Source organism: Phaenicophaeus curvirostris, chromosome 2, assembly GCF_032191515.1.
Source record: "Phaenicophaeus curvirostris isolate KB17595 chromosome 2, BPBGC_Pcur_1.0, whole genome shotgun sequence".
NCBI classification, from domain to species: Eukaryota; Metazoa; Chordata; class Aves; order Cuculiformes; family Cuculidae; genus Phaenicophaeus; species Phaenicophaeus curvirostris.
Genome location: NC_091393.1, coordinates 21,148,788 through 21,405,521, shown reverse-complemented (window position 1 = coordinate 21,405,521; position 256,734 = coordinate 21,148,788). Strand labels below are relative to the sequence as shown.

Here is a 256,734-nt window from a genome sequence, read left to right as displayed (position 1 = left end):
CATTTCTGTTGGATTTTCGCGCTTAGCTCATAGAGGGCTAAGCAAATTCTGAAAGGGAGAGGTCAGGACTCTGGCAAAGGGTGGGGCCTTGGCAGCCAATAGTTAGGTCAGGTTATGCTTACACACCATCCTGTTGAACAAGCCAAGGGAACAGGTAGGAATTGCTTGGGCTTTGCTGCAAGTGTACGGCATCTAGCTATTAAGCAAGTATAACCAGTCCTAGAGTTCTCAGGAGGAAGTATTTAAGCAGTCTTAGGACACTTCACCAGAAGAAATTAGACTTTTGGCAACTGGAGGATTCAGTGATGCCTAAGTTAACATTTTTTTTTTAATTTACTTTTGGATGAAGATGGTTTTTTGTAGTAGTTAAATAGTATTTGGTTTCCTAGATCAGTCTGAGATTTCTGACTTCTGGTATAAAAGCAACTTCTGAATAGGTGATGAAAGTCCCTAATTTGTGTAGGTAATTGAGAATTTTAGCCATTATATTTCCATATCATTTAAGAATAATTGTAAATGCTGTAAAAAATTCTGTGGTTTACAAGTGACTCCTGACTCAAACTGCAGTATAGCACTAAGTACCTTACGATGTAGTATGCAGACAGAGCTTTATTGGAAGGCTGATGTTCACTATGATTGTCATAGGTTCTCTTCGAGCCATCTTTTCTGAGAAACATTATTACTATAGTGCTAGAAGTGACTGAAAAAATCTTTCTATGATAATTTTTTAATTATATAAATTGCAGTACTTTATTAACTTACTGTCATTGAATCTTGTTTCCTGCTCAAGAAAGAAATTATAAAGAAGCTCAATCTGCAATGTCTTATTCTTCATAAGGCACTTTCATTCAAATTTTGAGTAGATTTCTCTCACTTTCTGAGATCCTCCTAGGGCAAAGGTGCCATGGAGCAAAGCCAGCAAAGTTTGCCATTCTCATAATTTTACGTATTCTTCACACCTTCATGAAGAGGTTTATGCAAGTACAATAGTCACATCACAAATGTGGTCACCTAAAGGACAATAGAGGATTGTATCCTTATGCATTTTCATACATTGCAGCTTATTATTAATCATATCTTTCTGTGGGCATGTAAGCCCTGAGAAGTGAGAAAAAAGTCTGAATATTAGGTAAAAAAACCATAAGTGGACAGGTTCTACCTTCTCAAAATCTATTTCAACACTAGTAAAACAGGAAAAATTATGGGATCCAAAGAGGGAAAAGAGTTTATGCTGACATTCTAATCAGATTTCCATCACTTGGTAAAAGTATTAATTTATACCTTAAGTAGTTTATTGTCAAACAACAAAGTCAAGTTTAGAAATGGTAGAAATTAGACTCTTAAATTGAAGGTACAACTCATGGGACTATAAACTGGCCTTTCTGCATCTTTCCATTGTTTGTCAGTGTTGGATAAATTCCATATCCAGGTTTCCTATCTGTGTGCGCAGCACGGTCATAAAGCTTCATTTTTCACTGCTACAGTGAGATAAGAGTGTCAAAACTCCAGGTGACACCAGTCAAATATAATAAAGCTGCTCCAAAATGCACTAGCTGCAGACCTAGCCCAAGAATCTAAGCTTTGAGTCATATGCATGATATCTCAAAGCAAATATACAGTAGTAACAAAACACAGCCAAAGCATGATTGTTTTCATGGAAAGACAATACTGCCTTTTGACAACGTGTATTGGAACTGATGCACATAGACTGAATGCCTGTGCTCAAAATAAGGGCCAAGCTTGCCTGAAGGAGGATAAGGCAGCCCTTATGCATATTCTACATGCACAGTCCTTCAGGGAGAAGCTGTCTCGTACTCTTGAACACTCTACGCTCCATAAACTGCCTAGGAGGAGCCACAAGTCAGCCAAGCACAAATGCATCATCCAGAGACACCTGTTTTTTTGTTTTTTGTTTTTTTTCTTTTTATCTGACTTTTACCTGTCTTCCAGGAAATTCAGAAAGCTGAAATCAAAATGTAGACCTTGGGATCATCCTATTTTGTCCTGGCCTTTCCAGTGGTATTATGAGTCCATGAGCCAATTTATTGGACTCCACAGCACATTGTTTATTAGAAATAGATTAAGTGAAAAAAAGGGCTAACGTGCTTTACAAAGGCCAGTCTGTATCTCAGCAGGAAACATTTTCTTTATTTGTGCATGCAAATAAAGCAAGAGAACAATGAACAACACAGTGAAAGACTAACAGATATGCAAATAATGAGAACATATGCTAACAAATAGGTATCTAAAACTATTTTTCAATAGACTGTGCAGAGAAAAATGAAAGATGGCAGAGTAAACAGTGATTCTGGAAAGGGTAAAATCAGTAAAGAAAGAATGATTTAGAACTTGTACAAAATCTCGTGGCTTAAAGTAACACAAATACAGAAACAGGCTTTTGTAAATATTCTGTGGTGTTTTATAGTACACTGATCAAAAAGAACAGATGATATTGCAGTAAAATGGACATCTGCATTGCCACTCTGTTTATAAGAGGTGACGCTGCATTTCCTCAACTTCATCATCTCTTGAAGTTTGTAGTGCACAAATCACGTCTGTTTTGCCTTACCCTTTGCCTCTGCAGAACTTAGCTTGAAGAGCAATTTGAAGAACATTAGAGGTTGATTTTTGGATCAGTTCATGAAGAACAGTGCTAAGAAAAGGTACAGAGGTATTCATATGAAAAGCAAGCAGTCAAACAAGTTTGCCTGCAAAGCTGGCATGTAGAGAGGAGGGTGCTGGCCTCTTCTCCCAAGTGACAGGGGACAGGACAAGAGGGAATGGCCTCAAGCTCCGCCAGGGGAGATTTAGGCTGGACATTAGGAAAAAATTCTTCACAGAAAGGGTCATTGGGCACTGGCAGAGGCTGCCCAGGGAGGTGGTTGAGTCACCTTCCCTGGAGGGGTTTATGGCACGGGTGGATGAGGTGCTAAGGGGCATGGTTTAGTGTTTGATAGGAATGGTTGGACTCGATGATCTGGTGGGTCTCTTCCAACCTGGTTATTCTATGATTCTATGATAACAGCTAGTATGGGGAGAGATGTGGTAAGAAACAAGAAGAGACTGGTTAGAAAAATAACAGGCCTTAGCGTGGCAGTCAGTGATTTCTGTTCATCATTTCAACAAGAATATGACCTAATGTGTGCTAATGCAACAGATGGAGGTGCAGACTGGAGACCTTGATGGCTGTAGTAGGGTTGCACTTCAAGCACTTAGATATTGAGAGGGTACACATGATAGAAACCATAATGTAGATGTATTGAACACACATTACAGTTCACCTGTGCAAACAGGGACCCCTCTAGGAAAATAGCTCCAACCATTTTTATTGATTTGAAGATCTACATCTTTGTGAACAACAAAGCAAAGATTAAACAAGGTTAAAATTTGCTAGCTGGACTGTATATGCTGTAAATGCAATATATATAGTAGACTTCTGAAAATATCTACTATACAATCTTGACCTTGGAAGATATTGAGAAGACAAGTGCTGTCAGTGGCTCTTACAGATACAAAACTGAGCCAGCATCAAAAATGTCAATGGAACATTTTCTATTTTCATCTAATTCTTACATTTTCATGAACCTGAACCATATCCTGGGCTGCATCAAAAGAAGCATGGCCAGCATGTTGAGGGAGGTGATTCTGCCCCTCTATTCCTCTCTTGTGAGACCTCATCTGCAGTAATGTGTCCAATTCTGGAATCCTCAACATAAGAAGGATATGGAGCTGTTGGAATGAGTCCAGAGGAGGCTACAAAGATGATCAGAGGGCTGGAGCACTTCTGCTGTGAGGACAGACTGAGAGGGTTGGGCTTGTTCAGCCTGGAGAAGAGAAGGCTCTGAGGAGATATTATAGCGACCTTCCAGTACCTGAAAGGCGCTGCAAGAAAGCTGGAGAGGGACTATTCATAAAGGCTTGTGGTGATAGGACAAGGGGCATGGGTGGAAACAGGAGAAGGACAGATTTAGACTAGACATTAGGAAGCATTTCTTCACCATGAGAGTGGTGAGACATTACAGAATCACAGAATCACAGAATAACCAGGTTGGAAGAGACCCACCGGATCATCGAGTCCAACCATTCCCATCAAACACTAAACCATATCCCTCAGCACCTCATCCACCCGTGCCTTAAACACCTCCAGGGAAGGTGACTCAACCACCTCCCTGGGCAGCCTCTGCCAGTGCCCAATGACCCTTTCTGTAAAGAACTTTTTTCTAACGTCTAGCCTAAACCTCCCCTGGCGGAGCTTGAGGCCATTCCCTCTTGTCCTGTCCCCTGTCACTTGGGAGAAGAGGCCATCACCCTCCTCTCTACAACGTCCTTTCAGGTAGTTATAGAGAGCAATGAGGTCTCCCCTCAGCCTCCTCTTCTCCAGGCTAAACACCCCCAGCTCTCTCAGCCGCTCCTCATAAGGCCTGTTCTCCAGCCCCTTCACCAGCTTTGTTGCTCTTCTCTGGACTCGTTCCAGAGCCTCAACATCCTTCTTATGGTGAGGGGCCCAGAACTGAACACAGGATTCGAGGAGCGGTCTCACCAGTGCCGAGTACAGAGGGAGGATAACCTCCCTGGGCCTGCTGGTCACACCGTTTCTGATCCAAGCCAAGATGCCATTGGCCTTCTTGGCCACCTGGGCACACTGCTGGCTCATATTCAGTCGGCTGTCAACCAACACCCCCAGGTCCCTCTCCTCCAGGCAGCTTTCTAGACAGACTTCTCCCAGTCTATAGCACTGCATAGGGTTGTTGTGCCCCAAGTGCAGGACCCGGCATTTGGCCTTGTTAAACCTCATGCCATTGGACTCTGCCCAGCGGTCCAGCCTGTTCAGATCCCTTTGCAGAGCCTCCCGACCCTCCAGCAGATCGACACTTCCACCCAGCTTAGTGTCGTCTGCAAACTTGCTAAGGGTGCACTCGATGCCTTCATCCAGATCATTGATGAAGACATTGAACAGGGCTGGACCCAGCCCTGAGCCCTGGGGAACCCCACTTGTCACTGGCCTCCAGCTGGATTTCACACCATTTCCCACCACTCTCTGGGCCCGGCCAGCCAACCAGTTTTCCACCCAGGAGAGTGTGCGCCTGTCCAGGCCAGAGGCTGACAGTTTCTCAAGCAGAACGCTGTGAGAAACTGTGTCAAAGGCTTTGCTGAAGTCCAGGAAGACCACATCCACAGCCTTTCCATTGGAACAGGCTGCCAAGGGAAGCTGTGGCTGTCCCATCCCTGGAGGTGTTTAAGGCCAGGTTGGATGGGCCTTGGGTAACCTGATCTAGTGGGATGTCCCCGCCCATGGCTGGGGGCTTGGAACTAGATGAACTTTAAGATCCTTTCCAACCCTAACTATTCTATGATTCTATGAAATATGCATACGTTTCAATATCAGACTGACAAAGTTAAAGAATCCTTGGCACTGCTCAGATGATTGCGCTGCTTAGTACCTGGCGCAGTTAGCCACTCTACTGCATCTTCAGAGCTATGCATGCAGCAGGGGAGCAGTCACCCCTCAGACATACAATGAACCAAAGATAAAACCACTCAGAAATATTCCTGACAAGTTAGTCAGAAGATGGTGCTATGATAACAGAACTTCTAAGGCAACTGGAGCTCCACATGAAACCAAAGCATATAAGACAGACTCAAGAGAAAGTAAACCCCGAGTGTAAATAGAAAGTAAATTTCAATGTGACTTGATGCTCAGCATTTCACTGAATATCCCTTGTAGAAATGTACTCACTGAAAGACTTCTTGATTCCATGCCTTGGCTTCCTCGTAGTGTTCACATCAAGGGAGAAATGCACATTAATAAAGAAAAAACACTTTAAATTGCCATTCAGAAACTTTTGCAAACACATTTGGCTCTTACCACCCACTTCAGTGGCCCGCAAATGATCAACAACATTTTACTGTATTTCTAGACCATATAGTGTACTCCCATGTCAAGATGTAGGTTCTGACTGGATTGCTGCTCATATTGCAAACAACCTGGAAATATGCAGTAATACAATTGCACTGCCTCTAGAGCAGGATTAGCTCAAATATTTACATAGAAATGCTGTTCTGTATCACATAGAATTAGCCTTAGAAACTCTTCCTTTTCTCTTTCTAAGGGAAAAAAAATGAAGATTGCCCAACTTTTCATAAACAGACTTCTACATTTCCTGCAGTGTGAAAGATTAAAGTGTGACTGTGAAAGAAAAAAAAGCTGTTGGTGGGAAAATGAGCAAACAAGAATATAATTACCAAAACATCTGATTGCATGTAAATGGGTGCAGTAATTACTCACATAGCAAATGGGTGATTAGAAATGCATGAAATTAGAGTAGTCCACAGGAAAGCTAATTGCAGTAATTGATATGATGAGTGAGATGGATTCTGCAGGCTTTGGGCAATTGTGGAAACTGGATTGTAGAGAAAATAGCAGAATCAGTAAGCAGAGGGCACCACAGATGAGTTTTACTGCCCGACAGAGCTCTCTTCCTTGCTAGAAAAGCCATAGTGCTATTTTTAATATCTGTAATATCTAGAATGTGTGTTTACATAATAAAAATCTCACTGGGAATAAGTGTCTTCATCTCAATCCAGGTATGTTAATGGCAGAGGTTATCATTCCTGGCTGCACTCCAGTATCCTTCTGAATGATGAACTGAAATAGTTTGATTGGCCTAACATTGCTTGAATGCTCAAGCAAACTGCTCTCTTGGAAGGCTGATAGGTCTCAGTGCCTGGAGTTGGGGCAGTACCTTGTAACTAATGACTGTAAGGAGCGAGATCTTGTATCTGTGTATTGCATTTATTTACCTAATTTTACAAAATTTAAATGTATGTCACCTGATTGCTGCTTTCACAATTATTATTTGGCTCACTTCTTACAACTTTTTGTCAACAGCAGAGGTCAGTGAAAGGGAAAAATTCAGAGGGGTGAGAGGAAAACACTGTAGGAAACATTTTGCAATGCTGCTTAGTTGTTCTAGAGTAAATCTAGGGGAACACTACTGCTTCTGCTACAGTGTGTATTTACATCATAGGAAAATCTAAGAGAATTGTAAAAGACTTAAAGATAGTCAGTGGAAATGGGGTGTAAGGTGACTGAAGAGAGGGGTCGAATTCTTTCTTGCCAAAAATGAACCTCTGTGAAAATGTCAGTGAAGCTTCACTCAGAAGTGCCAGGAGAAATTTTAGCCAGTGTGAGAATTTCACAAAGAATACCTTTCTGTTGTTGAAAAAAAACCCGTATCTTTCAGAACTTTTCTGATTAAATGTAGGCATTTTCAGCAGCCCCTGCCGTGCACCGTTCTGCAAGACACCTCTCCTGTTTGCCTGCCTTGGATATGAAGATGCAGAGCTCCCAGACAGCCCTCTTCCCTGGACTGTGTCAGAGGAGGGAACCCTGCAGCTTCCAGGCTCCTTTCCATAAATGTGGGAACTCGCAGTCCCTGGGGCTGCTGGCTTATTGTCAGGGTATGTCAGGTCTTTGCAGGATCAGCCCCTGCCAGCGTGATGGGGCTTCCACAAAGTAGAGACGCAGCTTGGGCTCCTCTCGCCTCGATGGTGGTTTCACGGCACTGGTGTGGGCCCTTCAGATGAGCGATGATCTGGTTTAAAATTTTTAAAAAACTGTTTTTGCAATATTTTTTAAAACTTATAACTGAAGTTTGGGGCTTTCCACATTCAGAAGGATTTTGTAAAGCAAGAAATTCTTTCCCCAGAACTTAAGTCATGGCCTTCAGCCATTTTTTTTGTTGTAGGTAGGTGAGAGGAAAGAATAAAAGCATAAGGGCTTGTTTATAAGGAGAAGAAATTTGAGAATTAATCAGTTAATTGTATCCGGGCATGAATAATGTTTTTATTACCTCACTGTCCAATATAGATTCACAGAAAGAATCAGAAATATGATTACGAGTATTTCAAGGGCACTGTCAATTTTGACAGGTTAGATGTTTACACCAATGTATCTGAGAATAAAAATCTGACCCTTGGCTATGTGTCCTGAGGTAAATAATGTAGGTCCTACTAATTAGAAACTCTTTAATTTTTACTAAACTAATAGGTTTCAAAACATGAAATGTAACGGGGCTCAGCAGTTTGCCAAATATTTTTCTTAATGGGAATCCAAGTTTTTTACTTGCTATATTAAATCTGTTTTTAAAGAGGAAGCCGATTATGATGTTTTCTTTCTTGCTAAATGCACAAATACTTCTCACAGGAAGAGTTCTTGGAACTCTATGCACGTACCTGTATATCTTTATCTAGAAGAATTCTGACTAACATAGAAAACGAAGAAAACATCAAAACGCATGAAAAAAAAAGAAAGAAAAAAAATGAGTAAAAAGATTTCTCAAAGACTCACATCCAATTAAACAAGTAACTCACTTGGCATCTTTTCTTTGTTCCATCCCTGCAGCACAATCTAGGAAAAAGCATTCCCTGTGGGAGCCGTTAGTCTTGAATAATAAAGCAGATAACATGCAGAGATGGTTGAAAAGAGCCATTGCAGAAGTTAAGGGAGAAATCCTAATTTTGAAAAGGAATCCCAGTGGTGGGTGCATAATTGGCCTGAATAAAAGGGAACACAATTTCTAGTGGGAAGTTAAAGTGAGATAGCTCAGCAACAAAGAAAATAATTAAGCATGAAAAGCTTTGTTTTCCAATTAGATCAGTTTAGGGAGTTTAATATATGTGCCATATTTCTCCACTAGATCTCATCCAGCTTTTGGTCTCCATGCAGCTCCAGGTTTGAGCCTGAATTTCTCCTTTGTGGAAGAACTTATGAGGGACAGAGATGTGAGAAAGAGCCTTCTCCTAGTTTTCTTCTAACAACTTTAGTTAAAGAGTTTTCTCATTTTCACAAGTGTTTCTGCTCACGAGTCAGCTGGAGACCCAGAAGAGACCGGGACAAGTTATATACAGAAGATCCCACTCTCACATCTCTACTTCAATATTTCCCGAGAGAGCTGTTCTGTAGCTCTCATATCTCCAGCCAACATCTGCCCTGAGATACCCTGCTACGGAAATATTAACACAGTCTTAGTCTTAACGCGTTGCCGAACTTCCCACTGAGCAGGAGAAAAATGCAAGGAAGAAAAGGGAGGGATGCGTCACTGCCTTCAATTCTACTGTTGCAGATTTATGACACTGTTAAAAAGATGCTGCAAGATCTGCTTCGAGCACATCTTGATTGGTTCTGTAGTAGTAGCTTTAAAATATAGGCACCTTAACACAGGAAAGGTGAGGTCTGTTGTCTGCACTCTGCACAGGCACTGGTTTTATCAGTCACTACCCAGATTTCCACCAACAGATATGAAATTAGAAAAATATTTTGTAAATGCAAAGTATGGGTCCAGGTAACCCCTAAAATTGCCTGTTATCCATTCAAGTTGGAAGCTGTAGGGATGGGAGCGTCAAGGTTATGCATCACTCCAAAAAGAGTGTGAGACAGGGGTTGAAGCACTGGGGCACTGGAGGTCTGTTTGTCTTTCCTGCACAGCCTATCAGCTGCTCGTATCTCAGACAAGTCTCTCTACCTCTCTGCACCTGTAAAACAGCAATACTAATAACACGTACTTCTTTTGTAAAGCATTAACATCTGCTAAAGCAATGAATTCATTCATATTAATAATAATAACTGATGGTGCCCATCTGGAAGCAAAAAAGTACAAGAACAGAACAGAAAGTATTTAGCTGGAAATATAGCAGTCAGGAGAAGCGTCTGTGTCATGTGTTGTAAATATGGAAAACAGAATACAAAAGGCCCATTTAATTCACATGAGATTCCCAATCCCTCATGTAACACGTTTAGCACAGATTTATTTGAATTAAGATGGCAAGAAAACCCCCTCTCGCTGTTTTCTGTAGGATTTTTAGTTCAGTTTTCTTTTGTTTTTAATCAAGCTCTTGCTCAAGCCATGTGGGTAAGAATTCACTAACACATTGTAAATCACAGTTTGCAAGTTCTGTGACTGTAGATGAGATAGGAAAAGATAATGCTGTATAATTTACATGTGGCTTATTCGTCATTCGGGCACCACATGTCATTCTCCCTGTGTACAACTGAATGTGTGAGCAGAAAAGTTGCTAGAGATTTTAAAGTACGTAATTTTAAAATCCTGGTGATTAAAATCCTCTGGTTATTGCTGAAACAATTTAGAATCTTATGAGTAGAAACCTAAACCTTCTTTTTTAACCATATTTGATTCAATGTAGCATGGAACTGTTTCAAAAGATGAGCTGACAAAAAAGACCAGAAGAAACATGAATACAACCTTTTCCAAGTAAATGGTAGAGAAAGTTATATTTCAAAGTGGAATTGTCTGACAGTCCATCACAATAACAAAAGGTTTCTCAAAGCTCTGCATCTCAGTTAAACATCCCAGTTAAACTTATTCAACAACATAATATTATTTTAAATGTATCAGGGACTGTAATTTGCTACAGTTGGTCAGAAAAGATCTACATCAGAGCCATTGTCCCAAATGCAGGTCGTAGGTTTTGGAGAGAAATAGACAAAAGTGCAGTTTCTTTATGTTGTCCTTAAGGAACGTCTCAGTTCCATGATAATATAAAGAGTAAGTACCGTTTTACAGTCCTACAGGTGCCAACACACAAAATAAACAGCTGTGCAGTCCTATTTAGCTTATTCCTGCAGATACCTTAACTCTTCGTATGGCTGCATTTATATTACCTTCACAATGACTCGACATAAACATGTATTCACCTAGAAGTCTAAAAGGGCCACCACAAAAGCAAGAGTTGTAAAGGACACTTCAGTCAGGTGTCCCTTTAGACATCCTTCAGATAACCTTCAGATGGTTACACAACAGGAGAAGGAAAGATCATCCTTTTTGTTTGCTAATGTTTACCTGAGCTATCCCTGGGTGAGTTTTGTACTGATCAGGTGTACTGCTATGTTGTTAGCTACCAACCAGCTTTATATGAATTTAATTTTCAGCTTGATCTGGTATCAAAAACGAGCTAATGCAATCTGAACAAGCGTCTACCACCACTGCTCTCTAATTAATGAATTTGAAACCTTTGGCAAAATTCAGAAAATCTCAACTATAAGTACTTTGTGGAAATGGGTATCCAGAATAAGGAGAGATGCCCATCAGGAGGTCAAACTGAAGGAAGGCTGTTATGTTTTTCACTGAAAGGGTCATTGGGCACTGGCAGAGGCTGCCCAGGGAGGAGGTTAAGTCACCTGCCCTGGAGGTGTTTACGGGTGGATGAGTTGCTGAGGGGCATGGTTTAGTGACTGATGAGAATGGTTGGACTTGATGATCCGATGGGTCTTTTCCAGCCTGGTGATTCTATGATCCTATGATTCTATGAGTCTATGTGGGTTCACAGCTGAGCATATCGGAGAATTTAGAAATATTCCACATTTCAGTCAGTCAGAGCTGACCTTGTCTTGGACATCAAAACCACGCTGAGAGAACTACACAGTTTTTAAGGGAGATTAAATCACCACTGCAATACCATTCACCTACTGACTCTGACTTCTGCTGGATGAATGCTCCTAGCCATAGAAGTGGTCACTAGTAACATCCTGTAAACATTTGATTACAGGTTCCAGAAAGTGTAGAATGGTGTTAATGTTATGAATACGTTAAAGATTAAGAAGTTCTGATCCATAAAATAACATCAATCCTGTTCAGAACTGCTTCTGCTTTTCTGCTTGTTAGCCTTTTATACTTTCCAGTTGTTAAGGATGCAGAAAGCTTAAACAAGCCTAGAAGGAATAAAGCTCTCATGTCCTAACCAATAATAGAATGGTCTTTGTAACTACAAAAATAGATATAGATATAGATATTTGGGTATATACTTAATATAATTTAATGTAGTTACATACACACTGTATGAATTATATATTATATGCATGTATATATTATGTATAAATGTTTATAAAATATCTGGTATTTGATATGGCCTAGCAAAAGAACAAAAAGCCTTGAATTAGGTACTCCTGGAGAAGGGCTTACCTGAACAATTTTGCCTTAAAACACCTGTTTATACTTATCCTGAGCATGCAGAGGGTGTGGTGCCAATATCTTTTCTTTCAAACATAGGAATGACCAGTTAGGCTTTTATGGAGATTTTTTAAAACTGTTTCTACTTTCTAGTATATTTTGAGTGGAGAGTTAACTTTTGGAGGTATGATTTTTATTAGTAGTGTAGATGATTCACTAGCTGTGACTTAAGAAGTAATAAGATAAAAGCAATTTTACAAAATATCTGTATTAAAAAATGAACTGCAACAAAATCTATCCATAACTATTGGTTATCTCTTGCTTTTACCTTTAAAAGCAAGTATTAAGCCATTGTAATTCTGTCCTGTGTCTCAGACGCAAAATCACAGCAGAAGAAAATAGTATTACAGGTTTATTGTGTCTCAAAATATAGAAATATATTCCAACAGCATATTTTAAAGAATAATATAATAATAATAAAATTCAGTTTCTTATTCTCAAAATGGTACACCATTATTTAAAAATATATTATTTAATGTACCCAAAATTTAGTTTCCATCAAATTCCATTTAGAATAAATTGAGTTAAAAAAAAAAAATCTGTCTACCCAATTTATACAGAAACCAGTAAACATGTTGAAGACAGCCCAGGAATTTAACTGTTCCAAAATGTTAATTCAGTTGGAGATATTATAATTTGCTATGTACCCTTGTGCATGAACTGAAATTAAACAAAGATATGTAGGTAACATCAGTACAAGATAGAGATGGAAGTGTAAAATGGAACTGTTATATTAAAGGGAAAGAGCTCACAAAACTGAAATTAGAAGTATTTTTTTTAAATGAGTGTTTGCATAAGAGGGATTTATTTGTTACTCCAATAGCAAGATAAAATAAATTAGTTTCTGCAAAAACAACAGTTACACATTTACATGCATACACACAGGCACACACACACTGATTTATCAGTCTGTAATAATCTGAGTTTTTTGAAATACACTTTAAATAATCAGAGAAGTCAGAGTTTACATGAATAAGCTGTCTAAGGAGAAACTGATATGTCCTATTCATTTTTAACAACACTCTGAGAACTGTTTAAATGAAGCATTTTTAATCAAGGTAATCAATGGTAAAAGCATATATGATAATTAGGCATATAGTAAACAGAAAACAGAGTTTCTATTTCTCATTTCTTTAACTCTAAAACAAAGGGATGTCCAAAGACCTGAAATGTGGTAAACTCAAAATAAGCAAATGGGTAGTGGTGGTGAGAATAATAATGTGTAATTAGTTGTGCAATTCACAACCATGGGATTTGATTTGAGGCCAAAAATTTAGGGAGATCAAAAAATATTTAGATGGATTTAAGAATTTTTAAAGTTATAATAGTTAATGCTAAAAAAAAGGAAAGATATCCTATCTTACATCTCACAATTTAAAGCAATTTCCACCTGATAGAGATGCAAACGAGACAGCAAGTAGGCTGCAAATTACCCAATGGATCTTTATGAAAGGTGGTTTTTATCTTTGCTGAAGAACACATCCAAAAGTGGGAGCTAGGTAAAGCAAAGCCCCTCCATACCCTGTCTTCTGTATATTTTTTGTATATGGTAACTTTGTGTATGCAATGGGAAGGATTGTGTGCTTGTTTTCTCTATTTTACCTTGTGCTGTTGTTATAAAAATATTTGTCAGAGCAGTGTAATAGATAATAGACTGATATGACTTGAGGTAAGAATGTTGTAGTTTAATTTTTAATGTTAACTTGGAAAGTCATAGACAGAGGCCAGAGTCTTGAAGCTTCAAGCATTTTGCAAACTCTGCAGCCCACAAGCCAAGAAGTAACTAACTCCTCCAATTATATTCATATTGTTAAAGAAAATAGTTATAACAATTATGTGCAATCTTTAACTTCTATTTTCTATGTACTATTTACTTACTTAAAAACCATTCAACATTTCACTTCTTCTAATGGAGCAGAACTTGTAAAAGAAAAAATATGTTTAGCCAAGCAGTTTTGTTTAGATTCTTTTCTGTGTCTGTTCTAAATAAATACCCCACCACAGTTTTCATTGGCACAACGTGACCAAACGTATTTTAGTTCCTTTAACAATATGAAGCAGTTACAGAAGTTCTGAAGTTTCTAGCTTTAGAAGAATCTATACAAAGGCTTTACTTAAAAATACTGAAATGGAATGAAATAGATTCCAGTACGGTCAATTGAAAAATTAGTTTCTAATGCATAGTAAGGTGACCCATAAAATAAATGGTTTTGAAATTTTGCTCATACAAAAGAAACTATATACTTTTAAATAAATAAAAGCTATTATATACATTGCACTGTACATTTAAATGAGAGATGACATGAAATGGAATAAATTTAGGACTGCCTTTTCATCAATAAGGCTCATATCTTGACTTTATTACAATTCTGAATAAACCCTTCTGCTTTAGATTTTTTATTATTATTCTAGTGGCAGCCACATGAACGCACCACCATATTCCTGTATTTTTTTAAAATAACATTGGAACTGTCATCAAAGTAGAGCACGGAGATAGCATTCAGTTTTGTTGGTGCACAGCATGGCTTTGGTACATGATCAGGGAACATCAAATGAACCTGAAAGACAGATAAATACATAGCTCATATATCAAACAGAGACATACAAGGACAACGTCAGTGCAAAACATGCCTTTGCAATTCATAGAGTGCTGCGGTCCCAGATTTTCCTCAGTTAGCAACTTTAAAACACAGTTTATATACAGAAAATTTCTCTAATTTCAATCACATGGGAAAAGTTAGACAATAACAGCAGATGCACAGATAAATGAGGAGGGAGAAGTAGCCAAGAGACAAAGTGAGCTTCAGAAGAAATTTAGAAAAGGGTTGGAATTAGGTGACTGCCCAGAAAACATTTTGCTAATACCACCGCTGCTCAGGACGGTGCTTTTAGCATAAAGCACAGGCTTAAGTCCCAGTTCTCACCAGGACCCCAGCATGCGCTAAAATGCTTTCCTGGGTCAGGGTTTCAGCATGGAGAAAAACTGTTGCAGACAGCAAAGGTTGTGCAGGCAAAGGCTCGTACTGAAGCTGTTGTCAGCCTGTGAAATAGTAAGATGTGGGTGCTCAGACAGCAGGAACGTATTTTAAGGTCTTATCTAGGTATCTGTAGATTCAATTCTACTTCCACTGAAGTCAAATAAATTCATAATGTGGGTGCCAGCTGGACAGAAGATTTGGGGAAATGGCTGAGGCAGAGAAGGCTTTATGCACATACATTAGTCTGAAATGTATCAATGGAAGGTTAAAGAGAAGGAAAAGAGTTTTGAACGGCATCCCAGAATGAACAAGATCTAGTGGAAATATTTGAAAATGGGGGAAATGCAAGTTCTTTGTACTTGAAAGAAGATTGGATGTAACATTCTACACATGCTGAAGACTTCGAAACTGGGGAGACCCAAAAAGAGGGACTTGTAACAGAGGGAGCAAGAGATTATTAAGGTATGGATGAAGATTTCAGCAGTAATAGGTTTCATTTGTATGTTAAGTCTTTGTAAATCTGTTCAAGCCATCTGTCTTGCAGTGATATAAGCCCAGAACCTTTGCCAGACAAAGGAGAACAGTCTATCAGGAAACGATTTTTACATAACGGTTACCATGAGAAAGTCTTTTGAAATGAGCAATAATAAATCCTGAAGTAGCAGTTTAGTAAGGGTTTAGGCACACATTTAAAAACAGTTTAACAAATGAATAGCAAAGCACTAGAGGAAAGAATGAATGTGCCTCATCCAGGCAGATGTTTGCCCTGGGGTAACTCCTGGTTCCACCAACCCCTGCCACCCCAGCTGGGAGCTCCATGGCCCTGCTAGCCCTGCACATCAGCCTTTGCAAGAGTGAGCCTGGAAGTCAGTGTGACTTAACCTGCTGCTCCATTGTCTTGCATGACCAGGACATCAGTGCTAATCCAGTGCTTATTCAGAGGGTGATGGCTAGCGGGAAAGGAGAAGATGGCTATATAATTCATTAGATACAGTCTATCTCACATTTATATGCATCTGTACCCTCTATCTGCCTAAGTTCAGTCTCAGAAAAAGAGAGAAAGGTACTGGCCCAGCTTTTCTCCCATTCTTGTTACAAAACGAAAAAAAAATGTCAGTTAAGTTTGGAGATGTACCAAGGAACAATTACTTCCCAACCCAAAGAGCGGGCTTTTTTAGAATGGTGTAATCAGTATGGCTGGGAGATGATTACATGTGGGTTAGGGTGGGGTGGATGAATAATTGTTTCCCAAGCCATCCCCATGTGCACACCTTGTGTAAATCTGAATTTCGTATAATTTAAACCAGAAAGCAGTCAACTACTGCTATCTCATCTAATTTATGTGCAGCTAAAATTTAATTAGCTTCATGATTTTTTGGCTGCACAAGTGAATGCATGTACAGTACATGGAGAGGGAGGCACACAATTCCAAAAAAGCCATAAAAAGAAAGGAAAATCTAAGTATCCAATTTAAAAAAATAGGACAAACTACACAAATTTCTTATGAATGGCAAATTAACCATTTTTTGAAAAGATAGATGCCAAAGACAAAGTGGCACTGGGCCACTTCTTATTTAACAGTCCATAATTGTAGGAGAGAATTCTAACCTAGGGATCTCACTCGTATGTGCAACATTTCTGGACATCATTTGTATAATACTAAACTATTGCTTTGCTGACCTATTTCTTTTGAGCTCAGGACTGTGTATACGTTGTTCTTCATAGTCTCCTAGGCACATTGCTATACTCCATGCCAACTGGCATTTGCTGTTCCCTTTCTCCTGAACCCCTTACCACACTTCTGTTTATTTCCAGCCTCTAACATTTTCCCTTCTCTTTGTAAATCTTGCTGACTTGAATTCCAGTAGAGGAATAATGTTGCATTAGTGGCTGGACTTGGAAAAGGTGCCTAAATGAAAAGCTGAATGGAAAGGAAAAGGTCTCAGCACATGCTGAGGTTTTAAAAATGTCCCTCTCATGTAGAAATACTTGGCAATGTTCATAAGCAAAATTTGTTTTCTATCAGAAGAAATCAACGTTTGTTTGTTTCTGACTTTTTTTGCTGATGGTCTTGGTTTTGGTTTGGTTTGAGTTCCCCCCACCCCCAAGGAAGGCAATAGCTGCACTCATTTCTGAAGGGCGAAAGGTTTTTCGGGCACAGATTTTTTATGTCAAAATGAAAGAATACGATCACCATCCATGGACAGGCTCATCAGCGTAGTCTGATGGTCAGGATACTTTCCAACTACCAGTTCAAATCAGAGGGAGCCTTAAACCCACGTTTCTTTAATTGCAGTTGAGTGCCTTGACCTTTCCAGAAACTAATTAGGGATGGCAACCCTTTCCTGTTCTCATTTCATACTCCCACTCCCTCCTTGTGTAACATCTCTCATTCCTCTGCTCCTTAATCATTCTGCTAATACTGATGCTATTCAGAGCAGTTCTTCAGCTGGCACAGATGGAAAATCATAACCAGGCTTTGGACTCCAATATCACATTTAGGCTGGACTCCAATATCACATTTAGGCATAGTCTAAAGGCCTTGATTTCTGCAGGTGCTGAACGAATGCTGCTGGTGTAGAGGAGTCCTAGCCAGATGAATCTAAGATCATCTTTTTGGCTGCTCCAGTTGTTGCACAGGACTAACATAAGAACTAGCAGAGGCAGAAAGCTGGCTGCAAATCCCTTTTTACAAGTACCAGGCAGAGCAACAGATCCAAACACACTTATTTATAAATTGCATTTGTTAGCCAGGCATGACTGAACACAATTTCTGACATACAGATTCATCTGCTTGCAAAGCTTCGCTTTAAATTACAGTTTAAGCCTCTCTGCCAACAGTTGACAACAGAGGTCCACAGAGTGGCCAAGTATCAACATTTCTGGAAGGTGTAGCATGTAGATGTTAACATGGAGCTTCAATAAGCTGCAAAAAACTCTTGGAAGTGAGACCAGGGGGCCCCTTTTGTTCTTGTCTACACAGTTCGTCAGCATTGTGACACGGGCTTCTCGTGTTGTTGCATTTGAAATGGAAGGGAAACCTACCACATAGGGCACTTTGGCCAATTCGTCCTCTCTCCAGTGTAATCATCAGAGCATGTCTTTGAAATGGGTTATCATTTATGCAGAAATAATAAGAATCAAACAGTTGTACAAAGAGAGAAAGAGACATCTCCTGTGCCAAGACATGTAGAACTGCAAAATAGGCAACTATAACATAGGCAGAGGCATACCAGCGTCTGGACAATGGCGTGGTTTGTGGCATTCATGTGGGCATTGAGGGGGAAGGAACACTCTCCGTCACAGTAAAAGGCAGCATAGCCCTCTGGTGCAATAATCCAGTCCTAAAAAAAGAACAAATAAGCCCACTCAATTTTCTTTTTTCTCACTTGAAAAATGGAAAACTATATCAAGCTAATGAAGACTTATCCAAGGACCAAATAAACTTTGAAATGTGGCAGGTAAAATTGCCCGAATTTTTAATAAAAAAAAGATGTATTTGCTTCGTTCATGCAAAACTCGGATGAAAATTAAATTAAACTTAAAAATCTGTATGGACTACCAACTAATGAGGCTGCAAGGGGGGTTAAAGGCCCTCAAGCTCCACCAGGGGAGGTTTAGGCTGAACATTAGGAAAAAATTTTCCCAGAAAGGGTCATTGGGCACTGGAACAGGCTGCCCAGGGAGGTGGTTGAGTCACCTTCCCTGGAGGTGTTTAAGGCACGGGTGGACGAGGTGCTGAGGAACATGGTTTAGTGTTTGATAGGAATGGTTGGACTCGATGATCCAGTGGATCTCTTCCAACCTGGTGATTCTATGAATCTATGAAGTACGTTTGTCAAAATACTTGTCTTCTCAGACTGAAAATCTTAAGCACTTCTTGGTGCAGCAAAAGCAATTAAAATGCATCATCTTCTTTCAACATACTCAATACCATTAATTGTATTATCATGTGAGACTTAGGGTTGCTAGCGATTACCCATTGGAATGTCACTGAATCAAGCATTTTGAGTATTTCTGTTAGCACAGCATGGGGAAAAGGCCACATCAGGGAAAATATTTTAAAATGCTAATGAAAACTGTGTGTTTAGTTTATTGAGTTCCTCCTCTGCCAGTCACAAATAATGGAGGTCCTGTTGGAAGGACAGTGTAGATCAAGTACGAACTTCCTGGGGTTCATTTCTTTTTATCTCATTTCTACTTGAGATTCACTGATCAAATATTGTACAGTGTAGCCTTGGCTTTCCAGCTGAAACTTTGAATTCTTCAAGGGTTTTTTGGTAAATAAATAAATAAATAAGTAAATAAAATAAATAATTATCTTCTTTTCTCTATTGCCATTTTGAATGACTGATGTGACTACCTTGTACATGTTGGGACATACCAGAATTTTCTGTTTCAAAGAATGAAAATAATTGTGATACCTAGAAAAATCTGTGATCTGCAGAGACAACAGCTCATTTGCTCAGTAGTCTGAACTATATATGTAAAGGATGACCTGCCACTGAAGAGATAGCACATTTTTTCTCATTGTAGACTTATTCTGTTCATGGAGAATTACTTTAAAATTATTCAAAGAAATGTGAAATGCACAGACAGCCATTTCTGAGTTCCTATCTACACATGGAATATGTCTAGGTTATAGGTTGCTGGTGGCCTTGTTCTTTATTTATAGAGAGCTCTTTGATTTCCAGAAGAAAAACCAGATTTATCTATATTTTGTTTTCTTATAATGCCCTACTCCTGTATTTACTATCTTTTGTTAGAAGTGCCTTCTTTTTCTGTATGTCAGGATCCCTAGATCTGGATTCCCTAGAAATTATATAAACTTGGCTATGGTGTTATAAAGACCACTAAGCAGTGACCCAAGCTCCAGTTCCCTGTGAACCCTCCTCTAGTGAAATCTCTGTGACCTGCAGTAAGCAGCATTGAACCAGGGAGAATTCAAGCACAAATTTCAAAAGCTCCATAGCTCACTGTAGGGATTATGGTTTGATTTTTTTCATATCAATTAGTATCTTGAGTGATAGATCATATTTATCTTTATGTAAATTAATTCAGATGATAAAGCCACTAATTTATGCAAAATCTTTGAAAGAACAGTCAAAAAATGTAAATGCAAAATGAATTTAAAGAATTTGTCTTTCATCAGTGAAATCCCAATTACCATGAGGAAAGGAGACTGTAAATAATGAGGGAATTCAGAATAGATTGTCCTGATTTGAAAGGATAGGAAACAGAATTTATAATCATACCTGCCATCCTAAGTCTCGGAAACTCACGTAAAGTTCATGTTTCTTACATGCTTGTTTTTGTTCACTTGTGTTATAATCTACAGGAAGAAAATAATAATTAAACATTCTTTAGAAGCATTGCTAGAACCAACAAGATTTAGCTATTTTTGAGCTCCTGAACAGCCTGTACAAAGGAAAGGAACAAGTACACTGTTATTTATATTCCTAGGATTATCATTTATATTACTAGGGTTGGTCATAACAGTGTAAACTTGACCATTCAGAATCAGCACTGTCAACCTGATACAATTTCTGTACACAGACAAAATGATACATTCAATAGCAGGAGAAATGGGTTTCCAAGATGTCTGTCTCCTCACTACCTGGTTACTAACTCTGATAACACACAGACAGGTATTCAAAGGACGACAAGTGAGACCTTGATTCAAGATATGTGGAAGTCACCAGGTAAAGAATATAGCACAATTCAAAAGATAAACGAACAACAATAAAAATTATCCTGAAACAAAAGAATTTCCCAGTCTGTCATTTAAATATTAGCACATTTTCTGGAAGATTCAGTATTTGATGATCTTTAGTTAGTAATACTAATATAAACAAGTAGACTAACTGATGTTTTCTAAAGGCCTGAGTATTTCTGCACTGTCAAATGCCATGCAGAGCCTTCCATACATGTTTCTCCAGAAAAATCTGAATCCTTGAAAAAAATGTAGTAGTTGTTTCTTATTACCCCTGAGTCCTGGCCCCCCAGAGCGAGCGCACCCTAAGCTACTTCTTCGTGTTATTCTAGTGATGTCATCTGTGAGGCATGTGATGGAACAAGGAGGACAAGTTGTCTCCTCCAATTCCATTTAAAAAATGCTTAAAGTGGCTTTTTTGGACCAAAATAACAATTCCAGATGAAAAAAAAAATCCAGCATTGGTTGAAATTCACAACAACAGAAAAAACCTAAACAAGCAAGGAAGATACTGAAAAAGAAACAAAACCTCCAATTTCAGGAACAGAATTTTTTGGAGGAACAGTTTTTTAACATTAAAACAGTTGAGGTTGACATGGGAGGGATTCTGTTTAAAAGTTCCTGGAATATTAAGGAAAATCTTTCACATAAAATGAAAACAAAGGCATTCTGCAGTCTCTGAGATAACCTGTTGTAGTGTTTCACTATCCTTGTAGAAAACTCTTCCAAATAGCTGGACTAAATGGGCTTTTCTTCAAATTTGCCAACTGTTTCTTGTCCTGATTGGTTCCTCTTTCGTTTCCTTGTGTCTTTCTGAAGGTATGACGACAAATAATAAATGCAGTGCCAAGTAAGACAATTATTTGCTACAATTCCCAGAGTATTTTCTAGCAGTATGTCGCAGAAAAGGAGTTTTGCAGCAAAACCACACTGTCAAATACTCAGCTTGACATCCATTTTTTATATACTCCTGCCTTGTCATCTTAGGATTATATTATACTTATACAAATCAATGCATAAAGAACAGATTGTGGCTGAGGATCTTGATGAGAACTGCAACATGATTTGGCTGCAACAATGATGATACAGTGGAGTTAAAAGGATCTAAGAGCTCAAGATCAAGAAGAGACCAAGATCAACAACAGCTTTGCAATCCTGGGCTTCAGGAGAACAGATTTTAGATAAACAAATGCAGACTGAAGATTGTGCTTTTACCAATTTTCTCTTATATTTAAGAACACGTAGAGAAGATTTAGTACTAGAATGTAGCAGACGTCCATACAGTTAAAAGAGACAGGCTGACTAATAAATATGTAAGTCATCATATAGATGTATTCATTCTATCAATACTCTGAATTATTTGAATACAGGTTAACCGGCAGTGGATGAGCAGTCGCACCAGAACACCTGATGTGACGACCTGCATTTCTTATATGGACATCAATGTGCAAATCATATAACCCACATATGTATGAAGAAAGTGAGACTTGGGCAAATCTTCCATGAATCTTTTATATAAGACAAGTGTTGCGTGTAATACAACTTTTCACGTAAGTATCAAATGTGATGTTTATAATAAGATCTGGTGCCCAGGAGTCAATTTCATATGCTGTAGCTTCAAGGCCCATATGCATATTCCATCATGAATCAAAACCGTAGTCTATGGTGGCTGAGAAAACACTGTTCCTCAGCTATTCAGGGACTGTAGTTGTGGTCCAAAGCGTGACACAAATCAATAAAACACAAGAAACTCAGAGGTATGTATTATTTTCTGATATTATCTTGCTGCATTTTGACGAAAAATTATGTAGTTTCGTTTTTCTTTTTAGATGATGTTAAAAAACAACAGCCTCTGTTTTAAGGAAGAGTTATGTGATGTACTTTCAGAACACGTTCTCTTGTTTTGATTTGGTTTTCCTTTTACTTACAGTTTGACAAAAATACAACAAAGTAAGCAATAAAAAGTTCAATCCTCTCTTCCTAGCAGACAGGTGGAGTCTGAATGCTAAGTTTAATTCTTTCTGTCTTTGCATTGCATTGAGATCATCTTCTCTTGAAGTTCTTAGCAACGCAGGGATGTTGACCCCAAATCTGTCAACATTTTCGCAGCTGTTATAATAACTGACGCACAGATTTTCTTTTCTTCATGTTGTGTTTGTGAATATCTTCATGAATAATTCAAACAATATGTTGTCTGGTGGAAGAGAAGAACTGAGTTGTGCAGTGGAGCTTTCCTTTTTGATGTGCTGAGAATAGAGTAAGCTAATCGATGAGGTCCCAGAACTTAACAAAAGAAGGTGGGGAAAGGAAGAAGGCATAAAACAAAAGGGAGAAGGCAAAAGGAGGATGACAAAATGCAAGGGTAAAAGGAAGGAGAAGGAGAAAAAAGAAAAAGGGGAAAAACACAGAAAAGTAAGAAATAAGCAGGGGGGGAAGGAACACATGACTATAGGAAATTTGGGATGGATGTGCAGAGAGAAGTATAACAAAAGCCTGTGACATAGGAATGACAGCATACCTATCTGGGTCTGGCCACATAAGCTCTGGCCACCACGTACGTGAACAATTTTCCATTGTCTGACTTAAATGCTGTAGTTATAAGATTGTGGAACAAGCTTAGAAACAAGGACGTACATAACAATTACATTAGCCCATCACCGTGTCATTTATATCAACAGCATCCTGCATGAGGCGATAGATGAGAATTTAATATGGCCTATTGACAGGCTGCCATGAGGAAGATGAAGGGAAGAAATCTTTGGGTTTTTCTTCAGTTTAAATATGAAGAGATGAATTATAGTTCTGATTGTCACTGGAAACCGCAGAGGATTAAGAGAATCAGCCTTCTCCACAAGCCTGCAGAAATAGAGCATATCCACTGCAATTGTACAATTCCTGGGGCTGATGAATAGGAAGAAAAGATCACAGCTTTTCCCCGGTAACAGGCTCTCCCCATGGAAGGACTGCCTGTATTCTGATAAGATGCAAAGATCAGGGGATAAAAATGTGTTGTCTCCTTCATGGTTTTTTTTTCTTTTGTATTGTAGCAGCTGGATAAAATCTGCACATTGCCTTAGTAGCCGTCATTGTGCTCATCTGCAGATTTTAATGGGTATTGCTGCAATAGTTATTAAAAGGAAAAGTTTTTTGATTCACTTATAGCATGAAAAGTCTCATCGCTGATCATTAATGGCACCCAAACAAAAGAAGTTTTCCTGTAATGTAGGGACCGTTGAAGCAAATTTTGAGGTAAGAGCATGGAAGCTGATTTGCCATTGTGCAGGAGCTACTCCTTGAAGTGGTTTTGCTGTGGAGGATGTTGCTGTGAAGGCTGTGCTTCAGCTTTGCCACCTATTCCAGCCTCCCCATATCTTGTTGGCTCCATTTCTAGTCAGAGGTTGCTGCCCCTTCCTTTGACGCAACTGCATATGCAGTTCCTTCTTAACCTAATTTTGTTTTAAGAGTATGGTTTTCTTGAACTGCAATGTTTTTGGACAGATCTGTCATGGATCAACATCTATAGTGATCCACCTCTACTGAAGTGAATTAAGTTAGATTAAGCATCAGCTAGCAAGCCTAACCTATGCACGTGCTTAAACAACATCTGAATTACATGATGCTCAGTCAATTTTTAACCTGCACTGCTTAAAAAAATCTGAAGAAATGTAAGCACTTAATGAAAAGAGAACATTTAGTCAATATAACTTTATAAATAATGAACTATGTAAAAAACGTTATTCTTCTATAGATCATGTAATTCCTTTTTTTTTTACTAGTGAAGTGAAAATTGTTCTTAATAATCTAGTCTGCAACTTCTTTCATTATTTATTTTTAAATTCTCCATGCAATATTGGCTGAAAAGGGGTTAGAATTTAATTATGCAGATGAGCCATTTGTGATATAGTTATATAGAATATTGGAAAACTTGGCAATACTCAAAAAACCCAAACAAAACCCCGCTGTAGATAGAGATCCCTGGTGTCTTACTGAATACCATTGGCTTTTCAAAAGCTGGGGTTCTCAGAAGGGACACATGCATCTCTCTGTGTCACCTACTACAAAAATAAAAATGTGCTTCAGGTCCCCCTCAGGAACTAGAGAAATAGCAGAGTATTTTTTATACTGATACATCATATGCAAATAAAATTAAGACCACTATTGAAGCAATAGATTAAAACCTCTCTTTTTCAGGATAGGTTTAATACTAATTTTTAACCGTAAAGTGGGATTTTATTCCAGTAGATCACTAGAATCTAACTATTTAATATTTAAATAAGTTTTGAAAGATAAGTTGTTTAATAACTTCTATTATTTCTTTGGCAACTCAGTGGTTTTTAAGGCAGAATTCATCCATGTGCAGGAGATCAGGGAAAATCTCATGCATTTCATTAGAGTCGTCCCTCATCTGCCACTTTTGAGATTCTGAGATGGGTATAAGTAACGCATGGGCCGCGTAACAATTCTCCTCAGATAAATGGTTTACACTCCAGGGCTGAGTTCTTTGCACTAAACATAAATTTGCTTACTTATAAACATCCATGGCATTTGAGAATAGCATCTGGTTTTTTGATATGCTGGTAGTAGATCTGCCATGCTTTTAGAAAGATACATTTTCTCATCCTGTTCCCATCAGGTAGAAATGGGTTTTTTTTAAAATGCGAATATTCAGAAAATGACTTTGTGTCTCCGGCTGAATGAGCATTTCATGAAAGAATTGAAGCAAAACTTGCTCTAATGGGACTGAGAACATTTTCACATGCGTTATTGTAAATAAGGGATCAAATTCTCTCCCATTCAGGAATACTCTGTGTATTTACATCAGTACATGTAAGCTGGTCTGAATTCATAAACAGTTTACATTTTCACAGATTGGTTGAACTTCCTTATTTCCAGCATTCAGCTTTTTGTGCTACATATTGCTGCTTCTTCTGACAGGCAGTTAAACTGAGTTCTGCTAGGCTTCTCAGACAAGCAGTTGAGATGCAATCCTTTTCTACTCTTTCGATTTTACATCATGCGTAGCAAAGATCTTCTTCTGTTGCCTGCTATGTGGAAATAGTTTCAAGCTCATATACAGCCTTTTCTAAACTACTTGGTCCTACCACTTCCAGGAACCCATGATACATGTAAGTGACCTGTCTGACAGAAGGTAGAACATCTTCAGGGCCAATATAACCAAAGGGACTGGCAGAAATGGAGTGGGAACAAATTTTGTGACATTTCAGTCAACGAGCAGTACCTTGTTGAGCTGCTGTGACTCCACTGCATTTGAGCAGGTGCCCACAACTCCCATAAACAGGCTAGTAAATCATAGCTTCATCTTACCCCCAACACTTGGCATCCTAGAAGACTCCTGATGACTACTGGATTTGTTGCGGTTCTGATTTTTCCTTTTATTGTTAGCTGCTCGAACAGAACGGAAAAGCACTTCACTTGCCTTGAAGAACGCAACCATGAATGGTTGCTTTGACTGAGGCCCATGTCTTCCAATCAGGCCAGCAGATTTAACATTGATACTTCGACCTATAAAGTAATGAAAATAGTAAGTTAGAAGGTGAACTTCTGCTTCTCCTGAAGCCACAGAGGGAGTTCAACTGCTGGCTGAAGCACAACAAGGATTTTGCCCATAATCCTGAAGTTAAGTGACTAAAAACCCTAACTGCATTTTGTTGAACAGAATATTAAAGACCAAAAAATCATCAATTTACTCAAGTTTCAACAGCTTTACAGGTAGTTTGTCATTGCATAAAACTGCGGTCTCTGTACGCTATATAACTTATTCCTTACACAGATATTTTAATTCTTTCCTGGGTACACATCTATAGAACTGAGAAACAAATGAACCCCACCAAAGTCTCAAAGATATTGGAAGAATAGTATAATACAATCATCTAATTTTTGTGTCATTTTAGTGTAAAAACATATTATATCCCCAGAGCAAATTGGTAGCAGAGAGAAGTGTATACTCCTGCTTTAAAAACAAATATTGTGCAGTGTTACTCAAGCTGATGTTCATTCACTAGTGAAAGGTAGGAAGGCATTCAGTCGTTCAAGAGAACAGAGTTTGAAATATGCACATTATTGACTCTGGTTCTGTTCCCAGGGGATGTGCATATTTCTTTAAAATATTTGTTCAGTCAGGACTGTGTGGTAACCTCGCTATATTACAGGATCTAAACCTCACTATAAGAAAAGAAAGCAAAACAAGTCACTGAAAATGCATCAGTGACATTTTAGCAAATAAACCCTTACTCTTAACAGAATTTATTTTGGCAGCATAAACACTTTTGTGCATACATGTATTATGCAGAGCCCTTCAACCGTCAGAAAATGAGACAGTGTCATGTGAAGCTGTGCAGCTGTGCTGAGTGGGGGACACAAAGGTCCTTTAAAAGGGAAGGTATGGGCACAGGAACCGCCTGCGCTGCGCAGCATCGGGGCGCCTGGGGATTCTTCTAAACTGCCTGGAAAAGTTTGCTACGCGGGCGAGGAAGGAGCATCTGCCTCAACAAACGTATAATGCTGTTAACTCAATCATGCTGAAAAAGAGCTTGCAAAGAAGCATAGGAGTAAACCTTATAGAAATAAGCATATAGGTTTCCTTTTCAAACGCAAACTTACAGTGGCTGTATGCCAGAGTCTATATTTCTTAGAAAAACTCTATCACTGGCGTAAATGAAAGAGGCAGTTTGATTTGTGGTTAAAGTAGTTTCCATTCTACTTCCACTGTAACAAATGTATTAATTCAGCTCAGACTTCCTCCTTCTGGCAGCCCTTTTGCAGTAAAAAGAGAAATTAGAAGTTCCAGCCAAATACCATACCTTGAACTGACCCACTTCAATACATAAACACTTTTACAACATGTTTATTCAGGTGTAGCACTTTAAATTGGTTTAAGATGTTTCCAGTGACAGAGAGCCCAGCAAAGGCAAGAGAAGAACTGAGAAAGTTAGCAGTTATGGAGCAGAGTAATTGGCAACATATTCTGAACAATTTTGATAATTACTTTTTTGACTGCAAGGGAAAAATATATTTGTTGAAGCTTCTGATTTCATTTAAAATGGCTTTTTAGCCTTGTGTTTCTTCAATTCTTCTTTTCACATGTTCAAGTTACTATTAAATAATTCAGTAACATTTATTTCTATATGTTCCAATCTTCTGTTGCAAGTCAGATATGAAAAACTGTGCAGGCTATTCTCTATTCATTACAGCATGGACAAACTAGCCTCTTACCACAAAGTTCCAGTTTCCCCTCATTTCTAGAGGGAATATTTTTTACTATTTTTCTTTATTTTTAGTTCCAATGACTGTCAGAGTTTTAATTTTATCTGTAAAAGATTAATACCTTACTGGTGGACATTGGAAGAATACTATTAGATTTATATACTGAGGGCTGTAAAGATGTGTGGAGGTTTTCTGAATTTAAATCTAGGTTCTCTGAATTTACAATGGTGGATATTGTGTGAGAAGCAAAATATCCTTCAAACCAATGTGAACTCCCTTTAAAATAACTTTTAATATTATTAAGTTTCCTCTGGGTTTCCTTTAGACTTCAGCAATGAGATGGCTATTAAGATTCCACAAGTTAAGGCTTACTTGGTTATTCAGTGTATAGAGATATGCTATAAAAAATTAATCCTGTAACCCACAGCATTTTTACACACAGAAACAGCTTATGTGACTTTATTCCTTTATTTGCTTGATCTTTTAAGCAGCCAGCCTGTGGGTTTAGGACCAGTTTGTTCAACCCATGAATGGTATATGCACTGAATCTGCTTCAAGTACAGTCAACAGGCAAACTTCTATTGGCTTCTGTGGGTTCATCATTAATTTTTTTTCTCAGTTTATCGTATCCCTTAGCTTAAATGTAATTTTTAGAAGACATAGTGATCAAAATATACACTGCCCCTGAGATGCTATGTTTCTTCCAAAGAGGATCTCTAACTGATTTGGAAATTCAAGCGAAATAGATTGACTCCATTTTAGGTTACTTCTGTGCAAAAGAATGTTTGCATTTGCAGACCTTCTATTCTCTTTTATTAAATAAAAATAAAATAAATGTGCATATGTGAGATGTCCTTCATCTTCAGCCACAAAGCTTTGTCCCTTCATGAACAGGAGGTGTTCCAGAGTATCCTGTGCCTCTGAAATGCATTAAGCTTTCTGCCTCTGCAGTAGCTCCATCTGTGTGCTATGGTCTTGTTAGATAGTTCCCACCTTTGTCCATAGTCTGGATTTCAGAACATAGTATGAAAAATCTTGCCCTGCACTGAACTGGACTTTGTATCATGGGCTTCATTTTTAGAAAATATTTTTAGTCCATAATTTCTTGTAAGAATGTAGAAAACTCTCAGCTTCAATGGCAACCGAAAATCCAGGTCTTTCCAGCACTGTTCTGGATTTGGATGGGATAGAATTAATTTTCTTTCCAGCAGCTGCTGTGTTTTAGAGTATGAGAGAAGTGTTGAGAATACATTGATATTTTTTAGTTGTCACTAAGAAATCAAGGACTTCTTCACTTTCTAATGCTCTGATAGTGAGTAGATGAACAAGAAGCTGGGAGGGAGCATAGCCAGGCAGCTGACCCAAGCTGGCCAAAGAGATATTTGGTACCACATCATGCTCAATAAATAAATAAGAAGTTGGCTAGGGACCAGGGTTCACTGCTCAGGGATTGCTGCTCAGGTTCGAACTGGATGTCAGTGGTTGGGCAGTGAGCAGCTCGTTACATATAATTTGGTTTGTATATTCTATTGTTATTATTGTTGTCTTTGTTCTCACTTCCTTTGTTGTGGTATTCAACTGTATTTATCTCAACCCATGAGTTTTATTTCTTTCTCAGTTTTCCTCCCCATCCCACCAGGGGGTAGGAGAGGGGAAAGTGAGAGAGATCAGCCACATGGTCCTAATTTCTGGCTAGGGTTAAAACCACAGTAGATGTTCCATACTGTGATATTAGAGCAAAATTTTTTTAAATCAGCTGAATGACTCAGGGGCTGACCTGCTTAGCTATACCTTCCCTCGGAGCTTTACCTTCACCTACATGAAACTGGTAAAACTAAAACAGCAAGGTGTGTCTCTCTACTTCATTTGAATATCTCTGAACAAGAACTGAATGCAGCAAAGTATTCTGAAAAATGGGTTTGATTTTATACTTCCATCATATTTTATTTCAAAGATTTTTCTTTAGACTTAGGAAAAAATAAGACGAAACTGCAATAAAAACTGCTGCAATAAACCAGAAGTCATCTAGCAGTTGTTCCATTGAACTTAAACACTGCATTTGCCCCTATGAAGAAACAAATAAGCATAACAGATGAACTTACTCCATGTGGGGACAGTCAAGACCTTTTGTATTCTTCATTCTGGCATCTATTTCTCAATCCTGATATGATAATTTATTATCTTCTCTCCGTATTGACGGGTATATTTAGAGACTAAGAGTTATTTAAGGAATTAAGTTCCAAATCTGCTGAACTCCTTAGTCCTTATTCATATGATTTTGAGCCTTTGGCAAGATATATTTGTTTGACTTGGCACTTAAATTTATTTTCAGCTTTTATTCTATTTGATAGTAAAGTGCCCTTAGTTTCTAAGAAAATGTGTGGAAATGCTTGTTTGACTGACTGAACTGAATGAATATTATTTGCCTTTTCACTGCCTGACTCCTTATAATAAAGGAATCACTGCTGCAAAAATAAGTGTGAAGTTCATCTTACAAAAAAGTGCTACTTTGACAATGGTGATTTTCTTCTTTTTTTTTTCTCACACGCAGAGAATAGGAACAACACTCAGGATTGTAACTGTGGAGCTATTTGCTCTTCACTATGTCTGCTTTTCTACTGTGACCTGCAGTTGTAGCATACAATTTTTTTTCATGAACTGATCAAGTTCCATCTTAAAAGTTCATTTCCCCCCACCAGCTGCTCCAAATGGAAATGCAAGAGTCCTTCAATCATTCAGTAACAATCTGTCTCACAGTCCTGACCTGGAGACATCGCTTCGTTTTTCAAGACATCCAGAAAGCTAACAACTTCTGCGATTGTCAATGTGGATGCCAGTGACAGTGGTAAGATTTGTGACTTGGCTGTCTCTCCTCAGGCAGTATATATTTTATGTAAAGCATTGAGCAGACACTAATTTTGCAAGAGCTTTCAGCCATTATGCATCTTGGCCAGATTTGCACTGGAAACACAGGACAATGAGTGATTCCAAAATCCATTATTTTGTCCTGAGTCATCGAACTGCAACGAGCCACTCATTTTGTTATGAAAAACAAGCACTCACTTACTTTTAAAAGTGTTCAACAAACCACAAAACACATTCTGCATATTACCCACTACTGCTAGGTCAAAGTAGTTATTTGTGTAATAATTTTATATATTTGTAGGTAGAAATGAAAACTTTGTTGATGCTAAGAATTTGTTTCTGGTTTGCTGAAAAAAAAATTATATTCAATGCTATACCTATCCTTTCTTCCTTGTGGGGCGTGATATCTGAAGTGAGGATTGGGAGAGGCCTTTTGGAGAAAGACCCTGAATACACAAGGTTCAATAACATTTAATATTTGAGAAAAAAACTGTCCTGAGGCTCTGAAACTAAAAGCTCACAAAGTAGTTTTCAAAATTAGGTAGAAACAGTGTGGTTTCTCATGCTTAAACAGTGTTCTTGTGAGCAACGGGACGTCAGAGAAACAAAAGAATTAACATAGGGTTTGGCTACCAAAGCTTAAATGAAGGCTTATTAAAGAAAGGAGAAGAGAAAACCTAACAACATAAATGTGATGCTCCATATATGAATTCCTCAACACTGCAATTCTGAAGTATTTTATACTGTCTCTGTTGTATCATCTACATAAACTGTTATGCAAACTTTTCCTTTGGTGTGCACATTTATTTATATCAACATGAAATGTGCTTTGAAACAATCTTCATGTGTTTCATTAACTTTTCTGTTCCCTGGAGGCTATAAGGGATTCTGAAAAATGAGTGGTATTGAACATTCTGCTATCCATTTCCTAGGCTTCACGGCTTTAGTGAAAAGTAATGATTCAGCTTTTGGCTTTAAAATTTTACATTTTGTCATTTTATTCAATTCAACTGAAGGAATTTTTGTGTATCTTTTTGTATTGATTTTGATGTTCATAAAGCTCTTAAAGAAAGCACTTTGGGACATGTTATGAACCATGGCATGCTATATAATGCGGCAGTACCATGTCTGCTTAGGCAAAAGATCATATGTAATCATACACAAATATACTTGGTAAGTACTTGATTTATCCTTTAAATTTAATGTACTTATACTGTAGAATAGTTTGTGGGAGTCCTAAGGCTCTTCTGCACAGATAAATATATGTTCAGGAAAATAATAAAACAAGGAGAGATTAGATTAATTGGTCATCCACCAAAGAATAAAATACATAAAAGCCTTCTGAATGAAAACAAACACAAATGTCATTATCTCTAAAATATTGTGCTGTGAAGAAGATGTATCCTTCATCTGTCTGGAGAGCAGGGTGAAAGGGGAGCTGCACAGCCAGGACTAGTATGTACCAGTATGCCCCAGTACGCAGTGGTGGCAGCAGGAGTGGCAGGAGCCCATCTCACCTCCCTGGCCCTCCTGCATAAAGTACGTGTGCCTTTACTAATAAAAGGTGTGTTCACATCACTTGCTACAAGCAGACACAAGAAAATGCTGACTGTATATCTGACCCAGCTGGAAACAGGGGTTACACCTATCTGAGTAAGTTAAAGAGTGCCCAGGAGCATTCCCAAGCGCTGGGATGGGAGGATGCTCCTGATGCACTTGTGTCCTACACCAGCTCTACCAGCACCCCAAGCACCTCAAGGCAGTGCTGCAGGGACATATCTCAGGGGCCAGCTGCCATGGGGTCACCCTGTTTTGGAGACTAAGAGAGGCATCCCCCTGGCTCTTTTCACACCACAATATTCCTGATCATGTTTAATTTACTAGCGTAATTTTGGCCAAAGTCAGCTCTGAACCAGAACTCCTGTAGCTGTACTTAGGCAGTGCTTGAGCCCAAGCTAATAAAACCTGCTGAGGGGCAGGATATATTAGCCTGGGTTCAGTGCTGTGCTAACACGGCTATATGGCTTCCAGATGGCTCAGAATTTAGGCAGGGCTATTGCTTGCCAAAGTCCATATACATATCAATATAAATATATATATACTAAATTCTCCCACTGTAAGGACACTTACGAAAGTGAATTCCTTCCTGATATTTTGCCTTGTAACTACCAGATCCACTAAGAGACTTAAATGTAACAAGCCAGCAGCATCCTTCAGAGTGCCTCATGGCTACTGTGGCTACCTTAGGTGCCAAGGTTGACTGGAACCTCGGGTTGGGATGAGGTTGATAAAATTTAGGGTGGTAAAGGTGAGGCCAAGGCCAATGTAATGTATGCAGCCAAGTACCTGAAGAGGCCAGGGTGCTGTAACAGGTTGCTGTAGGTTGAAAGCGAGACAGCCACCCTCCACAACATAGAGAGTGTGCCTCTCTGAATGCTTCCTAGGAGAAAGAGAACTTGGAAGGCCTAAGCTTAAAGGAGAAGATGCTAAGAAAATGTAGACAGTGTCTTTTAATGTCTCCCCCATCTTTTCTGGTTAGGGACATCACCAGTCCTTCCTGTAGCATGTAGGATGAGAAGCCAAACCCTCTTCCAGGATATACATGTCAGAATCTACCCCAATACATGCTGGAGAAAGAATTAGCCTTCCCCAGGCTTCACTTGGATAAAGGAACCTATTTCTTTTGAGTTTCCTTTTGCTCCAAAGAAAAAAAAAATCTGAATTAAGAGTCAGAGATGGGGAGCTGAGGATTTCTACCACCTAACCAATTCAAACAGCAAGAAAACCCAAAGAAACCTTCCATAGATCTATGTGGTAACCAAAATTACCTTAATCAGCTTGGGCTTTGCAAAGTTGCAACCAGTTTCTTCCCCTCTGATGTACGGATAGAAAATAAGTGGGAGCTGCTGTTACTTGCAGCAGTTTCTGTGCTAAGAGAGTGGGAGCTACCCAGGATGCTGTATTGAGAACTGTGTGTTTGGAAACTGTTTTGTCCTGTGTATCATTAATAGTCATTGTTATATGTTATCATCCTCTCTCATTTGCTGTAAACAGCACTAGATTCTCTTCAGCAAAAGGAGTACTCTGGCAGCTATTCCTACTCCAGTAAAAGTGATGTTCAGACCATTGCTAACTTCCAATTATAAAAATGTTAAATGTTAATACAAAGGTGCTGATTCATTGGAACATGTTTTATGTCTTAGGAGACATATGGTGTATATACAGGAAAAAGCGTCATATGGAGCTTTTCAAACTGTTTCTGCATCTGCATTGATTTCATGCCGCAATTCACCTAACGCCCACATTTCCATCAGTGTGAAAATGATCACCTCTTGTTTTAAATACCACGGAGAGTTTTGGTGTCAGAAGGAGGGAATTGGCCAAAAGGAGATGCTTCAGAATGTTGAGGAGATATTAGAAAAGATAGAAAAAAACCCCTTATCCTTAATTTACCACAGCCCTAGGGAAAAAGTACATTACATGTTGACAGCTTCCATATGCGTCATGCAAACTTTTATTCTTACTGTTCAAAATAAAACGTCCCATTAAGAGAAAAAGTCTACATATCATGCTAAAATGAGGAGTATGATAGCAAATACTGTCTTAAAGAAAAAAGAAAACACACTCCAATGTCATGAGGCTTTTTGTACTTTTTCAGCATTTTCGAAGGGTGAAAAAAATATCAATGACAACAACCAGACATTCCTCCAAAGTTGTTTTTATCACACTGTTATATTAAATTTTACAGGAGTTTTTTTTTTTCATGTAGACATTATTATTATCTATGCATCATCTTTAGGGATCAACAAAGAAATATATCTACACAAGTAATTGCCTAAAAAGTAACTGAAAGATAACTGTAAGAAAGATTACTGTTAATGATAACAATATAGTAGCACCCTGGAGTCTCAGTAATTATTGGCATTCCATTTTAAAGGAAATGAATAAATGTATGAGTAAATCTCAAAATTAGTATGTGTTTACAGGCTTGATTATCCAGGGCCCCAGTGCAGGACTTGAATACCTCAAACAGGGATCCTCTGCCTTAACAGAATCCTGTTTAACTTAATGGTCGGTTGTGATAGAAAGGTTGATGGATCAGGTCTTATCGTAACTGTCTCTCAAGTTATGGGGCTCTTCTACCTCCTGCAAAATCAATGGACAGTCAGAGGCAGGGAGAAAAATGCTTCAGAGCTGCACAGCCTAAAGGGAAGGTTTTTCAGTTGATTTGAACCAGTCTCTTGAGCTTTCATAGAAAATTGGTTGGAGGGAAGGTGGGTGGGGTTCTCCGGGTTACAAACTGAGTCCACTGCACACTGAGTCATGTATAAAAATTCATGTTCCATCTGTACACAAACATGTCATTCAACTGCTGGTGTTTATAATAGCTTCCAGAAGTAACAGCAACCCAATAAAAATAATCAAAGCCTTAAGAGCAAAATTGTAAGAGCATGAAAGGATAATTTTCCTTATGCTAAGCTGAAGTGGTATAATACAGGTCTTCCCTATAGTTTTGAAAGCTTTAGTCCCTGAAAGGGCATTCTTCTTGCATAAATAAACTGAAAAAGGAACAGAAAGTGAGAGAAGAGGGGAATTCCCTTCTCACTCAAGCAACTGTGTTGAGAAATTTAAATAAGCGAGGTGTAGAAGGTAAAGCTGCCTGTGGCTTTGGAATTTAAAATAGAAAATTATCTATCACCTTTCCAATCTTGGGAGTAGGACAGGGGAAATATTTACATAAACTGTTCTTTTACAATTTCTTCAGTGTATTAAACTAGAGGTTTTCTTTTACCCATACAAACTTTCCTGCTGTTTACTGAACGGATATAATTTTGAGGCTAGAACCAACAAATTGCTGGTTCCAGGGTTTCTTAATGAATGCCTTTCATGGATATTCAATTTTCAAGAAATTCTGTATTTGAATCTCCTGGAAAAAAAAAGTCAGGGATGGAGTTTATTCTGGATCAGGAAAGCTGGCCAGAAGCCAGGCCACCTAATTTGGATGCCTGACGGAGGTGTCACCTCTCCAGAATTTTAAGGTCTTAAAACTGGACTGCCTAACAGAGCCTCTCCCCATACAGCCCAAGCTCAGGTGCGGCGCCTTTGAAGGCTGGTTGAACAGCGTGGTCAACTTCGCATTGCTGTTTTCCTTTTCCACTCACTGTACTCTGACCATATAGGCAATATAAACTGTAATGATCATCCTCTCTGCTTCAAGCCTGCCAACTCCCTTTTGAAGCGCCATGCCTAAAGGAGGACAGTCTTTGCATAACTCCTCAGCAGCCAAAGCACTTGCTGAAAAAGTATGAGAGGCTTTGTTCACAGCCCAGCTGAGCCTGAGGGAGAATTCAGATCAAAAACAATGGGGAAATGCAGCCAGAACAAAGAGAGAAGGGAAAAATATTAATCCTTACACCAGGGTTTCTTCTGCTACTCATTAACATTATGTCAGCTAAGGATTAGATTAGCTGGCATCATAGATCCCTTGACCTCTGACATAAAAAGCTTTTTGACAAGAAAGAGCTAAATCTGAAACTTTGCTTGTAAAGTAGTATGGATTAAGTGAACCATCACAGAGAAAACAGTATATAAGACTCTCTTTATTAGTTTCTAAAAGAAGTCTAAATAAAGAACATTTCTTCTAAAAATGTTATTTTTCATTGCTATGCATTTTCACTTTTTAATGAAGAGCATAACTGTGAATAATGTAGCAGTCTTGTAAATTTTTACCAAAACCCCTACAGCTCTAGCGTTGTATAGTTCTTTCAAATTTTCAGCTATTTACATTTTCAACATTTCAAATTTTTAACCCATTTCAAGATTAAAACTTTTTATAATTAATTTTCTTCAAATCATAGAAAATAAATTCCCACATTATCTTCTTGTTACCGTTCCTCTAACACCAGTACCAACAGATATGAGGAACTTTCTGAAATGTTGTCAGATTTTTTTTTAATATCTTTCTCCATGCATCAGTCCAGGAAGATCTTTAGATCTTTAGAAATTTTCTAAAACATAAATTCCAAAATGTATTTGAGTTTCCTGGATGTAATTGTCAATGGAAGAAAATTAAAATGAAACTTCACTATGTATGTAGGAGCTTTAATCTCAAACTTCATTTAATTTAAGTCAATCAAGTTACCTTTATAATTACAATGTTCTACAGAATTAAGAACAGTAGGAATCTTGCCCACTATATATGTGGCAGGACAAGACTTGTGTTCTTTGCTTATAAACTTTCAGTGAATTGCCATTCAGTCAAGTTAGAAATTATCCATCCAGAAAAGATTCCCAGCAAGAGATGACAAGAGTATATACAGCATTATAATCTACAGTTACGATCTTACCGTCCCCGGTTTCAACGCAGAGTTGCAAGCCCAGATTGTTCTGTGGATTAATCACCCAGTGATTGCTGGTCACAGTAATGTCAAATACAAACCAGCCCACATCAGAAGCTTGAGCCTTTCTTGTGTCTAACAAGAACAAGTCTGCATCCCTAAGTTAAAGAAAATAGAGAGTTAAAGCATTCACATATTATTATTTTTTTGTCCTTAATTTCATTGCTGACAATAATTTCCTGGAGTCCAAATGAATAATCCTTTGACATATCCCCATCACGACACAGTACAGCATGTGCTGTAGCTAACAAGCAATTTTTAAATATAATACAGGTATTTCCCCTGAGAGACCTTTCTGAAATGAGTCTTAGAATGTGAAAACTACAGCTCTGGAAAATCTGAAAAATCCAGTTTCCAGATATAAATACACAAAATATGTAATTGAGGCTGCATATAAAGGATTCGTCTTTCAGCGCTAGAATGTATTGGGAAGATTAACTTTTATAAACCATTCAGTGTAAAAGACAAAAAATGTCAAAATCATGTTCCAATTTCAACTGAAATACAAAGGCATAGCATTGCTAAAAAAATCTGTTATTAATAACAGATGACAGCAGCTGTATCATATGACAAAACATGAATAAATGACAGATCAGACAGTTTCATATTAGTATAGATGTTTAGAAAATAAGTCTCTATATCAAAGTAGAAATCATATATCTATTCAATAAAGTAATAATTACATTTTAACCCTCAGTTCCCTGGTTCTCAAATTTGTTCCATGAAATCTTCCAGTAATTCAGAAGGGCTGCTTTGGGGAGTTAGGATAATCGTGTTACTAAATGTTTAGTATGGATCGTTTATTTGTTCTGCTTTCACATATCTCCTGACACAATTGATTCCAGAACCACATCTGTGTTACAAATAATATATTAAAATGACCACACTAGACCCAAGATATTTAACTCTCATTAGTTTCATTTCATATGCTTCCACAAAGCACTATGCATTATAAGAAACTTTCACCATTTATCATTTTAAACCTAAATTTATGGATATAGAAACCTATCTTTTTTTTTTTTTTGCAGTAAATGGTATTCAAAACAGTAATATGCATGAAAATATATTTTTTTCTGAATTCTGACTGTTCAAGTGAACTAAAGACAGACTGGGCTATACAGACCTTGGAATCATATTGTTACAATATAGACAGCAGAAATATAGGGTTTGTGTATAAAAAGTCAATTTAAAATTACAATGGTCCATTTCTATCCACTTCTAAAATTACACTGTCTTCTTATGTTGCTTAATCACAACAACATTGTAGGAAGTTACTGTCCTATCTAAACTAAACACTGTAATGCACCTGAAAAAAAATGAACTCGCATAGCTCTCAAAACAGTGATTGTTCAACAGTCAGGAAAATAAGACTAAATGAGCTATGGCAAGCATATGTTTACTTATGTATGAGAAATTGCTGCAAAATCAAGTTAAGGAGCTCAGAAATTATAAAGGTGCTTTTTAAAAAAAAAAAGAAAAAAAAAAAGAAAATTGACAGGTCTTTCTTTCAAGTCACCTTTTTTTAGTTCTGTTAAAGGATAATCTTTTGCTGGACTCTTACCACTTCCATTCTAATAAACTGTGCTAATGACCACACAAGCAGAAAACATACGTTCTCCCTCTGGAGCTAACATGAAAACACTCTTACAATTCAAAAGAACCTGACTTGCTATGCTAGCACTGAACAAATTAACAACGTACCACAAGCTCATAAATAGTACTCTCTGGAGTCTTAAATGCCAACTTTTTTCTCTAACAAGCAGTTTTATCGGAACTTTAAAGCTGAAAGGTTTAATTTTGAATGGGGTAGTCTTTAAGTTGTTTATTTATAAATATATCTTGTATCATTCAGTATATTTAACAGAAAACTGTAAAATTATTTGGAATATAAAATATCATCATATCACAATGCTATAATTTCACCTTTGTATTATGTCCTCCTAGAATACATAATTGTTTTCCCATATAGAGTCTTTCAGCTACAAACTTTGCTAGGACTGATATGAAATGTTCTCAAAAGTCACGATGCAAAGTGCCTAATATGCCACATCAGAATAGGGCACTACTCATGGTACGGTCCAGAAATCCCTATAAAGGTCAAATTTCACCTGTGGATCTTTCCTGAATGTGTTTTGTACTGCAGCAGAAAATTACACTGAAGTGTCTTTGGCATTGACATGTCACTCTTCTTGTTTGCGTGCCTACAAGCATAGTGGTCTGGCTAAGTTAATCAAATCAAAGAGGCAGATTGTACTTACTCATTGACTCAGCAAATGAACAAAAAAGTTGTGGGAACCTAGAGAAAACTAGGACAGATTCTCCAAAGCACATAGCAGAAAAAAATGTCTCCAGGCCAGTGATAAATATTTGGCCCACATAACAGCAATTTACTACAGAAATTCAATGTATTTGTCAAGAAAAATCCCAACTTTTTTCACAACATGGCATGAAAATCTGACCCCTGTGACAGCACAGAGAGCACTGGGATCAGGATTGCCCCATTAGCTGGTGTCATTCACTCAAATTTCTCATCACATTTTGTGACATTTTTAATTTTAAAATTCTCATTTATTCTGTAAATATAAAAAACCAACCATACTTAAAATGAAAAACAGCTGCAAATTTTGGCTTTAATTTAAAAAATATTTCTATTTAAAAAATAGCCCACAACACATAATAAAAAAGTAAGGCATTATGTCGTAAATAGCCTGAAATGCAGCAGAGAACATATTCAGGCAGAATACAGCTGATTGGCTTTACCTTTATGGGGGCTGTTTAAGTTTAGTGATCTCAGCCTGTTCCCAAACGGCTGGTTGTCTGCAGCAGAAATGCTACCACAATCAAGAATTTAAGCAAAAAGACTGTGGGCAGAATGTCTAAGAAGCTTCAGATCTCCTAGATCACTTAAGGAAGAAAAAGTGGAATAAACCATCTCCATGTTCCTTGAAACCCAGCGAAGTTTTTGACCAGATTAAATCACGATTGCTATGTAACAGGCCATCCCCATAATTCTGCTTCACCTCTCGCCTCATTCCAGAAAGCTGCTTTAGTATCTTAATGCCACTTGAGGATTCCCTAACGCAGGAAGAAGCCTTGGGGTTTAGTTAAATTAGTGGCTAGCTGCCACCACATCATGAACAAGGATTTGGCCTGTTGGACTACATTACTTTCGTCATGAGAAAAAATCTGGGTAGCAGTACATTGGCAAGGCTGCGTAGGAAAGTTTGCCTTGCCATGGACTGTGCTTTAGACACTTACTTAGAACAAGTAGAGAATTTCAGCCTCAAAGACTGCCATTTCAGCAAACTCCAAGCGAATTCCATACACACACACACACACTTCAGCAGCCATGCTACTACAGAGACAGAAAAATGTTCGAGAGTACAATATAATCCTTAGTCTTCGATGCAGAAACCACATAAACTGACCACTCCTTACCTAAAAGCATAGCAGGACTGAGTTTGGGATTGCAGAGCCCTGTCAGATATGCATGTTTCCTGTTCAAAGCAAAGAAGGGTGGAGGAGCAGGGGCAAATGATAGAATTATAGAATCACAGAATGTTTTGGGTTGGAAGGGACCTTAAAGATCATCCAGTTCTAACCCCGCTGTGACGGTGTTGCTTCCCCTAGACCAGGTTGCTCAAAGCCCCAGCCCTACCCAACCTATCCTTGATAGTTTGCAGGGAGGGGGCATCCACAGCTTCTCCGATCAACCTGTTCCAGTGTCTCACCACTCTCACAGTTTCCTCACCCTCACATTTTACAGTTGCATCTTCTGAAAATTATGCACATAAATCTTGTGTACATATGTAGAACAAGCCTGAGGTAACAACATCAAGAATAACATTAATGAAGTCTGGATCTTAAAACAAAAGACGTGACTTTACTGCAAAAAAAAAAAAGATAAAATATTCTCAGAAACTCTTCTGTCTGGAGACATCAACATGCAGGTAGGAAAAATTCCTTGTTTCTAATTTGAACATTGGAGAACTTGTAGCCTTCTCCCACTCTGTCCCATGGATTCATCTGCCTCGATGTACTGCATATATGAGTAGAGACTGGCAAAATCAATAATAGGAGAGAAACACTAATTCTATGTCTGAAGTCTTTGTAGGTATACTGGAGAAATCAAATGGGTGATATATTGTTGCATGTCCCCCTTTCCGGCATCATGCTTCTATTAGGGGACATGTTTATAAATAGAAATACAAATTTTTATAATTTTATGTTTATGTATTGAAATAAATCAAGAGCATTCTTTAAGGGTTTCAAATAGAACAGATACCACATACTGGGAAAATAAATAAAATATATTTTATATATATATATATAAAAAAGAAGATATCAAATGGATTAGAAAAATTTTTCCCATTAATTCTTTAAAATATTCCATTGAGTTTGCAGATGAAGAAGTTTCATCACCCTATCCTGACCTGTGCTTTCTAAAAAGATATGATTTTCTCCTTCCCATTTCATTCCTTCGTCCAAGAAATTTCTTTTAGAACATATGTCAAAAGAATTTTTGCAAGCTGAAGACAGAGGTAAAAAAAATCTCACACTGTTTTGTTCTTGCCTAAATCTACTAAGAAAGCAAAAGTTATTCTGGAAGGATGGGTGCTTTCCCTCCTGTTGGTTTTACTCCATTGATATAAAATATCTCCCTCTTTATAGCCATAAAAATTTTATAAGTTGGTGTTCAGAGATCTCACCTGGAAGGTATAAACTCAAGATTATGTGGACAGAAAAGAAATTTGAACCCCGGTCCAGTTTTCAAGCTAACTGGTGACGGGACATTATTTTCCTCCAAAATACTCTGCAAGCTTAGGCTGCCTTTTTCTTTTCTTTTTCAAAGCACGACAGAAATGTTTTATCTGTTCCAAAATGAATGATATTTTTTTTTATCTCAAAACAAAAATTCTCCCCTCCGCCCACTTTTTGAGAGATTACATGAACCCATTTAATATCCACACTCGAATTTTGTTTGTATGTAGCTTTTTGCAGACGCATCTTGGAACTTGTGCTAGTTTTCAATGGGAGTTTTCAGGCATAGAGTTACTTTGCCTGGTGAAATTCAGTTATTTATTCAGGTTTTGAAGAGTCTTGGAAAGGCGTCACAAACAGAGCTCTGCAAACTAAGATTCAGAGATTTGCTTATGTATAATGTCATATTTGGTTTAATTTTCAATTATGGTGAGCAGCATGTGTTAAGTGTGCATGCATAATCTTAAAGTCTGTGCATGACTTTAGCCTTTAACTGCATTCTGTAGAATATCAAAACATGCAAAAAAAGCCATGTTCCTTCAAAAGTAAACAAAATTGAACCATCTAGCTGCCTTTAAGGAGCTAAATAAATCTTGGCTGGTAGTACCTCAATGTCAGCAAATGGTGTGTTTCCCAATTCCAGATGCTTAGACTGTGCATACAATTCCATCATTTGCTTACTAAGACGAACCCTCACCCCATCTGTGCAGGGCCAGATTATTTGGTGAGACTGGACATGTAACTCTCAATAAACCTGGAATAAATTACATTGAAGATAACTTTTATTCTCGCACAGTATTTGTTGCTGTTGCCTAGGAATTAATACTACGCAAGCCACAGTGATAACAGTGGTGCCTTGCCGAGGGTTCGCTTATGATCAGCTGTTATCTCCCTCCTTAAGATAGGAACATGAGACATTATTCAACATGCGATACATTCAAGCCAACGTGGTACCTGTTTGGATACTCCTTGATGATCTGATATATGCTAATCTGAATTGTTTCGTTCTCAAAGCGGCTGTTGCTTCGATCTTTGTATATCCGGAATTCGGCTGCTGTCACTGCCTCTCCGTGCGGGATTTGAGTAAGGTCAAAGCGAAACTCTTTGTAGTGCCTTCGTTGGTGGGAGAAGTCCTTGTCCCTTTCAACTGTGAGAGAAAGAGTTGACTGTAAATTAAAGAGGTGAAACAAATGCCCATTTCCCATGATTAATGGAGCGTTCCCTGTGCTTGGAAATAAACAAACAGGACAATATAAAACTGTGCAAATAATAAAACCACAAGCCCAGACATACTTCCAGTTAAAGGAAATTCCACCAGACCAGTGTCTTCAGTTCAAAAGAAAAAAAACTTCGGTGGCTTTTATACAAATTCCAGAAACTGGAGTGGAAAGAATATCAAAAAAAAGCTGAAAGAGAGAGTGTTGTAAAATAACTAGAAATATGGACAAACTAAAAGCTGTGAAAGGATTTAGGACTTTAGTGTAGTCAGAGCCGCAGATAACTTTGGAAAACACTAATTGCCATTAATAACCAGGCAGATGAGAAGAATGCTGCTCATTTCCACTTAAGGTAATAAATTCTGAAGTGGTGCTAAAGTGCACTGTGACAACTATATATTTAAGAAGCAGTTACATCACATGAATTAACACATGTTGGTTGTACTCTAATGGCATAAGCATCATGTTATGTCAGAAAAAGGAGCCATGAATTAAGGCTGAGTGGCTTTGGTGCCGTGGTGGCAAAGGGACCACCAGTCCTGGCTTGAGAAGTTCCCTCAGAGGTATAGTAGGAGGGCAGGTGAAGCTCCCACTGCTCCTGAGTCAGATAGAATTTAAAAGAAAAAGTCAGAATCATCATTGCTTAGTTAAGGATTGCACAGAATTTTAAAGAGGATTAAACAAATCTTTGTTTATTTGAATTTACAACTGATTTGGGGCTAATTTCACTGTCTGCTGCAGTTCTGATCCTGAGTTAGGAGCAACTTTTGCAATGTAATATGTGTTTTGATGTGGCAAGGGAATCTACAGGTCACAGCACTGGCTGATGATCATCTTCTGGGATTACTACTTCAGATTTTACGGATGTGGAAAGGAAAATGATCCATGGTTTCCACTGCCACAAAGTGCAATGTATCAGTGACCTGTGAAGCAGCTGTGTTCTGTGAGAAGAGAGATCTTCTCACTTACAGAAAAGTTCCACCTGCCTCATGAGATAGATGCTTTGCTTAACTGATGGTGGACAAAGCCTAAAACACTCAGAGCTGGGATTCAGTTTGGATAACATGCTAAACATTTAGGACTGTACCCAGCTCTTCTAAATGCTTCCTCCTATAGCCTCTGCTTTTTTATTGTGTTTTAGTTTTAAGTCCACCAATCTGAGGAAGGAACAATATCAGTTCTGAAGAAGCGCATACTTGGATTAGTAAATGTTACATGCATAAATAATATAATGTGTATGTTATTACAGTATATATGTATAGTTATACTTTTATGCTCATGTATATGTGTGCACCCATGCAATTTTGTCTACATACGCAATGCATATATATATGTGTGTATAAATATGTAATATTTATATATAAACCTGCATATGTGTGTTATTGTAATGTACATGTGTTCTTACAAAACAGAAATGTACCCATGTTTTAGGCTTCCCATGTAAGGGTACAGTTATGAACCTATTACAGTAAAATTTATGGAAGGAAAAGTATTTACATCATTTTCAGAGCAGTAGTTACTAGTTAAATCACCTGTGGCCATGCAGCTAGTCCCTTACAATATATTCCCCTTTCACCCTTCTAAAACTATCCTTGTTTTGATTAACATATTTTCTTTTAAATGTACAAATCTCTGTTGCCTTAAGAATCACAAAAAATAAAATATATATGTTATAAGAACTCTGTGTCTTCTCTGAAAATAAACTTTCTCCCAGCTGACAAAAAGAAAATTTTCTGCTAACTGTGAGGATCCCTTGGTTCAGCTGCATATTTAGCTTACATGGGTTTGCCATCATCCACTATGTATAGAAAAAGTAAAGCAGAAAAGAAGCAGAAGCATGTAAAGTGGTTGCTCTGTACCTGGAGATGAATGGGCTGCTACTGAAGAGAAACAGGATACAAGCTATTTAGCAGCTCCACTACCTGATTCTAAACTGTGAGATATATACAGAGATCTGGCTTGAGGTTTAAAGTTTGTTTGCTTTTATTTTTTTTTAACATCCATTGAAAGCCTTTCATTTTGGAAAGGATTTGGCAGAGATTAGCATATGCAAATGCATTGGATCGGGGAGGATTTTTCTAGTACAAAGAGCCTGCTGCAAGTTTCTAAGGTTGTAACTGAGTATTTCAAAGCTAACATCATGCAGACATGCCAATAACATTTCAAGGAAAAATATATTAAAGACAGACTTAATGTAGTGACCCTTTCTGATATCCCTGATTGCTATTTATTCAACAAATATTTACCACCATGCATGGGTAACTAAGCACTACTCACTATGAGTAAGCACTGGAGAATTAGACGCTAAATAAAAGGTTTAAATGCCAGTACTCCTGGCCTGTATTTGGGCTTGAGGTTTCCTTTTGCCTGGTTACTTACTATTCGTAATGTTAGTTTGGAAACAGCAATTGTCTCCACATATGAGGTCCAAAAGAAAAAAAAACTGAGATTAACCCTATAGCTCAGGAATCAAGAGACAAAGACATAGTTATAGAACATGTTCTAACCTTTCACAGTGAGACAGCGCTCAACTCAATTGCTTCACTCAGTACGAGTGGATGCGTGCTCAAATACAGACGTTTTCTTACCCTCAGTCAGAAAATGTTGGTGTGCAAGAGTAAACAGTGAGTTAACATCAAGACAACAGGCCAGCCTACAATGCTTTGTCTGTGAAGATGTTTTCTAGCTAATAACAACATCACTGTGCTTGAACACCCACCCTGTTCACCAGACTTAGCTCCCTCTTTCCAAATATCAAGTTGGTGCTCAAAGGAACCCATATTTTGTCGGTAGAAGATGTGAAAGCTAAAACAATAGAAAATCCTCAACAGACTTTCATAAAGTTATCTGTAGAATTGCTTTGAACGCTTGCAGCATACTATGCAGTTTTGTGTCAACTCATAAGGGAGCTGTTTTGAAGGTGATCATAGTTGGTTTTCTTAATTTGTTAAATACAAGGAGTTAAAGGCACAGTCCGGGTTTTGTATCAGATGTAACAGAAACCTCTACAATACCCCACAACAGCATTAATGAAGTTCTTTCAGGACCACTCACAACTGCTAAAAAAGCACTGGTAGCCACTTCCTGATGGGCCAAAAATTATTACAGTTCACATAGATAGTACTTATCTCTGTTTCCATGAATACCCAAGGAAGAGAGACGATGCCATCTGAAAGGGACACAAGTTCAACATTTTCTTGGGTCAAGACAGCATTTACAGGCCTGCTAGAACCTGGGAGCCGAAAGAGCCTGCAGAGATGAAGGGCTATAGGAAACAGGCAATGAACGCTGTGGAGGTCCCACTCTCCACAATGAAGCCAGAATTTCAAACTGCAAATTTCTGTCTTCCAATGTGCAAAAGATAAAAACAAATTTAGTCAACTTAAGATCTTGCATTGCATGGTAGACTGAAAAGAAAGCAGTGTCTGTGATGTTGCAATACATTGACTAATGACTAGAACAACAAGTTACAAAACAAGTTACCGCCAAGTTACAAAAGCGAAATGTTATTTAATGATATTATTTAAAACAAAAAATAATACACAAGTCTTGATCCCTTCTGCAGTCGGGGATGACTGCGAATGCTCAATAGGATATCTCTCAGGTATTTTATCCTTCTCAAATGGCATGAAGAAACAGGGTGGGCACAATGGCTGAAATAATTCTATTTCACATGCAAAAGCTTTTCAACACTGACAGCCCAAAAAAATACAGGTTAAGATTTTTAAGCATCCAGTTTTTCCAGAGTGTTCTCATGTCATTCCAGCTCTGCTCAGTTCATCTGCCAAAGTGCTTCTCTTTGGGACTAATCACAGCATTTAAAAACTGGTTAGGCAAAAAAATTAGGAAGTCCTTTTTTTAACCACTGGAGAAATATCATTTCTATAAGTGAAAATATCTGGAATACTATGGTCAATGCTGATTACAATAAAATTCTTCCTTTGGTCTCATTGATCAGGATTCTTAGCACCAACTTTTTAAAATGTTACTTTTATAACACCTGAAACTAATATATACAGCACTGTGGTTACATCAGACAAATCATGGCTCAGGGGAATATCATAAACACCTGTGTGTAAGATGGGAAAGAATGATATTTTCCACCCATGTGGCAAACTGATGAAATATTCATACAGTATTAACAATAAGTCCAGCTCCAAGAAGAATGAAGACATATTTGCACCAACGAGATAGATTGGAAAAGGGGTCACCTTTTACACCAAGTGAAAATATCATGAGCTAATTCTCGTTAACAAAAGCACTTGTCTTCCGGAAAAAAAATACAAGCAAAGCACATATATGGATGGACAGTATAGTAAGTAAACTGTGTTTTACCAATTCAGCTATAAATGTCTGATTAACTGTTGACTGAGCTTAAAAAAAAAAATCTAAAAAGTCCTAGCAATGAGTTTAGGTCATAGTGCATGAGGGACTATTAGACGCTTTCTTTCATTAGTGATTAGCTCCCCACTGACATGTGCTTTGCTTTGCTAGAGGGGTTGGTATGTGGTGACATGTAGGGAAAGTGAAAGCTTCTTTGGTAACGGGGGCACAAAGCAAAGATATGTGGTAATAAGCTGATTTTACAGTGTGTGATCCCAGGATCCCAGCTGGATTCACGAATAGTGAAGCTTCCCTAGTCAACTTAATGTCACTGTTTAACCACTAAATGTACAAGCCAAAGTGAAATGGAGGATCTTAGACCACTCCAAAATAGAGGAGCCCATTTATACCAATCTCACTGTATTTCACTGTTTGACTCTGAATTCTTTGCATAAGCACTAAGTAAACCAGTCAGTTTTAATCACTTGAAGGTGATAAAGGCTACAGTAAGCTAATACACTACAAAGACACTCGTTTACATCTTGAATATAATGAAACGATAGTTTATCTGCAGTGAACACTTGTGGTTATCTGACAAAAACAGGTCAAAGGTTCCAAGCGGTTTCTCCTGAAATTACTCAGTACTGCCTCTAATGACTGATAATTGAAAGCAGAGGCTGGAAATATCAAATGTGGTAGGTGACAGATAAGCAACAGATTAATGCAAGTGCTCTGTTACAGGACACTAAAAGGTCAGAGGCCCTAGGAATTAGCTATTGTGCTACTGTGAAAAGACAGACATCAAATAGCTGTTTAACTCATTCTTGCTCTTCTCACCAACATTCAAATTCTAGAACCACGTTGTCTCATCTACTGTTAGACTATTTAAATTATTCACTTTTTACAAAATAAGGCAACAAATGTTTTGTAGGGTGTGTGGATAGGAGAAAATATGTGAATCTAGAGCAGAATAAAGTGGTTTTTTAAAGAAAATACAGCTATGCTAGGTGTAAATGTTTTAATTAAGTGCATCACAGAGATGTTCACAAGCACATTCATCATAATATCATTCTGAGTTGAGGATACCAGATAATAGATTTTTAAATATATATTTTACACTTTGTAACTTTATTTAGGCATTCACACTGTAGAAAGTGAGCATTAACTTTAGAAAACAAGATTAAGCTCATCTCAGCAAGCATATCTTTCAACCTTTTACTCTGAAAGTCCTAAAAAGACAAAATCAAGTTTGATGAAGTAAATGGTAGCCTTCTTGTCCTGACCATTGTCCTTTGAATGAGAACTAGTCTTCTACAAAACATTTTAAATCAAAGGGATTCTTGAAAGTCCAAGTGTGATGAAAAATACTTTCCAAGTGATTACTAAAAAATATAAATACTTTCCAATTGATTATTAAAAAATATAAATACTTGTATAGGCACTGCTTTATTAAGTTTAATCTGTTTTATAGAATGGTAAGAATCCTGATCTGGAGCTGGGAAATCTATTTTGAGTTAGACCTTAAAATTGATAAAAATAGTCGCCTGTCCTTAAAGGATTGTTTTGGACACCCGAAATGGCTACCTGACAGTCAGTAGAGAGACACTTCTGTTTGTTAAGGGTCAATCGTCTTGCATCAGGCAGTAAGAACAGAAGAGTTTATCGACATTTCCTCTTCTGCAGCTCCAGAGAATAGAACTGAGAGATAGCCCTTGATCAGTCAAAGGGCTCTTCAATTCCTATCAGCTGCTTTCCATGACCGTATCCTAACTGCCAAGACACTGAGTAGCTCAGCAGAGGGACATCCTGGGCCACTACCCAGAAGAAATGCAGGAGTTGGTGGTAAAAACATGAACAAATAGAGATTTTATTCCCATGTCTGATTTTTTTATATTCCATTCGCTATTAGGCCCTTATTAGATAGTCATAGAATCATAGAATGGTTTGGGTTGGAAGAGACTACTTCATCTACTTCCATCTACGGACAGGTAAAAAATGTGTTCCTCTCCATGGAAATATTTAGTAAAAGGAAAAAGATTTATATGATCTAAAGAGAAATCAGAGTTTAAGGTATAGTATAAATATAATCATTCAACTGTTTTAACTGCCAAGCTTCAGAGTCATATGCCCATTTGCTTGTTCTCTTAGTACCAAATCTTCCGCTTTTCTATTTAATCATTTTCATCAACAGAGTGAGGGAGGGCTAGTGCATCCATGCATGTTCTGTAGCCAGTAGTAAGGGAAAATGCGTGATCTAGGCTTAACAACCCTTCACCTCCCTCCCATCTCCCTCCCCAGGCTGAGGTGGGAAAATACACTGCCCAGGATTCAGATATGTGTCCATGTGTCTTGCGGATGTTCCAAATTTCCTTTCTGAAGTGAGATCTTTTGGGAACTCACCTCGGATCAAAATGGATCAGCCCATCCTCAAAGCTGAAGAGCAGGCATATAAAGGTCTCTGAAGTCAAAAATATAGGCAGGAGTCAAAAATAGCTGTCCCCAAAACTATATTCCTCACGTATCCTAGCTTAAACATGAAACTCATTGTCAGATCTTAATCCAAATTTTGATCCCCTTCCAACTGAGGCAAAACTTTCCACAATCAGTGAGAATTTTGCTTAATTAGGGTGGGTCGGTTTCCAGAAACTTCACTTCTTTTTCATTGCATCAGTTCTTTTCCTTAAGAACAGTTTTATTGCAGTACTGTATATTTGAGTTGCTCTGTATTTATTATTATTAGACCAGTTGAATTTAAAGTAATTATAGATTTACAGATGTGGTTTTGAAAGAATGATGTAAATTGCTTTTACATAAAATATACTTTCTTATTAAAACACAAAGCAGAAATCTTGATGGGTCATAGTCTGAAGCAAGTCGCACTGCTATAAATTTAGAGTAATTTCACTAAATTCTTTACTTTCAGTCAGTTATTGACAACAGTGACCAGCATTTGGCTATTTTGATTAACTAAATCAGGGACAATTTGAAATTGTTTATGAAATATTGTGTAGTTAGTGGCAGTTTCAATAAATGAAAAATCACCTATTGTTTATTGCATCCAGACTTCTAGTGGTAGAATATCCCTTCCATAATTGCACAGACTGAACTGTAAGAATTGCAAAGTAATGCAAATCAAGATAAAGTCAATTAAAAAACATCTTGTGACTGGAACAGAACCTAGAACAAGAATTAATGAAACCAGAAACAATAATTAAAAAAAAAAAACATTGCCTGGACGTTTTGGTTTTCTTTCTTTATCCTTCCTAAAAGATATGAACTTTGATATTCCTTACTTCATAAAAAAAGTCAGTACATTTATGTATCTTACCAAAGCAGCTAGTATTACATTTTTTAAGAATGACCAGTAAAGTGCAGTCCTATTATTAAAATTCTGAGTTCTTTATTTTGTTGTTGACATAATTAAGATCTCATAGTTTCTTACTAATTAAGAAAATACACCTTTGAAAAAGTCAGAATCATAGAATCATAGAATCATACAATCACCAGGTTGGAAGTAGTTTGAAACACTAAATTATGAAGCTGGACTTTGAAATTACTTCATTGCTACTTTCTAATCCTCTCAAAAGATGTATGCAATGTATTCAACTTTATTTAGTAGGCAGCAACTAGCAAATAATGGCAGCTACCAAAACATAAATATATAAGTAAATATGTAAAAGGATACCTTCTTTCTTTTTCATTAATTATTTTAAGAATTAAAACTCAGTTAGTAAATAAATGCATTCAGCATCCACCCAGAGCATGTAAGATTTCCCAGGACCTGTATGATGGTGCCTGCCAGCAATGTTTATAAGCATAGACCTAAAGAAATGCCTCAACCAGAAAGGCATAACTCTGCTTGGCTTCCTTACATCTCCCAGGGGTTGTGTAGACCACAAGATTACCTATGATGCCTTTTTGTGACTTCACACTAAAACATGGGATAAAGAAGATGTTTTAGTGAGATTCCTGGTCTTCATTCAATAGCCAATGTTTTGTTGAAAAATTAATTAGTAAACGTGTTCTTCATTCAATTTACTCTTCTCTGTATCTTCCAAGACAAATGTTCTTGCTCAACAAGTCAAAACAAGTGCTACACTGCAGCTGCTCCAATAATAATTATACTCTGGAAGACTTTCAGTTTTTGATATAGAATAAGTGGAAAAACAACACCCTGCTTTTCTTATATTGATTTGATTCTGGTCAATGCAAGAGTAGGAATAAGTAACCAGAATAAAAACTTTTAGAAGTCAACAGAATCATGAGAGTTTAAGTCTTGATATTTTCACAATCCTAATATAGTTGACAAAATGATTCCTCAAAATCTAATTTTTCTTCTGGTTTCAACAGCATAAGACACTGTTTTCTTCAGCCTCCTGAATGCAAAACTTTCACTCCAGTTTTTCAACTGTGGCACAAAACACAACAAAAGATACACTAGATGTATGTGCTTTTTAATTCTACCAACAGTGGTAGAAAGAATCTCAGCTGAGTCTTCTTCCAAAAAATGTAAGGTTGAAAGTCCAGGTGGTTACAGCTTCTAGGATTAGCAGTAACAGATTATATTTGGACCTACTTCGTGCTGTCAGTAGATATGTGTGCCAGAAGAAAGAAACATCTCAACAAAGGTTCTGGGAGGAGGCAATGAAGACAAAATCACACAGTTGGTTATTTCAAATGTAACAAGAACAGACCCTCTGATTTCTTCATTGGTTTAAGTCATATTACATTACAAAGGTGCTCCAATCACTAGTACCTATTTAAAAATACACATCCACTAGTTTTTTTGTGGTATTCAGTTTCATCAGTGAGAAATAAGTCTTTACATGAAAGGACAGAACAGATCAAAGATCACTGTATTATGTAGTTCTGACATAATACATAGATCAATTAGCTAATCCTTACGTTACCATGCCTGAGGTTGTTAATTATGTCTGTACTTTCAATGATGTCTGTTTAGCCTGGGATTTGGCAATGCCAATACGTTTTGATACCATCTGTCCATTGACTTCCATTTTTTCTCGCATTTAATTTTGTTTTTCTCTAATCACAGATCGTCACAAAGAAAACTAACAATTATTCCCAGGTTTCTGACTGTGTGTGAAAGTCAGGATGTCAGATCAACACAACCTCAAGGTTAACAAATGACAGAAAAAAAGATCCCTCTTGGGTTCAGCTGCAACTGAACAGGAACAAAAGTTATACCCCTGGGATCCAATGGTCAGAAAATAGGTGTAAGTTATAACTGTTTTGACACTGTAAAAGTATACAGATGGAACATAACTTCTGAGAAGGATGAAAGGGCATATATCATCATAGGGCAACTGTCAGGGGAGTAAAAGCTAAACATTAAAGCCCGTTTTTATCTTCCCACATCTCCTTAGTTCCTGCTCATGTTAACCCTCTGCTCACTTCCACACAGAGGTGGCAAGGTACTCCACCATTTACCACCCGCATATGTCTTCTAATAAACTTCATCCAATTCCTACTGTAGAATTTGTCAGAAAAACTTCCATGTAAGTTGTGTCTGCATGCCAAACTGGATACGACTCGATAGGCACAATTTCCTGCTTACCCTGAGCTCATGTCTGAGCATTTTAACATCACCCATACCCATTAACACTGACCAAACATTTCACAAGCAACAGTCCAGCTACAACAACAATGAGGAAGGAAACCATCAAGAACATCTCATTTAGAGAGCAGAAAAATGGTTTTTACATATAAAAAAATTATTTTGATATATAATTTATAGGATATTAAATACATTTGAAAAAATAGCTGATTACAGGCTACTACCTCAGGATGGCTCAAGTGAATTCAGAGTTTCCTCAGACTTAGAATCTGTGTACACAAATGTACGTTGGGCTAATCACTGTGCTTACTGAGTCATCACTTTAAAAGCTAAAAAGGTAAAGAGATTGGAATTTCGTCTTATACAAGTTGTTTGCCCTCATTTTGAAGGCTTGCCCTTTGTGTACTTGTTATTGGCCAACACCAAAGACTGACCTCGGAGGCCTAAGAAGTGGTGCTGAGAAACAGAGTTATAGGGCCAGAAGCACAGCAGTGATGGGCCTTCCCAAACATTAAACGCAGAGGCAGACATGAAGAAGATGAGGAGGAAGAGTAGCCAGGAGACTGGGCAGTGGTGATGAGAAGTGGTACTTTCAGACAGCAGATTTTAACAGCCAGTTTGGGAGCTGACTGTGATTTTAACAGCTTGTTCCAAACACATTCTGTCGCTCTGGTAGTCTAATCTGATGATGATTTGTTCTCACAAAGAGAGATTATTTAACCCCATATAACTCCCTGTACAGAATACATCCCCTCAATAGGAAGGAAAAAACACCTGGGCTTTTTCCACTGCCAGAGAAAAGGAAAAGCAGTCTTCACAAAAAATATTTGTGCTATGAAAGACCTCAGATTACCTCCAGGTAACATGACAATAGGTGGTGATCCCTCATGGTAGGTTACTTTGGGCAGATTTGGGAAAAGATACACAGGAGTGTCAAATGAGATGAAAAGCAAGAAAACAATTTCAAAGGTAGAAAGAAAAAGTGCAACACCTTCAGCACAGGAAGTGTTCATCCAACAGTCATCTGAGCAAGGTCATCACTCAAAAAAAATAAGCAGGAATAATTGGTGTCAATGTATAAGACAAGAGTAAGATCCCCGTTCTCTGAACCATTCTATCACACAGTCACAGAGTGACTGAGGTTGGAAGGGACTCTTGATTTGAATTCTGTGATGAAGCCCTTTTACATTAGGTCTGTCCTGTACACATACACATACTAGTAAGCATATCCTTTGCCTTTTTCCATTTCTAAGGAATATATGGAGATATGGAGAAAGCAAAACACAACTGCTGGGAAACCAAAATTGTCTCAATGTACTCTTAATCTTAATGACATAGCTCCCTCCACTCTGATCCATCAATCTGCAACGTGAATTCAACCTGTTTGGTATTCATTCTAGCATAAACTGTTTCTGGATATTCCAGTAGCCATATAAACATAAAAAATATGTAAAACATTATTATTTAAAATATATTCACTTTAAAAGTTTTAATAAATATATGTAAAAATTAATCTTATTGTAAATGTGATCTCATTATGACTATTCAGCCTCAGTAAATATGATTATTAATTCAATATTTTAAGAAGTGATGAAAAATTACTTTCTGAAGACCCATGTTGTTGAAACAGATACCCTCAAGAACTATAAGATGACATCTGTTAAGAAGCACATCAAGGAATCAAGAAAAAGAAAGAGCTTTATTCTGAAATAATACCTAGCATTTAACTACTTTGATAAACAATACTATATTCTGTCATGTTGCATGTACCTCGCAAAATTCTGAAAAAAAATAACCAGGCTTCCTTGAAAGTCATCATATTCAACTGTTTGATTTCAGTTATACATACCATTGCTCAATACTGAGGGGTATTGGAACATTATGATATTTTGAACAACTTATTATGATGTTCAGCAGATTCTGTGTTTTATTTTTAATTATATAAGCTTCTAACTTATGTCAACATGTAAAAAAACTTTTAACTATATAAATGCAATTGTGTGCAGCTGAATTGAAGGTTTAACCTTTTCTACCTGAAAGACTTCCTGTACAAGAATACTATTCACTTTGCAGTGATAACCACAGGCATCACTCTCATTACAGGACTAAGTAACTTGTCCTTTTTATCTAGAATATGACTCATGCTCAATGGTAAAACTTTTACCGTAATGCTATAATTATGTGCAGTTTACTACAACAGACAATTCTTCATGGCACTTCATTCTCCAATCAGTCTAATTATCAGTGTTTTAATAAAATAAAATTGAAGGGTATTCTTTTGTCTTCTGATCCTCAAAAGCTTGGGACTAGATTTTCACTCAACATTAATCTTTTATAGTTTCCATCTCTTTTTGTCTTCGTTAATTTTAAAAAATCAAGTTTGCTATAATCTTATAAATCAAATTTGTGGAAAGTGAGCTATGGAACAACTACAATAGAGGAAGCCTTTATATATCTCATCTTCAGCGGGAAGAGAAGCAGTACAGTCAAGGCCATGTGTTTCTAAAGCCATCAAGCTACATGAAAAATATTATAAAATAAGAAGTGTTTGAAGTTGCCTTCTGAGCCTTTAGAGTGCCCATTTTCAAGATCTGCATCTGTTTCTGGATGTTGATTTGTTTTCATTTTTGTTTTTCTGCAACTACAGGGGATAATTGCAGCTCTTTAATGAAACTTTAGATGTGCCTATAAATCATGAACTCACAGAAAACCTCATAGCAAATATTTTACAACTCTCAAGAAGTTCCTGGGAACTGGCAGTTCTAGGGAAGTATAAGGAACTCTGAAATTTTTTAAAAATAACAGAAAGATCACTTGTAGCAACGGAGGTTCGTCTCTTTTACAACTTATGTGAACTTTAGTCCTTGCAGTGCTGTTGATAGGCCTCTCACTCCTTCCCTGATCTCTTTGGAGAAAACTCCAAGCTGAAAATCAGAGAGGAGATGCCCTTCTTGGAACACAGAATATTGTGTGATTTTATTCTCAGAAGTACCAAGGTTCCCAAAGAGAAAAGGAACAGTCTCAGGATTCAATGTTGCAGTCAACTGGACAAGTCACAGCCCCTGTTGACCTAACTGTGAGATTACTCAGCACCTCATACCACTGAATTCTGCTGTCGATTTAGTCTTCAGCTCTTTGGAGCAGATCCATAAACACTCCTCCTTATTTCAAAATGTTACAACAGGATGTAATTAAGTACAATTAACAAGGAGGTCAAACAGTCATCTGATAAACACTAGCCCAAACAGGCAGCTAGAAAGGTCAGGGCTGCTAAAGCCACGTAGTATCGATGGGAAAGAATATTATGATTTAAAAGGGAAAAAATCCTGATGACTAAAACTGAAGAGATTTACGTGCTTTCTATGTTACACACACAAAGCCGTGCACACAGGCTGATACACAGGCACACATGTGTCAGAGAAGCTGAAGTCTATACTCTGGGAACAAGAACTAACAATGTTGTTCCTCCATTGCACTGGACCTCAAATCTCAATTTTGGTGCTTTAATTCCAGTGTTTCCTTTTCTTCTTCATTGTTTTGTGAAATAGACTCCATGAAGAATAATGGATAGACTTGCCCTTATAGAAGAAGGTTTTTTAATGCCTTTCCTAAACTAACACTTGAGGTGATCAGGAGGAAACCCTAAGAGTTGCAAGGCTCTAAGGAGTGAAGTATTTTATAGAGTACACAGGCAGAGTGAAAAGAGGTTTCACAAGAAACCTATTCTAGTATTCTGCAAGCTCGAAGAGTGAGAGTGCACAGAGTTGAAAGCAGACACAGAAGTATTTGCTCATCCTCATTTTATGGGCTGGAAAACAGAGATACACTATTTTCATTCTCTGTCTGAGACTCTTCAGGTTTTTCCTATTTGGCTGCTCAAAATGTCACTCTGACTTCCAGGTTGAGGCCAGGCGGGGGACAGGACAGACTCACTGTGAAACATTTGCAAACATCCCTGTGCAAGGCAGTAAGGTAACTTAGTTGTGTCTAGCAGATTAACCTTCTGGATCACTAGCATGTTATGACTTGTAGTTATTGACAGATATCCCGGCTGAACCTTGGGAACAACCTTCCCAAAGCTTTGTTCCTACTGGATTTCAGCTACCATAAATCACCACAAAGACTACAGCTATCATGGGGCTCTGTGCTGGGCTTGCTCTTGCTCCAATGGCTTTCCACAGTACTGTTCACCCGCTCATTTGATTTCTCAGTTAATGCTTTTTCAAACCGTACCACCAGAACTCCATGGCTCCAGGCACCAGGTGCCATAAGGTGCCATCTGCCTGGTGGTCCAAAATCAGTCTTACAAATCACTCAATGTCCCTGCTTTTTCTTCTTCTGTAGCCTAGCTTTGCCAGGACAGAATTTAACACCTTTGCCTCCAAAACTGGTGGCATCCGTGTCACAAAGTTTAACACAATATCTTAAAAACTGTTTTACAATACCTCATAATTTAATACTCTACTAATATTTCCCCCTCATTTTTAAAGAAGGGATGATTTAAATGGACATGCTTAAACAAATCATTATTAATTTATAATAACTACTCTGGAACATAGGTACAGCCTTTCCAGATAATACAAATATAACTTTATTAATTTGACTACAGTCAGATACGTGAGAATTAGAACAACAATAATTTAATTTGATAGACGCAATGTACAAAGGGATAGATTCACAGAATCATTGATGTTGGAAAAGATGTTCTCATGGGGTCTGAACTGTTAAGCCAGAGGAAGATAAACCTAACAGAAAATTTGGGAATTCAAATTCCTATCTCCTTCTGATTCTCCTCCAAAAAAGGGATAGGTGGAATTTTGCTTCTGCAAAGGAACTGGTTGTCAGCTATGGATATATATCTTGTATCATCACTAGCTGTCTGGGTTAGTTTCCTAGGCTCTGGCTCATTAATAATTATTATGTAGTTTGCTCTGAATTACAGAGAGGAACAAAATAAAGCCACATTCTGGCAAGGCACCACACATGCCGTTGAGTTGTGTAATAGCAGTCGATAAATACAAGTTCACCATCAATTGCACTGGAACAGTTGCTCAAAAAGAGTTGGGAACTAAACATTTAGATTCAACTTTTGGAGCATCTCTCAGCAGTAGTGGTGAGTTTCTGAGTGGAGAGATGAGCTGTAAAACCTCTCCTTTTCTACTTGTTTTGCAGTCAATTTTTTTGTATAGAAACTAATTTGTAATTCAGTACAAAACACAAGCGAGCTACTGCTTGGTGTACCCCACCCACAAACTTAAATAATGTAGTTGTCAGGTTGACAAGTTCTGCCTGCTGTAGCATTTCTGTGTTTTATAGGAAATTTTAACCAGGGGTGTTATTTTAAGAGATGAGCAAATGGGGAAACCCCATGGCCTAGCCAATAAAATAGGAACTTTAGGTGCAATGGAGCACTCATAAATATGACTCAGAACAAGGGGATTCATTGTTTCTCCCTACCCCTTTTAGCTGCTCCTCTGATCTCAACCTCTCTGTGTGCGTCATGGCAGCCCTCATCCCTTAACCTGCGGTTTTTAAAAGCTAGCTTCTACGTTATTTATGGCTGCAAATGTTAGTAGCCTGTCTGTGTACTCCCTGCACACACATACTGAAGGGTGGAGGGAGCTGTATTTTATTTTGCAAGGATGAAAAGATTTGCCTGAGGAGCCAAGTGGCTGGGGAGGTTGAGGTAGTCACTCTGCCATGAGGGATTGAGATGAACACTACTGCCTTCACCTGTGAGGTTCAGTAGGAGAAACTTATACTGGAGAAATTTTACCTTTCGTTTTATCTATGTTCTCTCTCCTTTTCTCTTTGTTTGCCCTTTCTCTTTCTGCATGCACCTTCTTTTCCCCATCATGATAATCTGTCTTTCACTCTACTGGCATGGGAAATGCTCTCAGTGCTGCAAGCTGGTGAGGAGGGTGGAGAACAGGCCTTATGAGGAACGGCTGAGAGAGCTGGGGGTGTTTAGCCTGGAGAAGAGGAGGCTGAGGGGACACCTCATTGCTCTCTACAACTACCTGACAGGAGGTTGTGGAGAGGAGGGAGCTGGCCTCTTCTCCCAGGTGACAGGGGACAGGACAAGAGGGAATGGCCTCAAGCTCCACCAGGGGAGGTTCAGACTGGACATTAGGAAAAAAATTTTCCCAGAAAGGGTCATTGGGCACTGGAACAGGCTGCCCAGGGAGGTGGTTGATTCACCTTCCCTGGAGGTGTTTAAGGGACAGGTGGATGAGGCACTGAGGGACATGGTTTAGTGTTTGATAGGAATGGTTGGACTCGATGACCCAACCTGGTGATTCTATGATTCTATGTGAAGCATGGAGGAGTAGAACTAATGCTTCCAGTAATACCAGTCTCTGCAGTGGCTATTTCTCTGCTGTAAATCTTTCCCGTGCCCAGCAGGTCCATGTCCAGCCCCACATTGCTCTTGGCCTACCGAGAGGAGGGCTGTCCTCCCTCTAAGTCTTGGTTTGTGCTTTGCCATTTTTCTCTCATGCCTGCTCTCATTCCTCCCCTCTCCATCTCCTGCTTTGTCGCCCAGACTCACCACTTTTCAGCCTTTAATCTTTTCTGCAGCCAAATGCCACTGACATAAAATTAAAGTTCAGTGACCCTGCCTAGACAGTGGGGGTTAGAGACAGGGGAAAGGACAAGTAGTAGAGGATGGGGGGAAAGTGTGGGAAATAATTATAAAGTCTGGTAGCAGCCAGAGCTCTCCTGAAGCCCTGGGGAGCCTTTCTTTAGCTGGATGCTGCAATTGGCACTTCATAAACTGTTCATTCTCAGCTATGTAGAAACGCCAGATGACACCTAGAGTGATCAGACCGCAATCAATCAATTTTCTGCAAAACTATTAGTTTGTGGGCCTGTGAAAGCAAGCTGAAAGGAACTGCCCTAGCTAAAAGGAGAAGAAAGAGGAACTGCCCGTGTTGTAATTACCTCCATAACTCAGGCAGTAAGTAGGCAGGTGGCCATGGTAAAATTCTTTGCATAACTGAAAGTTCAGAGAAAATAATAAAAAGAGCAATAAGTGTGGGAGATTATGTATGTGCCAAAGTTTTCTTGTTATCTAAGCAAGCAAGCCAGGGTTTAGGAAGAGAACTAAGAGGCTCTCCATCCAACCCATAGCAGATGGATTCCTCCTCTAATAGTCTCCGCACAGAGGAGTCTCCAGAAGCCTCCGTCTTTCTCTTTCACGGCTAACCAGAGTCACTCAGAGATTGTGTTCTCCTGGGAAAATATGTACTGTACAATACATACAGTCCTCAGAACCCCACCCAAAGTCTGTGTTTAGTCTGGAAAGAAGCACTTTCTAAAGAAGAAGCGGAATTGGGTCAGCTATTTTTCCCAATGGGAAAAATATTAATAATTACATATTTATATATATATACATACATATATATAGCTTTTCACCATGCACGTCCAACCATCTGCTAAATCAGTTTCTCTTTAGTTATCTGCAAGTTCTTTCAAATCTGTCGGCAAGGAAAGTCAGACAGTTTTATACCCCAGTTAATGGAGAGCTTGACATTTTTTTGGCTGGGTAGATACAATAATTTACTTGGATTTAAAGTGTTAACTTTGGCAAAAAAATTAATTGACGGTTATAAAAACATTATTTTGTTAGATGATATTTATGGATCACACACAAACCTATTTTGAGGTAGAGCTATATAGTTCATAAGGTTCATGTAACATGAGATATTTCAAAGGAAATATAAAATATTTCAATATAAAACAACAAATGTAGTGTAATTCCAAAAAGGAATATGGAGAATATTTCTTACTCAAAATCAAAAACAATCCCTAACAACCTGCTCTGTCATCGCACAAAAAATTGGTTAAAATTGCCTTATGAATTGCAAGGACTGAGTGAGGATTTTTAGGGAATGTCATCCCATAAAGTCCCTTTGTCCTAGAAATAAATAAACCTCTTCTGCAAAAATGCTTTCATTTAATTTGATCATAGAAAATTATTTCATCGTTAATAAGTATTTCTAACAGCTGATCATATACCTGGGTAAAAAGAAATTAGTTTATCCCATGGATTTGATAACAAAAATTTTATTAAGGGAAAAAAATCTTAAGTTTCAAGATGTCAGCAAGGTCTACTTTGAATGAAGATTGAGACCCAGTTTTCCTAATTTACTTTAAATTTTAAGTAAAAGAGTGAAAAATGCCATCTTATTAATTTGAGGTTGCCATTCAAAAAAACCCTCACAATTGTTTTCTCATTTTTTCTGGCTATTGTTCCAATTCCACAATTAGAGACGTGGGATTTATTTGTTATTTAACAAGTTTTATCTCTGTAATAGCATCTCTCTGTTCAAGACAGATAATAGCACAGTTTCCATCACTTCAGTTAAGGCTGTGTCAATATTTTCATTAGAAGCCTGCATTTTACAGACTATAATTGTACCATAGCCAAGGAAATTCATGTACAGCTAAAATTAAAGTTTGCAGCATCTGAAATCCAGTGGAAAAGAAAGAAAGAAAGTGTGCTCATTCCTAAGCTTTGAGGAGAGAAGGTAAAGATCCTGAGGCCTTTTTTTTGCATGTATCCTTCAAACCCAGCTCCCCTTCCACAGCTCCTGGCATTTTATAGCTTAGCACTCCATATCCCTTGCTGATGATATGTTAGCTGTGAGTGAAAGGCTGTAGAAATTGAATTAGTTTAATTTAAGGAACTAGCTACTATGTACGCTCCAGGTCTGATTGCAGTCAGGAATCCTTTCTTTTTTCACATGTAACAAATATATATATTTGTACAGGTATTTGGTGTGGATTGATGTACTATAGGTTTCTCTAAGTAGTTGTATAAAAGTTGTTCTCTACCATGTTAGCATTCTCCGATGAACACAATGGGCTGTAAATCTCATGAATTTATGTATTTGCTTAGTGATCCAGATTTTAAAGAATATGATCTTCGAGACAGTGTACAAGCTAGGGTAGAGAAGCTGTATAAATATGAGCAATCCTTGGTGCCTCACGTAGGTTAAATTTCCTTTTATTTCAGTGTCTGATTTAAGAATGGATCACAGCACATGTGATTTGAGGTTTATTGTAAATAAGGTTATGGAATCACATTGTGTGTTAAGAAGAAATCCTGTTTTCCTGTTACTTTTAAAATCCTCAGAATATTGTGTACTTCTTTAAATTAGCACGTGTAAATCAGGTTCACGAATTTTATACTGATCTTCTCAACTGAGTTCTTGAAATCAGTTTTATATGCTAAGAAAGAAAACGCAACAGAAAACAACAAAACTTGTATATATTTATCTCCCGTCTTAATAAGAGTTCATATCAATTCATAGGAAAATATGAAGAAAGAAAATTGAGCCTCTTAGCAGATGCAGCAATCTCTTTAGAGAAAAATTTACAGATGTGCTGTAAACAAATGAAAATTCAGGCCATTTGAATTGCATGAAAAGGAACACTTAAGTACAGTGGATTTAATGATCACTTTGATGCTAATGGAAAAGTCAGTCCTTTAAATGTTTAAAAGTAGTTTATAAAAGTGCTGCTGTTTCTCCAAGCCTCGTTTATGTACATAATTTTTACCCCATCCCTGGTTTGTGGTGCAAGGCGAAGAATGGGAACACTAACATTCATCTTAAAGTCCTTCCCTAACTAAATTTTGAGGGAGCAGAAAAGTGAGTAGGATTACATGAGTATTATTTGCCTGTTCTCTGAGGAACAGGGTATCCTATATATGTCATTTTGGGAGATCAGCCAAAAAGAAGATGCCAGAACTCTAAACAGTGAGGGCTTTGCAACAATACGATAAAATATAACAACAGGATAAAAAAAAATAAGATAAAAACCATCTAGTGAGGAAAACAAAGTCCTGAACTTGTAGGTGATATAATCAGATCTTTGCAAACCCCAGTGTATTTAGTGCAGGGTTTATTCTTTGACTGCTAGACCAACCCCAGTTAACTCCTCTGTTACAATCATCAATATTTATGGAGAGCTGCCAATACACACAATCTTATGCAAAATGCAGGACATACAGGCATAGACTCTGTCTTGTTATATCTTTTAAGAAAGAAAGAGATGGAAATTCCGGTATAAATTCCAGTATAAAGAGCAGGTGTTTACAATTTTAACTTTAGGAAAATTAAATGCAGTCTTGTTTTCCTCCTCGCTTGCTTGACACAATTGTAATTGCAGTTCCCTAGATGATTATTTTTTAAATTTATTTTTGAAAGTGAAGTATTTGACAGGTTGTTTTCGTCAAAATTAGCATGTAAGTTTCAAATTTTATTCCTTAATAAAAAATTGTTTGTCCTTCTCTATTTTTTCATTTTACTATTCAGCCTTTTCAGTATTAAACTCAATAATTCCTAGCAATCATCTCAGCTACATATTTCTTCTTTTAATACCTATGTCTTAAATTATCACAACTGGCTACAACTATACAGAAAAGTTTCAATTTAAAATACCATGATGATTAATAAAGTTTTATAATTACACCTTATGTAATTAATGATGTGCAAGTATGAACATGGTGAATACTATTTCCAGAGCAGATTAATTTGATGCAAGTTGACTGAGGCTTCACATCTCAAACCAGTTGAGTTATTACTGCGTTGCATCAGCATTTATTGATTTTAAGGTACAGTGTTAACATTCACTTATCACTGCATATTTTTCCCCGTTGTACATTAAAAGAGCTTGCCCTCATCTGTCATGATCTTAAACTGCATAAATCATATAAAATGGTTACGTTTCCATGATTTATTTCTCTTTTATGTTAATTATACTGAAACATAGGATTGTTTAATAAAAATGTTGAAGCTAATCTATATTGGTCATCAATATTTCTTACACATGTTACACGGTGGAATAACCACAATATCCAACATGTATGGAAGTGCATTTGAAGTTAATTAGGATTTAGCCTTACTTAGAGCTGAGACACATTTTAATTTTACAGAGACCACACAAAACCTGGTATTTATATGATTTATTTTAATAAGTTAATGGTGTCTATTAATTGTAATCACTAGAAAATTAAAGCAACTCACCCCTAGTATTCACAGTTTAGAAAAGTAAGCTGAAAGATACGCTTTAACTTCTCAAAATTACTTTCTTAAGGCAAGACAGGCTTCCCAACAAAATGAGAAACTTCCCAGTCAAGGTAGGACATTCAGTGGAAACTTGCATACTTCCAAAGAGGGGTTTTGTCTGGGGAAGCGTGGCAGGATCAGGCTAGGACATATCTGACACTGAGCCCTCTACTTACGCACTGCAAGAAGTGCTCTTGAAATCAAAGACGATTCATAAAATCAAAGGCTAGGACCTGTGTAAATAGTCCTCAGGGCCATTGATTAAATGGTCTGCGACATATTTACTGAGGGTATTTTTCAGGACACAGGAGAAAAATTCTTGCAGGATCAGGGTCTTGACTAATGCTTAGAAGATCAGAGTGTTTCCTATTTTCCTTTATAAAAATGCCATTTTAAATTCAGCTGACTCCATATACTCCTGGTAAATTGAGGCATACAGTGATAACTTAGGAGTAACACATGGATAATATGTAACTCTGTCTGAAGGATGAGGAACACATTTTCCAAAAAAAACAGAGATTTCATTTTTTTCTGGTCTGCTCTTTCAGGAACAAGAATAACAAGCAAATGCCTTTACAGTTGTGGACATATGTTATTCTTAAGGAAAAAGATCACAGGATTGAATACCCCCTGATCTGCCTAATAATTAAAGTAATTTTATTATTATGAAAGCTAAATACTAGGATGCCATATTCCTAGAAATTAAAGTTGTCTAGGATTTTAGTGTTTGGAAACATTTTTAATCATTAAGCAGGTTTTAAAATCCTCATTGACCTAAAAAGTGCAAAATGTGTGTGATAATCTGAATATATTTCAGAACATGTGCCATTGTTTAAAAAGCTTCTATAAAAAGTATTATCCTGGAAAGCAAGAGATTGTCAGATTTTGTACCAGATTGTTGAGAAACTTACAGTTTTCAGTTAAATCTCTTGCTATTCAGATCAACAGGAAGGGATTTTTTAGATAGCTTTATGAGCCCTGAAGCATTTAAAATAATTCTAACAATAATAAATGCATTTCATTAATTATTTACAGCTTTCTTAATGAGATTCAAGTTGCCTTCTATTAACAAAATCTGTAACTGCTTTTTCAACCACAATGTAACTGGTAAGCATGTTTATTATACTCAGAAGTCAATATAATTCAGTTTTATCAGGTTTTGTATCTGAATAGATATCATTTTCCAAAGCATTTTTTGTTTGCATGTTTCTGGTGTTTAGTACTCTACTTGATATTTAATTTATTTATGACACAGAAAATAAGAACCATTGCAGATGCTGAACACCACGGCAGTATAATAAAACACAGTCTGTGGTTATTAAATAGAAATAACAAAGAAACAGCAACAGATTATTTAAAATCCAGCCATCCAGCTGAAAAGATAATAAAGCTCTGACTCTTACCAACAGAAAAAAAACTCCAATCATTAAATAACCTAAGAAATATTTTCTTTTTTTTCTTTTTTTTTTTTGAAATGGCTTAGCTTTTACATTTTCATAACATTCTAGACTTTAGAATATTAACAACTGATGTTTGTTCATGTCTGAGCTTTAGGCAAAACACTGAGGGAAATAACTGAGTAACAGGCATAACTGTTTGATTTTTTGAGTTTTTTTTTTAAAAAAGGAGTTAGTTGGCCTAAGGCTAGAATTTTCATTACATCAATGAAAGAAAGAAAACAGAAGCCAGCAGAGGGGAGTTATAGAAACTGACTTTATATAAACAGTGAGAAAAATCTTTTTCCTTGGCCACCTACAACGTAGCTACTTTACCATCAGTACAACTTTTCTTTTGCCAGTGGCACAGCTTCCCAGGCCCAATCCTGCCGTTAGAGAACAGGTTACGGTCCGGTCGAGAGGTTTGCCCCTCGCAAGATCAGGTTAACAGTTTTTCAAAGAGAGCAGAAACGAAAAATTTTCCACGTACCTAAATTGACAAAGCTCATGACCATGTCAGCATCATTCAGAAAGTTGGTGTCGTGCAGGCTGGCTAAGGGAGGATTCTGTGTGGTCAGAGGGGTCATGCGAGATAATTGTATTCTCCGCGAATATCCATTTGGAGAGGCAGGGTATCCTTTCCGTATTCCTTTGCTCTCCCCTGCCATTGAGCCCTTTAGTGAATATTCCAGCTCCTCAGGATCCTCTTCATTTGTCATGGCATTATACAGGTCCAGCATAAAGAGGGGTGCAGAAGAAGCCTGCTTTCCTGGTGAAAATGGTCTGGGTCTGTGAGGTAAACCCAGGATAGAGAGAATCTCTCTCTGAATCTCCCTTCTCTCATGGTTCCGCAGCCTCCTGTAAATAAAACTCGAATGGACATGATTGTCTCCTAAACCTCCCTGTGCATGACCCACAAGAACCCAGCAATTCCAGAGCAAGCCCACGAAAGCTTTGAGTGCAGTTAGGTTCATCTTTGATAAGAAAAAGAACAAAGAAAACAAAATTTAAAAAAATCTTTTCTCCTACTTGTTCTGAGTTCCTATGAGGTCTGCTTTCCCAGTGGCTGAAAAACAAAATTTACCTATTCTTCATGTCAATGTCATCTCTAAACACAACATCTTTGGTGATTTTTCTCCCTCCACCCTGTTTAAATGTTACGGAATGTGTCAGGTTGCAGTTATTTCTAAGAAAGCTGAAATTCAGACTTCCAATTTTCCACTGTTGTTATCGTTTTTTCTGCATTTATGGAGCAGAAGACCAGTATTTTGTCAGCTGACCTAGGCATTCCTATAGAAAACTTAGATAACCAGGTCTTTGGTGGTGAGCTGTATTAGCAAGAGCTGTTCTTCTGACACATTGTAGTTCCCAGAGTTATCTTCCCTCGTTATTCTGAGTTCTTCATACACCTTGCGCTCTTCCCAAGATAAAATCCTGAGTCATAGATTTGTCTTGATCTGTACCTTGGTGGTGTAATACATATTTGTCCAGCAGCCTGGTGATAAATTTAACATCTTTTGAATAGCTTGAGTGTAAAGTAATTCTAAAGCATGTACTAATCAAATTAATGTGTTGCCATGAATTTACTTGCAAAAAAAACCCTTCTGTAAATCCATTCAACCCTTTTCAGCTTCTGAACAGTTATTTCCAACTCTAGCAGGCACAAATATAACAGCTCTCTTCAAGAGAGATCTAAAGACTAATGTAAGCACAACCCTGCTGGGAAAGAAGAGGCTTCTCATTGTAATTTGAAACGGGTATAGCAAAAAAGTCCTTAACCCTTCTCTTGCCAGACACAGCTTTAAACCTCTCTCTCCCCTCCCCCCAATTTACATTAATATACCTAATTTCAGCTATCTACTACTTTTTTATCCTAACAGCTTGCAGAATCTGTTTTAACTTTAATAATTTTTGATATATAGATAGCTAATGGCATGGCATAACGTGGAAGCTCTTGTGAGTCTCCTTATGAGTCTACAGTTTAGTAAACTTGAATAGGAAGCTCTCATGATAGACCAAAATAGCATCTCATTAATTCAAGAAATGTTTATGTGTTAGACAAGTTTAGCAAACAAAGGTGACCTTTTTAATCAACTCTGTAGGAAATTTGGTTGGTGAGGCTTGATTCACTCTTTTCTAAAAATGTCGGGAATGCAATCTGAACAAAAACAAATTTATTCAGTAAGCCTGATTTCAAGTTGTACATAGCCAGTGGTGTAATTATGGTTATAGTCGCAACTTTCATAAACTGTAATTTACAATTATAATTCATTCAAAGTACATTCCAACTCATAAATTGCTATACTACATTTCCCAGTAAATATCAAAAGCTAAGATTTAATCCCACAGCCTATTATTAACTGGAGAAAGAAACAGCTTAACTGAAGAAATAATTATTGAATAGGTTTTAAGGCTGCTACCCATGAAGTTAAGGTTCAGCTTAGAATTTTATCACAGCCAGACACCGGTGTTTTTCCTCTCACCTAAACAAAATCGCAGTGCTAAATTTCATATTGCTCTGATTATTGGTGGTCATTTTCTCCACTCCTATAATTTGCCTTTGGTCTTGAGGAGACTTTCCTTTGATGAAAGGGAGAAAAGAAGTACAAAAAAGGTTAATACAAGATGCTGAGGAAAAAAAACAGGTATGTAAAATGCATCCCATCGGGTTTTCCCTTATATGACTAGCACCTACTCAGCAAATCACACAGTTCTCGAGTAAACTTGGGAGTGTGACAGCAAGTATAGTCACACCCTAAGACGCCAGGAACAATTTATCTAGTATATTAAGCACAAATGTACTTTTCTCATACATTGTGAGTTCTAATGTGTATTTACAGTCTAGTGCAGCTATCATCAAAATATAGCTAATTCTCTCTCAAATCAGCACACATAACAAACAATGCTTCTACGAGGGAATTATTTATCCCATACTAGACCTGATGAATTAACAGTAGAATTAATTATGAAACTATTTAGCGAAAGTCTTGTTCTTCTCAGCAGAAGAGCAGTCAGAATCAGAATGTTTTTTCTCCTCATTGAGGTTTTCCTTCAAAATCCATTTGTTACAAGAAAAGTAGATTACCTGCTTTATGTTTTGCTTTCACTTGTCCTGCTCAGACAGTTGCAATGATACATGAGATTTTACTATACGTATGTCTTTTTTTTTAATTTGGCCATCACGTATTCTGCAACAAGCTTTATTTCTCTTTTCCAGCCATATATATCCTTTTTTCCCTAAACATTCATAAAATTCAGTGAATTGATTGCTCAGAGGATTTAAGTCCTCAGCCCATCAGTACATCCAGCAATAGAAACTTCCTATATTATCCCACTAGAGTGTCTGGAGTTCTATATTTAGTTAATCTTTTCCTATTAAAAAAGCTAAAAAAGTCCTCAAGTTTGAGGATGCTTTTACGTAGCAAACATTTTTCCAGACAAAAACTGAATGAAAAAGCATATAAACTAGTAATGTTTGACAAAAACAGCTCCTGTTATTTTCTGATGGAGACACAGCCATACACGCAATCTAAATATAAAGGATTTATTTTACATTAACCTACCCTACACTGAGGCACCAAATGTCCTTGACTAGAATAAAAAACAAAAATTTATCAGTGTAAACACAATGTCCCTTTGTGATAAACCTGAATTCCATGAACAATCACTGTTAACTTGGGCATCTCAGAACTAGGAGACAGCCAGCTCTAAAAAGGAAAGCCTTTGCTAAAGAAATAAAGTGGATTTGTAATAGGTGATAGGTCCCATTTCATATTTCCAATACAAAACAATGTACTTTTGCAGAAAAAGGTCCACATACAATTTCATCAGGTCAAGATATTTTATTTCATAATGCATAAAAAATAGAATGCCACAGATATCTGGATATAGTTTAGGTTAGAGTTCAGTTTCAAAGTCACCTTAGATCTAGGCTTCAAGTTCTACAACAAAAAATTATTTCAAGTTGTTTGTAGAATATTGAAACTTAAAAGAAATGCCATATTCACTCATTTTTAGATTCTTTCAAATCTAAATAACAGTTGAGGTCAGTACTTTGTACTGACCAAAAATCAAAAGCAAGAGTTTGAGCAAGATGCCCTAGAGACTCCAAGTTTACCCAGACTCTAAGACTGAAATTTTGAAATATAAAACCTGTACTCTACTAGACCTTTCTTCCCCAGATGCTCAACCTGTAAGTAACTTAAGAAATTACCTGACCAGCCCTTATCCAGTCCTTTTTTTTAAAAAAAGGAAAACTAAAATGAATCCAGAAGCGAGCTCCCATTAGGGATGGATATGACAGAGGAGCATGTAACAAGCAGAGCACCTGGAGAGAAGGGTCTCAGAGGCAGGAGAGCAGCAGAGCACAGTGCAGCACAAGGTAGGAAGCACTTGCATTAATTTCTTGGACAATATGACATATAGAATCATAGAATCACCAGATTGGAAGAGACCCACCGGGTCATCGAGTCCAACCATTCCTATCAAACACTAAACCATGCCCCTCAGCACCTCGATGAGCAAATTCGGAGCTCGTTATACTTGTACTAAACTAAACAATGTTAGAGCAAATATCTTAAGAGAAGTAATGAAAACCAGGAATCCAGCTTTTTCCCAGTCTCAGATTCCAATGGATCATAACACTGCAACAGTGAATAAATTTGTAACCACCCAGTAGGTCACTGCAAGCATTGAGGATGCAATTGTTTTTGTGGGCAGTGCCCACTACTCAAAGTTATATAAAATCAGTGGATGGCTGCTGAATGCAGAATCCTTCAGGGTTCTGAATAGCACATCACACAAGAGCGACTTCCCACAACAATGGTTCCCTGTTACTGTCTGACAAAATAGTCTAAAATGCAGACTCTCTCCAAGATATTTACAGTCTAAATCTGAAACTTATGCATACACTCTAAATAATTCTGTTGGCTCTTTCCCTCTTAATGACCAGCTAAATTTGGCTTTCAGATCAATATTATGCATAAACAGATGACCCAGCATTAAAAATACTTAGGCTTGTCCTTCTTAGCTCTTTGCAAGGCTATGGCTGTAAAAGGTACATGGAAAAGAACTTCTATGAAATGTTTCCATGAAAGCAGGAAAATCATTAGAGCTTAAAACTACAGGTTCACCAGCAAAAACAAAGCAAGTTGTTTGGACTCTTCCTGGGACACAAAGGTCACACAGACACCATAGTTAGTTATACTGCTGTCTATAGGGAAGTCAGATTTATAATGGTGTGGGCTACATGAGAGGTACGTTTGAGCCTTTGGACCTAAGCATGCATATATTTATATGTTCCAAATGTCCAGTCACCAAAATACATGTGACATCTTTCACACAGTTGTTTGCCTGTTTTTTAAATTGAGTTGGATGTTGTATTGTAGTTGCATTCTTACCCTGCAGACATAAGAAAAACATAAGCATACTTTTCTGTATCAGTGAAAGGTATGACTCCTAACACAAAGAGAATTCAGTTTATAATGGACACAGTGTGAAAACTGGCCAAATTAGCTGTAGAAACAGGCAGCTGAGATGTAATTTGAGTGTGATATTTGTAAATGTTGCATATTGATGTAAAGCCCTTTTATTCCAAATAATCTCACAACATTTGCTAATTGATAGAAAGATCATTTCAGAAACACTGTGATTTCTGGAACAGAAAGTTTAATCAGTGTTATTACTTTATTTAACTTCATATCAGGAGGGAAAGATAGTTGTCCTGAACCACAAAGACAGCTGTGCTCCTCAACCACAGAGGAATTTTAAGAGAACCAGCAGGGTTTTACCTGCCATCTATATGCTTTACATGTATTCCTGGGGATCACTGAGCATTACATAGAGAGAACACTTCCATTCTATGCTGCAGGCAGGGAAATGCATTACAAAATAATACTTGCTATATGGAAATGTTCAATACTGAATTTACAGTGCTTGTTATTCATTTACCAACCAGTTTCCTGTAGCAAAAGGGTTTTCATTCAGGATTTCAAAAGCTTGGGCAAAATCACAAATTAGCCTTGGATATAAGTCATCAAGCATTTTATAGATGACATTTAATAGAACACTTTGTTTAAATTTTACAGCAATACCTCCAGCTTTAAATATAATCATCTGTGAAGTTTGTTCTATTCACAGTACACACGCAAAGTTGTAAAGCTATCAGCATAGAATAGTCTGTAGTATTAAAAATATAGACTTCTTTAACATTACAAAAATGGAGGAAAATAATTTTATAATCCACCTGAAGATTTTTTTAAAAAAACTTAATGTGTGCAAGGACTGGAGGAAAAATGAGAAAAACTTGTTTCACACATAGTCTTCAGAATACGTGAACTTCAAAACAATTAATAATATGATTCAACATCAGACTGCTGTCATTTGCATAATTTGCAAACGAAAACAGCTCCCAGAAATCCCCTTTGGTTTACAATAAGCCTTTAATTAGTTAAAAAAAAAAAAAAGAACAACACTGAGACAAAACAAAACACTTGGAGAAGAGCAACATTTGCAAGTAGCAAAGCATAGCACTTTTAAAGAAGATTATTCTTGGCACATCTTGTAGAAGGGTTTTATTGTGCCCCAGCTGCAGACTGGTACCTGCTGGACTCATGGTTCTGTGGCTGCAGCACTGCCATAAGCATTTTGTGGTTTTCCCAGGCTGCCCGCAGCACTTTTTTGGGGGAAACTCTTCTGCTTCTTGCTGGCTGTCCTTCTGTTTTCAACTGCACATACGTATAGAAATTGTTTCCTAAACGAATGCCTTCTAGGTAACTGCACTGCACTGTTGTTCATGTTGTGAAATACTCTACCTATCTAAATATAGGATTTATTTCTTCCCTTGAGCATTTTGCTGCTAAATTCTATAGCCGTGGCTTTAGCACCTCTACTGGCAGCTGGATGATGCAGCAGCCTCTCAATCTCTAAGCTGCTTTTGGGGGGTTTATACCTTTTTCCTGTGCTTTGTTTTATACACACACTCTCTCTCTCTTTCCTATGCTTCCTCCCATTATGTCTCTCTGCATCTGGTCTGCCACTTGGATGCGCTGTCTCTGATTCCACATGGCCTTAATTTTTCAGCTTTTTAAACTTTAAGCCTTTTCCCCCCACCATCTCCATTTTCATATTTCTTCTTTCCCTCCCCACATATCTGTAGACAGATGTTTTTTTCTTCTTTCAAAATTACTTCCTTTGTTTAGTAATATTTCCTCTTTTGCAAGAGATCAGCTGGCCTCTCAGGCAATAAAAGCGGAGTATTTTCAATTAAGTGAGCACCACCACGAGTCACACAGTCCTTGAGAGACCAGATATCTCTCAATGTTGGAGCAGAAATGTGAAAGATGTGGTTGGGACCATCGCTAGGCTACGCGCACCCTAAAACCTTCAGTGTGAGCTGATTGATCTTTCTACATGGAACATTTTCGGGCATGTTGATCCATCAGGGAGGCAGCCCAGAGCCAGCTCAGGAACCGGCAGCAACCTAGCCACGAAGTGCTGTAAGATCTTCATCACAACAGTATTTTCAGGAAAATAGACAACATCAGAATCAGTGATGAATCAGCAGTACAATACCAGGGATTTCGTGAATTGTCCATTAATATTTGCAAGCCTTGTTCTGCTGGCGCTTGTTTCCATACCAGCTCAGTCAGAAAACTAAAATTCCTGTCCCGTGTGTTTGTGTTAAATTAACACCATAAGAAACTGCAACAAGGTAGCAACCAAGCTACTTTGGAACATGCAAGTGTGTGAACACATCATGGAAATCATTTTAACTCCCCCGGGTTGAGTCTATTCAATTAACCAACATCCAGTAGCATTGTGGTGGTAATGATCATAACACAAGTCAAGCAAAGTTTTTAAAATAAAATAATGTTTTCCTGAATTTCTCATTAAACCATACTCCCTTCTAGCCTGTAATGCCTTTATCTTGCAAAATTATTACAACCGGCTACAACTGATTAAATTTATTTAATCAACAATGAGTATTGTTGCCAAAATTTACTACAACAGCCTGTTCAAGCCAGAATTTGTTAAGCTGGCAATGCAAAGGAATTAAGTGAATAAAAAGTTTATGCCATGGGCTTAGAAAACCCGTTTGTTTCTCTCAGAGGTATGTTACAGTGTTTGAGAAAAACTGAAATATTGGAGAAGATGTACACCTATCTAGGATTAAAATTTGTATATTGAAGCTGAAAGATAACTTTAGCTGCTAAACTTTCCTTTATCTAGCCAGAGGTCTGAAAACAGGATCTGCATAATGTTAAATAAAGTAATCCATGTCCCTTGTGAACCAGGCTTATGCAAGAGAAGCATGATTTACATGATGACCATTCGCATTTAAAACTGCACTGTAATTTAAACACGGTAGAGACATATGAGCAGTCCTTCATTTCTGCTTCTTTAGCTTTACTACCTTCAATACTCCTTCCTTGGCATTCAGATCTTTAATTTGGAACAAATGCTGTTTCCTGGAGGAATTCTAGTTAAGCCATGTAAATTATAAGACAGTTACAGATGCAGACTGGGACTGCAGAGCAATCTTTTCCTTTGGGAAGTGGATTCACGATGGTATTTTCATAGGTTTTACTATTTGTTGTTCAGTGCTACTCATTAAAAAATATATCTGCCTCTCTAGAAACTCAGCATTAGATCATAAAAACAACTGGGTTTTGTTCATTCATAGCTCAGATTAGGATGATACATGGGGGACTTCTTCAGTGTACTCAGTTTTCATACAAAATTCTCATCAGGTGTGAGCACTTGGTATGTAGCCAAATGAGCACTTCCACACAGCCCGAGCACACAGGTGTAACTTTTCATGGTGATATCTCACAGCAGATGCCCAATGTTTTTTGTGCTTATTTTGTTTTATCAGCCTTTGGTGATGCACTGGGACAAAGTAATGACAATTTTCTGTGACTTTCAGAGAGATGTTTTCCTTATCCTTCTGTGTGTATCATTTGAAGCAGCAGATGCAATGGTCTGCTGGGAAAGCTTTGGCCTCAGTTTTGCTATCTACCTGAGACCTTCGAGATTCTGTTGCCTCCAGCTCTGTCCACATCTTCCTCTAGCTCAGTCCATATCTTCTTCTGGCATGGAAAACCAAAGTCAGTCAACTGAGGGATGGAAAACTGAAGTCAGTCATAGGGCAGAAAAAAATGTAGATTTATTCTGAAGCCCAAGGTTAACTAATTTCTGTTTGTTCTCACTTCTTCGTTTTAATTCAAAGTTAATCAATCTTCACAATTTCTATGAAGAATCATGAAGTTTGTTTTCCTGTGTTTATGGGCCTTCAAAGAACTTAAGTCCTCTGCTTCCAAGCAAGGAGGGATCCTCTTGATGCTGATGAAAAAAAGAAAGTATGTTTATAGTACAGGATGCCCAGAAAGCTTCAAAACCATAAAACTTCTGGCGTATTTAGTGCTCTCCTAAAAAAAATAAAGATGATCAAACAGATTATTTGTATTTTTTTTAAAAAAAAAGAAAACAAACCAAAACCAAAACATTTTGTCCAAGAATTTCTTTGCCAAGTTTCAATCTAAAATTATTTTTTATGGCTACATTATAAATTGCTTAAAAATGGGGTTTCTAATGGAAATGGTGACAGACTTAACTATGGCAGCATTAGCAGGCGCCAGTGTAATTACAGTCTTCTCAAGACATAACTTATTACAGGCTAGAGAGCAGAGCCAGTATTTTTGTATTTTAATTAAGAAACCTGGATTTTGTTTGTAATAATTGACTGTTATGCTGCCCTTCTTGCCAGGACGCCCTTGTAAAAGAGACTCTTGCCTCTAGTAGTCTTTCTTTGTTAAATATTTTGAATAAATTTTATATTGTTGGGTAGGAGATTGCATGCATTTTATAGGTCATTATTAGCTGTCTTTTGGTGACTTCAGTTGATCCGTATTTTTTTAATGGAGATTTTTGTTCTTCTCGTCTGTGACTAGGAAAGGTTTACAGTTTAGGTCTCTGCAAAGTATAATTCTGTAGCACTATCTGCTTTAATCTGTACCATGGAGGCCTTCCATAAGAAAGCACCTTTTTTTGCTACACTTTCTTAGTGCCCTAGAGAGGTACTACAGGCTGTTACACTGTGACACCAAAATACTTGGACCTCTTCTGCGCCGCCTTGACAAGGACATCACCACATCTCCCACCGTGCGGCATCTCTGCTGAGACTGCACAGAGAATTTCAGTTCCTGGACACTGAGCCTCATTTACTACTTGCACGCAAGCTCCTTTTTATGATACGTTGCTGGAATTAAAAAACCACTACACTCAGTGGACGAGAAAGGAGTAAGGGAGATGTCACATGGGATGCTGCCACCTCCCGGCACTGCAGCGGCTGCTTTTGCAAATACCACCTGTTCTAAAGCTTTGACTTTGTTTCTTGTTTTCTTTTCAGTTGCTCTGTATGTTGCTGGAGTTTGTGTCCTCCCATCACCAACAGCAGCAAATGGCACCACTAAACGCGTAACTCACTTGCGCTAACATGGAGCATCAACTCCTTACGTGTAGGCATTATGTGGCTATTTTTGACAGGCAAATCGTGTGATAATTAGGTATGAGGCATGTGATAATTAGCTAATAACAAGCTTGACATGAGCCAGCAGTGTGCGCTTGCAACCAAGAAGGCTAACAATGTCCTGGGCTGCATCAAAAGCAGCGTGGCCAGCAGGGCAAGGGAGGGGATTCTGCCCCTCTGTTCCTCTCTTGTGAGACCTCAGCTGGAGTCCTGTGTCCAGTTCTGGAATCCTCAATGTAAGAAGGAGGTGAAACTGTTGGAACAGGTCCAGAGGAGGCTACAAGGATGATCCAAGGGCTGGAGCATCTCCCATATGAGGACAGGCTGAGAGAGTTGGGGTTGTTCAGCCTGGAGAAGAGAGGGCTCCAAGGAGACCTTATAGCAACCTTCCAGTACCTGAAAGGGCTGCAGGAAAGCTGGGGAGGGACTGTTTACAGTCATGTAGTGATAACACTAAGGGCAATGGCTATAATCTGAAGAGGGGCAGATTTCGACTAGACATAAGGAGGAATTTTTTCACAATGAGGGTGGTGAGGCACTGGCACAGGTTGCCCAGGGAAGCTGTGGCTGCCCCGTCCCTGGAGGTGTTCAAGGCCGGGTTGGATGGGCCTTGAGCAGCCTGGTCTAGTGGTAGGTGTCCCTGCGCATGGCAGGGGGGCTGGAACTAGATGATCTTTAAGGTCCTTTCCAACCCCAACTCTTCTATGATTCTATGATTCTATGTTGCTGGAGTTTGTGTCCTCCCATAGCCAAGAGTGGCAAATGGCATCATTTCTGTAAATGCAGTGTAACTCACTAAACATGTAACTCACCTGCATGTAACATGTAGCATCAGCTCCTTACCTGTAGGGATTATGTGGCTATTTTTGAATGGCAAATCATGTGATAATTAAGTATTCAGAGAAGGACCCTGGTATGCACAAGATTAAGTAGGTCACACCAGCATAAGTGCAATTTAATGTGCTGTAATAGCAGTACCATGCAGGCACATACACAAATGAGATCAATAGAAGCATTTAAACTATTTTAACTGATAAACAATATATGAATTGAAGCAGTCCTGGACTAAAAGAATGTTTCTGATTTTTTTTATCCTGTGGTTGACTGGCACTGAGTACATCAAAGTCTAAGCTGAAAGCACTGCTTGCAGCCCCTTTCTTTCTGCTTGGCCTCAAAATTATGCTGTTCTAACAAACACTGTTCAGACTTTTTTTCCCCCTGGATTATCTACCAACAGGAGAGATTATTAAAGTTAATTATGTCACTTCCTTTCTTTTCTCCAACACACTCCCAGACTAAGAAAAGAGATAAAGGACTCAGACCTACCAGCAGATCTCTCCCTGCTTCTCCTTACAGAAGTTTGCCTGCTGCCAAGAGGACCTTCAACAAGTTTTTGCTGCCTTTGGATCTTCCAAGTGGAGCACAAGGGAAAAAAACACAGGAGATAATCTGCCACTATATGGTTTGGGAAAAAAAATAAGAAGAAAATAATGGCACTCTCTCATGATTTTCTTCTGGGTCCAGTTACAGTTCTTGGCATTACATACAGAAGAGTTATAATTATGGCCAAACAGCTAAATGAAAATGGAAATGCAGTATTTGTTTTTATTTTGTGTCCTTGTAGAACAAATGTAAAAGGAAGAGAGGACTAAGGGAGAAATACACAGAAAGAAAATGGCTAGAAAATGCACAGAAATGATATCAGAAACCTTTCTCAAATATCTATAGCTGAGATTTCAAATAACTCAAACATCACTCTTCACCAGCTGTTTATTAGGTGGCTTTGACTTCAACTATGTGAGGAAAAAAGGCTGGAAAATATGCTTCAGTGATAATGCTCGGGTAGAAAATCTGGTAAACAAGCAATAATATACGAGATGACTGGAAAAGCTGGATTCTGAGCATAGGATGACCACATCTAGCCAAGTCCAGTGAGGTCCTGAGAAAGAACAATATCCAATCAATGCGGTGATGGATCATTTTATGGATACTGACTCTGCTTTTAATCAAGAGAAAGAAGGAACCATTACGGTGAGATTTCAAGCAAATTCAAATCTCACACAGCTGATGTTATGTGAGGGAAGATGCAACCTTGTTTGGGTTGTCCAGGGGAGAGGCACCCAGTGCTGTCCAAGCAGGGAGTGGAGTTGAGACCAAGGAAGCAGGGTGGTGTGCAGATTTAGAAAAGCCAGTAGATTTGAAATCTGAAAATGAATTATTATTGCAGTAAGTGCTACTGTTGATTCAGTTCTGTAACTTTTTCTCTGCTTGCCCATAAGCTAAAACACCTCTTTATCTGATCCTCCAAATACAGCTCAAGCAATATTTCACCACGCAGGAAATGAAAGGGTCCAACAGCAAACTGTGTGTGACAATGGAAAAGAAAGAAAACACTAGTGCCATCATCTGGCTCCTTTATCCAAACTGACTACACTGATTGCCTTGACATCATGTTTATCAATTCCACATGGTTTTGGGTTTGGGGGCCTTTTTCTAATTCCCAGAAAAGGATGCCTGCAAAGGTGAAAGCAGAAACCAGTACAGTCCATTTCCTAGGAGTATGTATTTGTTATTTTGTGCTATAGAAGGGAAGTTAACAAGGCCTTTTAGAAACAGCAAAAAATATGAAAAGAAAGTTGTATTTGGGAAATAAAATTTACCAAAAAGAAGGTGTGGCAGGAAAAAGCAAATAGAAGGGGATAAACCTGTCTTCCATGGTCAAGAGGACAGATACAGACACAAAAGTCCTTTAAAACTAGAAGCTTTTCCTCTTAAAATGTCTGGTAATGTGAACTTGAGTTATTGCCAAAATTTAGTCTATTCAAGAAGAAAAGAGATAACAAAAAATACTATGAGGAATGTTTGCTAGAAACCAGAATTAAGTATCAGTCTCACAAGAATGATATGCAAATGTGAAGCCAATGAAACTGAATCTCTGCTACCAGAAATCAATGCCAGAAAAAAAAATAATTAAAATAAAATATTAAAGGTTTCTATTGGAAATAAAATACTAATTTTATAGCATTTGTCAAAACAGAGCTTCCTATACAAAATATACAAGAAGCTAGAGCAAAAGCTTCCTTTTGTTTACCTGACAGGACACCTTTTCTGTCGCAAGTCATTGTGTAAATACAAGGGTCATTAAATCTGAGAGCTCAACAGGAGCTGAGCAACAGGATTATATGATATCATTAGCTGTTGTCAATCCATACGCAGGTTCTGCAGTCATCCTCCATTTGTTCTCCGAATGAAGTGTGGAGCATGACTGCTTCTCAGCTGGAATTGTTCTGGTGACTTCTGTCATAACACTGGAATGATAGGAAATGTTGGCCAAGTCATGCAGGCTTTAGTCAGGCAGTTCACCTAATTAAGTCAGTGGGAGATTTTTCTCTTCTTGCGAACTGTAGAAATTGGCCTGGTTTCTTTATTCACTTACAGATCATGATTTCTGTCTTTCTTCTTCTTGTGCACCCCGGGAGGATGTTTGAACACTGGCTGCTTAATGCAATACCAATGCAGTCAACAATGTACCAACTCCACCCTGCTTAGGGTGGGAGTTGGGTTTAAAGGTGCGTGTTACATCGTGTGAGCAAACTCATTCTGACTAGCAGGAAAATGTACATTGGCCTCGTTCCAGTACAGCCCTTAATCAGATGCTTATCTTTTAAAAAGATGGCTCAAAAAATTACGAACATGCTTTTATACCTTGTTGCATCACACCCAGAATGTTTGCACCATTAGCCCAGATTAATATTAACCAGAGGTTGAAGGAGAGAGATTCAGAGCGAAATGAATTCCAAACAGTGCAGCACACAACTGTGATAGTTTGATCCTGCTAATACTTTTCAAATTGTTTGTACAACCACCTGCTTAACAGATGAGTTGTTTGATTAGAAACTTGAGTTTCTGATCTCCAATTTTTTTTCTCTTAATTTTTTTTTTGACAATAACCTTGGTTTTATGTCAAACTATCCCACTTGCATTTAATTGGGTGTCATCGGTACTTCAGCTTCCTGAGCTGTACACCAAGAATGTCCTAACGTCTTTCCTTTTTCTAAAACTATTTTTCTTACTTGCTGTAGATGACACAGTATCCAAAAAATCACAAACTCTTGAAGTTACATAATGCAGTCGCAGCTGCCTGTGGGTGATGACCGAGTGAGGTTACTGGCAGCACCTCCAGTCTGGCACAGCTTCTTTTTTCACAGCCACATACACCTTTTTGCTTTCTGAATCATGAGTGTGCTCCAGTAATAGAAGAAGCCTGAGTCAGATTTGTACAATAAAGTAGTAAAAAAATGAGTGCTTTGTATGAATGATATAAAATAAGTCGATATTAAGTCACTGTGTTGTTTGATAAAGGGTAATAAAAAGAATGTATCAAACCAGACAACTTCAGGCATTAAGACTCAAAAGACAATGGCTACGAACAGTTCCAGTTGCATAAATGCATATACAAAAAAAGAAATAATGATAAATACTTGGAAAATTACTTCAAATAAGAGAGAATCAGAAGTCTGATAAAAGAAGAAGTAGGATATCAAAAAAGGAGGAGAGTCAGACAGTCTCCAAGGACTCCTAAATGAGTGATGGTGTGGTATAAAAAGTTTTTCATTGTAACTCAAGGAAATACAGGGAAAGTCTGACCATGTAAATAATGGTTCAGAGTAAGTTTCTCAGCAAAAAAAAAGAATAAATCTCAGTGATATTTTGGCCCGAAGCTTTGTGTTTACTATCAGTCTGTAAATATGTTGTCTTTAGGTTGCAAACTGATATTTTTGTACACGCTTGAAAAAAAGCAATAGCCTGTAAGTCAAGTCCCCACCATCAATTTTTACGGAAGTATGAGGCAGATACTAACGAGTGTGTGTTCACTCCCATGCTCAGTAGTCATGCTTATCAAAAGAAGCAGGAGTAAAAGCAAAGCTACCCACCAGTGATCTTAAATAACCCTGTAAATGAGAAGTGAAAAACTAGCAGCATGAGTTTTACATGACATTTATACTTGTGAATTAAGTTTGTACATACACCATCGCTTATATCTCTTATTTCACTTCCCCTTTACAGCTATGTGAAATACCTGATGTTTTATTTAGATTATTACCAGCTAAATAAAACAATCTACAAACTTCACATACATCTCCTCTTATTTCACATGGAGGTGGCTTAAGTAACTGGAAACTGATCTCTGTTATTTTCCCTCTTCACCTAACTATGCCCCGTTTGGTTTGACAGAAACAATCCAGCTCCCTGTTGATGACTTTGTAGGGCAGACAGCAATACCCACTGCCCGATCACCTGGAGGAAGTGTGATTCTTGTCATTGGACCATCTGCCTGGGCACAGCCTGGGGTCATATCCATCCTGCCTACTGGCAAGCAGTACATGGGGCTCCAAATCATAGAATCATAGAATCATAGAATCATAGAATCATAGAATCATAGAATCATAGAATCATAGAATAACCAGGTTGGAAGAGACCCACTGGATCATAGAGTCCAACCATTCATTCATTCATGATCATCATAAAACTAGGATCTACATAGTCGAAAGAGAGAAATGGGTCTAGGCAGGATACGTTTTGTGTCCTGGGTGTCCTCACTCTTCTCAGCAAGTTACAACCCATTAGGATTCCATGTTCTATAATTCTCCTTAAAGGACAGTATTTTTCCCCAAACATATTTCAGCTTTTCTGTTTAACACGAGGTAGGTGTATGAATAACTACATTAAAACAGTTGGGCGTGGATCTCAATTACTTTATGTGATTCTTCCATAAATACAGAGAAAAGAGAACTAATGAAATATATCATGTCAGCAACCTGCAGTAGCAGAAAGCATCCACCTACTTGACTTTATCTTTTACATCTAGAGGTCATTTCAACACACACATACCACTTGTCACTCACAGTATGAGTATCTATGTATATGCAATGCATCACTCGGTTAAAATAACTGTGCTACACTTACACACTGGACATGTCTAGAACACAGGACAATACTGAAAATTGAACAATTTCTCACAAAAGACACAGACATTTTGATGAAATAAACTGAAGAAACTATTTCCTGAATATCAGTGAATTATTAAATCAAATACATCAAAATATCTAAAATTTATACATAATTAATTTTAAATTTGTCAGTGTATTTGTGAAAAATATTAGATGATAAATATCACTCAGCTCTACTAATAAATTTGCTTAAACAATCTTAATCCTGCTTACTGGTTTATACTAGAGTAATGTATGGCAAGCACAGGGGTTTTCCTTAGAGTTTGGTTTTGCATAGTAATAGAATTCAATTTTTTTGAGAAACACAGATTTACTATGAAGGAGACAGCTGTATGACAATCTTGATAGATAAGCTGGTAATATTTTGGGCAAATCTAATAAAGAAACATATCAAACATGGAAATAATTCTCTAAGGAAACTTGTTTCACTTAAGGGGAGAAATAAAGGTTCACCAGTAACCATAGTGAGTTCATATTATTGCCATTGTTTTTATATGTTGTTGCCATGACTTTTTTGACTTTTGGTCTAGATTGGATTTAAAACACAACAGATGGCTACAATTATGTGTCTGTAACTTTTTTTTTTTTTTAGAATAACTAAACAGAGCACAATAAAATAAACAGGCTTATATTCCAAAGAGACTCTCACAGTTTAAGAAAGATATACACAGTTATTAAAAAAAACACTAACCCCAAACTCTCTAGACTCTCTATACAATAGGAATAAAGTATAAATGAGAAATTGATTTCACAAATGTGCTGTATTCAGTAAGTACATGATTCATTCCTATAATCTAATTTCTTCAATTAAGAGTTTCAGGAGCATTGAATAAACTGAAAGCATATTATAATTTTGTGATTATTTGGGGTCCAAGCGTGCATTCCTTTCAACAGCACAGCTTCCACTGTATTTTGTCTCAGCAAGAATTTCTTGCTTGAGCTCTCTCTGGGGGATTTTTTAAATGATTGCTGCTTAATTGTAATATTTATTATCTAGAATAAGTGTTGAAGAAGACTTTGAATCAACTGCTTTTTAGAAAAATAAATTTATTTAATTACCTCACAGTACTTTAATTTCTACATAGCTGGACTTTTTAAACATTAAAAAGACAGTTTAGCAACTAGAAGGAAAACAGCATGGAAAGGAAGAGAGTACTGGCCAAACAGCACTCCACTATATCAACAAATCAGTGTGAGGTGAGCATTGTTATTTCTTTAAGGCTGTGTTACGTAACAGAGATTACTTTAACATAAGGTACTTAGAAAAACATGAATGGCCTCGACTATTGCACAAAGTAGGACATATTTGGTGTGGAATATCAGTTTAACCTTTGAACTTTCTAGCTTTTTTTTTGCTATTTTAGTTTTAACCAATTAAATTATTTTTTCTCTACAACTTTGCATGCTATTAAGTCATTTAAAAGAATATATTTAAGATACAGTGTAGGCTATTCATGACCTTAGGTATTATTAGCAATGCCTCTGTCATGATCTGCTTGGGTAGGTCAACAAGGAAACATCCATGGCATGGGAACGAGCCTTTCTGCTCTTGTCATATCCCAGGCTGCTGAGTTTAGCCTGTACAGCACAATCCCACAGTTCAGTTGCCCATCTATGACTGGGGCAGAAACTGTTTTATTCAGAAGTCACCATAATTCATTCAGGGACTACATGACTGCAAGACCAATATATCAAGCTGAAGTCCTAAAGTCAACAGCTTTTCCCTTGTTAACCACATAGTCCAGCTAGACTTCGTGACCAGTGGATCCCGTGTACGTGTGTAGAGTATCAGAAACTTGGAGACATCAGCCTGAAGTGCCCATGCTATATACATGTCACCTTCTATTCCTCCTATGAAAAACAGCCACAACTTGCTGAAGAATACCTCTGCAGGTGTCTGGATCCCTAATGATACTTTTAATTTCTACATGTTTGTGGAACTCTGTCCTCATCTCTGAGCACATTTAGTACATTTCAAAGTCATCCAATAAGCTTTGAATGGACCACACTGGAGGGGTTCTGACATGGTTGTAGCAGTACACTGAATGAATGAGCCACTTCATAGTAAAATCTCACCTCAGAAGACAAAAAAAGAAGTTTCTTGAGCTTGGTGCTGTTGAATTAACATTTCTGATCAATCTTATCTTTTGTTTCTTGTCCCTGCTGTACACAGCTTCTGTGGGACACTTTTTACTTTGAAAAGCTATATTTAGCACTACTTATCAAGAGCAAATAGAATTTTAAATGTAAGAAATCATCTAAGCTGTCAAAGAAAAGGTGCCAGGTGTGAGAAGCTTAGAAAGTATAATAAAAACATGACAAATCACAAGACAAAAGCAAGATGCCTAGTTCAGCAAAGCCCTCCAGCATATGCTAGCCTTTAAACACATGCATGGAGGCCAGTTCCTCTGAAGTATTTCATTAGAATCAGGATTAATTGTAGAATACAGCAAGGAACAAAAAAGACCAACAGACATGTAATATTTTGTGAGATTTATATCTACCCATTTACAAAACTCTACATTCAGAACGAGGTAATTTTGCCTTCACAGTGTGCACAATTTTCAATTTATTGCAATATCAAGCTCATATTTGTTGTAGCACTTTAATTTTAGTTTGAGTAAAATTCCTGGTAAATTTATTCAGTCTGTCTATACATTAAAAAATGTTAGGGATAACTGTAACATGATTTTGCTGTACTACTGACACTTGTTTCAGAAGTGTCATGGAAAACTACAAAGGGTGAAAGGAAATAGTACTATTTAAGGCTGGATAAACCAAGACTGAGATGGGAACTGATTAAGTTTAATCACTAATAAACACTGGAATTTATAATTTGAATGATACACTGTGAACATGGTTCCTAGAAAAGGCTTTGCTGAAGGATATTCACTTATAATGTACAGAGACATTTTCCATATTCAGTGTTCCTTAAATTATGAAGGAATATACTTTTTGTTTAGTTTGGTTCATTTGCAGTTTAATACTGATCTCTAATGTATGGAACATGTTTTATTCCTTACTTTAATAGTTCCTTTAAAGTCATCTCTTCATTTTAACTCTGGCTAGTTAAATGTTTCCTAAGAATCTTTATAAGCGGTTGAGGACTACATGAAAAAACACTGAGGACGCCACATGAAAAGGAAAACCCTATTCCAGTTCCTTCAAACCAAATTCCATCAGCTTCTGTTGAAATCATGAACTCACCACTTTCTTTACAAGAGTTAAGGTGACACTCATGAACCCAAACACTCTCCAGAAGTTTGATTTTGTAAGATCTGATGAAGGATGAAACAGTGAGGTCTTACATTTGTTTAATAGGTGAAGAGATGTGACTACACCAGAGTGTAAAAGGGAATTGCCAGGTTGGTGTGAAGAGTCTGAGTTCAGTCTTGCAGCACTATTTATATGAGACTTCTCTCTCCTAGAAGAAAACTGATTGGGGAGTTCTCTACAACTTGCTCAAACACTTCATGGAAAGGAGATTAGTTTGGCTTTAATTTAACCAACTAAATTGAGTGTTATTACTGGAAACAGCTCTAAGCTTTTCAATTCCCCTAATGAGGTCCAAACTTCTATGGATGCTATCACCTGAGACTACTGTAATATTTTATTTGGATTTAAATCTTTAACTTGGCAGCACTGCTGTGTCTCCATGGACACCTCTCATTTTAGTTTTATATTCTCCCAGGTGGTTGATTACTTATCCCCGTAACAGGATTCCTTTTCATATCGAGGAATCTCTGACCTCCATTCCAGCACTTTACTGAAATTTTAGCAGACATGGGATGTTGGTTTTGTTTGTTTTGTTTCACTATCAAGACCAAACAATCCATTTTATTGGATTTATTTGACAGATTTTTCAAGGCACCTTAATTTGTTGAGCTTCTTTGATTCTTAATATCATTTGGAACTAATCTCTTCTGCTAACATGAAAGCAAACTAAGAGCCAATATTTTTATGGGAGACAGGAAATGTATATTTAAAGGAGTGCTGTGTTATCTTTTACAGCAACAACAAAGGGAATATAGACCCAAATATACCCCCAAATGACATATTTGATTTTTTAAATGGTTCTGAGTGTAAGCCTTCTTGGAATGTGTACGTGGCATCAGCAAGAGCATTAGAACCTTCTCAGAATCACAACCACAAAGAAGCTTTACTAGCTATCCTATCCTGCCCAGAATTCATGGGTCATGGATCAGTTGGATACTCCATCAGAAGAAGCTATTTCACAGAAGGAACTCTTAACACTTCCCTTTGTTTAACATTTTCTCTCTGTTTTATGTTTAGCAATAGAAAAGTAGAAAAAATCACCTAGGTAATCATTTTCTTTATATATACAAATACATATAAAAATTTCATGTACCCAAAAAAGGATAGTTCTAGGCCATGATATCAATCTGTGAGGCAGACCCCACTGGAACAGTCTAGAGAAGCATTATAATGTCCAGAGAATCTTCTTCCAATTTTGGAATAAAATATATTTGTTTAGCCTAATTGTTCTCCTTGAACTATTGAGAACAAGGTGATTTCTACAGTGCTGTTAAGATATTGATATAATAATTGTTTCTTGATTCACTGGATTTGTGAAGTAGTAGATCTGAAACTGCTAGGTGAGAAAGCAAGGCTGAGCTCACTTAAGAAACATAGTTAACAGACAGCATATTTCTTCTACAAAAGAAAAGACACATCTGCTAAAACAAGGGGAAAAAAAAGTTTGACAATGTTTATTTTTCTGCCAAACAAAAGGATGAAGAAAGGAGAACATAAAAATCCCAAATATCCAGAATAAAGGGAGAGCTCTAATAAATTAATAAAATAATTTGCCCATATCAGCACATCATTTCAGTAGTTCAAAGTAATACAACAAACTCCCTCAAACTACACAACAGAGGGAAGGTTGTCATTTGCAAAAGCGTGTGTTGTGTTCTACCTTATGCAAGTTTAGAATTTAGAAGTTTTGGGGTCGCGTTAGGATAGTTTTCTCAAACTTCATTCTCCACAAGGCAATTCTTGCAAGAACACATTCTCCTTTCTAAGACTCATGGCAAGCGGGAGAGAAAACAGCTTTGTTAAATTCCAGCAGCATATCACTCTTATCTTTAGGTAACTCTATCCTTTACTTCAAATGAATCTTTAACTCTTTCTCTTAACAGAATAAGAGACTTATTCCAATTTTAAGCATTTGTGGTAGATTAGGAGTTTGTAAGGTTAAGAGCAAATTCTTATTCAGAGTTGGCCAGCACACTCCAAGCAAGCTGGTTTTTTTGAGGAACTGAGGGACAGGATTGTGACTGAGATGCAGGAGCTACTCTGCGGACAGAGCCTGATGCCAAAAGAATGGATGTGCTTTTGGGTACTGCTAGAAAGTATCCTCTGCCAAGCAAAACAAGGTACCTGAAATCAATTTATCCACCCTCTTTATACTCAGCTAGTCCCTGTTTCCTTCTCCAGAAATGCATATCCTATTCTCTCACTGGAGTCAGATCAGATTCATCCAGTTTAGAAATACATATAGCTGAGCCAGGTTAGCCCAGCCACTGGCAGCAACTCATTTTAAGAGTTTAAAAGAGATTATGTATGTAGTGTCTAAGAAAGCCTATGCGGGGAGCAGCACACAGTGGCTGACACAGATGTAGACATCTGAAATGGGGAATGATGAATCCAGCCTGCTCCTTCCTCCTCTCTGGCCACAGTCCCATGGACTGGTATGTGTTCAGCAGCCTATGAAATGTTGCATGGACCAACCAACACATGCAGGAGCAGTAATGGAGAGTAGCATTCTTACTCATGCTGCAGGGACAGCGTGTGCCCTTTCGGGCAGACCTGCAATGTGTAAGTATGCTTTTCATGGTGAGACATTGACCATGAAAAACATATACTGCCTACATGCAAGGATTGATTTTGCAAAGGCCTGTAACAGATTTTCCTATCATAGAATCATAGAATAACCAGGTTGGAAGAGACTCACCAGATCATCAAGTCCAACCATTCCTATCAAACACTAAACCATTCCCCTTAGCACCTCGTCCACCCGTGCCTTAAACACCTCCAGGGAAGGGGACTCAACCACCTCCCTGGGCAGCCTCTGCCAGTGCCCAATGACCCTTTCTGTGAAGAATTTTTTCCTAATGTCCAGCCTAAACCTCCCCTGGCGGAGCTTGAGGCCATTCGAGTAGCAAAAATCATATTCTGAATCTAAATTGCCTTTTCCTACCCATTCCTCCCCAGCGTAATTTCAAATTCTGACTTCAGAGCACCAGACAGCAAAAGTCATTCAAAGAAAAGATCCTAAATATAAAAATAAAAAAAAAAACAACAAAAAAACCCTATGGAATGAATAACTCATTTTCTCTAGGCTTTCTTGGAAATGGCTGAAACTTCTCAGCCAAAAATGTCCACAAAGTTCAGCCTGAGGCACAGCCAGGATAGAAAGTACTACCCTGAAGAAGTGTTACAGTTCAGAAAATCATAAGGGGCTGAAAACTGGGGATTAGAACAGGCAACATTAACAGGAGAGCTGACTCTAATAGTCTCAATAACATACAACTTATATAATATCTAGGAAAAATTTCAAGTCACAGGGACAAGTTAACAAAGTAAAAGCTAATTAAGTCAAACTAACTAGAGTGCCAAGTGTTTCTTTTTTTGGAAATTTTCTACTGATACTCGGCAGTTCATCTGCTCTGTGGATACAAAACAATAGGGTATGTTTTCCTGGAGTTAAGGTATTTGACACCCTTTTGCTTTCTACTGAATGATTCAGAACATATTCTACAACCCTTAGCCTGAGAGATATTATGGCTGAGTTTTTCAATGCTTCCAACCTGCAGATGTTATTGATCCCCAAACTGTATGGAAAGCATTCACAGTAAACAATGGAATTAGCAACTGCAGCTTTTGCCTAATGGTCAGAGAAGCATTTAGGGAAAAATAAGTCAAAGCATGGATGTGTGTTTACATACGTGTGGCTATGCAAGAGAGAGGGGAATGTCTATGGACGTGTACAGTACGTAGTTGCTGCGTTATTCGGTGAGGATTCCAGTTACAGGATCTGCAAATGATCTAGGAAGAACAGAGACTATTGCTTTGTCATGGTGTAGTATCAAAACTACAGTAAACAGAACATCCATGAAAATGTTAGTGAAAACTTACTAGGTAAAAGGCTTGCCAGCAACTCAATATGCTAACTAATGCAGAGCAATTAAAATGCAGAAAATATGTTATATATACATTCTCAAAACATAATGTACATTATAATGGAAACATTATACTTATATTTGCATCAGTTCCTTTTGACTTCCTCAGTTTCTTTTGGATTAGTAGATTTTTCTATGCATTTATGTCACATAGCAATTTCTATCACCCATATATGATTTCAATGACACATTAATACAAGAGAATTTTGTAATGAAACACTTGTGATTTAATTTTAACATTTATTTGCAGAAAGGGTGAGCCTATATACTCAAAGGAATTTGCATAATGCATTACCAGATATATTTTTAGTAAGTAATATCTCCACAGCTGTGTGCAAACCTCACTATTCAAATGTCCTAATTATATTTTTTTGTATAAATTGCCGAATATTCAAGTCCAAAGTATCTTCTGCCATCTAGTGGGCAAAATGTCTCATAGGTTGTCTTCAGGCAAGTTTTTCCATGCTGTTCTGAGAAGCAGAAAATAAAAAAAAATCTTGCACTGATTGGAAAAGCAATTATAATTGTTGTGCAATTACCAACAACAAACAAAATAGACTTGCTTATAAAATCTTCTTAAATATAATTTTTTTCTCCAGAAAATTTCATTAATATTGGATTTTATGAATGAAGACTTCAAACATTGGATGTGTTTAATACCATAATTTTATCTCTTGAAGTACTTCTGGTTGTACTTAAAGTTCCAAATAATGGTACATTGCTTTCAAAGATCCTCCCAGCTACTCGTAGATTTTTATATTCAGGAACTCCAACTCAAAAAAAATATTTATTCTAATATATAATGAGATGACAATATACAACTTTTAGTCCAAATAAAACCAGAAGATCATAGTTTATCATTAGTTTTCCTCTTAGCTGGGCTTCAAAGGAGTTTAATGCCTCACACAAACAAATTAGAGCTGTCAGTTCTAAGATGCAATATATTATTGTAATTGCAGATACAACCACAGCACTGACCTGGAAGTTTACCTTGGAAAGCTGTGCTGGGCACTTTCTTTGGAAGAAAGTAAAGGGAATCCAACATTTCTCCATGTTCCCACAGTCAAGCAACAAAGAAAACTGCCACTCAGATCTGCAAAGACTGCACAGAGAAAGACCAACTCTAGATTCAGCAGAGAAGTCATTCCAAACCACATTCAAATATGAAAAATCACAGTTCAGACCTATCCAAACCGGGTGTTTTATTCTCATTATGCTACTGACTAGGGAGGTGTTATTCTACTGAAATCCCTCATGACCTTACAGCTGGCCCAAATTCTAGCCACAAGGACTGACCTCCAGGATTAACGTGTAGGAGACCCTGGTGCCACAGTAACAGTCATCAGGAAAAGGTTGGTGTGGTGGGTTGGCCCTAGTTGTCAGCTAAGCCCCCACATAGCTGCTTGCTTGTTCCAGCCCCCATCAGTGGGACCAGGGAGAAAACAGGGGAAACAGCAGTAAGAAAACTCATGGGTTGAGATGTAGAAAGGGAAACCAGTTACCAAGCACTATCACAGACAAGACGGACTCAGCCTGAGGTACTTAATTTATTGCCAGTTAAAATAAATATTTAATAAATACAGGAAACAAAAATAAATTAGGAAACAAAAAGACAGATATCGAAGTACTTACAGAAGGATACCTAAGGAGGCGGTTGAGTCACCATCCCTGGAGGTATTTAAAACACCTGTAAAAGTGGCCCTTAGGGATATGGTTTAGTGGTGAACTTGACAGTGTCAGGTTGACCATTGAACTTGATGATCTTAAAGATCTTTTCAACCTAAATGATTCTATGATTCTATGTGGTATCCAGTTCACTCCTTCCCTCCTGTCACTTCTCCCAACTCCTTGTTCTTGCCACAGGTCACACTCAGTCCCTTTGCTGAGGTGATGGGTGGCACAGGGAATGAGAGTCAGTGCATAGTGGTTCCCCTCTGCCACTTTTTCCTTCTCTCATTCAGTAAAACTTGGAGTCTAAAGGATCTGATTAATAGTCTGGGTTTTAACTAGGCGGTTTTTATAATATCAAAAGTAGCAGTAAAGGAATTCATACATCCAACATTGGATGATTATTTATTACATTAAAAATAAAGTTTATACGAGATAAGGTTAAACACACATGTATTTGTTGCATTATTTGTTTTCCTTTCACAGGGTCCCTAGTAACTAAAAGCATCGGGGAACTATTTATTTACTGTTCCTGTCCGGCTCAAACACACCTTTTTTTCCTAGTGACCCAATGATCTAAGCATTTTGACCACCAAACAAATAAAAAACCAACAAAATCAAATATGCTTACTAAACTTATTTCTGCTGGATAATAAAATACCTCTGCATTGACTATCAAAGCAGTATCAAGCCCTCTCTTCTGTGGCCATCTTGTGAACTCTCTCTAATCCTGAAAACAAGACAAGAAAAACACCTGAAACTCCCATTTCTGAATTTTTGCCATTATGTTCCCGTATATGCCACAGTTGTTTCTTCCAGGTTCTGATAAAGATTAGCCAACTGCCCTGCACTCCAAATGGAAAGAAGAACAAACCGTTCTATATTCACATCTGAACTTTGCATCATCTATTTCTCCTAATAGAAAATGAGTAGGAAAGACAGGAAAGGAAAGCAAAGTTGCATTTGCTCAGATGTCAAAGCTGCTGTCCTCTAGAGTCATGCAGGGCTTTCCACTAAGGAGCTTCTCAAGCCATTTACAGTTACTGTCATTCACAGATGTAATTTTATGGAAAACACCCAATTTGTTAGTGGAGTTTAAACCTGTGGGCTTGTTCGGAGCACACATGCAGCCAAAGGTCAATACAGAAATATTTGGGAGATTCATCTGGCATGTGAATACCTGCTACAGCTGGTACAGCTCATGCTTGATTTAGAGCTTCCACATCCACAGTGAGTGTTTACTGCTATTTGCTATTTTTCACTGACTGAAGAAAAAACTAGACGTTAGCTACCTAAGCAGCTGGCCTGAATTAGGATTTTAATTCCAGAAGAGCAAATATAGATGAGGAGAGATCTAGGTTCTGGTGCAAGCACAGCAGATTAGGAACAGCTCTGCAATATGAAAGTTGTTTAAAAATATAGACCAAGGTGAATTCACAGCTAACTAGAGAATCCAAGTTTATCATTAAGCCTGCAGACAAATTACTATTATTTTCTCTTTAATATTATAAGACTTGTTGAAAATCCAAACACAAATTAATTGAATTACCTTGCCATTCAAGGCTGATTACAAATCTTTGACAGGGAAACACAAACAGCTACTGTTCTCAAATAAAATAATAAAATGCGTAGATTAAAAACATTTTTTCCCACTGAAAACTGTGTAGGAACAAAATAATAATAACAACAACAGAAAACTGAAAATAATAAAACCAAATAGTTCCAATCTGGAAATTTTTCAATTTATGCAACGAGATTTTGGATGGACATGTCATTTCAGCTTTTTATGCCTCTGGAAACCAATGTTACAACTATGTCTAATATGTTGCAAAGCTTCATAAGGTAAGACTTTTAACATTTATTAAAACTGATTGAGAAGAAAAGACTGGAAACAGAAATCATGTTTTCCAGCCTTAGATTCTGTCCCAGATGAAAAGGCAGCGCAGTGAGAAAATAAGGTGCATCAGTTTATCCCTTGATTAACTTGCTGTGATTGCATGGATATATTGAAAAAATACAGATCGAAGTCTCTTTTAAATTATAATGTGATCACAGAATTAGAGATAATGTTGCAAATTATCCTGATGAGGAAGCAGAAATTAAGTTCTATATTTGATCTTAAAACTGATATTTTTCTCTTAATTCTTTTGCCTAATCAGACAGATTTAGCTTTTTCTTTTTCTTTTATAATTAAACAACTCTCTAATTTGTAGCATGGGTTTTTTTTCCTTATTTTCCTGATCCACCACCAATCAGATGCAAAGCACAGTTTAACATGGATGTGATAGAGCTGTCATAGTGACATGGGGATCTCAGGAGTCTTTCTTCTTTCATTAGAAGGTGAAAAGTTCAGTCTTCCCACACTTGTGCAGCCATATCTTTATATCATCATACATGGCAGGGACAAGCTTCCCCTGAACTCTTAATTGTACCAAACCAGAATTTAGAAAAATCAAAGCAATTCTAGTTTTCTGGAGCATGCGCCAAAACATTTTTCTTTGTTGAAAAGTATTGTCTTTTTAAGAGTCAGCATTCAATAGTGAGTTTCAACCTGACTGCAGTGAGCAACTTCAGGATGAAAAGTGGGAAGAGTTTTAAAATGCAGTTCACTAGATATTTACTTTAGGCAATAACATTTTCCAAAGACTTGTTTTGTAGTTCTTAATTTGTCCAGTGCTTACTCTAGCATACATATAATAAATAGAAATAACCACTCTAAGCAATAGCACAGACTGACCTTTAAGCTCCACAAGAGTCATACTGAATAAGAGCTGAATATAACGGTATTTTTAATTACATTCTTTTTTTAATTACTATTTAATCAAACAAATCTCTTTTATAATACTGCCCACATCCTCTTAAGCAATCAGTGCAATTTTTTTTATGTACAACCTTACCAAAAAGGTCACAACAAAAGTAAGCCATTAAGTTATCACAGATAAGCCTGGAAGTAATTACATAAAGCTAAACAAATCCTGACAGAGGAATTAAACATATCAAAGTTCATTGTTAGAAGGACTAGAGCCTGACCCAGTAACCTCATGTGTTTGTTCCTCAGATTCCACAAGAAGAGAAAAAGAGGTCCTCAGAAACACAAGATAAGAAAGATTAGTATTAAACATATTTATTAGCATGGCAGTCCTTCATGACCAAGGAGAGTTGGATCTTATTATACTAGACACTGCAGAAGCACAGAGCAGCAAGCACACAGCTGTTGTCAGAAGGTCACTCTACAAGTTTACCTAAAACTTACTGGAACTTGAAATCACTTGTTAAAAAAAGGCAGCTCTTAAAAACTTCATCTGAATAATTTAAAAAATTCATTACATGGAAACTCAGAACTAAACCCAAAATGAAGTTGGAAATAGGAAGTGCTCCACTTCTTATCAGACTGGACGTAACCAGAGGTGAGGGGTAGTCTGGTTTATGAGAGGTGTGATTTTTTTGTTTGCCTTGAGTACACTTCAAATGTTTTTTTAAGCTTCAGAAAAACGTATACATTTAAGCAAGCCATCTTCCTCCGCCTCCCCCCCCGCTTCCCGACTGCCTGTATTTTTAGCAGGAAAATCATTGTATGATGCCTACCACATGACAGATTTAGTATTTAAGAAGCCAATTTTACTAGTTTTCATAATACCATGGTCACTACTGATCAGCCCTTATGGAAGAGCTAAAGACATATTCTGAAGAGGTAATACAAACTCAGATTTGCTTATTATAAGGACCGAATGAAAGTAACTATTCAAAATCAGCTGTTAACTACACTCTTTTGTGACACAGGTAAAATTTAACCAAACTAGATACTAGGAAACAAAACTTCACCTAATTTCAACCAGCAAAACATCCCTTAAAATCTATTTAGTAGGAAGATTCGCTTCTCTGTTTTTAAACTTCACTTTGCACAGGTACAACCAGTAAGAATGTTGCACCTCAGTACAGTGTCTGCCTTATTAACATAAGCACAATTTATTTTTGTGGGATTATGTTCACTTTCATCTCTTTGCTTAGAGATAAAATGAGGGATTTCAGTCACAAAGGGAACAAATAGCCCCTAGGTGTAAGTGTTCTCTGTAACAATTCACATGTACTATTTCCATTGTATAAACTCACAAATGTTCAGAAAACCTTTACAATATACTTACATTGAAAGGTGCAATAGATTTTAGTTCATTGAAGTCAATAGGTTCATTCCAGGAAGTTAGTTTCAAATGATGGAAGATGTTCTACCCAAGAACATTAGATTTTAGAGTAATGACAAAGAAATTCAAAATTTTGTACACCAGATGGCAATCTAATCTTAAAAAATGAATGCATTAACAGTTTCATGGAGATCATTAGATGATTGCTGCTTATTTCTAAGTACTGTACTGAATAGCCTGTCACTGGAAACAAGACCAACTCAGAAGATATTGATCCTACTGCTCTGATGAGCAGATCTGACTCTTCACTCAAAACTGTCAGCAGGGGCAGAATTCCAGCTTTCTTTTTTAAAGGCCAGTTCTTAGTATTATTAAATTGAGGTTTCAGATTTATATGAGCTGTATTGCAGGCACCTTTTAATGTGAGAATTTCTAAAGCAGTCTAATGAAAACAGATGCTCAGAACAAAAAGGTGTAGCAAAACAACATCGGTGTTCAGCTGCAAGTCTACAGGGGTTCATCTGACAACATTCAAACTTGTACCAAACCTTGTAATCTCTGAAAAGTTGTCAAAGAAAGAAACCTAGCAGCATTCAACAGAAGAAAGAGGTCAAGGCGTTTGTGAAATCCTAACAATCTCCTTCTACATTAAAAAAAGAAGAAAATCTTGAATGTATTTCTTAGACTTTTCTTCTCAGCAGCAAAGCTGTAACAGTTAAACCACAATGGCACAAGATTTGTGTAGTCACTGTGTGTTTTACAGTCCAAGAAATAGAGGTTTAAGCCTAAAAATCACGTATTTAGCATACCATCATAATAATAAAAATCTTTATCACAGAAATTCCTTTCTTCATCTCCATGAAGTGAACTGTTTTTAGCCTTGTTCTTCCAGTGAGGAAGAAAACTGACATCTGTCTTCAAACACAGTGATAACTACATCATTCCCCAATGGAGAGAAATCTAAACAAATGTTTCTTCCAGTAACTGAAGTTTCAACATCTCCAGACACAAACATTCCCTTCCAGTTCATGTGAACGTTGTCTCCCAGTAGCAGAGACTTATGTGTCATCAAATATTCAGCATGGATCCCAGCTTTCTTCCAGGGTCTTGATCAGATCCCAGCTTTCTACAGTAATGGCTGGGATGCTTCCTGATGGTTTCTTCCAAAGGTCCCATCTTAGTCACACAGCTGGAAGCCAATATTAATCCTTTTTATCACAACAGTTCTCTTTCAGTGCAATTGCATGTTCCTGCCTTTCACCTTTTATCAGGTCCAGGCAGCTAGACCACATCCTGTCTTGCCATAGATTTCCAGCCTGTACTACATCAAAGTCCCTTTCTAGGAGTCTCATTTTTCCTTAGGGGATCACCACTCAGAGCATCTCTTGTCCCAGGTATTACCCTGAGTCACAGTGTATTCCACACTTTCATTGGAGAAAACTGCTGGCCTCATTTTCTTCTTTATTTATACCATACTAATCACGGGTTTTACTGCTACTACTGCTTCCTGGAGGGATGCATTGCTTACTGATTATTTCAAGCCCACCTAAAAAATACACTTTTTTCTGCAAAGAGAATGCTTGCAGAGCACTAGGTCCAAAATTTCTTCATCCATTTACAAATGCCACACTTGTTTATCTTAACCTTTGAAATCATAAGTGTGTGCTTGAAGTTAGGGGAAAAGCATCTCTCTGTACTCTATGGAACAAGATAGATGGCCCTCTAAGCCATCCAAAGATTTTAGATGACGTGAATTTCCTTCTTGAACAGCTTTACCAGCGACCAGTGTCTCTGTTTATATCTGAGATATACATCGCTTTTCCAAAACCCCTGAGAAATATGTATAATTTGAAAGTAAATAGTCATGGCTATGGGGCAGGGGAATGGGAGTTGCAGGGGTGAAATCAGGTAGTTAAATCCACTGCAGAGAATCGTGAACCTTTCAGCCACTCAGAGATAATAAAATTAACAACCATCCCTCTCTCCCCTGAGAGAAAGTCCAGAAAATTAAAATCTCACCAGAAAGTGAAGTGCTCAGATATTTACAGTTAGTTTGAAAGTGTTTAAATATTGAACAAGACAAGCTACATGAATAACCATTGTTTTCGATTCACTGGCTGAGCTCCCCACAGCAGTTCCTATAGATGGATACACCACCTGTTTTGGGTAACGCCCCACTTAGTTGCAGGGTTTTGTTCTTCAGGTTGCTCACATCATTTAGGAACTATCTTGCTCCTGACACGAGTTTAGGTGCTGACCAACCAAACCCCCTTGCTCCTTGGGAGCCTTTTGGCAGCATGCAAGTCAGTCTAGGGATGCTGCAACCAACTGCATGAGTGGGATCTCAGCAGTTCTTTCTCTCTGCATAAAATACTTCTAGATCATGTGAAACTACACAAAATAAAAAAAAAATCTGTTTCAATCCTTTCAAAACATATAAAGTACCCTTTAAATATAATAATTTTGAGACTAAGATTATGTCTTTAAACTCATCTTCCTTTCAGAAGTGATGCAGTCCAGAAATTGTCTGGGAAATTCTCCATGCAGCCAGGGATCAGGTTAGGAAAGCTAAAGCCCTGTTAGAAATAAATCTGGAGAAGGACGTCAAAGACAGCAGGAAAAGCTTCTATATGTATATCAGTGATAAAAGGAAGACTAGAGAGAAGGTGGGCCCTCTCTGGAAGGAAATGAGAGACCTAGTTACCCAGGATATGGAGAAGGCTGATGTACTCAACAACAACTTCATAGAATCATTAAGGCTGGAAAAGACCTCTAAGATCATCCAGTCCAACCATCAGCCCAATACCACAATGCCTCCAAAATTGTGTTCTGAAGTGCCACGTCTACATATTTTTTTTAACACCTTCAGAGAAGGACACTTCACCACTTCTCTAGGCAGCCTGTTTCAACGCTAACAAGATCCCTGTTATAGTAAACTCTCCTTCTTGAGTTCCAGCAAAGTCTCCCTGTTCAGCCAGAGCAGTTGTCTTCCCTGCCAGTTCATCTTTTTGCCTCAGTCTTCACTGGCAAGGGCTCAAGGCACACCAGTCAAGTTGCAGAAGGCAAAGGGAAGGACTGGGAGATCAAAAAACTGCCCACTGAAGGAAAGGATCATGTTTGAGACCATCTAAAGAATCTGAAGGTGTGCAAGTTCATGGGACCTGATGAGATTTATCCGTGGGTCCTGAGGGAACTGGCAGAAAGTGTTGCTAAACCATTATTCATCATATTTGATAATTCATGGCAGTCTGGTAAAGTTCCCAATGACTGGAAAGGGACCATATCCAGAGCTGCATCAGAGGTGTAACCAGCAGGTCAAGGGAGGTGATTCTGCCCTTCTCCTCTGCTCTTATGAGACCTTACCTGGAATACTGTCTCAAGTTCTGGAGTCCTAAGCACAGGAAGGACATGGAACTGTTACAGTGAGTCCAGAGGAGAGCCATGAAGATGATCAGAGGGATAGAGCACCTCCCATATGAAGATGGGCTGATAGAGCTAGGATTCTTCAGCCTAGAGAAGAGAAGGCTCCAGGGAGAACTTGTAGCAGCTCTCCAATAGTTAATAGGGCCCTACAGGAAAGATGGGGAGGTGCTTTTTACCAGGTGTTGCAGGGATAGGATGAGGGATAAATGCTTTAAGCTGAAAAAGGGGAAATTTAGATTTGATATTAGGCAGAATTTTTTTACTTTGAGGGTGGTGAGGCACTGGCACAGGTTGCCCAGAGAAGTCGTGGCTGCCCCATCCATGGAGGTGTTCAAGGCCAGGATAGATAAGGCTTTGAGAAACCTGATCCATGGATGTCCCAGCCCATGGCAGGAATGTTGGAACTGGATGATCTTTAAGGTCCTTTCCAACACAAAGCATTCTATGATTCCATGAGTCTCGGAGTAAGATAACAGGAGCTATCGTTAAGGTCATGATGTACCTCTCTCAAGTTATGACACATTTGTAAGAGCAATAGGTTATGAAAAAAAACCACATACATTTAAAAAGAAAAAAAAATTTGCTATTTAAAAAACAAATAAAAAAATCCTCAAGTAAAACCTCATAATTTCAAAAGCATGTTAATTTTTCTCTATTTTTGGCATATATTAACAAAGATGATATATTTTCTTAGCATTTCTCCCTCAAAATTTACCATCAGTATTAAAAAAGTGGGTTCAGAAAGTGAGTTATATGAGATGCCACCTCAGTTTTCTAATGAAAGTGCTGATTCTTTCCACCTACTGTGATCAATAAATATATAACTTCGGGTTTCATTGGTATAAGGAATAATGTCTTACAATTCTTGGCATAAAAATGCATTTACAAAATCAATTTTGTGTGCCTGGACAGTGGAAATGACATATTGTTTTCCTCTAATGCATACATATGTTGTCCATATGGCTAAAAGTTTTAAGCCTGTCCTGAACGCGTGCAAATATTTTCCAATAAATCCTCCATGTTATTCAACCTCTGTTCTCCTCCTAATACAGGGATGTCTTGATTTGTATTTAAAAGCTAAATACTTTTAAACTGTCAGTTGTACATACCATTCCCTAATATTTTAAGGGATATTTGATACATTTTTTTCTTTAGATGTGCAATGAGAAATATACCAAGATTCCAGGGGAGTCCAGATTCTGTTTTCACAGAATAGCAAGTTAAATTGTTTATAGTTTTTATTTTAATGGGACAATATGAATTGTAATTCTTCTTTATCATCTAGATTATTTTCCAGACAGGGAAATAAAAGTCTATTAATACTAGTTGAAAAAACAAGGTACATGCAGTGAACATTGTGTGCAAATTGAATGCACTGATTGTGAAGGACATACAAAAAAGAAGTAAAATTTGAGACTATTTATAACACAGCTCTAACTCCTTTGTCTTTCTACAATTGTAGCAGTCCAAACTTGGACTAAATGATCTGAAAGGTCTTTTCCAACCAAATGATTCTATGAAAATAAAATTTGACCGCTTACATAAAAGCACCAGTCTAAACCGATTATATGCACACCCCCTCCCCCATCTTGCAACATTTCTGACCTGATCACTATTTTCATCTAGTCCTAACAAGCATGGCCAGTGCTCCAGGTATGTTGGTGTTTTAAGGTTAAAATATTGTATAACACAGCATACTTTGATTATGCCTACCTTTGCAGCTATAGGTAAGATGTTCCTGAGTCTCAATCTAACCTACTCAGCTTCTCACTGTAGTCCAGCCATAAAGACAGGGAACTTAACTTAGATGGTAAAATGTTGGCAGCTGATTCACGCTGCCATCACTGCTGTGGCTGAGGCAGCGACAATTAATCTAAGCAATCTCAGCTGTTCCTGCACAGATAAGTTCACATCTTAATTTGCATGAGGATTTTTAATAGTTTGATAATTTATTCTTAAATTACTGAAGAATAAGTGAAGAAGTCGCTGAATGAAATTCAGAAAGCTAAGGTTGGCATGTTTCTACTTCCTATAGCATTTTTCCTTGTTAAATAAATGTTCGCTTTAATGAAAAGTGAAAGAGGGTATCACATTATACTTCAGCCAGTTATGTCCCTGTAACAACTTCATTCTAATCTTCAAAAACCAGGCGAAAAGAATGACCTTCATCTACTTCTATAATCACATTAGTTCTTGAACCTTCCTCTTAAAACTTAAAATATAATTCAGAATTAACTCACTGTGGTACAGAAAAAAAAACCCAATCTTCTCTGTCCTAATCTTTTGGGACATCATTAACGTGAATAAGAGGATCTAGCAGGTCAAAATTTTTCCTGCCTTCCAGGCACTGATTTCTTTGTTGATACTGTGCTACAGTTCCCCACGTCTTTGTTTTGCTGCATAAGTAAAACAAGTAAGTTCTAAGCAATTAGTAATTCAAATTAAATCAGCATGTCTGGTAAAGATTTTGTCACCAAAAGTAACATCTTCAGTAACACAAGTATTGATCCTGATGCTGAGGGGCATAGTTTGGTAACAGCATCACACAACACAGCTGCTAGTTGTGAGCTCTTGGCCAGAAAAAAATGACCCTGAAGTCTGTAACATGTGAAGATCATCGTGAAGGTCAGACAACAATGTTTTACTTTGCAAATGCAAATGTTTAGTGCATAATATATTAACTGTACATTGTTAAAAACAGCAATGGAAACTTGCACCTAACCATATACGGTAAATTAGAGTTTATATTTCAGTTCATTTGCAAAGTAAGGGAAGAGGAAGCGCCTACAATAAACACTTGTCCACTTTGTTAAACATCATCAATAAACCACCCAGCAGCGTAATTCCTATGTAAGGATATAATCTTCTTGCATATAGTCTCACAACAGAACAAAGCCAGATAAACTAGGGGTTAGTACACACTTCTCTTGTCTCCTATCACTCCTCTCACTGATGTTCGCATATAACCACATTGGCCTACTGCTCAGAACACCTATTGTCCAGGGTGTGATTGCTTCCCAGTGCAGTGAAGAAATCAGCGTTATCACTCAGCAGAGAACGCACTTTGCCCATAGCAAGTATTTAAGAACCAACAAAAGGAAGTACTTTTTCACACAACACATAATTACATTTTGGAAATCATTGTCACAGGATGTTGTCAAGGCCAAAAGCATAAATGGAGTTAAAGAAGAGATTAGACAAATTCATGGAGAAAGGGTCCACCAGTGGCTATTAAAATATGATGGTCCAGATGCTGCATGTAGCTCAGGAAATCCCTAAGCTGTTGATTGCCAAAAGCTGAGGAGAGAGGAAGAGACATAGAAATGCAAGATAAGGCCCAGTACTGGTTTATTATTCATTTGTCTAGATACTTATGGTAAAGAAAAAAACCACTCTTGCATGGTATAGTGTCGGTTCTGCCCACAAACTTTTGATCACAAGGTAACCAAAGTTAACGACATTTGACAGAGATCATGAAGTTGGTGGAAATAGGCAGATCAACAGAAGACTAATCTTTTTAACCCCTCAAAGCTGAAGCATAGGGCCCGCTTTTACTAAATAATCTACCCAAGAAAGAAATACGTATGAGATCCAACTGTATCAAAACTCTGTTCAGAGAACTATGTGCTATTATAATTTATAAGTACTGCACAGCCTATTGAAATAACAGCAGCTGAATGAGAGCTGTAGTGAAACATATAATGGATACTTAACACTCAATGTAGATTTAAGGTCACATAAAAATAACACTAAATCCAAAACCCAGAATCAATTCAGCTGCTGAAATTCAATCAACATGCACCATGAAATAAAGAGAGGAGAAAAAACACCCTTAAACCAATGAGAAATATAGTTATTTATATTTGATAATCAAAATGTACATTTTGCATTACCATTCATTTCAAATAACATGCCATGAAGTCACATCTGCACCAAATGTTCTACCCCCTCTCTTTGAACTCCTTTGAAATGTTTCCTTGGTCTTTTTAAAGGAGTGTAAGAAAGGACTCATACAAATAATTTAAGATCTGTTTTGTTTCTTGCCAAGATTTCCTTCCAGATTATTGAGGCCCTCAAAATTTATCTAAACAAAAATAATAATGTTGAAAAAAATAGTGATTCATTTCGAAAAAAACATGCTTCTTGGCAAAAAGAAAAGGAAACTGATAGGAGACAAAGGTGATAACTGAAGCACTTCCTTGTAGAAATAAGCATGCATGGATGTCAACACTGTGGTTTAGTGTTTGATAGGAATGGTTGGACTCGATGATCCGGTGGGTCTCTTCCAACCTGGTGATTCTATGTAATTCTGTGTCTATGTTTCCTTATAGTCAGCACACATTATAAGAAATTTTATTAACTCTTTGTGTTGTACAGTATACATGGCAGGCCTCTACAGACAAAACTATTTGAAAAAGTCAGTGCTGGTTCATGATTTACCCTTCTATCCAGCAAAACATCTTCATGGCATGCCTGAGTGAGCCAGAGAGTCTATAAAAGATAGAAATAAAAAAATCTCTCTTGTTAGAAGTTATTGCACACTGGGGAAAATCTAAACCTGAACACAAAGCATCAGTATAGAAATGCTACAATGCTTGGCCGGGAAACAAGAACGCCTATGGGATTGCTTTTTGGATTGACTCTGACTTCAGTGTATCTATTTCTGAATCTGAAGATTTCCTGCCAGTAATAGTCCAAAAGCACAATTTCATCTTTTAACATTACATCAGAAGTGTTTTATATACCACCCAACTTACAGCACCCTATAAACAGAAGTAAATCAATGAGAAAACCCTGAGGACTAAACTTATTACAAATGGCTCAGTGCTAAAGTTTACATGTGGTCTCACTGAGTTCAATAAGGCAGTTCATGTGTTTAAATGCAAAGGCTCAGAACACCCTGGGGAAACAGGAGAGTGGATAATTGTTTCTAACTTATCATTTATGTGTTGTGAGCTATTCCCGACAGGCCACAGGGAAGTCTGCACTAATTAATGGCTTCAGACACAGAGAGGTGAGGAGTTTGGATGCTAATCTATTTAGGGAATACAGAATGCTAAGACTCTGTTGAGATAGTAAAATTTTACATTTTGTTTTTACAAAATAATGAAAATTACATTTGCAATTGTCTACATCAGACAATCTGTCAATACAAAGGGAAGTCTTTTAATGGAAATACAATATTGAAGATAATTTAAGAAAATAACAATTCCAGTGCCTGTATGGCTCAGTGAGTGTATCGCTACCTATTCACATATATATTTACTGGCTGTACCAGCTCCCTCGCCCCTCTACACTGCAAAGCTTACATCTCCACCACTCAGTTAGGAGGATACATGCAAATAAACATTAAGTCCATTCTTTAATATTCAGCAATGCTAGTACTTAGCAGAAACCATGCATATGCCACTAAGATGAATATCTGCTAAGATCCACCATATCATTTTACATTGATTTCAAAAGAATTTCTGCTTAAAGTAAGAGCCCATCAATTTCCAGTTTCAATTTCCAGTTCTCCAGCAATCTTATATCTGCCTGATATAAGGCCGTTGGAGTCCACTGGAGTTTTTCCAACTGCTTTAATATGTCTAGGGATGAAATATATCAACTGAAGTGACTAGGTAGTAATAGTAGGGCAGATTGCCTAGGAGTCCAGATGACTTCCCTGTTACTTTCCCATAGCTCTTCTCCCCAAACAGCTCTCTGATTAGGAAACAGTAACAGCTACACTCCACCGAGTCTGGAGAAGGCAGTAAGGCTTTGACTACTGTGTGTACACTGTGAGTTGAAGGCTTCCTTTTGGTAAGTGTTTGAAGGATAGCAGCTTAATTATTTTCCAGGGCTTTATGCTAAGGGTATAGATGAAGATATGGGAATAAAATACATAAGTCAAAAAGTAAACATGTTTTGAGTGATTCTGTTTCTCAAATAAGATGCCTCTCTAAAGTAAAGGAAAATATTTTTGTTCTTTCCAGTACCTGAAGGGGGCCTACAAGAAAGCTGGGGAGGGACTTTCTATGAAGGCATGTAGTGATAGGATGAGGGGCAATGGGTATAAACTGGAGAGGGGCAGATTTAGACTAGATATAAGGAAGAATTTCTTCACGATGAGAGTGATGAGGCACTGGCACAGGTTGCCCAGGGAAGCTGTGGCTGCCCCATCCCTGGAGGTGTTCAAGGCCAGGTTGGATGGGGCTTTGGGAGGCCTGATCTTGTGGGAGGTGTCCCTGCCCATGGCACAGGAGTTGGAACTGGGTGGGCCTTAAGGTCTATTCCAACCCAAACTATTCTATGATTCTTTGATTATTTTCACTAATGCAAATGAAATGGTTCGATTCACTTGTCCTCATACAGGCATCTCGTACCATTTGTCAGTGCAGAAGTCATTGTGTGGTTGTGGAAGCAGAGAGAAGTATTCTTCCTTTTGGAATAAATAATGCATTAAAGAAAATCAGATTCTGAATTTAAAGGAACATATGTCAGACTTAAGTTTAAGTAAGGAACTTTATCATAAATAGGTAGTACCATTAACTTAGTGCTGACATTCCTGAGACACATGCCGGAATAAAACTGAAGTACCAGCCACCTCTACTTTCCGGAGTATTAGTGCTGAATGTGAAAGATAATTTCAGCAGTGATGATTTTGTAAACTATGTTCTAGAGAACAGAAAATTTTTCTCATTGCTGGGCTTACCTGAACAAGTATTAAATTTTAACCAAGTAGTCTCTGTGTTCACATAAAACAGCAGGCCAGGTAACGACTTCGATAATTACAATATATTTTAACAATCCTTCGATAAATCTTCAGGTAATTACTGAGGACCCAGTTGAGGCAAAGTCATCTCATGTGCAGTTTGGGTGTGAACATGTGAATAACAAGATAAAATCATCTCCACTGTCAGGGAAAAAAATATAAATTATGAATTTTTCAGCCTAATGGAACTCCATACAAATATTTAAGTCTATATGTACCCCTGTGTGAATCTATAAACCTCTTTCAAAATTTGTCCTAATAAGACTAAATGCTATTGAATTTTAGCCTTCTAAAAGTTCATGTCCTCTTGCAAGGAAATGGTTATTTTAAAATACCGTAGTAGTTCATTTCAATTGTGCTTATATCTATTTTTTTTCAGTTTGTATTCCAAAGATTGACTTTAAATAATATTATAGAACATTTATTGAAAGCATTTACTAATTACAATCCCAAAAAAAAATCGAAGTATATAAGATACTTTCAAAGAAACAGACCTGTCATCCTCTCACTTTAAACTGGAGCAGCTGTCAGTATCACACACCATAATCATTCTTGCAAAAGCCACTGATCAACATTCATTTACAAAACTGCTATGTAAATATTGCATCTACCTCTGAGAAAACAATTTTTCACAAGAAATTTACAAAGCAAACTGAGAAATAAGGTTTGCATTAAAAAGATTCTTCGAGAAATTTCCATTGACTTAAATTCTGAATTAAACTCTGCTAAGTCAAACCCTGATCTTGCAAACTGATTTAAACTGACAGACAACAGTTAAATTATCATTTATGTCTATACTCTCTTCATGATTCTTTATGCATCCTATGGACCTGCTGATGTCTTCCCTCTCTACTAGCAGCACCATCAAGCGCGTACTGGCCCTAGTTCCACAGGTTTTTGTGCCTGTTCACATAATTGAGTTTTGCATAGACTACATTTCTAAATTCTGGGGTCTATTTTTATTTCAGGAGCTGTTTTCAGGCTGAGATGAAAAACTGCTGTGAGAAATTACCCAGCAACATACCCGTAGGTGATGATATTGTGGTCTTCTGCAATTGCACACCCTCCTTTTGTCAAATTATCTTTGGTTGGTCTATGTGATGTCACTCTGAGAAATGTTTTAACACATGTTGTGTGTGAGAGAACTAAATGTTCCACTCCAAAATAGATCTCAGATGTTTTCTAGCATGTGTGCTACATTATTTCTAGATAATGTAGGAGGATCATGGAGAGATTCATACTGACAGGGAAGGTGGACAATACACAATTGCCCCTGTAGGCACAGAACAATACCAAGATCACATTGTGTTCCTACTAGAACAACATTTCAGTTTGCCATAAAACTGTTCCATTGCAATGGATCCCTGAACCTTTTTAATTTTGTAATGTAGAATGGAAAAAAATTACTCATTTCACTCTTTGCTTCATAGAAATAGGCAAAACCAGCTAGTACTTTTACTTAAACTTTTTTTTTTCTGTAAGCACATGCGTTCATCAGCTTTATATTCTAGTTTTATAGATCAATTCAAACAGCATATAAAACTAGAAATAAAATTCATAGAAATCCATCAAATTCTGGCTGAATCAAAGTAAGTTTTATATAAATATTAAATAATTTTTTACATGTTATACTCTATATATAAAACTATTCTAAAGTTTGAACCAAGTCCAGCATCCAGGCTACTTAAAACTTGGCCCCAACTTGTTGGAACATAACCAAGAATCACCAAAAGATCACCAAAACCTAGGGAACCTGCCCTGAGAATATGACAAAAGCCAAAGCCCAGAGAGGTTTGCACTGACAAGGTGTCAGTGCATTTTAATATCACCAAGACAGTGACTGCCCCCAGCTCCACTAACTTTCTTTAACAGAATGTAACTTGTATGCACCTGAGAAATAGAAAAGTATCTCTGAATGTTATCATAAAATAGGTTTAATCGAAACAGAGTAAAAGCATTTATGAGATAAAAATAGGGTTTGTTGCAGTTATGATTATTTTGGTTGTGAATGAAAGCACCATGTTTGGAAATAAAAGAAAACATGGTATTTCTGGGACTTGAGTTACTTCTCTGTACAGAGCACTTTTAATAGAAGTTTTGGTTCCTACAACTCCTTCTCCACGTGCCTCTGATTGACGCTAGCTCTAAAAGCAGCTGCCTGTGGTGACTTGGTGTCTTTGCTGTGTGACACAAAGTTGCTGGATGCAGAAATCTCAATTTCTGTAGGGGTGAATTCTGTTAATCAGATACTTGCATTATTAACTCAATATCTAAGCAGGTCACAAAGAAATAGTGTAGCTTACTAGTGACTGGGTTAGATGATGCCTAGAATGTCTAGCAATTAAATGGCACTTTTAAATTTATATATTAGAAAAAACTAGTACACCAATTTTAGACTGAAGACAGAAGAATACTGGTGACAGCGTAATTCTAAAGTGAAATTTAACCAGAATCTCTGAGTTAAAGTCGTGTACTAGCCATGGATGTTGCCTGGTTAGGATTATGTTGAGAAAAGTATATGTATAAGCAAAGACTCACTTTAAAATAGCCCAATAGTCAGAAGGACTGCCTGGACAGAAGTATCACTAATTTGGAAAACAAATGGAGTGACAGTCATTTTAGTGTGACTTATAATAAAGAATATCATTATCTTCACCATTTGCTCGTTATATATCCTTGCACATCTTTGAACAAAGATAGGAAGTCATTTTTATTAAAAGAGTTAACATAATCTCTTCAGTGTGGGCAGAGATAAAAAAAAAAGAGATGTGCCAGAAGTCTATAAAATCATGAAATATATGAAAAACCCTAATACAGAAACGCTATTAACTGTTATTCTTAGTATAATTATCAGGGAGCGATATATTTATAAATAAATATAATTTATTTACTAGGCAGAAAATTTAAAACAAAGGAAGTAATTTTTCACACATAATTAAATCCCATGCAAAATGAAATTGTGGAACTCATTATCACAGGATGTTGTGGAGGTCAAAAATCCAAAGGATTCCAAAAGGCATTAAAAAATCCTCATGGAGAACAGATCTGTCAAAGGCTACATAGCATGGTAGTCCAGATGAGACCCACAGTTCAGGAAATGCTTACACGTGCTGATTGTCATAAACAAAAAACTCATTCCAGGGAAGTGAGCAGGTTAAGCACACTCTATTTCTATCATCAAATTTGTATTAAGTGTCTGCTGCTGGTCACTGACAGGCAGAAAATAACAGACATGATGGACAAATGATCTGATTCAATATGGCATTACTTATGTTCTTTTCTGCTTGTTGTTTATATGAACAAAAAATTAATACTGAGTGATTGTCATTTTGACTTAGTGGAATCTTAAAAATAACTTGAATTAGATAAAAGGTGCATGGTAATTATCAGATGCTCTTTGGAGCACCATGACTAGAAGAGTGAAGACTTCCAGTTTTCCTCTCCATTACAGTTTTCCTGTTGGTTAAGCATTCAAGAGGAAAAAGCTATGTTCTTTTTATGGTGCTCAAAAGCAGCACATTTTGAATGACCTATGCATTTGTCTGCCTAATTACACATTATCAGATTCCAGAAGCATCATATATTGTATTTTGAGCTCTCATAGTAGGAATTTGACAAGTTATCTGTATCATTATGGATTGCATCATCCAAATAATTTTCTCTATAAGCAAGTCTTCCCCAAAGATCCTGATAACATCTATAAAATACTCATGCATATCGGAGAGCACCATAAAAATTGAACAAAAAGACTTCACTGCATATTGCCCTTGTTGCAGGGAGTGTTTCAACTGCAAAGCAGTATGTTTATCATTACATTTTTAAAAAAAGATAGGATACATGAACTTAGAGCACATAATTTTAAAATACAGCCCACGGCTATAATTATGTATCTTAGTAAGGAAATTTCCAGTTCTCCTTACATGTTTACAGAAAGAAGTGCTATGTTTTAGCATAAGGCAGAAAAATAAGTTTCCATAGGCAACAACCATAGCTACAAGTAACAAGATGCATTTTGGTAGCCAACACATATGGTAGTTCTATTAGCTCAGAGTTTTCAAGTGAGAATCCCCAAAGAAGAGCTGCACACGGGAGCTGCTTAATTTTGTGTCAGCTACATGTATTTTTTTCCAACTCAGCAAACGGTGCAAATAATTTGGCTAGAAATTAGATGGTTCCTGGCAATATTAAGCGCTTGGAAGAACATATGCTAAGTAACTTTCTAGTTCGTTTTGCATTCAATGTATCTGAACAATTAAAGAAAAAAAATTAAAAAGGAAGAGGAAAAGAAACAAAGATCAGAATGCACTACAATAATATAATCTTCAGTGTTATAGCTAATAACCAACTATGATGAGCAAGGTTATTTACAAGTTATGAGGACTTGGATGACTACAAAATTGTTCTGAGATCACTTTTGTATCATGATAGATTTAAGATACTGTCTTGTTCCTTTATGGTTAATTTGGAATATTCTATAATGGAACTACATGACAGTGTGAATCTTTGCAGATTAGGTAGGATTGACTTTGGTTAGTAGGTAGAGATACCAAAAGAAAACCAAAGCTTTTTGCTGCCTTGTTACCCACAAATAGTTTTATCATTAGAATACCAGCTTTGGAGAGCAGTAGTTTGGGAAGCAGATCTGAGTACCCACTATATTTTCATTTGATCTCCTGATCTGACAACAGCAAAGCTAAAGTAGAAGGATCCTAACTGTATAGAATTCAATGCAACCAAAAACATAAGTAGTTCAACCAGCAACGAAATGAGCATCCTCCAATGAGCTCATACCTGCTCACAAAATACAGATGTTTGTAGCAGATCGCATACCCTAAGGCTGTTCAGACACACAGTTTGTAAAGGAATGTGTGGTGTGCATGAAACCCTCCTAGCCCCTCCTTATTTTCCTCTTCTCTACCCTCCAACAAGAACTGTGCCCTCTGACAACGTAAAATGTCAATAAAAGGAAGCTTTCCCAAACTATCATCTCTGTTACTTGTGCCTTGATTGGTATACGGGTGATGAGTGATTTTATGACAATAACTCAGCTTTTCTGTTCCTACCCTTTTCTGATGCTCCTGGGCATATTTTCTCCTTTTGCTTTCTGTTGTAGTCTACATCGCATGTTTAACATATCCAGTATTGCAGCCTCCTCAATAAACTTTCTGGGTACAGGGGTTTATAGAAATAATAGCTTCTGCCATCCCATGAAATAGGAAACATTGTCCATAACTAAGGGGCCCTCATAAAACTGCTGATCTTATGGATCAGCAACTTGGTCTCACTTCAAAGTTGGATTGAACTTCAAAGTTGGCCCTTCTTTTAGCGGAGAGACCAGATGACTTCCTGAAGACTTTTCAAAACTAAATCATTCTGTTTCTCTGTCTTGCAAAGAGATTCTGACTACTAACATGCACTAAAATTCACAATGGAGAGATCCATTTATAATAAACTCTCATTTGTATGCGTTTTCATAATCATTATCTTGTAAGAACATACTCTAGGCTTCAATGAGCATTTCCCTCTCTGGAACAACCTAATGAGAACCATGGAAAAAAAAAGGAAAGTGAAGAGGTAAATGCAGAGGAGTTTCCTGTTAGAGCTACTGAACAGGAAAAAGAAGATCATGGTAACATGCAAGGACAAATACAACACACCCACGATGTTTCATTGCAGGTTTGTGCTTGGCAGGTCTTGCACTGTTCCATGAAAGCTGTGTGCAAACAAGGATTACAGTAAATATAAGCACGTACTGCTCAGGATTTTTTGAAGACTGAGTCTTACCTCCACTGAAAGTCAGAAAGGAAAAGAAAATAAAAAAGTCCATTACAGAAGCTGCTGTTAAGAGCCTTTCTCGAGAACAGCAGGAAAGCAACTAAACTGAAACATGAGAAATATATATTTGCATGAAGCAGAAGAAGACCTGGAAGTGTGAAAGCTCTAGGTTATCTAGGAAATCTGGGGTAAATCCACCAGGACAGAAAGAATGTGCCTACTCCTTGGGCAGGAAATGCTGCTTGCTTAGCCCCAGCAGCCAAGGTAAATAACTGATTGCTATCCTGGTGACCAGCAAGGAATCAACCCTGCTGATTTAAAAAAAAAAAAAAAGCGCCCTAAGGACTCTGTTTCCTCTTCATAGTGGTGCTTATACAGTTCAATTAGCAATGGGACTCAGTGCTGAGGAAGGCAGAAGAACGGATCTGTTGACTTGTGAGGTATCAGAAATTGCCACTGCAAAGGGCCCCAAACCCACTACTGAAAAGGAGCCAGGGCTCATCTGAACCACAGACTATTCCACTGTATTAATAACTCGCTTACATATTGATGGTTCCTCTGGGACTGAAAGTGAGTAGATCAGAAATCACTAGAGCCAAAGGTTCAGATTATTTTCTCCTCAACCCTTTCATATGTATGAAAAAGCTAGATAATGACTGACCTCTTTTGGATAATACTATGTATACACTTGTTTTCAGGGATAGAAGGAGAAACTAAAAGAAGTTAGCAGAGGGAAAAGAAAATAAACCTTTTTTATGTGCATACCTATCCTGGTAGCACTTTGTGCTGCAAAGAGGCTGCTGTGTAGTGATGGTGTGACACGCAATAGGAAAAGAAAGAAACTTTTTGGATACAGTCATCTGAAACTCTTGAAGAAATTTCCGTCAGTGATGATTATTAATTAAGGTGGCATGAGAATCAGAAAAAGGTTCTTGTCAAGTTACTAAATAGTTTACATGACTTCATCCTAAATCAAAGTGATAGCAAAATCTGGAAGCCTTCACATCATCAAAGTTATAGAATCATAGAATCACCAGTTTGGAAAAGACCCATCGGATCATTGAGTCCAACCATTCCTATCATATACTATTCCATGCCCCTTATGCCCCGCATGCCCCTGGTAAGAATAACAGAGACATATTGCATATAGCTTTCACAAAAATTTCACTTGTTCAAAACTAAAATATGTTAGGAAGATAATTTAGGTGTTACCTGGATATCATAGCTATATATAGTAATATAGGATTAGGGTATGGGGAAACAATGATCACGCTCCTGGTAAGTATATAAACTATATTTCCTGTTTCCCTTTGCATCAGAACATTATTATGTATATCTTCAAAGCACAGAGAGAACTTCTTATATTTAGAGACAAAATTGACATGCCTTAAATACATCATTTAAGGTGTTTTATGCTGCTATTGAAATATGTATGAAGGGTTTATTTTTTAAAGGCATTCTCTGAGACACTCGCAATGCATTTGACTGATGATAACAAATGCTTTATTGTACAAGTGGACTGTGTAACACAGAAGTCTCAGAGTACTCCACAGAGAAAATCATGTTTACTCTTTTCATGTTTTCCACAAGTTTATATAACTTAAAGCACATTTTTGGGAGAAACCAGAAAAAATATGGAATTCCAAGCAAAACAAGTTGTGATTACATGACTGCCAAAATCAAGGCAGAAAATCCATAAAAACTAAGCAATTTCCGGAGTAATTAATGGTATAAAAATCAAATCACATGCACAATGTATCCTTGTAGAATGGAAATATCTCTCTCCCTTCCCCCAGATCTCCTTCTACTTTAACTTTATTGAGGAGAACAATTCAACAGGATGATTCATTAAGAAAATATATGGCTAAAAAAAGGTTTGCAGGCATGATGGAGACATTCTAAACAGGAAATTAGGAACTTAGCAAAAGAAAGGAACAAAATCAATGTAGATAAACAGCAGAAAATGAGAAAGTAAAAATATTTAAAGTAAGAAAGCCGTTTAAATAACTAAGTGTCAATGTAAAAACAGAGCAAGACAACAAAACATCATTAATAAAAATGCAGTTAAGATTGATCACTAGGATGTAGCATACCTGACTTTTCAAAGCTTGTCAGCAAAATCCCTTGCTAAATTGAAAAAAAGAAACTACAATACACTAAGAGAAGAAGTTTTCTAGGAGATCAGCAATTGGTTAACAGATAGAAAGCTCCGCAGAAATATATAAATAAATACACTGGGATGGGAGGAATCTATTCTCAGGTCTTTTTTCTCTGCTCCACATTTTCTAAGTTATGTGCAAAATGGAATAAATAATGAGTTCATAAATGTTGCCAAGTTCACAGAAGACACAGATGTACTCAGCATCATCCAATCTAAAACTGGCTAAACAGAGTAGTAAAAAGTTTTCACTTGAAAGAGTTACCAGGCAATTAAATTGCCTAAAAAATGAAAGGCATTTTCCTGTAAGTGAAAAGCTATGTATGTGAGGGGAAAAAAATCCATAAGCACAGATACAAAACAGTGTGTCTGAATTTCTAATTTTTGAAAGACTGCAGAATTATTTTGAAGATATTTGTGAAAACATTAATTCAAAGCTCAGCCACAGTCAAAAGTCAAATATCATTTGGAGCTACTACAATAAAAAAACATATCAGAAAACAGTAAACATAATAAAGAAAACATAAAACACTGCATAATGCCATTATATGACTTTCAGGATGTCATGCCACTAAGAAAAGCTCAGAAAATGAGGCTGTGAGGATGATATGGAAAGACTCCTGTACAAGAGACCATTAAGTAGATTAGGATCTGAAGAAGAGGTATTTGAGGAAGGATGTGGTAATGATTGATGAATTCATGAAGACTATGGAAAAATCAAGCAGTTTAACTGTCATATTTTAGAAAAGACAAGTTCGGTGAGGAATCCATATCTGGTCTGGAGAGAACTGGAAAGCTGGATGAGGGAATGAAACAGCTGAGTGAGAAAATGGGCATAAGTAAAACACTATTCTTTGCAGTTTCCATCACAGAAATGATGTGTTTCACTGTCATACTCCTCCCATTTTGCCAAAAAAAAAAAAGAAGAAAAAAATAAGAGGAGGGGGGAAGAAAATAACAATCCCCTCTGCCTACTAAATCCAACTGTTTTTCATTTCATCTAGATTCTGTCTCATTGTAAAATTACAAGTAAAAAAAATCAATTTATGTATTTTCTCAGCTAGGTTTTTGTGGGGTTTTTGTTTAACAAATGTTTTGGCTGAAACAGAGACTAAGGCTTTGGGCCTTCTGACTGCCTTTTTTAATATTTCCCCTGTGTATACACATATGCATTTTATTTGTTTGATTGTAATGGGTTTATCTGACTTGCTGGCTTTTTTCCCTTCCCTTTTCTTTCATATCTTTTTTTCTTCAAAAGCTTTATTTGATTTTTCAGAAATAAAAAAAACATACGAGGTTGTGAACCAAAGGAAACATAATAATTTAATAGTCCTTCAGGATGGAATCATAGTCACAAGGAATATTATAGAAGAACAATTATAAACCTCAGGGCGGAGTGTTTTGTCTTTTATGTGTATAGTAATTTAGCTCATTTGGGCCCAGGACCAGGACTGGAACCGGCCAAACCGACAAAGCAGCTAATTGAACACTTTGGTCAAAACCTGCAATTCTGAAGTCCCCTTTCCCCAACCAACCACGGTCACATTCTGGGAGCAGCCCAGCCTCCGCACCACCACACCTTCTCTTTTGAAGTTATCCAAGCATTTAGACTTCTTAAGAGCAGATGTGGAGTTCATATGGTGATTAAATTCAAGCCCCCCCACCATCCATACATAGGCATACCAAGAAAAAGGTATTCATAGAATCATAGAATCACCAGGTTGGAAAAGACCCACCGGATCATCGAGTCCAACCATTCCTATCAAAACACTAAACCATGTCCCTCAGTGACTCATCCACCCGTCCCTTAAACACCTCCAGGGAAGGTGAATCAACCACCTCCCTGGGCAGCCTCTGCCAGTGCCCAATGACCCATTCCGTGAAAATTTTTTTCCTAATGTCCAGCCTAAACCTTCCCTGTTAGAGCTTGAGGCCATTGCCTCTAGTCCTGTAAATGTCCCTTTGGAGGGGGTACCATGCTCTCAAGGATCTCCAATCTGCCACAGGGAGAGAGGCAGAAACTTCCCTTATGACTGGATGCACTGTCTTTCAAATTCTGGTTGTTTAGGAGGGGTTAAGAAGGTAGCAAGCTCAGCCCAAAGAACTCAGCAAGCTCCAGGATAAAGGGCAGTAGTGGCAGAAGGTTTGCAAGGAGCCCTCAGCAAAATGGATAAACTTGACACATAGTTTATTTCTTAACCAGGCAAGATTCCTGGTCTAGGCTGCCCTCTGCAGAAAGCCTGTCCCAACTCTTAGTCCAGGCTCCCTGCTGCAGCCAGGTCTGCCACTCACAACCTCCAAAGCGCAGCAGCCCATCCACAATTGATCTGCAGCCGCATCCACTGTGGCTCAGGCACTAGGGGAAATATCTGGGAGTCAAGAAGGAGTTTTCAGCCCTCTTGGCTTGAAGATGCTCAAGTTCCCAGCCAAAACACCAGCTTAAACAGTATTCAGGAAAACTGTCACTTCTTATTTAACTCATGCCACTCTTTTAACATTTGCACCAGCGTGGGAGCACAACAGTGGTCTGACTGTTAAGGCATTTAACTGCAATTACTACAGTTGGGTTGCTTTTCAAAACCTGTTCCTGTAGGCAATAGGCATTAAAACATTTTTAAACTTCTCTGAGAGCAGGAGTAGGATTTCTGTTTTGCCACGTATGACTTCTGGGTAGGTGTTCAGTACCCTAACTGTACAATAACGATCTCCCTCTTGCTCCTTTTTGCAGCCTAATTGAACCCTTCAGTCTGAGCAGGAATCAAATGCTCTCGACTATATTTTGGACATGTTCTTTCAAAATTAGCCCGCTTTATAGGAAAAGAAAATTACTAACATCTTCATATGTATCCAGAGAAAATCTTCACACTTCTAACTTCAGATGTGGCTAACAGAATGAGTGCTTTGCTCCACTCACTCACATTGAGAGAGGTGCCTCCAGCTCAGAATCCAAGGCTGTTCCCTTCCTAAACCTTTCCCTCTCAGCTCACTCTCAACAGCTATTTACTAGTTCAGGAAATCCAGGTACCTTCCCCAGGGCACTGAACACAGCTCTGGAGGCCTCTGGCTATCCTGGATCTGGCTCGCTTCCCTTCCTTTTCATGTCAGCTCCCTGAGCAATTATATGCACTTTCAGAGAGGCGTTGTAAGTGACTTTAGATTGTTTTCACTTCTTGGACAAGTTGTTTTCCTGGATGCTCAGTGTCAAAATGGGGAGAATTTTAAGCCTTCTCTCCAGTCAGTCTGGAAGAAGTCTCTCTTCCAAATTAAAACCAACTCCTGCTTTCTTTGAGTCGTAACATCTGATTCATTAATTAGGGACTGACCCTTATACTTTTCCTCACGCCATGAAAAGATTCATTCTTATTCCAAAAAATTAGGAAATACTTGGTTATAGATTTGTATTCTTCCTTAATTTGAAGAAAAATCAGATAGAAAACCAGCATAATATCTTCTTTTACAAAGGCAAGTATCCCTTCAGACCTGGAATTTACTCTTTCCTTATGGGACAGACATTTGCTCTAATGAGGAACTGAGGGACTTTGCCTGCTGTATTCCTTCAGCTGTAACTCTGGGAACACCTGAAGCTCTGCTTTTTCTGAAAAGCTTTTCCTCTCCAGTCTCTAGGTTTTCTTTTAATATAATGAGAATACACTCAGTCATAAACAACCTATGTTTCTCCCTAAATTAAAATTTTATTTAATAGACACACAATGAGTAGACATGGAACAGTAAGCTACTGTCTTAAAGCCAACATGACTTGGTAGAATCATAGAATGGTTTGGGTTGGAAGGGGCCTTAAAGATCATCTAGTTCAAGCCCCTCTGCCATGGGCAGGGACACCTCCCACCAGACCAGGTGTTCAAGGCACCATCCAACCTGGCCTTGAACATCTCCAGGGATGGGGCAGCCACAACTTCCCTGGACAACCTCCTCCAGTGCCTCACCACCCTCATCATGAAGAATTTCTTTCTAACATCTAACCTAAATCTTTCCACTTCCAATTTAAAGCCATTTCCCCTTGTCCTATCATTGTAAAAAGTCCCTCCCCAGCTTTTTTGTAGGCCCCGTTCAGGTACTGGAAGGCCATTATAAAGTCTCTCAGCCTGTCCAGGCTGAACAACCCCAACTCTCTCAGCCTCTCCTCATATGGAAAGTTCTCCAGCCTTCACATCATCTTCATAGCCCTCCTCTGGACCCATGCCAACAATTCCATCTCCTTCTTATGTTGGGGATTTCAGAATGGGACACAATAGTCTAGGTGGCTAGATGCCACCTTGTGTTAAATGAGTTTTCAAATGGGAAAGATATTACAAACAAAACTTTATAATGCATATTAGCATTATATTTATTCTCTTTAGAGCTGCATGAATATTGCTGAACTGCTCAGATGCTTGCACTTTAAATTGATGATCTGTGTATGTTTTCTGAATGAAATGAACACTTGGACAAAGCACAGACACAGGATGCTGTCTTTGACATCTGTGCAGAACTGAATTTCAACCATCTTAAATAGTTTGAGAAGTGAATTTCATTGCTAAGTACACAATTCACTGAATATTCACAAAAAGTTGAACTTCTTCTCCAAGCCTGTAGATTTGCATAGGGTTGTTGTGACCCAGATGCAGAACTTCACACCTGGCCTTGTTGAACCTCATGCAATCGGCCCCAGCCCATCGATCCAACCTGTCCAGGTCCCTCTGTAGAGCCTGTCTGCCCTCAGGCAGCTCAACACTCCCACCCAACTCAGTATCGTCTGCAAACTTAGCGGGGGTGCAATCAATTCCTTCGTCCATGTCATTGCTAATAATATTAAACAGAATTTGCTCCAGCACTGAGCCCTGGGGAACACCACTTGTGACTGGACACCAGCTGGATTTAACTCCATTCACCACAACCCTTCGTGCCCAGCCATCCAGTGAGTGTTTTATCTAGTGATGCGTGAGCCCACCCAAGCCATGAGCCACCAGCTTCTCTAGGAGAATGCTGTGGGAGACAGTATATGTATCTGTAATTAAATGCTTTCACAGGAAGAAAGGCCTATACACGAGTAGAACATAATTTATTACTGAAGACCACATGATGATTTTATCCCAGCACAGAAGTTTGTAAGTTTAACAAAGCTGTTATTTAACAATGTCTCCTACGTATGGCTTTTGGCAATATTTATTCCATTATTTAGAAGGCCACAAATAAGTAAAGCACTTACACATGGTTAGTTTGAACCCCATAAGTACTTCCATGTCTGTTAGCCCTAGGAGCTTACTCATCTGCTTGCACGTGCATGCGTCATTCACCAATTCAGCAATAGGATGGATAAGCAATAGTGAAAATAAGGAAAGGAAGTAATTTTTGAGGGCTCATATACCTGATAGCTCTGTGAGAAAAGACCTTGTTCCAGCCTCTCACACAAGCTGCACACTGGCCAAGAATCAGGTATCTGCAAGCAACCATATGCCACATACACACAGACATTGTACCTGGGCAAGGGGATTGACCACAGGTGGGTCACAGACTGTAAGGCTTTTTGAATCTAAACAGAAGTGAAACACCTCCTGGAGGCCAGGCTGGTGCACTCCACATGCGTAAGAACTGCAAAACAGAAGTTAATACTGACAGAGAAGGGAGATCAACTGACCCCACTTGTAACAAAGATGTGAAAGTAGAGTTTAACCTGGAATTTCTCCCAGTGACACCAGAAAGACCATGATGAACCGGGACAAGGGGAAGCGGGAAAATATCACCTTGCTACTATATTTACAAGGAAAATAAGCAGAGGAGGTTGCCTGAAATCAATATGACCATGTGCATAACGATGTGTCTTTCTTCTGATGATCCAGCATGGCAAACAAGATTGCTGACCATCAAGGAATATGCTGGAACAAGTCCCATAACGATAAAAGAATTCCCATTAGTATACTTGCTATAAAAATTAATTTCCATTTGTCAACACCCAGTGCCCAGGCCTCTCAGGGCACCTTAACACATGACAATTTGTTTGAACATTTGTTTCAAACACTTGGATGGAAGAACATTTTGTTATGTATACATGAAGTCCTGCAGAATCCAAATATTTTTACTGTAAATTGAAATTTCACTTCTTCCAAATACAGTGTTTCTTTACTTGGCATATGGGCATGACAGATGGAGTAAATATGAGACATTACTATAACACTGAGAAAACGTTCTCAGTTTTGAAGAGTTTGGAACTGACATTAAGGTTTTCCTCTGTGACTTCCTTGAAGCCAATGGTATGTAATACCATTAATGAATATATTGTGTAATCTTGCAAGGAATAAATGTTCACATCAACTTTATCTATGTATAACAGAGCACTCTCCAGACATAATGGAAGTTTTCTCCTTTCCCCGCATTTCACTACTAGAAATAACCACTGAGATTGACCTTGAGTTCTCTAACCTGGGATCTCCACCTGGGATTTTTATCATTCCTGTTGTAAGAACCTCTCTTTTTGAGTGGCTTAATACAGCGACCTTTTAAGTTGAAGATGAGAAAAGGAACAAAAAAACCTATTATCTCTCAAATAACCCAGATTATGTGAAATGCCATCTGCATTACCAGGAATGACAGCATTTTAGGACTATATTCCTAAAGACTTGTTTAAAAACAGTGAAAATTAAGTATATGATTGTGTGGAAAATGTTTCTAATTTCACAGAGATGTGATTTTATTTTTTTTAAAAAAGTTTAATTCTCAGATAGAAGTTAAGAGTTCACAAATGAAAACCACCAGCCTTTGCCTACCGCAGCTTCATTAGTAATCCAGAAAATGCAGGAACAGGCATGGAGAAAGAAAGCAAGCTTTGCACCAACTGAATATCATCAGCAATTTCAACAACCCACATGAGAACTCGGGTACCACCCAGCTAGGAGTTACTGTCTCTCTTTCTCACACACTCGCACATAGACACCGAGGAACAATACCATTCTTCATTCAGCTGGTGAAGACCTTCCCATTCAGTTTCTATTTTGACAAGAATTCTTATTTGAACAAAGAAAAACCTTTAATTCAAAAATATTTGCCCGCCGCTGCTCAGGAGTTTACTTTGACAGAACTCACTTAACAAATATTAGTAGAAGAAATTCTACACATATTAAACAAAACGTACAAGTTCTGAAGGACACCAGAGAAGCAAAGCTATCGTCATTCTCCATTTACTTTCCATCGCAGTTCACCTGTGGTCAGATTTTACCCACCTGCTTGCACAGTAGCATTGTCCTTTGATGTAAGTATTTCTTCTTTCTCCCTACTGTCTACTCCATCATATTTGTAGAGGGTGCATACAGCTCTTTGCAAGGTCTGTTTTGTTAAACTAGAGAGGCAAGCCAAAGTCTTTAGATATGAAGGGATTAAGACACTTTTAGACATCTCATATATTGCAATCTGTTAAATCACAGCTAGTTATACATCTAGCCAACTCTGACTTGTTTAATACAAGAAACACTCAGCCTCAGTTTTTAAAGAGGAAAGGAAAGGATACACAGTAAGGGGTTTGAGCTGTATTTGCTGTGTGCACCATGCAGGAAACCGAGTTCAAATAGGCAAGTTTTTTCCTGAGAGCAACTGTTTTTACTACCAGATTCTTCCAGTTTTGGTAACAGCTGTGTAGCTGAAAACAGAAATGATCCCAGGAAGGTGAAGATTTCCCCTGTCAGTGCCTCAGAGCTCCTTCCCACCACACAGTTAAGATCCCCTACACCATTGGTTATGTGAGTCCTGCCAGCAGATCTGTTCAATGTCTATCAGCTCTTCCAAGCAGTCAGATCTCTCTTACACAGCACGAACAACTAGATACATCATGGGGAGAACGACCATGCAGTGATAATGGTATATGCACACATTCTCAACAGCCAGGCTACAATCTTTGCATCTTTGAGTAACTCATTCTATACCTCAAGACTCAAGGGAGCACTTGGCTTTTGCGCTTCCTATTTATAGGAGCGTTGCAAGCACAGCAAGAGAGACTGAAGTTGAAGGAAGATATGGATAAAGACACACATTGACAGTACAGTGTGACACAGGTGAAATAAAGGAGAAATATAAATTAAAAAAAAAGATGAAAGTGAGATTTTAAAAAAAAAGTCATTTGCAGATGTAGGAAAAATAAAACAGAACAAAGTATGCATCACATGAAATAAATATATATATATATATAGTAGGGACCCTGTGAATGGACAACTTACACACGTATCTGCCCGAGTAGGTAGCCCATGGGTACCACTTGGGAAAGAGAATAGAAGGAAAGAGAGAGAAAGCCAATAAAAATCACTAAACTTCTATGGATTACACTTTGCAGATCATCATACAGATATTGCCTGGCCTTTAAATTCTACAAAGCAAAAAATCCCAACTCAAAGTGCAAACTGCATCTCCATTTTCTCATGCTATAACAGTATTAACTTTGTAAAATTTATAACTTCAGTGGAATTTGTCTCTCTCGTTTTGACATTAACCCTACTGCATTCTACTCTCCTTAAAAGCTAAGGGTTAATCTCTGACAGAGATTATCTAGATAGCAGTTCTTTTTTTTTATCATATCAGTGCTTCTTTTCTAATCATATTCCTACACCACATGTAACTAGGAGAGGAGATGAGAAGGTTTTGGTTATTTTTTTTTTCAGTTGACTCTGGTCAGCAGGATATACATTTCTACAACTGGGATTGTTCCTGGCCAGATAGCTGCATAGCACTCCCACAGCTATAGAACCTATACTGTTCCATACATAAATATATATATGTAAAATACTCATACAAAGTCCACAGGCAGGAAGATAGTCACCATTTATTACCTGATACCCATTTTTTTATGTGATCTAAAAGGTCAACTACTTTGCTAACAACTCAGGTGAAAACTAACTTTCCCACAAAAAGAACACTTGTTAAAAGCAAACTTGACATAAGCAAAACTGTCATGAAAATTTTCCACATGTAGTCTTCTCACAGAGCCATTCTTTGCTGCCAAAGACTTGTAACATCCCAAAATGCTTACTTCTGACACCTCTTTTCCAGTTTACTGCTTTCTCTCTTTTTCCATTATAGCTGGGAACTTAGACCATCTGCAATACATTCCGCAGCAACACACTTGAGCTTGCTGGGAATTAATCTCTCATGATTCTTATCATGTACAGGCTCAGTAAGGGCTCCAGCTTGTGATAGACAGGAGCTGAAGTCTCCCCCCTAGGAGTCACCAGAACATTCACAGACATTATCACACATCCTTACCAAGCATAGCTCCAGGTTACTTCTTCTCAGCTCATCACCAAGTATACATCAAATATTGGCTTACTCACTCTTCATTGTTTTTAATATACGCTACAGTGGTCAGGGCTGTGCTATCAACTTCTCAACCAGTAAAACTTATCATAATGGTTCTCTAGTGAGTTACTATCAAAGTATTATTCCAATGTTTCACAAGCTTTTGCCAGTACATTTAAAATGTAAAGGCATCCTTAAGGCAATGATGTAATTCTGAGGAAATACGGTATTAATCTACTTCTATATTGAGCTTTGTAAAATTTACCTTCCCATGGCAGACCCTGCCTGAATTTATTCAAGTGAGTTTTCCTACTTAAAATCTACTAGATCTATTTGTTAAAGAAGCATTGATAGTAACTTTTAATAGCTATTTACTTCTCCCACTTGGTACTTTGCAGGTATCACCAGTAGCTGCCTATCAGCTCAGAGGTACATTTGCCTCTTGGCACCTCCAACAAACACCAGTGTGCACAAAAGGTTGGATTCATAATTTAGCAGCAATCCTTTTACAGTGAATACTCTAAATGAATACTGGACTCCATGTTTCTGTTATGAACTTGAGTAAGAACAGCCCTTGAGAAAGCTGTTGGCTGCTGGATTTCTGGGTGTAACAGACGCTTTGGTGCAAAGGCCAGAAAGAATGTTGGGATTTTGTGAACGCCAGTTCAGCCCCTTCCTCATAAAGGCAAACTAACCCAGTTCCCCGGCACAGATGGCTTTGGATACTCAGTACAAGATTTATGTGACTACAACATGCAAAGCCAGATTTTTTTTCTCCTCAGTTCTAGGTTTGCGTTTTTTTCTAAGCAGTGTTGTAAAAAGACTTAACTGTGTATATAAAAAAACTCCAAACAACTCTTCAAACTTTCATACATGAACACTGTTAAGTGCTAGCATTTGCTGCCAATTTCCAGAGCAGGAGCTAGACAATATAGGATGGGACAGTTGTTATGATCTCTTGAACTCTCATCCAGAACTTTGGTCCCAGATGCCAGGGATTCCTGCTGCTCAGCACTGACACATTCACTCTGAGCTTTCACCTCTGGGAGGTCTGTCACTTTAAATCACGGGGGTGTTATAGCCACAGTGCACTTTATCATTATTTTTTTTTTTTTGAGGAGGACAAGAAGAAGCACAATTCATTCAGAACATATTATATTAGGATGGAGAAATAAAATGAATAACCTTTTCCTACTCCTTTATTTGCTATCCAGGCTACTGTACCACTTAAGACATTTTTTTCTTTGGGCTCTCTCTTGTCTATGTTAAAGGGACTGTTCACTTCCACATCAGAAAGGGCTTCACATATCTTGAAGAATCATTTAAAGATAGGTTTGGGTTTTCTCCCTTCATCTCTCAGGTAGCATTATATTTTTCAACAGTTCAAGAAAGTTATTTCCTTGAACCACAGTTTCTAGTCATTATTGCCCTTTTTTTCATGACATTTAATATGTGGTTTGAATGTGTCACAGAGATACCATGAATTTTTTCATGCCTTAAAAAAGGAAAAACTGAAAACAACAAATGGAACACTCCCTGAAGTTTACAAGGCTCCAACATGAGAAAGATACTTTTTGCAGGCAATATGGACATATGATACCATAATAGTCACACAGCTAAAACTTCTGATGAATTCTCACCTACCTTTTTCTTAAGTGGAACAATACATTGTATTTTTCTCAGTGACAAGTGAGAGCTTGTCAAAAAGTGTCAGAAAATCAATACTGAACACTTTAATAGTTCTTTAAGCCTATGGCAGACAACCAAGGATCCTCCAACCTGCCAATATACCTCTGAAGAGCTAACTGAGTAGCCAGGCACCGCTTCTGGAAAAATATCTTCTGTTGCTTGCATCTCTTGCCAGGAAAGGAAAGAATAACACAGAATAAGACAATATGCTGAAGCATCACCAGAATATTTATTATGAAAAAGCGCTTTACCTAAGTATAGCTAACACTGGGAGGGGGAAGATACCTGTAGAGAAAACCCCAGGAATCATATAGTAACGATTTCCCCATTGTAAAAAATGGACTTAGATTATGCAGGACATATAGACGACGCCCTTTATGAGAAAAACTTGCTAACAACAGAAGAAAATATCCCATAAATATTTTTTATATTAATTCAAGTTTTAAACATTTCAACAGCATCCCAGAAGGCAATCATTCTTAAGATGATTTACTGTCTCTGTTGAATATGGATTAGTAAAATGAATTTTGATTTATCATCTATATTTCCCCCCTACAGGAGAATATCGTAAGTCTCTTTTCACAGGGGTTTGATTCAATCTGTGTGAACTACAATGACAGAACCTGAGAGTGTTCGCTGCCAGGACAGTCACATGCATCAATAAGCCATTTCCTTTTAACACACCTTGAGTTTTCTGATAAACGAGATTCTCTAGTTCTGAAATATGCACAGCTAATGATTCTCAGCTCCTCCCCTAAGAGACTGATCAGCCTTGAAATATACACCTGAAGCTAACAATGACGCTTTGGCTCTCAAGCAGCAGCAGGACTATGATAGTTCAGTTCTTACAAGAAGACAAGATTTTACTATGTTACTGTTTCATTTTTAATTGGAAGACTATGGTATCTTTCAGTTAGATAAATGAAAAACTGAGAACTGCACGTAAATATATATACGCACCATATATACATACTTATATACATATTTTCACCAAATAAAACTGCACATGTGGAAGCCATCTGTGACATCTGGTCTTTTATTAAATTATGTACACACACATATATATAGACACATCACTCCATATGTATTTACTCCAAACTTCCCTAAAATCATGATTCTGAGAACTGCAAATTGCTAAGCTCCATACACCACTAAGCTTTCATTAAGAAACTCAGTTCCCACAGTAACACTTTGTAATTCTGCGTCTTTGTGTCCAAGTGCACGCCCCAGTATCTACGAGGCAACAGCGATCAATGACCACGGTGAAGTGGTAGATTTTAAATCCACTTTACACACAGAGAGATATTATGAGTTGAAGTTGCACTCAAAATTTAATGTAGTGAATTGTAGTTCCTCTACTGACCCCAACAGGGAGAGTGGTTTTTAACTCAAGGTCAGAAATTCTTTTCTCATCTTACCTTCTGCTTAAAAATTAGACCAAAATCCAGTTTTACAGACTATCATCAGGAAAATCAGTAAATATTAGCTTACAGAGTTTCTTGTGAGTGTTTCCAGACAGTATCTGATGGTGACATGCTTCACAGTGATTTTTTTATTCACAGCTTCTGATTGCAAATCAATACTTGCAAGAACCTCATACAGCTTGCATGAATAGTAATTCAGAGAGCCTCTCCTGTGGATCATTAATCTGATCATACTCCAATTAATATTATTTGTTTAACCTTTTACTGTAGAATGAGTTGAATATCCTGGAAAAATATTTATATTCTCAGTTAAAGGACCCAATCAAGATATGATCTTGAACATACATTTATTGCATAATTCTACTATTGCAAATGAAGTAAAAAAAAAAATATTGTGAAGTCAGCTAAATTCTGGCTTGAAAAAATCTTATAAGGAGCAATAATCTAAATCACAGGTTCCTAGGCTATAAAATATGCATCTCAATGGGATGCAAGATACTTGCTAATAGTTTCTGACTATTTAATTATATAGGACTTGGTTTTCAAAGTGTTTCTCTTCAGGTACATAAGCTACATTACATAGTTATTAGCTTTCAAAGAGGCAACTGCACAAGTTTAGATGGTTAGCAGTTCCTCCGGAAAATTCCAACTTGTCAAAAAGAAATCCCTTTTCTAGAAATGTGACAGGTTCACAGATTTTTTAGATAACAAAAGGAGTAGAGGAAAACTGAAAATATCGCTTTCATTTGCCTAGACACACGCACAAAAATATTAAAAATTTAAATATTTATAAATTTTTATAAATTTATAAATATTTATAAATATTTATAAATTTATATTAAATATTTATAAATTAAATTATTAAATTAAGTTCCTTAGCTGCCTTCCAAGATGAGAACCAGAAGACCAACCACCTGAAATGTCCATATACCAATGCACACAGCCTGGGAAAAAACAGGAGGACAGATTTCTAGAATGACTCATTTCTCCTCAAAAAATGTGAAGCAGAGAACTATAAGAATAAACAGGGAGTAGAGAGCCTTTCAAATAGGTGGAAAATAAAAGCTTTGCTTGCCTAACCTAGCATAGGAAAGGCTGTCAGGGAAGACTGATTTTTTAAACCATGCCAAAAGAAAAGGAGTAACTCAAGACAAAGACAACGTTAGCATGAAATGAAGGTATATAAAATGGCCATTAATAGATGCAGTTGGAAATTACATATAAATCCTCAGTCAGAGTCATTCAGAAACTACCCTCCAATAAGACTAATGGTGTGACAAAACAACCACTACGTTTAAAATTGAAGCTTGATTCATGTGTGAATTTGATCAAATGAAATCCGTACAGGTGGGCTTGATGATCTCAAAGGTCTTTTTTGACTTAGTGACTCTATGATTACATAAACTACCCATCAGACTGGCTGATAAATCAAGATAAAACTGGAATATTCAAAATTTTCCACCTTTTCCACTGTGTTTCGGATATGAAAGAATATATGTGTGTTACTTTAAATTCTAATGAAAACAAATACTGGGATTCTCTAACAGTAAGGAATTCTGGTTTTCTGTTTGTGTTTGGTTCAGTGAGGAGTCCTTCTGACTTGTTCTTTTTTTTTTTTATTTTATTTTTAATTTTGCCTCTTCCCAGCCTCAACAGTCAGATCACCTTACATCTAGTTGGAAAAGGTGTATTAAACAGATATAAATTAGCATGCAGACTGGCCATCTTGGAAAGCTTCTACAAACCTACTGGGATCCTCATTCCTTCCTGACCTAGTGAAATGTTTCACTTGCAGCTCTCAAAAAATAAACAGTGTGTGATTGAACACAACACAATAAGAGGCTTCCATATTCTTTCTTCCACAAATTCAATCAACACTTGCTTACATGAGCCAAGTCCTACAGTGTGTTCGGAGGAATATTTGTCTGGGGAGAAAACCCCTGGAACAACTTCCTTTCTCAAGTCCACGTCAGTATCCTTCATGAATCATCTCAGAGGATTTCAGACTGGGTTTTATGAGATACTTAATGATTGCATGCAGCTATAACCAAGGTGGTTTAGCTAAGGTACTCACTGCAAGCAACTTTCTGTGGGCTGCAGCTCTGGGCAGGCAGCAGCCACTGGGAACAGTGCAGCTGGCACTCTGACAGTGGGAGTCCAGCAGAAAAGGTGTTGCTCCCAGGGATGGTGCTTTCTCCAGAGGAAATGGAAGGACACTGGAGGAAAAAAGCACAGCTGCAAGGTCAAACTACCCTTCCATGTATTACAGTCATCAGTCCCCTCTGCAACACAGGAGACTCTTGAAATCATTCAACAAACAACCATCAGTTCTTTACAAAATTTTATTTTACCTTGAATGTCAAGCATATTTATCAATCTCTGATAGCAGGACAACAGAAAAACAACACATTTGAAAAAGCCACTTGTAAAGCGTCGGTTAAGTTTAATACAAGACTCTGCCTTAACTTAAGAAACGGATTTTAAAACCTCATGGGAACTGTGCCTTTGTCTTTTATGTAAAAGAAAGCAATACACCTCATTAGCAAAGCATACAATGAAAATTACACATAGCTTGCTTAAAAAGAAAAAGGAAAAAGCATAACAAACATTGCAGCTAGTCAGCCAGCACTTAGACCTTTCTCCTTGTAAACCTGCTTCTTCAGTTTAGCAACTGCAGTCCTTGGGGAGACACAGCAATGAATATATAACTTAATTATACAAATTACACTGGGATTATGCAACCATTTTTAATTATCTTTTGTCAAATCCTAGCTACAAGCCAGATATACATTTTTTTATCTTTTTTCTTTTTTATGCTATTGTCCTACAAATTGAATCACCCACATAGAACCTTTTGTAGTTGACAGTACCATCGTCTACAAAAACCTGGCCCTTCTTGGACCAGTAGTTCTACCCTTGCATTTCACCTTGGCTTTAAGCAAAGAGTTGCACGGTAAAATCGGTGATATTTCTTCCATAAGTCGAAATATTTCCTTTAATTTATAAAAATCTCATATATGCTTTCATTCGCAGAACACTTGGAGCTATGACATATGAAATGTACACAAGCCAATGAGATTCACACACATATGAAGTCAAAGCCAGCCACATTCTTACAAAATAAAATACTGTATATGTCATCTGCATGTGAAGAATTTCACAGTAATTTATACCTGACCAATACCATTTAAGGCCTAACCCTGCTCCCAGTGGTGTCTCCAGCAATTCTGCAAAGGAGTGGTAACAGGAGTATGATAGGGCACTTAAATACTAAATATCAAATATCATAGTTAATTTTATTCCTATTATGATCTCTCTAAAAACACTTGAAATTCAATTGATGCAAGTTACAAAAAAGTTATTGGAGTTTCTTTTTTAAAGGAACATATAAGCTTTGAGATCATTATTTATAATGTTTACAATGCCAGAGGTACTTTTGTTCCTGCTTAATTATTGCTGGTCACCTTCCTGAGACTTGAAAGACCATAAAAGACAAGCACCATACCTATTCCTCTAAATTATTGTATCACAAACTAATAATTTGGTCCCTTTCTGAATGGATCTCTCCCCACAATTACACTAAAACATAACGATGGGTCACAAATTCCAGGGGGTCCAACTGGTCCTGGCACTCCTGGACTGCCACGATCTCCGTCTTTACCAGGCTGCCCACGCTGTCCAGGACGTCCTTCCTTACTCATACCTGGTGGACCTTCAGGGCCTTAATGACACACATGCAATAAAAAATATATTGCAGAGTATTTTTGCTAAAACAAGACAAATCTGGACCCACATAACCCCTGCTCTTTGATGGATGATGCTGATAAAGAAAACTTCATACTCTGAAAATGATAATTCTTGTCACAAACAGCATGATATATTACCGATTTATTTTTTTTTAAGAAAAAAGCATGTGGAAAACACTTTAAATAAAAATAGATATTAAAAGGTAATATAAAAATCTACTTTAGTACACTGTTATACTTGACCATATAATCTGGAACCACAACAGCATGAATCAGAGTCCTATTTCTATTCATTTGTCCGGCTTTGGATCAGGCTCTAACATCTCTTCCAAATGCTCAACTTAGCATTTTGGATAACTATGCTGCTTTTAGGAAGAACATTTTCCTTCACTAAGCGATGCTTACAAGTCACATGCCATATCAAGGCCCAGTTTTCAGATAATGATTGACTTCAAGATTTTTCACAGAATGACTGACTTCCAGATCCATCTATGAATAAGCAGCAGTCTCAGGTGCCAATCTCTACCAGACCTGTCTTATATTGAATAATATGACACTTTAAAAGGCACACAAGAGTCAGGCATTAGCCATAAAACATATATGGCAATTAAGAAGTGTAAAAACTATCTAATGTTTTTCAGATTACATCAACATTTTTTCTAAACCACATTTCTTTTGAAATCATTAACATGCACTGCATTTACACATCTGAACCATTTCTCACCTGGAGGTCCTGGGGGGCCTTGGATCCCAGGAACCCCGATTCCTTGATTGCCTTTTGCACCATTTTTCCCTGGCAGTCCTGTGAATTAGCAAACACATTTATATCTTTGCACTCTAATAATATTTTCATTCAGTGAATTAGGAAGTCATCATTTAATAATACTTATTTTATGAATAAAAAAGGTAATAGTTCAAAAGCAAATAATGAGATGTAAAGTAAGTATTTCCTTGTACCTTCGACAGTGTAACTGGGTTCTAAATTATCCTCATTTGTACTGATTTAAAAGCTGACGTAGCATCTGTTAAGCAGACAGACACTATGAGTTGAAGGAATAGATAATGGGCAATTAGGAAATTGCCTTTCCATTGGCAAAGCTTTTAAGAAATTGTATGAAAGAAGTGCAAGGTATTCACCAGTCCCCGTGGAATACAGAATATATAGGCAATCTTCCACAGCATCTGGCAGAATTAGATCTCCACCAAAGAAACACTGAGGGGGCAAAATATGTGCTCTCTTACACTAGTAAAACCCAGTAAATTCAGTTTCTTCATAGTAATAGGTACCTATTTCTCCAAGTCTTATGGAACAGCCAGAGCTGTCATGAAAACTGTACTATTGGAGATGAAATTATAGAAGAACTACAGACAAATCATAATTACATCTAAAATGAATTTGACATGCTAGGTCACAAAGAAAGTAAATATTTACCAGCCATTTTCCTGCCTGTCCTTAGCACTTAACTAGTTAGCTGTATTACATACAGCTTTTCTGTTTATTTTGATGCTATAGGAAACACAGGCACTGCTGGGACCCATTCCCACCCATTCCCAAAGCATGGGCTTTACCCAGTCTCTTGGTCTAGTTCCAGGCTATATATGCATATTTAACTTAAAGTCTGCAAGTACATCACAGAAATCAGTTGGAATCCTCGGATGGATGATTGACCTGAAAGTATTTATGCTTGCCTACAAAGAAACTAGATTGTTTAAGAAAAGCATAAGGAAAGGGGTAAAAATCCTTGTGAGATAAAAAGGAGAAAAACCTAGGAAATCAGAGGGAGCATATAGGTTGTCACATGCCAAAAATAACCCTATAGGGTAACAAATAGTAAATAGCCAATCAAGAAATGCTGTTCAAAGCCAGCCTGGAAGGGGCCTTGAGCAGCCTGATCTAGTGGGATGTGTCCCTGCCCATGGCAGGTGGATTGGAACTAGATGATCTCTAAGGTCCCTTCCAACCCAAACTATTCTATGATTCTTTAAAACAGCAAATAGCAAAGAAGTCTGGAAGAAAAGAAACCAGAAAATATGGAAATACATTGAAATCCGTGTCTAAGCAAACTTGATCTAAAAAAAATATTCTGGATGCAGTTAGAAGTATTTATATGAGACTAAGAACTCTCTAAAAAGCTCAAAACAAAATTTGAGTATAGTAGAACTGAAGACTAGCTATCTGGTTGATGTGACACAAGCACACAGTACCTCTTGTCCCACGAGCTCCAGGGCGACCTGGAATGCCTGACAGCCCTGGAATGCCATCGTTTCCTGGCAAACCAGGAAACCCTCTTGGACCTTCAGGGCCTCTTGGACCTGGTGGTCCTGGAAGTCCTGGGGAAGCGCTTTGGGACTGACAGTGGTTACAGTTCTGCAATCTTCCACTCTGGAGGATGCCTGGCAACTGGGCTGGGAGAATTAAAAAAAAAAAAATTAAAACAAATTGCTGAGAGTGTTCTAACAATAACATGGAAAATATTGTCCCCTAGCCACTAATACAAACACAGCCTCCGCTCTTTAGATAATGTGATATTTTTAAGAAACAAGATGGTGAAGTACGGAACCTGTAGTGTGGGAATGTATTTCCACACTCTTAGGAAAACAATTGATAAACCAGCAATACCACAGTCCCTATCCTGCTTTCAAGAAAGCGTCTTTATAATTATCAGGAAACTTCTTTAGCACTCTAAACAAAGAAAGAACAGCAAAGAGGCTTGCAAACTTACTTCTTAGTACATCTGAACACACTTGTCGAATAAATTCTTCTGAAAATTCTCGTGCCTGAATTGAAGAAAGAACAGTCAAAAAAACCAAGCAGCATGGATTTGTTTGAGGTTTTTAAGGTACCCAAAATGACAAGTACAAGGTCTTATACATACAGGCTTTCCATCAGATCCAGGTGGTCCCGGGGGTCCTCTGTCTCCTGGCTGACCTCTGAGACCAGGAGGTCCAACCAAACCCTGGATACCAGATTCTCCTTTTTGCCCATTGATGCCATGAATTCCTGGATCTCCTTTATCACCTTTCTGGAATGAAAACCAACAAAAAGTGAATTGTGTCTTCACAGACCATTTAGAACCTAGGTAACACTAAGGAAACACATTTTGAGAAAATCTTCATTGTTGATCTTCATAAAATGAATATAAGTTGTCACTGAAAATTAACTTGATACCGATGAGATCTGTTTTACTAAAATGTACTAAGGTTTTCACAGTCTTTAGTAACTGCTTCAGCTATGATTATTTACAACACATAACTAGAAATAAATTACCGTATTTTTTTAAGGACTAATTTTACTTACTAATTAATATAAAACAAAATAGTCTTCCTTTTTAACATATGGAACAAAAGGCTTTATTCACTTTTTCATGAGAATTAGATAACTTGCAGTACATTAAAATCCTTGAAGGCTGGAAAAATTAGAGTGAAATTCTGGCAAGACTAAAGTTCTTGGAAAACTTGATACAAACTTTTACCTGATGTCTATAGTGTATAAGACAAAGGGAAAGAAATAGTTTCATTTCAGTTAGAGGGGTTTTTGTTGTTTTTTTCTGACTTCATTTATTGTCCATATGATGGATAACAACCACAGTCCATCTGCTTCACTGGAAAGGGTTAAAATAATACAGAGCAATATTTTGATACATCTTCATCAAATCAATGGTGGTTCTATGTATGAAATTACGTACTCTGATCAGTCATGTTGAACTCCTTCCCTGTGCTGAAGCCAACAAAATATCAGTACAACGTAATTTGGTATGTGCCCAAGATCAAATTTTTATCCTATGTTTGCTCCCTGATGAGTTTTCTCCTTCCATCTTTGCACAGCTTCTGCATAATATTATCAGTTGCTTCAAAATCTTCTTTCGCCCCTTCCAACTATTGTAGATGGAATTACGGAAACAAGGCTGCAGGATTACCACATGTAACAAAACTTATTGGAACACATAATGCAAGTTTAAGAAGCACTCAAGCATACAGTCTTCACAGATTTACACTGAATTTTAAATTATGGTATTTATACTACTTTGTAATCATTCTATATAGAACTCATCAAAATTTTTTACACTAGAAATATTCAAAGCTTTCTGGCTTGGTCTGAATTAGGAACAATGCTCAGAGTTCTTCATATCAATTTATTACAGGGTAGTAAACTTCAGATTACTCCATTTTATGCAGAGAGAAAGCCACTAAAATAAGGCAGGTAGTTTTTCCTCTTAAAGAAACAGAAAAAAAGAGAAAAAATGTGACAGATGTCAGACAAGCGTTTAAGAGTAGTGCTGGAAAGACGGTCCACCAGTAAAGTGTCATGCATGAACTGCAGTCCATACCCTCTTCCCACTACAGGAGCTAGATACTAATTCAGAAATGACTTTTTCCAGGTTTGTAACTGTATTTTATTTTCTCCATACTGTCAACTTGAATGTTGTAGTCATAGAGAATTGATACTTCATTACACCATGAAGATTCATACTTGTTCATTTCTATTACATAATTACAAATGGTTTTATTTCATTTATCAGGGCCAGCAAGGCTCAAAGATAAACATATGGAGCATATGTACCTTCCTGTGGCTATAGTACAAGCTGTATGTGCTTGGATCTAAAAATCATGCTGTTCTTGTAGCTAGAAGTTATTCATTTCAATTTTAATTACTTTTACAGTTATGGACTGTGTTTACATAAAAGACATCTGACTTGCAAGCTGATTTATTTGGACTAAATGTTAAAGGGGTTAGAAAGCATTACGAACCAGTGAAATACTGGGAAAATGGCATCTATTGTGGAAAAAACTTTACAGGCAAGAAGCCAGTCGAAAAACATTGGAAGCATCAGCACAACTGCTTGCAGGACCTGCCAGAAAGCAAAAGAAACTGCTGAAGGAACATTTTCTGCACGATCTTGGTCTTGCAATGGTCAGCTCCATCCCATGTGTGGCCTTGTTTGTTGACTCTTGCCATTGGCAAAGAAAATTAACAAAAGGAAAAGAGCTCAGTAAGTGCTGAGAATTACAGATTGAAGAAACCTTTTATAGAGGTGTCACTCTAACAGAAGATAGCACATTTTATAAAAATGTAAAATAAAATAGCTTTATAGGTGTGATAAGTAAACACAGTGACATCTTTATATTTTAGTGTGTAGTAAGAATATTATTAAAAGAATTTTTATGAAGAAATACATTATTACCCTGATTTACAATATTTAGAGAGGCTTGTTCAACAGGATACAAGAAATGTTTTACCAATTTTGACAATGATTTAGCAAAGCACCTATAAGTCAAATGTATTTGTAAGTTTTTCATAGAACCAAAGCAATTTATATGTTTAAATGCATAAAATTATTTGATTGTCAGAAATGAGCCTCCAATTAATATCATCCAGTTATTGACATTCAATAATGCTTTAACAAAAAAGAATTGAGCAAAGAAATTTCTAAATAAAGTTGAAGGAGGTTTATATTAGTGAAAATGTGTGTACCTTGATTTCACTAAATATTGGAATAAATAAAAAATAACAAGGTTAATCCTTTAAATACCAGTTTTTAAACAACATGCAACACAAAAACTAAAAGGTCTGGCCATAAATATATCTACTCTAGCCAAACATAAGAAGAAGAAGAAAGAAAGAAAACCAAAACAATGTGACTTCTAAAAATATCCTGGAGAGCAACAAATTCAGTGTCTGACAGAGCTAGTGCATGCCAAGAAGGCTTCCTCTCACACCCCTCAAGTTTCAGGACAAGATGCACTATTCCTGTATCAAATTAGTAGTAGAGAGAAAGAACTCTTCTGCCTTGCATTTTCTGAGTCAGCCTCAAATACAGAATCCTTTAAAAATTAAATCTTTGTAAAGGCTTTGCTATATTCCTTTTCATAGCTTTGAAATAAAGGCAAAGAAATGTTGCTGGTGAAAGTTAAAACACACAAGACTAACAGTTCTGCTGTGGAAGTCCTTACCACAGACTTTTATGGAAGCTGCAAGTACAATGTATAAGCACAGTTCAAAAGGAATTAGGCAAATTCAAGACTGATATTAAATGCACAGTCTTGATCTCTAGCTTAAATACCTTTAATTTCTTCACTGCCAAAAAGAGTGAAGATATAGAAGAAGGATCTTCTTTGTGTAGCCAGTTCCTTGCTTTTTTATCCTGCCCTGCTATTATTGGCTGCTGAACAATACAGATCATTTTGATCAAAGTGTTCTGTATTCTTTTATGAATACACTTTTAATTTTCAATAACCTCAGACTCTCTAAATATTTTTGCTTTAATTATTTGCTTTCTTCAATTAACTCCTCGGATTGGTTTGTTTAATTCTCTTACAGCATATGCTTGGCCTTAATTATATTTTTAGTCTTTCACCTCATGAAATACATATTTCACTATGTCTCCTTTTAACTAATACTTTTTTTTCTTCTCTGATATTTCTCACTTCATTTCTCTTCTATTGCTTATAGAGATGTGAGTATGGAAATAAGACTGTAAAGAAATCTTACAGATTACATAACTGCAGAAACAAATGGAATAACTTTGTAATACTATATTTGCCTTTACAAAATACTCACCTCTCCTCGTTCTCCATGCAGTCCTTCTACTCCCTTTAGGAATTAACATGAAAAAAAACCACAACAAAACAAACCAAGTTGAGGCAAATTACTCAGAATCAAAAAATAATATTTTTGTCCTTTGTTTTCAATAATTAATCACAGACGTCAGTTTTTGAAGATTCTGTGATTGCTATTTGTACAAAAACCCCAAGTGCATTTAAAAAATGAAAAATGTATATCATGGTGAACACTTTAGCATTAGCTTTAATATCATATACTGAAAGCATAAGTTGGGAATATATCATGCATATTATAAACACATAGACATAATACATATATATATACACTCTACAAAAGACAAGAATTTTGTGTTCTAGCAAAAGGCAACTTCTGATTCTACATGTCTAATATTGCCTTGCTAGACAGAAATGAAGTTCAGAGCCTTTGAAATACAAAGTTTGTAAGCCAGACTTTGCATGTTGGCAGATGGTTTCATTGTCATTTATGCCAAATGGTTCAATGATTTTATTGATCATTAAATTCCACAGCAAGATGGCTGTTCAGAGCAAGCTTTTTTGCCTTTCTGTCACCCTCTTATTTATGGACAAGGGAATCTGAATTGTATCTTTGAGAAGTCCCGAAGGCTTGTGAAACCTTGGAAGGATCTAGCACTGTCTACCAGAAGTAGCTGAATGACTGATTTCTTGGTTGCTGACCAAACTAGATAATCATGGGAAACAATTTTAAACAAAGTCTGTATTATTTTTTCAGCTTTCTCCAAAAAACAAAAGAAACCCAAGCAACAGCAATTCAATTGCATCATTCTATCTGAAAAAAAAAGAAGCTTTCACTATCACTTTACCTGATGGCTAAAATAATAAATATATGAAAAATTTGTATATTATTATAAAAAGATAAATCAGAAAGTTTAATGGTAAAATGTTAGAGTAGGACATTAAAAATTGCTTAACACCCATGACTGACCTTGCAACTGAAAGTATTTATTTTAAAAAATATCTGCTCAGCTCTACTAACAGACTCCTGTCAACCTACATACCCCTGAGAGTGATAAAACTAGGCTAACATACAATCTAGATCTCCCGCCCATGCTTCATTGGAATCAGCTCCTTCTGGCTAGACAAGCAGCTGCATGGATGTCGTAATTCTGAAAAAAGCAACCATTACTTCCTTCCAAGTCTAGTTTTAGATATGTACCTCTAACAAATACTTCCTTGTTTAGACACAACATAGATTATGTAGTTAACGAGTATTTATAAATACCAACAGTTATTTTCTGTGGTATGACATGATTGCCAACTATGACACAATCACAATACATTGGACCAGATTTAAAGAGAAACAACTGGATCTCACTGATTTGCAGCTGAAACAGGAAACATCTGTAATTTATGAGCACCGAAGATGTCAATAATGACTCCCGGTATAGTCTACGAGGCAATGAAGCACATGGACGTGTAGTATGGAACATGCAAAATGTTAACATTTCAAGCATCACTCATATAACCTTTACACAAATGCCACTTTGTGCTTTTATCTGCATCTTATATTATTTATAATTGTTTCATGAAAAATTTCCATAATTAAGGATTAAAAAAAAAATCCAGAAAAATTTATTTCCAGTTTGTTTCTCAATATACAAAATCCCAGAACCACAGAAACGTGTAGGTTGGAAGGGACCTCTGTACTTTCCTTTTCAGAACAGTTCCAGCTAGAGCAGGATGCTCCAGTGTTTGACCACAGTCAATGAAACCTCCAGGTCCAGACAGGTTTTGCTGCAATCTCTGTGCGCAGCCTGCTCCAGTGTTTGACCACAGCCAAAGAAAACCGTTTTTCCCAAATATCTAGTTGGGATTTTCTGTTTTCCAACTTGTGTCCATTTCTACTCGTCCTTCCATTGTGCACAGCTAGGAAAAGTGTGGGTCCACCTTTCTATGTGTATTGTATTTGTTATTTTAAAAACACTAATGTTGCTTAAGAGGTAACTTACATAAACATGCAATCATGTTATACACAATTATATTTCACTGGATGGAAAGAACTATCCATGTAATCTTAAGAAACAAACATGAATAATGGCTCTCTTGAACTAGGATCACTATTTTAACACTACCTGTAAGCCTGGATTTCCTTGTCTTCCTTTTTCTCCTTTCAGTCCCTTCAGGAAAGAAGAACATTTTCTGAAAATACACATTTATCTGGAAGATGTAATTAAACTATCAAAAATAACACAAAGAAATAAATTCTAAAATCTCACCCTAAACCAGGCCAAATCAATCTGAAACGTTACTTTTCAACAGTTCAGAGAAGCAACTGTGCAGAAGGATACAATTCAATTCCTACTCTGAACATAGAGGAGTCAAGTAAGGATCTGGGTAGTGATGTGATACTACACCTTTTTTTTTTGTAGGTATTTCCATGAATGAAAAATAAAGTGTAGATGAAAAGGAGGAAATCCCCACTTGTTATACTATAACAAGAGAGGCAAAGTCTAAGTGGCATAACTTTGACTATGAGCATTTCTGTGATCCCACAGTGCCCGAGGCAGGCAGGGACAGAACCCATCCCAGGACAGTGCTGAGTTTGTGTCCCAGCCCCCTGGGGCAGCAGCACAACCAACACCCCTGAGCCCTCACTATTGCTAGGGCCACATCAATACCAATTGCTTTCTGAGCTCCAGAAATGCAGTTGGAAATTCATACTGGGTATACTGGGCAGTTTTCCTTGAAGAAGAGTTAGGGCTCACTGTTGCTGTTCTTCAGGCAAACCTCCTGTGAAGCTTATTATAAAAGAAGTTCCTGAATTAGCACCTAAGACTTATATTAGTACTGTTGCCAGATGGCATCATTAGAAAGAAAGCTGATATACCTGGATACCATTTTCACCTTGGTTTCCTTTGTCCCCCTGTAAAATATTAGAAGAAAAGTCTCCATTGTAACATGATTCATCTCAATGACACACAGCTTGTGTTTTAATTTAACACAGTAAGTAGAGGAGAAGCACCTAATAGCTTTTATTTATACTGAAGGAAGACAAATCAATTTATTCCCAAACATATAAACACTGAGAAAATTACAGAAAGTTATACTAAAAAGGCAATCTCTCACAGAAAGAACTATCAAAAATTAAAGTTGATACTCATATACCAAGTTAAAATTAAAGAATACAACATAATGAGGTGGCAAATCCAGCAGAATTATTCGACCCAGTGTATGGGAGCAGAGAGGATGAAGGCAGGGAAGGGGCTAGTATTTCTGATGGGTCAAACTTCTTCTACATGCTAACCACTAGGTATGTTTGCCTTCACTCACAGAGAATAAATAATGTCTGTAACACTTACTGTAAACCCACTGAATGCTGAAGTTATACAGGACACACCAAAGAAAAAAATATTTCTTTTTATCAGATATAAATATATATATTTAAATTCAAACAAAACTGTGTAAGGACTAAGTTCTACTTCCACTCATTGAAATGTTTGTAGTAGATAAACATTAGTGAGGTGATTTCCAATCAGATGGTGTAAACGGTACTTAAAATGCAGGTATCTAGCTTTATCAAGTTGTCTAAACACCATCTAATTGACATTGGAATGAAATAGGCAGCTCTTGAAAACTATTCAGTCAATTAACAACAGAGATATAAAAAATGTACTCATAGAACATGCCTATTTACTGACTGGAAAGGAAAAAGTTACAGGAGATGGCTCCTGCCCTAACTCTGACCTCTTAAATCAGTGTGACTCAGCTAAGTATGGGGAGAACTCAGACAGCTTGGTTAGATCGGATAACTCTTAATGCCCAAGGCTAACTGAGCTGAATCTGTCCCACCTACCCAGGGTTAATTGCTCAGCTCTTCTGGGAGCTCCGCAAAAGACTTTGTACAATAGGCTTTACAGATGTAGCACTTGCTATAAAAGTAAATATAAAATCATAGATCATACCACTTCGTACTGTAATTCACAATGGAAATTTCATTAATATCTATGTTGTAATATTTTATGTTAACTGCTTCTCCATTTTGGCCATTCTCTCCTCCCAATGAAAAATGATCTTTTTCTAAAGAATGGGCCTTCCAAAATACACCAAATAGTCTCTACTAATGACGTATTTAGAAAAAAGAATTTTCTTTAGTAGTGATCACTTATAACAAAAGTATTTCCAGTAAAAGATGCAATTAATGTAAAACTGGAAAAAAATACTTACCTTTATACCCTGGGTACCAGGAATGCCTGGGTAGCCTGGTTCACCTGGAGCACCTGGTAGTCCTAGTTCTCCCTAAGTAACACAATAGCTTCGTGTCAGTGATGTGCTGGGTGTAAAAACATATACTGCATTTTTCCTTAAAGACACATAATATATTTTGGCTATGATGCTTTGGAATTTTATAACTGAGGATTATTGAAATGTCTGGAGAATTTGTGAAGTGATGTTGAATACAGAGAAGCCACATAAGGGACTCCTCACCTCAGTTTTCCAGCATCTATCTTTTTTGTCTTTTAATACAATTTATGTTGGTTTTTCAAAATTACACAAATTAAACTATCTGAAGAACAGTCAACGTTTGCAGGTTTGAAGTTCGTGAACAGATGACTTACATTGCCTAAAATCTAGTATAAAATTAGTCAGAATAAGCCATCACATGCATTCTGATGCAATTTTATGTTAATTATAGTTTTATTTTGAAACAAACTGCTTTGTAACTAATAATGGAAAATAGCAAACCATGGAAAAGTAATTCAACCCCTTTTTAACTAGAATACTTCCAGATTCATGTTTACCTTGGCTCCTGATGATCCTGGTTTCCCCTGTATTCCAGGTTCGCCTTTATCACCCTATACAACAATATAAGAGTGTGGCACGGCTGCTAGTATGTAGGTTTTGTCACATCTGGTATGAGTCACAAACTAAACCAACGCTGCTGAGAAATTGGCTAAAAATAGGCACAGGTATTAACAGAAAGGCTAAGGTTCTGCTCCCTTACAGGAGACCTAAATTTTCAACACTCTCTCAGGAAAGATGAGATATTGATGACAAAACGTGATGACAAAATGTGATCTGCCAGCCTCTGCTCACCTGCCCCTTCCCACTCTGCTTAATTATATACCAGTTTGTGTTTACTGATACCACATTTCCACCCTCTTATTTAATAAAATTCCAAGAAACCACAGACCTGCCTAAGCCAGCTTACTTATTTATGTTTAAATAAGTATTTTATGTTTTATTGTAGCCTATGGAATTAGGCATATATTCAGCATGAGGATTTTCACTAAAATCTAAGAATTATTCATTAGAATCTAAGAATTATTGATTACTTCATGATGCTCTTTTGTAAGAATGAGGTTATTAAGAATGATTCTGTAAGAATCAGCTTATATTCTGAATGAGAGATAAATATACAAAACAAAGGTATTTTTCACAAATGAAAATAAAGCTAACTGATTTTTAGTCATTTCATAAGTATTCAATCTTCTTGACTCTAGCAAATATTGACCACTTTAAAAATGATACCTTTGGGATACAATTTTAAATAAATATATATGTACTTTTCAATATAAAATAAGGTATGTATAGAAATGGAGCTAAATGTAAATACAAAGTTTGGGAAATAGATTCTATATTCCTAAATATTCTCTAGGACATACAACTTAGTGCTTACTGGCCAAAACTAATCTTGGATTAAATTAAAAGGTTACACTAACAGATCTGGATTTATAGTATCTTTTTGAGTTTCTGAGGGCATGGGTCAAATTAATTCTTGATGTAGCTGCAGTGCAATCAATAAAATTACATCTGAAATAAATCTGGCTCCTCAGGCAGAAATACAATTAAAATATAAATAAATGTAACATAGGCAGAAACTTCTGATGTATACTGAGAATTATCTGGCTCCCAGCATTGCAGAACATTCTCCAGGACTGCAAAACTGAAACCAAGCCTCATGACCATTTCTGCAATTGTTCCAAACCTCATGGGATGACAGCTATATTAAGCTTTCTTGAGGCCATACTGTCATATAAGGCAATATAGGGAAAATCATGCAGCTACTCACCAACATACAAAAAAAGAGCTGCAACATCCTAGTGTTTTGTCATCTATAAAACAGTTATTTACCAAAGTCACAAGAAAATTAACACAATCACTTACCTTAGGCCCAGGAGCTCCAGGTAGACCAAATGAGCCTTCTGGTCCCATTAAACCCTATTTATTTGTGAAAAAGGCAGAGATATTTTTGTACTAAGCTAGAGAAATAATGGTTTCAATATAGTGTATTAGTATTATTAGTATTATATTCCTGTAGAGAAATAAATAGGATAGGAAATATAATGTATATAATCATATTAGCATACAGGCTGAATTTCTGTGGATTGTTTAGACCTTCTGTGGCTTATGGAAGGGCTACTGTACAACAGCAAGAAACATGCAGGACAAAAGCACAACACTGTCATTAAACACTCCCGTAGAAAAAATTCTGCAACTTAAACCCCGGCCTGTGTAATCTCATCTTTAACGTATCAACCCACACCATTCTATGAATCTAAGATATCTTTAATATGTCCTTAGCTATAATTGAAAGTGAAACAAGACTTTCTTGGTTTCCATTCAGGGTTCCCCAAACCAGCAAATGAATATGTGGCATTTCATAATTCTCTTCCTTCTTTCTGACTGTGTGCCCATCAAAAGCTGACATGACTCAATTCTTTTGCAAACTCTGTGAAGATTTATTTGGAGCAGCTAATTTTGGGGCTACTCTTTTGCATCTTCTAGAATCTTCAGGACTGAACTGTTCATTCAAGAACCAAACAGGTTCTGCCATTTCAGGTCGTGACACTTCAGCATATGTGTAAAGCCAGAGCATTGCAAAAACAGTCACTTGCACCCCTTTCACGGAAATACGTTGATAAAGACATGTTTAGTTCTCTTTGTTCATATATGAAATGCAAGGGTGTTAAACTATGAAATGTCTGGTTTTCTTCATCTCTGTTTAAAGCTAGTCTCAAGTATACATTAGAAAAGAAATCTTGTTTTAAGATCATAGTTCCCAGGAAGGAATTCCCATTTATAGTATTTTCCAGATCTGGTGCTAATACATGTCTTTCTCACCACTTCACCTCACTTCTTTTTCACTCTAGAACTCCATGCATCAGTAAAAACAATATATTATTATTATTGTTTTATTTGGACTTGCATATATACTCTGAAATATGATCTGCGATAAGAATGTGCTTAAGATACAGCAGAAAATAAAAATTTAATAATATCAGAAGTCCAACAATTAAGTAAGGCCTGGAAATCTAACTTGTCAGAGATTAAGTTTTATCAATTATTCTAACTGATAGTATTTTTTTAAAAACATACTGTTATGATTGTTATTTAATCTTTGTTTTCATACAGATAAAAACAACCACCTTCCATTTCTTACTAAATGTTAGGAAGTATTCAGTTCCATTATATTACCACAAACCTCCTTCAAAAGTTACACATGATCAAAAATAAACATACATCTACATCATTTGTTACACAGAATGTAACTCAAAACATTTATTAATTTTCTTTACTAAAACTTAAAGGAGAGATTTATTTTTGCAAATATAAGAAAAAAAAGAATATTTGGAACAAGAATTCTTTCTAGATAGAGTTTTCAGCTTTTCATGTGTTCTGTGGTATTTCACTTGTGCTTTACTGTTATCTGAGGCAGTACAGATTAACTCAGGTTTCTATCCTACTGTCTTCTAAGTACTGGTCACCAAAAGTTTTTATCAATACACAAACCAACTTGCTCTTTAGGCCACAGATCTGTGAATACAAATGAATTATATCAAATCACAAGTCTAAAACTTGAGTAACTTTCCTTCCAATTTTTCTCAGTCTCAGACTTTTCCCATTCAGTCAATTACACATGAAAATTCTATCAAACTTCAGCTTCTCTAAAATAATTTATTATGCCACATATCAAATAATTTCCATCACTTTTCTGAATTTTGAAGATTGTATCTGCTTGCTCTTACTTAAACAGAAAATCAGTCATCTTACCAAAGATGATGCAGTTAATCTAGTGCAATCTATTATTTGGTAAACAGAGGTTTACTATACCCTGTGCCATTTCTTTCACAAATCTGGAACAGAAATTACCAATTCATCTCCAGCTGAAGTGAAGTTTCTGAGGTCTGCTTCCACTCATAACCTAAGAGACAGTGTATTCCCATTTATATTTTACTTATGAGTTATGTTCAGCACCAGCTCTGTTACAGAAAGCGTAAGAAGATATTAATTTGGTTTTGGAATCTAACTTTGATTGTATTAAGGCTGTCTTATTTCATCTGCACATCAGATCTGCTTATCTTTTTATTTACATAGCAAAATAACATTTTTTTTTTTTATTTCACTGTAAGGCATAATTCAGTTTAGCTATTTTAACTAAAATTTAGTTTATGTATTGACCTCCTTAGCTTCTGAAACACAGCTGTCTTCGCTGCATGATCTTTTTGGAATTCCTGGAAAACTACCTTCCTTTTTCAAAAGCCAGTGTTAAATTATTATTTTCTTCTTCTCAGATTCCTGTTCTGTGCTCATTGCTAGTACATTAATCAGTCGACAACAGCAAGCACAAGTTTGCAGAGGGATAGCAGGAAGGGATAAAGAAATGTAACCCATGGATTTCTGGTTCCTTTCACATTGCCACCTCAGTGCAGCCCTGTGTTTCATGAGGTTCGACAGGGCCAAGTGCAACGTGCAAGGTCCTGCACCTGGGTCGGGGTGATCCCTGTTTTCAGTACACGATGGGGGATGACGTGATTGAGAGCTACCCTGTGAAGAAGGACTTGGGGTGCTGGTCAATGAGAAGCTCGACATGAGCCGGCAATGTGCACTTGCAGCCCAGAAGGCCAAACCATGCTCTGGGCTGCATGAAAAGCAGCGCGGCCAGCAAGGTGAGGGAGGTGATTCTGCCCCTCTATTCCTCTCTTGCAAGACCTCATTTGGAGTACTGTATCTAGGTCTGGAGTCCTCAACATAAGAAGGATATGGAGCTTTGGAACGGGTCCAGAGGAGGCTACAAAGATGATATGAGGGCCGGAGCACATTCCCTATGAGGACAGGCTGAGAGAGTTGGAGTTGTTCAGCCTGGAGAAGAGAAGGCTCAGAGGAGATCTTATAGCAACCTTCCAGTACCTGAAAAGAGCCTACAAGAAAGCTGGAGAGGGACTATTCATTAAGGCTTGTGGTGACTGGACAAGGGGCAATGGGTATAAACTGGAGGGGGCAGATTTAGACTAGACATTAGGAAGAATTTCTTCACTATAAGAGTGGTGAGGCACTAGAACAGACTGCCAAGGGAAGTTGTGGCTGCCCCATCCCTGGAGGTGTTTAAGGTCAGGTTGGATGGGCCTTGGGTAACCTGATCTAGTGGGATGTCCCTGCCCATGGCAGGGGGGTTGGAACTGGATGATCTTTAAGGTCCCTTCCAACCCTAACTCTTCTATGATTCTATAATTCAAGTCATGCAACACACTGAGAGCCTATCGTCTACCAACTCCACAGCAGGTCACTTCTAGTTTATGCCCACACCAGTCCTTCAGTGACAGAAGTGGCCAATGTTCATCACTAATGTTCATCATTAATTTTATCTTCTACAAAGTTGACAGACTATGCGTACAGAATAGCACTTTTTTTTTTTTTATCAAATATGCATATGTCGACATGGACCTGCAAGCATGTACTACAGAAGGCGAATCAGAAAATGCATTTAGTATAATTAAAGGTCAGGCATACATCTGCAGGGAAGGGAGGAATAAAACCCAGTTATCCTGACTTCCCTTCTTCCACTTTCAGTACTAGGTCATATTTAATTTATTTCATTTAAAAAATTACAGGAATATGACTACATGAAATCAGTACACTGCAAGAAGACAACTTCCAGATGCAATAGAAGAAAAACTTGAGAACATAATCTGAAAACTATGGCACGTAAAATTAAAAGACAAGAGCATGTCCTGAATACAATAAAGAGTAATTCAGAGGGCATAAAATGCAGCACTACTTCCCCATTTTCCAGAGCTGACAATATTTATGTGGCAGATAAATTAATAAACTACTGATGTTGGCAATGTAATAGGGACAGTTATTACTGAAGAAGAATTCGTTACTGAAGAATTTTCCCAAGGTATTAACAGTAACAGACCATCTACAAGCTTTCCATCTGTTTTTTCTGGAACAGACATATTCAGTGTGACTAATACAAGGAAAATCCCACTATCTCTTAGGGTTGAAATTCCCTAATGCCATATACCATATTCAAATATTCCATGCATCAATTTCCTACTTATTTTATCAAGTAACAAAAGATGCATTAAATGAGTTGACGGGAAATATGAATAAATTATTTTCAAATGTATCAAGAACCAGATGTTACTTATCAACATTTGGGGAAAACATGGCAGATCAGTTACTCAAATAAATACATACACTTTGGAATCCCACAAGGCTTTATTACAGCAGATGATACAACCTTCCCTCTGGCATTTTGTTCAACTTTGCTCAGAAAGAAATGGAGAAAAAAAATCCAGCAATGAGCAATTAAATGTTCAGAGGCACAGGTGAGAGACCAAATGTGCACGTGTTAACTAGGAGAAGGGGTGTTTGAACTTCCAATTCAGGCACTGGTTCATTGAAACTGGAGCTGAACAACTGCAATAACTGGTTGTCAAGGAAATGTATTCTTTACAGAGAAGACCTTTAGGTGGCTAAAAAAGTCTTTAACATCATGAAAAGAAAATTAACTACTGTATTAACTTTATACAAAAGGGCTTCTGACAGCTGTAATGTAGTAATTATGCCTGTGGTAGAGTCAGGAAATTCTGCATGTATCAGGTGACAGAATAGCTCAGAACTTGCAAAACCCATAACTGGTTTGGGGGGCGAGGGGAAGGATTCAGAGATGAAACTTAGTCTGATCATAGTTGCCAACTTGGAAATGCCAGGTTGGTATTGTATTTGGTATTTGTATTTGGTTGGTACTTTTTTGCTTATTAAAAGTAGAGGAAGATAGCATCAGATTTATCTGTTCAGAATAACACCATTTTGTAAACTTACAGTACTCCCTGGTGATCCTTTTGTTCCCGGTTGACCTGGCGGTCCAATTTCACCCTATGTTTTTTTTTCATAAAGAGAAGAATTCTGTAATTAATGTACTTACAGTTAACAAATTTGTTAAATATTCTTTAATTATGCAGATTTGTTTAATTAGAAGCATTTATTGAATTATTATGAAATTAACCTTCTTACTTTAAAATTATGCATTCCCTCTGAAATAATTGAAATAAAACCTAATAAGATATTCTCAAACACACCACAAAAAATTTGGAGCATGACTCTGTTCATTTGCAGAATTATTTGATGTCCTAAATCCCCACTATGAAAATGTTCCTCTGAGCACAAACTGAACCCTTACTTTGGAATGGGTGCATATATGTGGTTTTAATTGTGTTTTGAGCTAGTAATAATACCTTTTGTCCTTTTGCTCCTTGATTTCCAGGGATTCCAGGAATACCCTGAGGGGAGAAAAGAAAATCTTTTAAATATGTGGAATAGTTTCTCCAGAAAGTAATAAACACACACACACTTGCAGCCTCATGTCCTTACAAATTTAACACTTGCAATATGATTGGTGTTCAAAATATGGGCAGGAAAAAGGAAATAAAAAAAATAAAAAACATAAGAAAAAAGAGCTTCAGCTGGAAACATTTCATCTGGGAATACAGTGAAACACTACTTTTCAGTTACTTGCCAGTGCATTCATGCCAGGATTCCATGTCTGCCACTGGACAGGCTCACATGCTCCTGGTTCCCCACCAACAGCCACAATGCTTTACTGAAACCACTGACTGATACAGGGGAAGAAACCACTTGATTATTCACATGATGTCCCACATAAGGTTGAGAAAAGTTCCCGGTCAACAGAATGATGAGTATGACAAATCCTATTTTCCTATCTAAAATACTGTGATCGTAAGAGAACATGAGAGATAGCTATAATTATATTTGATGTATGGTAGCTTCCATCCCCATAAATATTTGAAGATTGTCATTTCTTCAGCACCACTGCTTATTTAGCTCTACAATATATCTCTCAGTTTTCTTACAGTGGTCATTGAATTGAACACAATTCAACTTAAAAACAACACTGTAGTCTATATTCAGTCAATCAATTATTTTATCTCAAGTGAAACTATTCAAATTTATTGGCCACACACTGTTCTTCCTTGCACCACCATTAATCTGCAGCAAGAGTTTGGCTTACAGAATTTACATTTTAATCTAATATTGAAATTAATATGCTGCAGTGAAAACAAGAGGACTGTCCTAGACACCATTAAAACAAACCCATTCTGTAGGGGGGAAAAAGTAACATGAATGTAACAACCAGGAATAACCTGACAGTTTCTATATGGATTACATCTCTAAAAAGCTGGCTTAGAAAAGATAGTTCCCTTGTTTTGCAGTTTACACTCAGATTCTAGCTAACAGTGGCCCCATCAAGCAGGAACAGTTCATTGGTCAATGGCACACGAGTTAACAGGGACATTCCAAGCATTTTACAGGTCATCAAAATTCCAATGTACCTATCATTAGAGGAAGAGATCAAATAATGAAATAAAAGGAACTGTAAGACAAAGACTCCTTCTTTGACTCCACTCACATTATGTAACATAACTTGTCTTACTAAAATTGATCCCAAACCACTTTAGATCTTTTGCACAAATAAAGAGATGGGAAACAGAGCATATTTATGATCACATTGAAGAACTTTCCTACCGCTTCATGAGTTCTCAGTAGAACTACCTAGCAACTAATTTCTGTAGCTGTAAAATATATAACTAAATTATAAATATCTGTGCCGGTAATACAAAACAGAATTGTATATATGCAGATAAAACCTCCCACTAGGCAGCAGCCTTCTCATACTGAAAGAACACACCAAAGTTTTCTATGGTTACATTTCTATGTTATTTGCAGGGCCAAGACAAGACAGTTCTATATACTTAACCAACACAACAACTTATTTACCATTACGTAAGCACGCCTAAAAGAAGAAATGCAATGTCCTGCTGAGCTGTGTTGAACTTTTTTGGCTAATAGAATTTACTGATACAAGACATTTAACTTTACCTTTATAACAGCAGCAAAAAAGGTTAAAACTCAAAGACTAACAATTGTAAAATTAAGTCATATTTCCTTTTTTTTAAAATCCTTTTTTCTTCCGATTGACTGCACTACTGAGGTATACAGAATTAGGCTCTTATTTCAGTGGGAGCTGGTGTCACTTATGCTAATGCGAGTGATTCCCATAGTACATAGGGTGGAGATTTTCAGTTATTCTCCACATATCAGTTGGCACAAAAGAGGGAGAATGAAGTGGATAATTCGGTCATAAAGGATGATGTTTTCCTCAGAGAGTTATTTTTTTGTGCAGCTTACATTGTTCAGTAATTATAAAGAGTAATTTCTGCTGGATCAGCTTCAGGACACCTGAAAATTAAATTTAATTTCATTATCTCTTCCCAATCTATTACTTCTTTTACACAGATAATCTCTGCTTACATCAATTAGAATTATTTGCACTTTCCCAGAAGACAAGTTTGACAAGTAATTTAGATATCCTGAGTTTCTTCCCTAACTTCTATGTCAAAAGTCAAACTGACCATTAGAAATGTGCCTTGTTCCTAAATAGAGATTTCACATGCAGTACAAATTATCAGAATATGAACACTTTTTTTGCCCATCATGAATAATAAGGCACTTTTAATAGGAACAGTTATATTTAATATGGTGACATAATGCTAACTAAACTACCAAAGGAACTCTAATTATCAAACAGTGTATTCTTACATCAAAGCATGAAGCCAAGCAACTAGTTTTACTCCATCTGCAAGATAAAAAACCGTAATTTTTGTAAAGAGTATATTGCAACTAAAATTATCACAAATGCCTGTGTTTAATCAAAACATAACATGAGACAGACACATCATGCAATTTTTTCTGCCACTAAGGGAAACAATGTTTGGAACTACTACAAATGGGAAAACTGCCACTCATTGGTAGTAACAAAATCAATGCTGTGGAATAATTCATGATTCACTGGCCTACAGAAAACAATTGCCTTTGGGTATGTCCTTTGCAAAGATATCAAGCAACATTTTGTTCACATGAAATAAGAAAAAAGGGCTGTAATTTTAGATTTTATTTTGTCTTTTGAGAAAAGTTATTTTAAATGGCTTTTATTTAGCATATATGCAGTTATAATACCATGAAATATTACATTTCCAGCCAGAATAACTAAACATCAAAGAATCTACTGCACTTTAGTGATTTCTGTCCTTACATGAGTTCGATCACCTTAAACTTCTGACTCAGTTAATTTGTTCCCCTTATTTTATATCAAATTTCATGTAAGGTTTATTCAATGTTTCTTCATATTTAGAAATGAAGTTTATTGCAAGCCTTACCACTGCCTTAGTTCCTTTCAGCATCATCAGTCTGACCTTCTCAACTACCTTTGTTTTGTTCAAATGCCTTCTCCTTTCTTTGAAATTTCCCCTTCAATAGGAAGTCTTCCTTTACCCCATAAATCCTGTAATATTACTATTTCAGCCTTAATCAGCAAGTGCTATCATCACATGAAATTTAAAGCCAGCGAGATAGCCTAGAAAAAAACTAATTCCTTAGTTTAAAAATGTGTCTATTCTAAAGATTCACAATTGCAGTTTTATCACACAATGCTGAGTTTGTGTCTAAAAGCAAGTGCGATCATGTATCAGTCTGGCAGCTAACCAGGATATTTTATTTATTGACACACCACTGTCTTTACCATTTCTTCAGTCTCCTTTGTCTGTTTAATCATTTATCTTCCACCCTGTGTTACCTATGTGTATCTAGAAGCCTGTCAGCTTTCGAAGCTCGTTACAGACCTGGGGAGGCTTTGCAGGGTACCCCCAGGACCTAAAGTGACACTTGAATACCATGAAGATAACTGAAATTGCTTCTGGTGTCACTGAAGGTGCCATGGGATAGCTGATAGTGTCAGTCTGCTCTAAGAACAGTGTTGTACAAGCCAGATGTTGCAGCTGCCCTCATACATCTCAAATAATTCTCAGTGCCAATGCCTAGGTAAACAAATCTCACATAGCTTGATATGGTTGGACTCGATGATCTGATGGGTCTTTTCCAACCTGGTGATTCTATGATATCTCATTCTTACGAGCAAAAATAATCTTTATTTTAATTGTATATGCCTGCTATGACAGGTCTCCAGCCTGTCATGACAGGTCTCTATAGGCTCAGCAAAAGCTTCTGACAAAGTCTTCTCATTGTCTAAGAATCCCAAGGCATACAAGTGTCAACTAGCATATTCAAAGGTAAAAGGAGCTATGTGTATGCTCTGTTTGCAATAAATAGCAATGCTTAGCCATGAGTCTCACAGCTTCATCACAGAATAAAGCTCATCATGTAACTAAATCCCCTGAAGTAGTCTTCCTCATCTGCATCTGGGACCTCAGAACACCCAAAAGCATGAATTTGTTTCTACTGTGATGATGACCTTCAATGATGACACTTATAGAGCTCCGTATAAATATTCTATTTTTTCCCAAGTTTTAGCAATTTAAATAAATCTTCCATTCTTTGACAATACCTGGCAGATACAATGGATTTAACTGTAAAAGGAACATGGTTTCACAATCCCTGGAAAATCTTTCGTGTAGCTTTCATTAATCATGAAGTGTCTATTTGTGTTTTGGATGATATTAAACAGCTGGATTTTATTCCACACAGCCCCACAAAAAAATCCATTAAGGAAATTGCCTGAGGCCTTACATACAGATGAACTAGGTGTAAGCATTTTTACTTAAGCTACAAGCTACATTTCTCACAATATTTTTCCCACTTTTCCTAGCTAGTATTATGGATTATTTGTATATCCCTCATGCTTAATTTTATGCTTGAAAACAGCAGGAGAAATCATGAATAAAAACTTCCAGAACAAAAGAAAAACTGTTTTACTCCTAAAATGAATACTTATTAGTCTATTCCAATCTTTATTTTCTGCTTCTGTCTTTAATATTCCCCATATCTTCAGTGCCTGGCAGGATTTCACTTTTCAGTAGGGCTGATAGCCGTAGTACAGAAAGTAGGAGTTTCTAGAGTACAGATAACATATCCATTATCATAAAATTCCGTCTCTGGAGGATGCAAAATTATGGAGTATTTCCAAAAGCTTCTCTGTTATGAGCCAATTACTTTGCAGTCAATTTCCTAATAAGACAGAGAGAATATTAGTATAAGTATCTTATTATTATGTTATGATCTTAGGGTAGGTACACAAATCTGTACTTTCAATGTACAAGTACCTCTCTGAATACAATACACCTGGACTTATTTTACAATGTGTCAAACATTTGATAAATACTGCCTAGGGCAAATCACTATGGAAGAGTTTCTCAAACTATCCATTGTTCTTTCAACATCAAGACAAAAAAATACCTGAAATAATTAAGATGCAAGGTAAGCACAGACCTTTTCTTTCAGAGGTCATTATTTGGGAAAAAAAAAAAATCTACCACCTTCTCTACTACTATTGTTGAATATTGGTAAATACTATGGCTTATTTTACAGCTTAAGATAGTATCTGCTTTCATATTTTATTTTTTTTTATTACAATGGTTAGTGAGGTTATTTTGCTGTGACCTTACATTGTTTAAATTATATTAATTTTTAAAAATGGACCAATTGAATAACATTTAGAAACTTTTGTTAAAAGAGAGTCACGTTCTAGGCTGTTGCCCATTTATACTACAAAAATCAAACTGTATCCCTAATGGTCATTCATAATTAAGGCAGTGACACAGGCCTTGCTTAAGACTCCCAGCTAGACACCGAGAAACCACAATCAGAGTTCCAGTCTTAAAAAGGCTTTTTAAGAAGATTGCCTGAATGGTGCTAATTTTGACCCTACTTTTTCTTCCAAGAAGGTAATTGTTAATCAGGGTCAGCTGCAGGATCAGGTTTAAAACAGGCAAAAGTCATAACTACCAATAAAAAGATGTTTTTATCTAGTGTATATGAGTTCTCTGAATTACGTTTCAATCAAATGGCTCCTTCCACTCTGAAAAATTTGCAACTCTGATTCTGGGAAGACACTAAAGGATATTACATGAGGTACAGCAGTAGAGAAAGATTCACAAAATATGTTTATCTACTCAGAAGTTCCCATAATCCCTTTAAACACCTGAAAAAACATGACTGTATGTATTACTGCTCCTTACTTGAAAAAGAATACTTGATGATACAGGATTTATTAGAGGTATGCAAAATAGTACAAGTCAAATAAAAATTTGGATAAAAGTACAACAAGTCAAGATACTTTTTTAAAAGATTACAGCAAATCCTTTATAATCCTAATAGAGTGAAAGGCACAAACCCCATTTGAATAACGGATAAAACTTTCTACTGGAGAAAATTTCAAAATATATGTAAAAGAAATTAAATGAAGCTGCATCTGTTACTACTGAGTAGCTGCAATCAATGACAAAGAAAAATAGGCTAAATACAGAGAAGCATTCCCACAGACATAATGAGCATCCACTGGACTAGCACAGGAGCTTTAAATTAAATGCAGAGCAGGAAAAAGCATTACCATGATCTTCACAGTTATAAGACCAGAGTTTGCAAACACTTTTTTTTTTTGGCAAATCAGTTATTAAAAATAAAACACACACAAGTTAAATGTGGAACACAGTGACCCCTGTAGCACTGCCAACAACACAGACCTTGGAAAGCTGGAATTTGAAAGCTGGAAGTACTAATAGAAAATGAAAACCGTTTATATCTTGCCACAGACTGAAATTGGCATTACTGTTTCTTGTAAACACCCTTCAAAATAGTATAATACGAGATTCAGACCTGTCAAAAAAAGCTTTGTGGATCTAAAGGTGGTCAGTCAGGAAAAACTCAACCTCCGAGCCCTGCAGGTGACACCTGGAGAAGAGGAGGCTGAGGAAAGACCTCATTGCTCTCTACAACTACCTGAAAGGAGGTTGTGGAGAGGAGGGAGCTGGGCTCTTCTCCCAAGTGACAGGGGACAGGACAAGAGGGAATGGCCTCAAGCTCCGCCAAAGGAGATTCAGGCTGGACATTAGGAAAAAATTTTTCATGGAAAGGGTCATTGGGCACTGGAACAGGTTGCCCAGAGCGGTGGTTCAGTCACCTTCCCTGGAGGTGTTTAAGGCACAGGTGGACGAGGTGCTAAGGGACATGGTTTAGTGTTTGATAGGAATGGTTGGACTCGATGATCTGGTGGGTCTTTTCCAACTTGGTGATTCTAAGATTCTAAATCTTTCACAATGCTCTACCCCTGCCTGCCATGCCAGGCACCAGATCTACAGACAGTACAAACCAACATAAAAACTGTCTAAAATGTTTACCCTGACTTCTAACAGCTGACAAACTGACCCATGTTTGACACTTATATGTAAATACACAGATATTCAATGACACACCCTCAAATTGTTTTAAAATTTCTCAATTACTTGAATTATTGAAAAAATGTTTTAAAATTTCTCCACTACTTGAATTACGGAGGAAATCTTAGGATGGGTCGCACAGTTTGAGCACCTTGCACACGTAAGAGGCTGAGGATGAGCCTCCTCAAAGGGCACTGACTGCTGCTCACAGCCTTGCACCGAACACACCCAGCTGTCTGACACTACAAGAATCTCAGTTCTGCTCACACAGGTCACACTGATGCAGAATCTTCAGCCATGCCCCTTTCCTGTAGTAAGGAGCCACTCGGTTAAAGTCGCAGTGAGCAGACTTAACAGCAAATCATGCATTTTTTCCATATGGTGCATACTGTGAAATTCGTCACAGGATGTAGCAAATGAAAACAGTAAAACTGCATTCCAAAAAGGGTTGTAAAATTACTAGAAAACTGGCCCATTGCTGGCTATTAAATAGGATGGCCAGCACGCATTTTTGGGCTAAGGAAGTCCCAAAAGCTCTGACAGACAGAATCTGGCACTAAATAATTTTCTACATGCTCCTAGCCACTGTCAAAGAAAAAGTTCTGTGATAATTTCTTTAGCCTGAGTTTGCTTGGCAGTTCATATCTGTTTAAGAAATAGCTCAGAAAAGTTCGTGCAGAGATTGGGATCAAACTGTTCCAAAGCACAATGGAAAACTGCACCTGGCTCACATAACAATCACTAAGGGTAAATTTAAGTACTAACCCTAATTACTAAGCAGAATTTAATTTGCACATTAAGGTTGGTTCTTAAATGGTTTACTATTCCTATAGTACATTTCTTTATTTTTGGTCTTAGTGGATCTCATAACCTTGATTTTGCTGGTCTTGCAGAAATTTATTCCACATTGCTCCAATATGAGTAAGATTTGTCAACATTCTAAAGTAAATTTTTGTTAAGCTTGACCTAAGAACAGGATTCCATGAGCACTGTATTCCTTGTGCTTCATTAGCCCAGAATAGAGTTTGATTTGTGACATGTAATCTTTTTAGAAAATTGGCTAAGCACAAATATATAACGTTTTTAAATTATCTATATGAAAATAATCCAAATGCTGGTCATAACATACATAATGATGAAGACTTCAAATACAACAACATGTGGTACAAATGAAAAAATTATGTATTTTTATCATGGGGCTTTTTTTTTTCAGTTTGAGAAGGAGAGGTCTTACATCGTCATGATATTTTAATCTTAGTAGAAACATAAACTCAAACTTACAAATGAATTTAAATTCACACTGATTAAAGATTTAGTTTTTTGTTTCACTATGGGTGGGAAACCAGCCTGTACTCAGCAAGACTTTCTATAGCTTCAATGTAATTAATAAAGATTCCAAAAATGAAAACAGTAACCGTACCAGTTTTCCCCAAAGTTGTTAGCCCTGCATCAATTGCATTTTGAGTGCCTGAGACTTGAGTACCAACTTCTCAATTTCAGGCTTAAAGTTCTTTGTGGACAGGGACTGTCTTCATTGCTCCCTGAATAAGGAGAGCAAGAACAAGAGACTAGTTACTTTGAGAGCCCAGCTACCAGGTGAACACAAAAATAACACAGAAGCCCTGCTTTAAGTTGTTTGCTTGTTTTTCTCTTTCATGTTTTCTGAAAGAGTTCAATTCAACTAACTTTAACTGATCTAAAACTCTAAATTGGCTAAGCCAGTTAAAAGAAACAGACCACCTCAACAGAAAACTACTCCTTCTATCTGAGACAAGTATTCTACCATGGGACAAATAATCCTATGCAGCTGTAAATTTCATATCCGAAGAGAACCATAACACAGAGATGGGCTAAATAGTTGATTTATGTCTATGAGATGTCTATGTGATTATATGAGGTGAAATGAAAACCATTTTGGGTAATTATTAGAATACAGACTGTAGATTGAATGCCCAGATGTGGCACTTGGGAGTCCTGAAGGAGTTACAGCCAGATTGCTTCATATCACTGCCACAGCCTCAAGAAGGCAGTAACTCAGACCTTCTGAGGACATAGGTACAGCAAATCTATTCTCTGGCTTGGCCCATATATTGAAGAAGAATGACGACTAGCAAGAACGCTGGCTACCCTGTTACTACCATGTCAAAGTCGGACCAGAAGACGATAAGTCAAGCATCCTTTGGGTAATCCTCTTTCTACTTGAGGTTACATAACTCACTATAAACATGTCGAGAAGCACAGAATAGCAATGTGTAAATGAAATGAACTGAAATAATAAATATTTATGGCTGCTACATTCTACCTGAGTGTCTTCCTCATTCATAGCCTACTGCCTATGTTTGGTTTCTATGTATAGCAATCAGCTGAGGAGAGTTTGTTTGGTCTCCAGAGTCACTGGAAACTCCAGCAGATACTTACCTAAGACGTAAATCAAAATGCTAACTCCTACTGTTCATAGTGCATCAGGAAAGGAAGACAAATATTTAGGAGAAGTGTTAAAGGCATTCAGATATCTCTTCTTTTGATTAACTCTAGCCTAAACATTAACAGAGATACAATCCATTTTAAGAAGAGGGTACTTTCCCTAGAAACCTGAAAGACCATTTCCCTGTGTTCTATGGAGCAACATTTGAGTAGGAATTTGTCCTTCAGCTATACTACTAAGATTCAAATCACACTTTATATTACTGTTATGTCAAAATACAATTACACAAACCAGTGACAACTGATAATGTGTGTGCCTAAAAATGAAATATGAAATTGCATACACAAACAGAAATTGCACTGTACTACTATAGCATAGCCCACAACTACAATTTTACCATCGTGCATACCAAAAATCTTGGTCTGAATTTTGCACTTATACAACATAAATGGATGAAAAGAAAAAAAAAAACCTACACACGCTCTGCTTTTATTCACCATAAATGAGGATCCTGAAGCTCAAATTGTATAGTCTGACAAATATTTAAAGATTCAAAACATTTCCATTTTGCAGCATATGTTAAAACAATGCCAAATAACCAGACCCGTCTTGAGTATCTGTAGCTTGTTTCTGAGACCTAACAAAATGAAAGACCACAGAAAGCAAAGTGTTTAGTGACCTGTCATTTGGGACAGGCACATATTAATTACACATTCATGCATTTTGCAGTCTAACAGTGTCTAACACACAAGACACTTTCTGTGTGATTAAACACAACTTCTGAGCAACAATCTTGAACACAATTCTGTGAATTACAGATGAAAGCAATGCAAAACTGACATTCTTGTTTATGATCTAGTAAACTAAATTAATATGTTCCGTGCTTTGTATTTTCACATAAAGTCTACTAGCTAAATGACAATGCACTGTTACCAAAAGTATTTTTAATTCTATTAGTATAAATAGTAGAAACTGAGGTGTTTTCTATCTTACCTCTGTAATGTGTGAGAGCAGAAAATTAGCGTAGACAAATAATAAAGCTGGCATTGCTGCGAAATAATTAAACACAAAGAGAGAAAACATCCTGTATATTACTTACTTGTAACTCCTCTGCCATGATCCACAAACTGAATGTTTACTCCACTGTTTGTCAAATATTTTGTCCTTTATTAAAGGAAGTTTTTCATTTTTTGATCTTTCTTCCCAATAAACTGCAAAAATGTTACTTCAATGATTCAAATACTTTGTCACATCACATTTTCACAGAATCACAGAATCACAGAATCACAGAATAACCAGGTTGGAAGAGACCCACCGGATCACCGAGTCCAACCGTTCCTACCAAACACTAAACCATGTCCCTCAGCACCTCGTCCACCCGTGCCTTAAACACCTCCAGGGAAGGTGACTCAACCACCTCCCTGGGCAGCCTGTTCCAGTGCCCAATGACCCTTTCTGTAAAGAATTTTTTCCTAACGTCTAGCCTAAACCTCCCCTGGCGGAGCTTGAGGCCATTCCCTCTTGTCCTGTCCCCTGTCACTTGGGAGAAGAGGCCAGCACCCTCCTCTCTACAACGTCCTTTCAGGTAGTTGTAGAGAGCAATGAGGTCACCCCTCAGCCTCCTCTTCTCCAGGCTAAACAACCCCAGCTCTCTCAGCCGCTCCTCATAAGGCCTGTTCTCCAGCCCTTTCACCAGCTTTGTTGCTCTTCTCTGGACTCTCTCCAGAGCCTCAACATCCTTCTTGTGGTGAGGGGCCCAGAACTGAACACAGGATTCGAGGAGCGGTCTCACCAGTGCCGAGTACAGAGGGAGAAGAACCTCCCTGGACCTGCTGGTCACGCCGTTTCTGATCCAAGCCAAGATGCCATTGGCCTTCTTGGCCACCTGGGCACACTGCTGGCTCATGTTCAGTCGGCTGTCAACCAACACCCCCAGGTCCCTCTCCTCCAGGCAGCTTTCTAGACAGACTTCTCCCAGTCTGTAGCACTGCATAGGGTTGTTGTGCCCCAAGTGCAGGACCCGGCATTTGGCCTTGTTAAACCTCATGCCATTTTGGTTAAAAGGTGATGCATATATGACTACCTCAGGCCAAAAACATGCAACAGTACTGCCACCCAGTAGGGACTGCTGGATATTTGGCTGTCAGAGGTTCATCTGAACTTTAAGAATTTCGCAATGCATATATTTCTTTTTCTGATCCTAGGAACAACGTTCCTGTTAAGGAATATACAAAATCCACCTTGTTAAAGGTGTTGTTTCCAATGTGTTATCTGTATTACTGAAGGATTTGACAGTGTCTTGAGGTGTTTCTTGAAAAACTGTAGGAGTTAAGAATAAAACTGTTCAGCAAGAATAATAGAGAGATGTCGCTATTTCAAGATTAATCAGCACATGGGAAACTTGGTTTACTGGAAGTATAAACACTAACTCACCAACTTTCCTGGCATTGAAAAGGCAGAAGTCAGCCAAATACTCAACATACACCAGTCCGAACATTCTCTTCAAGCATCTCCTACCTCAGAAAAGCCTTTCTTGGACATATGAAAGTAACCCACAAGTTAAAAAATGCCGTAAGTATTATAACTGACATCAGGTGTATCCAAAAGAATGCAAATGAGTCCTTTTTTTAAATAACACATCAAAGGAATTGAAAGTCAATCAATTAAGGCATATCTATTTTATACCATGTTTGCTATATAATTTCAAGACCTTTAGTGGTTATTCTCTTCTTATCAAGGTGAATCAACCCTTTATGCCTCAAAAATATAAGGTAAGATCAAATTACATTAAATGCCTAAACAAACACATAACATAGTAAACTTGCAAGGAAAGCCAAGAAAGGTTGAAGAACTTATAAATTTTCTAACTCAGATCAGCTACCCAGACAGAGCTAACCCAGATTCACACACACACACACACACACAGATTATCGAGGTGTTAAGGCCAGGTTGGATGTGGACTTGGGCAGCCTGATCTAGTGGAACGTGTCCCTGCCCATGGCAGGGTGGTTGGAACTGGTTGAGCTTTAAGGTCCCTTCCAACACAAACAATTCTACAATTCAATGATTCTATGATTATAGTTTTAATACTTTAACATAAACCATTTCAGCAATACATCACATTTTTAACCAAGATTTGGTAGTAAAGAAATTTCTGATAAAGATTACAGGATCAGTTTACAGTTGTGTGGATTCATCCATTCAGTTCCTTAAAAATCTCCACTTGATCAAGTCCAGTAATTTTTTAGAATGTCTTTTCTTCAATCTAAGCAGTAGCACATCAGTTAATATACTTGAAATGTATCTGTACATCATTTGTTCAAAATAACATAAAAAAACTAATCAGAAATGCTTTTGAACGAAAATCAGTTATAGTAACCTGATTTTTTCCCCCACTTAAAAAATACCTTAAAAATCAAATTATATAGCTGTAATGTTCAAGTACTGATAAACCATCTCTATATAATAGCCCACTGCAATATTAATACTAAGAAAATCTAGTTTCTGGTACTCAGAAAGAATGGTAGTGGTGTGTGTAAGCACACGCGTATTGTAGTCTCTGCAGCTGATGTGAAGGTCTCCAGTCTCCTAGGTGTGCAAACATTTAAAGGGGCAAACATTTGTATGTATTTTTTAGTAATATTACCTTGAAAGGGGCTATCTGATGTGTACTGCATACATCCATGCTGCCAAATTGATTCACTTTTACTTACATACTGTATCTCTAAACTCCGTCTTGGCCAAACTAATTCACGTGGGAATTAAAGCTCACTTTCTAGTAGATAACTAATAATTATGGTATCAAATTTGAAGTATCTACATTAAATTTTCCAATAAATACAATTATTTAAATGCGTAAAAGAAATGACACTCTTCAGAACAGTTTGTGGCTTTCTGTATAGACAAGACTAGTTCATTGGAATCACTCATGGGATACAAATAAATATGCATTATCACTAATTTTGTGCTTAGAAAATAGTTCTGCAACCTTTAATAAAGCTGTACCTTCAAGTGTTTGCTGCAGGTCGATTCTTTCAGAATCAAAATGTTTTAATGGATTTTTTGTATTGTACAAGATTAATAGATTGTTAAGAGACATTTTAACAAATGACAAGCACCTGTTTATTGCAATACAGCTCAGCAAGTCCGTAGGGAGAATTTAAATCAGTACAACCTACTGTTCAGAGGTGTTTCTATCATTGTCTTTACATACCAGCTGCAATGGAAGAGGAATGCTGGTATGTAACTTCTATCAGCACATGAATTAGTAAGAAAAATACCAGCATAGCCATGAAAAGGTCACTACAGCATACAAGTGTAAAATAGCTTCTCTGTTTCATGCTTGTATGCTGTACTGTTTATATCTATTCATAGCACACACTACTCATGTCCATAATAGGCTTACAACTACAGCTCCTTTCGTATTTCCTTATGTCTTTTAAAAAGTTCCCTTGGTTAATATTGAGTCTATAAAATAGTCTTAAAGAAATGGCAGCAAGATATGCCACCGTTTCTCCACTTGATTTTCCATACTGATCAAATTTGAAATGGTACTAATTGAAAAAAATCCAAAAATAATACTTTCCTAAGTCTCTGTAAACAGAATAAAAATTAAAAAGATACTATATAATTACAGGAAATTAACATAATTGCATAGTAGGTGAAGATAGAAATTAAAAAAACCTCTTGAAATTATGAGGAACAGAGAGAAAGTGGGAATTAGAGGGGACAGAACTGTTAGTTTTACAACTCAGAACAGCAGGCATTACTTTCCAAGTTGCATTAGGTCAGTGGGTCCAAGTTTATTACAGTATTTATTGTGGCCCCGGTGTGGACTGAATTCAATGGGAATCTTTCCATTGCATTCAATATGCTTTGGATCAGCAACTGTGCTGTCACGTCTTATATAATTTTTGTCAACTGGGAATAATTGAGTAGTTCAAACCAGTCTGCCTGAAATTCCAGAAGTCTTTAATGTCCTATTTATTTATAGCACCATTCTCTTATTTATCTTCTTAACAGCAATTAACTCTGCTGTAATTGTAGTGTGGAATGAATTTAGTTTAAACAACCTGTCAGTCAGAATGAAGAAGATAACCTAGGCTGCAAGTAAAGTCTGTTAAAAATATACACCTGAAGTGGACCTAGAAGTTATAACTGTCAAGAAAACTTGCTTTCAGTCTAAGGAATGTGACCGAGCTTACAGCAAGCAAAGCGTAATTAAAGAGCAACTACTGAAAGTATTGTGTTGTCAAAGCTGTCATCTCCTCCATCCGCAAGTGATAACAAGACTAATATCTGTTATAGTAGCTCCGGCAATCAAAAAGTCATCAGCAAGATGCTGCCCTTTCTACTCCAGTTATTCAGAAATCGGAAGAAGAAATAAACAATTATTAAAAAACTAATTCAACTAACCAAACCAAAAAGAAACAGCAGTGCATTGCATATGCATCAGTCTTACTGCATCAGCTGTTTATGTAGAAAAGAACATCCCACATGAATAAACATGTCACTTTATACATAAATTATTTACAGCTCAAAGTCAGAATTTTCAACAAAGAAATAAAGTATTTTCTTAAGACCAACAAGACATCATTTTGAGCACAAATGCTTCCTTGCTTTCCTTATTAATGTCATGCTTACACCTTTGAAATGCAGGCCACTAGTGCTCAGAGTTCTGCTGCTACTACCAAGGCACAGGTACCCGGCTGCTTTCCCTCTCATATGGTCTACCAGACTTAATGAAGTTAAATGCACAGAAATCATTTTAGAATTACTTTCTGATTCTGCTGTAGACCTGAAGAGACACCTTCTGCACATCTCATCTATGTTTGACAATGTCATAAAAGATATTCTTCTTTATACACCATTCATTCATTTCACATTTTTCTCTTATATGTGGTGGTTGTGATAGTAATATTTCTTTCTTCAGCAATTCTCATGAGAATATACAGATAAGAAGAGGCATAAAAGGGTGTAATTAAAGTGAAAGAAAATTTTGTTGCAGATGGTATATAGAGGGAAAATACCATTTTCTACCATTTCTTTCATTCTTAAAATATGTGCTCATTTACATGTCAGTTTATGAAATGACAGTCAGCGATATAAGATGTCTAAAGCTGTACTGAAGAAGAAAGTTCATTAGAATCAGCTACGTTTACAATTTAATAAGTAAATATAGTTTCCTATATTATTATTATGATTCCCTGCCAGACATTTGCTCTGAGAACAGGATCTCTAGGGAACACTGACAGAATGCAGATAACACAGTTCCTACTAGTCGTGTTTTGTGTCTGTTTTTTTATAGTTTCATGTGCAAAGAAAGAGAACAGAGGAAACACTGAACACAAGACTATTTAACAAGCCATCTGCCTCAAGGTGTTGCACTCTAAGGGGTCCACTAAAGCTGATTTGCTCATAGGGAAGAGATCTGCTAAAATGTGTAATAAGGAAGAGAGGAGAATATTATGGCACACAGAAGAATCTAAAAAAAAACTGCACTCCATATAACTAATTCAGGTATTTTCTATCTTTGGGTCCTGTTTTGATTAATCTCAGCATGGGTATAGATGCAGTAGAACTACATTAACTTTAGCTTCGCTTTCTAAACATGCAGGCTACTGGCTATATCAGTTTCTATGTTGTATTTCAAAGATTTCTGCTTTATAAAGAAAAATATGGCAACTTCTGTGAGAGATTTCTATATCCTTAATGTATCTTGAAAATGTTTCAAAAAGAATTCTGCTACCATACCCTAGCATAAAACACGTATTTTTCAGAAAATGCATTGATTGAGACCTGGCAATCCTGATGTAGCCGTAAGAAATTAACAGGCAAAACAGGAATATGGGTATAATAGTGGGAGTCAGATCAGAAGCTGAAAGTCATGTTACGCCGCTGTTGCTGGCACAAACGAGGCCACATCTGAGGTCTTGGGATGTGACCTAAATATTAAGGGATACAACTGTAAGTGTTTGCAGCTGTATTTCTGAAAAAATATAATTTCTGAAGAGTAAACATGAGCAGTTGCAAACATTCAGACATATTAGTTGTGGCAGGACAGCATTTGCTACGAATGTCCTGCCAGCTTCACCCACAAGCACTCACTGCAGAGTTCCTCTCTGCATGATCATAAACACAAGGAGAAGTCTAACACAGCTTTCACTGAAACCAAACTAACAAAACTCAACATTAAAAAGGACAGCCAGGCTAAAATTAAGCTCTAATAAAGCTTGATTTATTCTATCCCTTAGACAGTTGGCCCCTCAAAGAAAGTATTTATCAAAACAGCCGATCATCAGTAAAATAGATGACTAGCCATTAAATTACTCAACTAACAGCATGGCCTATTTTTGTCATCAGTAAAATGAGCTTGATTACTGGCTTTACTAAATTTTATCTAAATTATTTGTCTATACTGTCAAACATTTTTCTTACACAGAGTGGATGGAATTGGGATGGCCTGGCTAACTTAAGTTCCAAATAGTACTGTTGAGGAAAAGTCCCACATCACTTGAAATTATTTAACTTAGCTTTACAACCTCCTTTTTACTGCTCATAAATTTGAGAATTAATGAGTAATAATATACCAGAAAATATGTTGTCCAGAAAATAACCACACTTCTCAGAGACTGGAGGCAACAGGAGTTCAGTTCCACTGTACCCTCCATCCTAGACACGTCTCAAGATGTACTCATTTTACAACCACGCTCTTTTTCTTTGATAAACCAAGAGGGATCATAAGATGGCTATTTTTAAAAAGATCAGCTTAACAAGTTAGGCCACGTCTAACACTAATGAGGCCGAATAGAAGAAACAGACTGTTTGCATATATGTTTGTGTGGGTGGGGTGTCCATGCAACCTGCTGAGCTGTCCCAGGGTCAGTCGCATCTAGCCGGTTCATGTTGTGGAGCCAAACAGTTTCAACAGTATCATCTAAGGCCTGTCTTGAGCTATTTGGCTATCACAGAGAGGGCACAGCAGAGTTCAGCCCCCCTCTCCCACATCAGTGCCCTAACTACTAAGGTATCCCACCAGTGAAGTTCACACTGAATTGCACAGAGGAAGAACAGAGAGGAGGCACATACATGTTACACATCAAACACACACTAGAGGGAAGCCCACACTTCCCAAGGCTTGAGGATACCTTTCATTTTGCACAGCCCACGCACACGCTGTTACTGCAAAGCTGCTGCACAGAAATGCCCTTTGCTCCTCCTCCAGGTTCCAAATAGGTGGGAGCAGTGTGTATGCACATGCAATTTGTTGCTACGCTAGTAAGAGAGGCAGATGAACAAGTATAAGTGCCTCACATTTGTTTCCTACTGGTGACCTTGAGGTGATTTTCTGGTCAGCCAGCAGACTTTCCCCTCCTCAGAAGAAACTGCACTGATTATTAACTAGGCACGTAGCACAATTTGGCTTGTCCTGTTAGGATTGTGTAATGTTTTTCTAGTTGTCTATATATTAAAAATTTTCCTCTACATTATTTTATGATGATTTTGATGGACTTCTTAGTGGTTTTAATGTCTTAAAGCTACCACTTTTTTTCTGTCTAGAGCAAAAGTATGAGATTAATAGGTCAGACTTAACCAAAGCTATCAGATCAGGAAGAGAGCTGTAAAGTACTATATATTTAATTTTCCTTAGGTCAGAAATGCCTTCTCCTTCCTATTTTTTAGATTACTTTTAAAGAATCACAATGACTAACATTTTTACATAAAATGAAAAGAGACAAAACAAGGCCAGGAACAATAACAGCTGTCTTCTTATTTCCTCAACACATTTTTTTACGGTGTATTAACTAGCAATATACCAAAACCTCCTCACATGTATTCTATAGGTTTTAATTAACATTTACTTTCAGTCTTTCTTACATCTGAAGATATCACATATCGTAAAAGGTTAATACATCTCATAGTTATTTGGGGCAGAAAAAGAAGAAAAAATAAAGCCAAGTGAGGAATTATGTGTATTCTTCACTTAAGCCAGCCAAGTGGGAAGGAAATCTCTTGGGAATGATTGCCCAGTGTTTGGTTGCAGTCTCCTCGCAGTGTTTTATGAGGTTTTGGTGAATATATATAAAATCTAAATGAAAGAGCTTTAGAGTTTTTCAGCTGTCAGTGTTATTTCCATCTCTAGTTTTCAAAACTCCCTACCAGATTTCAGTGCCATATAACACATACTGCCTCTGATTACACTCAATGCCACAAAAACCTCTGAATGTATGAAGCTGTATCTCCTTATCTTACAATTCAAAATGTAATTCAGAATGTAACTTATCTGGAAGGCAGTGTTCCACCAGCTGAGCTCCATTTACTGCTCCTGGCCTACAGAAGAATTACTGATGGTTTTAAGACAGCTGGCTCGCTCTCGGCACTCAAAAGCTTTCAGTTGTTTCTACAGATATCTTGGCTCCTTTGCTTCAAGGAAAGTCTGGTGGCCTTAAAGAGCCAGACAAGGGAACAAAGAGAACGAAGCCTCGCTATCACATATAAAGAGGAGTCAAAATGAGCTGCCCTGAGGAGCTGCCCAAACACCAGCACAGGAACAATGGCTTTGGAAAGAAACAGAATAAAAATGCAGCACCATGTTCCCAGCTAAACAAGGACAGAGATATAGATAAGATGGACAGCGTAACAAGATATGAGGGAGCAAAAGACTAATAAAACTGGACAAAGGAGAGGGAGAAGTAGACAGTGAAAAAATAAACTTTAAAAGTGCAATTAACAAGTATATGAAAGAACATATATCATGTTGCAGAAATAAGCTAAAAACACACAGCATCTTTCATCATGTAAGTATCTATCAATATTCAACTACACCATCTTGTCAATAGAGAAGAAAACAATGAGACAATTTTATAACATATATACAAATTGTTATCTTACAGCAATATAGGTCAGAATTTTTAAGGCATCTTTGACTTCAAAGGCTTGTTTATTTCTTCTACTAAATCCAAATTAAAGAGAAGCACCAGAAAATAAAAAAAGCACTTTTACAAAAATGAACATATTAATCAAATCAAATAAATATAGATGAAACACAAAATATATCATCCATTAACTAAAAAACAAAAAAAAAATCCAAACATAAGGATATGTCAGCAATTTAATCACTTACAGGCTCTCCTCGATGTCCTTCCAGGCCTGGAGATCCAGGCTGTCCAGCTTCTCCCTTTTAAATAAAAAAGATAGTCAAATACAATATTCAAAACCAAGACTTTGCTTTGCATAATAAAATAATTATGTCAAACAGTATATTCTTATTTTTAATATAAGTAGCATGTAAAACAAATACACATTATCAAGGCCTCATCAAACAAACCTCTTAAAAACTGTTTCAAACACAGTAAGAAGTGTTGCCAATCTTATATTTCGTCATGCTGTGTCCAACAGACAGCTGCCAAATGGTTTGCAAAAAAAAGATGAGACAATTGGCTTTTGAATCACAACAGCATCTACTGGTTGAAGAAGCACATATACCAGTAATAAATTGCTATTGTCTAATCATTACAATAGTCTGAAAACTTTTCAAAGCACTCCAGGATAGAGCAGTACCAGATATGATACCTGATATCAAATCTTTATGTCCTTACTCAAAATATGTATGATATCAACCACATTCTGAAAATCTGAAGCATAATTCCAGAAATAAAAGCACATAAAACAAATGCAAAGATCAGTTCATAGCTATATAAAATAATCTGGTAATAATTAACTTAAAATTACAAAAGTGGACTTGAAGTAACAATGGGTAGCATCTGGGGTTCAATACATGCTTTTTTTCTACATTCTTTCCCAGAATGAATATTGTAAGAAAGTAGAAAAGCTCGAGCAGAAATTTCCTTCAAAGACAGCCTGTTTGTTACTGCTCTGAATTTGATTACGGACCCAGAACGAAGCAATGTTTTATAGCAAGCAGATGTTGAAGTCAAGCTGACAAAATGTCTGAATGAAGAATATGGTTTCTGTTAACTATTATATTATAAAATGAATAAAAACTAACGAGTATGTCATATTTTTGTACTACAATAATTAAATAAAGAAAACAGTCAAGAAAATGTCTTACCGTTTAAATGCATACAAGTTCACACAACTAATAAACTGAACTATGTATATACTGTTTATAAGCATAAAACCAGATCAAAATTCTCTCCAAATTCAAGCTTTATCAATATAATATTTTTCATTCTATAAAGGGCCACCAGTGGAAGTTAAAATTTTATGTTAAACAACTGCAACTATTACCAGTCCATGTTATCAAATAACAGGAAGGAAAACATGTAATATCTTTCTTTTTTTCTTCTACTTTTCATAGTACTACAGAAGAAATTTCTCCACCAACTTAGCAGAGGTATCTGTGTGTGTGTGTGTGTGTGTGTATATATATATACACATATATAAAATGATGGGATTCATTATTTCATGGAAATAAATCCATGTAGGTAACTAATCTCCTATCACAGACAACACAAGTCTAGTCAAGACAACTGATGGAGGCATGATTCAGCTGACCAGCCACGAGGAGCTCAGTTTCATCGCCTTCACGCAGGCAATGAAATTTTGGTTCTGTTTGAGATACCCAAGGGTGACATATTTGCGAGTGTCAGAGACAGATGCTCATGTAGATATATAGTAATAACGACAATTAGTAGGAAGGTATAAATGAGATAAGAAGATCAAAATGAAATTAATGTAGGAGTATTTAAAACTAAACCAAGGAATTAATAAAGGCAAAGTCATTCAGTCAGCATCTGAATTACATTAGAGGTTCATTTATTATTATAGATTTACTAAGAGCTTTATACAGTTGTCAACATATAGACTTGTAGAGCCATTTCCCGATGCAAATCAGAGTGAAACAGTTTTCACCATAAAGACAGTCAGGATGGAATGAGTTGCACAATCTGCATTCCTGGGGGTCATCAAGACCCAGCTGGAAAAGCCCCTGACAGACTGAGCAAGCCTGGGATTCTGCTGGATCCACCTTGTCAGCAACTGCTGCCACGAAGGGTTCAGGTCTCTCAAAGGTCTTGTGTCACATCTCCCTGCTGCAGGAGATGTCACAGACATGTCCTGGTATCCCTAATTGCTCTAGACAGGCATGGTCACACAACAGAAGGAAGACCCAGATCTCCAACTACAGTAATAGGAATTTAGACAAATACACTTGCATTTTTGGACACTGAAGAAACCTTAATCTTCAGCAGCCCTAGATCACATCAATACATCTAAAGAATACATTATTAAGAATAAGAATTAAGAATACAATAAGAATTAAGACTACATTATTAAGAAAAATATTACAGGGACAAAGTCACTGTTAAAAAGCTTCTCTAGATCAATTCAACTGAACATTACCGTCACACATTAATTTCTTTTCCTGTGAACTTAAAACTAATACTAGTAACATCCATCTTTTCACAAATTAGAACAGAGCAAACAACAACTGGGTAAATAAAATGCCCAGTGAACTCAAGTCGGCAATATATTATAGAAATGTCAGATCCTGCAGTCTTTTTTACAATAGATTCTTAGTGCACTTGAAAAACTGTTCTAAATTAAAGGACACTGCACAGTGAAGAGAATAGGAACACAAACATGAAGGTGCTTTTCCCTAGCTTTCATCCAGCTGCTTTCAAAAGCAGTAAAAATAATTACATTCCTTCCTCCTTTACTGATCACAACAAGTATGTTCTGCAGCATAAACTTGTATATAAATTTCTTCAACAGATTCATAGTTAGAGAAACACAAAAGGGGTAAGGAAGACAAAGTGTAAACGATCTCTGATGATCACTAGTAACCTCTTAATAAAAGCTTTGCCCCTTCTCACAAACCAACTGAAATCAGTAAGGTCTGCCTGTTGACTGCAGTAAACTTTGGCATTTACCAGTAATGCATATTATTTTAATTTCCAGTAATTCTCCAGAGAATAGATTGGATGTACTCAGACCTATAACAATATGCTTGAAGAGTTCAGCAAGATACAAATATACATTTGTACATACCTTGAAACCAGGGCTTCCCGGTAATCCATCTTTCCCACTTCTTCCAGGTTCTCCCTATGTCAACAGTTAACAGTCATCAGTGGGTGAATTAATAAACAAAAGTTAAAGGTAAACTGTCTTCACAAAACTTACGGATCGCCCAGGCATTCCTGGAAACCCTGTGTCACCTTTCTCTCCTTTTGAACCCTAAGAAATACAGCAAATAGAAAGTAAGTAGTGCTCAATGCTCATGCTGCAAATTCAGTACATTTAACCCGTAATTCACATACATAATTTCTTATTTAGAAAATTTGTGGAAGATCTGTTTGTTTCTTAACACAGGCAACGGTCAGTTAATAACTACTCCCTGTTCTGGGAACGTAAACATGCTCTAAAATATAGAAATGTGAAAACAGACCCACTTTCAATTTGCTTAAAACTCTAGACCAATAAATACATTAAGAAAGCATAACAACAGGGGAAAATGCAAATGTAAACATTAGATGACCAAAATATTCTCTCTGAAATATAAATATTTACATACAAGCCCACTCTGCTTTATATAAATTACAGGTTAAAACGTCTTCCAGGTTGCTATCAGTCTCACTCCCCTTACTCCTCTCCCCTGCTCCCTTTCCATTACATGGTTCCTATATATTTCTATGTATTAAAAAGCACAGACTTATTGCAATATAATTATTACATATACCCCATATCAAAGGCAGAGATATTTTTGCAACAAAATGCATTTATAAGCATTTTGTGTTATGTTAAAATTGATCCATTAGCAGAAAGATGAAGAGAGTTTCAAAATACCCAAATAAGCAAAGCACGAGCTTCCCTTCAGTGGAAATTTTTCTGTTGGGACTGCAGAATTAAATTCTCTGTGAATACACCTATTATAAAAATATAAATGACATTGTAGTGGTTGCACTGCCTGGGCGCTGACAGCCAGTGAGGAGAAGCCAGTGAGGAGCTGCCCCATGCCAGACATGGCCAATTCCTTCTAGCTGAGCCCTGCAACCAAGGTGCTGGAGCCTTAGAGTATATGTATTTAAGAAAGGGGAAAAAAAAAAAAAAACATGGTACAGGCAAAGCAAGGAGTGAGGGAAAAAGTGAGAGAAACAACTCTGCACACACCAAGGTCAGTGAAGAAGAAGGTGAGGCACTGGAGAAAAGACCCTCCTGCAGCCTGTAGAAAAGACCATGATGGAGTTGCAGAAACCAAGTTGTGGCCCATGGAGACCCCATGAAGAAGCAGGTTCATCCTGAAAGACTGCAACCCAAGCAGGGCAGAAGTGTGAAGAAGAAGGAGAGCAGAGAGGGGCAATTATGGACTGACCACCCCTATCCCTTGAAGAAGAGAAGTTGAGCCTGGGAAAACACAGGGATGGGAGCAAGGTGTTCTAGGTTTCGTCTTTATTTGTCATTATCTAAACCTATTTTAGTTGGCCATAAATTAAATTTTCCCCAAGTCGAATCTGTTTTGCCAATGACAGTATTTGACAGGTAATGTCCCTGTCCTTATCTGCACTCACAAGCTTTTCCATCTTACTTTTCCCCCTTGTACTGCTGAGGAGGTGGAATGAGGGACTGCTGGAGGTACATCAGCCAGCCAGCAAGGTCACCCCACCACAGATACCAATACGATTTTGCTTCACTTAATTACTATAAATTTACTTGCCTTTTTTCCATATATTCCTGGCACTCCTGGATCTCCTTTAGGACCCCTTTCTCCCTAGACAAAATGTGTGTGTATAAGCTAGTTTTTAACATAAAAGTAGTTGTACACAGATATATGCACAAAGTATACATGTATAGCAGACAAAAAGTAGGCAAAGAGCTCCACCTGATATAAAAGTTATACTCAAGATAGTAAATGCAAATCTTGAATTTTCCAAGCTGTCCTAGGGGAGAAGCCCAGAATATCTAACACCGCTGGTTAGATACCTAATCCACTGCTTTAGGGCTTAACGTTGCTACTTTCAAATGGAAGGCTATTTGAGTTTCTGGTCGCTTCAATACAGGTAAGTACCTAACCAAAAATTCAGCTGTTTGAAAACTGTTGCACTCTTCTGAAGACCTTTTTTGAAAAGTTTAAAACCCAAATTTGGAAAAACTAAGAAGCAAATTCAATTGTGTACTAACACAGACGAGCAAAAGATATGTTGATGATGTTTTGAGGAACGTACATATGAAATAAACTCAGGGGGTTAGACCAGAACTTTTCTTAAAAATGCTGTAACGCAAATTGAATGACTTCAAGAAAATTATATAATCTTTTTCTTTTTGACACATTATTTGTGTTGAAGAAGTTTTTAAGTAGTAGTAAAATCAAAGTTCATGGTAATTAATATAGAATACTATAAAACAGAACAAAAGTATCTTCCTTCAATTTCAGCATAATATCTATTCATTTTATGTAATTCATCAAATGTACTGACATAATATTGCATATAAACTATAGTTTTCCTTTAAATGAAACTATAGAGCAAGCTGAAGCACATGAATATTGTAACAAGAAATATTTATCATTTCAACCTTTGGTGCTGGCATCCCATGTAATCCAGGAAAACCAGGTAGTCCACGGTCACCCTAAAAAAGCAAACATTTTTCAAATATATCTAAAGAAGCAATAATATGCTATAACAACATTAATATAATCATTGATCAACAAATAGTGGAAAGAAGTTATATGTCACCATATCAACTACATAACATTGGTATGTAGAACCAATGTAGAACTCATGAGAGTTTCTTGATCTTTATAAAAGATTAAATACATTAAAAAATAAATGAAAACTATCATGATTTCTTTTAGAATAAATTTCACTGTATTTTCCCAATAAGGTTTATGGAGTTAACACTAAAGCTATTTAGCTTTGACAATAGGAAAAAAACCCTTTGAAAATCTCTGTGGGAACTGTGATAATTCTATCATGCATTCCTAATTCCTGAAGAAAAAGGAATTCCCTAAATCTGGGATGGCTTTGCTCATGCCTCTTATTGAAATTGTCAAAGACCTACTGACCTTATCAAATTTCTCACCAGCTTATTTCAAATGAATGAAGCATTAAAAAGTAATTAAAATTAAAAAAAAAAAGTAATAAAAATTAAGTACTTTCTCTAAAAAAATAAACAAAATGGAACCAAAATACACTGATGAAACAACTTTGGCACTTTGACAAAAGAGTTCTCATTTCAGTAGTAGAAAGAATACACTTTGGTAAAAGCAGTTGGCAATTGAAAACACAAGACAAAACAACAGGTCTTTTTATTGTCCTCACAAGTGCCAGATATAAGGAATTAAAAAAAATGTTGCTATTGGTACTGAAGATATCTATCTGACAATTTGTCTGCAAGCTGCCTTGAGCAATTACAATAGGAGGCTGAATTATAACTTGGCACTACCTGATTTGAAAAAATAAAAACTAGTTTAGTTCCTCGTTTCAGTAGATGGGATCCACCTCATTCAGGACAAAGTGACAATCATAGAATCATAGAATCACCAGGTTGGAAGAGACCCACCGGATCATCGAGTCCAACCATTCCTATCAAACACTAAACTATGCCCCTTAGCACCTTGTCCACCCGTGCCTTAAACACCTCCAGGGAAGGTGAATCAACCACCTCCCTGGGCAGCCTGTTCCAGTGCCCAATGACCCTTTCTGTGAAAAACTTTTTCCTAATGTCCAGCCTAAACCTCCCCTGGTGGAGCTTGAGGCCATTCCCTCTTGTCCTGTCCCCTGTCACTTGGGAGAAGAGGCCAGCTCCCTCCTCTCCACAACCTCCTTTCAGGTAGTTGTAGAGAGCAATGAGGTCTCCCCTCAGCCTCCTCTTCTCCAGGCTAAACACCCCCAGCTCTCTCAGCCGCTCCTCATAAGGCCTGTTCTCCAGCCCCCTCACCAGCTTTGTTGCTCTTCTCTGGACTCACTCCAGAGCCTCAACATCCTTCTTGTGGTGAGGGGCCCAGAACTGAACACAGGATTTGAGGAGCGGTCTCACCAGTGCTGAGTACAGAGGGAGAATAACCTCCCTGGACCTGCTGGTCACGCTGTTTCTGATCCAAGCCAAGATGTCATTGGCCTTCTTGGCCACCTGGGCCACTGCTGGCTCATGTTCAGTCGCTGTCAACCAACACCCCCAGGTCCCTCTCCTCCAGGCAGCTTTCTAGACAGACTTCTCCTAGTCTGTAGCACTGCACAGGGTTGTTGTGCCCCAAGTGCAGGACCCGGCATTTTTACCAAATTACTTCTGGAAAGTTGTAAATTTTTCTCTCTGTTAATATCCAACTCTATATAGAGCAGTATATTTCAATTTCTTTAATATATTTCAGTCATAAAGGAGAAATAGTAAATTATGCTCAGGAAGTTATTTTATATATTTTAAGTTCTAAGACGAAGGATAAAAGAAAACATGTTTCAGTGGTATTTATCAAACCATTCATGTCTAAGCAGATTTTGACAGATCTGCCACATATTCACAGAAACAGGAACGCAACCACAGGAATGATAGCTTGTGGGTTAATGCTATCAAAATATCTCTCAACAAATAAGTACTGAACACAGGCAATGAAACGGTGTTGAAAAAATCAGCAAAGATTATAAAATAAACACTTCATGCATCAATTGCTTCCTAACGAAAAAAAACAGAACCTCAATTTCTGCTCAAAAGTGGTGATTCAATAATTGGATAAACGAAAACACTCAGCGATGGAAGGAGTTTTAAATTAGTTGCTACAGAAACTTTACATGTAATGGGATGAAATTAAGAGATCAAAATTTGGGCTGAATCAACAGGGAAAACATTCTAATGGCAAAACCTATTTTACAGTGGAAGAAAGTTTTCTAAAACAGTGGTGGAAGCCCTATTTCTTGGCATGTTTTAAGCAAAGCTGGACTGAGCATTAGGAAATATTCTATCTGTGACAAACCTGCACTGCCAGGAGAACAGAGTTTTTCACCACCAGTGTCTCACTTTCTGCACATGGCCCAACACTGAATAATCAATTAAATTAACATCTAAGATCAATTAGATTAAGATGCCTAGAGCACAGAACACATGAGCACAATTTTCATCTCTATAATCATGTATTTGAGAATTCTACTGAACAGCAATGAATTTACAGAGCTGCTTTTAATATGGGGAACGTTAGAAGAACAAAATTCTACAGTAAAATCTGATTGGAAAAACAAGTGCTTTTTTTACAAAAAAAAACTACTCTGAAGCTTTAATAAACCAAAAACAAAACATGTTTTTATCACAATGAATTTAGAACTTTTCTAAGCACAGGGCAAAAGTGTAGAGAAGGATGGACACAGATATTTATATATCAATGAGACGTGCCAACTGCCAATGGCTAATTTATTCACTGTGTATACAGGAGAACCAGATTCAAGTTTATCCTGATTACCAGAAGGCAGTTATATCTAAGCTTCCACATGTGTCTGCAGCTCCAAGCTACCAGCTATGCCTCAGCTAGAGTTTTTCCACAAAAAGATTTTCAATTAGTCAGTGTTCTCTGATAAGAAGTGCCATCCAAAAATTCCTACCTACTTCATCTGGATGCTCACTTAAAAAGGGTGAAAAGAGACAGAAAGAAACCATCCTTACAGGGGTCTGTGTCATGCTTCCTGCTACCTATATTTAGATATGCTTTCTAATAAAAAATGATAAATGGTAAGAGTAAAATCTTTTATTTGTTACTATTTTTTTTACCTTAGCCCCATCTTTTCCTGGCTCTCCCTTGATACCCGGTAAGCCACGTGGTCCCTAAGAGAGAAGAAATGAAAACCAGCTCAAATACTAATACAATCTGATACAGAATGAGAAACAGAAATGTAATACAACATGATCCAGGGACTGATGTGTCAGTTGCCCGATCACAATATTTTGATAACTAAATACAAAAGCAGAAGAAATCAGTACAAGTATCCAGCGGGTATAAGTATGCCTCACAACCATAACCCGTGACTGGGGAACAATTCTTTGCTCTAAACAAAGATGCTCCCCAGGTTAAAAGGACATCGCATGGCCTGTTCTAGTCCAGAGATGCCTCTTTCCTTTCAAATGTCTATCAGAAAGCCTTTACATATGCTATGATGCATCCTTGCTCTTCACCCACATGCTCTTGTGATACTTCATGCAATAAATTAATGAGTCCTTGACCATCTAGCCAGACTGGATCATCCCACAACTGAAATCCGGTGGGTCTCTTCCAACCTGGTTATTCTGTGATTCTGTGATTCTGTGAAACATAGCACCTGTTTTCCAGTAACTGTCTCAGTAAAGGCTTCTATACTCGTGCAATGAAGAAAGAAAAAGAATTCTCCAGCAGTGTGGGCTTTGTCTGAAATCTCAGAATAGAATCATAGAATAGACTGGGTTGGAAGGGACCTTAAAGATCATCTAGTTCCAGCTCCCTGCGATAGGCAGGGTCCCCCCTGCGATGCCCCTTTCGATGTGTGAATTGTGCACAATCAATCACCACAACAAGGCTTCAGATCACTGTTACTGATTCATGGAAAATGGGAAGAAACTATTGTTTGGCTTCTGGACCAGAATGAAAATGTCTGTGTTCTGCTTCTACAGGCCTGGCTATGATTAGATCTGAGCTCTAATTGTCAGCCTACCTACAAACCCCAAAGTCATGCAAGTTCCAAAGCAATTCACCCAAGGATGCCCCTGAATTCATGTAATCACTTGAACCCTTTTCATTCCCCACACCTAAACTCTCAATGACAAACAATGGATACTGGGAGAGAGTTGGCAGGATTTGTCTCATATTTTCAAATTCTAGGAATGAAACAGAAACTTACTTGTACCCCTGGATTTCCTGGGATACCTGGAGTTCCTGCCGATCCCTGATATCCCTAAGGAAAAGAAACCAAGGCTTATGACTTTTCATAAGTTAAATTTATAAATTTCCAAACACCTATTTAAGGAAAAAACAATCTTCCTGGTTACTAGAGAACTCTTGTCACGACCCTGCCATTTTATGTTACACATTTTGATTCCTACTCTTGCAATCACACATTTGAGATTTAGATTTCAGCTTTCAAAAGCTCTCACCTCTGCATTTGAAATCTGCAGCCTCCAGACTAAAAGCTGATATTTTAGAATTGTTAGTTGAGAATGTAACAAAAATATAGTTTTATTCCTCATTGGAAAAGAAAAGAAAACAGGCAGCCCAAACTAAATTTGGGCTAAATTTCTTTGAACAGGCAGCCCAAACTAAATTTGATAAATCCCATGAAATTAACTACCCAATTTCAGATATGTAGAATTTCATCTTGATTTGAACTGAAAGAACTAATGACCCGGTTTCTAAATTAGTTTCAGTCTTAAAAAATTAGCACAAAATTTAATAGGGGGATTTCCACAGTGGTAAAAAGGAGGTAATAGAACCTTTTCAATACAAGGAAGGCAATGTGTATATCTGATTTCTTCTTCACATCAGTCAAAGCTTCCTACGAATAATAAACAGAGCTAAAATTATTTGCTGGGTTAGATACAAGAGAGTACTTGCTGTGCCCTCTTCCCAAGAGACATTTGAACAGATGCCCGATGAGCCAGCTGGTAACGTTAAGTATAGAAGTAAACAGAATTCTAGGTCTCTTTCATGCATGGATCTTTTATCAAGAATTCTGCTTTTAGTGCTCATGGCAGTTCCAGCAAAATCAGCTTCAACTGCAAATCGTGTAGTATTCCCAGATTGCTTCTAAGCCTCATGGGTAGCTGAAACAAATCAACAAGCCAAAAAATGATTTTAAAAGTCTCAAAAAAAAAAAAGGCAAAAAGTTTGTATGACTTCCTGTAGGATATAATTCTATATAAATAAACTTTACTTCACATTTTAGATCTCTGAAATGCTATTTCCCTTCCTTTTCCTTCTAACTAAGTAGACGAAGAAGCAAAGGAGGACAATTTCCTGGCTGAACTCAATTTCAAAATTCACAAGATGAGTAGTAAATCAGTTTTCAGCTTACACAACTGCATATTTATCTCAGAGCTAGGGCTTGTAATGTGATTGCAGATCATAGAATAGTTTGGGTTGGAATGGACCTTAAAGATCACCTAGTTCCAACCCCTTCCCACTTTATTAGTGTGTTTACTTAATGGAAAGCCTGAACAGAGAAGATTCAAAAGGAAATTCACAGAAAGTCACAAAAGTTAGAGTCACAGACTGGTACAAATAACATGACAATTGCTAGAACAAGTTAAAAACATCTTCTATATGTTACACAAAACAGCTTTCATCAAAACAAAATATCTCTTGGTATTACTATGCCTTTTGCAGTACGGATCATGAACCTATACAGAAACATAGAACCACTTTGAGATCATCAGGTGCAACTGTACCTGTCCACTATTAAACCATATCCCTGAGCAATCATATGCTAACACCTGCATTTTTTTTGCATTGAAGTCAGCTCAAGTTTCTTTCTCTAATCTCAAAGTTCTCATTAAGAATGCATGTGACACATACATATGCTCCAAGAACAGCTGTGCCATAGCTGAAATTTTATCTAAAAGGGACAGAAGTGAAAATTCCCTTTTCAACTGAGAAAGACGAATTCAGCACTGAAAGTTCACTTTCAAATAAGGTTAAAGAACTAAATTTTCCACCAGAAAAGAATTCCTTTTATTTTACTTGGTCTTCTCTCGTGGACTTTTCAGAAGATACACAAACAGTATGAAAAGTATTATAGTTAACCCTGAATTTGATACTCAGTTTTGAATCCAGTTGCAATTGAGCAAGAAGGATATATGACAAGTATTAATTCTAAAAAAAATTTAGGTGCACTAGCAGAGTAAACCTCAGAAGTACGTCTTCAACGTACCTGCCTGCCTAAAGAACTAAAGTTCAGACAGCATTCATAGGCGTCTCACATCAATCAAATATGAAATAAAAAACAGAGGACATACTGCTAAGGCAAAGACAACTACACCGAATATTTCCTTACTGAAAAGCTTTTGGAGTCACTGAACAATGTAAATGATAAAGGCATGACAATAGAGCTACTTGGGAAGGACAAAGGAGAAGTAAACAAGCTCAGTTTGGCTAGGAAATAAGCAAGGATCAACAGTAATAGACTAAAGATATTTAAGGACCGTAAACACTAAGTAAACAGACCTATTTAGGGTGATGTAACTAATCATAATGGAATTCAACTGCAAAAGAAAGAATAAACCTAGTGTTAGGAAAACATCCTGACAGAGAGGTCTGCAGACCTATTGTGGAAGCCTCTTGAGGAAAATCTTTAATACATTTAAAGCACAATTGCCTAAAGCATTAGAGGAGAAGTTTTCAGACCTTTGCATAAATTACATTACATTTTAAAGGACAGAAATTCATATAGATATTCAGACACGTACCCACACTAACACTCAAATTTGCAGTCACGCTATGACCTCTCCTTCACTGACAATATCGGTAAATAAAATCCTGTGAGGCAACAGAAATGTTTGAAAGCAATTGATGCATTCGAATTAAGTGGTTTAGCCTTCCTCTGAGAAGCTGTTTATTATCAATGAGCTTTTCTCCAATCCTGCCCCCAAACAATCTTCACCAGCACCTCACAATGCCTGTACTCATCTGCATACTGCTTCTCTTTTTCCTGACCCTTTGGACATGTGGATCAGTCAAGTGGTTCTCTCCAGCAGGTCTTTTAGGAGCTTGTGCCTTACTCCTTTCTTGGTGACTTTCTTAAGCAGTGGTAACTCAGGAGGTCAGAACAGGTGTCATCTTCTCTCTCCTTCCTCTGTTAAATGGCACAGCCCTGTAGAAGAACTTCTCCTGGCTTCCACAGGCTACCAGAACTGCCTCTGCAGTGAAGCCCCTCTGTCTACACAAACCAAAACATGAAAATGAAGGGCAAATCCAGCATTAGATCACAAAGGTAACGTAATGCTGAGTTTACCCTCCAACATAAATTTGGGAGTGACTCCTGATAAAAGATTTGCAATCATATGAACACTATCTTGGGAAAAATACAGAAAAGAGTTTTCATTGCTTTGCCCATCACTTTCTTTGCTTTGTTTGGTTTAGCCCATTTAATTCTTTCTCCATTTGATTACAGTCCCTTCCATTGGCTTTGCCATCATCTGCCAAGGCTTTCATAGCTCAGAGCCACTAGTAGTATATTTTACCTGAACATGATGGTCTTAGCTCAACTTCCACAATGGGGAAAAAACCAAAATATCCAACAACATTATTAAATACAAGGTCACAAATCCAGCTTAAAAAGTTCCTGAGCTTCAGACTTTTGGGATTTACCAAGGGAGTAAAACTTCCTGCTTGCTACTCAGATGTTCATCTTTATCATCTGCCTGAAGAGAGTCATATGGTCTTTTAACAAAATGTATAGATGTATGCAACACAAGTCAGCATCAGTCATCACCCTGATTTCGAAGTAGTAGGTCCGTATTAAGAAGAAAGGAGCAAATGTTTCCTCTAAGAGCAAGGTCACAGTGTTACTGAGGAATATGTATTTTTCTGGGATTGAGAGCAGCATTTTACAGCTGAATTATCAAATATGTCTGTGAAAGTTTCCCGAGAAAAGTAGCTGCAGCATTTATATCAACCTAAATCCCCAAGGAAACCATCCAATAGCACAGGTAATCCTATGTATGCATGAAAATATTACCCTTTTTTATTCTAAAATTAATGTTGAAATAGCTGGCTGTTGCCATTATACTAAGTTGATTATAAAAGATTCAGCATTCAGTTAGTCACAAAGTATTATTAAGCTCTAGGTACAGCTGTAATAATGCTCCACAGTTTTTTTAAACAAAATATTGGAATGATCAGAAAGCACTTAACTATATGAGGCTTTTGATATATTATGAACTCTTTAACTGGGTATGTCAGTAAAGTCAGTCTCACCAGATTATTTTTAAACCGCTTATTGCTTATGGACACTAAAGACAAGGCAAATGGTTCCAAACTTTCATGAACAAAACTAGATAGAATACTGGAAAATTGTCCAGACTTGCCAGCTGCATGGTTCAAAGTTCAAAATTGACAAATAAGTGTATTTTTTCATTACTTTCAGCAGACTGATAACCTGTCACCTTTATTAACCACAAGTGATGGCTGCACAGACTCTGTTCATTTATTTTTCCCCCTAACTTGAGTTTTTCCACAGGACTTATAAAGTGTTCTTTGGAATAAAAAATGGCTTTGTGACCACACAGTCAAGCTGCTGAGCATTCTCAGGGCCAGTAACCACTCCAGCTGCTTCCTTTTGATAAATAACTCCCCTTAAAATGAGTTCCAGTTGAGATTCAAATACTATTTTTATCCCTGTGCTTATTTACCACTGCTATTTCTCCTGACAAGACATTTTAATCATTTCAAGTCCTGAATGACATTTTTGATTGAAAAAAAGTGTCTTTGGATTACTTATTATATTTCTCACTTTTGTGCTTTTCTCCAGTTACTTCAACTGATCTGAGTATAGAAAATAGAACAAGTAACAACTAAAGGAAAAAGACAAAAAAAACCTGTGAACATCTATGAACAAAACTATTTAAAAAAAGTAATTAAGGACTGAATGAAAATTATTCATGTTCATGTTCATTTCCCAAAATATTACCGCAAACAATTTTCCTGCATAACACCAGGTGAATAATTAATTGATGGTCACACTGACGATATTCATGGGAATTGTCTTGAATTTTCCTGGACTAAAACTAACTTTAATTATTACAACTATCTAGCCAGCCCACAAGCAATAAACTAAATTTTTCTTGATGCTTTACTTGAAAAATCAGTTACATATAGCAGTATAAATGCATGCCTAAAACCTTTCTCAGAGGAAGAAACATTTTGTTGACCAGTTATACTGTTCCAAGAAAATGAATACCAGATAGACAAACTGGAATAACTTTAGAGAAGAATAGAAAAATGTGTTTGGGAACAGAAAAGACTGACTTTCCAGGAAAAGCTTTTCATGCAAAAGCCATTTGATTAAACAGCATTGACTACACAACTACCTGTAAGCCTATTGTGCTGTCTGAATTAAGAGCTTGCTTTTCAGAGTTCCCCAGGGCATACAGCTAAAAAGATTCATACGAACACCGTTATCTCAAACAAGGGAGATCACTGACAGCACAGAAGAACTGCAAGTCATATCAGTAAACAAATAAGTAAAACAGAAACAAAAAGACAGAGAGGGATCTGTTTTCCTGCAGAGTGTTTCTAAAGGGTCTCTCATCATTCACGGCCAAAAGCTAACCTGGAAAGCACTCAAGAATCTACTGTAAAGAACAATAATGTACTGGCCAGAGCTGCAGATGATCTAATAGGTTTGCAATTATGTCCTTACAAAGAACAAGTGCAAAAAGCTTCAGCTGATTTTTTTTTTAAAAATAGTCAATTAACAAAGCTATAGGATTTAACTGTAAGCACTTCAAATAATACATGAACTTCAGTTCAGCAAAATGGTAACATTTCTCCTTAAGCAGGGCTTTTTGATGCTCTTCTAATTGTCTGAGATACTTTTGCTAATATTTTTTATGTTCAGAGAATGCCCATCTATGCATGTTATGACTCACTTGCAGGAAAAAGACCGTAACTGCCAGATTCAAATGTTAAAGAAATACTACAGTATCAATTTATTTCTTTTCTATAATTCACCATGATACAAATTTCAGTGTTTATGGGAAGATAGATAGCATTGAAGTGGAAACCTGCAAATAAAATTGTCAAAACCTGTCATAACAAATTATTTCTAAAACAATACTGTTGCAGCTGATGGGACACTTAAAAAAAACATCCTTAACCTGTTTTTTAAAAGAGAGGATGGAATATGATAGTTTTTTACTAAAATCTAGTCCACTCTGGCTCCACTAAAGCTTACAGTTTCACTTTATTTTTCAAAACATCAGAATTAGCTGGGTTATAGACACCCCTGCTATGCTTATCCATACTGCAAATCAACTTTGGCAACTGGCATGGTCAAATTATGATGGACACCTTCTCCCATGCAACTCTGGATTGAGGCAGTTTGTATACCCATCTTTGCGTAAGAGAACAGATCTTCAGAAGCTTAAGCACCATCAATCATCAAGCAAGAAGTTATTCTGAATAGATCACACCTCTCTAGCTCATATTCTACTCATTCCTATTTTAAAACCTGTATTTTCATGATTGTTTGAAACCAAAATATAGTATTTTATAGCACTGACAATTTCAAGTCAGATCATTTTCTCTATTTCTAGTTCCAAAAAAAAATTTGAGGATAAATGCTACCAAAAGCTGTTTAAGACAGAATCAAAAGTATAAAAATTTATTCATACCATTGGAAAAATAAGGACCTTTGTGGGACTACTGAAAAATTGATGTACTCCCTGCTTTCCTGGGCCATCAGGGCTGCCATGGCCAGGTTTCAATAGACCAAGTCAATTTTCAGTTTTTAGAAGCAATTGCATTTCTTGCTTTCAGTGCCTACAACCTAAGGACTCAGCCACAAAATCTAGTTCTCAGAATATGAATTAAAGGCAACAATGAATTAACACCACCTAGTACATGGGTGCAATTTTCTTTTCCTGCTTTTGATATCCAAGCAGAGAAATAATCCTGTTTTCAGAAGCAAAGTATTTTTAATACTCCTAACTGTCTTTTACCTTTTTCTTTATCCTTTTTTTTAAAAAATATAAATAAAATAGATATAATAGATTCTAATGAACAGTAAGAGGCCACATTCTTAGAAAAGACATGTGAGTGATCAAGACTCCCAGTTTCCAGCTTTCTCTTAACACACCAGAGGCACAGGCACACTACCACTTTGCAGGCTGTTAACAAAATCTCAGAGAACAGAGAAGCTCAGCTGTTAGTATCTTAGAGCCTTCCAATTATATTCACAAATCTAATATATTTTTAATGAAACTTTTGGCTATTTCTATATATTTGTTTTGCTTACAATTTTATTACAATAATAAACATCAACCAGGAAGACCAGATGAGCCATTGCCAAATCTGTTGTTTTTATTTCAGGGACATATGTGATTCATCTACTTTCTCCCATATTTTCATAGAATAGAATCATAGAATAGAATCATAGAATAGAATCATAGAATAGAATCATAGAATAACCAGGTTGGAAGAGACCCACCGGATCATCAAGTCCAACCATTCCTATCAAACACTAAACCATGCCCCTTAGCACCTCGTCCACCCGTGCCTTAAACACCTCCAGGGAAGGTGACTCAACCCCCTCCCTGGGCAGCCTGTGCCCAATGACCCTTTCTGTGAAGAAAAATATGGAATGCTTCACAAATTTGCGTGTCATCCTTGCGCAGGGGCCATGCTAATCTTCTCTGTATTGTTCCAATTTTACCATGCATACTAATGGAATGCCAACTTAAAAAGTAAAATCTAGGGTATGAATAAAATACAGATATTTTTATGTTTTAACACAATTTTTAGAACTGCAAAATATCTATATTTTTAATATTGTATATGTATAACTACATATTTTCATGGACTACTTAAGGCAGCCTAAAAAGATATTAAATGAACCAAGCTTAAACATGAGAAGCAATCCCGAAAACAAAATAGACAGAATTTTAGCTGCCGTAAAGTGCTTTCTAATGCAAAAATTCTTAAGCAGTAGAGATTGATGGTCAGAAGGTGATCAATGCTTCAAACTGATGCAAAGACCAACAGGAGCACTTATAGCCTGTTCTTTGTTTTACAACAGTGCTTAACTCGTGCTATCATATTTACAGCTTTTTAGCTTGAAAGAAAAATACTGCGATTAACATATTCATAGAATTGTTTCATTCAGATCGTGCTTAAGCAACATTCAGAGTTTCAAGGAATGGAGATGAATTCTAGATTTGAAAATCTGGTACCAGTGGTACATGGTTTTCTCCTATTAGTTTTGCATTTACAAGATATGACTAAGTTTTTAGTACTCACAGGCTTACCATCTGGACCAGGCTGACCAGGATAACCATGGTTCCCGGGCTGCCCAGGGTCACCCTAAAGAGAAGTTATATGTTAACACACAGAATATATGAAAGAGCATTTTAAAATTAGCAGAATGCAACCTTAACCCTAATACATTCCACAGAACAGTGACTGCAAGCGCAGATACCTGCTGTTGAGGAATAATTCCTACAGCAAAGAGAACCTGATCTTCTAACCCCCTTCTTGGGAAAAGTCTCCTTAAACTCTTGTGTAGGAGTTGGAGATCGAAGCCCACCTGCAGTTACAGCACAAGTTTGGTCCATCATCTCAAATGCTTTCAAGGCTTTTAACATCTTAATCAACAGAAATAAAATACTAGGAATTTGAGTTTGCCACATTAGATATTTTAGACTGAAGTCTGGTTCTCCTTTTAATCCTTCAGCAACAGTGAAGGGAGGTCATCAGATCAGCCATGGTCCAACTTTCCCAGTAAGCATCTAGTCCATTTTTTAACAAAGGGGAAAATCTCTCCATTAAAAGATTTCTATTGGCAAACCATTCTATTCTCAAATGATCAACAGTTCAAAATCATTTGCTGAAGAGTAGCAAGGAAACACAATTTGACATCCATGAACTTTTCTTTTAGAAAATGAAAGATGCATTTCTGTTGTCAGGAGTTATGGCATCAAATTCTGGCCTTGAGGATCCTAATCACAATATTCTTGCACTGGAACCCAGAAATAGGAGAATTTGTCCTTTGCTTTTTTGATTTGACTGAGTGTGACTGGCCAACATAAAACTTCACGGGGGAAAAAAAAAAGCTGTCTACACTCAATAAGGCAGAAAGGAAACTTACTTTGGGGCCTGGAGGTCCTTGTTTTCCTGGTGGGCAAATGCAGGGGGCAGGTGTGGAGCCTACATCACTAGGGCCATTCATGCACTACCAAGAGTGAAACCAACAATCAATACACATGCCAAAAGCATTTAACAAATGTATCATAACATTATATGAAACTGGTTTTCACTCCTTTGTTCAGCTGGAACTTCTGCTTACCTGAATATTGCCCTCCAACTACTGTGCATGCATGAATTCATCATTTTACCCAGAAGAAAAATAAATAAAATAAAAAAATACCGATGGTGGGCTGATATCTGAAACTCTATTTGCTTTTCCACAAATATTTTTTTATATGTAGTTTGATAATTTTCAAGCTGGCAACACACAAAACTCTTTGCCTAAACTAATGGATAATAATCATTTGGGGAGTTATCAATTATCAAGTATAACTATTTAATTTAAAAGTTTGTAAAAAAATCTAATAATGCATAGCATTATGTAAGTATTATGTATATATTATGCATATAACCTATGAGCATGCTATCATGAGTAGCAAGCCTGAAAATAACTTAAAGCCCAAGTCTCCTACCCCTGGGCATGTGTCCCAGCTATGAAGCTACTTGAAGAAAGATGGGGCATGGCTGCTACCACCCACTTCTACCAGTCAGAAGTCCTGGCCCCAAGGGTGCCTGTCCTCCAAACACCATTAGGTGACCTCCTCCAAGATATGCTGCCTATACAAACAGCAGTAAATACTAAACCTTGGCAGACCACGTCACCCTCTAGAGATTGTTTGGCTTTTAGGTATCTCTTCTCATCATTGAGACCACATGAAACCTCAGTGTTTTACCAGGGTAGGCAAGGAGAATGCTACTGGATCAAATCCATTTGCCGAAAGTCAGGCACCCAAAATTTAGGTGCATCTGTACTAAATCTATATAATCAAGTTAGATTCAGTGATTTTTTTTTTCAGTTAGCAGGTTTGTAGAGCTACGGAAAGGCAAACATTTAAGGATCCATGATACAAAAAAAGTAGATTTTATATTCACTACCTAAATCACTTTCAATAACAATTTACTCATATTTTCTAAAATAATGCAGACTTTTTACTATGTTCTCTGAATGGAATTCCTTCTCAGAGTCAAATGATTCATTAGAACACAAATCCACACCTCCTTTGCAATGGCACCAAGTGGTCATATTAAACCTTCAAACAAGCTTCCCTTTAGGGAGCTCCCACTAGCATGATGCAGGTAACAGCTACCTGACCATATATATGCCCATTCACTTTGCAACAGCATCCAGCCCTGCAAATAAGAGCAATTGAATTGAAACAGGAAACAAAAAAAACCCAGGCCATTTATACTAATAAATGTGAGATTCTTCAGAAAACTAATGTTGTATTTGTCTGTTGACTAGAGTTTAATTAATGGAAATCTAGCACTTTCAAGCTTAGCAAACCTTTGTCCACTTTTCAAAACAACATGTATACACCCTAGAACAACAAGAAGTTTATATAAAGTCAAATACTACCTTAAACTGAGTTTGAGCAATTTAGGATTGAGCCTACCTCTCCATTCTGAAACAAGAAGAAACACAGTTTAAGAACAGAATAAGCGAAATACATTCATTCATAAAAACAATCACAACTAATCATAAATTTAAGGATGCAATTGCCAAGGAAAATGTTAGACTTTCTCAGACTTATGTGCAGCCATTATCAATGCAATATGATTTTTAGTTCATTTCATTTAAGAGTCTTAGAACAGAAGCTACTAGTAGGAATTTTTAAAAGACAACGACAAAACTAGAATACTGAAATGAGAAAGTATTTATACACTAAATGTTTAGATTCGGGTAAAGCTTTTGCCAGGATTAACTTCTCATTAAAAAAAAATAAAAATCCTCCACTTACTCATTCATGTCAGAGAATGTACAAAAATATTCCTAAAATCTACAATCTCTGCCTGAATCCAGCATCTGGGAAAATATACAGCAGCGCAGAGGCAAGGCTGGCTTTTTCTGCTTTAAATTCACTCTGGTATTAATTGAATTGAGCGTTCCAGTATCTGCAACACCACAGAATAATCCATCCCTAAATAGTTCAGCATGCAAATCGTGAAATTTTCTGTTTTAATGGCTTAGTAGCCACCATTAGCTACACCGTGTACAGGAGTTTTCTAATGCACAGGGTCACTACAGACTTCATATGCAGTCTGTGGAGCAAGGCGGCTTCCTCTGTCTTCAGTTTTCATCTTAGGCTATCTTCCTCCACGGACCATACAGGGAGCTTAAAATTACTATGGAGATAGGTATCTCTGGGAAAGGGGATGAATTCAGGCTGTAATTGGTACAGGAGCTCTGACACATCCACAGCCTGACAGAATATAGCCATAGACCACATCTCCCTCCTTGGAGATGACCCAACATGTTTATATTTGCAAGACTCCAGAACTTCATGGGTAAAGTCCAAATTTAATTTGCAGCAAAAGAAAGTGAAACTAAACTGGCAAAACCCCAATCTTTTCAGTTGGACTTCTTGTTAGATCACAGAGAACACAAGGTATGGAGGACAAAATTTTTACTGTTTGCTTTCTGTATGCAAAATATTTCTCTGTTTGTTTACTTTTCATATCCTGCTTCTATTTTGTAAAGAACAAAAAGATATGTGGTGCAGTTAAACAGACAAATGCTAAATTTAGTTCAGGATTTAAAGCTAATTTTACTAAAGTGTGCCTGAACCCATCAGTTCTTGACACACGCAGTCAGATTTCAGAATAATCCAGCAACCTACTTGCTGCTTAAATGAAAGCTGTGAGTTTTGAAAAAGTCCTAATAAGGGTACTGATTGCAACAGATGCGCTGGCCCCAAATAAATAGAAGAAAAACAGACTAGCTGGAGGTCTGTGTGAGCCTGACAAAAATAAAATATCTGAATGTGGAAGATTCACAGGTTCTAACGTCAAACTAGCAAAATAGTCCAAATATTAAACCAAATCACAACATGAAGAATATGGATTTATATAGTAAGACACTAATGCCTGATTATCTTTAGCTCGGTTTGTTTTAAACACCAAACAGAGGAGGAGATTTTGAAGCTAACTGTACATATAAAACAATCTCTTGCTTATATTTTGAGATCAGGGCTGAACGCTTCTGAAAATCTGGCTGCAATTGTGTGTCACGAACGGCTTCCCAATCTGCATGCATTTACATTTCTTTGTATAATTAATTGTAAATAAGAAGGCAAAGAGAGGACTAAAGGATATCCATAAGCTTGTGGACATGAATCATAAAATCCTGAACAGGATTTGATTTTTGTGTTATCTGTAACATACTTCATGAAATGTTGGCAACATTTCAGTTAATGGGATATTTAACACAGACATCAGCATAGATACTTCTAATAGGAAAATATGATTTGTTGGTTGCATACCAAAATTTCAGAGATTAAATGACCTGCCAAGTAGCAAGAAGTGTATCATATACTTAAAAGTATTTCATATTGCTATAACCTAATAGTTTTATTAATTTCTACTGTTTATTCTACAGTGCTGTTCAAGTATCCACCATCAAATAGCTAAACAAAAAAAAAAGCTTTTCAAAATACATTTGTGCAAAAATAAGGCTGAAACAGCCAACTTCTATGTCATTTGATATTGCACAAGTAACAAGCATTTGTGTGCACCAGCTGAATCAATGTAGTATTACTTATTTTAAGAATTCATTGAGTCAGCTTTAAACAGTGATTTGGAAAATAAGCCAACTAGTCCTCAAAAGTTCATCTATCATACTCACAAATCCTGGGATCTCACAGACTGTCTCTCGATTATTTTGCTCTGGATCACAGTAGATTCGCAGTTTTTGTATATCAAACTATAATTCAAAACATAAAAGACTCTTTTTAGAGAAAGCATTAGTAGTCAGACATTAAGGTATATTAAACTATAGTCTTCTTAAATTATATCATCCACAAGTTTTTTAAAAAATGAACAAAATATTAAAAAACAAGAAAATCCAGAAGCTCTCTGTGTTTACTGTGGTTAAAAAACAATTAAAGAGGTATAAACTTTTTTAGTCAGGCTAGTCACAATGATTAATACATGCAACCAATTAAACATTCTGTAACAGATTTATTTAAAGAAAAATAATAAACCCAAGATTCTCTTGGAGGAGGAGGACATTCATTATATTGTGAAGTTTGTCTTCCAAAGCAACTGCTGCATGTACTGAGGCCCTACTTCCTGGGAAAGGTCTTTGCTTTTGCTTGATTAAACTGCCTTTAACTTGACCTATAAGATTTTTCAACCTTATTTTCTCCCGCTTCAAAGTGCTGAAGAGGGGTGCAATAGAGTGGCTTGGTGGGCACCTGTCATCCAGTCAAGGACAACCTACCATACAGTCCTGGGAAGATGTTTTTACACTGGCCTGTCTCTTCCAGATGCAAAATAAGGAAGTTTTGGTGAGGAATCAGAAGGCATCCCTGATGCTTGAAAGAATTTGGTTTAGAATTGCTTTAAAAAGCAACCAATAAAAACACTGGCACAAAGCAAGCAAGATTTGTGCCATTCTGCTCTGTCTACACTCCAGGAAAATTAAACCACTAAAGTCAGGGTTTCTAGCATAAGCTATCATAACTGAAAGGAGAAAAAAAACCTGAAATCATAGATTATAAATTGGACTAGCCAGGAAAAAGAACATAGAAAACAGTGTCTGATAACACCATGCCTAGTAAAATGTGTTTTCAAATTTAAAATGCCTACAGTTCACAACACTTAACTATGTACACAAGTTCATCATCGCTATACTGAATAGCACATCAGACAGTAAGTTCTTAATTAAACCAAGAACGCTTGCAAAAAAATCACTAGGAAACATCTGAATCGGAGCACAGAACAAGAATGAAAACGCACCAAAGAATCTCTGAAGAAGAATCTCGTACCATACTTTGTACCCAACTCCATCTGATTCCTTTCTTAAAGGATTTCAAATTATCTTTTCACTGCAAGGCAGATTCATTAAACTATTTCACTATAATCCTAAATTAAATAGAAATAGCCTGGCAATTTTTGCCTGTTAATGCTTTGCAGAATATATCACAGTCTGAGAAAGTGGAAATAAATCATCTGAATATAAAACCGCAACCCGAGGCAGATTTTCTAATTTTCTTCTAGTCCACTATGAGCAGATCTTATACAATTCCACATTCCCAAAATGTTACCATTTTTACTTTAGATAACACATCTTGCTACTACCATTCTTTAACTCAGAAACTGTATTACTGGGAATCTATAAAAGTCCCATTTTTGGAGTGATTTAAGAGAAAAAAAACAAGACACAAACCCAACAACAAACAAACAACACTTTCATCCTAGAATGCACAGAACTATAAAAATGGCTTAATTTTGCACCAACAGAGAATATGCATGAGACGATTGATTACAGTTCCGAAATCTCTACTTTTACTGCAATAAATGCTTGAGGTACTATCAGAAATCCCTGATGAAACATTCAGTAGTTTTCACAAAGGGGTATTTCAGTATGCAGACAATGTTTCTACCAGAAATGCTGAGTCGCACACACAGTGCATAATCCAAGTTTTCCATGTACACTTTTAGAATATGATAGTAATAGAATGGAAGCCTGTCTACAAATACACAAAATTCAGAAGTAACTGAGTAAATACATCTGCAGAGTTAATAAAGATGGTACAAAAATTAATATATTTTAATAGGATCAGTAAGATCATTAGAGTACAAAAAAAGTACAATAGCTTTCAAAATAACTAAAAAAAACTTATGTAATTTAGTATTTCTTGGTATTTTTGCCATTACTCTTAGTGCAAACAGTGTCATTACTACATTGCTATAAATACAAGGAAACAATCTCTTTAGCCAGCATCTGGAACAATGTCAACATAATAGTCTTCACCATTGGTCTACACAGCCTTTACATTTACAGTCTGAAGTTTTAACCAGCTTTTCGGTGTCTGCAAAGAGCTGAAGGTAAAAGGACTTTAATGTTTCTCAGAACAAGGGGGACCTGTGGTACAGGGGTTTTGGGGAGGGTATTCCAACACAGAAGAATCCAACAGCAGCAATCTGAGTATCAAATATTTGCAGTACAACAGAAATAGAGTTGATATGCCTTGTACTTTTGTGATAGCGGGTCATGAGAAAGAAACATCATCAAAATGTTGTTCTCTGCCTCTTTACCAGCATGAGCCATACATTGATGGAAGGAAATTATATGCAGGCGTTATTTATGTACATTCCTAACTACTGATATTTGGTGCATTAAATTTCAGCCTAGTGTAAATTAGAAGAGTAAGTTCAAGAAAACAGAAGGTACAAAGGCAATATCAACCTACAGGAGAATTACTGAATGTTTGTGATATTAGCATATGCTTACCTGTACAGTTTCCTCCTTTCCAGAATACTTTCCTATTTGAGTAAGGCCACTGATGTAAATACCTAAAACAGGATGCAATGGCTTCCTTTCTATTTCTTGGTCATCTATATACAAAGTTACAAAGTCTTCTGTTACTAGGAGACGAATTTGATGCCAGCCTTCATCAAACAATATCTAAGAAAAGTGAAGAAAACAGAATTGTTTAAAACAATATGCAGTTTAATTAACAATAAAACTGTACTTCAACACTTAAACTGCTGTTAATGGTTTAGATGATCAATGTTCCAGGTTTTGTCATACAAAAAATTGTAAACTGTATATGCAAAAAGGTATTTGCCAAGAAATATTGTAAGTGAGAGGACAATAATTAATTCCTATTTCAGAATTATTTTATAACTTGCATAGATTTTTTCGGTATATGATCTTGAACACGCTTAAACTTGTATTTGTTGAAAATATGAAATGAGAGGCCTTTTTTCAGCAGCAAAATAATGTCTCAAACACTTCAGTTCTTAAATCATGGTGAAAACAAATTGGTACTTGAAAGTCTTTCTACTTAATCTCTTATGAAGAAAATCTTAAAGATGACGTAACATTGGCTGAAAGAATCACAATATTGCAATGACTACACCAAATATAACATTCAGCACCTCAAAAAATACCAGTTTTCTAAAGCTTAAGATTTAGTTTAAACAATTATCATAGTTCTACGAGTAATGGAAAATGAGAGATACTTTTAAAGAAGTATTGATCTCACCTACCTTAGAAATGAAATTCAACATGGGAAGATACACCTACTTCTTGAGCTTATCTATTAATTTCAAAAACAATCTAGCTCCTTAGCCTAGCCTAGAACAGATGCTTATCTCTTATATAGCTAAATTTATTACCGATTAATCCCACAGTAAACTGCTATCCATGAATAAACTGAAACGTACATCTTCCAGTATGTTATATATCTTTGTTACCTTCTGTAGACAAAATAGAAATTAAACTTACTTCACTTAAGAGCATACACTCTTAGACAGCACTTCTGTATCTATTTTATTTTCATTTTTAGGTTGGGTTTTTATTTATTTACAATGGATCTCAGTACAAGATAAATAAACAGATCAGAATTTATCACATTTTCATTTTTGTGAGTAAAAGTGATAAATTATCATTAAGGTTTATTAAATTAAAGGTCTGTTAAAAGCATAGTGACATTTATAATGCATTAAGAGACATATAGATCTAAAATGGCATAAAATTATTGTTCTCCATAATAGCAATGGAAACACGGAACAAGACTTCTTTTTACGGTGAAGTTCATGGGGATCTAGGACTGCAGGAATAAGATTGATTTGTCACTGTAGCTGCCAGAAATAATTAAATACAGATTTCTGGATTGATCTGAAAATGAAGTTTTTAATAGTTTTCAGTAAATCAAGTTTAACATTACTTCTTAAAAAAATAAATATTTTATCTGCAAATAATTATAAAGTCAGAGGAATTTTGGAAAGAAAGAGTAAAATTATACATCCAATAACAGAAGAATAAAATAACTCTGCCTAGAAAAGCTTAGTAGTTAAGACTTTCTTCTGGATAGAACTCTTTCCTTCTCTGGGGATTTATATTTCAAATTCCTTCAGCTGATTTGGAGTAAAGATTCAAATGCAGGCCACCACTTCCCAGAAAAGTTGAACCCCCTTGGCCATGGAACACTCCAGCAGCAAATCTTTCCTACTTTTGTCTGCTGAAGCATCCCTCTTGGTTCACATAAATAATACTTCCTGCAGTAGGAATAGGAGTCACTGGGCTGCACATTCCTGTATCACTACAAATGCAGGAGTATAGATATTCAATCCCCTTCTGTCTGTCTCACCTGCAATCAAGACAATCTTTCTTACAAGAGTTGTATACTTCACTGGAAATTAGGGAAGAAAGATTGAAAGAGAACCTTCAGAAGATAATAAAATTGGTTTGCAAAAAGGCAAATCCCTTCAGTGAGAAAAATAAGTAGCTGAAAGGAATTTTCATTCAACAGAGAACCAGACAAATCCAGATGAACTCCCATTTTGTAAGCTGCTATTTACTCTTCCCGGTAAAGTACACCCCTTATCTATTTTTTAAATGCCTAAGCAGCCAAAAAGTACAATGATTTTTTAAAAAAACATATAGGGCAAAGGAATAACATGTACTCAAATAGGTTTTCCACCATAATGATAACTTACTCCTTACCTTTACACGAGGTGCAGCAAAAGTAATAACTTGCGTGCCATTTATTAAACTTGTTGTAGTGAATGACAATGTTTTCTCTTCTCCATTAACGGTGACTGCAATCTGTGGTCTCTTATCCAGACTTAGAATTCTCCACAAATCCCATGTCTTTTTTACTTTAAATCTTTGAGTGGAAACAAAGACATAGGATGGAGGCAGACCTTCTGGAAACACATTCCTAAATAACGGTGAAGGAAGGGAAAAAAGAAAATACTGAACATTCACATAAACCTTAAAATAAGTCTGTCACACTTTAAGCAAACAAAAAAAAAACTTACTAAATTTAGAAGGTCATTTATAAATTTAAATACCTTGTCAATTCTGACAGATCAACATGTGAGGTTACTTCATAAGCTTTGGCATTAGTGGTTGGTATTTGAATTCTCTTTTTCACCTTTTTCTTCACACCTAATCCTACAAGAATGTCAAATCCTTTTTCATCTCGAGCTGCCACTGGAATTCTTGTCGGACAAACAGATTCTGCAGAGCAATAAATGCAAATATAGTTCAAAATATGACTTAAAATTTTCAAAAAGTGACCTCCAACCTACTTAGTTTTTAGAGCTGCCTTTCAAGAAATAAAAGACAATTGAGAAGAGCCTGTTAAGTGTGGCACAAGAGAAGCAACATGTAGAATCCTCAGAGACATGAAGCAAGAATACAATACCGAGATGTCATATTTTACTCAGATTACGTCTACATACTATTTTGAACCGTCACTAATTGTAGTTAAAACATATTACAATAACTAAATCTCTAAAATTGTGTGGTTTAAAAATTGTAGATGTTAATTTCCATGATGCACTGACAATCGCTATTAATTCTGCATGTCTCCCAACTATAAAATGGACAAAGGTAGAATTGTCTACAATTATTTTTTTCATCTTCTTTTGCTCGCAAGGGATTCCTATTTTGTCTGTTACACTGAACTCTTCTTGAGGCTATTGATTGACAGGAATGGTTGGACTCGATGATCCGGTGGGTCTTTTCCAACCTGTTGATTCTATAATTCTATGATTCTGTTCTCACTGGACAGGTATTGTGGGATATATTTTCCGTGAAACTAAAGGTAGCTGAATGTTATCTCTGTTTAATTCTCTTTACACAAAAACAATAGTAGGCAATGACCCTAATTTGTCTAAAAAAAAAAAAAAGTGAAATATGAGAGTAAAATCTGATGCTAAAAAATATTTATTGTATTAGAGTAATAAAAAAATTGAAAGAAAGCAAACAACTTTTTATTAAAATTATGCAAAACTGTGTACAATAAATACATTTTCATCATTCATTTCCCATTGTTTTTTTCAGGAAAGCATAGGTTCATAGAAAGGAAAGAGGTCAGTAATATATTCCAAAGACAGGGCGGAGAGTTCTCTCATCTCCATCTGGACTAGCCATGGGCTGGAAAACTCATGTTTCAGTGCCAGAGATTTATCAGCTCAAAGGTCTAGATTGGCTTCTCTTTATAACATGAGGAATACAGTGCAGCTTCTCTTTCTAACAAAACCAAGGGCAGTCGGAAGCTACTGTGTTCTGGCTGGGGAGACGGGATACATAAACTCTAAGAAAATTCAGCTGAGTGTCTGCACAAACTATCCATGGTGGGAAAAAACAATCCAGCCTGTGGGGGCACGCTACAGGTACATGGAGTAGCTGCAAGAAGCCCTTAGTTTTCTGTTTCTCCCCACAGCCAAATGCCACCTGACTCCCAAGTTAAAATTATATTCAAAATTATCTGTCTGGTTCTACAAAAAACAATTGTAAGACCTCTGTGACCACATTTTGGAAACTAAAATCTCTACCTTCTGAATGCTTCTGGAAAACAAGAAGAGGAAATACAAAGCCCAATGTAACTTTTCTTCTCACTCTTCTCAAAACGCAGATGCAGGATTTAAATCAACATACTTATGATATTAAGTAAGAGTAATAACATTTTTTTTTCAGGTTTCTTCACTTTGTATTGTTATTTTGGCAACATTTTCTAAACTCATTTATTTTCAAAGCTTAAAAACATATTGACATTAATAAAGATTACAGATAATCATATAAACTGACAAGAAAATGAACACAAGAATCTCTTATCAGTTACAGTATTAGAAATTTGGTGTAAAATAAAAAAAAATAAATGCAGAAATCGTACTACTTTAAGGGTGAGGGCCATTATTCTGCATTAATGCCAAAGTAACTGTCTAGACTAATAGAATACAAATTAACCATATGTAAAATTACACATTAAAAAAATACTTTCATAGAATCATAGAATCATAGAATCATAGAATAACCAGGTTGGAAGAGACCCACCGGATCATCGAGTCCAACCATTCCTACCAATCACTTTCTTTCCAATGGTACATGGAAGAATTACAAGAAAACATTCCCATTAATCATAGGATCACAGAATGGTTTGTGTGGGAAGGGACCTTAAAGCCCATCCAGTTCCAACCCCCCTGCCATGGGCAGGGACACCTCCCACCAGACCAGGCTGCCTAAAGCCACAGTCTACCTGGCTTTGAATAGGTAGAATTTTTTGAGGTTTTCTAGATTATCTTCTGGCAGGACTATTTGATAACCAACCAAGCCATTATACAGGGTGCAGAAGCAAGCAGCAAAATCAAGAACCTTCTTCCATGGGAAACAGGGCTTTGTTTCCAGTCTACAGTACCAGTCACAGCAACTCACCAGCCTAGACTGAAATCTTGTTCCCTTTTATTGTTTTTATATAGTTTTCAGATACTTTATCTTTCCTTCCTGAAGCACCAAATAACATGTTATTGTTAAATCTCACTATCTAGCACAAAGGCACTTTTCTTAGCATCCTCAAGACATAATTCTGAGATGTGCATTGAATATTGTTTTTAAATGCATTCTCGACAAAATCTTTTCTACATTTTTGCTTGAGAATATGAATACTACAGAAACAAACATTTGACTTCCAGCATAAATATTAAGGATTAAATATTCCTTAAGTGTCTGGGGACTCTTTTAGCCATGCTGTCCTTTCTGGATGACAAGTTCAACAATTTTCTTCACCCTGCCACACTCTAAAACGAACACTAGAGTTCCCAAAAGGCACACGGGAGCCCTCCATCCGCAAGCTGCTCGAGGTAGCCACAGAGTAAAGGTCAGCGTTTTTTCAGACATTAAAACAATGACAACCAAGACAATTTTCAAACAGTTTCATGTGGCTGAACACAGCCAAATCATTGCTGCTTTGCCCTCATGGAAATTCCTGTTCCAAAGTCAAAGTTAATCTTAACAACATGAATAAAATAATCCACCACTCAGATATAAAATTTCCAGTTTACTCATCTTTCAGTTCACCTGCTAAAGACATTGCGGTTGGAAATAAAGCTGACAAATGGCTCTGATTGCTCTTTGAGAGAGGTATCTCAATGCTAACACAATGGAAGAACACAATGTATGAGAGTGAAGGCACAGGGTCAGTTACAGTAAAACATTAAGTACACTTTTTTTATACGTAGTCACCACTCGCAGACCACCACTGTAAGAGTCACGTCAAATACCACACTGAATTTTAAGGGATACCAGTTAATACTCAAAGCAGAAAATCCATCTTGATGAAACATAATGTCATTCTTCTAAATTTTATTTAAAGAAAACATTGTCTTTATTTCGGGGAATTTCTCCCTGCATGAAGTTTTATTAAAGAATTTAGCTGCGCTTAGCTGGTTTAATTTTTGGACTGATCACCTTACTACATAAGCCACAAGGAATTATGATTTTTGTAAGTATATCAAGAAGCAAACACTATTATCGTAGACATAAGTACCATCGTATCTTTTCAATGAACTCCATACTGAAAGGGAGAGCACATGAAAACTGTTTTTCATTCTTACTAAGCGCAGAAATATGCTACAACTGAAATATGACTTGCACCAATTCCTGGTAATAAAACATGCATAAAGTAGCACTAACAAATATTCACTGTATTATAGAGCCCTCCTGAGTTCACCTTCTAAAGACATTTAAAAAACCAATTTGCTATCTTTTATATATATTTTTTTATATATATATGTATATGTGTGTGTGTGTATATATCGGAAAGCCATTGTTCTACAAAGTTATCACAAAACTCAAGACAGTAATGCTGCTAGCATTCTAAAGCTAAAAAGTCATTTTACAATGTTGATCTTGGCTAATTCTTCTATTAATCCTTCTAAAAAAGATTATAACAGCTTGCTACAATTCCAAGCACATTTGCCAAGAGTTTTTCTTGGGTTTTTTTTTCAACATATACTAGCAGAAGAATTCTGTTTGTAATGATAATCTATCACCTCAATTGTCAAGAAGAAATGCTAGATTGCGGATGAGTATCAGCTGCACCTAGGAAAAGGATAAAGCAAGCCCTATATTCTCAGCGCTATGAGAACTGCTCAACTATTTTAGGGTTTCTAAACTTTATCAATGCGAAAAAATTGAGGGTTAGGGCAAAATGCTACATAAAGCATTCCAACCTAAACAATTCTGTGATTCTGTAAACATACACTATGTCAAACTACCACATCTTTCTCAAATATACCTCTTCGTTTAATGGAGAAAATAACATTTTGGGAGTGATTTTCGCAAACAAGATCTAAATAAAAGAAGATCATAGTAAATACTATCACGTGCCTTAGGTGACATTAATCATGCATGGTGCTTGTGAAATAAAGAGATATCGGTACAGAACTACATTCTGCACACCTTAAATTTGTTATAATCACTTACTAACCTTCACAGAGTTTCTGCTTTATAACTTCTTTAATTCTTGATATTGCAATATAATCTTCAACGTAAAATACGTAAGTTGATGAGGGCTTGTTGGCAATAGCTTTAAGTTCATCCTCCTCAATTTCAGAGCCAACACCAATAGCAAACAAAGTGATTTTGTTTTTCCTTGCTTCTGCTGCTACATCTTTGACTTCATCTTGGGACTTTCCATCAGTGAGAACAACTGCTATTTTTGTTAAAAATCTTGAAGATTTTGCAAAAACATGGTCAAAGGCAAACTGAATAGCTCTTCCTGTTCTTGTATTTCCTCCCAAGTAGTGTATGGACTCCATTTCCCTGATGAGGTTCTCAGTGGATTCATGAGTTCCAAGGGGAATTTCAAGTACAGGGTAATCACTGTACTGGACAACTCCAACTTGAATAAACTTTGGCCCTATGTCAAAATTTCTTGTAATATTGACAAGCCAGCTTTTGATTATTTCAAAGTTTTCTGGGCCAACGCTGTAAGAGCCATCTAAGATAAAAACTAAATCCGCTGGAGCAGTTCTGCAACCTAAGAAAAAAAACAAATATCAAACAAATATTCTAATGAACTCTTCCACTTTCTTCTTCCACAGGAAATATTTTTTGTATCAATTACTGTTCATATGAGGATCTATATTGACAAAGAGATTCCATTTGAAAAAAAATTCAGCTGACTGTATCAGAGAAAACAAGATTGTTTCAGTAAGCCACACAGATCCACCCTGGTCTGAAAATCATACCATTTTCTGTTTTTTACATTATCACCAGAAATGATTATGAAAAATTCTGGAATTCAGTTTCTTAGCTGGCAATTGCCTTTCATGCAATCAGCAGAGAGGAATACATTTTGGGTTTTTCCATATCTTTTTGTCAGCAGAGATGATAAACATAAAAATGCATTTTTGTTGGCAAACCAAGCACACTGCAGAGGAATGCTAGAGCCTGAATACTCCAGAATTCTGCAGTAATATCCAGTCCTTTTCCAAATACATTTTAATTGATTACTGACACTGCTGCATGGTACTTAGAAAACTAGTTAGCATAAAATCCTGAATCTCAATTGAAAGTTGCTGGTAGCATATTCTGATTTCAGTAGCAGAAAAATGCTCAGTGAAAGCTCAGCCTCTAAGATATAAGATCACTTAAGCATTTAACAAATATAATGTAGCTGCATGATTACTTAGGCATGGATTCAGCCCTTATAGCTGTAGTCAATTATAAATGGAGCTTTCAGACTAAATTGCCAAGTACGGGCCATGGACAGACAGAAGCATTTCTGCAGGACAATCCTATCCATCTTATATGCACATCCTCAGATGGGAGGGAATAACTCTCTAGAGGGAAGAATCATCTTCCATCAACAGTGAAAAGAACTTGGATAACTGACACTCAAGGTGCCAAGGAAAAGCTCCAAACTAGGAAGGATTATTTTGACCCCCGTGGCACGTGAGGTCATGGGGGCTGCTATGTATTTCTGTGCTTTCTGTTTTCTTTCTCCAAGACGTGAAGGAGAGCTTTGCCTTGTCCTGATATATGCCTATAGGCATACCTGGCGAGGTTGAGATTTCACCTTCCTTGATAGCAAGTGACCACAGCCTGCTGGAGAGATGCTTTTGCAGCGTAGGTGAAAAGACTCTGCAATGGGTGAGTAGAGTGTATCACCCTGCAGTTCAGGGATATGAATCATAAAGAAACTGCAGTTGGAAGGGACTTTGGATATTATTGGACCCTGCTGAAAGCAGGTCCAGCTTAAAGAAGGTAGTCTGAAAAAATATATGTCTTTCTAGAGACTAGAAGGAATTTTACAATGTTTGTTGTAAAATACTAAAAATTGCTGGACTGAGAGCGAAACTGGAGAAAAAGAAAGACCTACCCTGAAAGTATCATTGCAGCCAGAGGAAAGTTTTCCACACTGTTTTTATTCAGCCACTGTTTCTTTCAAAAAGCTACCTTGCTTTAGCTTTTTCTTTTCAATAAACTGGAGTTAGAGCATAAAACTTGGTTTGCTGGGGCTTGAGATGCTAATTCTGAAGAATATGCACTAAGTTCTGTACAAGAGCTGGGGTTATCTCACATTCCTCTCACAGAACCTTTATTTATCTTATTTAGCTTCTCACATAATATTAAGCTATTCAAAACACTGCTTCTGAAGAAATGAAATTATAAATATTCAAGACATAAGTTTAAATCAAGACTGGAGCTTTACATTTCCACCTGCCCACCTGGGCATTTCCAAGACACAAATAGCAATAAAGATATTCATTTCATAAAGGAAAAAAAAAAGATATTTAAGTTACTCATCATATATTTTATGACTTTATCAGGAAAATTATACTGGAAAACAACCACCATTAACAGAAGTGTACAAGTGGGCCTGAAAATGGATCCTATAAATTCAAAGCATCCTTTGAAATATCAAAATTAAGACTTACTTGCTCTTGTTTCCCCATCTTCAGCTGAGATGTAATCATGAAGTAGCAGACTTAACAGCATCTGAAAAAATATTACTATTTGTGCCATGTGTATTGTGTTTTCAGAGTCTCAAGATTAAACTAAATGGGGAAGAAATGAAAAAAAAAATGTTATTATAGAATCATAGAATCATAGAATAACCAGGTTTGAAGAGACCCACAGGATTATATTACAAAACAGACGCTCTCCCACTCTGCAGTCATTATCCAGTGACTTGACAGCTCCAGCTCCAAAATACAGCAAGTGTTTACATATCAGGTATTGCTGGACAGATGTTACTTCAGTCTCAACGCTCACACCTGTCTACTTCAGGGATTTTAGGGCACTTCTGACTCCTCTAACCCAGGACTGGGACTGCATCAGCTGCCGCGGTGTCAGTGAGCCCCAGTGCTACCCCAGCAGAGCCAAGCCCCGCAGACCATAACGCACAAGGTTACATAAATTATATGCATTTTCAAATTTTGATTTTTTTTTTCCTCTGTTTATGCCTCCTTTGCTATCATGGGCTCTGAATTATATGCCCAAAGTCTCCTGAAGCAAACATGCAATTTTGGTCTCATGCTGTCATAAACGTTATTTCACAAATATACTTAAACTAAGCCATATTACTACTTATGATGATTGCAAAGAAATAGAATCATAATGGGAAAAGATACATTTTTGGAGTACTGTATTAGAGATCCATTCATTTCAAGACTCTGAAAAAGCAGAAAAGTATACTGAATCTCTTGTATTCTCTCTTCTTATCCTCCAAAGCAAAGTGCAATTTTTCTAACTACATTTCATCTTCCACTACAAAACATGAACACTCAAAAAAGGGAGGATTAACTGTTCATCTGCTTATGTGGATGCATTGGTGACTGAGAAGTGGCACAAGGTGTGCAGTCTCCGTCCTTGGAGATACTCAAAAGCCTTCTGGACACAGTCCTGGGCAACTGGCTCTAGGGTTTGGACCAGATGACCTCCAGAGGTCCCATTCAACCTCAACTATCCTGTGACTCTTTGATTTCTACTAAACTATATCAAGCAGTACTTGTTCATGTAAACAGAGATTGGGTCAATCAAATGTCATTAATATAACAAGGAACAGAATTTTACAATATCTTCTGTCTACCTTTGCATATTTTAACTGAAAGTTTTTCCCCTATAGTTATTTGGTTTGCATTCAGAGCAACACTGTCTTTGTGCTGTCCAGTAACTGGCAATCAATCTACTGCTTTTAAATTTTTCCATAGCGCGTGAAAATCTCTAAACCATTAAAAAGAATAAAAGAGGCTAAATTCAGAACAATTTTTCAGTAGCAGTTCAGGGCCAATTTATTGTACTATCCTTCAGTTTCATGCCTTTAATTATTTTGCATCTGGCTAGAAGACTAAATATTCCTCCTTTCTTCAGGCTTTGCTTTGTCAGTCATGTTAGTTTTTATCTACTACATGTGAGTTTGTCACTAACACTCCCTGCTGGTTTTTTCAGTCCATTTCCTAGAATTGAAATGCTTTCCTTGAGTAAGGCCAAGATTCCTTCCCCCTTCATATCTTTTTCTTCTAGACATAAAACTTTACTTATGCCCACACCAAAATAATCTACACACTCACCTAAAATGTCAAAAATAAATGAAAATATTATAAAACAAAATCAAAAGCCAGCCAATATATTGGAGGGGGAGGTGAAAGCTGTGCATATTTGTCCTTTTTATACTGCTGATCTTTAATTTTGAACTCTTCGGGGCAGACAAGATGTCCATCACACTACTGCCAGGTACTGGCAGAAGTCATGAAATTTCTGTAGCACTGGAAAATACTATTCTCAAAACAGCCAAAACAAAAATCAGCATGCCTATCACTAGCGCCTCTTAGCAAAAAAAATAGACAAATGGAAATTAGCAACTATTCTATTTTCCAAGACTAGTCAAGGGAATAAACTGAAGAGAAAGCCATTTAATCACAATAACATACTGAGCAGCCATCCAGCAGCCAGTCAACTGTTAACTGCACCAAAACTCTGCAGCAATTAAACACGGAGCCTTCTCCCTAAAGATGTATACACCTGACATGATGGTTTTAGGTAAGTTATATGGGAAAATGGGATTGCAAAGGTGTGGGAGCATGACAGTAATAAGCAGAGAGGTAGTAATTTCAATGTCAGATTCATTTCTGGTAGATTCATTATCTGCATTTCCAAAATAGAAGATGAGCCACAAAATCAGTTAGTTTGGCTTTTCAGTCAGCTTCTTTGCCTTTTCCACTGCTTATAAAGCACTCATTCCATGAAGACAAAAAAAAAAAAAAAAATCCCCACAAACAACTTCAAGGAATGCACAAAAATAAATTTCCAGGAAACACTACTGCTATTAAATATAATCCTCAAAAATTAAAAATGGGAAGCCATAATTATTATGTTATTAAATACCACTTTTGGATTACAGATAATTGCAAGGTAACACCATACTTTGTTATTCACATTAGCTTGTGTCAGAACACGAGAATCAGATTAAGCACACTGGAGTCTATGGGATGGGATGTAAGAAGCACTGGTCCAGTGATGCTACACAAATACTGGGATGTCAACCTCATGTAAACAGATTAAGTGACAGTTTCTTACCCCAGCTATTTGAAAAAGGATTTCTTTAAACTATGAAATCATGTGTATGACTAGAAGGCATGTGATATGTGAGAAAATTTTACCGTAGTATAAGCAGACAATTTACATTGATTATTTGAGACTTGATGGTTTGTATGATTGTTCATTCAAGATCATTTTCATCCTTTTCTGTGGGAAGGGTTTACTGAAGGGTAAATCGCATCTCTCATGAGGCCAAATTGAGTGATACTGAAGAAGAATATACAAAATTAAATCTATGTGGGAATTTGAACAACAGATAATCAAAGAAAGACAACTGCATTCTTTGAGAATACCAGAAAAATGTATGCCTACAGGTGGGAACAGAAATATAGACTATTGTACGCTGAACTGAAATATATCAGAAAACCCACAATGCTAACCAACAAACCATAAAATCATATAGATTCCTCCCACTAACAACCCCAAAAGGGTCCAGAAAATTTATAAGGAATAGTCATGAAAAAGCTAACTGAGGAAAATATCACTATGCTACATCATCTAATTTTTGGTGTTTATCATCATAGAAGTTATGTAAAAGGAAAATTAAAAGAAGCAATTTAGTAACTTCACTGCACCGGTCCACTAAAAAGAGTTCTTGGACAGCTACCACTAATATTGCACCTTTTTTTGCACATAGAGTATTAAAACATCAGAATTATTTTAACACCACACTCCCTGCAGCACAAAACTTATATGTGCTCCACGGCATAAGCACAGGCACTTCATGTCAGGTGGGATGCTGGGATTCTGCTCACTGGTGTAGCTCTCCTTTAACCAACCTCTGCAGAAGCCACTAAAACCTGTTTGAAACTGCATCAACCCCCTTCATCTCTGCCCACCCTCCTGCAAACACTGACGCAGTGAGACCCAGGAGATTCAGAAGTTAAGGAAAGGAAAATTCATGAGGATATGCTGTGGTGTGTTCTATGCACACACCCAGGAGAAACGTCCTGTCCTCTGTATTTTTCAGTTCTGTGCTCGCCCTTCTATCGTTCATTTGCATTCATTTCATTCAGGTATACATTTTAAACAACAGGAGTCCAAAACTACTGGCATGCCCCTTGCATAACCTCACTGGTCAGGTTGCATAAAATTATCTTAAAACTCTGTGAAACAGGAGTCCAAAAAGAATAAAAAGGCAGAATAAGGAAGAAGAAACATTTTCAAGTTCCTCCTGTCCCCAGTCCCACCTACCTGAGCAGAGAGAACTGCTGTTCCCTGGGCATATCCTAACTCTCTCTCACTCCAGTAGTAACAGAAATAATACTGCAAAAAGTTTAACAAGCCATCAGGCATGAGTGTGGGGGAGTGTCGGAGGGAATTACAAGGCTGGAATCATATATGTCTCGCTTCTCACAGTGAAGATTTTCCATTCTTCACTACTGAACACTACAGCATCCTGAAGTGTACATCTGTAAGCTTGAAAAATATTAAAATACTGAAATTATCATATCAGAGCAAGATTTCTTTTGGTGAAACCCATGCTCCAATTTATATTTCTTAAAAAGAATCAGTAAAATAATTTGCAAAATAGGCTTATCTGATTTGCAGAACCAAATTGTATTTCCTCAATGGATCAAATTTTCCATGTATTTGTGAGAGTCCTGCATTTCATTTACAACAATGCTGGAAAAATATCTGAGATACTGAACTTGAGAACTTCACTGTAAGTATAAAGCCAAATAAATGCTTAGTAGTCCAAACTGGACCTATTAATAGAACCAAAATTAAAAGGATAAACCCAAGACTTAAGCAGTCAGCCAATGAGGATTCCAGGAATTACACAGTGTTCAATTTATTTGAAATAAAATAATAACATAGCACTGCACTTCTAACAGTCAAAAGAGATGCCAAACCAACAACTCCAGACACCAAAGGCTTTTATCTTCTCGACACAGTAATTACAGCACAGGCAACAGAAGTGGGCAGGAAATTACTTGCAGAAAATACTTGCCAAAGTGTCTTATTGCTATCAGAGAGAAGCCACCGTTAATATCAGCCCAGCACCTCTCCATTGACATCACCAAAAGCCAAAATTCATCACTACTGAGGATGTGTCCGTTTTCTTTTGAGAGAAACGGAGAAAAGTTATCTCTGTGGTGGTCCATGGAATTGCTCACTGATTTCTTCTCTGCCCCTAAGAGCTCTGCTGGCTACTCTAAGAATTCAAGGTCCTCACACCATATCGCTGCTGGTGAAGCTGCAGAAGATGGGTCACAGTGTGCAGGGAAACACTAAGGGATTGCAGCTTCTTCCATATTCCCTCTGCCAACGGTAGTCAGGATTTGATGATCCATAAGGGTCCCTTCCAACATGAGATATTCTATGATTTTATGAAATTATGCTAAGCTATGTGAAGAATTAAAAAAAAAACACCAAAAAGAATATTTTAAATAAAACTTTTAGCCCTGTCTTCTTTCAAATTATCTATTGTGATTAGTTTGTGATTTTATCAAATGTAACCAGGAAAACATTTATGAAACTGCTTTCCCATCTCTCAGTTATACTAAACCACTTTTAGAATATGGAAGCTCACAGAAGATAAATCCACACACGATTACTAAAGCAAAGGACTGTGGACTGAGAGAGCATTACTGGAGAAATAGCATAAGTGTTACTGTATTTTTCAAGGCATCCCTCATGGTTATTGCATTTTTCCACCTTAAATGGGATAGTGCATTGCACCCAGAGGCTTTGTAATTCTGGTGATGCACAGGGTGGCAGGAGCAAGCCTTTGGCTATCTCCCAACTCCAAAAAACTATTTAAATTAAAGCCACAAGGGCTTAACAGACATTAACTGAGACAGGATACTGGCTTGGGGGGGACCTTTAGTGTGTCTCATTATGGCTTTCTTCTGTTCTTCACTGTATGCTTTTTATCATTGTATTTTACATGCTACTTTGATAGTAAAAAAGATGTTTATAGTCAGTGGAAACAGTCCCCTGGGGCAAAATGGTCTGTCAGGCACAGATGGATCCTGAACAGCTTATGCAAAGGCCTCTGCTCTGAGTCCCTGAATGATGGGTTGTAGACATTTTTGGGCACAAGATATTTTTGAGTATCTTTGAGACTGGCATCAAGACTCCGACAAGTTTCCCTGCATCTCAGAGTAAATGAAAGGTAAAACCATAGCAGCGCTACTAAGGATCTGGTTCACGAACCATGACCCATAGGGCAGTAGTATAGCCTGTTCTTCACCAAAGCAGAGTTAGCAGAGTATTATTTGTGTCTTCACAAAAGGCAGGAGAGAAAGAGGGTTCAAAAAAGCTTGGCAGCATCAGCCTGTGCACCGAGTTCATGATCAGTAACAGATAAATTCCAACCCTCTCAATGCATATTCCATTTTTGTCACATATAAGAGGAAAACTCAGTGAAGTCCAGAAATGGGTGACACATAGATTGACCTACATCCAGTGTCATTTTAGGCAGCTTAAATCAACTGGACAGTTCCTGCAACATCTCTCGTTTTCTTCTGGGTGCTGCAATTTTGCTATGCAGCACCTCTGACTGGGAAGGAAATTGAACTCAGGTTTCCTACACGGTGGACGTGTGGTACAACTGATACTGAAACCAATAGCCTCTACTTGATTTTTGAATGAATTCAAGGATGCCAGCGTGTTAGAGATGGCAAAGGCACACAACTCCCAGAACAGCTCTGCTACACAGAAGTGCACAGAGGTTCAAACAACAGCATCTCTCCTGTATGCCTGTACAGCAGAATTTCACCTCCAAATTAGGTTTTGAGTAGGAAATTTAGCTGCCTAAGTAGGTTTAGCTAGTATTTCCACTTTTCATTTAAGATGTCTAAAAGCAGCACCTTCTGTATCTCAAAAGGCAGTTTACTGATGCAGTCTTTCCATATCCAGCTTTCCAATGCCTAGCAAGTATATCATTTTACTCTTCCTAGGAATCGTGTCTGAAGAAAATTTCCATTTAGAGCAATTTGGAGTCTTTCAGAATCAGAAATATTTGCTCTTCAGTGCAGTTTTGTCACTATTAAAACTAGGAAATGCAGAGAGAAAGAGAGATTTTCATTCTCTGAAAACCCTGGCTTCTCTGCTGCATGAAGATTTCTTGCTGAAGAACTACACTGAAGAAATATACTGAAAGGAGTTCCTTCCTTCACTTCTTCTCATTCCTAGTTACTGCCTAAGAAGGAAGCCAGGAAGGGTATGACTGTAACCTTTTCCAGCATACCGAGAAAATAACCAGACTAAAGGTTATATATATTATCTCAACTTCCAAATATAAATTAACACTTCTCTCATATTACATCACTGTATAAACATCTCTTAATTCAACTAGGGATCGTTAGGTCTGGCATACAAAGGAACAAATATTAAAACATTGCAACAATAATGATTGAAAGGACATACAGAAGATTCTTTGCGTTTCCAAAACTTACGTAATACTACAGAAACTGCAGAGCAAGAGAAAAGCAACCCTGAAAATCATGATTTATATACATTAAATAATGTGGAAAAGCAATGCAATACTGCTTCACCTTCTTATATTTGTTGTCTCTGTTTTCAAAATTAATGAGTTTTAGAAATAAAATGTTAGTGCAATTTATATTTATCTATTCATTCCTAACTGTACCTTATACTGCCAGTTCTAAGCATTCAAAAGTCTATGAGGTTACTCCAAGTCAGTTATTTTTAACAAGTAATACATCTGAATCTATATTTATTTCTACTTGGATTTCAGTTCCATTCTACATTCATATTTTCCACACATTGTTCGTCTTCATTTATTTTTCTTGGTGGGCACCACTGATGAGGTTATTAAACTTGTAAACATTTAAAAGAATAATAGCATTTCCTAGGAGGAGTGAGGTTGTGAAGGCATCATTAACCTAGGCTCAGTTTACACATACACAGATGTGCATAAATGCAATATCATATATAAATAGATAAAATCTTCTACAGAAATGAGCACATTACTATTCCCCATACAACTTCTTTCCATTTCTGTGTTGGAATGAACTATTTTGGCATATTCAACAGTATAATCACACTCATCCAGGAGTGTTCTACAACGTTAAATACATAATTACAGAGTACTTTGGATAAGTTTTTATCAAGAGGGATCAAGTAAGAAAATTACATATTTAAGTTACACATGTATTAAGTTTTCTTTATTTTTCTTTAATAGTTAGCACAACAAGAATGAAAAGTAGTTGTAAAACGGTTCCATTCTGGCTAAGCAGTATCTGCATTTAGTCTATGTAAGAATACAAGGCTACACAAAGTACGCAGTTGGAGTACCCAGCTCAAGATATCTTATTTCCTAACCCTGAAAGCAAGCAGAAAGCATTGCCTGAACGCAAATGGAAAGGCTAATGGGGCTTCTCCTTGTTCCTTTCCTTCCATTCCCACCACCTTTGCTGTCCTTTTTGCAACAGTGGCAAGAGTAAGAAGCACAGCTTTGTTTCTCCCTCTTAAAGCCTAAACGACTACCTGATAGATCAACAGAGACACTCAGGCATCACATCTCATCTGCATTTTCAGAAATCAAATCTCACCTATCTCTGCATATACATCAAGTATGCACTAGCATGGCCTGTGCCCACTGCCCAAACATTCCTATTTTTTATTTCTCCCCCAAAGTTCAGTAAAGGCACTAACAACTCCTTCAGGTTTATGTTTGGTATTTCATTCATTTGTACCACAACCACGATTTAAACCTCTCATTAAAAATGGTCAACTTAACAGTCAAAAGAGCATTGCTCAATGACAAAAAACACCAATCTTTACTCTAAAAGACATTTTAGGGATACTTAAGGAAAAAAAACAAAAACCCAATGGACTAGTAGTTTAAATGAAGCTATTTTGCAACATGATTACAATTTCCACTATTAGAGCTATTCAATATATGCAAAATAACCTATAGGAATTAATACTATGCTCCAGATTTATAGCTTTAATATACAGACTACATAAAGTATTATGCAGATTACATAAAAGCACAGAGAGGATTTAAGGAATTACCACAATTTTGGCAGATTTGGGAAAGTAAACTTTATACCGAGTGTATAAAGGCTTTATACCAACTTTGATGCTATACATCAAGAACCAAGCTGGTAGCAGTTGGCATATGTTTTAAACCAAGTAAGAAGATACATATTTCTGAAAGAAAAGAAGCCCCTTAAGTAGGATAGGCTGTTTATATTTCATATGATTCAGTAAAGCACAGCAAACCCACAGTCTCCTCCAGTCTACAGCCAGAAAAGTTTGCATTTGTGCTCCAACATCTGAAGTCACAGAAAGCTTGTATTTTTAAATCCAATTTATTCTGGCACTTAGCACTTCATTGGATTTTTTCCCACTCCAAGGGGACACTGCACCAAGCGCCAGCAATTAGTTACTACGGGTTGAAGAAAAAAGAAGCTTACCACAGCATTTGAGCTGATGGACTGATACACAACTGACTGGAAAACAATATAGGATGGGAATTTATGCACCACAGCTGGCAGCTCAGCATTCTGGCTGCAACAAACGAATCTGAGGTCTCCCTGGAAACCATGATTTCATCCTGTCTGTGAAAAGCCCATGCTGTTATTTCTCTCTTTATCAAGCAGCTTGAGATTCCACAGAATGTTCTCTCCTTGGATGGACCCAAGGAAAACAAAACAGCTAATCAATAGGATAAAATCTGACACTGAAATTGTACAGTTGATATTAACCTAGCATATGAGAACACTATTCTGCATAAGAAATGTTTGTACCTACTCCCACAGGAAATCCAAGAGTTCAGATTTTGAGTGAGCACACGTATATGTATCTCATGTTACCAAACAGGGAAACAGAAAACAATTTAATACAAATGGATACCTGGAGCAATAGTTTGGGAGACTATTTTGTCTGAGCTAAGGAAGGTAGAGTTCAACTGGGCCAGTGACAATTGTTGGTGAACAGAAGGAAAACATTCATAGGGGCACATAATGAAATAACTGAAAATTATATATAATAATTATGCATAATTACATATAATTATATAAAATTTAGCAATGAAACCACTACAGAAATTGGCTCAAATCTGAGAGAAAGGTACAATCTCTGTCAACATTTGTATCGCTTTCTATCAACATTTGTTAGTAGAAAGAGCCACAAAGGCAACATAAAAACAAAAACAATCCAAGTAAGAACTTCAAATGCAATTTATAGACTATGTTAGGATCATGCCTTGTCAAGAGGAGATACACAGAATTGCTTGCCCATTTTTTCTCCTAATATTTGTTTTCTTTTCTATTTTTTTTTTTTTAATTTTTGGTCCCTATTTCTATACAAGGGAGAGTAGGAATGGCTTAGCCAAGATGTTATTTGCAATGTGATGACTCCAACATTCCCTGCGAAAGCAAGAGAAGTAGTAAGAAATACATAACAGGTGATTTAAAAAAAAAATTGCTATGCAAAAGAAATAAACTGTCTATGGGTTCTGTTTACCTCCTGTAAGTAAGGGCACAATCAGAAATAGAAGTCATGTATTCTATCTTCCTAACTTTGTCTTTTAGTTGTTTTGTTAATCCCTGAAGCAGGTTTGGATTCCAGCATCAAGCACAATGTATCAAGTACATTAGTGCTGTTTGTTGTCTTTTTCCACAAATAATACTTAGTGCTATTCTCAGTGTTAATTTAAGTACTGTGAAATGCTGGAGAGCATAAGAACAATGACACGGATCTCTGCTTTAGCTGAAGTTTTTAAAACTTTAGTTGAAATATCAGTCCCTTCCAATTTTTCAAGTGCCCTTCATCTTTTCCCTCTTTTCCAGAAACATTCAATAAAAGGGAAAACAGATTAATCTTAAAAAAAAATAAAAAAGCAATCTGTAGCCATGGTAAAAGCTGGTTAAAGTCTCTGTCCAAGCTTCAAACCTTGATTTTATTGTTTTACACTATAGAATGGAAGGATTTTATTCCATGTAACCTCCTGTTACAGCCTTTAGACTACCATATAAAGTTATCATGAAGTAGAATGGCCTTTAAAACATTTCATTGTATGTTAGGCATTTTTACAATGATATATAAACTCACTGACATCAAAATAAGAAGAGTCATATGAGACAGACAAAAAAGAATTTTAGGCTTTCCAATTCTATATTTTTTAAATGATAGGGTTTTTTACCTTGTTTTGTTTTTACTGAAAATGTTGACAAGTCATCAAAGGAGGCTGCGACTGCTGAAGGAATAGAAATAGTAAAAATTCTAAAAGCATTTAGGACCTGAACTAGTGCAAGCCTTGAGAAAAGATTGTCTCTTCCAGTTGTCCTTAGAACTAAATCAGACCCTTAATATTTTAAACAGTTTTTTGAAGGACGAAAACAGATACTTGGCACACTCATGCTCAAAGGAGAAAACATAAACATTTGCTGTTTCAAGTATATCCAAAATTTTGTACTTTGAGGAACACTCGCATTTCCAGATACAGAATGATTCCAAGCAAAAATTAAAACTATGCAAAAGTTGCATGCTTGGTTGCTTGCAAGAAGACTATAGATATTCCATCAAGTGTTCAAGCTCACTTCATTTACAACATGATGACTCTTACAGTCGGTTATAGGAAGACAATTATTTTTATTACATTCATAAAGAATAAAAATCCTTCCTGGTCCCTACTATGTGTTTTACCTTCAGTACAGATAGCAATAAGGACCCAGTAGCTGCAGAGCTCAGTAACTAATGACCGTTCAAATCAAACCAAGAAGGTTTTGCAAAGGTGCACAGTGGGGAAAAGTCCAGGGCCATCCAGCACTACATAACCCATGACTCTGGATATTCCCTACCCAGAAAATTCCTGTGTACTTCTCTATGCTTTCAGCTTTACTTCATACAGGTAAATAGCATTAAGAAAAAAAACAAAATAAGCCAGTGGACACCATACAAACCTTACCCTGAATGTCGCAAATCACCTTCTGACATAGGAAAAACTCCAGTATTTCCCAACCCCCAGATGGGCATCTGAACAAGGACCTGCTTACCTAAATGCAAAGAAAGCTGCAGGGAGACCTCAGTGTAGTCTGCAACCGTCCAGAGGGAAGATGTAGAAGACGTCACGGCAGACTTACTCCTCAGCTGTAAAATGGAAGGATGAGGGAGAACAGGTAGACATGGGAACAGAGGGGAAACATTTTCTACCAGAAGGTGGCAAAATCTCCATCTCTGGTGTTATTCAAACCCAGACTGAACAAGACTTTAGCCAGCCTACGCTAGCTGGGTCTGCTTTGACCAGAAGCTGGACCGGATGATCCCAGTAGACCCTTTACAAATTCCATTTTTCTGTATCTCTGCAGTCCCTTTCTAGTACTCCTCACTCTTCACATCACAATTTCCAGAGCCCTTGCCCTTAAGGTGCATGGCCCCCAGCCTTCATGCATATCACTCTTGCCCAAGCCATTAGTTTTTCTGAGATATTGTGTTGTGGAATAGGGCCTATGAAGGTAACAAGAGAATGTGGATGAAGACCAGACAGGAGAAAGAGATGGAACAACCCTGCCCTTCTGCTGGCCCAGAGGGCAGAACGGGGCTTCAGAGGCAGCCACTGCCACCCATCATATCTTGACCTCTCCTCTTGGGAACAAGATGACAGACAGCTGAGTAACCATGAGACAGAGTCTGGGTATTCAGAGTACACCCCACACTACAGCAGCTACTCCGTATCTCCCCCATCACACGCACAGAATATGCAGCCTCATTCCTTCACGCAAGGAGACTACCAAACAACCTCCAGTTTGAAGTCAAACATACAATAGTATCTTTTTTAATATGATACTACAGAGATGCTTAAGAAGAAATGAATCTTGTACTCAGATGCAACAGCAGCCTTTGTAGCAGACACCCACCAGCTTTTCAGCTTTCCAAGTGGCTTTTTATTGGCTATGATTCTTTAACAAGTAGTGGTGGTTTTCCCACTTTCACGAGTGACTCTGGCTCTTCAGTGTTCCCTACACGTCTTTGTGTGCTTCAATTTTCACATGCGATGTCCTATAGTTGGATAAATAGCTCTGTATCAACGGCCTAGCTATCACTCTTGTTTTACAATGAGCCATACGCTTGGTGATGCTATAACCATTTACCTCCAAAATCTTTGCTTTTTCTTTCCTCTCACTCCAGACAATCTGTTATTTGCCACTTAGTTAATCTTTAGACATTTACTAATCAGGATTTAATAGTACAAGAGGAGTGCAACTCCAGATCTCCAGGATACTGTAAGAACTACACTCAAGTCTGAGAGGTGTTTTTACAATGATTACAACAGTCAGAGCCACGTAAGTTCGTCATGCACTTGGAAATTCTCAGAAATCTCAGTGTCCAAAATTGTGGAAAATTATTCCTCAACCATCTCAGATAATTTCCTGTAAACTGGCACCACAAGGATGGAGTGGGGGTGGAGGGCAGCATCCTGTTCCATCTTGCCTGGTTACAGCACATGGGAAGAAAGCAAATTCTTTCCTCCCACTCTATGCCTATGAAGAAATCTTCATCATATGGGTCAGAGAGTCATCTGGGCCGCAGGGATGACATTTGCTTCTCAGCAGTGATCCCAGTCAGTCATAAACACTCATCACCCATACACTTCTTATGTTCCCACCAGGGAACCAGAACAAATAAGGTGCTTTTCTTCACCCTCCACACCTCCCGTTTGAAGCACTAATTAAATATTATCTAGCATAAAGAGCACGCAACCTCAGACTACTCTGACAGATTATATCTTTTACGATACTATAGCTGACACAGCAAATAGCTGAAAATTTTCTCATTCTGCCTTCTTCATGCCATTCAACTTTTCTGTTCAAGAGAACAGGGCAAACAGTTCAGCCTTTCATTTCTTCTTGACGTTAAAAGGCCCAAATTTGTTAATAATTCATAACTATCATACTTCTGAATCAGGTAGCACAGATGAATCTTTCCCAAATAGTTACCATCTCTCAAAACATGCAAAACATGTAACTTATTTTTCATAGAGTCTATTAACATTTATTGTCACCAATATAGGTGGCAAAAGATAAAATAAAATAACATAGCACACTTGCTAGGACCTATGGCAAGCTGCTTAAAGCATATATTGATGTTACCATACAGGCCATGCTTTCTTGCATAAACAGCTGTATCATTTGCCTTTCAGAGAAATCCCACAAATTAAAAAAGCAGATTTTAATAAAAGCAGTCATAAATTCTAATTCATGGTTTTCAAAGAAAGTGGAAAGAATACAATATGTTGTTATTTGTGCCAGAAATCTGACATTTCTAAACATGCCAGATGCATTTTCAGACATATTCCAGAGTTAGTGAAGTTGAGAAAGGCTTTTTTTTTTTTTTTTGAAAATGTCATACTGGTGCTCTTAGAAAAACAGGTAGATTTGGGGGTTGTTTATTTGCTTGTTTTAAAAAGCTGAACTTACATACATAAGAGAATTGTAATATGTTTTGTGTGTTCCTCAGAACACAAAATTTTGAATGCCACTTACAGTGTTTCAGAGCAAATACTTATAGTGTTCCCATGGTTTATACTGGCACTTGAAGCTAAGGATTATAAAGCTGGACAAAAACACCATGCGTACAGTCTTAGCAACTTCATCTAAAGAAGGCTTGTGGAGATAAAGTCATCTGTTTAATGTCAGTTCCAATTTGTATTTCTTGTAGTAAATGAAAGCCATGGTTTAAAAACACTAGTAGCACAGATTGTTCAGACTATGGCGTTCCGCAGCCTCCCTTTGGGAGTGATCCTTTTTAATGATATCAAAACCTTAGCCTTCTGTAAGCATTTCTAAGGGTTTGACCATTAATCACCACAACACTAAAGATGCTGGAGGTAATAATAGCAGGTTTTTACAATTTTTTTCTCCAGTTCATTTTTAAATACTTGATGGAAAGCAGTTACTTAGCAAATGAGGTGTCGCTACTCCCTGTCATGATACAAACCAAAATGTCAGGATTCATCAGAGTTCAATGCCTACATTTATGCTATGGAGCTTCAACATAAAATCATTTGGTTTATATATATCTTCCATGATGCACAAGATTCAGATTCTTTCTATAGTGCTATTAGAAAATATCTATTAGCTTTTAAATCATGGGATTCATGAACTGCCAAAAATACTGTAAGTCAACAGCATCAACAACCATTAAGCAAACGCAGAACAAGATGACAAAAAAAATTCTATACCCAACTCATCCAATATATAACAATTAATAACTTATGATAAACAACATACTCAAAAAGAGATATAAAACATCCAGATGAAGAGTTTCTAAACATATTCCCCTGCATATGATTTTCCCAGTGTAAAAACCAAATGCTTCCCAAGTGATGCAGCTTGCTTTCAAAGACCTAACACCCAAACCAAATCAGATCTCTAGTGTTGCTGCACATCACTTATGCCACAAGGATCACTTCAGAAAGAGAAAATGCTGACACCTATGTTTATAACTCTCTGTAGTGCTGTCAAAAAAGGGGTTGAAATACACAATACCACCCATAGTTACACCATATCTCATTCTCCTCTCCCATTCCACCTCTATCCAGAAGCTCACTGTTTAAATATTTACTAGAAATGTAGGGGTAAATTGTTCAAATCACTTCAGATTGAGGAAGAAACGAAACCTCAATCTTCTTTTCTGACTACTGCTCTAACCATATGATATATAGAGTAAAAAATACTGCTCTTCATGAAGCTTGTTCCAAAAACATGTCTTCAAAATACCTGCTGGATCAGGATCCACAGAGGAGACAGAGGAATTTTTTCCCTGTAAATCTTTCTAGGAACTGGGCTTGTGCTAAGTACCTACTGTGCCAAACAGTTCTAGGCATGCCTAGCATCAAACATGTAGGTGTGTAGGAATTCTTATTGACAGAAATGTAGTCATAATGCCTTCAGTTACACCTGGGGTCTGCAGGAGTAGAACACACACATTATCACCGCCCTATTTGAAAATCAGGTTGAGTCAAACAAATCCCAAACTGCACGTGGTCAGCTGTTGAGCAGCAGAGAGAACGAGGTCTTCTGCAAAGCACCAAAACTTTTGCAAGGGAAATGAATTGGACAGCTCCAGGACGGTTTTGTTGAATGCCTTTTTCTTGCTACTACTGTCATGTACCATCAAAGTATGAACTAATCATTTCCTTTAGTGATTACTTAAAGTAAGTAGTATATGTACGCATGCACAAACAATAAACTGTTTGCTAGAAACACCTGTTCTGAGGGCAGATACCTTATTTAAACCTAGACTGGGAAAGAAAATAAGAGATAAAATAAACTGAATGCCTTTATTCTTTGAGAAATAAAAATTAAGCTTTTTTCTCAGTACTGCTTGGCTTCCTTGAAGACAACTATGTGCTTCTGAAAATTAGGTGCAGCTGTCCTCTCTTTTGAGCTCCTTGATGAAATCCTCTGCATCTTGGTTTCCCTCCTCTTTCTGGCAAAAGTTGTCAATGTTCATTTCAGCTGAGTCAAGAGCACACCATGACCATGTGGGCCTCTTTACACAGCAAATGGACTTAATCACAGGGACACACAATTACATTCCTTTCTCTTCATTGCAAATTCATCAGGGAATAACAAACACAAAAATCCATTGTCTAGGACCTTAAAAAAATTGTTGTTGTTCCCATTCAATAAATCTTCCTCCTCTTCCCCATCCCTTATTCTTTTCCATGGTAGTAAAAAACAAAAAAAACCCAAAAAACTCCTTTATGAATTTATCTTCTATTATACCACAGGACTATGTTTTTCATAGTATAATTACCAGCACTTAGATATATTTTATCATCATTCATTTCTCATTATTTGTGCAATTCTACATAGGACCTGAAGGATTCTTAATTGCACATTTCAGGAATAGGAAGCATCTCCTCTGGGACTTTTAATTGCCATTATTTCCCTGCTCTGCTTTTCCTAGAATCATAGAATCACCAGGTTGGCAAAGACCCATCAGATCATCGAGTCCAACCATTCCTATCAAACACTAAACCATGCCCCTTAGCACCTCGTCCACCCGTCCCTTAAACACCTCCAGGGAAGGTGAATCAACCACCTCCCTGGGCAGCCTCTGCCAGTGCCCAATGACCCTTTCTGTAAAGAATTTTTTCCTAACGTCTAGCCTAAACCTCCCCTGGCGGAGCTTGAGGCCATTCCCTCTTGTCCTGTCCCCTGTCACTTGGGAGAAGAGGCCAGCACCCTCCTCTCCACAACTTCCTTTTAGGTAGTTGTAGAAAGCAATGAGTTCCTGTCAACCTCTAGCCAGAGCTATTAAAAAAGCCGTTTAATTTATTTGGTTGGTTCGCCTAGAGTTGCCATTTGAACCTCACTTTCTCTGCAAGTGACAGTTTCTGAAGGACAAAGAGGTCTCTCTTTCAGTTTCCTTTCAGTAAGATAATTAGGGAGGCTTGTTTCTGAAAATTCCCCTCAACATATTAACAACTCCTATTTTTGTATTTCCACCTAAAGTTTCCTTTGCTTCAAGTTGCTATGAAGTAAAGGGTTCCACTCTTTACACAGCTCCAATGTTATTGGCTGTACACGTTGTTCTATCTCACAAGTTGATGGTGAATCTCAAAAGTTCCCTTACTCTTGCCCACTCAGCTCTCCACCCTGCGATAACTAGATAGATACCATTCCACTCAGTAAGGAACTTCATGCCTTCCTTTCCCAGGATACTAACATTCAGTTCAGCTTTTATTCTGTCAGGAGTCATCTCTTTTATATCTCAGTCCTGTGCTATCAAGGCCAAGATTTCAGGAGCGGGAGACTCCCATGTCCACATCCCATAAGCTATCAATCTTCTGATTAAATGAAAGTTCAGCTTTATGTAACTTTCCCTTGGGTTTTTGACATGGGCATAAAGTCTAGTCTCAAAGAGCCACTTCCCACAGAGTACTTTTCTTGTTTTGAAACATTTCCCACAGCTGAGAAAGGAATGAATTCACAACACTAACAGTCCAGCAAATGGTCTACTTCTGCTCCTTCCAACTTCAAATCGTATTCTGTATGATTCACCCGCCCTTTAAATTATTGCACAGATGTGCCTGCCTCCTCTTCACCACACAGGACACCATTCCTACACTCTTACTGTTTACTTTCTCCTCTGCCTTCTTATTTAACTAGAATTCTATCTTCTCCACTTCCAATGAGGAAAGGGGAAATAGTAGGAAACCAGGGTCAGATCCCAAGTGCAAGTAAGTAGGAACACGCTGATCTGGTCAGAGAGCTGCAATGAAAGGAAGAGACACTTACTTAAACAGCTTTGCTTAGATTTCTGTCTAATGGAATCCGTCTGGGACAGAGCTCCAAGACAGACAGACAGCAGATCCCAGGTGGTTAAAAGTCTAAGAAAAAGAAATGGTTACATTGAGGAATACTGTAGGTACTTTTCTACTAGCACCTATAATTCGAATCTTTTAAGTGTCTGATGTCAGGAAAAGAATTAAATTACCACTTCATACATCTTCCCTCACACGTGTGCACTCTACTGATAGACGAGAAAGCTCATCGTGGGACCATGTGGTCTCTTCCTGGCAGCTCCCCTACTAGTTTGGCAGAAGTTCATACAATTTTGCACATTTTAGTGAAGCAAGGGTTATAGCACAAGATCTTAAACTGAGCTCAATAATCTGGTATTTTAATAAATCGTACTGTTGATAGAACTATGTAATGTTATCTTGACCTCTCCACATAAGTTACTGCAAGCTATTGTGGAATTAGGGCACTCGTAACGGGGTGTGCATTGAAATTACCTATTGAGAACAAAAGAAGCACAAGGTACTCTTGACAACAGACTTCCCAAGCGTCTGTTAAAGGCAAGCAGACACATAGCCCTGCTCTTATACCAACTGCAGCACTGTTCTCCTATATGTCTTCAAATCACTGCAACTGGGCTCCTTTTCATATGCTGCAGCAGTTTTGACTAAAAAGAAAAGTTTTGGAAATCATTAACTCTACTTAATGAATAAAGTACAGATTGTTATAAAATATTTTGGAAAATACAAGCTGGCATGCTTTAAAAACTCTTGGCTTAATCTCAAACTAGAGCTCTGGGGCTTTTTTTCCACCTTCTGTTGATGTAGGATATAAATGAGTTCAGGCAAGTTAGAACATGTTTTATCATCACCATGGCTCTGAAGAGTTACACAAAAGAGAGGGGAAAAATAATTGACAGTTTGGATAATACAAATCACCATTGTACATTTGGTAAGTTGAAATAAATATGTAAAAAAAAATACAAAGTAATTTTACTTCTTGGGTAAAGTAAATGGTCTTTAAAATATACAAAAAGTGTTCTGACCTAACTAAATATCAGTGCTAATGTACTGCCACAGAAGTTCAGATATTCTTCATTCCAGCAACTTGATTTCTCCCCTTCAAAGACAGCTCGGATAAAGATACTTTTCATTTTTGTTTGTTTGTTTAAGGTCATTTACACTCACAAACAAACCTGCACACTTGCAAGCAAGCAGTCCAGTTCCACCAGCAGATTCCACCTATGCCAAAGAAGATGGGGATGGCAAAACTACATCTAAACATTGATTAGCACCTTCTGTTTACACAGTACTTCTGCCACCACCTCTAAGAACAGAGATGAGCATATGTGAGGCAGCAGCAAGACCTGCCGTGCCCTTCTGCCATGCATCTCTCTCACACAGGACTAGCTCTTCAAGGTCACTGGAATGCTGTCTTTGCCTCTGCATAGACCTCTTATCTCTCTTCATACCTCCCTTTATCACCTGGATGGCTGCAGAGGTGATATAGGGCATCCACAGCACGGGACAGCGGAGAAGACCACAAGGAGAGCTGGTGTGGATGAAAAGTATGAGGTAATAAGAGAGACTCCACTGCCACAGAGCTCCCCGAAACCCTTTGTGTCCTAAAACTGTCCTTACACTTCTGTCCCTGTGTCAACTCACAGAAAACCACTGCCACTAGTCCCACAGACTGCACAGGTGGCCCTTACAGCCACTTCTCAACTGCTCCCCGAAGAGCTGCAATTGATCCAAATCCTTCCTTGTCTTCTCCACCATGATCTCCAGAACCCACTCATTTTGCCGCATCAATGTTTATTTCTTTCTATATGTCTAAGAAGCCTCCAGCCCCTCTTTGTTATTAGTACAGTGTCTCATGCCTCAAATGAAAGCTTCAGACCAATCTACTGGAACTAACCATAGGAAAGAGAAAAATCTTGGAATATAGAAGTCTGAATTACAAAGAAGCCTTAAAGTACTAATACACAAGGCAAAAATTTAAATTTCCTGTGTGCTAATGCAGTATTACCTACAGGCTTACTTTGAACTGACAGAACTCAAGGAAAAATGGAAATCTCTCACTGGCATAAATTGTAGTTTTATTTTTCACATCAGCTTCAAACAACTTCTCTGCAATTTTTGCATGTTCAAGTTACAGTGTGTCTCATTCCAGCACATGAGTGTTTTATGTAGAACAGCTATTCATGGAATCATGGAATCACCAGGTTGGAAGAGACCCACCGGATCATCGAGTCCAACCATTCCTATCAAACACTAAACCATATCCCTCAGCACCTCGTCTACCCGTGCCTTAAACACTTCCAGGGAAGGTGACTCAACCACATTCCTGGGCAGCCTGTTCCAGTGATTTATCCAGTGATTTGTCACTATTTAAATCCTGCTTTCCTACAGAACAAAACAAACTGATAAAAAGATCAATTACTCAAGCCAATACTAAAATGACTTAAATCACACAAAATTCCAAAAGGTTGACATGTATTTACTTTGTACTCTTATTTCTATTCACAGTATCATTCAGTGTGACGAACTGTGTTCATCTTCCTCATTTCTATCTGCTGTTAATCAGAAATAGCGTGCCTGACATCTACCCTGGAAGGCTAAATCAATCAGCACTGCTTTAAAACAACATCTGCATAGATTAATGGCAACTTAAAAAAGTTTCTTTTGTAAGTCTCACAGTACCCCATTACCACAGAAACCAGAGAGAGGAAAAAAGCCTCTCAAGTCATTTTGTTTATGCCCCCACAGGTCTAAATTTTCTTCTACCATATACTCCTTTTTTTTTCCCACAGCCAGTTCAGTTCTATATGAAGCAACACAGAAGTCATGGAGCGCTGACTCTATTTTCCCATTCATGGGCAAAACCCATGGAGAAATGCCAAGCCTTGATTTTTTTTTGATTTTTTTTTTTTATTTAACAAAGCAACATGTAGTGCCACGGTGTAGCAATGTCCTTAGCAATTTTCTGCTCACCCCTAAGGTTTTATTCCTGGCCAGTAGAGTTGGCTGCTTACAAGACGATGATGAAGCCAGCTCCAATGCACACATCTGTGCATAGTTGCCACTGGTGCTTAAGGAGGTGCACTGTATTCTCCTGGCAAAGGATGCACAGGGGCCATCAAACCCTACACCTCCACTTGCTCCAGCACAGGCAAGCCAAGGGCATGCTGGAGAAGGATGGGGAGCTGAACCACACTGCAAAAAACACTTCCAGAGTGTATTTTGTAATTGGGTGAGATAATCAATCCAGCAACATCTTTGTGACTGTCATCCTGGGACAGAAAGCAAACTTTTTCCAGTCTTTGTAGGCTCACCCTTCCTAAAGCCTATAGCTTCGTATACTTCAGACTTCTGCTAATGTGCCAGTGGGTATATTTCTCACATTTCCAACACAACATTTGGATCAGGAAACTTTGGAATGCATCAGAGATGCCACAGCACTAACAGGGAGCCCCCACTGTTGTGCCCTGACAAAATGCATCCTTTCAGATGATTCAGAGAAACTCCGACAGCATGCAAGGCAACGAACCGAAATCTGAAGAAATTAACGCAAGACAGTGCATTTTATAAGGTGCATTTTGGTCTCCTGAAGCACTCCAAACTGCCAGCGCGCTGCGGGTGTGATGCGAAGCAGCTGAAGATGAAGCAGCAGAAGGTGCTGCACGAACAGCGCATCTTTGGCAGGGTTACTGGGCTCAGCTCTGGTCTTGCCAGCTCAAAGAAGAGAAAAAAGGCAGAAACAAAGACATCTTAATTTTTCAGATTACTAAGAGCATGAAAAAGGCTTATCTTGTAAAGAGACACTGGAAAGATTGAATCAGCTTTATTCAATGCCTCTCTAGAGTAAGGGCAGAACAGAGACAAGAAATGATAACAAATAACCTAGAAAGAGAGGTTAGAACTTGTCTGTTTATAAAACAGGGATGTTCAAAACACTTAAGTGATCCTTTTTTGAACTGTGAAGCTAATTTTACAAGCAGTCATTGGAAGCAAAGAGTGTGGTAAAATTTTACAATAATTAATATATAAATTGATAATAATAACACAAGGAATAACACAATAAAAGAATAAAATCAGCAAAGCAGCAAAACCATGTAGGTCATGGAAGCAAGAGAAGAAAAATACCAAGCCTCATTACAGCCAGCTATTTCTGTAATTAGTTGGGCTAATAATTGAATTGGGCCAGGCAAAAAACTTGCTTAATGTGGTAGGACAAACTACACTTTTCAAAGTATGTTTAAGAACTGAATTATATAAGATGATGATCATGGCCAATGATAAATTAAACCAAGGAGTTTTGCCTCATGGACTGCCAGAGACACACCTGTATTACTGACGACCTGAAGGGACCAATGTGATACAGTTTATAGAACTGTACTTTGAAAATAAACTCAAATCTCCTCACATTTACCAACAAGCCAATTCACTGGTTGCAACAGTGCCAAACCAAGATGGGATGCTCTTCAGCAAATCACCTATCACTGCTCTCAGGCTTCAACTGCCAATGCAGCTTGAGCAGAAGAAAGAAGAATCACTAAATCTAGTATATCATTAGGCATATAAGTGAAATATTATAAATGGATTACTGAGTCCTTTGAAAGCCGCTTCTGTGATGTGTGAATGTCACCAAGAGTGCAAGTTCACAGGCTGGTGTCCCAGTAGCATCTGCCAGTCCTGGAGCCTGTAGGGGACCTGGAGAGCTCGTGTAGCACCTCTCACAACAGAAAGGCACAGTGACCCTTGCCTTAGACATTTCTCATAAATGTCTGTTAGATCTAATTTTCAAAAGCTTCCGTGAAGGAGACTCCATGCCCTACCTGGCCAATCCAATGCTCAATTATCTGTACAACTAGACAGCACTTTCCTTACCATTGAACCCAATCTCCCTCCTGCTGCAGACCAGCATGCTGGTTCTTGTTTCATCTCCACTGGATGTGGAGAACAAGTTTTTTTCCCTGCCACTTTGCAGTACCACTTACACAGTTGAAGATTGTTATCACATCACTCATCAGTCATTGCTCCCCTAGGCTGTAACATTCAAGTTCTTTCACTATTTTCTCATAGACTGTGTTTCTAGATGTCTGATCACCTTTGCTACTCAACTCCTGCCTAACTGGTAAGTCTCTGCTGGAACTGTGGTGTCCAAAATCCCAGACACAGACCCCAAAGCCACAACTGCCAAGCGATGCCATCACACATCTACAACACTCCTGCCATGCATCCCTGAATGCCATTTGTCATGATTTTGCACATCTTTAATACACTGTGTCCTATCAAAACCTTCATGCTGAAAAATCAAATTTCCTAAGGAAAATACTTGGCACAGTTCTTCAAATAAATATTTTGTGCCCATTCTTTAGTTCAGTATTATGTATTTAAATAAATATCTGAGAGAGAGATAATGAGCACCCCTACAATCAATAAGGTTTGGGAGAAACTTCCAAGCAAGTTTACTAAGTGTAATAAACCCATAAGGCTTTCTCAGGTGCCTTAAACCTTTCAGAATCAATCAGCAGACTCATTTCCCAGCCTGTGAAATCAGTGAATCAGACACCAGATTCTTTCAGCACAGTAAGTACCATGTACAAACAAAGCATTATAGAACTGGATGGTACTAATCAGAAGCATCCTACAGAGCAGATTTTTCTTTACAGGTATGGAAATAAATGTAATTGCAATTATTATAAACCCTTCTGCTTTACTTACTGTTGTAAAGTCTGACTTGCCGTGCCACAAAACTATCAAAGAAGCCAACATACAGTCAGTGACTCCCTTCAACCATGGTATGAGAATAAAGAAGACTTCTGTACAGCACAGGATATAGCGTGATATAAATGATTTCATCTTGTGCCAATGAACAAGTCAAGGATTCCAAGCTAGCACAATGTGCCTGCACACACTGCAATCGCATGGTAAAACCCCACATCAGCGAAACACTCCACTTTCAGCTCCCTGTTAAAAAAGAGACACAATTCTCCTCTATCCCAGACCTACAGCATTCTAGGACCCACTGTCCCCGCGATTGCCACCTGACTGCCCCCTCGACCGAGCTGCACCCCTCGACAGAGGGGACCCCACTGCCCCAGGGAGCCCCACAGGGATGCAGCCGGACCCCCACTGCCCCGGGGAGTCCCGCAGGGATGCAGATGGACCCCCACTGCCCCGTAGTGCCCCGCAGGGATGCAGCCAGACCCCTCCTGCCCCGGGCAGCCCCACAGGGATGCACATGGAATCCCTGTTCCCCGCAGGGATGCAGCCAGACCCACGGTTCCCCCGGGGAGCCAAGCAGGGATGCAGCTGGAATCCCTGTTCCCCGCAGGGATGCAGCTGGACCCCAGGTTCCCTCGAGGAGCCCCACAGGGACGCAGCCGGACCCCTACTCCCCCACGGAGCCCCGCAGGGATGCAGCTAGACCCCCACTGCCCCCGGGAACCCCGCAGGGATGCAGCTGGAATCCCTGTTCCCCGCGGGGATGCAGCTGGACCCCACTCCCCCAGGGAGCCCCGCAGGGATGCAGCTGGACCCCCACTCTCCCGGGGATCCCTGCAGGGATGCAGCTGGATCCCCACTGCCCTCAGGAGCCCCGCAGGGATGCAGCTAGACCCCCACTCTCCTGGGCATCCCTGCAGGGATGCAGCTGGATCCCCACTCCCCCAGGGAGCCCCGCAGGGATGCAGCCGGACCCCCACTCTCCTGGGGATCCCTGCAGGGATGCAGCTGGATCCCCACTGCCCTCAGGAGCCGCGCAGGGATGCAGCAGGACCCCGACTCTCCTGGGCATCCCTGCAGGGTTGCAGCCGGACTATCCGTTCCCTCGGGGAGCGCCACAGGGATGCAGCAAGACACCCACTCCTCCATGGAGCCCCGCAGGGATGCAGCCGGACCCTCCAGTCTCTCGGGGAGCCCCGCAGGGATGCAGCTGGACCCCCACTGCCCTGGGAAGCCCCGCAGGGATGCAGCTGGAATCCCTGTTCCCCGCAGGGATGCAGCTGGACCCCCATTCCCCCAAGGAGCCCCGCAGGGACGCAGCCGGACCCCCACTCTCCTGGGGATCCCTGCAGGGATGCAGCTGGATCCCCACTCCCCTATGGAGCTCCGCAGGGATGCAACCGGACCCTCCACTGCCCCATAGAGCCCTGCAAGGGTTGCAGCTGGAATCCCTGTTCCCCGCAGGGATGCAGCGGGACCCCCACTCCCCCGGGGAGCCCCGCAGGGATGCAGCCCGACTCCCACTGCCCTGAGGACCCCTGCAGGGCTGCAGCCGGACCACCTGTTCCCCCGGGGAGCCCCGCGGGGCCGCTGCCACCCCTCCCCTAGCCCTGCGGCCCCGCTGACCTGCCGGCGGCTCTCCCGCTGCCGCCGCCCCACCTGCCCGGGCCCCGCCGGCCGCCGCTCCGCCCACCCCGCCCCGCCCCGCCCGCAGCGCCGCCCCCGGCACGGGGAGGGCCCGGCCGCCCCGCCGCCCCCCTCCTGCCCCCGACAGCCCCTCTTGTTTCACGGAAAGGGGCATTGGGCACTGGCAGAGGCTGCCCAGGGAGGTGGTGGAGTCACCATGCCTGGAGGGGTTTAAGGCACGGGTGGATGAGGTGCTCAGGGACACGGTTTAGTTGCACCTAATGCTGCGGCTGCAAAGGCAGCGCCCGGGGGGCACCTGGAATGAATTCCTGCCTGTCTTCTGGTGTTTCTCTCTCCACGTGAAGGGACAGCACGGCTTGTGCAGCCCGTGGCCTCAGTGGTTGCTGTGTCCAGGAAAAAAGCTGGTGGGAACACTTTGCCTTTGGGAACTGGATGACAAGACACTGAGCGCAACTTTCATATGTAGAGACGTGTTACCAAAGCCAGGAGGTCTTGTCTTTCATAGAATTATAGAATCACAGAATCACCAGGTTGGAAGAGACCCACCGGATCATCGAGTCCAACCGTTCCCATCAAACACTAAACCATGTCCCTCAGCACCTCGTCCACCCGTGCCTTAAACACCTCCAGGGAAGGTGACTCAACCCCCTCCCTGGGCAGCCTCTGCCAGTGCCCAAGGACCCTTTCCGTGAAAAAGTTTTTCCTAATGTTCAGCCTGAACCTCCCCTGGTGGAGCTTGAGGCCATTCCCTCTTGTCCTGTCCCCTGTCACTTGGGAGAAGAGGCCAGCACCCTCCTCTCCACAACCTCCTTTCAGGTAGTTGTAGAGAGCAATGAGGTCTCCCCTCAGCCTCCTCTTCTCCAGGCTAAACACCCCCAGCTCTCTCAGCCGCTCCTCATAAGGCCTGTTCTCCAGGCCTCTACAGGTCCTGGAGGAGCCTCAGAGCTGTGCTGCGTGAGCCCTGTCCTGTGTAGGAATGCATATGCAGAAAACCATGAATTAAATAACATGGAAGTGGGAGCTTTTATCAAACTGAGTGTCTAGCTAACAAGAACCTGAGGCTGGCAGGTAGGAAGTGGAATGCAGCTTGGCTAGCTCTCTGCAAATAATATAAGTGTTCTCCCAAACATAACAGCTGCATTAGAAAGTGGTGTGGGTTATGGATGCCAGCTGTCCCAAACAGAGGTTCCTTGCTCTCATACTCGAGGTCCTCACTCCCTCTGCCACTACTGTTTCCAGGATCTGAGGCCAGCTTGTCTTCTTGAGGCTAAATGTTCTTTTCCAATACATTGTGGCCTATTCGTACTGTGGGCGCAGCAGTACCCATAACCCATTCGTCTATTTTTGTAGTCAGCGTGCATATTACTAAGAGATGTCAGCTTCTTTCTTCCCACGGATCTTGCAGGCTTGCCTTATATCCATGCTTGTGTACAAGCTTGTGTTTGCATAGTTTGTTTAGCCAGGAGACAAACCTTGGTTCAAACATAACCTCACTATGCTTTACATCTGTAGTCTCTTTTGAGGACTGCTGAACAGCAGCAGATTTTTGTGAATGAACAAGGCAGTAAGAGTCTGTGTTTCATGTTCACACACAAAGTTCAAAGGAACATCTCCACATTTGACAGAAAGAGCCATCACCATCCAGTTATGTACAGATAAATTTAAAATAATAATGATAATCAATCCCGCTGTTGCCTGCCTATCCAAAAAGAGGAAATAATCAAAAGATGCTCTCTGTGCTAAATCAAATCCCAGAAAGGAACTATTTGGGAACATCTAAAAGGAACATATTTGACAGCAGTTCCCTACTCACTCTGACCACACATTTGGAAAGCAGAGTAGCTCAGCAACTAAGCAAGATTAAAATTAGTTTGTGATGACGCAGTCCAATTGCCATCAGTGAATTAATTCATATACATGATAATTTTATATATACATCTAAAGACACACACGTGTGTATTTAGTTTATATTTTTTTCTATTTGAAGGAAGAGTCTCTAGAAGAGAAATGTTTAAGGGATTTTCTGTATGAAATGTCACAGAGTCCGCAATACTATTCTAGCTAAAAAAGTTCAAGAAGAAGAAAAGTAAAACTTTTAACTATTCCATGGACAGTTCCATGGAGAACATAATACCAAATGTCAGCTCTAAGAGGGCTTGATTCTAACAGATCAATGTTTTTCAATGTGTAACACCTCTGGGCCACTATTTATACAAAGAGGATATTTCTATTAACAGCATGAGCAGTTTCCCATCATTCATGGCCAATGTATTATGACTCCTCAAACACTGAAAATTTACAAGTTTTGATGAAGCTCTGTTTCCTGGAAATCAATTTAGAAACATTATAATACTATATGTATAAACTTTGCCTTTAACCGAAGCTACAGTTAAGTCTGAAAAATTACACTAATACAGCAGTGGTCCCCATCATGATTAGCTATCGTATGACTTAAATCCACCAGCAATAACCCAGGCTTTACTAATAATTTTTTTGTTTAACTCACACAAAAAAAATGGAATAAAGATATAACTCTCGTGGCCCTTAGGTTGGTCATGTTAGCAGAAATTATGCACAAAAGTGGGTGTGAACACAGAATCATAGAATCGTAGAATCATAGAATCCTAGAATCACCAGGTTGGAAGAGACCCACAGGATCATGGAGTCCAACAGCTCCAAGTAGATTTTTTTTTTTTGCCATTATGATGTCTATTCACCCATTAAGAGTCTCCTGTCATTAAATCATGAAAGTGGTGAATGTTTAGCTGATCACTTATCAGTCGTATTTTATGTTGTTTCCTAGATGGTGAATCTGAAGAGGGGAAAAAGTAACATTCTTGTGTAAAGCATAAAAAAAAGATATAGTGTCCAGTGGGGGCCATGCAAAAGAGAAATGAAATAAGAATGCACACTAAAATCTAAGCATGAATTGTGTCCAAATTAGTCATTTTGAGGTCTCTGCTACATTCTCATCTTGCCTCAGGCAATCATAAATTGTGTCATCCTCCTCCCACACTGTGACAGCTCTCGATGTCTTTCTTTGTCTCAGGATTCTGTGGTTTCAAATGAAGTTTCTGGTTATTCAACAAAAAAGTTACATTAGCTAAGTTTATGTAGATAGAAAACTGTTTCCTGATGGAAACTCTCAGGACTTACACTGAGCTAAATCCATATTACCTAAATATAGTGAAGATTCAAGCTTTACTGACTGAGATTAAGAAACGTAAATTTCAAACTTATTCTTCTGTGTCTATTTTCTCCCAGAAAAGATAAAATATACATTATTTAACAGTTCTTTATTGCACAGGTCTGCTTCAGTAATGGCTTGCACACTAGCTGCTTTATTCAAAAGAATTACATGGTGTGCATATTGTGTATTAGTATATTAGTGTTTGTAGGGCATAGTGTCCTGAGGATGTGAGTCATGGAAGTAGCATGACTCATCATTATAGAAATCATATGAAGGTCAATTCTCCCTAGACACATTTCACCAGCCACAAATTTCCCTTCTTCCCTCACAGCAGCAACACAGGGCCCACTCTCATGCCCTTTGGTACGGGACAAAAGTGGGGAGGCATGAAATACTGGTCATGAGACAGCATCTTTTAAATTCATAAACCTTTCCACATAATGGTTAAGAAATACATATATTTAGAATATTTCTAATGTAATACAGTGTTCAGATCATGTAATTTGAGCAATTTACATCACCTTCTATATTTGTTGTTACCAATCACACATAAAATAGTGACATTTCAATGTATTGTAGAAGGCTAGACCGATATCACTCACATATTCAAGCTTAAGAAATGTTTTGTCTAGTTTAAAATATAATTTCTAGTTTTCAGATTTGATTCTATGATTTCTTACCTTCAGCCATCACTACAATCAGCTACTAGATAGTAGGATGCCAGCCAAGAACCAGTAAGCTCAGAGATAAGCGTTGATGCAGAACCAGCTCAATTTACACCTGTATATGATAGATAATTTTCATGGGACCAATCCCATTCCTGACAAATAGCAGTACTTCTTTTCACCTCGGCAGGTGCCTAGTAAAAGAAGTGTACTCACACATCTAATAACCATATGCTTACCTGTGGATAGCAATATTTAGTAAGAGTTTAGGCTATGTGTAAGACACTATGATTGCACCTCACACCCTAACACAGGTGTGTTCTGGACGTTAAACTGTATGTGAAATCTAATAAGTACAGGAGGTGTAGTAATCACACCACTTAGAATTTATGCTATAGAAAACTAGCAATGCAAGACATTTACTTAATTCTGCTGTCAGCAACCACACCGCATTCTTAAATCATCTCTGCAAGATCTGGTTTTTTTTTTAAGGGACAGAAGTTCAACAACCTTATTGTACACCAACATTTTTGTATTTTGTTCACTTCTCCAATAAATATACTTTGATTTACCACATTGGCATAGCCAATATTCTGAAATTAATTCTGCATTATTATGATGAGAACAGGGACTAGGCCTGGGAAAAGAGAAACTAGAGCTAATGCATGAGAAATAGACAACTGGAAAATAGTAGTTGGAGCCCAGGATTTGTAAAACAGAAGTTTCCACAGTCCCTGTCATTTAAGCCATTGCTTAAAAAAGGTTGTTGTTTGGAAAGTTGTACTTCCATAGTTAAAGTGATAGCTCTTCATAATTTAATGATGATAATGTAGTCACTCTGGGCAATAGATATAAACACCCAAGTAGGGGGTTCTCTTTAGGAGCCCCATCTACTTTCATAAACACTGAAGAGAGAGAGACTTCTCCAAGATACATATAAGAACATTTATGCTAGGTCTTCGTCCTTCATTAATAAACAAATTTGGAATGAGGTTACATAATGTGAACAGCCCTCATGGATGAGATTGGTCTTTCAAATAGTACATTTGATTTTCAGCAGCTGTAGTCAGTAACACAGAAGACGAGTATTTTAAATGTAAGGAACCTTTTGAACTTGGGGAAAAAAATAACTCCTTGGACTTGCAAAATTTTACAGAAATCTTGCATACTACACATTTCTATTTACACTCAAAAAAAAGTACATAAGAGGTAGGCTCCCCTCTTTTCACTGTGTAACATTATGTTGACACAGTAGACTTATCTACACCTTTAGATGTTTTCAGAGCACCGTGCTGAGCATGGCTCAGGATACAGAACCTGGTCCCACATGTATAATTTTTATATAGTCAGGTTGTACAGAAAGTTCTCCCAGACAAAATCACTCTGATTTGTTATGAGAAAAAAGAAGAGAACAAAAGTTTGATTTATCAGATAGAAGGCTGCGCATAGCAGACTCCAGTTCTCTAGTGCATGGGGAGGGGAACTTCCAAGTGCAACTGCTGTCCTGTAACTCAGGCATCTTGTAAACTGCACCATAAGCAATGTTCTTCTCTTGTGAATCAATGCAATCAATACTGATCAGCTGAAGCTCAGAACTGAATTTAGATGTGCTGTAGACAAATGTTATTTCCAATATATTTGCATTGGCTAACACCCAAGATATTTTCTGTGATGTGATCATTAACTTACAGCAGCTCAGTAACATGCAGGTCCCAAAATCTGGTTTTGACCTTGTACATCGTATAAAAATCACTCTAGGAATGATCTCCATGGAAAAGCACTTCATTTTAGCAGTGATTTCACTGTTGTTGCTTTGGATATAATGGGGACAAGAAGAAAGTTCAGTCCTGTCTCAAAATGTGGCTCTGCCATTCACAGCAGTTATGGCTGGTGACTTCTGCACAAAGAAAAGAAACAAACAGGTAAGCCTAGCATATCTCATCTAGCATATCCAAGAAGAACTGAAGCAATGAGCAGCATTTAGGAGGTGCTGTGCATAAGATGGGTGTTTAAATAATAATCCTTTTTAATCTTCATTTATAGATTGCTCTCAATATGGAAAGGCTGTAACTTCAATAATTGCCTAGCTTCCATTTGTTACTGCAAGCAGAAGACAGGATGCACTGGAAGGCAGATGGCTGATTGGGAAATTCCTGTCACAGGCCATTCAAGAAGTGAACACTGAAGCCCGAGTGAAAAGTCATTTTCTAAATGGCTCCTGGCAGCAGTTTTTTGAAGGACTTGGGGTTAATAACCCCAGAGCTTCTGGGTTTCCCGTAACACTTCTCTACAGACATCCATGGCTTAGAAGTGGCAGACCTGTTGGACTGGTTACTAACCTGCACAAAAGAAGCAGTGCTCAGGTGGATGGGCTGAAGAAAATGTGCTTAATAATAATCCTCTGCAAAAGTAAGTGCAGCTTACTTGGCGTGCTTTCTTTTGCATTAGTTTTTTTATGCCGTTATAGTATTAACATTTCTAATGAAGATGTTTGGTAAGCAATATGATCCAAGCCATGGGAATCCCCAAGACATTAATAGGATAAAGTGGTTTCTAGATAATATGTGGGTGTTAAATATAAGAAGAAGTCTAATTGGAAGCAACGGCCATGCATGCAGCATAGCAAGGAGGACATTCTCTCTATACTCCCATTCTGAGCAAGGGCTCATAATACAACTAGAAAGGTAATAAATCATCATGTAAGTTCATCTATAAGGTTAAGAACCACTCTTTGAAACTGGGACTGCTGTTTTGCAGAAATTTGATTCAACCTGGAGGAAGGATTGAGCTCTGAGGGGAAGGAATGACTAGGAGAAAGTGCAGTTAAAGAAAAAGCCAGTCATAGGGAGTGTACAACAGGGCTAGTGGTTCAGAGCTTCTTAGAAAGACAGAACTCAGAAGCAGTGGAGCAACACAAAAATAAAAAAATCTAGGAACAGACTCAACAGAAATGTCCATAGAAAGCAACGTAAGGAAGAGAATAATTGTTTTGTACATTGTATTCTCTGAGTATAGCAAAGGGCTGGACATGTATGATGAGGAGCAGCAGTGAAGCATAATTCATGGAATATTGTTGGGATACAGCAGCCCTGCTTTATTGAATTTCCTAGCAAATCACATCATAGTTGAAAAGAAATTCAATTCAATTCTGTGCGAGAATATGGCTTGAAGCAACAATCAACATGATCTTCCACACTTCTAATTGTATCAAACATCTAATACAGACAGGAATGGAAGTCACAGAAAGGCCAGATCATCCATCTTATTATGCAAGAGACACTTTGGAAAAAAGATAAGGAGCAAATGTAGTCACAGTTTTGATTCACCCAATACATGGATATCATTCAAGTTGAATTATCATTCAGAGATGGAGGGGGGAATATAAACAGCTGTTACAATAACCTGTGGATTGCTTCAGTGGTGCAGAATTCCTTTTTGACTCTTGAATGCAGCAGGGACATTTCAGATGTTCGTGAAGAGTATAACACAAGTTGTAAGTATCAAAAAACATTCTCACATCCTTGAATGACTTCATCTGTTCCCATAAAACATGGGTGGAACATCTGGTAGAAGTGGAAAGTACTCCAAAACTTTTTAAGAGCCAGGGTTTAAATTTGTAAGAAATAATGCTTATTTATAAAGGATCACACAATTTTCCTGGGACAAAAAGTCAGTGATGGTGGGCTGGAGCCTTGTGTCCAAAAATATGGAGGGTAAAATAATGGAAAGTTCCTACATATGTGAGGAGGGCAGAGTGACTTCTACAGCAGCTTTGTAGAAAATTTTTACAGAGCAGAAAACACAAGCTACTCTTCAGGACTGAGAAATAGACAAACTATTAATCCGGAAGGAGAGAGGGTTTTCTGAATTATGTTTTGCCTTAATCATTCCAACTACTTGCCATAAACCTGTGATAACTCAAAGTTTTCTGTTACATTTGTACTTTGAAAAAATTTTAAAAGGTGAAGTTCAACAGGCATAGAACAATAATAGTCAAAGGCCAAAAATTAGAGAACCACAAAAGTTCGTTTATTTGATTACTAAGGAGATTCTCCATTTTGGGAGGTGAGACACTGGCAGATGTTGCCCAGGGTAATCGTGGATGCCTCCTCCCTGGAGGTGTTCAAGACCAGGTTGGATGGGGCCTTGGGCAGCCTGATCTGGTGGGACATGTCCCTGCCCATGGCAGGGGGCTGAAACTAGATGATTTTTAAGGTCCCTTCCAATCCAAACTATTCTATGATTCTCCTATTTTGTCGTAGATTTACTCACTGGACTCAACTCACAGGTACACAGCACACAGACTCTGGAGTGACTCAAAGGGTGTTTGTAAATTGACAAGCTGCCTAAACATGCCTTCAAATAACATCACAATGCTGGAAAGTGAAAAGTTGTTGTTTATTTAGATTCAGCTACAGACTAAGTGAGAGTAACTTCATCCTTAACATGGGATGCCTTCAAGAGCGACTTTGTGAAGTTTCTTTTCAGCAGCAGTGGAGAAGGCTTTCAGCAGATCAAGTCAGATGTGCTACTTAAGTTCACAAAGCAAATGGAAATGTTGAAAGAATTTCAACCTAGATCACATCAGTCTTGGTTCAGCTACAGACTAAACCTATAATCAAATGCTGAACCTGACTGTGCAGATGACCATGGGTGGCTGCACGCACCAGGTGGCAGACTATGTAAATTCCTGCTGGTCTCAGGAAAAAAAAAAAAAGTTTGAAAAATATTTTTTTGCAGGTTATTAAAATGGTTAGTGAAAGTCAATTAAAGAGTCATCCATAACTGTTAATTCTTAAAAAGTGGTAGCTTAAGGCAAGCTGAGGGCATAGGAGTCAGTGAATCATAAATGAGGGCCAGGGAGGGAAGAGGCTGTCAGGAGCCTCAGGAAGTCATAGTTCTGATAATAAATAATTTCCACAACCTGTTTGCCTAATTTATTCTTAAAGATGTCCAGCAATAAATAACTCACACTTTAGCCAGACAATCTCTTATCAACTGCATTTACCACTACTACTAAAAGTCTTTCTTCTTATATAACCTTTTTTTTTTGTATGTTATGCCCACTACTATCATCTTGTTTACTTTGGCTTCAAGAGCAGACCTCCTTCAATATTTTTTTTCAGTTTCCCAATTGTAAAACCAATAAAATAGCTCCATTGTCCATGTGCTTTTGCAAATATCAAGTAAAAAACCCTGGATTGCGTTTGAAGAGCAACATTTTTTTCATGGTTATTAAGAATTAACATTTAAGTTCTTATCATAACCGATGTGACATGGTCATTAAAGCCCCAGAAGTCAAAATTAGTAAAATCAAAGTCAGACATTGATAAATACTGCATCTGCACAATAGCCTGGTCAATGCTAGAAATTTATTCTTGATGCAAAGAAAAAATTTACATGGGTGTACTCTAGCCCTGGTGAAAATCAGTGACAGAACTACCATAGCTTTCCTTAGGGCTAGGATTTCAAGGGGGATGTATTTCCCTGTCAATTACTTAATTTAAACAAGGGGTTGTCTTTTACTTTCCCTCCTCCCTCTCCACCTTTTTTTTTTCTTCCCCAGAATGTCCTTCTTCTGTGCGCATTATTTTCCTGCTTTTGCCTTTGTTCAGGTTTTTCAAATATCTGTAACTTATAAGCAAGTGTGAAGATAACATTGAGCAGCATTACATTGCTACCTAAATAAACCGCCTGCTTCACGTTCTAGCCTTCCATATAAAAGTTTTGTAACTCCTGAAGTATAGTAGAGAGAAAAGTACTCCCATCATATTGTACAGTCCATCAGATTAAGATATTATATATTTAATTTCTACTGAAAATTCATATATATCCATAAGTTTATATGAAATAAAGTACAACTCATGATTTCCAGTACAACAGGTAACAGTACTGGGAACTCTACTTCCAGTAGATTTTATAACTGAAACACAGGCTTTTTGTTTTTATTCTGTTATTCTAATGCTACATATTTAAGCAGTTTTTATTAGACTCCTCTTGCCAGCTCCAGACACTGTAGGTTAATTTATATTGAATATTTCTATTCCTAACAATTTGTCAGCCATTCATTTAGCAGAATTTCAGGAACATGAAGATAGCTGTCAAAGTGCAATAAACAGAGGAATAACTGTATTACAAAAAATAGATAATGAGGATTTTTGTCAAAAGATGTTATAAATCTAAGTTAATCAGAAATGGTCAAGGCATCTTAAGATTCAGTGGGTATTGTTCACACAGATGCCTGGAACGACTCCATGATACCAGACTTGTGGCATCTCCAGAAATGGCAATTTTTCCCTCACAGTCTGCCTAACACAGAAATTCCCACTAAGTAAATGGATTACTCCCACTTCTCTTTCAAGTGCTAAAATGTGAACACAGAGCCAGGAAAACATGGAAAGCGGGGGATGGAATTTAGGGGGAAAAAAGTCAAGAGAGAGTAGATAAAATTGAACTGCACTTGAGGAAACACAGACTCCTGAAATGATATGCTGACTGAGCTCCACAAGGTTCTCCTGGCTCACCAGTGGCTTGCTGCAATGTCTCATTGATTTTCTGACTCCCTTTCATCTGCTGGGCTCTACGCAGTCCAGAGAACTGGCATGAATTTGCTTTCCAGTTCTGTAGTTTCAAATGCTACTGCTCAAAGTATAATCAAGTCCATCCTTTTAATTACACAAGATTCAACAATAAAATGATGCAATAAAATTGTGACTCTAGCATAACATCTCATCCCAGTGTCTTTGGGAACTTGATTTCTGGAAACTTATGAAGTGAAGCAACAACAGTACTTTCCTTCTAGATCTACAGATACTAATATTCTTGGTTTACTTCCCTTTGACATACAAGAAGATGACAGATTCTGTTTTGCGTAACACTGAGCTGTTTTTCCATTGTAGTAGATATATCACAGTAAACTGGCATCAAGCAAGTAAAAGGATGATATTTGAGAAGTCAAAACTCAGTTGGAGAAACTTAAAAAAAAATGTGTTAAGATGAACCTCAAAGAGCAGAGATGAGAATGAGCTTCCTTTCAAAAGAGTATAATTTTACATCACAATATGCTGACTTCTACCTTAACCCAGGGAAAGGGATGGTTTTCTATAGGAGCTGGAAAAAAAAAACCAACAAAAAACCCCCCACAAACACAAAAATGTTGTTGTAAAAGAGCCAAATGAAGGCGACTGCCATTGCAAGCTTTTAGCATCCCCAAAGGGAAGGAGGGAAGACAAGGTGCCAAGGTGGGACTGCAGGGTGAGTCATTCCAGGGTTCATTTACTGAAAAGTCAGTGGGGAACGGGACAGGGACCAACCAGCATTACTCAATTGCTCTGTGAGTTAACATTTCCCACACTCTGGCTTTTTTCCCCTACTCCAACTTGTCCTTCCACTCAGCATTTTTTATTTGGAAAATTTGGACTATTTCCTTGGAAAATGTATATGCTCAAGTTACTAGAAGCAGTTTTGTAACCCACCTCACACCCAAAGCCTATGCCAGTGTCATACAATGTCATTAAGAACATAACTTCTCCTAGGCTCACAGCATTAGCCCATGAGTAGTTTCTGTATAAATTAATTAAATTCCAATTGGGCTGAAATTCTTCTGAAGTTTCTGCTGTCTTTTTAAATAATGAAGGGAACAAAACAAAAGATAATAATGTGTGTTCCACAAATAAAAAGTATTTCCATCCCAAAACCTAACTGTAGTGTGTCTTAAATTCTAAGTTTCCTTACTACAGAGAGCAAGGGTGAAAAAGTAATATATTTGACCATGTGATATTTAAATACAGTAGGTCACTCTGAGTATCCCCCACTATATGTTTGGAATTAAAAAAATAAATAAATAAATCCAAACAACAGTACCAGAGCCCTCTTCTTGCATATTTAATGTCTTCAAGGTTTTTTTCTTTAAGTCTGGCATATCCCTTTTACTTCAAGCAAATTTTGTGATGAGCATTTTACATATCATCCAAATTGAATATTGACAAGATGTGCTTGGAGTTAATTTTCTGAGGTGTTTTAATAAGATTCAAATTTCCATTCAGATTTTAAAACTGGGCGTTTTCTAAGTTATACTCAAGAAATGTGGTGACCTGATTAATGAACATAGAATCATAGAATCACCAGGTTGGAAAAGACCCACTGGATCATCAAGTCCAAAACAAAGCATTGAAGTAAAAAGTTATATCTCAAACTACTCGAGAAATCTAGTAAGATATGTGTGAATATTTATTTCTTTTGAGCAGTGCTTTGGTCTCACCAGGCCACAACTCCCAGAACTCAGACTGACTGGGAGAAATTACTCTTTCCAGTATATTTGGACCTGATAAACATGCAAGTCTTCAGTGAGAGTGCTCAAAGAACTACCTTTCTTATTTTACATCTGGCATAAAACCTGGGAAATATCTTTCTTTTCCCCACCACGCTTGTCTGTTTGTACCAATGTATTACTCTGGTGAAAAAAACCAACATAACAAACACACTATTTGCACATATCAGACCTCTTTGCAGAGTCCTTACTTCTATTTACTAACTTCTACTGACCTTTGAATAGGAATAAAGAAACTTGTGTATAAAATCTATAGAGAATGTAGCTTTTTGTCTCTTCCATCATGCATGTTCAGTGATATCATATCTTCAGGCTTTAACCAAAAGATTAGGAAAAATATAGCTATAAGCAGTTTTGTCTAAATATCTATACCATGCTGGTCAGAAAAAAAACACGTAAACTTTCATAATATCATGTTCACCTGGCAACAATGTTCAAAGTGGACTAGTACTGCCATAATTAGTTAAAAAAAGGGAACGAGTGTGATGCCGGAACAAGATTCAACAGTTTGTTTCTTTCATCCAATTCATTGCAGAGACATCGAAGTCGGCTTTCAAATAGCTTGGGCCTGATCTAGCTGACCTCATTTTAGTTGTTACGACTTGGCATTCAGTGTCCTCGAAAGAAAGAATGCTAGAAATATGCTATTGGGAACTACCCTTGTAAATGAAAAGCATTCCAGATCACTCACCCTACACACAGTTAGACATAATTCTCCAGATGCTGAGCTCGACCTGTTCCAGCACATGCTCTACCCACCTGCTGGGCAGTATGTTTTTTTAAAGAGCCACAGCCCTCAGCCTCAGAATAATGAAACGCATAATAAAGACGTGCTTGGACTTTGAGTTCAATAGGACAAAAATATTCATGGGGACTAACCATGCTCGTTACTGCATCTTTCCCCTGTGCAGGCAGTGGAAGAAGACAGGAATGTCAGAGAAGAGAGAGTTTTGAAGCAGTTCTTTTTGGACAGAAGAGGAACAGGTGGATGTAAAGGACAAATTATGATGGCAAGGCCAAATCCAGTGTAAAAGAATCCTAAGCAGTACTAACATTAGTTATATTTCTTTCTCACACATAATGTAGAGGAGGCATTTAGAAACAAACCAAACATACAAACAAAAAGCAGAAGGAGAAAAAAAAATGTATATTCCTGTAAACCCTCGGGTTCTCTTGGGTCAGTTTTAGGATTTGGGAGCTTTACAGTGGACAGATTATTTATTTCGAATTTTCCAACAAGGAATAATGTTCAGTAGTCAGAACAGGATGCATAGACACAGGGGGAATCATACTGGATCACAATCTTAACTTAGGCTGGTCTGCTCCTGACAGAATTATACATTAAAAAGGAATCATATAGGCTGGTTTTTATATGTATTTTTAGCAGAAAATTTTTCAAGAATAAAACTTACCTTTTGGATCTTGAATTACTTCAAAGCCAAAGTTGAAGGTTACAGTACGTAACTTCTGTCTCCTTCACCTCCGTTTTTACGACACTCAATGAAAATTTGTGGGGTACTAATCATACTGAGGGGTTTTAATCACTGTTAAAAGGATCTGCTCCCCCTCAGTCTCTTAACTAGTCACCTTCTATTTTACAACTGGTTTGACTCCTCTCTTAAGCTGGCAAATCTGCCTTGAGTTACAAACTCAGGCAAGACAAAGTGAGAGCTACTGGTTAAGAGTGATGAACTCAAGGTTCTTAAAACACATGGGAACCTTGGGAAGGCACCTTGATATCTTCAATACTGACAATTTCTTTTAACTGTGATAACACTGGAGTAGGAGAAGGAAGACGCATCCTAGGGTAATTTTTCCAAAGCAGCAAGTTCTTTCTAAAAGAGGGAGTGAGAGACTAGCAGCCAGGGCAGAGGGCACTGCAAAGCCTTCAGCTTCAGCAGCAGCGTTCTCCAACAAAAGGGGTGGAAAGAAAAGGATGAAGAGGCAGGGCTGCCTAGGCCCTCTTTGACTTTGAAAATGCTCTTCTGTAGTTGGTAAGGAGGGGGGAAAAAAAGCAAGGGCACGTAGTTTATTTCTGCTTACATATGGGCACAGAAAGAGAGTAAAAAAGCCTTTCCAATGTATTATCTCATGAGATATGTTGGGTTTTCTTTCTAAATACAGCCAGGTCAGATAGAAAAATCATATGGGGTGTTACAAAATAGTTCACATAGTGGCTAGATTTATATATCACTCATGTTCTTTATAGTTGAATCAGATTTTTCTGATCTTCTTCTGCCACCCAGTGGATGGTTCATATAAAAACGTCTCCTTAGGTCTTATTTTAAAAGATGTTCCAGGAAACACATCCTTATCTGTGTGATTATAAGGAGGCCAAGAATTGGTAATAACTTAACTAAAGCCATAATTTGCTGGATTGTACCTGCTACATGATAATCAGGAGTGTTAACAGATTTTCTGCTTTCCAGTCTCATGTTCCAGACTATAAAGCTTCCCCAAAATACCTCCCTCCCAGCTCCAATTCATGCTGTGTTCCTCTCTTAGCTACCCACTCACAGGAGGGGCTGCTGGGGTGAGGGTCCTTTCCAAACATGGCAAGCAGCATAAAAGATATAGTCCCATAAAAATAAACACTGCAAGCAAGAAAGAATATTTTTGTCGTAGGGTTTTATGAAGTAAGTAGTGCAAATGGTCACTGAATTCCTCTCCAGTATCCCAGGAAAAGAAACACAAAGAACAACGTGGGAAGCTCAGAACAAAGAATGCCAAGGGAAATACAGTGAACATAACCTCTTCACATTTATTATTTTTATGGCAGTCCTCTGCTAGGACTTAACTAGGAACAAAAAAATCTCTACAGGAAGCAGGCTTTGATGAAAAAAGCAGTGTCTTTCCAGAAAAAAAAAAAAAGGAGGGAGAAGAAAAGACAAAAAATTTTGACTAAAATACATATAAAAAATGTAGGACAATGTTTGAGGTGGATCTGGAAAAACTCCAGTTCACTGCAAACTAGATATATCTTGTGGCTTTAGTAACAGACCATAATACATGGCTCTTCTTAGTACATGCATGTGTACTAAGAAAACATTTATGCACATATTCTGATGTTCCTTTTACATCTATCATCTCAGACATCATTTTGCAAAGCAAACACGATTTCTAGTTGTGCAAGTCTGTTATTACTCTCAACTGTCCAAATTCCAAGAACAAACCTTACCTCTTGGGCCTTGAAAGCCAACTAGTCCAAAACGTCTCGCTCCTTCACTTCCATTTTCATCATGCTCACCTAAAGTTTAATGAGTACAATAATTTTAATGCTTACTTTCAAGTGGCATAAGGCTCATTGCTCATAAAATTTCAAATCAAAATTTACTGAGTGAAATACAATATAAAAAGAAGTCTTTCAAAGATACTCCATATTTCGGTCTCTCTTTTCCAGCATCACCAAAATCACCATATAACTCTTCTGCTCCATATTCCTGAACTATTCCTTTCAACCTAGGCTTGCCCTGTAGAATTCTTAATGTTGCTGTAAATCCATTATTTCAGTTTATATTAATTCTTCCTTATTTAATTCCAATCTGTAACTTGAAACAAAATAAATTATTAACAGCAGAAATTACTCCAAATTTTCAGTGCAGAAAAAACAAACCATCTATTTGATTCAGAATAGAGATGCAACTTGTCTTTTTGTATGAAGTAGAGATTTTGAAAATGCTCTTTTTTTTTTTTTTTACACAGAAGGCATAACTAATAAACTAGTAAATAAATAAACAAATACTGAAAAACAGTCTCAGAGACCTGCAGGACTTCGTAGGGGAACTTCCTAGTGTGGTTAATAATACCTATAAGAGCCGAGGATGTTTGTTTTAGATAACGATCATGTAAGAATAAGGGCCAGAGCTTCTATAGGTGCCTGCTTTATTAGGAATAGAGCTTAAATTGTTAAAGCTGAGAGCTAGTGGCATGGAACTAACCATGGCTTATTCTGTTGTGGACAAGATGTTGCTCTGTTACTTCCCAGCATAATTCTGCATTGGAATGATTTCTAACTCTTTTATATCTGGGCATAGATGACATGAAGACATTAGGGAGGCTGGGAGAGGAATGATTATTCTGCTCACACGTTGAACTTGAAAAGTGAGGCTTGGAGGGTGTAGAGATACAAGGAGAAACATCTCCCTGCAGGGGAATAAAGCAGAGACCGCACAGCAGCAGTAGATGGAGAGGGAATAAAAAAAAAAACAGCTCAAGAAAAACAGAAGGATTAGGAAGCCAAAGACTATTTAAAGCAAAGAAATAACATAAAATAAAGTAACTCAAAGTTTGTTTAAAAGGACAAAACCAATAAAATCCATTAAAAAATAACAAAACCACAGACATTTAACTGCCTGGTAAGAAAACTGAGATAATGCTGTATGCTTTCAGTCTGGCAGTGTGGTCTACACATACCAAAATGTGTGTTAAGGGGTATGAGAACAAGGAGGGAAGAAGAGTTAAAAGTAAATGATGCTTTCAGCATTATTAAATTACTTGTAATGCAGTCAGGTTATTAACATGTTATGTCTCTATGAGGTGGTAACCTAAAATATATTTTCCAAATCTGGCATGCAGTCTCTTATCATTTCATTCCACTCTCAAAAGAGAATGTTGCCTATCTTTGGAAAGCATCACAAAAAATACCCCATTACCGTGTTATTTAACTCTAGATTTGGAAAAAAAATCTTTTTGTTTAGAGTTCATGACACTGTAGGCAGTGGTCAGCACCAGTAACAAAGATACATGAAGAACATACGTGAAGATATATGAAGGCAAAACAGAAACAGCCAGGATATTTTTGCTGATAACTTTTTTTTAACTCTCCTTCTTCTTTTAGATCATGTAAGAAGGTTTTGGCTGCAGCACGGTAATGAACGTAATGACTCCTGCAAAAGATTTGATCTGTGGTATTCTTTGCTGTAGGTACTAGAAAATACTAATGAACTGTATATAGTGAAATTATGATTCCTTCAACATCCCTCAAGAAAGGGAAAGGAAAATTGTAGTCTACCAAAACCTTTTAGATCACTGGGAGATGAATACTCTGGTTATGAGTCAGCTTGCTTTCAAAGGTGTTGAAAATACAGATAAAATTAAAGGTTTAAAACCGTTGCATATTATTTGGAGTAGTTTTTTATTCGATTATTGCTCACTTGTAATAGGATTAAACTTAATTTAATGGTTGGATTCAATGATCCTGGGGGTCTTTTCCAACCTAGTGTTTCTGTGATTCTGTGATTCTGTAAAATAGATTTATCTTTTACCATAACTTCACTACCTGTTTCTCTAGGCTAAAGTAAACACAGTAAAGATTTCAAGTACAGGCTATGGGCATTTAATTCTGTTTTGCACACTTCTAATTTCTTCCATAACTATTCTGTATTTTGTTTTCCCTGCAGGAAAACAAATTCCTCTTGTTCCTGTCGAAGGAAATGGAAAACTCGCTTCAGCTTCAGTTAGTTCAGTGAGAACAAAATCAAGTATAATGTTGCACCAAAGAAAGTCTCCCTTATACTTCATGTTCCATGTCACTCAATGCTTCGGCTACATTTAGACTTGTGAAGTGGGCCTGTTTCTCTCCCCATGACACTTACCTCCTTCCCAAGGTATCCAGGAATGTCCGTAGGTCCTGGAGAAACCATCAGCAGATTTCTGTAGAGGGGGCAGCTACTGGCACATTTCTTCCTTGCGCTGTCTGCGAGAGCTGAAGTTTGCTCTAAGAACATTTTTTCACACACTTCTAATTACGTGAGTTTCTGGAAAAGGTAGTACCTGTAGTTAAAGAGTTTTAGAAACATTAGGAAAATAAAGTAGAAACAGTTCCATCAAAAAATTCCACTGAAACGCCTCCTAAATTTCCTGTAATTATCTGGTTAAGAATTTTTGGCTCTGCTGGCCTCTTCTAATACCCAGCTAAGGCTAAAATTATGTTTATATTCCGAATTTTCATGTGTGATTATTTTTAAATGTGACTTTTATAAAATTAAGGAAAAACTTTACAAGAAAACATCTGCGATCTTACCAGTTTAGACTCATTTCCTTGTAAAGTCAAATTCAGATTCAGTGAGCCAGAAGTCTTTCCTAATGCATTTTCACTGGCCTGAGGAATAACTTTTCACCAGTTACGTTCCCATTCTGATCTTTCTGCTGTGTTCGATACAATGATTTTCTGCTGTGTCAGCTCAATTTCATATATTTTCTCCTCACCCTGACTATTTGTTATCTTTTATGATATTTTAGGTCAAAAAGAAAAGCAAGTCCTACAAGTTGTCCCTCAAATGGAGTGGTGGCAGGGAGATCACCATCTTCAGGAGCACTTTCATCCCTCAGTTGGCCTTGGTATTGTCTTCCTTTTTCTGCTTCACATACGGCACATTCAATCTTGTGCAGTCCTTCCTTTGTTTCTTTTCCTGAACAAATAATTCACTTTTAGTAACACTTTGTAAATTATGGCTTGCCATAACACCATCAGAACAGTTATTTAGCTCTTCCTGGCTTTATTCTATTGTTTTTTCCATGGTGCTTAGCTTAGATGAATGCAACAGGTGCAGGGAGAAAGGAACAAATGGATCAAACCAACTTCTCTAAAGTTCCTTCAATACCTTTTTCTTCCTTTAAGATAAAATATGAAAGTTGAAAATAAAACTGAACACAGTATTCAAGGGGCAGTCTCACGAGTACCATGTACAGGGGAACAATCACTTCCCTATTCCTGCTGGCCACAGTTTTTACAGTTATTAGCATGTTTATTGAGATCCAAGCAACCTATAAATCATCCATCATGATGATGAAGGTAGTGGAGGATCAGTGATACTTTATTCAGATCTTTTGACCCTACATTATGAAAAAATCATTAAATATGCGAGGCTGACAACAATAACACAGAATAACAGCAAGTGTGAAAAGCAAGAAAAAATTATAAACATGAAAACACTTAAAATAATATTTTGAGTTTAATTTCATTGAGTTTAATTCATAGCAAACTATCTTTTCATGTCCTTTAGCATAAAGACCTAAAAGACCAAATTCTCCCTGAAGCTAGACAAAAATTTCTTGCACAGAAAACATTTAGAAGTCTCCATAAATGTTAATTTTCTAATTTTTAAAAAATTCTGTATTATTTCAATAATTTCCACTCAAATGATGCATTCTTCTTCTCTGTGATATTTATTATGATAATGATTCCGGTGGCTTTTATTCACTATGAATTTTGAAAATAATACATTTTTCTTAACATCTCAATAAACAAAGAGCCTAGCTCTTAATTGGAAAATATGATTTCTAAGTGTCATAGAATTTTACCATTTATGATATTTATATACTTATTCCTATTATTTGGTACGTCCTCTTACATGTGTTGCATTTATTCCTATTTACACATACAGGAAAACGAAATCACAAAATATATGATGACTTACCCAGATTTATTCTTAATTGTTGAGTGGTAGAGATAAAGAATTCTTGAGTTCTTGTCCACAGTTGTTACACTACAGCATTTCAAAAGACAGATGTGGAGGACGGGCATTTGTGGGCTACAAAATGAATTAAACAGTTGTATTATTCAAAATCAAGAAATATCATTCAGCTTCTCCCAAGTGACAGGGGACAGGATGAGAGGGAAAGACCTCAAGCTCCGCCAGGGGAGGTTCAGGCTGGACATTAGGAAAAAATTTTTCATGGAAAGGGTCATTGGGCACTGGAACAGGCTGCCCAGGGAGCTGTTTAAAGGACGTGGATGAGGTGCTGAGGGGCATGGTTTAGTGTTTGATGTGAATGGTTGGACTCGATGATCCAGTGGGCATTTTCCAACCTGGTGATTCTATGATTCTAACAGAGATGGGAATGACTAATGGTGAGTGCAGGAGCTCTGTAGGACCTCAGACCTAGTCAGCAGCGCTGAGCTATTCTTCGCATACACCAGTAAGACCAGTGACAGTGAACAGATCCAGCTTTTCCATACTTCAGAGAGCACTGTCCTTGCAGCAGAATATGTGCGAGAGCACACACATCATGGAACGGGTTGTTCATCAGCAGTAGAAAGCAATCACAGTAGCACTGAAAGGTTTGTCCCTAGGAAGAGAGAAATTAAGGAAAAAAAAATCTTCAATACTGTCTTCTTTGTTTTATGAGTGCTTTTTTCCTACAACCACATGCATTTACACTTAGAAATTGGGCATGTTTCCAACTAGCTGATAATTTGTTTTCTGTATCTGTTTACCTCTGAAATACATTTCCTCTCTGCTTGAACCGTAATTGACTTATGCTGACTCTACTGTAATAAAAAAAAATCAAAGAGGTGCCTAATCCTCAATTTATAGCAGAACTTTATGAGAAACTGTCTCTCTCTGCCTTCTGTCCATGATGCATAACCCTGCAGAAAGCAGGAAATGAAAATTATGATAGTTGTATTTCTTAGCTGCCTGATGGATATACATGTTAAGCTAAATCCCAAGTCTCACATCCGTTTATGTTGATTGCAAAAGCTGACTGATCTCATTGCATGTAATTAGTACCAATTTAAACTCACAACTGCCCCAGGGAGACTTGTAAATCATGGACTTCCAGGAATTGCCACTGTGCCTTTTGGGCCTGATGCTCCTTGTTCGGGTGCCTACTTGGGAATCTCTCTTGCTTCTGTGATCACTCGTTACCAAAGGAGGAAAACGAAGTTTCACTTAAGCACCTTTTGTTGTGGGTTTTTTCAGTGGCTTTGGTGGTTCACTTCACAGTGCCAGCCAGCATGCAAACAAGAGATGGCACTTGCTTCTCTCCACTCATCTCTCCATTTATCCTAGAGCACAGTCAGCTCTAAGAAGAGCTGTCCCCGAGAGCTTTTTCAGAAGCCAGTGGCCACCTCGCCACTTAGATCCAGAAAGATTCCATCCAGACTAGTTATTCTGCATCTGTCAGCACGCATACACATGCTAAGATCCACTGAAAAGTCAAACCTAAATTAAAAAAAAAAGCATACACCAATGCACACCTTCTGTGAAAACAAACCACGCTATTTCAGAAAGAACAATCCCAAACTGATCACCAAACAGAACATCTCCAATTTGTAAGAACATCTCCAAGATGCAAGTCTGTCATTCACATCATGTTTAAAACTCTAAATAAATGTGATCATCTATTCAAGGAAATGAAGCAACAAACAGATGACAAGTGCAAGTTAGCTCTTCTTCAAGCTGCTACAGGAGTTGAATCTGTCCAGAGCATTTGCAGATCTGCCACCCTTTCCATCAGCAACAAGAAAGCCTCGCCAGTGCAACGTATGGTAGCAAATTTCATCTTTTAAAGAGTAGGATAAAAGTGACCAGAACTCACTTGTGTGAGAAGGATGTATAGCTTTTTTATGACCCTGTTTATGATCTTGAAAAGCTGAGTCAAAGTAAAGATGCAGTTACTCCTGGATTTTCCATCCATATGAATCAGAGCTTTACTGGGAAGAACTGTTGGTCTTCTGTCACAGAGTTTGTAGACTCAAGGATGAAATGATAGACATGTTCTGAATTGCTTTTCAATTTACATTAACAACAGAGAATGTTTTGGCTTCTTTTCCTGATCTTTCACAAGCTGTCAAAACAGGTTTTGTTTAAAACAACTATTTAATTCATAATCAAATAAGGAAAAGCTGGCTTTGAGAGAAGAGCCACAAAGACTGCACAAAGCTAGGCTCAATCACTGAAATAAGCTGTTCCCAGGCTTCCTTAGCATCTGCACATCCTTAACGTGGATATGCACACTGTCCTATTCACCCAGAATGCTGTGGGCACATATCAATTCCTATTTCCATTATTTTATAAGTAATTGTCATTCATAGAGAAAAGAAGATGCTGCCAGTACACCAGTGAAGGCTTCTTCCTTTATGTCTTTCTGTTTATGACAGGCAAGAAATCCTTTTTCCAATGGAACAGCTCTGGCCTTGGCCATAGAAAACAGTGCCCTTCAGAAAGACAAATGGAGCAGCAAAGCCCTTGTAGCAGTTTTTATGCTTTGGATGACCGCAAGAGCATGAAATAGAAGCGTGCCACAGAATCCATAGGAAGGTCTAACTTCTACAGCTCTGGCAGCCAGATCCCTGTTTCCAAATCCATCCCCTCCCTGCTCTCCTTTCAGCTTTTCCCAGTCCCACTGCCCTTTGGAAGAAGACAACTTAATGCCAGATTTGCAGAAAGTGTTAAAAATGTGGATGCCTTATAAACAGAGTTAGTTAGTAAACAAGGCCAGACAGCCTTGGTCTTTGGTTGCTAAGCTCTCAACAAAATTTGATGGAGCTCAGTTGTATTCTGCTTGTATAGAATACATAAATTTAAATAAAAATTAAGAATTCAGATTTTTATTCGAAAACATATCCTCAAGGGAGCACTCAGCAAAGATGCAACATTAAGCAGGAGAGGGATTGTGCAATACGATACTTAATCTTAACACCTGAATTATTTACTTTTGAAACTACTAGCGGCAAATTTTGAATCATAAGCAATTCCTAATTCAGTAAAATTTGTGAAAAAAAATGTACAGATTTGGAAAGGAGAGGGGGGAATATGCTGCAATATCAAAAGGAAGCATCGTGATCATTCATCGGGACTTTCTGCCATCGACCACTCAAGTTACTGCAACAAGCTCTGACCAGCTTCCTACACGAGATTTAGTAAACACGATCAGTGCCATTTAAAAAACTTTTGAAAGTTGCAGGAGTACTGCACACTTTTTTAGCCTTTTTCTTAGCAGCAAAGACAACTAATATTTGGGAAAATGGAACAAAGTAATGCTAATCTGTGCTTTAATCACCATCACTTTGAAAACTTCTTGGCATGGTAAACTACCAGCCCCACTCAAAACTTCATCAGGCATCACACATCCATCAACAACAGTAATTAAAATTACAATTAGGTACTCAGCACATGAGACTATAACAGAAATAGAAAACAATCATCAGCAGTCCACATGCACTGAATGTTGACTCTGCTAGGAGCAGAGTCTTGGAGAAGATAAACATTCAGGCCCTGGTCTTTCACTCCTTATACCACTGAAAGTATAATAACCCCTTGCAATGGAGAACCACACAATTTTGGAGCAGAAACTCTTGAACACGCATAGATACAAGCTAGTAAATCCACTTGGCGCAGTGTTGTACTGTGTAGGTTTAACAGCTCAGGTTCACAGCAGGAAACCATGTTCATACAGAGCTGCCTCCAAGCTAACAGATGCTTTTCCCCACAAAACCAGCCAATCAGCTTGCATACAGCCAACTCACTTGTCACTTTTAATCTCAGAATTAACGTGAATGAACTTCAGATATCTCTGCTTTGTAGCTACATCCACATACCACGTTCCTTAAGTGCTGTAACTTATATTTTGCTTCCACTGTTATAAACAGTTGTCTTATGTTGTCAGCTAGAATTAGGTTGGTTAATAGTACACTGAATTGTGAGCTGCCCTATTTATATCTAGGATTTTCCTGACAGAAGCTCACTTCCATATGTGTGTGTGCATGGATATGTGTACATATATGCATATATATATGTACTTACAAATATATGTGTACATACAAATATATATGCATGAGATACACATGCATGTGTGTGTATACTGCCTGCATGGGTAAACCCAGCACTTCTGGGAAACATAAACTGGATACTGCAGACAAACTCTGATGTGTGCATATCCTATTCACGCAGTCCAAATTGGATGCTTTTGACATCCAATACACGCACAAGGCAAAGTGATTCAAGCTCACAGCAGCAAAGATAGTGACTTTGCAGGAGTTTTGACAAGGTTTCTGGGGTCAAAAAGTCCCCAAAACATGCTTTTTGAAAGTCTTTTAATTCTGACTACACTAAATAAGTTGTTGGAAAAAGGAGGATATGTCTGGATGAAACTGGATATTATTTGCTCTAGTTAGGAGTTATTCTTTGTGTATGGATTTAACAATACCTACATTAGATATTAAAATACTCAGAGTATTGCCGGAAGAATGTAATCAAATTGTAGTGTACATTATGACTTTGTAGTAAGCATTATACATTTTGCTATAAAGTTTTAGACTTTATAGCTTGGAATCCCCAAACTCCCATAAGCTCAATTTCTCCTTGATCTCCCTAACAGACTGAACAACAGCTATAAATATTAGACACAGATTTGTTACCTTTCCCCAGGAATCTACACCAGTAATGTAGCATCCTGCCATAAAGACTTGAATGCAGTTCATGTATCTTTACCTTCCTATAAAACTTTATGTATACTTCTCTTGGATTTTCAGATTCACACACACACACAAAATACAGCTGTGGCTGGAATGAACCAGCAGTACACAGTGGCAGTTCTGGGGAAGGAATGAAAAGTGCTTCAATATCTAAAGACAGAGAAAGTTTTAGTCGATCTTTTTTCCAATTCAGAAAAGGAAAAGATAATTCAAAACCAAGAGTAACCAGAAACAGATTTGTGAAAGTCAATGCTGGGAAGAAGAGGCTGAGTTCTGTTTGTCTTAGCTCAAAAGAGGGAGCAAAACAGACCTTGTTCAATCTGAGATGAGTCGCATTTTGTTGGAAATAGCTGATGGGACAAGGAAAGATGACAGTGAGAACTTCATGTTGGAGGCAAGTGATAAAATCAACCTTCTCTGCATTTCTTTTGGGTTGTTCTCTGTTTCCAAGTCTTCCAGATACTCCCTAAAATGGAAAAAGTTGTTTGGACTAACAGCTTCTTTCAATGATAACAACCTTATGGCTCTGTTGTAACTGAAGGTGATGACGTTACATGCATTTCAACTTTAGGTATTCATTACACAATTAAACTACAGGAGGCACACAAAGGTATTGCTGGGAGTATTTACAACAGCCCAAGAGCTGTCCCCCTTTGAAAGAGAAACTCATTCTTAACATAGAAATTAGTGCAGCATTAATCAGCCTGTCAATTAAATCAGTAGTTTTACTTTACTGATTTCATCTAATTTTCAAAAAAATTATGTGACTTCAAGTCATAAGGAAATCATAGAGACTGAGTTTTTTAGCCTAAGGCATGTTGTATAGTTCTCTAAATTTTAAAGGATCTATGCAAAGGAAGCATCAAAGGATGTAGCTTTATATTGTTGGCAAAATAATGTAATTCTCCTCCCTCATGCTTTTATAGTTACCATTTACGGATAAAGTATTCAAATAAAGATTTTTATGAAAATGTGACACAGCTCCTTGTCTAGGTACTAATTTGCTCTTTAAAAGTTAATATAAAAATGTACAAAAAAGAATACTTGGCCTGTTTGGTTTTTCCCATGTGTCAGACCTTTGAAAGCACAAAAACCAGAAAGCAAAAGCTATTCCATTCAACATGTAATTTTCACAGACCTTTCTCACCTTAAGCCACTATTGCCTGAAGAAAAAAATGTTGCCTTTATTGAGGAAAGCAAAAGAAACTTTAATTGGTGACCTATGAAAATAAAGATCTACTAAAATTGTACAATTGTGCCAGAACTCTGACGATTCTATACTCTCCTGGGTCACACAGATCTCCACTAACAAGAGATAATTGCATTGTTTCATGCTAAATGAATTTACTATTCTTGAATAATTTTAAATGACTGCCCTGAAACGCAGCATTTTCCATTCACCTTCTAGTTAAACTCTGAAGCAGAACATGTTGCAGTTTTACCCTGTTGCTCAGTGCAGTCCTAGAGGACTTGGGGGTATGAGCAAAGAGAAGATGCTACCATTACTAACTATGCTGGCTTTGGCTGGGGTAGAGTTAATTTTGTTCCTAGTAGCTAGTATGGGGCTATGTTTTGCCTTTGTGCTAGAAATAGTGTGGATAATACTGGGATGATTTAATTACTGCTGACCAGCAAGTAGGCTGGAGGTGCACAAGAAGTGGGGAGGGGACAGTACGACCCACCCCAAGTGACCGAAGGGATGTTACACACCAAATGACATCATGCTCAGCATATAAAGCTAGGAGAAAAAGAAGGAAGGGAGGATTTTTGGAGTGTTGGTGTTTGGCTTCCCAGGTAACCACTGCTCATCACGCAGCCCTGATTTTCTGGTGAATGCTGAACAATTGCCTGCCAATAGGAGGTAGTGAATGAATTCCTTGTTTTGCTTTGCCTGCTTGTGGCTTTTACTTTACCAATTAAACTTTCTTTATCTCAACACACGAGTTTTTTTGCCTTTCACTCTTCCAATTATCTCATCCCACAAAGGGTGAGTGAATGAGTGGCTGTGTGATGCTTAGATGCTTTCTGGGGTTAAGCCACAGCACTAACTCCACCAAGAGCCTATATCCAAGGTAACAGGCAGAACTGACAAACCAGCATTTCTAGTGCAGGCTACAGCATCTGGCAAGTGTGACAGCTAAACATGAGGAAACTTCACACTACAGGAGTACAAAATGTAATGGCACAACACAGATGAGGTCACATAACAGGGCAGATCCTACCAAGACAGCAATGATTAAAATCCATCCGTTTCCTCCATGTGAAAATAGTGAAAATCTCAAATCCCACAGCAGCAGTCCTCAACAGACCACGGCCCTTGCTTCCTCTCCACTGAGATAAGCCAAACAAGTCCTACACAAGGCCTGGTTTCTAGAGCTCAGGTGCATTTCCACCATCAGAGGAGAGAGACATGGGAACCTCTTTGTAGTTTGGCATGGGGTCACAGCATGCAGGCAATTAAAAAATAGTGCCGATTGCCAGATTTTCACTCTTAAATGGAGCAGCAAAGCCACCCTGCTGGAGTCTAGCACAGAGGGAGGAAAGCACCAAGAGAAGAATACCTTGTTTTAATACCAAAACTGAAGTATATGGCTACTATATTTGCAAATCTGTCCTTTTTGCCCTTATTAGCTGTATTAAAAGAAAAACAGGATATGGAGGGGAATCAGCAGCACTCCCATGTGGAGATCAAGTGCTCCTCATGGACTGCAATTTGTGTTTAAAGGTGACCTGGTGGCCTGGTACTCCACATCCATGCAATCAGTTGCTGGCACACCGGCATAATGGGTTTCTAGCAGCGCTGAGTTCAGCACTTCAACCATGCTGGCAGCAAAGATGCACTATTTATTTTCTGTGTCCTGATTTCCATCCAAAGGCAAATCTGCTGGCAAATGAGTTTCAGTGACTCTACAGGCAGGGGAGGGACAAGAAGTGGAGAGCTGGCAGGACTTTTCTTCCTCTGCATCCGGGAAGAAGATTTCCAGGACAAAGCCTGGGCAGACAGGGAGGAGGCAGAGGAAGGTGGAGAGAAAAACAGCCCCTGGCTGTGCCAAGTGCAGGCAGCCAGCTGGGTTGTCAACAAGCACCTGTCGGGAACAGGACTTGGTCCTGGCTTTGGTTTTGGTGTCATTGTATGAGGGACTGCAAAGCTGCTTTTACGGAGAGTGCATTAGAAAGGCTCTTATGGTAGAGCTGCCTCTTGGCAGACACTGCAAGTTCAATCTCATAAATGTTATGGGGCTCCTGTAATTTCCACATCAAGTAGAACCTCCTTGGTTGCTGCTGGCTGAGCATCCTGTGCAACCCTTGGAAGACGACCTACGCAGCACCAGCCTGGCTTGCAGGCATCACAGCTCTGATCTGTTCCCAGCTAATGACCCCCATGTGAACACCCCCTCCACAGGCAGCACACCCTGTGAACATCAGCCTTTTCATTTTGACTAAAACCATCTTAGTTTCCAAACGCTCTTGCTTTATATGCTGCGTAAGTGGAGCCTAAAGCTTGCTCTTTCTATCTATAATCTCATTTCAGCTGTGCAGTCAATAGAGAAGCTGCACGTTCTTAGGCAATACAGACAATTAGAGGGAACTGCAAGCTATTATTAAGTAATCATCACTGAAAGCAACCATGAGAGGAAGCTCATAGTGCCAGGAAGAGAGCGCAGACTGACTGTATCAGGAAGCTCCGGGCAGTCTTCCAAGCAGGCTGTATCTGCACTACAATGTTTTTCAAGTTGTTTTAAGACTATCCGAGAGACACATAAAGTACATGCTTTTAACTATGCACAGTACAACACTAAATAGTACACAAATACATGAGTGAAGCAAACCCACAGAACGAACCCCTGACCTTGTTCTGCTCCTGGACACAGCTCATCACCACTCAAGCACAGCAGGTGCTGTGTCCATCAGCCTACGGAGGACTCTATCTCAGACACAGCCCTGCTGGTTTCCTTCGTCCCTCCATTCTATCCAGCCACACACACACACATACACAAGATTTCAGGTCCTGTGGAGAAGCTGAGGAGTCTTCTAATCAGATACCAACTAGGAGACAATTACTTCTCTGCAGATTTTTTTTTTTTCACTGATAAATTAGTTTTCTTTTGGAATTGAGAATTTTAGTTCAAATATTCATTGCCTGCAGCTTTATCAGGAACATTATTCTTTGTATTAAAAGTATACTACTTAATTTTCATCTAACCCTTTTCTCTCCTTAATTTCTTCCAGTTAGGGTCTACAAAAAAAAATACTAAAATTAATACAGCGAACTCTTCCACGAGTGCTAGGCTTGGATAGTAGCCACAACACTGCATTTACTTAGGGAAAGGATGGCATCACTACACAGAGTCGTGTGACCTGTCAGGGAAAAGCACAGAAGCCTGAAGGCTCCCCTCTGGCTGAGCCCTATGGTCATCGTTGGAGGGCAGTGTTGGCTCAATAATGCTGTTCGAGTCCATTGGTGAGGAAAACATTGACTTGTTGTAAATAACTCTTCAGAGAGATAATTACATAGTAAGAGAGAAAAAAAAGTTTGCCATGGTTAAAAGCTTGATTCTTCTGCCTCTAAAAATTAGGGGTTTCTTCCTGATGGCTGTAAGATCAATAAATAGAGGAGGGAGGAGTCTGCCTTAAATGTGTCTTAAATTCTTAGTAAAAGGGAAAAGCATAAATGTAAATACTGCTTTTGGCAGGCTTGAAAACAGAAACAAAGGATACTGACTGTAATCAAAAAGAAAGTATGCCTTAAGAGTTTACACACGGAGAAGTTCACGTCAGGGATGACAGAAAACTACACTGGTAAAAAGCCTATTTAGTAAAAAGGTGGATAAACTCTCAGAAAACTAACCTACTAATGAGTGTCACCAGTCAGCATCACACACCGTCAGGTACCAGGAGAAAGCAAAGAGTAACCAACCTGGCTGAGACACTCACCAAGCCAGAAGTCTCACCAGTTGATGGTTTAAGTGGCAAAATATAATGCAGTCATTTCTGCAAGTGTTCCTCTCCTCGCTTATTGGGATAGAACAGACCTTTTAACAATCAAGCAATAATTTTGCGTTATTTTCTCTCTTGCTTAATGCTATCTTGTGCCAAGAACCATCAAAAGCTTTCCTTGCATTCTTGACAGTCCTGAGCATGAGCATTTAATCTGATGTAGTATAAAAGAGACCCAGAGATTGCCTGTCTGTCAGGACACAAACACTGGCATGGCCTTTGCTGTCAGACCTGCTGACTTGCCATAAATCCCACCCAAGCCATGGACTGCTTTTCACAACCTCAAAGGCTGCGGGGATAGAGTGCTAGGAACCTTGGGTAAGCCACACAGTAAGAAAAAGGCCTGCTAGAGTCTGCCAGCTGACAAATACAGAAGAGATCCGTTCAATAAATCACATTTCTAATGGTTTTCACAAAGCTATTTTAATGGCCCGGTAATGCAGCAGAGATGCCCACATCAAGAGATGCTGAAGAATGCATTTTGAGATCAGTATTTAAAGGATTTGGCTGCATGAGGCCTCCTGATACTAATTAACCATGTGCCTGGGGACTTCAAAGAAGAAAAGGTCACTATCTGTATTTTTATCTGGGGCAA

General features: G+C 37.7%; 2 protein-coding genes, 1 long non-coding RNA gene and 2 other non-coding genes across 7 annotated transcripts; all 5 read right to left on the bottom strand.

The window, feature by feature from the left end:
* Window positions 1-13,596: 13,596 nt before the first annotated feature.
* On the bottom strand, window positions 13,597-72,274 carry BMP5 (bone morphogenetic protein 5). 3 transcript variants are annotated; one of them, XM_069851481.1, is made up of 8 exons: window positions 72,192-72,274; window positions 66,082-66,449; window positions 42,920-43,112; window positions 37,154-37,302; window positions 26,043-26,240; window positions 20,260-20,336; window positions 18,238-18,348; window positions 13,597-14,584 (listed from the first exon to the last, which is right to left on the bottom strand). In XM_069851481.1, exons 1-8 carry the CDS (start codon window positions 72,233-72,235, stop codon window positions 14,435-14,437), a joined length of 1,290 nt encoding a protein of 429 aa, XP_069707582.1. In that variant the 5' UTR covers window positions 72,236-72,274; the 3' UTR covers window positions 13,597-14,434. The 3 variants fall into 3 exon arrangements, with proteins under 3 accessions (XP_069707582.1, XP_069707584.1, XP_069707581.1); XM_069851483.1 differs by lacking the exon at window positions 72,192-72,274 and adding an exon at window positions 66,676-67,273; XM_069851480.1 differs by lacking the exon at window positions 72,192-72,274 and having other exon boundaries at window positions 66,082-67,273.
* On the bottom strand, window positions 49,499-49,566 carry LOC138718439 (U5 spliceosomal RNA). The gene has a single exon (XR_011337078.1). It is a non-coding gene; the product is annotated as a U5 spliceosomal RNA (small nuclear RNA).
* Window positions 72,275-126,852: 54,578 nt separating the features above from the next.
* On the bottom strand, window positions 126,853-219,398 carry COL21A1 (collagen type XXI alpha 1 chain). Its single transcript, XM_069851490.1, has 30 exons — window positions 219,377-219,398; window positions 201,485-201,604; window positions 199,030-199,581; window positions 194,609-194,777; window positions 194,259-194,475; window positions 192,039-192,212; window positions 189,426-189,503; window positions 187,198-187,206; window positions 185,646-185,729; window positions 184,799-184,861; window positions 176,688-176,741; window positions 175,588-175,641; window positions 172,411-172,464; window positions 171,554-171,607; window positions 170,023-170,076; window positions 169,891-169,944; window positions 167,003-167,056; window positions 147,444-147,488; window positions 147,031-147,084; window positions 142,087-142,140; window positions 140,721-140,774; window positions 140,146-140,217; window positions 138,809-138,844; window positions 138,054-138,098; window positions 135,941-135,973; window positions 132,258-132,404; window positions 132,105-132,159; window positions 131,587-131,787; window positions 130,106-130,183; window positions 126,853-129,356 (listed from the first exon to the last, which is right to left on the bottom strand). Exons 2-30 carry the CDS (start codon window positions 201,570-201,572, stop codon window positions 129,169-129,171), a joined length of 2,874 nt encoding a protein of 957 aa, XP_069707591.1. The 5' UTR covers window positions 201,573-201,604; window positions 219,377-219,398; the 3' UTR covers window positions 126,853-129,168.
* Window positions 184,132-184,234, bottom strand: LOC138718440 (U6 spliceosomal RNA). Its single transcript, XR_011337079.1, has one exon. It is a non-coding gene; the product is annotated as a U6 spliceosomal RNA (small nuclear RNA).
* Window positions 219,399-244,527: 25,129 nt separating the features above from the next.
* Window positions 244,528-256,243, bottom strand: LOC138717730 (uncharacterized). Its single transcript, XR_011336930.1, has 3 exons — window positions 256,060-256,243; window positions 246,358-246,471; window positions 244,528-244,711 (listed from the first exon to the last, which is right to left on the bottom strand). It is a non-coding gene; the product is annotated as an uncharacterized lncRNA (long non-coding RNA).
* Window positions 256,244-256,734: the final 491 nt, after the last annotated feature.

What these genes read in the sequence shown, in the direction of transcription:
- BMP5 (XM_069851480.1), bottom strand. Translation starts at nt 66,565, where the DNA reads ATGAACCTAACTGCACTCAAAGCTTTCGTGGGCTTGCTCTGGAATTGC. An exon ending in CATGAGCTTTGTCAATTTAG is followed by an intron (nt 43,113 to 66,081) that starts GTACGTGGAAAA and finishes TTTCTCTCACAG; the next exon opens with TTGAAAGGGACAAGGACTTC. An exon ending in CTGCGTTGAAACCGGGGACG is followed by an intron (nt 26,241 to 37,153) that starts GTAAGATCGTAA and finishes ATTACTTTATAG; the next exon opens with GTCGAAGTATCAATGTTAAA.
- COL21A1 (XM_069851490.1), bottom strand. Translation starts at nt 201,572, where the DNA reads ATGGCACAAATAGTAATATTTTTTCAGATGCTGTTAAGTCTGCTACTT. An exon ending in GAAAGGAGGAAACTGTACAG is followed by an intron (nt 189,504 to 192,038) that starts GTAAGCATATGC and finishes TTTGAATTATAG; the next exon opens with TTTGATATACAAAAACTGCG. An exon ending in CAGGAATATATGGAAAAAAG is followed by an intron (nt 170,077 to 171,553) that starts GCAAGTAAATTT and finishes TGTATTTCTTAG; the next exon opens with GGTTCAAAAGGAGAGAAAGG.